The sequence below is a fragment of the Lagenorhynchus albirostris genome, chromosome 13, assembly GCF_949774975.1.
Source record: "Lagenorhynchus albirostris chromosome 13, mLagAlb1.1, whole genome shotgun sequence".
In the NCBI taxonomy this organism is placed as follows: Eukaryota; Metazoa; Chordata; class Mammalia; order Artiodactyla; family Delphinidae; genus Lagenorhynchus; species Lagenorhynchus albirostris.
In genome coordinates, this window is record NC_083107.1 from 9030616 (window position 1) to 9299537 (window position 268922).

At 49.9% G+C, this 268922-nt stretch overlaps 7 protein-coding genes and 1 long non-coding RNA gene across 30 annotated transcripts; 4 read left to right on the top strand and 4 right to left on the bottom strand.

Moving 5' to 3' along the window:
- The first annotated feature begins 784 nt into the window (after window positions 1-784).
- ANKRD23 (ankyrin repeat domain 23) lies at window positions 785-3994 on the top strand. Its single transcript, XM_060170006.1, is given in 7 exon segments — window positions 785-899; window positions 1084-1187; window positions 1389-1444; window positions 2769-2797; window positions 3038-3144; window positions 3430-3457; window positions 3460-3994. Coding segments are annotated over 7 exon segments (567 nt in total). The 3' UTR covers window positions 3588-3994.
- Window positions 3995-7119: 3125 nt separating this feature from the next.
- CNNM3 (cyclin and CBS domain divalent metal cation transport mediator 3) lies at window positions 7120-30725 on the bottom strand. 6 transcript variants are annotated; one of them, XR_009544214.1, is made up of 9 exons: window positions 29360-30725; window positions 15623-15766; window positions 14480-14629; window positions 14014-14183; window positions 13714-13810; window positions 13221-13354; window positions 12729-12867; window positions 9833-9932; window positions 9202-9338 (listed from the first exon to the last, which is right to left on the bottom strand). XR_009544214.1 is itself a non-coding variant. In XM_060169810.1 (8 exons), exons 1-8 carry the CDS (start codon window positions 30702-30704, stop codon window positions 8979-8981), a joined length of 2571 nt encoding a protein of 856 aa, XP_060025793.1. In that variant the 5' UTR covers window positions 30705-30725; the 3' UTR covers window positions 7120-8978. The 6 variants fall into 6 exon arrangements, 4 of the variants coding, with proteins under 4 accessions (XP_060025793.1, XP_060025796.1, XP_060025794.1 ...); XR_009544216.1 differs by having other exon boundaries at window positions 12729-12899; XM_060169810.1 differs by lacking the exon at window positions 9833-9932 and having other exon boundaries at window positions 7120-9338; window positions 12729-12899.
- A 3231-nt stretch (window positions 30726-33956) lies between these two features.
- CNNM4 (cyclin and CBS domain divalent metal cation transport mediator 4) lies at window positions 33957-70675 on the bottom strand. Of its 3 annotated transcripts, none has more exons than XM_060170033.1 (9): window positions 69274-70675; window positions 43937-44080; window positions 43511-43645; window positions 42330-42499; window positions 41971-42067; window positions 40342-40404; window positions 36823-37004; window positions 35593-36508; window positions 33957-34701 (listed from the first exon to the last, which is right to left on the bottom strand). In XM_060170033.1, the coding sequence occupies exons 1-8, from the start codon at window positions 70673-70675 to the stop codon at window positions 36311-36313; spliced, it is 2391 nt and encodes a 796-aa protein (XP_060026016.1). In that variant the 3' UTR covers window positions 33957-34701; window positions 35593-36310. The 3 variants fall into 3 exon arrangements, with proteins under 3 accessions (XP_060026016.1, XP_060026014.1, XP_060026017.1); XM_060170031.1 differs by having other exon boundaries at window positions 33957-34795; XM_060170034.1 differs by lacking the exon at window positions 40342-40404 and having other exon boundaries at window positions 33957-34795.
- Window positions 70676-71080: 405 nt separating this feature from the next.
- Window positions 71081-110744, top strand: LMAN2L (lectin, mannose binding 2 like). 6 transcript variants are annotated; one of them, XM_060170041.1, is made up of 9 exons: window positions 71126-71147; window positions 71445-71531; window positions 90937-91054; window positions 91867-91949; window positions 104021-104053; window positions 105131-105292; window positions 105543-105657; window positions 108823-108942; window positions 109272-110744. In XM_060170041.1, the coding sequence occupies exons 3-9, from the start codon at window positions 91045-91047 to the stop codon at window positions 109412-109414; spliced, it is 666 nt and encodes a 221-aa protein (XP_060026024.1). In that variant the 5' UTR covers window positions 71126-71147; window positions 71445-71531; window positions 90937-91044; the 3' UTR covers window positions 109415-110744. The 6 variants fall into 6 exon arrangements, with proteins under 6 accessions (XP_060026023.1, XP_060026024.1, XP_060026019.1 ...); XM_060170036.1 differs by lacking the exons at window positions 71126-71147; window positions 71445-71531 and adding exons at window positions 86412-86604; window positions 87814-87932; XM_060170038.1 differs by lacking the exons at window positions 71126-71147; window positions 71445-71531 and adding exons at window positions 86412-86536; window positions 87814-87932.
- A 1054-nt stretch (window positions 110745-111798) lies between these two features.
- FER1L5 (fer-1 like family member 5) lies at window positions 111799-160153 on the bottom strand. Its single transcript, XM_060170035.1, has 53 exons — window positions 160069-160153; window positions 157819-157871; window positions 157139-157230; window positions 156352-156460; window positions 155266-155320; window positions 154697-154806; window positions 152619-152747; window positions 151380-151442; window positions 150594-150644; window positions 145691-145721; window positions 144900-145015; window positions 144546-144669; window positions 144069-144121; window positions 142789-142857; window positions 138971-139014; window positions 138795-138877; window positions 138620-138714; window positions 137514-137642; window positions 135649-135826; window positions 130109-130233; window positions 129183-129283; window positions 128284-128461; window positions 128053-128208; window positions 126990-127121; window positions 125667-125830; window positions 125223-125337; window positions 124596-124698; window positions 123873-124051; window positions 123625-123777; window positions 123237-123381; window positions 123033-123110; window positions 121966-122147; window positions 121234-121410; window positions 120822-120911; window positions 119635-119781; window positions 119392-119554; window positions 119211-119236; window positions 118381-118431; window positions 118140-118244; window positions 117704-117823; window positions 117068-117229; window positions 116737-116828; window positions 116162-116332; window positions 115802-115950; window positions 115453-115592; window positions 114203-114291; window positions 113846-113941; window positions 113537-113678; window positions 113212-113311; window positions 112943-113136; window positions 112646-112755; window positions 112209-112356; window positions 111799-112099 (listed from the first exon to the last, which is right to left on the bottom strand). The coding sequence occupies exons 1-53, from the start codon at window positions 160151-160153 to the stop codon at window positions 111965-111967; spliced, it is 6087 nt and encodes a 2028-aa protein (XP_060026018.1). The 3' UTR covers window positions 111799-111964.
- Window positions 160154-166657: 6504 nt separating this feature from the next.
- Window positions 166658-208023, top strand: KANSL3 (KAT8 regulatory NSL complex subunit 3). 9 transcript variants are annotated; one of them, XM_060168810.1, is made up of 23 exons: window positions 166658-166739; window positions 167735-167999; window positions 170987-171157; window positions 181232-181322; window positions 181468-181653; window positions 188211-188342; window positions 188571-188687; window positions 188913-189014; window positions 189108-189179; window positions 190360-190434; window positions 190613-190770; window positions 193064-193127; window positions 193574-193774; window positions 193982-194138; window positions 195590-195667; window positions 197073-197264; window positions 197729-197813; window positions 198109-198239; window positions 199109-199218; window positions 199618-199840; window positions 200187-200320; window positions 205490-205541; window positions 206260-208023. In XM_060168810.1, the coding sequence occupies exons 2-22, from the start codon at window positions 167785-167787 to the stop codon at window positions 205508-205510; spliced, it is 2715 nt and encodes a 904-aa protein (XP_060024793.1). In that variant the 5' UTR covers window positions 166658-166739; window positions 167735-167784; the 3' UTR covers window positions 205511-205541; window positions 206260-208023. The 9 variants fall into 9 exon arrangements, with proteins under 9 accessions (XP_060024793.1, XP_060024792.1, XP_060024794.1 ...); XM_060168809.1 differs by having other exon boundaries at window positions 205490-208023; XM_060168811.1 differs by having other exon boundaries at window positions 197088-197264; window positions 205490-208023.
- Window positions 208024-234933: 26910 nt separating this feature from the next.
- ARID5A (AT-rich interaction domain 5A) lies at window positions 234934-247434 on the bottom strand. Of its 3 annotated transcripts, none has more exons than XM_060169228.1 (7): window positions 247330-247434; window positions 239827-239942; window positions 238266-238386; window positions 237852-237904; window positions 237311-237408; window positions 236889-237048; window positions 234934-236535 (listed from the first exon to the last, which is right to left on the bottom strand). In XM_060169228.1, the coding sequence occupies exons 1-7, from the start codon at window positions 247331-247333 to the stop codon at window positions 235309-235311; spliced, it is 1779 nt and encodes a 592-aa protein (XP_060025211.1). In that variant the 5' UTR covers window positions 247334-247434; the 3' UTR covers window positions 234934-235308. The 3 variants fall into 3 exon arrangements, with proteins under 3 accessions (XP_060025211.1, XP_060025210.1, XP_060025212.1); XM_060169227.1 differs by lacking the exon at window positions 247330-247434 and adding an exon at window positions 243576-244761; XM_060169229.1 differs by lacking the exons at window positions 238266-238386; window positions 247330-247434.
- Window positions 239826-243384, top strand: LOC132531452 (uncharacterized). The gene is made up of 5 exons (XR_009544107.1): window positions 239826-240029; window positions 240205-240428; window positions 240544-240734; window positions 240970-241095; window positions 242532-243384. It is a non-coding gene; the product is annotated as an uncharacterized LOC132531452 (long non-coding RNA).
- Window positions 247435-268922: the final 21488 nt, after the last annotated feature.

A 268922-nucleotide genomic window follows, 5' to 3' on the forward strand; every position in this document is an offset into this window, starting at 1 on the left:
CAGGTCACCCCGGAAGACACAAGTGTGGCTGGGTGCTGGCTGAGCTCAGTTGCGTTGATGGTCTTTGCTGGGGAAATGGTCTGGAGGGTCTGGCTGCCTTGGCTGGGGACAAGGAGGAGGGCGCTCGAGTTCCCTGGGCAGCGAGAGAAGCAGGCACACCAGTGACACTCTGGGACGTCTGTTGTGAGGGATGGGGCATGGAGGGTAGCGAGGCCCAGGGTGTCACTTTGCCCCACAAGCCCCACTGCGGGCCAGGGCCCTGCTGGCCGCAGCCCAGGACAGCCGCTGCTGGGAGGCGGGTTGCAGGGCCCAGGAAGTGTTAGGCTGCCTGAGTTTGCTTTAGAAGGGAATGGAATGTAGTTCTACGTGGCTAGAAGCCCTAGGCTCTGCCATCGTATCATTCCAGCCTTTTCTCTCCCCTCAACGTGCTTATTCCTCAGGGCTCCCTAGCGCTGAATCACGGGGCTGGGGGCCAGGGGAGGAAGAAAAGAATGGACCATTGTTTGGTGGGTTCTGCCCTAAGCACAGCACCGGTAGTCATTTCATTTTTATAGCTCCAAGAGGTAAGTGCTAGTTTTACCCCATTTTATTATGAAGAAACATAGCTTCATGAAGAGCCAAAATTTGAACGTAGGAATTCAGAATTTTATCCGGGAGGCATCTCCTCTGTCCCCCCGGGCTTGGGGTCAGGTGGCAGTGTGGTGTGATCGGGTAGGAATGTAAGAACAACAACCCACGAGGGAGGCCCTGAGCTCACCTGTACACAGCCCAGCAGCATAAATAGATGCGGCGTCAGGCCCAGGCCGCAGGGTTCCTGCTGACAGGACAGAGTGAGCAGCAGTCAGCCCCCGGGCCTCGGGCGCTGCTGCAGGTGGTGAGAGCCAGCGACAAGCACGGGGGTCAGGGAGCCAGCGGGGCTCGCTCTGCCATGGAGCTTTGAGAGGGGTCAGGCCAGCTCTCAGATCCACATCCAGATCGCTAATCTCTGTACGTCAGCTCCTGGCAGGACTCCCCTGTCTAGCACAGTTGTGTTTTCTATAAGGGCTCCTCCTAATTTTTCTGATTTTTTTTCTGTTCCTATAGGTAAGTGGAGAGAGTCGAAAGGAACGAATTGGGACGTGGACACGGAGTGTCTGATCCTGGAGGCCGAGGCCCGGGAGAGGCAGGAACTGGACGAGGAGAGGAGAGTGAGTGGCGGGGGGCAGGGGGCACGGGCAGGTGGAGCAGGGGGGCTGCGAGCCCGGGGCTCAGGGTCTGACAGCCTGGGCGCGGCGCTTCTCCTGCGGCTGGGAAGACGAGGGTTAGAACCACCAAGAGCTGCCCCAGGGTTGCCGTGGCCAGCAGCCAATGGCTGGCGTGGTCCTGTTTCTGCCTGCTTTCTGCCCCAGCATGAAAGATTCAGCAGTCCCAGAGCTAACTTGGAGAGCCTGGCTGACCTGGAAACGTTGGTTCGAAGACAAGAGAGAAAAGCGACTGAAACGCAGAGTCCCCGCCAGGGCACCCGAGCCTGAGGTCAAGGTGAGCGGGAAGGTGGGTGCGTGGGAGTGCCACACCAGGGCTGGAGTGCCTGAGCAGGAGCCCCCCGTCCCTGTGGGAGGCCTGGGGAGGAGTGACACTGCCGCCGCGCAGCTGCACAGCCCGCACCAGGGGGCCCTCCGCCCCTGGCGTTTTCCACAGCTGCTGCCGGAACCAAGTACCCCAAACTGGGGGCTTAAACAACAGCTATTTATGGTCGTTTCAGAGGCTGGAAGTCCAAGATCAAGGAGTCGGCAGGCAGGGTTGATTTCTTCTGAGGCTCTGGGGGCGGATCCGTCCACACCTCTCCCCAGCTTCTGGGGTTGGTGGTGTTCCTTGGCTTGTGGCCTCATCGCCCCGATCTCTGCCTCTGAGCTCACGTGGCCTTCTCCTTGCCTGCGTGCCTGTGTCCAAAGGTCTGTCCCTTCTCAATAAGGACACCACTCGTATTGTACCAGGGCCCACCCTACTCCAGTATGACGGCATCTTAACCGATTACAGCTACAATGACCCCATTTCCAAATAAGGTCATGTACTGAGGTACTGGGGTGAGGACTACAACAATATGAACCTGTGCAGGGGGGGCGGAACACAAGTCAATCCGTAACCCCGCCCCATACCTATTCAGTCAGAATCTTCTGGGGGCAAGTTTTTTGTTGTTGTTGTTTTATAATTAATGTATTTTTGGCTGCGTTAAGTCTTCATTGCCGCGTGCAGGCTTTCTTTAGTTGCGGGGAGCGGGGGCTACTCTTCATTGCCATGCGCGGGCTTCTCATTGCGGTGGCTTCTCTTGTTGCGGAGCACAGGCTCTAGGTGCACAGGCTTCAGTAGTTGTGGCACGTGGGCTCAGTAGTTGTGGCTCGCGGGCTCTAGAGCGCAGGCTCAGTAGTTGTGGCGCACAGGTAGTTGCTCGACGGCATGTGGGATCTTACCGGACCAGGGCTCGAACCCATGTCCCCTGCATTAGCAGGCGGGTTCTTAACCACTGCGCCATCAGGGAGGTCCTGGGGGCAAGTGTTTAAATCTACTGTTTGTATAAGCCAACAGTGCGCTGGTCCTCCGCCAGCTATTTGGAACCACTTGGCTAGACTGGTGAGGCCGTGTCCCAGAGGCCTAGTGTGGGGAGTGAGTGGATCTCGTCCTTGAACTTATCCAGCCGCAGCCCCTGGCCCAGCTGGAGCCCGTGGACCTGGAGGCATTCCTGCAGGCAGCTGCTGAGAACCAGGAGGCCCTGACTGACAAGTACCTGACAGATGGAGGGGACCCCAGTGCCCACGACAAGGTAGCGAGGGTGGGTGCAGGCATGCGGCCTTCAGCGTGGTCCAGTCAGAGCCTAGGAAACTGCAGGGCTTTTCTGTTTTATGGGGCATGGGTCCCATGATGCCTCCTGAGTCTGGAGGGAGAGGCCCTTCACACGATGGGGGAGTAAGCAGCTCTGTTCAGGGCACCAGCTCTGGGAATGGGGTTGCGGGTGGGACCTCCGGGGGTGGCTGCGCTCCCTGCAGCTAACTCCCGTCCGCAGCACGCCAGCTCCACTGCACGGCCTGGCACTGGGTCTGTCCGAAGGGTCACAGCCAGCTCGTGAACAAGCTGCTGGAGGCGGGTGCCACCGTGGACGCTCGGGACTTGGTGAGAACCAGGGAAGGGCCATCCCCACGGCAGACCCCCCGCCTGGCATCTCTGCAGGTCAGGGTTACTTTGGTGCTTTTGTTTTGCAGCCGGACAGGACCCCTGTGTTCTGGGCCTGCCGCGGAGGGCACCTGGACATCCTCAAACAGCTGCTTAACCGGGGTGCCCGGGTCAATGCCCGGGACCAGGGGAGGGCACAGGCTGCAGGGCGGCCCGATGCTCTTCCTGGGGTTGGGACACGGCCTTGCCAGCTTGGAATGACACTGAGCCTCACTGCTCCCTTAGATCTGGGGCACGCCCCTGCACATGGCCGTGCACACCGTGACTGCCTGCAGCACCTCGTCACCTGCGGGGCCTGCGCTGACGCACAGGACAAGGTAGGCGTCTGGTTGTCCCGGGCTGGGGCGGCTCCACCCCTGGGGGCCACGACTAAGGCAGCCTGAGCTCAGCGACAGTAGCTGCTGACCTGACCCACCCTGGGAAGCGAAGGTAGGAGGACGCCGCCCCCACCTCGACAGGAAGGAGACACGGCTCTACACGAGGCAGTGCAGCCCGGCCACTGCAGAGCCCTGAAGGTGCTGCTGCTCTCCGGGGCCGGGCTGGGCGTGAGAATGCGGTGAGTGCAAGCGAGCACGCGGGGCGGGCCGCTCCGGGGAGGAGAGCGGGGACTCACCCGGCATCCTCGTGCCCAGGCTTCAGTGACCCCAGTGTAGCTGGCCCAGGACTGGCAGTCGCGCATCTGGGAAGCACTTCAGGCCCACGTGGTGCACCCCCATACCCGGTGCCGACAACAGCCGATCCTCAGGGCCACTCGCAGCCACCATTCCATCCCGTCATCTCCGCCCCCGTGCCACTCGTGTCTCACCCGCCTGCTCCTCCCTCGGCCACGGTCACGACTCCCCGCTCAGGGCTGATTCCTCGCCTCCAGACAGCCATGTCAGACCAGCCTCCCCAGCTTCCTGTCCCAGGCTGAGCCAGTCCCCACCAGGGCGCGAGCTGGGGGCTGACGCAGAGGACCCGGGGGTGGCAGGCGGGTGCAGGAAACAAAGTGGGTCCAGACGAGGGGCAGTGGAGGAGCGTGGGGGCCCAGGGCAGAGCAGCACGGGAACAGCCTCGAGCTCCCTGGGGCCGGTGCCAGGGCTCCTCGGTGCCCACTGGTCCCCGGTCCAGGAGGTGGCTAGGCTCTGCCCTCCATCAGGGCCCTCCTGCCACCAGGTGGTGACTCGGTGCATGGCCAGCAGCAGATGCCCTTGGGTGCAGGTTTCTCCAGGGGCCTCCGTGCCTGGCCGTCTGGAGGGGGCTGCTGGACGGCTTTGAGCACCCCTGCACAGAAGGCCAGCCCCAGCCTGCTTGCCTCAGAAGCCCCAAGACCGGCGAGCTGGAGCTAATGTTTTAGGGAAACCTTGTGCCCTCTGTCGAAGGCTTCGGACAGGCCTGCCGCTGCCCTCTGGCTGGCCATCTGGTGGCTCCCCTTGTGGGGGACGCGCCTGGGTGCTGGGGATTGCTTGCGGCCCACTCAACTTTCGGCGTGGTGGCCTGTAACCCTGCTCTGCCTCCAGCGCTGACGTCACCCCGGCCCTGGTACTAGAGTGCGTGCTCTCACCTGGCCCCTGCAGCCGCGGCCGTGCTGCTTCACCCCAACCCTCGGAGGCAGGACGTGGAGGGCTCTGAGCTCAGCTGCTCCTTTCCCTCCTCCACCGACTGGGGGTGGCCCGACGCCCCACCTCCACACGCTCCCCTAAAGCTTCCCCCCCCGCCAATGTCCTTTCCCGGTCACACTGCGTCGGTGCAGACCTGTCTGCTGTACTGCTGGCGAGCAGGGTCCTTACACGCCAGAAGGTGCATCTGAGAACAGCTCTGCCCTAAACTGAGAACCACAGGCAGAGGGCTGGGCTCCAGGATGAAGGTCAGCCTCCCTCACATAAGGAACCTGGGTTGATAGCCATTTTGCAGCAGTTATTTCTAGTCTAACTGGTGGCCTTCTCAGGCCAAGGACAAGGCAATTTCTATTCTGTGATTTCTATTCTGTGAAAAAGCCGACAAGAGCTCCCAACAGGGGCCACACGCCCTCCCCTCACATGGGCACCTCCTGCCCTGTCCTGACAGAGCCCCGTGCACCCAGACGCTAGGGCCATGGGAGAAACAGGCGTTCAAGTCCATGGACAGGACACTTCCCATCTAGGAAATGGGGACACTTAAGTGACAGACAAAAATACCTTTTTATACGTATCAGTATTTTTTGTTCATTAAAACTGGTTGATTATCCATCACGGCCTGGTTGTTTTTTCTGGGCTGAGAGGGGCCAGTTCCTCAGAAACTCAAGCCTGATAACCATGCCGGCCTGACAGCAAGACAGGTCCCCAGGGGCAGAGCAGGTAGGCAGGGTGGTCTAGGGCTTCTCAGCCTAGACTGCCTATTAGAATCAAGAGGGAAGATTTTAAAAATCCTGATGTCCAGATGGATTAAATCAGAATCCCTAGGTTTGGACCCGGATATCAGCATTATCATACAGATAACATGCTTGTCTACGTAGGAGATCCCGGCGGCCTAGTAGTTAAGACTCCGCACTTCCACTGCGGGGGGCTGGGGGTGTGCGGGGGTGGAGCACAGGGTTGACCCCTGGTCGGGGAACTAAGATCCCGCATGCCACGCATCGCAGCCAAAAAAAAAACAAACAAAAAAATCCCACCTACAATAAGGGAGTTCCGGCAAGATCTCAGGATACAAGATAAACATACGCAAACCTTTTTTCTACATGCTAACAATGAATCTGAATACTAAAACACACAGTACCATTTGTAATTGCTAAAAAGAAAACCCACTTAGGGGTAAATCTAATAAAACATCTAAGGACCTGTATGCTGAAAACTACAAAACGCTGATGAATGACACCAAAGATTTGAATAAATGGACACGTACACATGGACTGAAAGATGCAGCTGAGTAAAGATGTCAGTTCCACCCAAACTGATACACAGGTTTAACACAGTGCCTACCAAAATCCCAACAAGATTTTTCTTTGTATATGTAGACAAGATTATTCTAAAATTTAAAACTAAAACAACTCTGGAAAAGAACAAAGTGGGAGAGATCAGTCCACTTGATTTCAGGACCTATTAAATTGCTATAATAATCAAGACAGTGTGGTACCAGTGAAGAGACAGACGCATCGGTCAAAGGAACAGAACAGACAACCCAGAAATAGACACAGCAAATATGCCAAAAGATGCAAAAGTTATTCAACGGAGGAAAGATACGCTTTACAACAAATGGTGCTGAAAGAACTGGACGTCTATAGGCAAAAAAAATTTTTTAAAAGAAACGAAATGGATCACGAACTTACATACAAATTAAAACTGTAAAATTTTAGAAAAAAGACAATCTTCACAACCAAGGACTAAAGAATTCTTAGACATGACACCAAAAGCATAGTCCATAAAAGAAAATCAGTAAGTTGTAATTCACCAAAATTTTAAACTTTCGCTCTGCAAAAGAATCCTGTTAAGAGGATGAAAAAATAAGCTACAGATTAGGGAAAAAATGTCTGCAAACCAAAAACCCAATAAAGCCTAGTATTTAGAATATATAAAGAATTCTCAAAACTCAGCAGTAAAAACAACAATCTAATTAGAAAATGGGCAAAAGACATGAACAGACATTTCACAAGGTGAAACAAGCACATGAAAAAATATACATTAGCCACTATGGAAATGCAAATAAAACCCACGATGAGATAGCACTACACACCTACCAGAGTGGCTGAAATAGAAAATAGTGACAATACCAAATCCTGGAGCGGATGTGGAAAAATACTCCCACATTGCTGGTGGGAATGTACGGCTGTACAGGCGCTCTGAAAAAGTCTGGCAGTCTCTTTTAAAACTTAAATATGCAGTAACCGTACGACCTGGCAATTGCACTCCTAGACATTTAGCTAAGAGAAAAGAAAACCAATGTTTACACAAGAACCTGTAATGAATGTTCATAGCAGCTTTATTTGGAATAGCCAAAAACTGGAAACCACCCAGATGTCCTTAGACAGGACAGTGAGTATATGATGGAACACCACACAGCCATCAAAAAGGAATGAGCCATTGACACGTGCAACAGCCTGGAGGAGATTCCAGAACATTATGCTGAGTGAAAAAAGCCAGTCCCAATGGTTACATACTGTAAGACCCCATTTATACAACATTCTTGAAATGACAAAATTATAGAGATGATGGACAGATTAGTGGTTGCCAGGAATTAGGGATAGTGGCCAGAGGGGGTGGGGGGGCTCTAATAAAGGGTCTGTTGGAGGGAGATCCTAGGGAGGAACAGTTCTGTATCTAGATTGCAGTGGTGGTTACACAAATCTACATGTGATAAGATGCTATAGAACTATATGCCCACATTGCACCAGTGTCAGATTCCTGGTCTTGATACTGCATTGTAACTATGTAAGATGTAATCATTGAGGAAAACTGGGTGAAGGGTACGTGGGACCTCTATCTTTGCAACTTCCTATGAATCTGTTAATTATTTCAAAGTAACAAGTTACTTAGGAAAAAAAAAAGCAATAGCTCTAAATGCAACTTGGTGTCCTGGATTGGATCCTGCAACAGAAAAGGGACATGATGGAAAATCTGATAAAAATCCAAGTCTGTAATTTACTTAATAGTTTTGTACCCATGTTAATTTTTTAGTTTCGATAAATGCACCAAGGTTATGTGAGATATTCAGGGAAGCGGGTGTGAAGGGTATATGATCTGTGAACCCAAAATAATTTTAAAGAATAAAATCCTGATGCCTGGACTGGTTAAATCAGAATCCCTGGGGGATGGGCCCCAGGTATCAGTATTTTTAATTTGCCAGGTGATTTCCAATGTGCAGCCAAAGTTAAGAACCACTGTTCTGGAGAGAGAGAATTTTAAAGTATCTACTTCCCACCTGGGTTTGCTCCTGGAGAGAATTCCTTGAGAAAAGTCTCTCAGTGAGCATGCCACTGTTTTTTGGCCTTCATTCCCACTGATCCTGGGTAAGGACCCAAATACCTTTGGGAAAGGTTCCAGAAATCCTGCCCCCTCCCCATCCTTGGTCCCCGTGATGCCCTGGTTTCTGCGCAGCTGAAGCACTGTGGAAGGTGACTTTAGGTGAACCAGAAGGCGAGACAAATACCTTCTCGTTCCCGCTTCTCTAAAACCCCAGAGCTAGAAAAGGAAAATGGCAAAGAGCTTGAAATGTTTCAGAGATCTAAGAAAAACTCCGATGTCATGTTCTTTTTTCCAAAGGACGGAGAGGGTTCTACCTGGTTCACAACCAGCCCTGGCCGCCCTGGCCACCCTCCACGCACCTGACAGCCACACGGCGCCCCCAGGGGGGCCGCGGGCTGCCCTCCCCAGAACCCCACGACAAAGGCTTAGGTGCAGCAGAGCAGTCCCTTCCTCCCACGTGTGACCTCTTCTTAAAACACAGGAAACGACAATACTGTTAGTGGCGACTGAGCCAGGCAGGCTGAGGAGTGGCAGGAGGAAGAGGTTCCTCAGCCCCGCGGGGCCGGCGTGAGAAAGCCACCTGCACAGGAGGGAGCGGGGCTGGTGTGACAGGCTTGCTTCCAGGTTTGGCACATGGGACAGGCTGGGCACGTGCTCTGAAGCATGGCATCGTAAGGGAAGCCTGAAAGGTCACGGTGGCCAAGGCCACGGATGTGGACCCCCAGCCCCCACTGGTGCTGCCAGCAGCAGGAGGCTGGCAGATTAAAAGCAGAGAGAGAACAGGTCACGGCCACAGAGAGGCGGTAACCGTGCACTCACGTGTGGCTTGGCCAGAAGAGGTATAAACACACTGCACTGTCACAGGGAGGCTGCCACAGCGACTGGAGGTGGCACTGTTCCCTTCATTCCGTCCGGAAGCAGGCCTGGAGGGCTGGCCCCGGCGGACCCCCATCTCCTAAAGGGGGGCAGGACCTGCTGAGGCTCCTGGCACCAGCCTCTGGTTCTGAGGGCAGCCAGGACCCGCGTCCACGAGGGCCATCTAAAACGTGGCCTGCAGGGGATGCGGACAGGCTGGCAGGAAGCCGCTCCTTGGCTCGCTCCAGTTCCCCACGTGATTGTCCGTTCCCCAGACCTGGGGCTGCCTGCCAAGCGGTTAAACTCCCGGGTTCCGCCCCGGGCTCTCCTCCGCCGGGAGGCCGGGTCTGCTGTGGCTGGACCCTAGAGGGGAGAGGGAAAATCGGCATCGGAGCCCGAACAGGCAGCGGGTCCCCTGACCCCAGGTGTTCAGTCCTCTTTAGGACGGGAAGGGGCAGGGGGGCGGGGGGCCGAGGAGCCTCAGGCCTCCTCGGGAGACATCGAGGCAGAGCTGGGAGCGTTTAGCTAGGAAAATGCTCAGCCTCGTGAGAGAAAACCACTGCCGGGACGGATGCCATCACTGACAGGCAGGGCTTCTGCCGGTGGGAGGCCGAGGCCATAAGGCCAGGCAGGAGGCGGCTGCCCAGACAACACAGCAGGCGCTGGGAGGGAGCTTTTGTTTCCAAGGCTGAGCAGGCATTTCATGGTCCCTCTGCCCTCCAGAAAAATGAGAAGTAGCAACAAGGGACAGGAAGCAGTGCCCCCCACCTGGGGGGAGAGGTCTGCATGGCCCCCAGCAGCTAACAGGCTGGCAAAGGAAAGCAAAGAGAAGGTAAAGTAAAAGGCAAGACATTTACCTTGCGTGTTGTCTTAAAACAAAAAATGCTCACTAGTCCACAGTCAATTATCAACTGCAGTTTCCAAATGTGCCAAAGAGGGAAAGGCCTACTGGGAAAGCTAGAGAGAGGAGAGGGAAAGGGAGAGGAAGGGGGAGGGGAGGGAGAGAGGGAGGGGAGGGGGAGAGGGAGGGAAGGGAGGGGGAGGGGGAGGGAGAGGGAGGGAGAGAGGGAGGGAGAGAGAGAGAAGACCAGCTATGGAGCTGCTCCGGCAGAACCGCTCCGCTCGGGCAGCTTGGGCAGCACCGCAGAGTCAGGGCCGCGGGGGCGAGAGCGGCCCAGGAGGCCCGGTGTCAAGCTCGGACTCTCCCTGGGAATCCCGCTCTGGGACTGATCGATGTGGAGGGGGTTTTCCGAATGTGAAGCGGCGGACCAGGGCTCCGGAAGGTGTTTCTGTAAAGGGCCAGTCTTCTTAGGCTTTGCAGGCCTCGGGGGCAACGAGGCAACTCCACCTGCAGCCGAGTACAATCCCTCAGCAGGTGGGCACCTCCAGTAAAACGTTCCGAGAACAGGCAGATTTGGCCCTCACGCCATTTGCCGACCCGGCTGAAGACAGCTCAGAATCATCGTGCTTTCCAAGCATTTCAGACACTTCTCTGCTGAGGAAGCTAGAGCCAGTCACCCAGAGGATGGCTCTGACCTGCACCGTTTCAGCAGCGCCCCGGGGACACGTCCAACACGTGTAGCAACACTGAGCTCCCGGGGCAGCGAAGCAACAGGTTAACAGAGATAAAGTGCAAGATCCTGAGGGCCGCCCAGGGCCAATGTCAGGCCGCACACTTGGGGGCAAATCACCAACATCACGACTACAGAACAGGGGCTGCTTGGTAATCCGTTACAAAGAGGAAATGACCCATGAGCCACTAAAAACGATGATCTCAGAGGACTGCCTCACGAGCCACGAAGCCACAAAAGGATTAAAAAACCTCTGGGTGTGATAAAAGATGAAACGAAAGGAAAAACCAGGATTCTTAGACTTAAGTTTGTACCTTACACACAACCTGTGCAGTCAGAGTAGCAGATGGAGGAAACCCAAGCCAAAAGGCTCACACTTTGAAACACAAAAACGTCCTGGCCTTTGAGACCCGGGTCTAACCTGATGGTGCGAACCTCTGTGTGAGGGGTGCCTCACAAAATAAAAGACCGTCACAGCGGGTAAACAGAGGCGCGGGCTCCGCCCTAAGAGGCGAATGAAGGGTCCGTTCATTCCAAAAGGACCGCGACCAGGCCCGGATCCAGGACCCAACTCAACCCCCCAGGGTCCTTCACCAGCACCACAGATGGGGCTCGCAGGAGTGGAGCCACCGACGCAGCTCAGGAAGCACCTTTCCATTATAAAAACACGTTTCCCTTCTCAAACGTGGGTCCGGTAACCGAGGTGCATCGAAGCCAGAGTGCCCGTCTCTCCCGGCCTCCGACTCTTCACCTGTAAAATGGGCGTGACAACTACCACCTCTCAAAACTTCAGGGAAGTTTGTTTAGATGAGTCAGGACGAGGAGAGCCCTTAGCACAGCGCTTGGCATGGGAAGTGTTCAGTTAAGAGCTGGGCGTCCCCACTGCAGGGTAAGGGGGATGGAGCACAGGCAGTCAGGCCCCTGCAGTTCCTTCCACGGCCTCTCCCAAGCCCCGCCAAGCCCCGGAGGACCTCAGACCCCAACCTAGGAGCTCGGTCAGCATAAAAGTACCTTCTTGAATAACAAGGACAAGAAAGTTCCCTGATGTGTTTGACCACTCCCACCCAAAGCCCACCCTTCACAGGCTCCTTTTTTATTTTCCCTCCTTACACTCTAAGGGGGGGGTTTCCCATCCCACTCTGCAAAGTCTGTTTCTTCCTGCTCCCAGTGGAATGCCTGGATGGGACCAAATTCCACAGGAGGTGCTCTTCTGGGTTTTGGGGATGGTGTCCACCAGCCACCTACCTTCAGAGCCAGGCCCACTGGTGACCCAAATCTTCACTTTCTAGGTGACCTAACCCTAACCCCAAATGACCCAATACAGCGCCTTAACGTGACCATACTCCCACTTAGCAACTACGGTTAACCCTTGAACAACTCAGGTTTGAACTGCGTGAGTCCACTTATATGCGGATTACTTTTCAATAGTAAATACTCCGGCACCACACAGGCTGTAGCTGGTTGAATCTGCGGACGTAGAACCACAAACACAGAGGACCGACCACGTTATACACAGATTTTTGACTGCGCAGAGGGTTGGCGCCCCTAACCTGCTGTTGTTCAAGGGTCAACTGTATTCTCTAATTAAATCAACCCACCCTACAGGCCCTGGAGAGAAAATGCTGACTTACGTGCTCCTACTCAGAATGTCAGCTGACCTATAGCTCAGCGGTGACGAGTTATTAAAAACACAAGAAGGGGGCTTCCCTGGTGGCGCAGGGGTTGAGAATCTGCCTGCTAATGCGGGGGACACGGGTTCGAGCCCTGGTCTGGGAGGATCCCACATGCCGCGGAGCAACTGGGCCCGTGAGCCACAACTACTGAGCCTGCGCGTCTGGAGCCTGTGCTCCGCAACAAGAGAGGCCGCGATAGTGAGAGGCCCGCGCACCGCGATGAAGAGTGGCCCCCACTTGCCACAACTAGAGAAAGCCCTCGCACAGAAACGAAGACCCAACACAGCAAAAATAAATAAGTAAATTAATAAACTCCTACCCCCAACATCTTCTTAAAAAAAAAAACACACAAGAAGGGAGAGAGAAAAGAACGGGGAGACAAAAGGGAAAAAGAACAAATGTAGGGCAGGGCGAGGGCAGAGAGAGCAGGTCTGTGTGTGCAGCCAGGGCGGCAAAGGGCACGCTCGCCCTGGGGTCAACGCCGCAGGATGCAGCCGCACGGGGCTCACCTGTGGCTGCGGCTGTCTTGTCACCAAGGAGCCGGGTCTGGCTGCCTGGGACGGCCTGGAGGTCCGCGTTCTCAGGGGACTGCGGCACGGCCTGGGCTCGGGTGGCCAGGAGTGCATTGAGGTACTGCAGCCGCGTGACCTGGGGCACAGGAAGCGTTGCAACTCGTGCAGCTGGACGGAGAAGGGGAGGTGAGGGGCCACACCCCTCCCTCCTGCCCTCAAGCCCCCAAACCAGGGTTGGGGGGTGGGGGGGTGCGGGGCGGAAGCGTTGTTAACATCTCCAAGGAAGCTGGGCGCTTAGGCCCACCAGCAGACAAGAGGGGCCAGGCCATCCACCCTTCACAGCAAGTACAAGGTCTTGCTCTGGGAAGTCTCAGATAGACTCAATCAGAATTTATTCTTAATCCATTCAAATGTGTGACCAGCTGGTCTAGCCCTCGGGGACGCAAAGCTGGTTAAAAGCCAGCACCAGTGAGCAGCCCAGACGGTCACCTTGATGAGCTGCAGGTCAGAGAGGGCCCTCACGGTGTAGTCAGGACAGTATGCAGACAAGCGGGTGCCTTCGGCGGGCTCAGGCAGCGGGTCGTGGCGGATGGACTGGAGCGAGGACACCGGGGACTGGTGAACTATGAGAGGATAGTGGGTGACGGAGCAGGCCAGCCCCACCCAGCCTCTGAGATCCACCCCACAAATCACCCTGGTGAGGGAGTACAGCCAGGGGCTCTGAAAAGGATGGCAAACATGCTCCTCCTGGGAAAAGTTGTGCAGGGGTGGGGAGAGCAACAAAGATGAGCCCCGAAGAAATGCTGCCCCACCCCCATGCAGCCTGCAGACGAGAAGGGCCAGCACGCCCCAAGGCAGACTGCCTTGCAGGAGGCGCGGGATCTGCAGGAAGGACAGGCCGGACGCGGGGCACTGGAGAGCCTCGGCAATGCCCATCCCGCCGCCGACCCCTGCCTCCAGCTCTGGGACGGCTGCAGCTTACCCGAGGACGGCGCCGTCAGGGCGGACACTCCATAGTAGGTGAAGGCCCCATTCTCGAACTTCAAGCCCTCTTTCCCGATCTCCACCTCAACCCTGCCCTGGGAGGTCGGGGAAGAGGGGGAGGAGAGAGGGACAGGGAAAGAAAGAGGTGGACAGGTTATCCTCCCTGCCAGCAAAGAGCACAAGGAGAGAGCACCGACCCCACTTATCCAGGGCGGGTGCATCTGGATCTTCCTTCCTCTTCTCAGACCCTCCCCACTTCCTAAGCAAGCGGCGGGCTCCAGGCCGGGCTCGCAGGTACCTGCAGGATGAGGATGAAATAGTCCACCGGCTGGCTGCGCTGGTACAGGTAGTGGTGGGCGGCCAGGCGGTCGCTCTCGTCAAACCTCACTTCCTGGTTGACGCTGGGATGCTTCAGCAGGTGCAGCAGGACCTTCTCGGAGATTCGCAGCGGGCTGAATACATCCACCTCTGCCCCACAGGGGAAACAGGTGCGGGGACAGTGTCCACCGGGCCCAGCGCAGCCCGTGTACCCGCCCGCCTCCCGCTGCATGCCTCGGCTCCCCCAGCCTCCCACAACACCCACCCGGCCTCGGCTCTCCGCCACCCACAGAGGAGCCGCCTTCAAGTGACCCGAACTAATGACAGGGCGGCAGAGAGAGTCGCCAAAGTTCTCCTGGACACCCTCCTGCTTACTGGGAATGGGGTGGGGGGGTCTCCTGCTCCACTGGCCGGTGAGCAGGGACGAGGCCCACCCTCACCCTCACCTCGGGAAAGGAAGCGCTGGGTGGCCAAGAGCAGCTGAGGCGAGATTTTCACTTTATAGTCATCGTCAGACACCTTGAACAGGGAGAATTCCTCTTTCTGCCTGAGAGGGGCGCTCAGAGACACAGGCTTCTTCTTCACCACGGTGTCTCCTGGGGCGGGGAGAAGAGGGCCTGCTTAGGCTCCAGCAGCCCTCCATCAACATGACTGGACCAAGGGGCACGTTGCCTCTCCCTCCCCCCAAGGCCTCGGGGCTCCTGTGGGGGGACAGCATCAGGGCACTGCTGTCTTGACAGCACCTGGCGGCCACTCCACCCAGGCAGTGATCTGGTGCCTGGTCAGAGGGGTGGCAGCTTGCATTCCAGCGATGTCCCGAGAAGTAGCAGAGAGGCCTGCTCCCTCCTCGGAGCTGGGAGAAGATAATGCCGATACGATGGCAGACAGCTTATGTAAAACAACAGGCCCCTCGCTAGAAAGCACACGTTCGAGGATTACTGGTGCCAAACAGCCGCTAACCTGCAGACCCCGTGCCTACGGCACTCTGAGATGCCAAACCAAAAGGCTGCATTTGGGGGACAGACACGTGGGCAGAGATTCACTTCCAAGCTCACAGGGCGGGCAGCTCAGTGTCCCAGGGGGCCCACGTGAGGCCCGCCGTCAAGCATGGGCTCTGTGTCTGCCCTGCAGACCGCAGCTGCCATCCCAAGAGTCAGGCACTTCTAAAACACAATCACAGGCCCCACGATCATGTATTTGGGGAAGAACCTCTCAGCAGTAAAGAATGGGCTTCTCTGAGAAGACACTTCTATACAACAGAACAAGAGAACGCAAACGGACCAAGGAAGATAAAGACTGGGAAAAAGCCTGTTAAAGGCACAGCTCCGGGCAAGCCCTGGGACTGCAAAGCCACCCATGGGACACACCCCCGTGGCTCTGCGTCCAGGCACACGTGTGAGCCCTCCCTCCTGCAAGGGGCAATCCCGGCCCACGCAGGGGTAAGGAGACGGGGCCTGGGTACATGACGGCTCTGACCCGAGATCCAGCCCCGCTTCTGACAACACGGAGACCTGCCATCCTCTGATCCACACGTCTCTGTAAGCTCGAAAGACCGGCTGAGCCAGAAAAGCGCCAGGGCCGCGACTCACGGTAGTCTTCAGACTCGTCCAGGATCTCGGACTTGATGATCTCCTCGATGACGTCCTCCAGGGTGACCAGGCCCAGCACCTCGTAGAAGGGGTCACCTTCGCCCTCGTTGTTCACCTTCTGCACGATGGCCAGGTGGGACTTCCCTGCGGGGAGGGACACCTGCGTTACAGCTTGCTAGGGGGCCTCCTGTTTTCCTTAGTCCCATGTGACTGGCCCACCACAAGGACAGAGGCTGATGTCTATGTTCCCACAACAGGCCAGGCACCAGGAGAGACTCTTCCTAGGTGCCCGTGAGGAGTAAGTCTTGGACCCCATGTCCACCTGCCCAAGTCCCCCCAGGCAGTCACCCCGGGTCTGTGCGACTCCACGCCGTAAATGTGGTTTAGACAAGGATGCATCCCGACCAGAACAGACACCGTAAACAGCCGCAACCGGACCGTGGACACAGGGCACCGACACCAAAGACGCTGGCTCCCCAGGGACAGTATGAATGCGGAAGCTGAGAGGGGCCACCCCGCCTGAGTCTCCAAAGGGAGCGTTCCCAATTCTGAAGGCTGCCCTGTATTTCCAGAAGCCGAGGTGCATGAAAGTCACCCAGGGGATGAAGATGATGATAATCGGCCAGTTAGAGCCCACACTGTGCGGGAGGAAGAGCAGGAAGCTGCAATTCTTCTCCTTCCTCCTCTGCATCCTCCTCAGGTGAGCTAACTGCTTGTTTTACGAGAAAATGTAAGCTTGAGAAAAGCCCGGCCTCAGAGTGCTGGGGACTGTTAGGGAAACTTCAAGAATATACTCTGTTTCGGGTAAGTGCTTTTTCTCCATAAAGCTTTATGCTTGTCCAAAAGCCACAGAATGTGGGACTTCCCTGGCGGTCCAGTAGTTAAGACTTCGCCTTCCAATGCAGGGGGTGCGGGTTCGATCCCTGGTCGGAGAGCTAAGATCCCGCATGCCTCAGGGCCAGAAAACCAAAACATAAAACATAAGCAATATTGTAACAAATTCAATAAAGACTTTAAAAATGGTTCACGTCAAAAAAACCATTTAAAAAAACAAAAACAAAAAGAAACAGAATGCAAGCCATACAGGTAATTTAAAACTTTTGAGTAGCTACATTATAAAAATTAAAGAGACAGAAATGAAATTAATAGTATTTTATGATCAACTCAATATGATCAAAATATCATTTCAACATGCAGTCAATATAAACATATGAATAGATATTTTTCCTTTTTTGGGTACTAAGTCTTTGATATCTGGTGTGTGTTTGGCCCTCACTGCACATCTCAATTCAGACTGGTTACCGTTCAAGAACTCAGCAGCCACTTGTGGGTAGTGGCTACTGGACTGGACTGTGCAGGTCTAGGATATGGCACTGAGAGCAAACTCATCCCAAGCATGCCCCCACCTAACAGTATTTTTTTTCACTGAAGTATAGCTGATTTACAATATTGTTAGTTCACACTGTGTACAGCAAAGTGTTTCAGTTATATTTTTTCAGATTATTTTCCATTATAGTTATTACAAGATTTTGAATATAGTTCCCTGTGCTATACAGTAAATCCTTGTTGCTTATCTATTTTATGTATAGTAGTTTGTATATGTTAATCCCACACTCCTAATTTAACCCTCCCCCCCTCCTTTGGTAACCATAAGTTTGTTTTCTATGTCTGTTTCTGTTTTGTATAATTTGTATTATTTTTTAGATTCCACATAAAAGTGATATATAATATCTGTCTTTCTGTCTGACTTACTTCATTAAGTATAATATTCTCTAGGTTCATCCATGTTGCTGCAAATGACATCACTTTATTCTTTTTTATGGCTGAGTAGTATTCACTTGCATATATACCACATCTTATTTATCCATTCATCTGTCGATGGACATTTAGGTTGCTGCCCCTTTTTATTACTAGTGAATAAAGCATAGGGTAAAAGCCGGCCTGGACCTGCATGTAAAGGGGTGCTTGCTTCAAGAATCCTTTGGTAAAGCAAAAAGTCAAGCTCACCTCTTCGTGTGAATCCTACTTTACATACCTTGGGTTCAATGACAATGTAGTGATTGGGTTTAGAAGCGCATGCTTTGGAAGCAGCTGGCATGCCTCTGCCTCATTCTTTCAGCATCCGTGCCCCCTGCCCCGCCCCCAGTAATCAGGTATAGGAAGACCTCTGCTCCAAAGGTGGAGGGAATGAAAATGTCAAGAGTCAAGCAAAAGCTATTATTATTAGACCACTAACCAGATGATCAAGAAAGGAAGGAGGTTGTAAAAGGATGAAAAGATCACATTTACTGTAAGTCATCAAACCCAAGATGTCATCAATCATGAGACATCCTGGTTACAGAGATGTTAAAATACAAAAAAAACGTGCAACTGAGAACTGAAGAAATGCAGTACAGGCCTACGTCGTTTCAATGTGCTTCGCACATACTGCTTTTTTTTTTTTTCCAACAAACTGAAGGTGTGTGGCAACCCTTCGTCGAGCAAGTCTATCGGCACCATTTATCAGACAGCATCTGCTCACTCTGTGTGTCACATTTTGGTAATTCTTCCAGATTTTCAAACTCCATTATTATTATAACTGTTATGGCGATCTGTGATGTTACTACTGTAATTGTTTTGGGGGAGCGCCACCAACTGCACCCACATAAGACGGGGAACTTGATAGATACTGTGTGTGTTCTGACTGCTCCACCAACCAGTCATTCCCTGTCTCTCTCCCTCTCCTCTCCTCTCTCCCTGTTCCCTGAGACACAATACTGATATTTAGGCCAATTAATAACCCTACAATAGGCTCTAAGTGTTCAAGTGAAAGGAAGAATCACAGGCCTCTCATTTTAAAACAAAAGCTAGAAATGATTAAGCTTAGCAAGGAAGGCATGTCAAAAGCTGAGACAGGCTGAAAATTAGGCCTCGTGCACCAAACGGCCAAGTCGTGAATGCAAAGGGACAGTTCTGGAAGGAAATTAAAAGAGCTACTCCAGGGCTTCCCTGGTGGCGCAGTGGTTAAGAATCCGCCTGCCAATGCAGCGGACACAGGTTCGAGCCCTGGTCCAGGAAGATCCCACATGCCATGGAGCAACTAAGCCTGTGCGCCACAACTACTGAGCCCACGTGCCACAATTACTGAAGCCCGCACACCTAGAGCCCATGCTCCGCAACAAGAGAAGCCACCGCAATGAGAAGCCTGCGCACCGCAAAGAAGAGTAGCCACCGTTCACCACAACTAGAGAAAGCCCGTGCGCAGCAACAAAGACCCAATGCAGCCAAAAATAAATAATAAATAAATAAATAATTTAAATTTTTTTTTAAATAAATAAGAGCTGCTCCAAAAAATAAAAATATACAAACAAGCAAATAAATGTGCTACTCCAGTGAACATGTGAATGGTAAGAAAGCCAAACAGCCTTCTTGCTGATATGGAGAAAGTCTGAGTGGTCTGGATAGAAGATCAAACCAGCTACAACGTTCCCTTACCCAAAAACCTAACCCAGTGCAAGGCCCCACCTCTCAATTCTATCAAGGCTAAGAGAGGAGAGGGAGCTGCAGATGAAAAGAAGCTACCAGAGATCGGTTCACGAGGTTTAAGGAAAGCCGTCTCCATAACATAAAGGAGTAAGGCGAAGCAGCAAGTGCTTCTGTAGAAGCTGCAGCAAGTTACCCAGAAGCTCTAGCTCAGATCATTAACGAGGGTAGTTACACGACACAACAGATGTTCGACGTGGACAAAACCACCTTATATTAGAAGAAGATGCCATCTAGGACTTTGACAGCCAGAGAGGAAAAGTCAAGGCCTGGTTTTAAAGCTTCAAAGGACACGCTGACCCTCTTGTTATGGGCTAATGCAGTTAGCAGGTGATTTTAAGTTGAAGCCAATGCTCACTTACCATTCCAAAAATCCTAGGGCCGTTGAGAATTACGCTAAATCTACTCTGCCTGTGCTCTATAAACTGAACAATAAAGGATGACAACACATTGGTTTACTGAATATTTTAAGCCCACTGTTGAGAGCCAATGCTCAGAAAAAAGATTCCTTTTCAAGTAGTACTGCTCATCAGCAATGCACCTGGTCACCCAAGAGCTCTGATGGAGCTGTATAAGGAGACTAATGTTATTTTCATGACTGCTAACAAAACATCATACTGCAGCCCATGGATCAAGGAGTAATTTCAACTTTCAAGTCTTATTAAGAACTACATTACATAAGGCTACACCTGCCATAGATAGAGATTCCCCTGCCCTGATGGATGTGGGCAAACTCAATTGAAAACCTTCTGGAAAGGATTCACCATTCTAGATGCCATTAAGAACATTCATGATTTATGAAAAGAGATCAAAATATCAACACTGGGCTTCCCTGGTGGCACAGTGGTTGAGAGTCCGCCTGCCGATGCAGAGGACATGGGTTCGTGCCCCGGTCCGGGAAGATCCCACATGCCGCGGAGCGGCTGGGCCCGTGAGCCATGGCCGCTGAGTCTGCGCGTCCGGAGCCTGTGCTCCGCAACGGGAGAGGTCACAACAGTGAGAGGCCCGCATACCGCAAAAAAAAAAAAAAAAAAAAAAAAAAATATCAACACTGATGGGAGTTTGGAAGAAGTTGATTCCAACCCTCATGGATGACTTTGAGGGGTTTAAGACTTCATGAAGGAAAGTAACTGCAGATGTGGTAGGACGAGCAAGGGAACTAGAATGAGAAGTGGAGCCTGAAGGTGTGACTGAATTGCTGCCATCTCAGGATAAAACTTTAATGGACGAGGAGTTGCTTCTCATGGATGAGCAAAGAAAGTGGTTTCTTGAGATGGGAACTACTCTTGGTAAAGATGTTGCAAAGACCGTTGAAATGGCAACAAAGGATTTAGAACATCATATGAACTTAACTGATAAGGGGTTGTGGGGTTGGCAGGGTTTGACAGGACTGACTCCAATTTTGGAAGAAGTTCTACTGTGGATAAAATGCTATCAAACAGCGCTGGGTGCTTCAGAGACATCGCTGGTGCACGGAAGAGCCAACTGATAGAGCAAGCTTCACTGTCACCTTAAGAAACTGCCACGGCGACCCCAATCAGCAGCCACCACCCTGATGAGCCAGCAACCACCAACATGGAGGCAAGACTCTCCACCATCAAAAAGTTTATAACTCGCTGAAGGCTCAGATGGTGGTTAACATTTTTTAGCCATAAAGGTTTTTTAGTTTGATTTTCTGCGGGACCACGCTGCACAGCATGTGGGATCTTAGTTCCCCAACCAGGGATCAAACCTGCTTGCTTACTTGCTTACTTTCTTATTTATTTATTTATTTTTGCGGTACGCGGGCCTCTCACTGTTGTGGCCTCTCCCGCTGCAGAGCACAGGCTCCCTACGCGCAGGCTCAGCGGCCATGGCTCACGGGCCCAGCCGCTCCGCGGCATGTGGGATCTTCCCGGACCAGGGCACGAACACGTGTCCCCTGCATCGGTAGGCGGACTCTCAACCACTGCGCCACCAGGGAAGCCCTATGATATCTTTTTCTGGTTTTGATATCAGGGTGATGGTGGCTTCGTAGAATGAATTTGGGAGTGTTTCTCCCTCTGCAATTTTTTGGAAGAGTTTGAGAAGGATGGGTGTTAACTCTTCTCTAGATGTTTGATAGAATTCACCTGTGAAGCCATTTGGTCCTGGACTTTTGTTTGCTGTAAGATTTTTAATTACAGTTTCAATTTCATTACTTGTGATTGGTCTGTTTATATATTTTCTAATTCTTCCTGGTTCAGTCTTGGAAAATTGTACCTTTCCAGGAATTTGTCCATTTCTTCGTGGCTGTCCATTTTATTGGCATATAGTTGTTTGTAATAGTCTCTTATAATCCTTTGTATTTCTGCAGTGTTGGTTGTGTGATTTTTCCTTTTTCATTTCTAATTTTATTGATCTGAGTCCTCTCCCTTTTTTTCTTAATGAGTCTGACTAAGGGTATATCAATTTTGTTTATCTTCTCAAAGAACCAGCTTTTAGTTTTATTGATCTTTGCTATTGTTTCCTTCGTTTCTATTTCAGAGGCGGAGTTAGCATCTCCCCACAACTAGGGTGCCTGCCGTCTGCTTGTGGGGGACTCTGACCCCCAAGGAGACGGGAGGAACCCCAGAGTGAACTGGTAGGACACAGCAGGAACAAGGGGGGAGGAGAAGTGGAGGCCAGACAAGATCAGCGCCCCTGAGGCCAGGAGATCAGGAGAGGCAGGTGGGAGGGACTCTCCAGGAAGAGCAGGAGAGCAGTGGAGGGCAATCGCATGGCCCACTTGGGCCGGGGAGCCTGCTGAGCTCCCAAGCTGGTTCTGCCCTCCAAAGCCCCATCCAGGCTGTGAGGGTCCTGGGGGCACAGGAGGGAGAACAGGGAGATCAGGAGAGGCAGGCGGGAGGGGTCCTGCCGGAGGAGCAGGAGAGGAGCGGAGGGCAACGGCCCCGCCCACGCAGGCACAAGGAGCCTGCTAAGCTCCCAGACCAATGCCCCGCCTTCCAAGGCCCCTCCAGGCTGCGTGGGTCCTTGTGGGCATAGGAGGGAGGCCAGGTGGGGATCAGGAGAGGCAGGCAGGAGGGGCCCTCCAGGAGGAGCAGGAGAGGAGAGAAGGGTGTTTTCCCCACCCACCTGAGCCCAGGAAGCCTGCTGGGCTCCCAGGTGAGATCCCCTGCCCTCTGAGACCAGGGGTGTGGGGCCGCCTGGGCTCCTTCTGTTCCTTGAGCCTAAGCCCCACCCCCCACAGCCCCCAGGGCCTTTTCCAGCCCTGTGGGTCCTGAGCATAGGCCCCGCCCACCACCCAAACCTCGCCCTTGCTTAGGCCCCGCCCTCCACAGCCAAGGCCTTCCCCCACCACCTTTTTTTTTTTCTTTTCCCTCCACCTCTTTTTACTATTGTGGTACTGATGTACCTTCCCGTTGTTGACTCATCTATATTTTTATTTCTAACATATCTAACTATGTTATCTGTTAGTTTCCTAGTCTAATTTTATTTTTTACTTTGTTATTGTTTTTTTATTTTTTATTTTTGCCACCACACACTGCTTGCGGGATCTTGATTCGCAAGCCCAGGGTCGGGCGGAAGCTCCGGCGGTGGGAGCTCCGAAGTCCGAACCATCGGACTAACAGAGCATCTCAGACCCCAGGGAATATTCATCAGAGTGAGGTCTCACAGAGTTCAGCACCAAGACCCAGCTCTACCCAACAGCCTACAAACTCCAGTGTTGGAAGCCTCAGGCCAAACCAGTAAAACAGGAACACAATCCCAGTCATTAAAAAAAGAGAGACGGCAAAAAATGTCACAGATGAAGGAGCAAGGGAAAACCTACAAGACCAAATAAATGAAGAGGAAACAGGCAATCTACCTGGAAAAGAATTCAGAGTAACGATAGTAAAGATGATCCAGAATCTCGGAAATAGAATGGAGGCACGGATTGAGAAAATACAAGGAATGTTTTAACAAAGATCTAGAAGAACTAAAGAACAAACAGAGGTGAACAACACAATAACTGAAATGAAAAATACACTATAAGGAATCAATAACAGAATAACGGAGGCAGAAGAATGAATAAGTGAGTAAAGACAGAATGGTGGAAATAAATGCCAAGGAGCAGAATAAAGAATGAAAAGAATTGAAGACAGTCTCAGAGACCTCTGGGACAACACTAAACACACCAACATTCGAATTACAGGGGTCCCAGAAGAAGAAGAGAAAAAGAAAGGGTCTGAGAAAATATTTGAAGAGATTATAGTGGAAAACTTCCCTAACATGGGAAAGGAAATAGTCACCCAAGTCCAGGAAGCACAGAGAGTCCCATACAGAATAAACCCTAGGAAAAACACCCCAAGACACATATTAATCAAGCTAACAAAAATTAAATTCAAAGAGAAAATATTAAAAGCAGCAAGGGAAAAACAAAAAATAACATACAAAGGAGTCCCCATAAGGTTATCAGCTGATTTTTCAGTGGAAACTCTGCAGGCCAGAAGGGAGTGGCAGGATATACTTAAAGTGATGAAAGAGACAAACCTACAACCAAGATTACTCTACCCAGCAAGGATCTCATTCAGATTTGATGGAGAAATCAAAAGCTTTACAGACAAACAAAAGCTAAGAGAATTCAGCACCACCAAAACAGCTTTACAAAAAATGCTAAAGGAACTTCTCTAAGCGGGAAACACAAGAGAAGAAAAAGACCCACAAAAACAGACCCAAAACAATTAAGAAAATGGTAATAGGAACATACATATCGATAATAACCTTGAATGTAAATGGATTAAATGCCCCAAACAAGACAAAGACTGGCTGAATGGATACAAAAACAAGACCCGTATATATGCTGTCTACAAGAGACCCACTTCAGACCTAGGGACACATACAGACTGAAAGTGAAGGGATGGAGAAAGATATTCCATGGAAATGGAAATCATAAGAAAGCTGGAGTAGCAACACTCATGTCAGATAAAATAGACTTTAAAATAAAGACTGTTACAAGAGACAAATAAGGACACTACATAATGATCAATCCAAGAAGAAGATATAACAATTATAAATGTTTTTGCACCCAACATAGGAGCACCTCAATACGTAAGGCAAATGCTAACAACCATGAAAGGAGAAATCGACAGTAACACAATAATAGTAGGGGACTTTAACACCCCACTTACACCAATGGACAGATCGTCCCAACAGAAAATAAATATGGAAACATAAGCTTTAAATGACACAACAGACCAGATAGATCTAATTGACATTTATAGAACATTCCACCGAAAAGTGGCAGAACACACTTTCTTCTCAAGTGCACATGGAACATTCTCCAGGACAGATCACATCTTGGGTCACAAATCAAGCCTTGGAAAATTTAAGAAAACTGAAATCGTATCAAGCATCTTTTCTGACCACAACGCTCTGAGATTGTAAATCAATTACAGGAAAAAAAACTGTAAAAACACAAATACGTGGAGGCTAAACAGTGCGCTACTAAATAACCAAGAGATCACTGAAAAAATCAAAGAAATAAAAAAATACATAGACACAAATGCCAACGAAAGCACGACCACACAAAACCCATGGGACACAGCAAAAGCAGTTCTACGAGGAAAGTTCATAGCAATTCAATCTCACCTCAAGAAACAAGAAAAATCTCAAACAATCTTACCCTACACGTAAAACATAACTTTTATATACACTGAGAAACCAAAACACTTGTATGACTTGCTTTACTGTGGTGGTCTGGAACTGAACCCACAACATCTCCAAGGCATGCCTATACTTAGGGCTTGCTTACTGCATGCCAGCCACCAAATGCTTTATTCATTTATTAACTTACCAAACCCTCTGGCAACTCTATACGGCACATATTATTATTTGCATTTTACAGTTCACAGAGAAAACTGAGGCCAAAAGAGGTTCAGTGACCCTGCCAAGCTGAAACCCAGGCAGCTGGCTCTGAGTCCACTCTCCTAACACCCCCCCACCCCACTCAAGTGACTTTCACTGAGGAGAACAAAAGACTGAATCTTAGGAGCCCCCTCCCCTCTGGGAGATAGGCCATGGTGCCAAGTTCAGGGCCCCACTGAAGAGAAGCCAGCAGCCCTCTTTAGGGGCTCTACCATCCTGGAACAAAAATTAAAGGCGGAAATGCCCACATTAAGTTCCCTCCCCGCCTTCCCAGGAGGAAGGGGCTAGGGGTCCCTGGGGAACTGTCTGCCCATTCCTGCTGAGACAGAGGCACTGAATGAGGAACGTGGCATTTCCAGACGCTTCCCACCCCTTGGTGTTTGGGCTGGAATGGCTCACACCGGCAGGCAGGCAGCACTGCTACGAGGGCCCCAACAGCTCTGCTACGGGATACAAATCCGTTAGGCCACGTCAGGAAGGCTGAGGCTCGACACACAATGTGGGTCAACGGTCTTCTGGGATTTCGGGAGCCAAAGCCCAGGTTCTAGATGGCCATCTGGGAGCAGAGGACCCACTTCAGCCCCCTTCTTCCACAAAGCCAGTCCCTTTGGCAGGTTACCTACAGGAATGACTAATTTCTACCTTGCTTTCAAAACTTCTATAAAATGGGCGCAAGGTTCTCAGTGATGAGATGATTCAATAATGAACAGAAGACAGAAGAGCCCTCGCAAGGTCCCCCAAACAGCGGCCACGGGATCTAACCTTAAGGCAGGATGTCTGAGGGGTCCAGGAGGCAACCAGAAAGGAGTGAGGGGCACACAGAGAACGGGAAGCTGGAGGGATTCAAGCTTCTCATCTGATGGGATAAAACGCCCTGAAGATAGGGGGCCCCCTGGCTGGCTGACTGCAAACACGGACACAGGCCCCCAGACAGGTGCCGTCGGCTCTCCCCGCGAAAGCTCTACAGAGCCGCAGGCCAGGGGGAGATGGCACACCTGCCGACGTCGACCAGGAAGCTCTGAAAAGCTCTAGAGTTCTGATTTTAGTTAGCAGGCTCGAGAACGCTCACAAACGACAGGGGTGCTAGAGGACCCTTCCATAATGCCTATTTTCTAGGACATTCCTAAAAATGCAGTTGGCGATGGAATTCCTCTGCCTTCCCTCTTTAGCGTTTTTTTAAAAAAACTGTCTGAACGTATCCTGTGAGAAAAGTACTATGTGACCATCCCTCACAGATGTCTGAGCAGGTCTGACTCTTCAGAGTTGGGGCAATCCTTTGGCTTCTGAAAGGCAATGAACCACAACTCAGGGTTTAAAGCAGACTCCGAAAAGCGCACCCATCCTAATCCCTCCTTTGGCTGAATGTCCTTGAGGTCACTGGTGGTTGTCACTGGGGGTTGACAAAGAAGGCAGGGGTTAATAGCTTTAAAGAAAATACATGCTACCTACTACACCTCCAAAGTACGCGCTCCCCCTGGCAATGCCTGCACAAAACAATCAGCTGTCACCTCAAGTCTGCACAGTGACTGAGGGGCACCTCACCGGGGAAGGTGCCTCTCCCAGACTATACAGTTCCAAAACTGTGCTCTGAAGGAGAGAAAGAAACAGGGCCCAGAATGGCAGTAACTGCCAAGATGCCAGGGCCTCCAGCGTCGGGAATTCAGAGGGACCACCGTCTCATACACTCGGCAGAGAGACAGGAAGGGGATCGGTTCCTAAAACCGCACGTACCAGGGAGGCTGCGATACGCCCTTTGTTCATGAGCAGAGGAACGATGAAGAGTGTTAGACTAACGAGGACTTTAGTGAGGAAACGTAAAGCGATCTGCCAAAGGACTGCACTGCACGAGAGCAGAGAAAGCCCAGGATATCACAGGAAAGACGTGGCCATCTTGCCCTGAGAATGGCCCTCACTCTCCACAGGAGGCAGGAGGCCAAGGGGACTGAAGAGCCCCCCATTCAACCTCCAGACTGTACCCCTCCCGCACCGCCTTCTAGAAGGAGGCTCTCCAGAGCCGCCCCAAGGCTACCACCCCAGAACAGAAGCAGCGTGCACTGGCCTTCCCTCCCTACCAGCAACTTCCTACCAACACTTCGACCTAAACCCACTCCAGTCCCCCATCTTAAGATCCCCCATCTTAAAACCAAAGAGCAGAAGGCCTCCTGCCCGCCCAGCCTCTCCCAGCCACTGCCCCCTGGCTTACGCTCTGCAGCCATACCTCCCGGAAGGCCTGTCTCCTTGGGCTGTCGTGCTTCAATCCCCAGCACCCCACTCCATGGCCCCATAACTGCTCTGCAAAGGTCAAGGGTATCCTGGTTGCTGGATCCAAAGGACATGACGCCAGCCTCTCTCCTGATCACTCTCCTTCCCTTAGTTTCCAGGGCGTTCCCGGGTCTGGCTCTCCTCTGCAGCCCCTCCTCTCTGCCCTCCACCCCTTCCCTGCTGTGTCCCTCTTTAAGCGCTGCTTCCTAGGACCACTTCAACACAGACGTCCAGATCCTTCCCTCCTGCTTGGGGCTTTCACTTGCATCTCACTGCACATCAACTAATCCTAGGAGCCTGCCTCTCGGGCCACTGCACAGCCACAAATTCCCGTGTCCAGAACAAACTCGTCTGCCTGCCACCCGCCACCGTCCCCAAGCCCTCTCTTCCCTGCGTGTGCTCTGCCTCAGGGAAGGTCAAGGCCACCACCAAGCCAAAATGCACATTCATCCTCAGCTCCTCTTCTTGCCCCCCAGTCCCTGGGCTAACCACAAAATCCTCCTAAGCCCACCTTCAAATGCCCTCTTAGGTTACTCCTCTCCAGGCCCGCTGTGCACCCCTGTTCAGGCTACCACCACCTCTCACTGGACCCCCCAACCACTGGAACCCCCCAACTGTGGTCTCCACACCAGTCAGTGATCTGTGCAAACCACTCAGATGGTGTCACGCTCCGCTCAGTCACCGCCCTGGTGGTCAAGCCCGGCCTCCCCAGGGCCTCAAGCTGGAAGGCGGCAGGGGCAGGATGGTACCCTCCCCTGCTGACTCCAGGGCCTGCACGGCTGGCCACCAGGCCACGAGAATCCCCACTGCCTCAGAGACTACAGTACTACTCGGAGACAGAGTACTTGCTACTGGGGGGTGCTGCCTGGCCCCCGACCCAGGCTCCTCTCCCCAGTGAAGGGCTGCGTGGCTACTCTCTGAAGAAACAGCCAGGAGCTTATCAGAGATTCTCTAGCAAAGCAGCCAGGGCTGCCCATCAAAGTCTCCCACCGAGATCCCCAGATACAGTAATAACAGTTACTGCCTAACTTCAACACCCTTCAGCAGGAGGTGGTGCGCGAGAGCGCCCACTAGTGGCCTCCATACAGCAGTGCTAATGCAGGAGTAACATGGTCACTACTGCAGAGCTTGGCCTCCCTGCCCTGACAGTCAAGGGACTCACAGGGGCCTGGAGACTTCACAGCTGCCAGGAAGATGAGGGGGAGCTGCTCAGTTCTCCGCCGCAATTATTCAGTCTTTAGGGTGAAGCTCATCCAGAGTCCTGAGGTGTCCCCAAGCCCATCCTGCAGTTCAGGTGTGAAAAGCCTGGCTAGTGGCCAAGTGTCCTCTGGGGAGGACACCCATGCCCAACAACGGAGAGGGAGACTGCAGGGGAATCCAAACCTTCACAATGCGAGAGTCTCAGTTTTTACCAGGGTGAAAGGAGAGGGTGAAAATATGGAGTTAAGAGAGAACTTGAGACATTACTCGGGGTTTAAAAAAAAAAAAGTAATGGGAGACTAATTGGTATCCATCAAGTTGCTTCTGGTGAAATTACAGTGGAAGTTTCTTCCACACCTGTAGAAAAACATTTACCAATCATTCCTTTTCCCTTCCTTTTACCAATCAGGAAGGTACCAGCCCATCAGTGACCTTAACAATGATGCCCTAGAAACATCACAGGACCAGATACTTTTATATTATACGTGTGCAGAGAGCAGCGTCCAGGTACCTGAAGACTATACTCTTCTATGTTCTTTCCGTTTCTATCCAAGAGTTTGGACCTGCTACAAAGCCAAAGGCCACAGAAATGACCTGGTAAAGAGCTGGAGAGTTAGAGCCAAGTAGACATACCTCCCCAAACTGGGGGCCTGCCAGGAGAAGGGGACTTTTCTGTCTATAGCACTGTCAGTTTCAGAGCCACAGCCTTTAAATGATATTTCGAAGGGTCATTCGGAGCTGCAAAGCCATCCTCTTCATTAAAAGGGACCTTAGAGGCTTCCCTGCTCTCCACGAGGGTGGGACCCTTCCCCACAAGCTTCCCTAAACCCCCACTCCTTCTGTAGGGCGCTGACATGCGAGTCCCCTCCGCGATTCCCCGGCCGTTACCTCGTTTGAACTCCTCCAGGACGGCGTCCAGCTTGGTGTCGTTGAAGACGAAGTGGAGTGGGTGGCTGTAGAAGCGGGTGATTGTGCTGAGCGGCGTGCAGTCTTCGGGGTCCACGAAAGCCAAGTCCTTGAGGTAGAGCATGTCCACGATGTTAGAACGCTCGTCCTCGTACACGGGGATGCGCGTGTGGCCGCTCTGCATGATGCTGGCCAGGACGCCGAAGTCCAGCACGGTGCTGGCGTCCAGCATGAAGCAGTCCTCGAGGGGCGTGAGCACGTCCTCCACGGTCCGGCAGGGCAGCACGCCCTTGCTGAGATCGCTGTAGGGATCGCTGCCGCCGCGCGCCAGTTCCAGCACGCGCTCGCGCAGCCGCCCTGGCCGCGCCGCCAGCTCCAGCAGCTGGCCCACGGGCAGCGCCACGGGCAAGGTGAGCAGCACTGCCAGGCGGCTGAGGATCAGTGCGCGCGGCGCCAGCGCCAACGTCCAGCGCCCGCTCACGGCAGCCGGCACCACCTCGCCCACCAGGAACACGAGCCCCGCGCTGCCGAGCACTGCAGGCACGGCGCGCTGGCCGGCCGCGCGGTACAGCAGTACCGCCAGCGCCGCCTGCGCCAGGCTGGCCAGCAGCAGCAGCGCGCCCAGGGCGCAGCCGGCCCAGCGCCGCGCGGGCTCCAGGCGCCGCGCCGCCGCACGCTCCGCCTCCGAGCCGCTCTCGCGCAGCACCTGCACCTCGGCTGGCGCCAGCGCCAGCGCGCTCAGCTGCAGGCCCCGCGCCAGCGCCGCCAGCGCCAGCAGCCCCGCCGCCCCCAGGCCCAGAGCCCAGGGCGGCGCCGACTCCTCGGCTGCCCCGCCGCCCGGCTCCACACGCACGGCCAGCAGCGCCGAATGCGGGCGCACGGCCTCGGCGCGCAGGCGCAGCAGCGCGCGCCACTCGCCCGTGGGGGCGGCCACCTCGCCGCTCGGCTCCCCGCGCACCGCCAGCAGCGCCGAGTGCGGGCGCACAGCCTCAGCGCGCAGGCGCAGCAGCGCACGCCACTCGCCCGTGGGGACCGCCGCCTCGTCGGACGCCGCGGCCGGCCCGCCCTCGGGGCAACCCGCCCCCTCAGGGGCCACCCAGGACCAGGAGCTGTTGGCGAAGCCCGAGCCGAAAAGGCGCAGGCGGAAGGTGGCCTCCGGAGCGGCCCGCATCTCCCCTCCGCGCGCCCACCCCGCGCCCGCCGCTCCGTCCTCCTCCAGACAGACACCCAGCACTCGCGGGCCCGACGCCGCCTCCCCAGCGGCGTTGCCCAGGCAGAGCGCGGCGAGCAACCAGCCTAGCCGACCCGCCGCCGCCGCCGCCGCCATCGCCTGCTGCCCCCTCTCGGCCTCCCGCGCAGCCTACCCCTCCGCCTCCCCCGGGCCAATCGTCGCCAGCCCTGGCGCCTCTTCCGCCAATAGGCGGCGGGCGGGGGCGGGCCCCAGGGTCGGACTAGGCTGCGCCGGGGAGTAAACAAGCCGCGGCGCGATCCCGGGGCGGGTCGGGGGCGTGGGGCTCTCGGCCCCGCGGGGCTCGGCCGCGACTCCCGGGTCTGCGGCTGGGGCTGGGGCTGGGGCTGGCTGGCGTCCGGAGGGCGCGGAGCGGCGAACTGGCCCCCCTCCGCGGGCGTCTGGTTCTCACCGGCAGTCGCCGCTCACCGGGAGGCCGGGCCCGTGCTTTAGGGAAGTCCCTGGCTCGGGACTCGGGTCGCAGAGCGGAGCGGCGCTCCTGAAATTGCAGGCAGAGAATTCAGCCAACGGAGATGGGCCGTTTTCTCAGAAAGGGACCCCCTGAACCACTGACCTAAAGGGCGAGGAGGGCTGAAAGAACCGGTAACTGGGCATCGGAAAGCAAGGTTTATTGGAAGTGTTTCTTGATCGCACCCGATTCTGCTATAGGTCTGGGACGTGACACACAGACCCTGTCTTAAAGGAACTTGCATTCCTGCCAGGGAGAACGATGGTGAATACGTACACGCACGAAATCACTACCTCATTGGATCCTCACAGCTACTACATGTTATGAATATATTTTACCGGAGAAAAGTGAAGCACGACTCAGACACGGATGTTGGGTTTCAACGCGACCGGCCTAATATCCTGTTCGCCATCCCAGCCACATTAGGAGATGGCAGCTCTGTCAGGAATTACTGTACAGTATCTGGTCACTCCACTTCTAGCAGATCATCCTTGGGAAAATAATTCCTAAAGACCAACAAGAACTATTCAAGAGAATCCTCCCAAAGACTGTGTGGTCCTTGACAGTGTGGAATGTTCTTCAACCTATTATACGTGAACTTCACCTGGTTGGAAGGAAATAGACAACCTGCTAACACGACTTCTCTATGAGTCCAGATGAAATGGGTTTTTTTGTATTTTCTTTACATTTTTATGTATTTTCAAATCTCCTAACATACATAGACTTTCATAAGGCTGTTCATGTACATGTCATTTAAAATGGTCTTTACAAGGATTCTATAGAAATTCATGTGCTGTGTCATGAAAACACTTTAAACAACAGTTTAGGCACTGTGGCTGCAATTAAGTAAAATACGTTTGTGTGGAAAGTAATGTGCAAGAATGAATAAGCCCGTGGCGAGTGACCGGCAGAAATATATGTGAAAAGTTCCAGAATAAGCCGCCAGCAGAAGCAATAATGACTACTGAGCCTTTCCACTGGGCTGGCATGCCTCTTTTGAAAAAAAATAATGATAGTAGACTCAACCCCTTTGGTTCACACTTCTGTCTCCAAGTCCAGATAAAATGCTGACACTGAGATAGAATGGACAACAGGCTTGAAATGAGTCATGTGCCTGAAAAGTTAACTAGCAAAGGCCAGTTCCAGAGGTAAGATGGGGAGAACACTCGGTATATCTAGACAGAGCTCTGACCTTTGACAAGTTACTTTTCCCCTGGTCTCGAGCTCCCTTGGAAAACAACCTGTAACTTATCTGGGAGGGGGGAAACCTTTGAGTAGAAAAACAGTTGGATCACGCTTGGAAAACACAAATAGTGAGTTAAACTGTGAGACCCAAAGACAAAGGACCCGGTACAGAGCAAACAAAGCTGCTCACAAGTGACTTTCTGTGAACAATAGAGGCCCCAGCACTACTTTGCCAGCCTCTTTCTTCCTTGGCTCTGAGTCAGTCTTTGGCCCATCATCACAGCATCAGTGGAGACACTTGTCACTGGGCATTCAGTTCCCCCACGGGCGATTTTTCCTTTCTGATCATTTGGTTCAAGACATTTCCATGTTTTATCTAGTATTCTTGAGTTTCAAACCCATAACTATTGTGTGTGACCCCTGGCTAATTCCTTCTTCTCTCTCAAGTCTGCAAACGTCACTTCCTCCAGCTGGTTTTCCTCAACCATCTTGACTAGATTGGGTCAAGGTTATGGGAGCATTGTGCTCCCCCCACAATAGCATCCAGTACTCACCTTCTTGTAAGACCCATTCATTCATTCATTCAACAAGTATTTCCTGCATCCAGTGCCTGCAATGTACCAGGTACTGTCCTAGTGCTGGGACTGCAGTGGAAATAAGAAAGACCTTGACCTGCTGGAGGTTAAGTTCTAGTGTGAGGACAACAGAAAATATACAAATCCGTATTTTAATATCTGACAATATGTGCTATGGAGAAAAACATGGCAATACAAGGAGACGGACAGAGGGACTGGGGCCAAGCTCTTTTGGCTGGGGTGATGGGGGAAGGCTTCTTCAAGGAAGTAGCATTTGAACAGAGGCTTAGATGAAGCAAGGGGGTGAGCCCCACCAAGACCTGGGAGGAAGTTCCAGGCGGAGAAGACAGCCTGAGGGGTTGGGGGCACCTGGCATGTAGCAAGGGCTTAAACGTGTGGAACAGATGGATGAATGAAATTTATTGTTGCCCACCTATGCACAAGACTTTGTATTTGTTATTCCTTTTATCTGAAATGTCCTCCTTCCTTTCTGCCTACCCAGTGCCTCCCTTTCTTTAAACATTCCCCACCCCGAGTTGGCCCTGTCAAGCCAGGCTTACGTGAGTCCCTGGCCTGGGTGCACTCGACTGCACACACAGGCCGAGGCACCTGCGGGCAGGAGTCCGCCTGGCTGAAGCCTCGGGAGCGGATACAGTGAGGTCCCTCTCAGGCGGGCTCTCCAGCGGTGAGCGCTCCAACTGTGAAACCACAACCAGCCCCTGAGTATGGACTGAGAGGCACCTGCTGCTGTAAGACCACATGATCATACTTTTGGATCAAGCTCCTTTCTCCTTCAGCCCCCAGGGGAGAGAGGAGGGGCAATCTGCCCATCGCAGCTGCCCCCAAGCCTCTGGTGTCCGTTGTACTGGATCCCTAATGGTGGCAGTTGAGCACACTTGCCCTGCCTGTCTAGCAGCAGCTGGCACTCTCTAGCTCCTGTGACAACAGCCTTGATTGTATATATTTTTGTAAGTTACATTTCTGCTTCCTTTTTACTGCTACACAGTCCCAGAATGCTGGCCCCTTGCCCTGTCATAGGTGAGAGCCAGGCACGGCCACTTCTAGCTCTATGACCGGCACCGAGTATCGACAGGACTCAAACAGGCCAACTGTAAACTCACCAAGATTTATACATATTTCTTTTTTTATTACCAATCAAAAATAAATTCCATATATCGTTTAGCAAATATTATCATTGTTTTGTGACAAAAGACACAAGAGTCATAACAACAAAACTCCCCGAGAGTCAAACTCATAACAATGCCAAAATAAATCACAAAAATATACAAATTAAAATCTTATGCAAAATAAATATGAGTTATTTGCTACGGTGGCTGTAACTCGCCTACCCATCCAGGGGCCGTTTGCGAAGGTCTCCCTTCCACGGGTAGACACGCAGGGCTGGGCCAGGTCAGGGTACTGCTCAGCCCAGGAACGAGAGATTGGAATAGGAGGTGAAAAATTGCACTGGGAGGAGGAAGTCATCGGACCAGTAATATGTGGAAATAATCATGACCCTCTGCACAAAGTGATTATAAATGGGGACAGGAAGAGGAGGGGAGGCGGGACCATCTCTTGAAAGTAACTGTGCGTGCAAAGAGGTAGCCGTGGAAGTGTGTGCACCTGCTCCTTTGGCTTCACACACACTCAGTTCAGGCCGTGAGTCTGCTCCACCTGGCACTCAGGTCCCAGGAATTCAGCTCTGCGAGCCCCTGTGTGGACTCGGAAAGCAAGCTGCTTCTGGAGAAAACTGAGGGGTTTTCAGGCCCCAACGGGGGCCAAAGGTCTGGTGTCTTTTTTCCTTATGGCTTGAGAACCCATGGCTGTCACCACCTTCTCTGCAGACTTGTAGGAATCAATTCTGTGTCTGGAAGAACTTTAAAATGACCAGGGGCCAGTATACTTGGTGCAAGACATTTCCTGGTCCCCAACAGAGCACTTGGGGTAACAGGACTCACAGGCTGAGGAAAGGAGTGAATAAATAACACTCAGGAAGGCCTGTGGAGTCTCCCTCGCCTGATCTTGGGACCCCCCCGCCCCCCCAGCAACTGTTCCACCCAACCAAAGGGTCACCTTGGACCTTGGTCCTACAGCCTCCCCGATGGCGGGAAGCCTGCAGCACAGGGAAAAGGTGCTGGGGCAGGACTGCGCGTGGGGCTGGGGCTCTGAGCGCCCAGGACCACGAGCTTCAGCAAAGGCCAGGACGACATCTCACACTAGGATAACACACACGTGGGGAAGACGGGGCTGCCAGCTGTGTGCCTTTTAGTTAGATCTGTAAGTGCGTGAACAAAGCCAGGTGAACCTCAGCCACAGAGGAAAGGGCATGAAGGACCTGCTTAGGTTGGCTTCCTACAACGTCCTCTTGTCCTCAGTCTCTAAGAGGCACTGGGGTTTTGGATTAGAAACCGGGAGTCCGGAAAGAAGGGCTTGGTGGGTCAGTGACTGAGACCTGACTTTCGCTGTGGGGTGGGAAGGGGGATGGAACGAATTGCTAACGACGTAGATGCCCATGACCAGGTTCCCTCCTGGCCCCGAAAGGAGCATCGCAGACAAGTCCCCTCTAACGCAGTCGCTCCCCCAGCCTGGGGAAAACCTTTGGTGAAAGTGAGGTCAGGGCCTGGGGAGCAGGGGTTAGCAATCTTAAAGGTGTGAGACCCTGCCTAACACTTGAACTCAGCCCCATTACAAGGGGAGAGTTGTCCAGAGGGGCAGATATGAGGGACAGGGCGAGAGTCCTCAGCGGAGCCCAACTCACCAGGAGAGCCCATCAGCAGAGTTCTAGGAGATTCCTGGGTCCAGCGATTACCAGGAGGAGGAGTGCTCCTCTCCGCAGTTGCGAGTGTCACGTCCCTGATCACGGTTCCCAGAATCCCTCGGCCTCGGTGACACCAGGCGAGCCTCAGCGCGTGTCCGGGCAATTGTTCTCAGCACTATTTGGTTCTTTGCTTCCTGGGAAGAACTTTCTTCCCTCCCAAGGGAAAACCTTCCTCCAGCAGGCCCGTGGGATGCCATCTCTGGAGGAGGCGGAGGAGAAGCAGAAAGAGGAGGCTTCCTGAGTCAGGGACATAGCCAAAAAGTCCCGGCTGCGAGCAGATTATGGCTATCGCTTCCCGGGGTGAGAAACCCTACCCCTTTTAAAGTTTTTGTGGAAAAAAAAAAAAATTGTTTTTAAATAAAGTTCCTTAACCCTGTCTTCCCTTCCCCATATGGTATTAAAAAGAGGTGAGATGAGCCTAGTTTAGAAGCGCTCCTGGTCGCCGGCCCATTGCCCCACAGTCCAGGGTGGGCAGCCGCCAGCTCGGAGCTGTTCAGAGGTCCCTGTCGGAGGCCAGATCCCCCTCGGGTCGGGGGCCATCTGGCTGCTCAGTCAGACAGGCTATCTGTACCCCTTCCGGCCTAACAGGCTCCCTGTCTTCGTGTGGGCCCACTGGGGAGGCCCCCGCGGGGCTGGCGGGGGACCCCGGGCCCTCCCGTCAGATGGCGCCCTCGAGGGAGGTTCTGTGCAGCAAGGAGTTGCGCTCGTTCAGGAGAGTCGTGGTCTCGTCCACCAGGGGCAGCTCGGACTTGTCGGTCAAGTTCTCGGTACAGATGGTGCACCCATCCGGGGGGAACTGGGGGCAGTTCTCCATGCGTGAGGCCAGCAGCCCATTCTGGTACTGTTGCCGGGTGATCTGCAGGGGGAAGCGGGACGGCCTGGTTCACCGACAGCAGGGCCGGGGGGGCCAACCCTACAGGAGACCCGGAGAAACGGGCAGCCAGGAGGGAGGCTGCGAGTCCAGGAGAGAGGGCGTGACCCAGGGGGCGGAGCGGAGGGGGGGGTGACCAAAGAGTGAGGAGCTAGAGCAGGAGGGACATGCATCCCGGGCCCTCCGTGCTGGGTGTGGCGGATCAAAGAAAGAAGCTGCCGGTGAGACGCAGAGCGATCCAGACGCCCAGGATGAGGAGGATGGTGCTGCCTGGGAAGAGGGCCATGGGGAGCGCTCACCTTAATGTACTGGAGGTCCATGAGCGCCCGGACGCTGAAGTCGGAGGTGTACTGGCCCAGGATGGAGCTGCCGAACTGGCTGCTGCCTGCCAAGGGGGCCGTGCTCGACGCCGTTTCTGAGCGGTCCGGGTAGCTCAGGGAGGCCGAGCGGCTGAGGGGTGCGGGGTGGGATGGGGAGCGGTCTGTGGAGGGAGAGAGGCTGTCAGGCCGGGGGCCAGCCTGGTGCCCCTCACAGCCTCCCGTCCAACCTTGTCCACGGACACCCGGGCAGTAGTGCCCCCACCGGCAGTGGGAAGTGGCTCTCGGGCACAAACGAACGGAAGCTCTGCCTGCAGAAGGTCTGACCTCATCAATGCCAATGAGCTAGTGTGTTTAGGACTGTGGTGCAGTAAGAATTAAAAGTCTACCCAAACAGATGAACAAAACAGAAAACAAAAACCAGAGACACAGAAAGTTTATGGCTACAAAACCCCTCATTTCCCCAACAGCTGATCAGACAAGGGTGACACAGTGATGACCCCAGCATGGCAGAGGAGCCACTGTCCCTGTCTCGATGACAGCTTCTGTCAAGGGACATAAACTGCATACTTTTTTTTTTTTTTTTTTTGCGGTACGCGGGCCTCTCACTGTTGTGGCCTCTCCCGTTGCGGAGCACAGGCTCCGAACGCGCAGGCCCAACGGCCATGGCTCACGGGCCCAGCCGCTCCGCGGCATGTGGGATCTTCCCAGACTGGGCACGAACCCGTGTCCCCTGCGTCAGCAGGCGGACTCTCAACAACTGCGCCACCAGGGAAGCCCAAACTGCATACTTTTAAATTATATGCAAAGGAAGAACCTACAGTTTGCACTCTCTCCCCACACGTCATACACCCCCCAACATGACACCCTGCTCACATCTCAAAATGCTCGTAAGAGCTCAAAAGTGTGCTCTGCATGTAACCTGTTGTGTGTGGAACAGTCCTGCCCTGTGTCTGCTGAGCCCAGCCAGTCTGGCAGGGGGGTGGGGTGCAGCAGGTTCCTCTCAGAGGAACCTAGAGGCCCCAGAGCTCCAGGCTTCCCACTCTGGGATGTCTGGGGGGCTGGGTCTCAGTCCCCCTCCCATGAGTCAGAGCCTGGGGTAGCGGTGGCAGTGCCTCTTCCCGCCACTAGGGGAAGCACAGGCCTCCATTCGGTCGACTGAAACCAGGCAAGGGGAATGGCTCAACCTCCAACGAGGAAGGAACCAGCTCCTTATTTTGGAAAAGGAAGGGCAAACACATTATTGTACATCATTAGCTCGTATTTTGGGGAACACTCAGAAAACAATGAAATGCACCAAGAAGTTAACTGTGGAGGCGTACTGGCTTGTTTTAAACGAACAGGACGTGGACTAAGCTGATTTGCTTAGTTAACTAGTAAGTTACTAACTACTGAGTTAGCTATTCTAACAAACAGACCAGTGAAAAGAGCAACCATTGAATCTGGGTGGCTGAACCAAGTGCGACTGAATTGAGTAATACTCTACGTTTGAGTTTCATTCATAAAACCAGGAAAATACAGTCTGGATAGTCTATGATTAGGTGGTATACAACCACTAGAGGACCATGTGCATGTATCACTCATTCTAACTTAAGCAACACCTCTGATTAAGTTCTAGCAAAGACCAGAAACACTAGGGATATTGCTTAATATTTGACATTAATTATTTGGATGATAGAATGCTTTTAATTAATGCTTATTAACACTCCAGGAACAGGAACTGAATTTAAACCAACATAAATTAGTCACATGGCCTATTAAAAACAGAGGTCTAGAAATCTAACAAAATATGAAGTGTTTGTTTCTGAATAATGAAATTATGATGCTTCTTAATTTTCTTAAGATTTTTTTCCACCTTCCCAATTTTCTAAATAAGCTGTGTTACTTTTATGATTAAAACAAAACAAAACAAAAAAACAGGGGGGTTGACTTGGTAAGTCCATTTCTGGAAGAATATTCTAAGGACATAATCTTAAATACAGAAGAAGTTTTTCCGTAAAGAGGTTTACATCATGCTGTTATACTTAGAATATAGACCCCCATGAATATGCATAAGGGGGAAAAAAACCAAATGAAGGCACACCTGCTTGGCGAAACTCTGTGTAGCTCTAACTAGAAAGCTTATGGAAAAGTGTCTTGGTTCCCATATTAGGTAAAGACATCAGGATTCAAACCATGTGTGCATCAACTCCCGGCCATCTATGAGACAGAAGCAAGAGCAGAAGAGGAGAGTGAGGCTGAGGGGTTGGCCAGTGAGGGCTGACATGGCCCATTCTGTTCTCATCAGACAGCCCCCTGCTCAAAGACCATTAATTGCTTTGTACTTCCCATCACTGCCAAAAGTTGGCTGTGTTTGAACGGGACAAGTGACTTCTAAATCACCTTTTTACTTTTTTTTTTTTTTAAAGAGGATCAATTTTAAAAAGTGTGTTTTTGTACATTTAAGATGGAAAAAACCCCAGCTGTACAAACATAATAGGGGAAATAGTTGACTGAAGTGATAGGTTTTTAGCACTGCCGGGACCCAGGGACCTTCTCTAAGTTATGCACTGAGACCAGAGCTCAAAGACACTCGTAATGCTCTTCTCCTCCGGGCTCAGCAGCCCAGGCCAGAATCCTGACATCAGGACCTCTGCCGCCGCAGTATACATGGGATAGGAATCCCTCGAACTGAGTGATTCTGGGGCCAACACAGTTCCCACCGACCCTGGGACAAGGCTCGGGAGTGTGACATATCAAAGGCCAGAAACAGCATGTTTCTGTGGCTTTTGGAATTTTCCTAAACACTTTCTGATTGGAATGTCACATTTTGGTTGAAACAGAGAAAAAACAAACAGTAACTGAGCTCTAACTAAACATTTTATATCAATTCTCTCACTGCTGCCAACAACTCTAAGAAGTGGGCACATGTATTGCTCCCATTTCACAGGAGGAAACCAAGACGTAGAAAAGGTAAGTCAGCTCCCGGAATCATTTAGCTGGTGTCTACGGAGACCCCATTCAACCAGGGCAGTATGACTGCGGCCACACTTCTAAGCACCCAGCTGCTGCCTCCCCCTGGCAGGTGGAACCAGCAGCCAAAGAATGAAAACCAAAGCCTGTGAGGAAAGCTGGAAAGTTTTTTAGAGAAAGCTGATGGGGTGACAAGTCATCCTGCTGAGGCCTGTGAGTGGCCCTGAGCAACTGGGCTCACTTGGCCTGGCCGGGAGCCACCCTCCACTCCCAGCCTGTCACCTGCAGGTGTTTGCGTCTCTTCTCAAAGACTGAAGGACCTCTGGGGAAACCCTTCCAGGACCTGGGCAAAGGCACATAGTAATTGGGCCCCAGGCCAAGCACAGCTAGCACTGGTCAGGCTGGCCCACAAGTGTGAACAGGTGGGATGGCACAGGTGCTGGGTGGGGGGCGGAGCCCCCAGTGCCTGCTGGGAGCGGTTAATGCAGCTGCAGTGTGAGGGCTCAGGCGGCAGGTGGCAGTGCAAATTCTCCAGCCATGCCATGTTACCTGAGAGCCGGGAGAGCAGGGAGTTCCGCTTGCCAGGCGGACACCTGACCAGGGTGGAAGGCACTGGAGCAAAAGAGGAAAAGGTCAGTGATGGGTGGGGTGGGCATGGAGCCACAGGAACAGGATGGAGAAGCAGACTTGCTGGGGGCCAGGTTCCCTCGAGCAGAGAGGGGGCACAACAGTAAAGGGGACCCAGCCCTGACGGGGAGGGTGCTCAGAGCTGACCAGAGCCCTGATCAGAGAAGGGCAGAAGCTGGTGGAGTGTGCCCAGAGCCTCCGGAAGTCATCTCCCCTCCCTTCCAGCCACTGCAAGTGGGCACCTGGGGCCTCCACATCAAAAGACAGAGCCCAGGACCCTAACCAGGCTCTGAGGCATGGCTGCAGAGAAAGGGTGCCTGGAGGGACGTCCCGTGACTGTGTGCCCTGCTGCACAAGAGTTCCCCAAGCTGGACCGCAAGAGGTGCTCCCAGGAGGGGCAGAGAAGTCCTCCCCAGGCCTGAGGCACCTGGGCAGGGGCCACCTGCTCCAAAACCCAGCTCTGCAGCCTTGTTTCCCACTCCCGTCCCCCAGGAGCCTGTTCACGCTGGTGGAGGAGCTGAGCTGTGTCAGTATGCACGGGTGCCCAGCTCCCCACATGGGGGTCCTCTTTGTCAAAGGACAGTAACAGGCACAGCATCGAGGCTCCCCAGGAGCTGCAGCGGCCCCCTCACCATGTGCCTGTCCCCGGCACCAAAGCGGACTTTCACTGTCCAGCCCACAGCAACCTGGGGCCGGAGGGGTCACACAACTGGCGAGGAGCTGAGCCGGGCGAGACTTGGGCCTTGTCTGCAGGGCACCCCCTCCAGCAAGGGGAGCCTGAGCCACCCAGGACTGGAGAAGCAGAGGGCACCGGGGTGGCCAGTGGCCCTTCTCGGAGGCTGTCCAGTCCTTTCTTTGCCCCCAGGTCCCTTTATTCCATCAGAACGGCCCCTTAACCGAAAGGCAGTGGCTCAGCCCCCTGAAAAGCCAAAGCCATCTGCAAATGCGCGGCCGAAAAACAGGCCCTGGCCTGGCCTCCAAACACGGGAGCCATGGGCCCCCTTCCCCCACCCTGACTCCCCTGGCCCAGTCTTCCCAAGTGAGGCCCTGCAGCCTCCCTCCACCTGCCTCCCTCTCAATTGGCCTCCCGCCGTCACGGCTAAGGAGGGCCACTGTGGCCCGCTTGCCCAGTCGGCCCACTCTGCTGTCACAGGACCGCCTGCTCGAGGGCCGCTAACGGCCTCCTGCTTCGTATGGCAAGCAAATGCCGTCAAGTTCCTGCGGCTCCCTGACTCATATCCACGCTCTTCCTCGCCTCCTGGTGGGCGGGTCTCACCACCTCAGAACACGCTCTCAGCTCCCTCCGGGCTTTCGTCAGAATCCCCTCATCTCTTCCCTCCACTCTCTGAACCCGGTCCCAAGGGGCGAGTCACTGCTCTTCCAGGCCACTTCCTCGAGGCCCTGGCAGCTCTGGCCCTCGCTGGCCTCCTCTCCCCCGAGCCACCTGGGTTATGACCCTTCTAGGAGGCCCTAGGTTCTGGGGGGACCAGTCCGAGTCTCTCCCCCTCCAGGAGTGCTGGAGGGTGGCCCAGACATAGCCCAGAGACTCACCAGAGGGGGACGAGGACAGGGCCATGGTCCCGTAGTAGGAGAAGGCGCCCGTCTCAAACTTCATGTTCTCCTTCCCGGCCTCCACCTCCACCTTCCCCTGAAAGAACACGGGTCAGGGTTACAAACAGAGTTGAGAAGGAAAAAACACCTGGGAAGAAAAAGCCTGAGGCATGAGGGAGACGCGAGGAGTGAACAGGGCTGTGGGCCCCGTGGAGGAGCTAGTTCCAGAGCCCTGGAGACCCAGGGGCTCAACAGTGGCCTTGCAGGCGGAGGACCGGCAACGGGGAGCAGAGGCTCAAGGGCAGGAAAGCAGGTGAGAGGGCGGCTCGGGCACGGAGGGCAGGGCGGGGCAGGCGCACCTGCAGGACGAGGATAAAGTAGTCGGCCGGCTTGTTGCGGGTGTACAGGTAATGGCGGACGTAGTACTTGTTGTGCTCATCGAACTTGAGCTCCTGAATGACGTCCGGGTACTTGAGCAGCCGCAGCAGGATCTTCTCCGATATCAGAGAGGGGCTGAACTGGGGAACCTCTGGAGGAGGAGAGAGGAGGATTTCACATGAGGCCAGGCTGGGCGGGGCAGTGCCTGGAACACGGTCACTGCTGTGCTGGACGGCTCCTCACTGCCTGGCCCTGCCTCCCCGGAGGGCATGACCTTGGCTCCGGCCTCAGTACATGCAGGTCTGTCACTGGTTGGGCCTGGACAGTGGCTCCTGCACTAATAAAACATGACCTCAGGCAAACTCCTTCACCCGTGCCTCAGTCTCCTCATCTGTAAAATAGGGATTTGAAACTTCATGGGGTCGCTGTTTGGTGAAATGGGATAACAGACGTAGGACACTTAGACACACGCTTGCCACATGCGAAGTGCCTAATAAACGTGCCTATCACGACTGTCGGTATCCGTGTCATCAATAGCCCGGCAGGAAAAGCACAGGAGAGGGAAGGATCACAGCTTTAGCAAGTGAGGGCTGGGAAGGAAGTCAGACTGAGGGGAGAGGACAGAGCAGGCAGGCGTTTTCCTAATCAATCACCCGGGTCTCCAAGGGAGCTTTGAGTCAGGGGTGAGAAGAGAGAAAAGTCATTGACCTAGAAGTCAGGTCCCGAGGGGCCCAGCAGATGCAGGCGGAGGGGAGGCAGAGAGATGAGAAGGGAGCTGGATCCAGACGCTCAGAGAGGATGAGCATGCAGGGCTGTGGGCTGTACCCAGGGGGAGGGGGCATATGGAAGGGCCTCCTTCTCCCTCCTCAACAGGGAGCCCGGTGCCCGCCTCAGGTCCTCCCAGCACAAAACAGCCAAAACAAAGCCGGATGGTTCCTGGAAGTTTGTAGCAGCAGCCCATTAACGGGGAAAACAAACCGCAGGGATCTTCGGTGGGGATGGAAGGAAAACACCTCGCCCCCTTCCAGAGGCAGGCGCATGTGCCCCAGGCCCTTCATCTGCTGTAGCCCTTGTCCCCTGGGGAGGAGTAACCAGAGGCCCAGTACGTCTCCCTCCGGGGCTGTATCCCACCGACACCCGAAGGCCCCCCTCATGCTCTTACCCGTGGACAGGAAGCGATGAGCAGCCAGAAGTAGCTGAGGAGAAATTTTCACCTTGAGTTCATTGTCAGCATCCTTGAAGGCTGAGAAGTCACGCTTGTTCTTCTCAGATACCCGTTTCCGGCTTCGGTTGTCAGCTGCAAGAGAAGGAGTCTGGAACTGAGAACAGCATCCCCCAAGGACCGGGGAACAGACTGGTACCCACCCGCCGACTCCCAGCTCCGCGGGCCCTTCTTCCACCAGAAGCAGAAGCAGCAGTGTCTGCGCTGAGACACAAATGCTGGGAGGAAGAAAGGCGCCTCCTGCGGACGCTCCGAGCAGCCCTGGTTGGCGCCCAGCCTCCCGTCCCCACGGCGGCCTTCCCACCTGGGGACAGCAAGTGCCAGTCTGAGCAGAGCAGAGCAGGGCAGGGTGGGAAGGGGACTCACTGTACATATCAGACTCGTCCAGGATCTCGGACTTGATGATCTCCTCGATGACGTCCTCCAGGGTGACCAGGCCCAGCACCTCGTAGAAGGGGTCACCTTCGCCCTCGTTGTTCACCTTCTGCACGATGGCCAGGTGGGACTTCCCTGCGGGGACAATATAATGAGTCAAACAAGAGCAGAGGGACCAGTCATGAGACTCCTCGACCAAAAGTTAACACATTTGGGGTCATAAGTCACCGGGGTGGGGTCATGAACGGCCTTTTTTCCCTTTTGTGCATTTCCTGAAGCTTCTATTGCAAACAGACATTGCTTTCATGGAGAGGAAAACCAAAAGTATTTTTCAATTTAAAGGCATTTAATTAAGGACCATTTGTTTAAATAGAATGAAAACGGCAAGGCCCTGCCTGGTGCCGCGCACCAGGGGCTCCTGGGACCCCTGGGAAGGGGAGAGACCCACCCTGACAACTCGTGGACAGAGGCAGCATTGGTCAGAGCCCTGCGTGCACCAGCTGGACATGGGGCTCCCCAGGGGGCCCACGCCGCCCCCCATGGGCCTCAAAGGCCACTCACATCCCTTCATCCAGTGCTCCCTGGCAAAACTTCCCTGCGTGTACCCGGGGGCCGTGATCCTGCCCAAGGCAAGGGCTCTCAGTACCCAAAGCCATTAACAAATTAGCCCAGGCTATAATTAGGCCAGGCAGGTACTATAATTAGAGGAGGGCCACCCTTGGAGGCAAGAAAGAAAGTTAGGAGGCAGAGGATGGGGAGGAAGGACCCTCCACAGAAGCTCTGTGGGGCGGCAAGGCTTCCCAGGCCCTCCTTTGGGGTCCCACACTGCTCTCGTGCCCCTCGCCCCAGCGCGTGACAATGACAGGGTGACAGCCAAAAAGGGCCCGGCCCCCACTCTGGGTTGAACGGGACTGTGTGACCCACACACGGGGACACGGGTCTAGAGCAGCCTAAGGGGAGAAGGCCCGGAGAGCTGTGAAGGTCAAGCCAGGTTCCCCTGCATGCCCCAGTCTCAGCCCTGACTCTAGCGCACGGTGCGCAGAGGATGTTCTCCAGGTCTCTAAGGCCTCAGGGAATCCCAGCCCCAGGATGCATCCCCATAACTCCTAGGGGCCTCTGAGGGAGAACAGAGACATGCCAGTTCTCGGGACCAGCATTTTTAAAAATAAAGTGAAAAATCGCAGAGTACACCACATGGGGGGAAGTACTTTTTTTGTTTGTGTGGTTGGGTTTTTTTGTTTGTTTTGTTTTAATTAATTTATTTATTTTTTATTTATTTTGGTTGCATTGGGTCTTTGTTGCTGTGCGTGGGCTTTCTCTAGTTGCGGTGAGCGGGGGCTACTTTTCGTTGCGGTGCGTGGGCTTCTCATTGTGGTGGCTTCTCTTGTGGAGCACGGGCTCTAGGTGCGCGGGCTTCAGTAGTTGTGGCACGCGGGCTCAGTAGGTGTGGCTCGCGGGCTCTAGAGCGCAGGCTCAGTAGTTGTGGCACACGGGCTTAGTTGCTCCGCAGCATGTGGGATCTTCCTGGACAAGGGCTCGAACCCGTGTCCCCTGCATTGGCAGGCGGGTTCTTAACCACTGCGCCACTAGGGAAGCCCTGTGTGGTTGGTTTTTTTGTGTGTGAAACTTTTGCACAAGGTGCCGGTCACTGTGGTATCCTTATTTCCAGTCGTGGTCAAAAACCTTTCAGTGCTTTGCCAGGAAGAACCATGGGCTCGATTAAAACTTTCCAGTGTCTTCAGAGCTGAGCCGGCAAGACCCAGAGCTCGGCCAAGGTCCTCAGCAGGCAGCAGGCAGTCAGGGCCAGAACCCCGGTGTCCGGCCCCCCGGCCTCTTCACCTGTCAGTGCTGCCCATGCAGGAGCGCTCTCTGGAGACAGAAAGGATGCTCTGAGGGGCCTGGGGCAGCCAGTTAAGTTGTGGCATCAGGCGGGAACCAGAATTAGAGCAAGGGAGCTTTTGCTGCTTCCAGACGGCACACCCTAATAAGCTGGGAGCGCCCAGTGCTGGGGAGACACGCAGGCCCCCTGTACAGGCACTCTGGTGGGTGGGCAGGTAAACAGGCACACATTTCAGGAGGCCCAGCTGGCGGCATATCTCAGAATTCAGGGTCCCCAAGCTTGGACTTGGAAATTCCACGGGTCGGAACTTACTCTATGGATGTAATTTTCAAAACGTAGAAAGACAGAATAAGCAAAGGGGTTCATCAGAACATTCTTTTTAACAACCTCAAACCTCGAGAGCAATGGAGCAGCAGTCCTTAACAGGAGCCACTGCTGTTCTGGGGAGAACGCGGCACAGCCGGATGAACCACGTTGTGGAAGGAAGCCCTGGAGAGGCTATAACGGGACAGAGTGCGTGCTGCCATCTGCCTGCGAGGGCTGGTGAGGTGTAAACTACCCTGTTAGTGTCTGGAGGAGATAACCATGGCCACCTTCGGGGATATGTGGAGTTTGAGGGAGGGGCCGTGTTATCCCTTACTTTATACCCTTCTATATCATTCTACTTGCTAGGCATGTTTTACTTCTACAGTTTTTTTTTTTAATTGAGAAAAAATGAAGGGGGAAAAACAACATTAAAGTGAACAAAGGGAAACTGATGAGAGGGGGTGAGCAAGGACCCTCCATGCCTAACCTGCCGCAGACTGAGCCCCGGAGAACAGGGTGGGTGTGGCTCAGTCCGCAGGTCTTTGCTCACAGCCCGGAAGTCAGAGCGCCTGCAGAGAAGACACAGCTCCAGTAATCTGAGAAAACGTCCCCGTCCCCACTGAACCCTCTGATTAACCCACAGACTCAGAACAAGTCCTGACCCACAAAACAGACACGGGTCACACTGGGCCTCACAGGGAAAGGTGGGTGGCTTCTCTGAAGGACCGAAATGCCCCTCCTGTGGATGAAACGAGCAGATTCCTTGAGCCCCTCTCAGCCCCCTCCCTGCTCCTCTCTGGGGCACCTTGGTTTGTGGCATCCACTGGTGGGTGTGGGCGCCCTCTAGTGGCAGCACCTTGCAGACAGGTACCCCGTAGGTAAGGCAACCTGGGGCATGGCCCACGGCCAGCCCTGCTCTGCAAGCTAAGAGCTTGGAACACTGCACTGACTGTGGCTGGCCAGTTGGGTCCCATGCAAAGGTGCTGGGCTGGGGGCCAGTCAGTCATCCTCTGCTGGCCCGGGCACAGGACCCTGGGCCATATCTGCCGCCTTCTAATTTATCTGCCCAGAGGGGCCATTCTTGGGCCGTAGCAGAACCATCTCCCCTCCTGGTCAGATAACCTCTCTTGCCAAGGTCACCAATGACCTCCAACGGTGGCGTCTCAGTCTCAGATGACCTGCCCAGGCCACAGTCTCTGACAAGGGGCCAACTCTCTCCCTCCCCCTGGAAATCCTCCCTTCTCCTTGGCTTCCAGGACACGGCTCTCCTGGTGTTCCTCTGACCTCAGGGCTGCTGCTTCTCCTTGAGAAGAGAGGGTCCCAGGGCTCAGTCCTTGCACCTGGTCCCTTGCCTCTGGACTTTAAATACAAATTATAAGTCAAGGCGTCTCAAATAAGTATGAGCAACCCAGCCCTCTCCTGTGCTCTCTAGACTCACATATCCAGCCAGCTGCTCGCTGACAGCTAGCTCCACGTGGATGTCTAACATCCTGAACTTAAGTCGGCCGAAACCTAGCTCCTGCCCTTCCTCCAGACCGCCCCAATCTCCATCCATCCAGTGGATGAGGCCCTGGGGGAATAAACTTTGCCACCTCTATTTCTTTTCTTCTCTGGCCACGCTGTGCGGCATGCGGAATCTTAGTTCCCCAACCAGGGTTCAAACCCGGGCCCCCTGCAGTGGAAGCGTGGAGTCCTAACCGCTGGACCGCCAGGGAAGTCCCTGATTCCTCTGTTTCTCTACCCTTCTACATCCAACCCACTCAGCGGATCCCATCGGCTCTGCCTGCAACGGACACCCAGAATCCAACCTCCTCTGGGAGCCTCCACTGCTACTGCCGCGTGCTGAGCCACGTGCACCTCCTCTCACCCAGAGGGTGAGACCCCAAGTCTTCATCCTGGACCCGAGTCTACTCTCAACACCACAGCAAGGGGGACCCTCTTACAGGAGAAGTTATAACGTCACCTCATGCTGTGCCCCAAACCCTTCAGTGGCTCCGTCTCACTCCAGGTAGACAGCATACTCCTCGCAGCGGCCTGGGGCCCAAAGCCCTCCTGCTGCCCTGCTCTCTCACAGTTGTGCCGCTCGGCCTCCTGGCTCTTCCTCAAACTCCTAAGGCTGCTCCCTCAGCCTGGCCTGCTCCTCCCCCACACACCTGCCCAACTCAGCCTGCTTCGGGTCTTCCTTCACTGCTCAAACGTCACCTTGGCCTACCCAGAGGGCCTCACTGAGTACTGCAACACTTCCTCCAGCCCCGCAACCCTGGTCTTTAGTTTATCACCTACAATAAACAATAGAGGGCTTCCCTGGTGGTGGAGTGGTTAAGAATCCGCCTGCCAATGCAGGGGACACAGGTTCGAGCCCTGGTCCGGGAAAATCCCACATGCCGCAGAGCAGCTAAGCCCGTGTGCCACAACTACTGAGCCTGCGCTCTAGAGCCCGCGAGCCACAACTATTGAAGCCCACACGCCTAGAGCCTGTGCTCTGCAACAAGAGAAGCCACCGCAATGAGAAGAAGCCCACGCACCGCAATGAAGCGTAGACCCCGCTCACCGCAACTAGAGAAAGCCCGCGCACAGCAACAAAGACCCAACGCAGACAAAAATAAATAAATTAAAAAAAAAATAGAACATGCTTGTTCCTTGTGTTTGTCGTTTTATGGACCATCTTCTCCCACTAGATTAAGAGCTCCATCATATCAGAGGCTGTCGTCTGTGTTCCCAAAACTCAGAACAGCAAGCAGCACACAGTAGGTGTTCAATGAATATTTGTGGAATGGATGACACAGTTCATGTGGATGTGCCTTAGGAAAAGAAACATAACCAATGGGGGAAGGGGGAGAGGGACGGAGACTAGGCAAATAATTATTCTGAATTTTAGTAATCAAGAAGTTTCTGTAGGGACTTCCCTGGTGGCGCAGTGGTTAAAACTCCATGCTCCCTTGGGCTTCCCTGGTGGCGCAGTGGTTGAGAGTCCACCTGCCGATGCAGGGGACACGGGTTCATGCCCCGGTCCGGGAAGATCCCACATGCCGCGGAGCGGCTGGGCCCATGAGCCATGGCCGCTGAGCCTGCACGTCCAAAGACTGTGTTCCGCAATGGGAGAGGCCGCAGCAGTGAGAGGCCCGCGTACTGAAAAAACAAAAAAGAAAACAAAAAAAAACTCCATGCTCCCAATGCAGGGGGCCCAGGTTCGATCCCTGGTCAGGGAACTAGATCCCACATGCATGCCACAACTAAGAGTCTGCATGCCACAACTAAGGAGCCCATGTGCCACAACTAAGGAGCTGGCGAGCTGCAACTAAGACCCGGTGCAACCAAGTAAATAAATAAATATTTAAAAAAAAAGCAACGGGGGGTGATGACTTTAAAAAAAAAGCAGCTTCTGAACAGTAATTCAGAAATTATTATTAACTGATTTACCATTTAGAATAAGAGGATCAACTTAGGACTTACATTTATGATTCTCATTGTATGGAGTTTAAATCTAACATAGAATTTCATTTTAACGAGTTACCTCATTTGATTATTAGTATCCATTCAACTGGATAATTGGATTTTGGGGGGAGAAGTGGGGTGAGAAATGAAACATGAAAATTGACATGATACATCTACTCCAAAAGCTGAGAATCTCACGTTTTCCAAGGCAGTCCTTATTCAAAGAAAAGAAGGCTGAGACAATGTAGCAAAATGATTATATTTGGCTGCCCCATATGAAATTGCTGATATTTCACTATTTTTGACCAAAAAAAAAAGACAATTTCAATTCATATGGTTTAACCTAACAGTATGGGGGTTTCAGTATGGTTTCTTTTTTCTTTTTTATATTTCCCTAAATAGAAATTCTAAAATTTCCATAACAATGGTATAATTAGAAAGAAACACATAAGAAAGAAAGAAACTCTTAAAAATACTCTCACTGCTTTGCTAGGGCTTGGAGCTTCCTCAGCCTTCTAGATTCAAGCACTGCTAGGAAGGGGCAACCTGGCTGTGGGGAAGGGAAGGAGGCACCTTGAAATTGCTGTCCTGAGGTCACCTCTGGGCCACATCTGGCTGCAAGCTTGCCCTCTCCGCCCTTGTCAGCCTTTGTCCAGGTCAGAAAGCTGCACGAGGCCTCTAGAAACCCCCGCGGGATCGGCAGATGCAGACAGCAAGTCTGGGCCTCTTTCACTGCCCTCTCCCACCTGGAAGAGGGGTCAAGCAGAGGGAGGACCTGCCTGAGTCCCTCAACAACCTCTTTACCCTTCCACCAGCCCGTTGGCACTCACTGCCCCCGCGCCGCCCCGCCCCAGTTCTTCCTTTCCCAGCACTTGGGAGGCCGCGGGCTGTGCCGTCGGCTGCCTGGCATCCAGCTCCCCGCGGACCAGGACCAGGATGCAGCTCAGCCTGGCCTGCACCGTGATTCACTTCTCTCCACGAGCCCCCCATCCCTCGCCCGGTGCACAGCAGATGCTCCAAACTCTGCTAGAAACATACAGGGAGGTCTCCAGGGGCCCTGGAAAGTCCAGTCCTCCACTGCCCACAATGCCCATTTTAGCAAACAGCTGTGTCCTCCTCCCCCCTCCCCCCACCCCGTAAAAAACCTTTATAGTCTCTCAAAGATCATAAGAAAAACACATTACTAGGTGCTGGGTTTCAAAGTCCACAAGGGCTCCGAGAGGCCCTACTCGCCAGCTCCAGTTGCCTTTTCTCATGGGGAAGATCCAGGGGCCCCAGATCAGACGTGGGATTACCGCCACCCAAGATGGTGTCCTTGACATCTCTCTCTGGCCTCTCTCTCTGGCCTCCCTCGCTGGCCTCCCGGCAGGTCCCACCTCCTGCCATCCCAGGTTCGAAGACTGGCCCTGAGTTCTCAGGCACCCCCCATGGGGAGAGGAGCTGGCCAGGCAGCCACCTGCCAAGTGCAGACCCATTGCCCAAGACATAGCCTCGGGTGATGGGTCTGCACTTGCAGACAACGGGCACCCTGATTTCCTGGGAATCCCCCTCCTCCGCCGCCCTCCACCGGCCAGGGCAGGATTAGGCTGATGATTAATAGCCTGACCGACCGGCAGCCAGCAGGAAGAGCCTTGGCCCATCCCAGCAAGAAGCCAGGGGCCAGGGTGACAGAGGAACCAGAGGGGTGGAGCACAGCCCTCCCAACTCAGCTCCAAGGGGGTGGGAGAGTTACATGCAAAAAGAATACTGCAGAGCATCCAGGGCAGAGCGGGCCGGCCGGACTGGGGAGGGCCGGGTGGAAGTTGTTTAATCAATAAGCAATTTAAAAGAACAGTGAGAAAATTTTTTTTAATTTTTATAATTAAAAAAAAAAACACTGAGGGGGTCCTTAATTTTAATATAAATTAAAATATAAGACTGTGGTGACTAAAAGAGTGCAGTACTGGAGAGAACAATGACATTTTTCCGTCATGACCTGGCAGTATGCGTCAAGATGTAAAATGTATAAGACCTTGGACTCCGTTTCTTTCACTTCTAGGAAAGACCTTAGCACAAAGGAAGTGCCCAGGCCATGTGCAAGGTGTGCCCAGGAGGGTCCACCCAGTGTGGTTTATGACACAGTACTGCAGCCACTAAAAAGGCTGATATGGATATAGATTTATTTTAAAAGACGGTGGTTCACTGTTTGTGTAAAGCAGAAAGTTATAAAACAGGACAGTAAGAGCAATACTGGTTTCTTTTGCTTTTGCTTGATGCATTTTAAAGTCAACATGTTTTACTTTTTAATTTTTACATTTATAATCAGAAAAGAGAAGAAAGATGTCTCATTTTAAGGGGGAGAAGCAATACAGTTCATTGCTGACTCACTAGAAGAAAATGCAACAAAAACATTTGGGGTGGTAGGATGAGGGTGACTTTGACTTTTATTTCTTAATCATTTTCCACCTTTCTAAAAGTTTCTACAATAAATATATTACTTTTATTTTAATTAAAAATACAAGGTACACTTTTCTGCACCTCACATGTTGCCCTCAGAGAGGTCACCGGAGCGCAGAGCTGCTCCCCACTCCGCGGCCCGAGAGCTCGGATTGTGGGCACCAGTGTGGATGTGGATCTGACCCTCTCCCTTCTGCTGATGAACACATTATTGTTGCCGGGTTTATTTCTACTGCAAACAATGCTGTAAGGATAATCCCTGTATGTCCACCATTTTTGACCGACGTGAGATACATTTATAGTTGTGGAGTCACAGGTCAAAGGGCAAATTTGATAGGAAACTCCCAATTGCCCTCCCCAGTGTGGGTCCCGGTTTACACTCACCCGGGCGGTTCTTGACTCATGCCTCCTTGTCCAGATGAGGCTCAATATACAGCAGGTGCCCGACAGGCAAGCTAGCCAATGAATATCACCAGTGAAAATACCGCATTATAGCGGGTTATGTTTTTGTTTGGTTTTGATAAATTTATTTATTTTTATTTATTTTTGGCTGCATTGGGTCCTCGCTGCTGCACGCCAGCCCTCTCCAGTTGCGGCGAGCGGCGGCCACTCCTCGCTGCGGTGCACAGGCCTCTCATTGCAGTGGCCTCTCCCGTTGTGGAGCACGGGCTCTAGGCGCGTGGGCTCAGTAGTTGTGGCACACGGGTTTAGTTGCTCCGCGGCATGTGGGATCTTCCCGGACCAGGCCTCGAACCCGTGTCCCCTGCGTTGGCAGGTGGATTCTTAACCACTACGCCACCAGGGAAGTCCCAACGGGTTATGTTTTTAAAAGGAAGGAAATGAAAATGTAAGGCAAGACAAAAGGTAAAACAGAGTAAAGCAGAAAAAAAAAGACAGTGATAGGAGGACAGCTGCATGGAAAAGAGAAATGGAAATGGAGACACTGGGGCCCACTTGCCAAAACAGACAGGGGTCTGCAGGTAAAAGGGGTTCTAGAGACTGACCAGGAGATCGACAAGCCGAGCCACCCCAAGCAAGACGACAACGCAGTCACGGCCCGTCCGGGACCTTTCAGAACAGGGTCTCCCAACGGGGTACTCATCCCTTACACGGTTTCTGTTTATTTTTAATCCAAGATAAATAAGCAACTTTAGCTTTTGTTTCTACACAGACTGACCACGGGTGGGCCTGGACCAGGCCTGCAAGCCAGCTGGTCACCAGTCACCGCAGGTGACCACGGGGCTCCGGATGTCCTGCACATACACACTCACTCATACTCCAGCAGACTGGGAGCCAGTGCAGACAGGGGTTTACACACGACGTGGAGTACACGGGACCAAAGCAAAGCTCGCAAAATGGACAGTTGCTTAACAACTGCCTGGGCAAGGAAATCCCAGAATGAAGAGCACAGATGCCAACAAAGGCCAAAGCTGCCCTTCTCACCACCTGCTGCCTCAACCAGCATCGGGGGAAAATCAGTAAGGATGGAGTCAGGGCTAAGTGACTGGCCAAAACGATTCAAAACAAAGAAAACTATGTGAAACACAGACGTCCAGGCACTGTCAGTAACGATGAATCCCAGCAAAAGGGTATTTTGTGCCTTGAGAAAGTATATAAAGTGTGTGCTAGGGATAATAGGAAGTGATAACTATTAGCAAGACATTTTAAAATAATGGTTATTCCATTTTTACTTCTTTAAAATTGTTTTTCTTTGTTTTATAATATATGCATTAGAAAAATAGTACATGTATAAAATTTTTGAATGAATGGAGATACAAACTAAAAAAAATTTTTTTCCTAATAGGGTCCACAATCAAAAAAGTTTAAAGAGCTCTGTTTAGAACAGGCTTGAAAAGGTGGCCACACCTTCGCTGTCCCTTTGCACCATAGACGCTTGGGTGTCCCCCCTCAGGGTCTACTTCCCCCCAGGCACTGAGCAGTCAGGGCAAGCACTTTTGGGGGAGGAGGGCAGGGTGCTGTCCCGCCCTTCCCCTCCCCCCATCAGAGCATCTCCTACGACCAACCCCACTCTTCACAGGAGGAAACCCCAGCTCAGAGAGGTCCTGCCCAGAATAGCACTGTGAGGAGGTGAGCAAGCTGGGATTCAGAAATGGGACTTATCCAAATAGCCTTCTTTTAACCCAAGCGCCCCAGGGGTCAAGCTGTTGACAAATGGATGTGGGGGAACCCTAAGACTGTTCTCTAATTCTCAGGACAGGTCTTCATGGCTTTGATTTTTCAGTTAACTAGTAGTCTCTAATTTTTAACCTTTTATGATGGAAAATAAAAGCCTATACAAAAGGAGAGGAAATAATATCATTACACCCTTCACCTACCTTAAACAATTAACAACTCCTCTGGCCAATCCTGTTTCCTCTTTCAACCCACCAGCTCCACTGGTTTATTATGAAGGAAATCCCAGATTTTATCTGTAAACATCTGTAACTTTTACCCAAGCATTTTGGTGAGTATCTCTAAAAGTTAAGGACCCTTTAAAAAAACAAAACCACAACAGTATCATCACACTCAAACATATAATTCCTTAAGACCATCAACAGTCAGCACTCTAACTTCCCCAATTTTCTTGTAATTTTTTTTTTTACATCTAACTAATTTTTACATGGTTTTTTTTTCTGATTATGGTAACAAAAGTAGAAAGAAGGAAATTAAGATCACTTTTAATCCTACCTTCCAAAGATAAGTACTGGTAACTGCTTGTTTTCTTTGGTCTTTTAAAATTAACATACATAGATAAAATATTATATATTTTCTCCACAAATTGGATCATAATGTAAATAGTTTTGTACTCCGTTTTTTTTTTGTTTTTTTTTTTTTAATGTTGAGCCTTCTTTTAATTTATTTATTTTTATTTTTGGCTGTGTTGGGTCTTCGTCTGTGTGAGGGCTTTCTCTACTTCTGGCAAGCGGGGGTCACTCTTCATCACGGTGCGCGGGCCTCTCACAGTCGTGGCCTCTCGTTGCGGGGCACAGGCTCCAGACGCGCAGGCTCAGTAATTGTGGCTCACGGACCTAGTTGTTCCGCGGCATGTGGGATCTTCCCAGACCAGGGCTCGAACCTGTGTCCCCTGCATTAGCAGGCAGATTCTCAACCACTGTGCCACCAGGGAAGCCCTTGTACTCCGCTTTTTAAATACTTTGCATTTTTTGTATTTGCCCATGTCATAGAAATATTTGTAAAAATTGAATGGCCTGATAATATTTCATTGCACACATGTGTACATAATCTCAAGCCCCATTGGGCTCTTAAACTGTGCCCTTCCCCTTTTTCTGCCAATATGAAAATCCTCGTAATAAATATATTTGGATCTATCTCCATATCCTTAAGATAGATTTCTAGAACAGGAATACCTGGGTCAAAGGAGAGGGTTTTTTGGGGTTTTTTTTAAGTTTCTTAAGTTATCTAAGGAGTGAGCTCAGACCAACTACTGGTGTCTTGGTCCTCAGAGATGTGGAAACCTCTCCTGGAGGACACAGCCAGGGATGGTGCGGAGGGTGGAGAGGAACACAGAGAACTAGAGCTACATTACACAGTGGAAAGAAATAAAGTGCAGAGAAGGCGCTGGCCCGGCTGACATGCCTGTGAGCGGAGGAAGGCACCACCAGCCTCCTTTTGACTTTGGACCCTTCCAGCAAACTGCTTCTCTCTCTTTCCACCCGTCCTCTGGTCTCAGGAGCTCCCCTGGCCTTTCCCCCTGGAATCCCAGCTCCTGGCCATCTGGCCTCCCGCCCCAGCCCCCACCCCTGAGGAGAAGCCCCTTCCTCACCACTCCCCGCAGGACCGCTCACAGACTCAGCACACTTACTGCCTTCAGAGGCATCTGCTCTTTTGGATCTGTTTGTGCAACCAGCTAATAATCTAGGGGCAAATCAACCTAAAAACTGGACCACTGTTAATGAGCCCACATGTTGCATGTTACTCATGAAGATATAATAGGAAATTCTCTTAAATGTTAACATCAAGATAACATTAAGTCTGGGACTAGTTTTCTCCTGAACTAACCTAGTAATCCTATCCCCCGTCACAAAAAAAAAAGGGTTTTTGTTCTGTTTCCATTGGTGAAGCCCAGTTGGTTCCTGGTAATCATACACGTTTCCAAATAATTTGTAAACTATTAAAATCATTCTAGACCTTGATATCAAAATCTGAAGGAGAAAAGAAAAAAAACCCTAAAGAAGGAGAAAAACTGCAGCAACATTGCCGGTGATGTAAGACGCTTATACTGGTTGTCTGAAGGAGAAGCAGGAAACGGGGAGGGAGAGGGTGAGATAATTACTTGCTACGTTCAAATTTGCTCGCCTAAACTGAAATATTAGTTAAAAGAGGGAAAAGGACTCAATTATTAGGCAATTATTTTTCCTGCCACAACAAACAAGCAAACAAAAACCTAACGGGGATACCTTGTAATAATATCTTCCTCAATGTTTTTTTTAATGGCAGAAGAAATACTTATAGGCCTATCTCTCTCATGAACGTAGATGCCAAAATTCTAAACAAAGATATTGGCAAGTCAAATCCAATGACGCGTAAAAAGAATACATCACAGCTAAGTCAGGTTTATTCCAGTTATACAACAAATATTTGAGGGTTAACGTTCAAAAATCAATCAGCATAATTGAGAAAAAAAGGAGATTAATCATTCAATCATCTCAGCAGATATTTAAACAAGAATGCCCACTGTCACCAGGTCAGCATGATCCTATATGTCCTAGGCAGTGAAAAAGGCAAGAACAAGATATAAAATGTATAAAGTTTAGCAGTAAATAAACAAAATTGCCATTATTCATAGGCAACATAATTATATGTGTAAAAAAGCCAAAAGAATCTAAAATAAACTATTTGAATTAAATAGTCAGTTTGGCAAGGTCAATGAATTCAGAGTCACTATACAAAAATTAACTACATTTCTCTATCCTTGTGAATATATCTGGTCTCTGACCCTAGTTCCTGTCACAGAGCTTCCAAAACCCTTGGATTTCCTGAGTGACAGGAGTGTCTTTGTGATGTTAATAAGACGACTCTAGGGAATTCCCTGGCGGTCCAGTGGTTAAGACCCCGGGCCCTCACTGCTGAGGGCCTGGATTCGCTCCCTGGTCGGAGAACTAAGATCCCACAAGTTTCGGGGAGGAGCCAAAAATAATAATAATAATGTTGATGACTCTAGGTGGGACCCTAGAGAGACTGGAGATGGTCACCAGTTAAACTGAAGAGGGCACAAAAGGCCATACCTCCAGGGAAGGCCAATGGCTTAATCAAGCATATGCTAAGGAAGTCCTGATGATAAAAACTCTGGATCCCAGAGCTCAGTGGAGCGTCCAGGTTGGTGAACACACCAATGTACCAGGAGGGTGACACACTCTGGCTCCAGAGGGAGAGGGCATGGAAGCTCCCTGTCCCTCTGACAGACCCCATCCTAGGTACATTCTTTAAAATAAAACTGTAATCGTCAGTGTAGCACTTTCCTGAGTTCTGTGAGCCATTCTAGCGAATTATCAAACCTAAGGGGGAGTCATGAAAACCCCTGAGTGTATAGCCAGTTGGTCAGATGTACACAGGTGGAGGGGACCCCACTTGAGGCTGGCATCTGAGGTGAGAGCCGTCTCTGGAGGACTGAGCCCCTACACCCATGGGGACTGATGCTAATGCCAGGTGGTTGGCACCAGAACTGAACTGCAATACACCCTGGTTGGAACAATCTGTAACAAACAAATGAAAAATAAAACTTTAAAGACACTGCTTAAAATCACCAAATACCTAGCAATAAATCAAGAAAAGAAGTGTAAGATTTCTACACAGAAAATGACTATATTATTGAAAGAAATTAAGAGAGCATGAACTAATGGAGGGGTAACCATGTTTGTAGACTGGAAGATTCATCACTATAAAGATGTCAAGTCTTCAAGTTATCTATAGAGTCAATGCAATTCCATAAAATTCCCAGGCAAAAAAGGTTAAGAATAGTCAAGACAATCTTGAAGAACAAAGAACAAAGTATTGAACATTATCAGGTACCAAAGCTTACTGTAAAAGTACTGCAATTATGTCAATGAGTACTGGAACAAGGAAAAATAAAGAGACTAATGGAAGAGGGTCCAGACCTACAGATATACCATGGTTCAGTGAGGAAAGGACAGTCCTTTCAATGAGTTCTTCTGAAGTAGTTGGACATCCATATGGATTTTTTAAAAAAAGAATCTTGACCTGTAACACATCAAAAACAAAAATAGGGCTTCCCTGGTGGCGCAGTGGTTGAGGGTCCGCCTGCCGATTCAGGGCACACGGGTTCGTGCCCCGGTCCAGGAAGATCCCGCGTGCCGCGAGCGGCTGGGCCCGTGAGCCATGGCCGCCGGGCCTGCGCGTCCGGAGCCTGTGCTCGGCGGCGGGAAGGGCCGCAACAGTGAGAGGCCCGCGTACCGCAAAAAAAAAAATTAATAAATAAAAATAAATTCCGGAAGGATTATAGATCGCTAAGGTAAACAATACAGCTTCCAGAAGATAACACAGGATTCTAGCTTCCTGCCTTTCATATAGGCAAAGAATCTTCAACGGGGAATCAAAAGCACTAACCACCACAATGGATGAGAAGCAGATGAGAACGTGCTCAGCATCATTAGTCACTAGGGAAATCTATATTAAAATCACAATGAGATACTACCACACACCTACCTGATGGGTTAACTAAAATAAAATAAATAAAGAGCCAACAATACCAGAGTTGTGAGCATAGGAGTGGAAACAGACACAAGCACTTTGGAAAACTGTCTCCTCTATGCCTATACGATGCCCTAGCATTTCTACTCCCAGACATATTCCCAGCAGAACTGGCTACATATAGTCACCAGAAGACATGCCAAGAGTGTTCTTAGTGGCATTATTTGTAAGACTCTCAAAGTGGAAACAATCCAAACGTCCACCAACAGTACCATGGTGGTGTGTTTTTATCATGGAATACTATACAGCAACGAAAAGAGAATGAACTACAGCTACAAGCAACATGCATAAAGTTCATAACCTTAATGTTGAGCAGAAGGACCCGGACATAAGAGTATATACTATACGATTCACTTATAAAAGTTCAGAAACAGAAAAAATTGACCCATGATGATTTGGGGGGCAGGGGCAGTAACTGGGAGGGTGTGCAGGGGGCTTCTAGGATATTGATAATGTTCTATTTCTTGAGCTAAGACGTATTTACACAAGGGTGCTCCTTTGTGAAAACTAGCAAGCTGAATACTTACGATTTAAGCACTTTGCTTCAACAGAAACTTTACTTTAAAACAAATCTAGGAGCTTCCCTGCTGGCACAGTGGTTAAGAATCCGCCTGTCAATGCAGTGGACACAGGTTCGAGCCCTGGTCCAGGAAGGTCCCACATGCCGCGGAGCAACTAAGCTCATGTGCCACAACTACTGAGCCTGCGCTCTAGAGCCCGCGAGCCACAACTACTGAGCCCGCGTGCCACAACTACTGAAATCCGTGCACCTAGAGCCCGTGCTCTACAACACGAGAAGCCACCACAATGAGAAGCACGCGCACCGCAACGAAGAGTAGTCCCCGCTCGCCGCAACTAGAGAAAGCCCACACGCAGCAACGATGACCCGATGCAGCCAAAAATAAATAAATAAAATAAATAAATTTAAAAAAATAAAAAATAGAACAAATCTAGGTGGTTGCCGAAAGTGAGAGGTTGGGCAAAACAGGTGAAGGTGGTCAAAAGGTATAAATTTCCAGTTATAAGTCCTTAAAATTGGGGGGGGATGGGGAGGGGAGGGGCGGGGTTTTAAATAAGTCCTGGGGATGTAATGTATAGCATGAGCACTATAGTAAATAGTTAATAAATAATATGTATTGTCTATTTGAAAGTTGCTAAGAGAGTAGACCTTAAAAGTTCTCATCACAAGAAAAAAATTTTTGTAACTATGTGTGGTGATGGATGTTAACTAGACTTATCGCAATGACCACTTCACAACATGCACATACAGCAAATCATTTTGTTTTATACCTGAAACTGATATAATGTAATGTCAATTATATCTCAATTTTTTTAAATGTAGAACTGACAGTAAATTTTCTAGCCTGGGGTTACTGGAATATGCCAATCTTCTGGTCTCTTTCTCAGTACCTACAACCCCCCTGAGAAGTGACACAGAACAGCAGTCAAGGGCTTGGCCCATGGAGGGGAGCAGTCTGGGGTGGCCACTTAGCTGTCATGTGGCTGAGAATGAAAGATTCTCAGCCTCTCTGAGCCTCGGTTCCCTGTCTACAGTGCTTGAATTCAGTATTCAACAAAGGCTAACCAGTCATGAAGGCATTTCTTCCTTCTTTAACGATCCCTGCTCTACCCTCTTCCACAGCTTGGGTCTGGGGCATTTCTGGGGAGACTGGGCCTCTTGGGGAGCCTCAGTCCCTTGGATCCCCCTCTTGTTCCTGTTGCTTTTCTATCACAGCCTCTTGCCTCCCTAACTGGGGCACCAGGGAGGACAGGTGACTGGTGGATCCTGAAATGAAAGAACCCACATAGAGGTGCAGCTGGTAAATGTGGCCACGCTCCTTTCCCAGACATCTCCCCAGAGCAGCGACCCCCAGGCCGTGCTTCTGCAGTGAGACCACAAAGGCGCTGGCCATCAGGACGGCTGCCTGAACTTTTCCCAACGTGTGGGAAACAAATAACTGAATGAGGAGCATCTCCTCAGTTTTAAGTTACTTTTCTGGACTTTTTTTTTCTTAAGCTCTGGCTTCTGTTACCCTTAACATACATGCTAGGGTCCAGATAAGATGCCATCTGAATTAGCGTGCAATTATATAGCAGGCTCTTTTGACCTCAATGTATTCATAATTCCAAGAAAGACACCACGCCCAGGCAGTGGGGCAGCTGCCACCCCAGCCAGTACGTGAGAACCACCGTGGCCCAAGCGGGTGTCAACACCAATGGGGGTAGCTTTGGGATCGTAGTAACAATAATTTTTAAAACAGCTGACATTTATTGCACGACAACATGGTGCCAGGCGCTGAGCTGAGCCCCGTACGTGCCCTACCTCATTCTGTCCTCCCCACAACCTCCGGGTTGGGTGCTGTCATTCATGTGGATGACCAATTCACGAGCCACCAAAGAGCAATTTCTCTGAGCCCAAAAGTCAGTCACTATTTTGAGCCTTTTACAAAATGAACTCCACTGCACAAGCGTGTGCTCCCTTTTTAAACTTACTCTCGAGAAAGTTTGATGAGAGACGGACGTGCATTTAAAGCAGGACTCTAGGTGACTGTGCATATGTGCGCGTGCGCACGCGCGCGCGCGCGTGTGTGTGTGTGTGTGTGAGAGACAGAGAGAGAGAGAGAGAGGAGAGGGAGCGCCTGCCTGGAATGGATAAATCTGTGTGTCTGTCTGCCGGTGGGTGTGGGTAACAGCGTGTAAAAGGATGCCTGAGTGTGTGTGGGATTGAGCCTGCCTGTGTGTGAGTGGGTAGGTGGGTGCGTATGTGTGCATGTATGTGTGTGCGTGTGTGGACGTGGGGGTGTGTGGGTGTGGATGTAGGTGTGGGGTCATGTGTGTGAGTGTGTGGGTGTGGGTGTTTGTGGGTGTCGATATAGGTGTGGGGTCGTGTGTGTGAGTGTGTGGACGTGGGTGTTTGTGGGTGTGGATATAGGTGTGGGGCCGTGTGTGTGCGTGTGTGGACGTGGGTGTGTGTGGGTGTGGATGTAGGTGTGGGGTCATGTGTGTGAGTATGTGGACGTGGGTGTTTGTGGGTGTGGATGTAGGTGTGGGGTCGTGTGTGTGCGTGTGTGCGTGTGGATGTGTGTGGGTGTGGATGTAGGTGTGGGGTCGTGTGTGTGCGCGTGTGTGGATGTGGGTGTTTGTTGGTGTGGATGTAGGTGTGGGAATGAGCCTGCCTGGGGCGGGGCAAGGGGTTGCGGGAGGGAGGCTTCCTTCCAACCAAGGCTCCTGGCTGCCAGCTGGCCAGAGACCAGGCGTTCCAGAGAGCCCGGTGAAACCAGTCTTTCGAGAACCCTGCCCAGGTCATGGTAAATAGGCCCTGCAGCAGGGAAGAGACTCTGGCTATAATGTCTGGGGAATGTTCCAGCAACCCTAGGTTTAACCCCCAACAAAACAGGCTGGCGGCTGCACACCCCAGCCCTCTGGGCTCACCTTGTCAGCCACAGAACGCAGCCCAGCCCTCAGTCTGTGGAAATCCTCCTAGACACTCCCCCTAAGAATCCCAGGGATAAAAAGGGATTTCACTTCTTATCAGAGGAGAAATCTGAAGAACCGATCTAAACTGTGTTCCAAAAAGCAGAGCACAAAATTGTACGTAGACAGTGATTTCAATGTGAAAACACGTAAGGGCAGCTAATGAGAGAGAGCATGGCTGTAAAAATGAAAATGAAAAAAAAAAAAATGAAAATGATTTTGAGCCTGTAGTCTTGTTACAAGATTTTTTAAACTTTAAAAAAAAAAGATTAAATTTCTAAAAAGTTATCAAAGTAAATTAAAATATTAAAAGTGCTTCTTGGGGCTTCCCTGGTGGCGCAGTGGTTGAGAGTCCGCCTGCCGACGCAGGGGACACGGGTTCGTGCCCCGGTCCGGGAAGATCCCACATGCCGCGGAGCGGCTGGGCCCGTGAGCCATGGCCGCTGAGCCTGCGCGTCTGGAGCCTGTGCTCCGCAACGGGAGAGGCCACAACAGTGAGAGGCCCGCGTACCGCAGAAAAAAAAAAAAAAAGTGCTTCTTTCTAAGTCACAGGCTTCTGGATTGTTTGGTTTTGATTTCTGCCTGTTTTCAAAGGTTCTGATGATGATATGTAGGTCTTTTTAATTAACATTAAGGAAAAGAAATTCCCTAATAAATGGAACAGGAATACAGTAAGTAGCCCAGAATCCAGTCTATGAAATGAGCCAGGAGTCCTTTCTGCAGCCACAAAGCCTTTTACAGATGCATGTCCTGGGACGCTCGGGTGTGAGGAGAGGGGTAACCCGAGGTTCAGCACAGGAGAGCACCCTGTCATAGGGCAGCTGTGCCCAATGGCAGATGGAGGGGCTCGGAGAACAAGGGGAGAGGACGGGATCAAACGGCAGCAACAGCACCAGGAAGCTGCTCCCCGTCCTCTTAACTGAGGGCCACCTTGGGCACCTCTAGGAAATTCCATAACCCTCACATCCTCCTGGCAAGTTCTGCTGAGAAGTTCTGCAGGACTCAAAACTCCCTAAGGCCAAAGGAAGGCAGAAAGAGAGAGCCAGCCCTAGGACAGGCAAGGCAAGCTGTCCCTCCCCGCAGGCTGGGCTGAAGGAACCAGGGGGCTCCCCTAAAATCAATCACCAAGTCAGCGACATAAGGGTCCGGTCCGCCCTCCCCCTCTAGGCACACTCCCCTCTTAGAGAGTGTCTGATAAACAGGCTTGCGGCCCCTGCCTTCGAGGAGACAGAATGGCAGGAAAACGTCATGCGAGGCACCACTCCTTTCCCTCAAGGATATCCTAGCTGTTCAGTTACCCGGTTCATCAGCAGGACAGCACTACCTCGGGAGACGGGCACACAGTGGTGGCCCCTCCCAGCCCCTCTGGAAAGAACTGAGAGGCGGTCACATATGCAGAAGCAGTTTCCCCCAAAGTCGGGGCACCAAGGACTGAGAAGCTCATTTCTCACCCTTTGGTCTCGTCCAAGTGCTCCCAGAACAACAGGCACAGACAGGAAAAGTACTGTGTCTATTCCCCCTTGAAGATCCAGCTGAAATGTCAGATTTCTACTGACAAGACAAGCAAGGCTCCGGCTTCCGGAGGGTCCCCTGCCCCTATCCATTTCTCCTGCAGGACACAGGAGAAGTGTGGTTTTGTGTTTCTGTGCACTGTTTTCCATATTAAACATCTGTCCAGTACCACCTGTCCTGACCAGAGAAGTCCAGGAAAACTCTAGAGCTGGTCTTTTGAATTAGAAATACAAGACTTTTGACAAGTAAAGATCTAAGAAGCTCTTATTAGGGCCTGGCCGTAAGGCAGAGCCTTCCAGTACACAAATAATAGCTTTAGGAAGAGATCTGTAAATAGAAGATGAGTGAGGTGCTCTCAGCTCTGGCTCCTCTATGGAAGCTGGCGCACGGGCTGCACACGCACCACACTGAAGAGAAAGTGAGCAGCAGCCTGGCCAGTGTTTTGTCAGTTGCTCCGCTGGCATCTCTGCCCCAACAGGCAGCTCCTGTCACTCGCTCAGATATACTTGCCCCGGGGGAATCTTCTTGAGATCAGATCACCAGCTCAGTTCAAGAGTGTTTCCAGGTGGAGCTGTCCGAGATCAGGTGTAGAGCTGCCTTCGCTCTCCACTCTGGAGGCCGCCCTCTCCCAGAACCTCGTGACCACTGTCCCATCCCACAGCTGGGCTCAGCACTCGCCCTATGCGACCTCCCCAGGAGGCTCCCCAGACCAGGCCTGCATGGCTCTTTCTCATCTCGCCAGAGAGCCGCTTGGGCCAGGCTTCTCCATGCCTCACACGCTCTGCCTGCTCTCAGTTGGCTCCCAAACCTTTCAGCCGGGTCCCCGCCTCACTCCCGAGCCCCACGTGCCACTTCCCCCGCATACCTGCCTGGATGGACTGCACCCTCGTGCTGCTTGGGGTGGTCCAGGGCCAGCAGAACGGGCATCATCGGAGAGCTTGTCAGAAAGGCAGACCCTTGGGCCGCACCCCAAACCCACTGAGTTCTCATCTGCGTTTGAACAGAATATCTAGGCAGTCGGACATTCGTTGAAGCGACAGGTGCTCCGGTGCACACAATGCTGGGCACAGAAGTCTGATAAAGGGTGACACCGTTATTATTTAGCACCACCCCTCCCTCCGCCCTCACCAAACTGGCTCTGCTTCCCTCCTCTGCCCACTCCCGTCAAATGACAACATCATCAACTTGAATCCCAGGCAAAACCCTCAGATGTTCACAACTACTTCCCACCCCGACTAATAATCACTGGGCTCTGTCATTCTGACTGCAGAAGCGTCTGGAGGCCTAGGCCTTCCCGGGTCCCACCGTGCCTACCTGTCTCCCTGGTAGACAGCGGCTGCTGTGAACAGGGCTGTGTTAGTCCTCTGACTCCCAAAAGCTAGCACACCGTCTGACACACAGGCTTCCAAAAGTTAGATGTTTGTTGAACAAATTAAAAGAACAAGCAGGTGGAGGGAAATAAGATACTTAAGGTGCGCCAGACGGGAGGAACCCAAAGCAAATGCAAAAATTATGCAGTGTTCTGTCCAGCCTGTATAAAGTTGTTTCAGGAATAATATTAAGCAGGTGGGGAAAATGTGATGTGACATAGCTGGAAATATGGGAGGAGTTTTCGAGAAATTATTTCTAGCTTTTTCCCTCCAAAATATAACTCACTAACTGTTTATGAGGAGCAGTAATAGGTGCAAGGTTACCCCAGGGGTCAGTGACCAAAGACTAAAGAAGAGCTGAATGCCTGGGACGGGCAGGAATGCCCCGGAGGGAGGGGGAGGGAGGGGCACAGCGGAAGCTGGAGGGTGGGTTTCAATGAGGGGCGGAGCTTCCAAACTCTCAAGTGGAGAGTTCTTTCATTACTGTGCTTCCAGAGTCTGGGGGAGCATCTGTGGTGAAGGAAAAACACAGCAGGGCCAGGAGCAGCCCAGGGAAGCTTCATTTTAAGATTTCGAGCTGTAGCCAAACTCAGCCAAAACCCCCAGTACTGCGAACATTCTAGACGAGGTTTAAGTGGAAGGACCAAGGTTCAAATTGCAGGAGCCTCTCAGTGGCCTCACAGCTCTCACCAATTAGTGGGTCTTACTCCTGAGAGCCTGCAGCACGAGGCATCGTGTCTTGCACATAGCACAGGGTTCAGTAAACAGTGACAGCTGCCTTGAGTTGGAAGGCAGAAGCGGCTGGGAAGCTGTCACCTCGTTGCTTTGGTCCCTAGGCGAAGCTCAGCGCCCCCAGGCCTGCAGTGACTCTCTGAGCCTGTCTCTAAGTGTGTAGGAGCATATTCATGACTCCCACTAATGAGTGAAGCCACGTCAGCTCTTGATGGTCAAAGACCGCTTATTCACTGAGAACCTGAGGCACAGGGAAGGAGAACCAAGACTCCACACTCTGCTTCTCAGTCCCTGACCTGAACCTCTGATACACGTGTCACTGCAGGAGCACCTCCTGGCTTTCTTGGGGCAGCTGGAAATGTCAAGTCCCTGGATAACAGCACAACACACCCATTTTTCTTTAGCCCTTATCAGCTCGTCAAAATTCTAACACTTCTGGAATGCGGATAATTCTCTCTCAAAGCTGACAGGTCATTCTTTCATTCAGTGACTTTTTATTGAGGTCTTACTATGTGCCAAGAACCATGTTACGTGCCAGAGATATATTGGTGAACAGAACTTAGAGCCCTGCCCTTTGGAACTGACATTCTAGTGGGAAGAGACAGACAATAAAAAACAAAGTAAACTGGTAAATTGTACAGTTGTTAGAAAGTAGTATGAGAAAAAGAAAAATGAGCACAGGGTAGGTCTGGGTAGATCAGGAAGGTCAGGGTGGGAAGGGGGTTACAGTTTTAACTAGGGTGACAGGAAGGCCTCACTGAGAAGGTGAAGTTGAAGCAGACCCGAGGGAGAGGAGAGTAAGCCATGCAAAGTCTAGGAAGAACATTCCTGCCTGAGGGAACAGCCAGGGCAAAGGCTCTAGGGTGGGAGTGTCCTCAAGGCCAGCAAGGCTAGCAGGGCTTGCCAGAGACAGCCATTCGCTTGTTGCTCATTCATCGTTTAAGAAACATTTACTGTTAATTTCTTTGCTAGCAACTGAGTGGAGAAAACACTAATAAGGCATGATCCCAACCCTCAGGGAGCTTATAATGCTGGTGGGTAAGGTGGAGATAAAATGACCTGAAAAGAGGATTTTACACCAGCAGCGGAAAGACTCTGGCAGAATTCAGGACCCTCACCTGAAGGTGAGGTGAAGGAGGTGCCAAAGAGTCCCCTGAGGCGCAGAAAAGACCCTCGGCTAGACTAGCAGGCACCCTGGCCCCGATTTTGGTGCTGATGATGCTGCTGGCTGTGTTAACCTGGCTTGGTGGGTTTCCTTAGCTAAAAAAGGAGCCTTCCAAACACCAGATTTGTAAAGAAAATCCTTTACGTTGCAGGTGTACACTACGCGTTTGCCGCGTCCTGGAGGGCCTCAGACTGAAAAGGTAGATGCCAGATGGAAAGATCTGCCAGAGGTCACACTGCAGGGAGCCCAGCATGGCAACGAACAAGGAAGTGATGGTGTAACACCCCGGGTACGTTCACTCGGTGTGACCATCCCTCACACTTGCATCTCCAGGGCCTCACACTGCACAGGGCAGACTGTGCCTGTGTTCCCATGGAATTACCAGCACCCCCTCCAGGCCTCAGTCTCAGGCTGCAAGCCTGTTACGGAGGAGAGTCCAGTGGACTAAAATGTGCATCTGCAGAGCCCCACGCAGCAGTGCTCTGGCCTGAGAGATGCTAGCTCTGCTTCCTCAGCTTCAGGAAGCGGTACCTTATTTTTTTTATTTATTTATTTTTTTGAGTCCAAAGGTGGCCCTGCCGAGACCCAGGAAGCTCCCACCCTGCTGATCAGGGGCTGAGAAGCCTGACCAAGCCAGTCCATACAGGTTGGATCCAGATGTGGGCTGAACGATGCTTGTCGGGCGTGTCACCAGCAACAGTCCCAAAGACCATCGAGGTGGTAAGGAGGAAGCTGCCCTGCTGAGCCCTAACCCGGTTCCCGACCAAGCAACATGGGAGAGGTCCTCTGGGCCTCGAGGCTGCAGGGTGGGGTGGGGCACAAATCCTCAGTGCTCTTCTGTTCAGACCCCGAAGCTCCCCCCAGGCTGTGCCGTCACCACGGGTCCCTCTGCAGCGAGACGGCCTTACTGGGCTGTCTCCCACTCAAGTCCTCCTCAGCTCTGACGCTGAGATTCAGTCTTTCAAACTGAAAAAGGGAAGGTACCTGGCCCTGACCCCGACCCCAGCATCCTTGCCAGGCCAGCTCCTCCCAAACCCACTCCATCACCCACTGATTCAAGCCAGTTCAAGCTCTCCTCCACTCTCGGTTCCAGAAATGACTGAAAAGGGTCTGGGCGCTGGCTCCCAGATAGAAGCTAGAAGCCCTCAGCCAGAGGGAGTTCCACCAATGGGAAACACAGCCAAGTCCCCAGGTTTAGGATAAGGTCCCTCCCCCTCTTCCTCCATTCCTTTATAAAGACCTTCCCTTTCTGCCTTCTCTCTCCCTTTGGCCTAGGAGGGTTTTACTCCATAATTGGTTTGTTTACTGTCACTCTGAAGGCTTTGGGGTGGCAGAGGTAGGAGAAAAGTTTTGTTGCAAGTGAGGAAAGGGGTGTGTGCCCTGAGCTCTGAGGCTGGTGAGTAAACCCTCCGAGTGTCTCTCTAACTACCTGAAAATCGGCCAAGAACCCATGTGAGAAAAAAACACAAGGCAATGCAAGGCCCGCTGAAGATTCCCAGCAGACCACAGGAGGGAAGCTTCTGTTTGGCGCCTGGGAAAGACAGAACAATAACCAAAACTTAATCGGCTTGCTTCTGCTGCATAGTCCAAAGCGTTACTTGGCATTGCTCTGGGCGGGGAGCCAACCAGAGCCCTCCCAATTCAGCTTCTGTGGGCCAGGAGCTCCAGGGACACTGTTCCCCTGCTCCAAAACCTTCCAGAGCTCCAAGCTTCCAGCAGTCTGACTGCCCTGACTTTCAGGCTCTTCCTGAGGCCCCAGATGACTCAGTCTCTCCCCCACTGACCAGTGATCAGCAGAGCCTGTACCCACAGGAACAGGACCACCTGCTGGGCCACAAGCACATCCTTTGCTCCCCAACTCAGCTTCTCTGCTCGAGGGGTTCCCTCTGCCTCAAGTACCAAGTGTCCCCACCTTTCAAGGCTCTCCTCAAATGTTCTCTCCCCTGTGAAGGCTTTCCCAGTTCACCTGCCCCTTCCCCACCCGACCCTTTCCCCACCTGACCCCAGTGAGACGTGCTTGTCCTAATCTCCATGCCCTGGTGTTGGCCTCTTCTGAGGCATTAGCTTCCCTCTGTCTGGCTCCCAGGTGGGTGAGTGTGTCTTGCTCTGCTTTGATTCACCTGAAGCGCAAAGCACGGTTCCTGGCAGACAGCAGATGCTTAAGAACTGTTTCTGCGGCCCTGAGTACCGTTCACCTCAGAGGCACAGGAGGTGCTGAGCAAAGGGACACAGAGTCACGCAAATGGAACGCTAAGATCAGCAGACACAAACCAGGCAAGGATACGCGCGACACCACAAAGAGTGAAGCGGGAGCTGCATCAGGCCTTACCCTTCTTGAACTCCTCCAGCATGGCATCCAGCTTGGTATCATGGAAGACGAAGTGCACTGGGTGGTTGTAGAAGCGGGTGATGGTCTTGAGGGGGGTGCAGTCATCGGGGTCCACGAAGGCCAAGTCTTTGACGTAGAGAATATCTACGATGTTGGATTGCTCGTCTTCATACACGGGGATGCGCGTGTAGCCGCTTTCCATAATCTCCGACATGGTGTTGAAGTCCAGGATGGCATCGTTCCGGATCATGAAGCAGTCCTGCAGCTGGGTCATGATATCCTCCACGGTTTTGGTCCGGAGTTCCAGGGCCCCCTGGATCATGTTCAGCTCCTCTTTCACGAGGTCATTATAGGGTTCCGTCACCTTCAACATCTCCATCAGCTTCTCCCGATTGTAAACGGTGCGGATCTCCTGACCCAGGAAAAAGTCCAGGAGCTTGCTGATGGGGAAACTGAGGGGGAAGGTGAGTAGCATAAAGAATTTGGTGAGAATGATAGTGTTCGCGCCCACAGCCAGCCCATGTCGGGAGCACAGGGCCTGAGGCACAATCTCCCCAAAGATGACAATGCCTATGGTGGAGAAGGCCACGGCCACCAGCCCAGACCCGATGAGGTTATCTACAAGGATGGTGAGGGAGGTGTTGACCAGCACGTTTCCCAGGAGCAGGGAGCAGAGCAAGTAGTTGCCCTTGCGTCGGATGGGCTCGATCTTGCGGGCATAGCGCCTCTCCTTCTGAGTGCCACAGTTCTGCACGATGCTCAGCTCCATGGGGTCCAGGGCCATAAGCCCCAGATTGAGGCCAGAAAATATGCCCGACAGCACTAGCAGCACCAAAATGAGGAGGATGTGCAGCCAGAGGGGCAGGAACCTCCCAGCCTCCTCCACCATGAAGAGCAGCGAGTCCTTGTCCGTCCACTTCTGCCAGGGTCCGTCCACGCCGGCGCGGGTGCACAGCGCATACAGCTTCATGTTCTCGCTCCTCCGGAGGAACTTAGTGAGCACCACCAGCATCCCGGACGTGTCCCCGCGGCTCACGTTGACCAGCTTCTGGACGACCAGGTCCTTGGTGAGCTCGGGGCAGCTGGTGGAGTTGTGGATGGTCTCGGCGTTGTCCACCTCGGTGAAGGAGATCAGGTTGCTGGAGAGGGAGCCCAGCCTCTGGCCGTACAGCCTCAGGTTCACCGTGCTGCCCTCGGACACGAAGATGATGCCATCCGAGTTCATCCCGCACGATTTGTTGCAGCTCGCCAGCCTCATGCCCAGGATCGCGCTCCGCTGGGGGTCGCCCTGGCCGCGGGCCCCCCGCGCCCACAGCAGCACCAGCAGCACCGGCGCCACCAGGAGGAGGCGCCCTCGGGCCGGCCCGCCGCCCGGGCGCCCGCCCCCGCCCACCGGCGCCATGTTGCTCCGGCTCGGCCGCCGCCGCTCCCCGCGCCCCTCCGCGCAGCCCCTCTCACGCCGCCGATCCTGCCGCTCCGCCGCCGCCGAGCCAACTGCCCGGGCCGCCTGCCTGACGTCAGGTCAGCGCCCCGCCCGCCACGCCACGCCACGCCCCTCATTTGCATGGGAGGCCCCCGCCTCCTGGCGCGCGGCTCCAGCGCCCTCCCTTAAGGAGGTCCGGCATTTAAGGTGGGGCGGTGTGGGAGCGCGGGAGCCGCGGGCGAGCGCACGCCCCACCCTTCTCCTCGCACGCCTTTCCGCTCTCTCGGCGGGTCCTTCTCTCCTCCTCCCCGACTTGCTCTCTCGACCACGTAGTTCCTCTTCCGCAGCCCAGACTGGGCTTGGTTGCTGGGCTCTTTTCCCTTCCCCAGAAATCTGCAGCTCGGGGCGGTGGCCCTTCTCTGCAAGAACCTCTCGGAAGCAGCACCGCGTTGTGAGAAAATTGATTTTCTGCTATGAAAAAAGAAAAGGAGAACCTGAGGGCATAGGCCTGAGGGAGGTCTTCAAGTCCACCGGCATTGTTCTGGAACTCCCGGGGGTTTTACCCACCTTGTCCCAAGACCAGAAGTGGGTTCCCCAGGCCCAGGCCCGAGGTCTCCTTTCGGGGGCCAGTGGAGGGAAAATCTGGGGAACTGAAGCTGTAGGATGTACCCGAAGATAGAAGGGCCAGGGTCTGTCGTTTCCATTTAGGACACAAATATTGAGCACCTACTACGGCCATTTGTTCCAGACTCAAACAGTACAGCAGTGAATGAGCCAAAGTTCCTGCCCCCTGGAGTTTGCAGTCTAGGATAGAAAACCGGCAATAAACAAACACGTACGTAATATTTTTTTAATCTTCCCAACAACCCTAAGAGGTAGTATTATTATTTCCATATTACAGATGAAGAAATTGAGTCTAGGCACAAATCAGAGTCCACCCAGACTGTTATCTTCAGAGCAGGCCTGGGTGACTTTGGGTAAGGCAAGTTAGAATGTCTCTCAGCCCCATTTTCTTCATCTGTAAAATGGGGTTAAGAATGGTAACACAGCAGCATCCCACTAAGCTTGTGGGAACAGCTGGCTTAGGCACTGAACAGGACAGAACAACTCTGTGAATGTTCTTTGACTATGCAGCTGTTGTTGTTATTGTCGTTGCTGTTATTATCTGCCCTGCTGGGACCAAACCCCTAACCCCAAATTGTGGTGACTGACCCTGGGGCAGCTGCCTGTGGAAACAAGCTGAGACGCGCAGCATCAGGCCCAGCCCTGAAATGACTGCTTCCTGGGCGGCCCTACCTCGATGTCAGTCGGCAACTATGAATTGAGCACCAAGCACTCAGGGTGTGGGGGGGAAAGACCAACCGCAGCTGCCATCCAGTGAGGGAGAAGGAGACAGACAGACAAACATCCTTATAATTGCAGAGGTGTGCTGACGGGAGGATCGGGTACCAGGTTGACCACTGGGTCTTGGACCAAGTTTTTTCCCAGCCCTGGAGACAGAATCCATTTCACCGTCTCCCTGCAGAAACACTTGTGTTTATTTTTATTACGGTATACTGTTTGCCAATAAAAGCAACAATCAATACCAGCCGGAAGGAGACTAAACAGAGAGGAACAATAATATAGTGTTTTAGGAGGAGGCGTGGTGGCAGAGGCCTGATTCAACTAAGCCCTGTTAGCAGGGGTACAGGATGCTGTGTGCTAGGCCAGCCTGAAGCGACCCCTTGCAGATGCCTCACTTCATATTCCATAGTGAGTGTCCAGCCTGCCAGTTTTCCAGAAAACAGGAGACTCAGATGGGCACTGGCCAACACAGAATAAAAGCAAAGGGCTTCCCTGGTGGCGCAGTGATTAAGAATCTGCCTGCCAATGCAAGGGACACTGGTTCGTGCCCTGGCCCGGGAAGACCCCCACATGCCGTGGAGCAACTAAGCCCGTGCACCACAACTACTGAGCCTGAGCTCTACAGCCCGCAAACCACAACTACTGAGCCCACATGCCACAACTACTGAAGCCTGCGTGCCTGGAGCCTGTGCTCTACAACAAGAGAAGCCACGGCAATGAGAAGCCCATGCACTGCAACGAAGAGTAGCCCCCGCTCACCACAACTAGAGAAAGCCCGCGCACAGCAACGAAGACCCAACACAGCCAAAAAGAAAGAAAGAAAGCAGAAAGCAGAACTTTTGACCAGCTGTTCCCTCCCATGTCCACTGACCAGCATGAGCCACCTACATCACCTTGGAGCAAGCCCAGCTCTCAGGGATGCTTCTGCCCTCATCTCTTTCCAGCCGGCTTTAGGACCAGTGCCCTCCCCTACGGTACTTAGAGAATTTCCCATTCTATTATCGACCCACTGGCTATTTTTATTTTGCCCTTTTCAGACTATCTGTACTAAGAAGCATTCTATGCATGCACTGAGCCCAATGACAGAAGCCAGCAAAGGGAAGGAAAAAATAAATTTTCAAGATACTTGGGTTAAAAATGCCAGCGCTGGTGAGGATTTGGTAGGAAAAATCAGTCTCTGCTAAAGTTCACTTAATTACACCCATCCTGGGCTTCCCTGGTGGTATAGTGGTTAAGAATCCACCTGCCAATGCAGGGGACACAGGTTCGAGCCCTGGTCCGGGAAGATCCCACATGCCGCGGAGCAACTAAGCCTGTGTGCCACAACTACTGAGGCTGCGCTCTAGAGCCCGCGAACTACAACTACTGAGCCCACGTGCCACAACTAGTGAATCCCACGTGCCTAGAGCCCGTGGTCCACAACAAGAGAAGCCACCACAATGAGAAATCTGCTCACTGCAATGAAGAGCAGCCCCTGCTCGCCGCAACTAGAGAAAGCCTGCGCGCAGCAACAAAGACCCAATGCAACCAAAAATTAATTAATTAATTAATTTTAAAAAATTACACCCATCCATGATTATATTCACACCCGTGATTAGGTGAATAGAGCAGATGCAATGAAGTAAAGAAAAGAAATTCCCCTTTCCATGCTACCCAGGCAGAGGTCCATACGGCCTTGTTCTGGGTGCCCATCGTAACTTAAAGGGAAGCTTTCACAATGTCCAGAATGCTTGATGCCCTGCAAATGAAGGAGGAGGCGTCATCTGTTATTAAATAGTTTATACATCTAAGGAAAGAAGGGAGGGAGGGAGGGAGGAGGGGAAAGAAAGAAAAAGAAAGAAAGAATGAAAGGAAGGAAGAAAGAAGAAAGAAAGGGAGAAAGAAAGAAATTCTTCTTTGCCCTCCCAGGGCCTTCAGTCTGCAGGGGAGACAAGACTCCTTGGGTAATAGTTAAATGATACAACCCAGAAAGAGTCAGGGGAGGTATTTGAGATGCAGACTGGAGTCCACGTTCATTCTCTGCCTGGCATTTGTTCCTGGTTAGGGCATTAAACCTTTTCTCATCTGCAGAGTTGAGAAACTTCCCGCAGCGTGGTGGGGACATTGTGGAGATGAAGGTGTATTAATGTGCAAAGCAGGAAGCCTGGACCATGTCTGGCTCCTGTGAACGAGGCTGTAAGAACAGCAGAAAGTGATGTGCATGTGAGAAGCCTCTCTCCTTTAGGGGGCAGACCTGTTCCTCTGCCTGGGGTAGAAGTCTTTACTCACCTGAGTTGCCTCCATTTGAAAGTAAGGAGTTTGGAGAAGGTCCTTCCCCAAGGGGTCCTGATACCTGACCCCCAAGCATCCTAAAGCACTGCATTCACTCCATTGGGCCTGATGGGTTCTTTCCGGGACCTATGGCAGCACGTCTACACTTCCCGTGGTTGAGCCCCCTCCTTTCTGGTCCTGTGTAGGGAGACAGCCTACAAGGTTTATTGCCCTTTCTGTACCTGGCATTGAGCTGACACCGAGTATCCAGTGATGAACAAGATCCTGAATCAGTAACCTGGGATCTCCTTTCCCACTTCCTAGGCTGGGATCCTCCCAGCCTGGATTCTTAGCCCTTTTCAATCTCTGGGTCTCCACAATGGGGAGCTGTGGGCAGAGAAGCTGCCCATCTGCTGGTGGAGCTCAGAGCCTGAGGTGGGCAGAGCCCTTGGGGGATGCCGTGGGCCTGGGCTGTGAGAGCCTGGCTGGCAGCAGTGGGACACCTTTTCACAGTGAGACACGGATCACCCTCAATACCTGCTGTGGTCTGTTTCACCACTGTCTATAAGTCTATAGTAACCCTGAGCATTTGCAGGATACATCCGTGCCATTTAATTGTCTCAGGAGGGGGCTTGCCTGGTAGCGCAGTGGCTAAGAATCCACCTGCCAATGCAGGAGACACGGGTTCGAGCCCTTGTCCGGGAAGACCCCACATACTGTGGAGCAACTAAGACCGTGCGCCACAACTACTGAGCCCACGCGCCTGGAGCCCATGCTCCGCAACAGAAGAAGCCACCGCAATGAAAAGCCCGTGCACTGCAATGAAGAGTAGCCCCCGTCGCCGCAACTAGAGAAAGCCCTCACGCAGTAACAAAGACCCAACGCAGCCAAAAATAAATAAAAATTTCTAAAAAATTTTCTCAGGAGGGAAGGAGCAAGCATGAGGTTAGCTGGATGCTGCCTTTTTTTTTTTTTCCTTTGGCTGCACTGCACGGCACGCAGGATCATCTTAGTTCCCTGAACCGATGCCCCCTGCATTGGACGCGCAGAATCCTAACCACTGGACCACCAGGGAAGTCCCTGGATGCTGCCTTGACTCACATCCCAACGCAGGTCATCCCAGCGCGTGGGGACATGAGGACCCGGTGTGTGAGACAGATACTTCATTGAGCCAGAGAAGGGGATGAAAATATCAGGTCAGTGGATCCAGGCCAATAAAAGGATGTGCCTCTGAGAAGCAGTCAGATGCCAAAGCGGCAAGGGGAAGGAAGCATTTGTATTCACTGGCTAGGCTTCAAGGCTCCCACGGCCATAGGACAGGTTGTTCTCCTTTGGGACAGACTCACGGGAGGCAGGATGCCCCACCATGCGGGTTCAGGCACAGCTTTGGAGGCACGATGGGGGTGGTGGCTTGGCCACAGATTGCCTGTGTGACCTGGGACTCCGGGACATTCTTGAGTGCGGAATGAGAGGATGTCTGGCCCATGGTAAGAGCTCAATACCGTGACAATGATGGGAACGATGCAGCCAGGATTTTTAGAGGACACGCAAATGTCCTTAGCTCTGCTGTGTCTCTCTATCCAACTTCAGCCAGTTTTCTTGTCCTTCCCCTTCCCTTTCCTGCGGAGGAAGAAATCAATAGAGGATGATGGGGAAAACCAGCGTCTGATGGGGAGATCACCGAGGACTGAACAAGACCACGTGTGGCCCCCTTGGGCCTCCGTGCAGAGGGAAGAAAGGAGGCTGGGGTTAGGGGAGGTCGAGCTGGTGGGGGGCAGGGGGGCTGGGGGTTACAGACAAGCTCTCAGGCTGCTGGGAGGGAGAGAAGCCTCTCATTCGGGATCAGAGAGACCTGACACCCTGCGAGCCCAGGCCTAGGGAAGCCCCTGCTGTTCCAGGGCCCCTGTGGGGAGCCCTGGGCAGCACTGGGTGTGAGACGGGCCTGCCGGACCTAGGACTCTGCCCGCTCTCCTTCCCTCCTGCTTCCCTCCCTGTCGGGTGCACTGGAGCACTCTCCGTCCCCAGGACTGGCTACCTCAGCAAGCTTTTCCTTCTGCCTCCCAAAAGGGAAAGACCCTTTTCTATTTTTTAAAATAAATTTATTAATTTACTTATTTATTTGTTTATTTATTTATTTACTTTTGGCTGCATTGGGTCTTCGTTGCTGTACATGGGCTTTCTCTAGTTGTGGCGAGCAGGGGCACTCTTTCTTGCGGTGCGCGGGCTTCTCATTGCGGTGGCTTCTCTTGCTGCAGACATGGACTCTAGGTGCGTGGGTTTCAGTAGTTGTGGCACGCAGGCTCAGTAGGTGTGGCTCACGGGCTCTAGAGCGCAGGCTCAGTAGTTGTGGCGCACGGGCTTTGCTGCTCCACGGCATGTGGGATCTTGCCTGACCAGGGCTCGAACCCATGTCCCCTGCATTGGCAGGCGGATTCTTAAACACTGCGCCACCAGGGAAGTCTGACCCTTTTCTATTTTAACAGATTAACTGCTCATCGCTAGAAAAAAACTAAGAAGAGCAAGCTAACGAACGCTGAGTATTTATAGAGGCTTATGAACCCAAGTTTTCGGAGTCATTGTCCCTAGTTTCTGACCCTTTTTCTTAGTTGGCAGAAATGTCACGGGCTCTGACCCTTACCATCTGGTGAATTGGGGCAAAGTGCTTGGCCTCTTAGGGCCTCGGTTTCTCCATTTTAAAGATGAAGATCAAGAGACCCTTCTCTCTGTATTGAAAGGACCAAATGAGCCCTGGTTTGAAAGCACTGCTCTGTAAACACTGGTTTCTTTCCCTTCCTCCAGGCCAGGACTTTCACATTACTGTACCTTTCATTCATTTATCCATTCGTGTATTTTTATATTTTTGCTGGGCTTATAAAATAGGTGTTATACATGTTCATTGCAATAAATTCAAATAACACAGGGTGTATAAAGTAGAAAATGAAAGCTCCCCTACCCCCATTCCACTTGCCCAGGGGTTGTTTTTCTGGAAAGTATCCAGCCACTGTCTGCCCTCTTCATTTGCTTCTCTTCCCTAATCTGGACTGGAGGCCATTTCCCACCCGGCTGAGAACGCTTCGGGGCAAAAACTGTGTCATAGTCATCTCTGTATCCGGAATACTCAGCATTCCATATGCGTTTGTGGAATGAATTGGATTTCCCTTTAAAAAGAGGGCAGGGGCTTCCCTGGTGGCGCAGTGGTTGAGAGTCCACCTGCCGACGTGTGCCCCGGTCCAGGAAGATCCCACATGCCGTGGAGTGGCTGAGCCCGTGAGCCATGGCCGCTGAGCCTGCGCGTCCAGACCCTGTGCTCCGCAACAGGAGAGGCCACAACAGTGAGAGGCCCGCGTACCGCAAAAAAAAAAAAAAAAAAAAAGGGCAAAAACAATACTATTGGGGACCAGGGATGGGAAATGAGGAGGAAGCATTTAGCCAGTAGCTTTATATATAAAATTGTAACTTTGAAAGCTGTTTCACAAGACAATATTTACCCCTTGATATCATTTCTGCTCTGTTCTATTTCTTAGGAAAAAAAATCTGATCTTGACCCAACTAAATTGATTTCTTGACAGGGTCACAACTTGAAAAATACTGGTCTCATGCGTTGCTCACGGGCATCCACTGGAATACCGTTTGGGGGAAGCCTATGAGGATGGTGGGGGTTAGAATGCTCTCCTTGTAAATGTCCTCCATGCCAACAGTGCGTTCCATAATCCACATGTGGCAATAAATCAGCCCAGGCAGATCAGTGAGCCAAGTTCCTGATTCCCAAACCTTATTGGCTCCTAGCCCGACCGAGGAAGGGAGACCGCCTTACAGATCTTCATTCCCAAGTGCCCAAACAACTGCCAAGTCACCAAATACCTGTAGAGCCTTCAGCAACCAGCTCATCTTGCTAACCTCAGGGCCTTTATCTTTAACCTGAGGGAACTGGATCAGATAATTAGGTTCTATCCTAATTTAAATTCTTTGATCTACGATTCTTCCTGGACAACCAAGGGAGGAAGGTAAAGGCAGATGAGAGGTAGTGGGCATCTGTTGATCTGGTCTGTTCCGCTTCCTTCCCCTCCTTCTGCGAATGGCACCTCCCTTTCCTCTGGGAACCTGTCCCACCTCCATTTTCATGGGTTCTGGTGGGGATGGGCAACTGACCAGGCCTGGACAAAAGTACCCCAGGCCACAGCAATTGACCTAGGGTGGGTAGGACACTAAGAAGGGCCAATCAGGAGCCTGGGTTTTTATATAAGGGGAGGGTCCCTAAATGGAGGTAATAGAAGCCTCAGGCTGTCTGTTACTAGGTCCCCTCCCCCTGCTGAGGGCAGTACTTCTGTTCAGCTTCACCACAGCCTTGAAAAAAGGGATACCATTAGTCATCTCCTTTCACAGATGAGAAAAGGGAGATTTGGAAAGCTGAAGAAACTTGCTCAGGGACTTCCCTGGCAGTCCAGTGGTTAGGACTCCGCACTTCCACTGCAGGGCGCACGGGTTTGAGCCCTGGTCAGGGAACTACGATTCCCGCATGCTGCACAGCACAGCATCCCCTAAAAAATAAAGAAAGAAACCTGCTCAGGATCACACAAAAATGGATTTCGATACTGTTCCAACCTGTCTGGACTCCAAACCTTCGTAGCCCTCCTGCATGTATTACACCCATCTGAGGACTAGGGTTCCAGGAGCAGAACTGTAATCGGTTGACTGAGGAATTTCAATTCAGTGGGGACTTAAGATGACATGGTTTTATTTCTTTTCTAATCAAGGCTTTTAACCAATCTCTGTCAAAATTCCCCCTTCCAGCCCTCCTTGAGGTCTCTGGTGGGTCCACCATCTTTAGTGTGACTTTTAGTATCAGGAACCCAGTCAGGTCCATTAACAACTGACATCTCATTTCTGACTTACGTCACCTGTGCCCCCTCGTTGTCATCCTTCTCCAGGCGCGGGGTCCAGGGTCTGCTCCAAGGACTTGGAGGGGGGAAGGGCCTTGGTCAGCCTTTCACTCCTCCAATCACTGCAGCCCATTTGGGGTGAGTGTGTATGTGTGTATCTGGCGTCAGGTGGAGGGGGTTACTTCATTCTTCCTTTTCGGTGTCAAACTTCTCCAGCATTGGGGCCTGGTGGGGCAAGGGGACAAGGGGAAGGGCAATTTCGCTTTACTTAACCTCCCACAGACTAGACCCCCCCCCCTTTATGGCTGTTGCAGCTTGACTGAGTGCGGCTTGTGTCCAGTTATTGGCTTCTTATAGGGGGAGGTTTAGCTCAGCTTCTGTTGGGACTCCTTGCCCCCAGCTTCTTGCTGTTGGGATAACCTTTGCCTGGCAGACAGCCCCTCTTGAGTCCACCCAATGGATGCTGTAGAGACCACTCCACTGATGACCTCTCTCTCCGCCTCAGGTCTTCAGTTCTGTCCTCCCTTTGCTCTAGGAGTCACAGGGCAGAACAGCAAGTCTGGTGCTTATGGTGGTATAAGATGCCAGTCCCTCTTCTTGCAGGAGCCCCCAAGTTTTCTTAGAGCACCCCCTTCACCTGACTTTGAGAAGTATGTTAGTTACCTATTGCTGCATAACAAATTATCCCCAGAAGTTAGTTGCTTAAAATAGTAAACATTTATTATGTCATAGATTTTTGGGGTCAGGAATTAGGAAGCACTTTATTTTATTTTATTTTTTAAATAAATTATTTATTTTATTTATTTATTTTTGGCTGCGTTGGGTCTTCGTTTCTGCACGCGGGGTTTCTCTAGTTGCAGCAAGCGGGGGCTACTCTTCATTGCGATGGGCTGGCTTCTCATTTCTGTGGCTTCTATTGTTGCGGGGCACAGGCTCTAGGCACGTAGGCTACAGTAGCTGCAGCACGCGGGCTTAGTAGTTGTGGCTCGCAGGCTTGAGAGCACAGGCTCAGTAGTTGTGACGCACAGTCTTAGTTGCTCCGTGGCATGTGGGATCTTCCCAGACCAGGGATCAAACCCATGTCCCCTGCATTGGCAGGCGGATTCTCACCCACTGTGCCACCAGGGAAGCCCCTAGGAAGCAGCTCAGAGTCTCATGAGTTGAAATCAAGACATTAGCTGGGGCCTCAGTCATCCGAAGGCTTGACTGGGGATGGAAGATCCACTTCCAGACTCGCTCATATGGCTGTTGGCAGGAGGCTTCAGTTCTTTTCCATGTGCCCTTGTCCACAGCGCTGCTCACAGCATGGCAGCTGGCTTTCCCCAGAGTAAGTAATTCAAGAGAGAGCAAGACGATGTAGAAACCATGGTGTCTTTTATGATCTAGCCTTAGAAGTGACATACCACCAGTTCTTTCCAATTCTATTGGCTATATGTACCAAAACTGACACACTATCGGAGGGGGTTATCCAAGACATGAATAGCAGGTGTCACGGACTACTGGGGGCCATTTGGAGGCTGGCTGTCACAGGAGGTGAGGGAAAATCCTCTACTGAATACTGATCAACCAACAAACATCCCCCAACGCTGACGCCCAACAGCTTCCCTTAAAAATTGGGAATACGGTCTTACTGGGTTAATGGTTAGGGTTGGAGAGCCTGTTCTCTGCTTAGAAGTTCAATAGACACATAAAGCCATCATCACTAAAATTAAAATATTGATTTCTCCTCCAAAACATATATCTCCCATAACTTCCCTTTTATCAGTATATGGCAATTCCATCTTTCCAGCTGCTGTGGCCAAAACTCCAGAGGCATCCTACTCATCTTTTTCTCTTATGTCTCTGTCTGATCCATCAGCAAATCCTGTTGGCTCTACCTTGAAAATACATCTAGAATCTAGGTACCTCTCCCCACTTCGGCTGCCACCACCCAGACTCCAGGCACCTTCCTTTAGCACCAGTATAGCCTCCTAGCTGGCCTCCTTATTCCTACCCTTTCCCTCCCACATTCTGTTCTCAAGGCAACAGCCAGAGTGATTTTTCTTTTTCTTTTTTTTTTCTGGCCTCACCACATGGCTTGTGGGATCTCCGTTCCCCCGACCAGGGATTGAACCCCTGCCACAGCAGTGAAAGCCTGGAATCCTAACCACTAGGCCACCAGGGAATTCCCCAGAGTGATCTTTTAAAAACATAAATTATAAACCTCTTCTGATCCAAACCTTCCAGAAGCTCAGTTTCTTTTAAAGTAAGAGCTAAACTCCTGACATTGGCCTATACACTAAAGAGTTTTGTCTTAATCCTGTCAGGGAGGAACAAAGATTCTTATTGGGGAAGTGATGTAATGGAAACTAAAATTTGGTCAGTGTGTTGAGGAAATGGGGTGGGAGTGAGTCCAGCAAAGAAGCTGCCATTATAATTCAGATGTGAAGGGACAGGTAGCAATTAATAAAAATTACCTCCCATTTATTCAGTGCTATGTGCCAAACACTGTGCTTTCCACACCTTTCCTCATTTAAATATTTATAGCAATTTTGTGAGGTAGGTGTTATTATTATTCTCCTTTTACAGGTAGAAAAACCAGGTCCCAAAGAGGTTACATAACTTGCCCAGGGTCATACAACTAGGCAAGGTCAACAGAGCCATGTATTGAAACCCAAACCTGTGTACTACCAATGCTTTCCAAGCTGTCATTTTCATTGACAAATGTTGAAACCAAGGGACATCATAAGAGTTTTCATGACAGAAAATAGAAATCTTTATTATAAAACAGCCGTGCATCAGTCTAGTTGTTTAAAGAAATTCCAAGTGGAGTATGATTTAAAGAAATAAAGCCATGTCTTTATAATTGGGCTTCTTACACATTAGTCTTCAGTTTTTGTCCTTTAGTGTGTAGTCTAACCTTGACTTCTTGGCTCTCTCCCAGAGCCAACAACCCTCCATCTGACTTTGGAAATAGCCATCATCAGGCTGGCTTAAGACTCTGGGCCAGGTTAATTTCCGAAGCCACAGGATGGCTTCCCTTGACTCCATGGCATCCACTCATCCTGAAGAGCCTGCCATTCCTGGCACAGATGGGCTCTGAATTCTCTGCACAGAATGAGAATTTCCCTCCTCATCCACCCCCTCCCATGGCTTCTGTCATAGCTGTAGCTCAGCTGTATCCATGCACTTCCCTACACATCCAACTCCTGGAGAGCTCAGGGCTCCTCCATCTGTCATCTACCACAGGAAGAAGGAGAGTGAGGACAATTATACCCAACAAAGACTTTACTTAGCTGTTTGACCTTCAAAGCTATAGCTTGTTGTATTTCTAATTAGAAACCCCGGTGATAAGATTTGCACATTACACACTTCCACTCTGCACCCCAGATCCCTGAACAATATCCTCAAATAAGCCAGTGGTTTCTACTTCATCGATAAACCTACTTCTAACAGAGGCACTTTCTTTCAAAGGGACCAAACCCACTTTCCCAAAACACAGTCCAGAACACAAGTGAGCAAGCCATAGCAAAGCTTTACAAACAATACTAATCTGTACACTTATAGAACTCTTTAGAGTCAGCAAGGTGCATGTGCATCCTTTATCCATTCTTTAGTTTAATGCTGTGAACAGTCAAGTGTGGTAGGTTTCATCACACCGAATTTACAGGTAGAGAATTTGAGGTTCAGAGAGATTATGTAATTTGCCCAAGGTCATACAGTAGAGCTGGGTTTCAAAAGGGCAGATGTTTTCATCCCAACTCAAACATGCCAGAGTTCTCCTCCCCCCACCCCCATTCTGTAACTCTTGGTGCTGCTTATATCCCAACTCTGTGACAAGCAGGCATCTGGATGCCTAGAGGCAGTCCCTAATTCATAAGAGTTCTCCCACTTCATCGAGCCATCAGAGATCTAAGATCTGGTCCTTAGGATATTGGTTTTTATTAATTCACTGATTGATTAACAGATTGGAGAAGGTAAGTCACACTAACTAAGCAAGTAACTAAGTGATAAACCCAAATATGGATTTCTTAACTAATACTGTGGCTTGTTGGGAGGTCAGAATTTGTAAGTTGCCACTGGAAAATAGTTGGCCAATTAGTATTGGAGCTACTGTCCCCTTCTATGCTCCAGGGTCTGCTGGGAGAACTGGAAATGGAGGGGTGTGTGGCCAGGTCAGCTGCAACTTTAGGGCTGAAGATGGGCCCAACCCCAAGGCTCAGCCTGGATCTCTGAGGAGGGAGGAATGGTCTACCTGGTTTGGGGAGGGCTGACGTTGGGCCCTGCTTTGTGTCCTAGGTTCGGATGAGGGTAGATTTAAATGGAATATCAAGGTTTAGAACTGAAGGGTGGTACTAACACAATACTGTAAATCAACTATACTTCAATTAAAAAAAAAAAAAGGGAATTGCAGGGTGGAAGGGAGGGAAAGGACGGGGCCAAGATTCTACCTTGGAACCTCCTTCATGGGGTGGGGAGCATCAGGCTTTAAGGTGCTCCCGTTTGACTTTGAAGACAGGAAAGTAGGAATCAACCAGAACTCTAGAATTCACAGCTCACTTTGCACATGAATGGCCCCCACCTTGGAGCTATGCAGCCCTAGATTGTGATTCCGTGGAGAAAAAGAGGGATATCAGGCAGGTGAAAGGGTGGTCGGTCAAGACCTGACCCAGCTTTCAGAAGGTGCCTCTATGTGTGTGTAGGGCAGTGCCGGAGGGGGGCAGGGCTCCTTTTTCTCTTTCTTCCACCTCCCCTCAACACCTTGACGTGTTGAACTTTATCTGAACCTTGTACTTCTGGAAAGCAGCTACAGTCAAGAAATGCCTCCCCTGCTTTGTGTCCCCCCTCACCCCATTTTGAGTTCTGAAAATAGCCAACTTCAAAGGACTATCCTGTTCTAGAATATTCCAAGATAAGACCCCCTTCCACCCTTCCTCACTGACTCAAATGAGACCCTCTCCAGCCTTCCTCATGATGACTCCCTTGTTTACCTGCCTCTGTAAAACCCCAGTTCCCTCCTTTTCTTTGATGCATTCCTCATTAGTGAGCATTGTCCCTTTTGCAACAGTCTGATTTATTGTCCTGTGCATTTTGTCTTTTACACCCTTCTCTTTTATTCCCTTTTTATTCATTGTAATGAGTTTCATAATGAGACATCTCCTGACATAATCTACCAAAAATCAAGCTCACAGACTGCACAATATGAATGTACTTAATGCCTCTGAACTGTATACTTAAAATGGTAAACTTTATGTTATGTATATTTTACCACAGTAAAAAAATTCCAGCTGATAGAGAAATACAATGAAAATAATTTTATTCAAAACAATGAGAATCCCTACTATGTGCTGGGTGATGGGTTAGGGAGTGGGGAAGTGGGTGGGGCCTGGGATAGGAAATTAGTAAGATCTGCTCCCTGTGGTCCAGGAGCTCTCAGACTTGCTGGGGAAACAAACATATAATCTGCTAATTGAGCACCATAATTCAGAATGACACACATTGTAATAGACATGTGTACAGCCTGATTTGACTCAGGCTGAGCAGGGCCTTGAATGTTACACTAAGGAGTTTGGATTTTATCCTGTGGTAATTGGGAGGCATGCACGGTTTTAAAGCCAAGGTATGACACGGATAGATGTATTCAATTCCTAATGTCTTATCACCAGTCATCTGCTTTGTGTGGAGTGTGTAAAAGATCAATAGCTGTGACAGCTTTAATTTTAAAAAGTCGATCCCCCATAAAACAGGCTCATAGTCATATATCTCCTATTAAATATATTTATGCTCAGGAAAGAAGGATTTAACTTTGGTCAAGTCTATTGGGAAGACAGAGACACAGAGCTGGCAAGTACTGTGTAAGAAATGTGCTTGGGAACACTGAGAGCTCAGAGTGGGGCACTGCCCGCTGGCTGAGGGAGTCAGGGAAGGCCTCCAGGAGAAAGTGGGCTGGGGCAAAGGAGAGGGAACAGGGGAAACTGGAGCATATAGACAAGGAAGGGGGCTGTGGGCCAGATGGCAGATGGCTTTGTGTGCTAGGCTGAGGGGCCTGAATCTCTTCCCCACAGGTGATGGTGAACCATACCGGGCTCTGTTAATAATGATGGCGATGCTGCTGATACTGCAGTGCTTACTACATGGCAGACACTACTCTAAGAAGTAAGAGCTTTACCCGTATGGACTTATTTAACCCTGACACTCAGGAAAGTGCATGGGTAGATGGTTTAGATCACTTGGATGGCCATGTGGATAATGGTGGACAGAACAACAGTTGAGACACTTGCTGTGGTTCAGGGGAAAGACAAAGGGAGGGATGGAAAGGATGTGATGGCTTTGAGAAATAGTTAGGGATAAAACCATCAAGACATGATTATTTACTGTTTCGGTGGTGGAATTGCTGAGAAAGAGAATGGAAGCTGGGATGAATCTCACTTTTTTGGCTTCGGGGCCCGGATGTATTATTGCACCAACAGGTAAAGGATTGATTACTCTGTTCCATTTCTCAGAGGACTCGCTGAAGTCGCCCGGTGCCTCCTACTCCCTCACGAGTAATTTAGAAGTTAGTTTAATTTCCAAACATTTGGAGATTTCTCAGAAATCTTTCTGTTATTGATTTCTAGTCTAATACTGTAATGATAGGAGAACATCCTTTATGTGCTTTCAATTCTTTTAAATTTGTGCAGGTTTGGGTTTTTTTGGTTCAGATTATCTTGGGAAATGTTTCTTTTGCACCCGAAGAAAATGTGTCTTCTGCTGTTGTTGGCTGGAATTTCTATAAATGTCATCAGGTCAAGTTGTTTGATCGTGCTCTTCAAGTCTTTTATAAATTTGATAATTTTCCTGATAATTTTCCAACTGCTGGAGTTGTGAAGTTGTCTATTTCTCCCTTCAGTTCTATAGATCAGTTGATAGATCCGCACGGTCGGGAGGGTACTATGGCAGAGAGGCTAGAACGTTTGCGTGGAACTGGAAGAAACATTTTATCTCTTTAAATTTACTCTAGAATGTATAGACGAAATGGAAATCACTACGTATCCCAGCAGGCCTAGTGGCACTCAGGACAAATGCAAATAAGGGAATCCAGGCATTCGGCTGCGCCCCTTTCCTGAGTTGGCAAGGCAAACTGGTACTCAAGCCAGCCAATCGGTGAAATGCTCACCTGTGGGGGCGGGGACTCGACGAGAGCCAATAGGACGTGAAGAAGGTGGTTCCATGGGCCAATGGCTTGGACGACGGGGCGGGCTTTCGATGAAGGGAAGGCAGTGGGAAAGATGGCGGCGGCCCTGGAACCCTCTGGGTGGTGGCCCCTGTGGCGGCGGCGTTTGTCGGCTCGGGATGGGTCCAGGATGTTGCTCCTTCTTCTTTTGTTGGGGTCTGGGCAGGGGCCACGGCAAGTCAGGGCGGGTCAAACGTTCGAGTACTTGAAACGGGAGCACTCGCTGTCGAAGCCCTACCAGGGTGAGGCGCGGGGGGCGAGGTGGTCGTGCTTGGGGAGAGCTTCCGGACCTGAGCTTGTCCGTAGAGGCGGGGGCGGTGAAGGGCTTCATGGCCCCGAGGATGCTGCCGGCTGTGGGTGGGGGCACCGGGGGCTCTCGTTGTGTTTGGGAGCCACGGGTACGAAGGGCAGGGGCCCGTTTACCCTCACCCCGACCCCGGAGTTAGCCCTGGGAGTTTCCAGCAGGTCGAAGCCGCACTCTCGGATGCCGCTAGCGCCGGGCCTGGAGGAAGGGGAGCTTAGAGTTGAACAGGAGTTATGTGGGAAGGGGAGAGCACTGCGACCGATGGGAGTGATTGAGGACCACTAGCAATGAGCCGGGCTCCGGATGGAGCTGTGGATGTGCTAGAAATAAAGAAGGCGGCAGAGGTAGGGTAGAACTTGGCCGGACTGAGAAGATAAAATTCTGTTGTCAGTTAAGACACGTGTTCTTCTCCAGTCCAGGAGCCCTACTGATGAAAGAGGCTGGTTAGTTTTGCTCTGTTTAGTGTTCGTAGACCGCTAGGCACAGCTTATCAACCAGAAAATTTACACGGTTAGCTACAAAGAAGACCAAATCAGTGTAGATGGCTTAATCAACACAAGTCTGTTCCCCACTGGAAGATATGGGGACAGCAAACAAACAAAAACACAAGTGCAAGAGTGTATACACTGCTGCTAAGGGTGATTATTTACTTAGCAGATGCATCCAGTGCCTTCTCGTTGCTAATACTGTGGGTTATACAGACACAAAGTTCTCACTCTCAAGGGGCTGATAGTCTGAAGTAAGGAGAAAAGTAGCTTCACTCTTGGGTTGTTCAAAGAAAGAATGTGATTAAGCCCCAGAGCCCCAAAGGGTCAAGCTCTTTTGGTATAACTGGGGAAACTTTTTATTTCATGGTGCTAAAATTTACTCACATACAAAATGGGGAAGAATGGATCTGAGCTGTGGCTACTGTGGCATGGATAAAGTGACAGCTCTGATGTGCTCTGGGGTCTTCACCTGAGAAAGTCTTTGTGAAAGGAAACTGTAAAGATGGTAAAGAGTTGAAATGTTATGAGTGACAGAAGGTGGGAGATCGAGTGACATGAAAGGAAAAAACGGTGATGACTCCAGCTTTTGGAGGGTCCATGGTGGCTTTCCAAACGGGTTGGTGTTGAAGAGAATGAACTGATCTACTTCCTCTCCGTAGGTGTAGGCACAAGCAGTTCCTCCCTGTGGAATCTGATGGGCAATGCCATGGTGATGACCCAGTATATCCGCCTTACCCCAGATATGCAAAGTAAACAGGGTGCCCTGTGGAACCGGGTGGTAAGAATCTTTCTCCCTCCTGTGTGGCTGACCCAGAAAGTACTAAAAAGTTCACCAGTGGCATACTGACTTAATTTCACTGTCTATCCCAGTATTCTGTCTTCTGTGGATATCAAGGATTTTCATTTCAGAGATTATCATGACCTTCATAATGAAATCAGATATTTAGGGAGATGCTCTGTTGCCCTAAGTATAGCAGATAATCAATTTTGATTCTATTTTCTGAAAATAGAAAAATAGCAGTCTTTAATTCCTGATTGACCTGAGTGTTATTTTGCAGGTTAACTCATGTTTAATTACTTTGCTTTATGAAATAGAAGACTGCTCTTTTAAATTTATCTCAAGCTTCATCCCAGTAACACCCCCCCCTTGTTATTTCCCTTTGAGTCCAATTTTAAATTTTATTTTCGTGTAAAAGCCACTTTGAGCCCTTGGTCATTTTATTTGTCCTTCTTCTCTGGGCCTTTTCTAGCTACATTGTCTTCCTTGAGGTATGGCGGCGAGAAGTGAATGCAGTACTCCTGGTGTGGCTGCACTGTGATTTTGTACAAGTGTAAGATGATGCTTTCTTTTCGGTTTCCAGGGCTCTTTCTCAATCTTTTATGACCACTTTTAGGAATGACCTTGGCATCCTTTAACACTTTCTCGTGGGTTCGTAGAAGCTAAGAACTTACTTGTACATGGTTTTTATCGTTAGTTGTAGACAAGTGAATCTCAGAAAAGGAAATGATTTATTTCCCCTGTTCATTTTGTGTGGCAGAGAATTCTAAAGGAGCAGTGGGATGAGAAGTTTCTACGTGGAGCTGTTTGCACAAGCTGGCCCCTTATCCCAGATTGCAGTGCTGAACTCAGTCTTGGACAGAATGCAGGGCAGTGTGTTCTGGTAGAAGAGGTGAAGGGCTGGCAGTTGAAAGACTTGGGTTCTCAATCTAGCTGTATCACAGACCCACTGAGCCCTGGCCGGTATTTATCCTCTCTCAGTTTGCAGTTTCTCCAACTGTTAAATGAGCTTCATAATATCTGTTCTACTTGCCCACCAGGATTATTGTGAGAATAAGATAAGGCAATAGACATGAAAAAGCTTTGGAAAGTTAAAATGGTTATAGAAATGTGCTGTTGTTTGTTACACCTCTGTTACAAGGTTCACTGATACAGGTCTGTGGATTATAAATGATTGTGTCCAAGACTTTGCTGCTGTCTTGCTAGCTGTCTCTACGTAACCCTTTTATGTAGCAGTGATTCTAGTGTAGGATCTAGTTATCTTGCTCTTTTTCAGATTCTCTGATACCTGTATTTTTTGTTATTTGACTCTCAGAATGAGCTTTGGCATTGTTTCTGAGTTATTTGAATAGGATGGATTTGTTTGAGCAGTTCTCAAATTTGGCTGTCCATTGGAGTTGGTGGCTGGGTCCCATCCCCAGAGATTCTGAAATAATTGGAATGGGGTGCAGCTTAGACACTGGGATTTTTAAAAGCTCCCTAGGTGAGTCTAATATGCAGCAAAGTTTGAGACCCACTGTTAGATATAGCCCTGAGCAAAACTGCAAAGCATTGCGCTACACAAGGCCAAGGATGAATGGCAGACACCTCTGGGCTCAGTGTGAACTTCTCTGGCCCTGCCCTCTTCCCAGGGGCATCATACCTACCCACTGGCTATGGGGCAGCTTCCTGCCACTGAATTTCACTCTTGCTGTGAAATCTAAATGAAAAAGCAGAAAGATGAGAACCCCGAATGACAACACAGGGATTGGGCTCATCAGAGGAGGGAGAGCTATTGGAGATTTCAGGGTTGTTTGGTGAACTCAGGAGTATCCATACCCCTTTTATTTTTGACTATGTGCTCCTAATACTAACACTTTTGGAAGATTTCCCAGAAATTAAAAATGAAAACTGAAAATAATCTAGCAATATGTTGCTCAAGAGCCAGAACAATCTTTTTTTTTGGCCACGAGGCTTGTGGGATCTTAGTTCCCTGACCAGGGATTGAACCCGGGCCCTCGGCGGCAAAAGTGCAGAGTCCTAACCACTGGACCGCTAGGGAATTCCCCAGAACAATCTGTTTGGAGGGCCTTTGGCTGAACCCCACTGGTCTATCGCTCTTCCTTCCCTTCTTTCTTCACGGTGAACTTTAACCAGGAGCCTCTGTAAATCAAATAACCACTCTGGTTTGAAAGTTGGTTGAAAGTGGTTGAAAGTGTTCAGCTATTTAGAACACTTAACCATCCACTTACCTCCTTCTCCATTTTTCCAAGGTTTTGATACACAATTCAAAAGAAGAAAAACAAGAGTCTGTTTGGTAACCACCTCCTTAAATGTTTTTCCACCAGAGGCTGTCCCTGTGCTGGGGATGGTGGTGTTCTCCTTTGGTGCATTTGTGCTCCTTGGCCCTGGGCCTGAGGTTGGTGGGGGCATAGCTTACCCCTTCTCAAGGGAACTCTGGGGTGCCCCTCAGCTTGGCATAGGGCCAAGTCTAGCCAATTAGAGTTGTTTATAGCATCTGCTAATTATTCCTGGAGACCTTTGCAGAATGACTTAGCTTATCTTTTTCTTTTGTAATGAATGGGGCTTTGACCCTTCTTGAAATCCAAGCTTTTTAGAGTCTTTCTGTCAGAGGGGTGATCTTAAGTTGCAGATGAGTGTTAATTAATCAGCCACCTCTGCTCTGTAGGCTGAGATCCTTTGCTGGGTGGATGTAGGATCACGGTGCTCTAACACAAAGTTCTCTTGTCTTTTCCAACTGTGGAGTGCTATCCTGTTTCTGTTGGGAGATGGTGAAGATAATGGGGAGGTTTATTCACTTTTCATATTAAATATCATATACAGTTGAATGGCTCAATCTGTTTAATTTTACCACACGAACACTTAGCAAGTCTTAGATCTCGGTTTTACCCCTTAGCCTCATGTCACCTGCGTTTGTGTTTTCCGAGTCTGTAGACCGTGGATGGGGGCCTGAGGGCTTCGTGTTTCATGTTCCTCACTCATTCTAGGGTCTTTTTCACTTTAGCCATGTTTCCTGAGAGACTGGGAGTTGCAGGTGCACTTCAAAATCCACGGACAAGGGAAGAAGAACCTGCACGGGGACGGCTTGGCGATCTGGTACACGAAGGATCGGATGCAGCCAGGTACTGGGACCCTGGGTTGCTCTTGTGGGGTGTGTGACAGGCCTGCTTTTTTTGTGTGCCCTCTTTTTGAGAAGGGTGCGTCTCCACAGTGCCAGCGGTTTTCCCTCTCTCTTGATGTCTGTAGATAAAGACTGGCCTGTCTAGTCTCTAGAATGGGGTCTGAGTCCTAAAAGCAGCTGAACTTGACTCATCCCGGGTGATTTCTTGCTAATTGGTAACTTCCACTTTCCCTTTGAAACCTCCCGGCCCGTTGGCCGGAGGAGAGCACTGCCTGTCCCGAACACTGACATTGGGCATGCTGGTTTCTTCTGGGCATGCGTAGTGACCGATCTCAGAACTCCTGAGTCAGGAGAAAGGAGAAGAGTTATCTATTTTTCCTTGTTGTGTGGGAGCCATTGCTCCAAGTTGTGGCAAAACTCAGCCTGATTTGACCTGATCTCTTCTGCAACAAGAAGTGGAAACTTGGGAATTCAGTTCTCTCAGGGGTGTAGTCGTCACCAAGTGTTTGTGAAGCAGAATTCTTTAGGGGCGCCTTAGCAACCAGTTTGGATCAGGGAGCAACTGGGGTGCTAAACAGGGTGGTGCTGGCCTTCTCTCTTTCCCCGCCTTTAATGACAGACAACTGCAGGTGCTTACTGGGTGCTTGTTACAGGCCGTGCCCTTCCCTGGGTGCTTTTACAGCTGTTTCCTCATCTTAAGGAGAGGCTGGGGAGTCTTTTGAATTTCATTTTTTCCTCTATCATAGTGATGTATTATTCCTTTATCAACTCTTGGCTTTATTTCACTGTTCATCATCTGTTCTCTCTCTCTAGGGCCTGTGTTTGGAAACATGGACAAATTTGTGGGGCTGGGAGTATTTGTAGACACGTATCCCAATGAGGAGAAGCAGCAAGAGGTAATGGCAAGTGTCAGAGCTTAGGTCAGCTGCCCTGACGTCACAGCCCTTTGCCTTAGGAATGTTGTTCAAGAGGAAACAGAGGGGAAAGAAAGTGAGGGGTTCGGTTCTATTTTCTTCACCTGCTGAACTTCAAGAGTTAATGTCTCTGTCAGAGTGTTTTCTAGATAGAGCTGTTTATGGTGCACAGTCTTGGGAATGGCTCTCGCGAATGGGGCTTTTTCTTTAGTGTTAACAGTGTGCTCTCTTGTGCACGTTGGGAGCCCCTAGGCTTGAGCATGCGTGGCTGGTTGGTGCGCCTAGGCCAGCACAGAGCGAGCTGAATTTATGTACCCCCACTCCCCTGACGTACTGTATCACTGCTGAGCTCTCTTCTGCAGCTGCTCCCCCTTGCCAGCATCCTCTTCTTCTTCCTCTTCTCAGAGGACTGCACAGCAAGTCTCCTCTCCTCTAGGAAAGGCTGTAGAAAGAAATTGGTGAAATCTCAGCATTTTGTTGAAATCCAGTATCTGGCTGTTGGCAGAAGCTTCTTGTTGTTAGCTGACCCTGAGTGTTCTTAAGTACTGTCTTACACTAGCAACAGGTCTGCGCTCGCTCTCTGCCTAACGGCCCTAAGAGCAAATGGTGGGAAGATGATTAGGACACGTTGTTGCTGGGTATCCTGTTGCTAAATAATATTTAGAAAGGAGGGCAGGATTAGGAATGGAGGCAGAACTTACTGTACTTTTTTCCCCAAAAGTTCCTTATGAAAAATTTCAAACTTATAAAAAAATTGGATGAACAGATCATTGTATATACAACACCCAGATTCAACAGTTTTTCACATTCCCCACAGAGTTCTGCTTAGAGGAAGTGGAAAGTGAGACCTGAGTTAGGAGAGGAACCTTTGTTGTGGGTCAGTTATAGACTTGCTTCTCCACGTTGCTTCTGGGCTCTTCTTCCGTCCATCAGACCTCAAGCACTTTCAAGGTGCCAGGCCCTGGGAATTAGCGAGACCAGCACAGTCCTTGCACTTAGTAGCAGGGGTGCTGATGTAGTAGTGGGGGTGCTCCAAGGGGGGGCTATAGGAAGACCCAGCAGGAGCATCTAACCTGGGGTGGGACGGTGGTGGTGGGGACAGTGGTTGGGAAAGACTTCTTCCAGGAAGTGACATTGACGTTGAAATCTGCAGACTTAGGAACCAGTGCAGAGGGAAAAGCCATGTGTTAAGGTGATAAAGTTAGAGAAGGGAAAGTGGATGTGAGGGGGAAAAGGGGGGTCAGGGAGAGATGAGGGTAGAAAGAAAAACAGGGCCCTCTGTCTCGCCATGTTCCAGGGCCGCCATTCACATTGCATTCTTTGCTGCTAACACTCTTCCCTCTTGAGCAAGTTAACTGGCCCGTGAGATTGAGCAGCGTCTCCTTGGGGAGTTGGTGACTTGGCTGTTTAGACCTGCAGCAGAGCAACCTGAATGTAGGTGACTCGTCCTCACCGTGCACATTGTGGGGCAGGTTCTGAAGGGTGGTGTGTCTGTTGGGAAGTCTGGGTTTCTAAGTATTTAAGGGGGTAAGTGCATTAAAGGATTTTAATGAGGGGAATGTCATGAGAAGGTTTGCAGTCCCGCTGAAGAAATAGTGGTGGTAGTTAGAAATACATCTGAATAAGAGGTGTGGGCTTCAGGGCTTGACTAGAGTTTTTTTGTTGTTTTTTTGTTTTTGTTTTTGTTGTTTTTTTGCGGTACGTGGGCCTCTCACTGCTGTGGCCTCTCCCATTGCGGAGCACAGGCTCCGGACGTGCAGGCTCAGCAGCCATGGCTCACGGGCCCAGCCGCTCCGTGGCACGTGGGATCCTCCCGGACCGGGGCACGAACCCGCGTCCCCTGCATCGGCAGGCGGACTCCCAACCACTGCGCCACCAGGGAAGCCCTTGACTAGAGTTTTAAACGTGGCTCCCTGTTTCTCCCAGAAATAAATCGTTCAAACTCTTTTAGCTTCCATTTCTCCATCAGATAGAAGTAATTCTGGTTGAGAGGGCAGATCTGATGGGCCTTATTTTGTAAGGAGAGTAGATGTTAATCAAAAAAAATTAGTTTCAGATGGTAAAAATCGGGACTTCTTTTCTACCTTACTCCCAGCTGCACTTGGAATTACCTGGAGAGCATTTAAAACGATTGATGTCCAGGCCCGGAGGTCAGAGAGCCTGATGCTGTCCTGATTGCCCAGGTGCAATCTGGGCAACCTTACTTTTTCAAAGATCTCCAGGTGAGAGTCCCATACATAACCAGGTTGAAGAACCCCTGGATCAACGTCAGGTCATTGTTTCCTTATTATTTATTAAACAAATTTATTAAAACTAAATTAAAAAAAACGAATAAAAGCAGTTTCTGTTTTTCAGTGGCTGTTATGTGCCAGGTACTTTGCAGTTATTATTTTGATTCTCATCAAATCTCCTTATAGTCAATATTATTTTTCCCATTTTACCAATGCATAAACAGAAGACTGGAGAAGTGTCTTGTCTAAGGTGACAGCCAGTATAAGGTGGAGCCAGATTTTGAACACTGGTCCACCTGATTCCACAGGCTGCACTTGTAATTATGGTGCTCTGCCACCTCCCATCCGTTTTTTCCTTATGCCAGGATGATTTCCTTGAGAACGGAGATATTCATTCTCAGAGTGATCTCCTCTGCAATTTCAGTTCTCAGAGCTTATGCTCAGTGCAGAGAGTGGGGAAGGTGTACTCCTCTCTACATCCCAGTGACCTGGTACTGTCTTAGAGGGTGAAGTCAAGTGTGTTTTGTTAGCGGCATGGTTTTCTTTGACATCATACTTGAAGGCGCCAGGCATCGTTTTGAATGCTTTTACGTGTCTTACCTATTTATCCTAACAACCCCTTGGGGTAGATACTATTATTATCCCTACATTATGGGTAAGAAGCTGAAGTACAGAAAGGTTAAAAAAAAACTCGTCAGTGACACCCAGGTAGTGGGTTTGACTCCAGAGACTACAATCTCTTTATTTTGCTCTATTATTTTGAGCTCATAAGGAGAGGGTGACAAATATAGTACCTTTTGAAAATTTGGAAACGTCGTGTGTTGAAGATGTGCTGGACGAGGAGGACAAGGAGCAGGCAGGAGGGGCTGTGGAACAATTCAGCAGGTCACTCAAGGCAGTGGCAAAATTGTCTCTCTGGTTTCTTGTTTCCTTGTCACCAGAGTGCCCTTGACATCGTTTCTCAGTTCACTGTCTACCACATTTGTTTATGAGGAAATATTGGGAAAATACTGGCAACATTATTGCATCTGAGAAGGGGGTGAGGGAGTTTAGGATTTAAGTTGTGTTTAGCCTTGGCTCCCTGAAATCTGGACACGTTGTTCAAAATCACATAACCTCAGTTCCCCCATGAGCAATATAAGAATTGTTGTTTAGGTAAGTCAAGAGCTTTAGTATTTGAAGAACAGGGTACCACCTGTGCCACAGTGAGATTGTCAGACCATAAATGGCTGTTAAAATGATAGTTGAAGAAATAGAAAATTTGGATAGATTGAATTGGTAATTAAAAAGTGACTCACAACGAAAAGCTCAGGCCCAGATGGCCTCACTGGTAAATTCTACCAAACATAAGGTAGAATTAATACCAATTCTCAAACCCATATGAAAAGTCAAAGGAGCGGATGCTAACCAATTCATTCTTTGAGGCCAGTATTATCCTGATACCAAAGCCGGATAAAGACATCACAAGAAATGGAAAGTACAGACCAATATCTCTTGTGAGTATAGATGTAAAAGTCATCAACAAAATACTAGTAAACCAAATCTAGCAACATATAAAAAGGGGTATACACCATGTATAAATACACTATATTCTAGGAATTCACAATTGGTTTAATATCTGAGCATTAATATGATAGACCATATTAATAGAATAAAGGACAGAAACCATATAATCATATAGATGTAGAAAAAAGTATTTGACAAAATTAAATACCTTTTTATGATAATAAAAATACTCAACAAATTAGTAATAGAAGGGAGCTTAACCTGATAAAGAGCATTTATGAAAACCCTACGGCTGACATCATACTTAATTGTGAAAGACTGAATCCTTTCCCCCTAAGATCAGGAATAAGGCAAGACTGTCTGCTCTTGCCTCTTCTATTCAACATTGTACTGGAGGTTCTAGTCAGGGCAGCTAGTCCAGATTGTGAAGGAAGAAGTAACGATTTCTCTTTGTAGATGATGTGATCTTATCTATAGAAAATCCTAATGAATTCACAAAAAGCTATTAGAACTAATGAATTCAGCAAGGTTACAGGATATAAGATCAACATACGAAAATCTATTGTGTGTTATATTCTTGCATTGAACAATCAGAAAATGAAAGTAAGAAAACAATTCCATTAACTATCGTCAAAAAAAATAAAGTACTTAGAAATAAATTTAACTGAAAAACTTATACTCTGAAAACTATAAAGTATTATTGAAAGAAACTGAAAAAGAGCTAAGTCAATGGAAAGACATCCCATGTCATGGATTGGAAAATTTTGTATCATTAAGATGGTGATACACTCCCCACATTGATCTGCAGATTTGAGGGAGCCCCTATCTTTCAAATGCCTAGCTGGCTTCTTTGCAGAAATTGACAAGCTGATTCTACAATCAGTATTGAAATTCAAGAGAACCAGAATAGCCTCCTCTTGATTAAAGAGGAGCAAAGTTCGAGGACTCACACTTCCTGTAATTAAAACTTACTATAATAAAGCTACAGTAATAAAGACAGTTTGGTACTGGCATAAGGGTAGACATATAGGTCAATGGAATAGAATTGAAAATCCACACATAAATCCTCACAATTATGAACAAGTGATTTTTGATAAAGGTGCCAAGTCAATTCAATAAGGAAAGAATCATCTCTTCACCAGATGGTGCTGAGACAACTGGATATCCATAGGCAGCATAATGAAGTGTTTCCCTACCTCACACCATACACAAATGTTAACCCAAAGTGGATCAAAAACTAAACGTGAATCACCAAAATTAAAAAGTTTTATACTTTGAAGGACACTATCAAGAAAGTGAAAAGACAACCCATGGAATAGGAGAAAATAAATGTGAATTGTATATCCGATAAGGGACTTGTAACAGTTCCTTATATATTCTAGGTACAACTCAATAATTAAAAAGATGGCCCAAGTGAAAAATGGCCAAAGGATCTGAATAGATACTTCCCAAAGAAGAGATATAAATGGCCAACGAACACATGAAAAGAGGCTCAACGTCATTAGCTATTAGGGGCATACAAATCAAAACCACAGTGTGAAAAAAAAGACCACAATGAGATGCCAACTTTATATCCACTTGTCTGGCTAAAATTAAAAAAACAGATGATAACAAGTTTGGTAAAAATGTGGAGTAATTGGAACCTTCATACACTGCTGGTGGGGGTGGAAAATGGTACAGTTGTTTTGGAAAACTATTCCATAGTTCTTCAAATGGTTAAATGTAGAGTTTATATGATCCAGCAGTTCCACTCCTAGGTATATACACCCAAGAGAAATAAAAACATGTCTACACAAAAAGTTACATGAATGTTCATAGCAGCGTTATTCATAATAGCCAAAAATGGATCCAACTCAAATGTCCATCAGCTGATGAATGGATAAACAAACTATATCTATACAATGGGATATCATTCAACATTAAAAGAAAATGAAGCATTGATACATGCTTCAATGTGGATGACCTTTGGAAAGATGCTAAGCAAAAGAAGCAAGTCACAAAAGACCACATATTGTATAATCCCATATATAAAAAAACGTTCAGAATAGGCAAATCTATAGAGACAAAGTAGATGAGTGGTTGCCAGGTGCCAAAGTAGATGAGTGGTTGCCAGGGTTGGGGGCTGGGGTGGGGAGAGTGCACAGGGTTTCTTTTGGGAGTGATGAAAGTGTTCTACAGTTCATTGCAGTTATCATAATCTTACCTGTGAACATACTAAAACCCATTGAATTACAGATTTTTTCTTTTAATTAATCTATTAATTTATTTATTTTTGGCTGTGTTGGGTCTTCGTTTCTGTGCAAGGGCTTTCTCTAGTTGCAGCAAGCAGGGGCCACTCTTCATCGCGGTGCGCAGGCCTCTCACTATCGCGGCCTCTCATTGCGGAGCACAGGCTCCAGACGCGCAGGCTCAGTAGTTGTGGCTCACGGGCCCAGCTGCTCCGTGGCATGTGGGATCCTCCCAGACCAGGGCTCGAACCTGTGTCCCCTGCATTAGCAGGCAGATTCTCAACCACTGCACCACCAGGGAAGCCCCCGAATTATAGATTTTAAATAGGTGAATTGTGTGGTATGTGAGTTAGATCTTGGCATTGCTAACTTTTTACAGTGTTGATTAAAACACAACCTGATCATCTTTTCTTGGCACCAGGAAGTCATCAGCTCATGGTCATCCATTTCTCAGGAGAACCCAGATGTTGGTGAAAAGTTGCAGAGAACTCAGTAGCAGTCTTGGAGTAGGAATGTCTTCTCTCAGTTGAAATCAGAGTACGGTGGCAAGAGGCCTTCCTGGAATGAGAGCCCAGAAGTGCAGCCCTTTGCAGCCTTGGCCCTCATTCATCCCAGTGAGACCTTCAGACCTCACCCCTGGAGGCAGAAACAGCTGGTTGGAAAGTGGTGCGAGCAGCTCACTGCTCTTCTCGGATCAGGCCAGCTTGGAAGTCTAGTTTGAGGGGCTTCCCGTATTTTTTTAATGTGATGATTGTTTTTCCTCTTTTGAAACTGAAAGAAAATTAACAATAATACGCCGTTCCAATTGAAAAGCACATTCCCTCAAATCTTTATGTTGATGAGGACACTAATCCCTTTTGGTCTCTATTGTTGGTGGACAGAATTTTTACAGTATTAAAGGAACTCCATAACTTCTTAAATTCTCTTGTTATACTACTTGGATGTGACTTAGGGTTGTTTTTTTTCCCTCAGTCCTTGGTGAAGCAGTGTTTTCTAAGAGACACTCCTTTGGAAACTAGGTCCAGCAAGCTCTCAGATGTGATTAGGCAGTGAGGCTGAGCTTCATTGGTGAGAACTAGATTTCAGGGGAAGTAGAAATGTACGGCTTTCTGGTAGATTTGAATACAATAGGATTTTATATACAATGTCAGGAGATTCATGGGTTCCCCACAGTAGAACTATAGACAAGATCTCCTATTCCATAGAGTTAACAAGAAGTATTCACATACTACCGTAATGGTGGTTAGCAGTGAGATTAAGGTGTTGCCTCTTAGGCTGTGTTCTGCATCTTGGCCCTTGTAGTCTGAGTAGGTGGGTTATGAACTTCAGTGTTTGGGGCATACCTGGAGTTTAAGGGTTCCTGATTTTACAGTACTCTATTGAAGTCCCCACATTACTTGGTTTGCGTTTGTTCTAGTTGGGGATCACAACTAAGATAAATGGGATTAAAATCGTTCTGTGAGTTTAAGAGTTCATGATGATTAATGTTCAAGTATGTGAAGCTCTTCCAGGCAGTCAGCTGGCCTGGAGGCTGCACTATTCCGTATCCTCCAGTTGAGGAGCTTTGAGACTTGGAGACAGAGTCACAGCTAGTCTAGTTTAGTAGGAGTTTGGGGGCTTATGGAGCAGGGGCCTTCTCATGCTGCTTAATCTCACTGATGTTACCCATTCTAAGTAGGATGGGTATTGCTCAGTTAGCCAGTCACCTCTATCCAGGTTCCTGCACAGAGGGTTAGTTGGATGAAGAGTACTGTAGGACCAGCGACTTAGAAAGTTTTGAAAGTCTGAAAAGTATCTGTCTGGGAAGTGGCAGTGAGTGTGTTCTTTTGGTGAGCCAAGGGGACGGTCACATGGAGGTGCTGTAGAAGAGGCATTTGTTTTGTTAATTCTTATTTTTATGTAAAAGCTCATTACATAAAAATCAGAAAAGACTAAAAAACAACTATACACACCTTTCTAAAAATGAAAACATTGCATCATATTTAACATACTGTTTTTTTTAAACCTTTTTTTAATTTTGAAATTTTTTAGACATAGAAAAATTGAAAGTGTGGTAAATACTAGACTCAGATTAATCATTAAAATTTTTTAATTTTGATATAATTTCAGCCTTACAGATAACTTACAGTAATGCAGCAAAGAATTCCAGAATGCTCTTCACCCAGATTTCCCAAAATGTTAATGTTTTAGTACATTGGCTTTGTCCTTTTCTTTTACGTGTATATGTGTATGTTTGTCTGTGCCTGTGCTCATGTGTGCGTGTGTGTGTGTGCGTGTGTGTGTCTGACCTCATGCATATGTGTATATTTTTTCTGAACTACTTAAGAGTAAATTGCCTTCATCATGTTTACTTAATCCTAAATTCTTCACTTGTCTTCCCTAAACACAGTGATAAAAATCAGGAACTTAACACTGGTAACGAATTATTATCTAATCTATTGACCTTATTCGATTTCACCAGTTGTCCCCACTGTGTCTTTTATAGCAAAATAAAACCCCAGATCCTGTGTTGCATTCAGTTGTCATATCTCTCCTTTCCTTTAATTTGGAGCCATTTTCCAGTATTTCTTTGTGTTTCAGGGTATATTAGAGACCTAGGTTTTCTGTTTGTTTGTTTGCTGGTTTTGGTTGTATCTAAGTATATACCAACCATTGTTCCATACTGATTGATCTTGAGAGCAGTGTGTCATAGTGATTGAGCCAGGGCTCTGAGGCCAGACTACCTGGTTTCAAACGCTTGTTTCACTACTTAATACCTCCGTTATCTTAAACAAGTTTTCTTAACTGTGAAATGCAGATACCAGTACTACCTCTTAGGGTTGTGAGAATTAAATGAACGCATATGTATACATTACTGAGTACAGTGGCTGGCCCAGAGTAAGCTCTCAAAAAACGCTAGCCATTCGTATTCACACCACTAAGTGACATTCCCAGAGACATTTTACCGACATCTTAGCAGTAGCTGGTGTGGCTCTGTGCTCTCCCTCTCCCCTCCCACCCTCCTTTTTTTCACATCTAGGTTCCAGGGAGCAAACTTGGCCAGCTTCCTCAACTGCACTGGGGTTTAGGTTGGTAAACCTGCTTTAAGAGAATGGCTCCTAGATGCTGGTTCATAGACTCGTATTGGTGGGTTACAGAGTTTCACTGGTTTAAGAATAGGAACAGTGAAATGACTTTTCATAAATGTGAAATGTTTTATTAATTATTTATTATAAAATTATATAGTTCTTTCTTTTTTGGTTTAGAATGTTCTTTTTAAAAATGATGTTTATTACAGATGGTTGTCCTGTCATTCATTATTATATTTTAATATATTTAGTAGGCAAAAAAAAAAAAAAAAGCAAGAAAAGGCATACCTATTAATCCCAAAAACATGTTTAGAGATTTTAGTGGTCCATGGCAGTCAATGGTCTGGGAATTACTGCTCTAAAAGACATATGTTTGGCTTTGTGTTTATATATGAACACCTGTGAACAATATATCTAAAAATTCATTAATTTAGTCATTGGTTGAATGAACATTTATTGACTCCCTTCTGAACACCAGACACTGTACTAAATGCTTTACATATTTCATCTTCGTAATTAACCCTGTGAGCTGTGTATTATTCTCCCTGCTTACAGTGAGGAAATAGAATCTCAGAGAGATTACACAGGTGTGAGTGGTGTAACTGCATTTAGAACCTAGGTCTCCCTGATTACAGAGGGCCGAGTGTGCTCTTTTTTACACCTAGTGGTTCGCAGCCTGTGTGCTTTGCACCTGTGGAATTTTAGCATAGGATCCATACAACCACAAGTTCATGAGTCTCTTTTCAATCAAGTTGTGCTGAAGGTGCAATACCGTGTGGAGCGCCTTGTAATACAAAAAGTTGAAGACATCTCCCCACCTTTCCAACATCAACCATTTGGACAATAGGTAGGAGTTCCTAATTTTTGATGACTCTTAAATTAGGAATGAAACTACCACCTTTGCCGGAGTTAGGGTGATTCTTCTGCCTTTGGTTCTGGCTATATATAGGCTGCTTTCCAAGGAAAGAAAACGAGCTGCTGTGTCAAATGAGTGGGTACCCAAGGAACCCTTCAAGAACTCCTGACTGGGCATAGAAGTTAAGATGGCATTTAAAGACATCGTTAATGTGAGGTGGAAGGTGGAAGGCCGAGTCAGGAGTTGCTGAAGTAGACAGATTCCAGCTCCAAAGCTGTGGGACTCTGTGTAGGGCAGTATTTCTTAACTTTGGCTGCACATCCCAGTCGTCTGTGGTGCCTCTTCAAAAATACATAGCCCCGTGCCCCATTCTAGACCTACTGAGTGAGGCTCTTTGACTGCGGGACCCACGTGTATGTGCAGTTGAAAAGCTCCCCCAGGTCATCCTGAGGCCCAGCTTGCCTCTGGCTGATACTGGCTGATTGGCTGCTTCACCAGCCTTGGTAAGGCCCCCTTAGGTTAAGGATCGCCGTCCTAGGCACACCCTTGAAAGTTACAACTTCAACTTTTTTTTTTTTTTTTTTTTTTTACAACTTCAACTTCTGATCACAGGTGCTGGGGTTGATAAATGAAGCAAGGCTTGGGATCATCAGAGCTCACGAGGGCATTTTCAATCCCTTCTTTCCCTAATTGTTCACTGAAGTTACGGGCTTTCTTGTCAGAAGCCCATCTCTGTAAACTGCTGATAACATACTCATGATTCCCTTGTCCTGAATGATAGTTGTAGAAGAGTAGTTTTCCAGTAGTTTAATCATCCACTGATTCATTTCATACCTTTCTGTAATCCTGTACATATGCCACCAGTGGCACAAGAGAAGAGCCGCTACTCTGAGGCTCACCCCAGACCCTTGCTGTGGCCTGTAAGGGGCTGGTGTGAGCTGGCTCCCTCCTCAGCTCACACCAGCCCCTTCTTCACTAGCTGGGTTGAAGACACCCCTGTCATCTTCTGGTCCTTGAATATGCTAACCTCATGCTTCCTGTGCCCTCAGATTTTTTGGTGGCTTCTCTCTAACTACTTGGGTCTCAGCTCAGATGTCTCCTCAGAGAGATGTTTCCTCATCAGTCTCTATTGTGTTACCTATTTTATTTTCATCATAGCATTTATCAGTCTCAAGTGATTTTATTTACTTACTTATTGTTTGTCCCCTCCACTCTAATGTCAGCTCCATGAGAGCAGATGTCTGCCTATCTTGTTTGCCATTGAGCGCCCAGCATCTGGGACTGTGCCTGGCTCGTAACAGGTGCTCACTAAGGATTAGAGGGCAGGAACGCTTTGGGTTCTACACCTTTGCCCACACTTCCTGTAGGGCAGGGCCGAGCTGAGCTTGTACAGGTATCTGTTACTGCTAGTAGCTTAGAACTGTAGCAGTTTTCTGGAGCAAAGCTAAACATGCTTGAACCTTGTGATTTTTCTAAGTCTGTCCTGCTGCAGCGTTCCCACAGAGCTTTTTCTTGCCCACATGTTGTCGGTTAGAATAACTGTTTGGAAATATATGTCCATAAGGCTCAATTACAGGGTAAATGATCCCTTTGGATTAGAGTTAATTTGATAGCCTCTCAAGTGATGGGATTTTTGTCTTCTGGGAAAGAGCTATATCCTCAGATCCTGGGCAGTAAAGGACATCTTGAATTTGGAAGAATTTAGCCCCATTTATCACTCCTGTCTCTCCCCTTGCTAAAGAAATACTGTAGTCTGGGTACAGACCAACTCATGGCCTGACTTTTGGACTGTCAGAGACATAAGTGAGGCCTGCTTGGAGAGTGTGATGCTGTGTGTTTTATAAAGTTTCGGAGAGTTTCAGAACCCCACGTGGGTTAGAGGGGTCTTCCTAGTGGACCCCTTTGAGAATCTGATGATAGCAGCAGACCCTCTCCTTAGAAAATGTACAAACACCTGTGCATATAGTTTTGCCTGTAGTTTTGAGGGGTATGAAGACTTGCGAAGTGCCTTCCATGGACCCTAAAATTCTGTTTGGGGATTTAGACTGGTTTGCTCATCCACCACAGCTGGGTCATAGCTCTTCCATGGCTGTTTCTTTCTGACTTGGTCTCCTGTCTTCTGTGCCCTCTCTTGTTTTTATAATAACCTGCTGGACCCTCTCAGGCCCAGAAGAGACGATATTCTCCCGGAGTCCAGGTACTCAGTTCTTGACCCACCATGGCCATCCCGTACTCCCTATGTGTCCATCCAACATTTGCTACTGTTTAGAATCCGTGTGGCTGTTGTCTCAGGAGTCACCAGTCTCCGATTTTGACTGCATCTTTACCTTGCATGTGGATTGTTTCGGACAATGAGGGACTCACCAAAGAAGTGGCATGTCTCATGTTTCCTGTCCTTTCATCCCCCTGCCTCTCTGCACTGCCTTAGCACTGGGCTTGTTCTGGAATGGTTAGCTCATTATTTCTAGGGAAGAATTTGCTCCACGAGTCTATTGGAGAGAGAGGACCTCTGAAGTAGGTGGGAAAATGGGTGGCATATGAGGAAACTTTCAGTGGGAGAACCTTGCCCTGAGTATTAGTGGGAGAAGTTATGTGTGGTGAAGCTTAAATGGGCTGGGTGGTCTTTTGACGAAGAATAGTCATCTGTGGCCGGAGAACACCACCTTGCAGCCTGGTTCTGGCACTGCCCTTTCTGAGTCCTGACCCATTTAACATCATATGCTTATAGAATTTTAGAATTTGAAAGGTGCTATCCTGAATGGAAAGATTTCCCTGATTGAACAGGTATTTTCAGAATACCTCTGTGTGCAAAATACTTGCCCTGGGGGGGAAGGGATGGAGCTAAGGTGGACACATGCAGAGAGGCATAATAAATGATTTTTCTCTTCAAGAAGTTTACATGGCCATTACACACACACACACACACACACGAAGAAAAACAACAGTCTTGTGTAGACTATAAGTGCCAAATGGCGATCTTTGGGAGGATTCCAGTCAGACTCCAGAGTGTCAGAGGGGCCATTCCAGATCCACCCCAAATGGGTGCAAGGAGGATTCCTGAAGGCAGGTAGAGAGGTCAGTCACCTCTGGGCCATGTCCCTCGAGTGACCATCTCAGTGTGGATTCTTGGGGGCTGCTAGTGATGCGACAGAGTGGTTGTCTGGTCTGCTGTGAGGACCTCAGCTTTATGTGCAGAATTCCTGATGCTGTTTGCACAGGTGTTCCTAAGAGTACTTCCTCACCATTCTCTGCTTTTCCTTCCCTGCTTTCCCAGCGGGTTTTCCCCTACATCTCAGCCATGGTGAACAATGGCTCCCTCAGCTATGATCACGAGCGGGACGGGCGGCCTACAGAGCTGGGGGGCTGTACGGCCATTGTCCGCAATCTCCATTATGACACCTTCCTTGTGATTCGCTATGTCAAGAGGCATTTGACGGTGAGTCCCTGTTCTGGACCTGTTGGCGATACGGGCTGTCTCGCTCCCACTTCCGTGGCCTGGCCCTGATTTATCACTTTTTTATTTTTATTTTTTGCGGTACGTCGGCCTCTCACTGTTGCGGGCCTAGCCGCTCTGTGGCATGTGGGATCTTCCCGGACCGGGGCACGAACCCGTGTCCCCTGCATTGGCAGGCGGACTCTCAACCACTGCGCCACCAGGGAAGCCCTATCTCTTCTTTTTATTCTAGATAATGATGGACATCGATGGCAAGCATGAGTGGAGGGACTGCATAGAGGTGCCCGGTGTCCGTCTGCCCCGGGGCTACTACTTCGGCACCTCCTCCATCACTGGGGATCTCTCAGGTACTGCCATGTGCGTTCCTTACTTGCCCTAACTGAGGTCACATCTCGATAGGCAGCCTGGGTGAGGCTTCTCAGAGGGGAGAGCCAGCCATGCAGAACTCTGGCAAACAAGTGCCCTGTGAGCGCTTATCTTCCTGCACTCTTGTGTCCAGATCCCTTAAAAGCCCAGGCCGGCGGTTATCTAGCACAGTTGTCTTCGGGAGATGTTTGGTGCTAATGGAAAGCAGTGTTTGCCTCTACATCAAGCCAGCTCTTCCAGCCTGTGTTTTGAGTTCTGTGCTTTCCTATTTCTTGTGCCTCTTTTTATAGCCAGGTTCCTGTCCTTTCACCTAATGTGCTTAGTTCCCTTTCTCTTAACAAAGCTTTTCCTTGACTCTGCCCTCCCTCTTCCGACCCCCAGACTCTCCTTTGTGCTCAGACTTTTGAATGTGTTGTGTGTGCAGATGCTTGCGTTTCTAAGACATCCACCTCTGTAGATTTACCCCCATGGTAAATGCTGCACTCAGGCCTATGTCTCTGCCATGCTATTAGCACAAGTAGTTTTGCAAAAGCTCTTCTGTTTCTTCGCTGTTCTGTGTGCTTGCTGTTGGTCCTCTCTTCAGCTTGTTTGACCAATTGCTCTGAAACCCCTGCCTTCCTTGACTTATGTGGCGTTAGCAGTACCGGGCTTTTCTACTGTTCTCTCTCCTCTGGATTTTCTTCCTACTTGTTTCCGATTAGAAGCTTCTTTTATGTGCTTATTCTCTCCCTTGGCTTTAGCATCAATCATAACGTCTTTTCAGAAGAGGTAAAGAATTAAACTTTTGGTTCTTTTGATATAATGTATTATGAGTGAAGCTAGGATGAAGTAGAACTTTCTTCTGGCAAGAAAGAAAGGCAAATACCCATCTGAAATGGGCAGCATCCACTCAGTTTCAGCCGTTGTTGCCAATAGAAAATGTGGGCTCAATGAGGCCATGTCTTCTAGTTTTTCAAGAGAAGCTGGAAATCTGGATTTTTTTAATGAAATCTGATTTTGTAAATCCTGGCAACTAATTATTTTTAAAAAATCAACCTTATTGAGATATGCTTTCCACATAACAGAAGTATATAGTGTGAAGAGATTTGACAAATATTTACATATTATAACCACCATCCCAGTCAAGATACAGAATGTTTCCATCAGGGAAAAGTTCTCTTATGCCCCTTTGCAGGATTCCTCCCTTATCTTGCGTCCAGGCAACCATTGATCTGCTTCCTGTCACTTATAAGAGATTAATTTTGGCAGCCAGTTCTAAATACTGTGCAGGTAGGCCAGAACTGTGGGACATCTTACCTTGGCACAGGGAAGGGGAGGCACAGGCTGGAGATCTTTGCTATGGAATCTTGTTATATGACTCAAGTTGAAAGAGGTATCCCTGTCCACAAGTTTCCTGTGAGCTTGCAGGCTTCTGGGACCTGCTCAGTTAACCTCCTCTTGTACTTGTCAGTGGGAAGTTGTTCCCAACTGTTGGAAATGGCCAAAGAGTAATTTTTTGTTTATCCTAAGGAGTCCTTTGTTCTAAGTTCTTGGCAATAATGCCTAGGTTAGTACATCCATGTTCTCCACCTGTAGGATACCCCTAAATACAAATTGCGTCTTTCTATTAAGGTCTTTCTTGTTAACATCTTAACTTGTTTTGCTGTGGATTATTGGAAACTGCTGAGAAAGGACACATCACAGCTGTCCCAGCCTTTGATGCCCCTACATTGTGAGGAGCATCACTGTGGTTCTTTATCCTGTGCCATGGTTTAATCTCAGTCCTGGCAGAGAAAACATTTTTTCTAATTGAAGGTAAATCCAGTTTTTTTACCTGGGGGTCTGCTAAAGATTCTGAGAGTCCAAGCAGCTATAAATGCCATCCTAATAATAGAGATGGCAAGAAATCCGGTCTGCAAAAACCAACCTAGTAGCAGTGAGCACCCCTAGCACCCATATTTGTGGTCTCTTAGTACAAATACCAATACTAACGGGAACAGGAGCTTCTTGGGGAAATGGCTAATGCCGGGTCTAAGGTAGGAAATACAGGCTGAAAACTTCCTAGAAAAGCAAGGAAGATACCAAAAACTTCTGGGTTCGTGTAAAAGGACTTGGGAGCCAACTTCAGTAGGCTCCCACTGGATAAACTTGGGTTGGGTTGAGCTTCAGTAAGAGATACAACTTCAGTGTATTGAGACGCGTCAAGTATGTTTGACTGTCTGAATTTATAATGTTACTTTAAAAAAGGAGAGAAAAAATTGAGTCCCTAACTTCTTCATCCTTCTCTGGTAATTAATAGTGAGATTCAGGGTCACAGTTACTGCAAAGAATTAGGCACAGTCCAGAAGGGAAGTGTGTTCCAGGCCAATAGCTGTGCCCTGCTCATGGCCCGTTAAACAGCTGCTGTGAGGCCCTCTCCTGTCTTGCTTGTGTGTGTTGTCCATGTTAAAGGGAAGCTGTGGGGCTACTGTGTCTCCTTTCACTAGAAGGTTTTACGTGTGATTGGGGGTTAGTTCTTGTATCGTCTCTAAATTTTATTTTATTTTTATTTATTTATTTTTATAACATTGACTTTCCTTTTTTTATATATTTTATTTATTTATTTATTTATGGCTGCGTCGGGTCTTAGTTGTGGCTCGCGGGATCTTCATTGCAGCATGCAGGATCTTTCGTTGTGGCACGCGGGCTTCTCTCTCTCTAGTTGTGGAGTGCGGGTTTTCTCTCTAGTTGTGCGCGGGCTCCAGGGCATGTGAGCTCTGCAGTTGTGGCACCGCAGCTCCAGAGCACGTGGGCTCTGTAGTTTGCAGCACGCCGGCTCTCTACTTGAGGTGCCGTGGGCTTAGTTGCCCCGAGGCATGCGGGATTGTAGTTCCCCGACCAGGGATCGAACTCGCGTCCCCTGCATTGGAAGGCGGATTCTTTACCACTGGACCACCAGGGAAGTCCCTCTCTAAATTTTAAAATTATATAGGTAATGCATGCTTGTTGATAAAAACTATAAATGCAGGATAATGTAGAATATTCCCTGTTCTTTGTCCTTATTTTTAGATGAGAAACAAGTTTCAGTTATTTTTTTTCAGGTCACTTTGTTAGCTGTGGATTAGAAGCTTGAACCAAGACATTCTGTTCAGGGTGGCTTGAGTAATCCTTGTTCTCTTTTTCTTTAGACAACCATGATGTCATTTCCCTGAAGTTGTTTGAGCTGACGGTGGAGAGAACCCCAGAAGAGGAGAAGCTGCATCGAGATGTGTTCCTGCCCTCGGTGGACAACATGAAACTGCCCGAGAGTGAGCACGGGGGATCCTGGGGAAAGGCCCCATGGCCAGTGAGGAGGCTGAGGGCTGTGGGGGTCTGGGGTGACATGCAGTACAGCTGGGCGGGGCTGCCTGTTTTCGGGGTTCTTCTCCGAAGCACTTGGAGCACTTGCCCCTGCTTTCTCGCTTGTCTCTGTGTTACAGATGAGCAGACTGTGGGCTGTTAGGTTTTAAATTGCGGCATCCGGAAAGGGAGAGTCTGAGCTCTAGCTCCCAGAAATGGGGACTCGATAGCTTGTTGGTTGGCCCTTCCCACCGGGCGGGCTCCCTCATTCTGACTTGCTTCTCTCTTGCTTTCTTAGTGACAGCCCCGCTGCCGCCCCTGAGTGGCCTGGCCCTCTTTCTCATCGTCTTTTTCTCTTTGGTGTTTTCCGTATTTGCCATTGTCATTGGGCTCATACTCTACAACAAATGGCAGGACCAGAGCCGAAAGCGCTTCTACTGAGCCCTCCTGCGATCACGACCTCTGTGACTGTCACCCAGGAGTATGGGAGGAGCAGGCACTGGCCTGAGCACATAGCCAGGCGGGTCTTCTCTCGTCTCCAGCAGCTGGTCAAGGACTCGGTTCTGTCACTGGAGCTTTGAGTGCAGGGACGCTGCGTTCCCATGGTCACCCATGAGGACGTCTAACTCTGGATCAGGAAGCCCACCCCCCTGGGCAATGCTGCTGTGATGTGCCTTTCCCCGCAGTCCTGCCACTTGGGAGCGAAGAGGGATGGAGAGAACATAGGCTGTCATGATGCCAAAACCACCGGAAAGAGTGTCATAGCCCAGGCTGCCTTGTTGTTGGGCTCAGAGGACCCTCGTACTTCATTCTTAAATCTGCAAAGACTAGAAAACTGATAACTCCTCATACCTTCCAGCCATCTGTCCACTGGTTTTTGCTTTTTGTCTAAGCCTCTCTCCACCTGAGGAGCTTTCCTTGGAAATCTGGATGGAAACTTCTTCCCTGCCTTGCCTTCCTCCCCTCCATTCATTGTCCTCTGCAGATGCAACCTGAGCTGGAAAAGACATCTGGCTGCCTCTCTCTGCCTGGGGCTACACAGCAAACTTGAGTTTCACTGACCCTCATTAGGTGGCCGTAGGGAGGGGGCATTCTGCTGGGGCTCACGGCTCTAGCCTTTGTTCTTGCGGGTGATCTTGGTTCTGTTGGTGTGGTCATGACCCTCCCAATTAGGTCCCTTTAGGCCCTCAGCCAGGTTTGGCTGAAAGCTGGTGTGCAGGTCAAGAGAAGCTTGGGAGACGTCACGGATGCAGTGGGACTAACTGTGAAACTGACTGCTCCACTTTTTGACACCGAAAGCAACACCTGTCACATGATCTGACCACGTGGAGATGTTTCTGGACTCTCTGGAGCCTGCTTAGCTGCATGTCTTGTGTTCATCATAATTTTTGGAAGCCTACTTAGAGTGTTCAAAATGTAAGGAAACTTTGTTCTTATAGCCTGAGCTTGGATACTCCCCAAAGAGGAAACCTGGCTTCTCTTTCTTAATGGATAAGGAATGGTTGTTGTAAATCTGGAAGCAGTAGACCCCCGGCATCTGTGCCTGGAAGAGTTCATTGTCATTTGAGCAGCCGAGCCTGAGTGTCCTCTGTGGGTCAGCCCTGATTCCACTGCCTTACCTGATGAGGGGTCACGTGCTGCTCACCTGTCTGCCCTGTGATTCCATTGCTAACAGGCCGGAGGCTCCCTGGAGGGCTTGGACTCTGAGCTCTCCTAGCTCTGTGCTTCTGTAGCCTGAGGGAAAGTCTTAACATGGCTGATGGAAACCAAACGTGAACTTCTGAGTGGCCTTCCTTTTACGGGTGGGTTTGGCTGAGCCGTAAGCCATCCACGCTTGCCCTGCCTTCTGGGTTGGGAAAGCCCTCTGCTCAGCCCTGAAGGAAAGGAGGGTTACCTTGCCTGGCTGTGGGTTTCTGTTGTCCTCAGCTTTCTTGTATCCTTCCCATAGGCGGTAGTGCCCTCGTGCAGGTGGGATGACAGTGGGACCCTCCTGACCTCCCCCCATGGCAGAGCGGCTCCAGAGTGACAGAGGGTCAGCTGGGGCCCCGGGCTTGGCTTTCGGACCAGGTGGAACTGAGAAAGCAAATGGCTGTTCTGTGTTTTTGAGTTCCGGGGGAGGTTGGCTAGACCCCTGCAGTGGGAGGACACCGGTGGGCTCGTGAGCTGGCCCGGGCAGGGGTGCAGGAGGGGCAGCTCAGCGTGGAGATCGTCACACTTGTGGCTTTTGTGTGATTCTAGCTTATGAGGTCCTTGAGGCTCTGTGAAGAGGGCGGGGAAGACGTGAAATGCAGTCCCCCCACCCGGGCCAGCCTCAGAGCAGTGTGTGGTGCAAGGAAACAATCTGACTAGCGTGGTAGGTTCTGCTCTGGCTCTCCCCTTTTGTTCTAGAAACATGCTTCCCGTCATGAGTGGGGCCGAAGGTCGTTCTGGGCGCTGGAGTCCCAGCTGCGTCCCAGAGGAGGGGGCCACCTGGTCACGTGAGGGGTGAGAGCGGTGGCCTCGGCCGGCTGCTTACCCCGCGTGAGCCACCTTTCCTCACAGGTGCCCTTCCTTGCCTTCTGTTTTCCTGTGACGTCAGGGCCTCTTAGAGTGGAAGAGTCCCTGGAGACTCGAGGAGGTGCGTAAGGGTGACATCATCCCCATCCTTGTGAGTCTTGTCTGAGAGCCTGGCGTTTTCAGCCTTTCATGGTGTTGTGAAACCCCCCCCCAAATTACAGGGTGACTCCATTACAAAAGTTGTTTATTTCAGTGGAAAATTACAACTCTGCCCTTCTTGTTGGAAGTGGTCTGAACAGAATGGTCAGAATATCCCTAGACCCCGGAAACAAGGAACTGGTAGGAAGCCCAAGGGTAGTGCTGTGGATGGGCAGGAGAAAAGCCTGGCAGACACTGCGGGGAATTAGTCTGGTGGGGCTGGAAGTTCTGGGAAAATAGCTCACAGGTGATTTATGTGTCCCTGGAGGAGTTTCAGCTTATGGCCTGTTGTAGATTTCAGGTTCTGATGGGAGTGGTGAGGTTGGAAGAGTTGGCGTTGCTGGTGTTTAGTGAATTGATGATATTGGCGTATATTTGAATGGGAGCGCTCAGCCGAAGTTCAGGCTTGACCCAGCTCATGGCCAAATAGTTCTAGAGAGAATAGATAAGAGTTCGCCTGAAGTAGCAACCTGAGGGCTCTCTCTTGGGTCATCCCGAGAGCAGCTGTGCCTTTTCCCCTGTCTCCAAGGTTGTCACTCACCGGAGCTGAATAGATAAAGTTGAACAGCAGAAGCCCTATAAGCAGGATGATTGAGATGGCTATGATTTTGAAGCGGTAGCGTTTCCAGAAAACATGGATGAACCTTGTAACGGGTGACCGAAACCACATGAGCAAGGTATGGGTGCGTCTGTCCAGGAGCAGAGATGGCAGAGAATGGAGGGCAGAGGGAAACTTCAGGTCAAGCAATCCAGAGCAAAGGTCTTTCATTTTAAAAAAGCAACTTCTGCTTCTGCCCTCCCCCGTCCCCAGCTGTTCTCCCCGATTGAGCCGGAGTGGGGAGGTGGGGGGCGGTAATTATCCCTCTTTACTTGTCAGCCTCCTTCCCTGGTCACCACCCCATACAGACTGCTAGGCCCCGCAGCTCAGCTTTGTGAACGAGGAAGAGGCTTGGTGCCTTTGCCCTGCAGGACCCTTACAGGGGAGGATGGAGTGTAGGGTATTGGTTGGGTTCCGACTGGCCTCTTCCTGCTGCCTTGATTAAGGCTTCCTTCTCTGTCAAAATCTCCAGGGTCATCTTCACTTTACCCTAGAAACACCATGGGTGGTGGGAGCTGAGCTCAGACGGCAGGAGCAAGGATAGTTTTAAAGTCCTCTTCCCAGGGTCCAGAAAGGGAAAGGGATTTAGCTCAGGCCCCCAGGGTCTGTCAGAGCCAAGTTACGCGGCACAGTAGTCAGCCCTGTCCTAGGCAATAGGCACCTTCCCCAGCGCCTACCGACAAGCGCCATTTGCCGCCATCGAGGACCTGGCAAGGCCACCAGCCGCTTACAGTCTTCATCTTAAAGAGGGAGCAGTGCTTGTACTGGAGGAAGTGAGGCCGCTTGGGGTCAGCATCCATCATCCTGATGGAGCATAGCTTGGCGTGCCGGGCCGGGAGGGGCATGTCAGACAAATCCAGCTCCAGGACCCCTGAGCCCAGAGAAATGCCGTCAGCAAAAAGGAGCTCCCTGTCCTGTGGTCGCGGGCCCTGTGCCAGGATCTCACCCAGGAAGTCATCCGCGGAGATGATGTTATTGTCCCAGATCTGGATGATGAGCCGGGCTGGGAACTTCATCACCGTGGGGTCCAGGCTCCATATGTAGTCCTGGAGGATGGCAGGAGAGCGTATTTCCGGCCTGTCTCCTCTGAGAGTTCCTTTGGCCACTTAGCAGCCCATCACCCAGCAGTGATGGACCATTGAGGAGGAGGAGAAAGTGGGCGAGGGGGAGCGGGGAGTGGTTCCACCCAAGGCCACATTCCAAGTGTCTTGGTGCAGCTCGCAGGCTCTGAGGGGAGAGGTAGGAGTGCATCCCGCTCCTGGGCCTGTTACCTTCTGACTCAAGACGCACGCTTGCTCTGCTGCCAGGTAGTCCAAGGTGAAGATGAACCGCCAATTGAAGATGCCCTCCCCCGTCAGGGAGTGGTAGTGGACATCTGTCTTCTGCATGTCCTTCTCCAGCCCGAATAACCACCTGGGGCCAAAGTCCACTCACCTGGGGTTCACTCGGATTGTCCCCACCCCTAGCTGGAACCCTGGGAGGAGGGCTGCCCAGTAGACGCCAGGCACGGGTGGAAATGGAGAGACAGAACTGGGCAAGTCTGAGGGCACTCTTGACGGAGCCCCGCTCCTCTCCCTCACCCTTTGACATAGATGTCGCTCATCCTCTCGGTACTTAAACTGTTTTCCTTCAGGTCCATGTGGGCAGTTTTCCAGATAATGCAGCGCAGCTCATACCTGTAGCCACTGTTCTCTGAGGCTTTGCTGAGGAATAGCTCCCCAGCTGCAACCTCGGTGAGGGAAGAGAGGCCTGGGAGGCTGCCCTCCGTGCCTACCCAAGTCGTGCTGCGTTTGGGGGACCACAGGGAAAGGAGGCTCCCCAGTTTCCCAACAGAGGAAAAGAATCACCGTGACTCAGTGTTGGAGCCCACTGGTGCTCCGCACGCTGGGAAGGCCACACCGAGTGGTACAGTTGCTCGGGAGATGGGTGTCACTCACCTCCTAGGCTTTCTGGGCCCAATGTTGAATGGGGGGCCAGGAGGACCAAGCTTCTTGGGGAAGATGTCCACCCACATTTGCACCTTTCCCTAGAGTGGAGATGAATTCGCTGGCTGGGGTTGGCCAGCCCCCGTTCTCCGCATCCTGGTCTGGGGGGGGCCCTGTCTCAGCTTCTAGGTCTGCTGAGGCTGTGTTTCCAACACCGAGTGGTGGGGTATCGAGGCATCTGGGAGGTGGGATGGACTTCAGACCGGAAGTCAGCACACCGCCCCTCAGCTTCCACTTGTTTCTTTTTTTGGCTGGGAGAATAGTGCAGTAAGGCTGGGAGCATAGGATGGCTACGAGGCTGATGGCTGTGGCGCACGGATGTCAAGTGTAACCGGGGTCTGGAGGGTTGATGCCATTTAACAGGTCCTGCTGGACAGCCTCTCTGGATGGCGCTCCAGAATGGGATTGGGGCTGCAATTATTAGCCACCTTAGTGGCCCTGAGTAAGAGTAAACTAGGTGATCTCCAGGTCATTTTATGTTGTGGAACCACATCCTAAGGATGTCAAGCTATCCACAAAGCACAGGGGTCTAGGAGAGAAGGGTTGAAGCTGGTGAGAAAAGGGGAGACAAAAGAGTTAAGAGGGTAGGACTACCAACAGTGGAAGACAGATTCCTTTAAACCATGTGACCTAGGTTTATTCTTTTGAAATTGGCCCCATTTAATGAGAAAACAGGTTTAATGAGGATGGTTTTAAAAAGTGCTCAGTAGAGAACTTTGTATCTAGAATGTGCTATCAGCTTGAGAGATTTGGAGAATGAGGTGAGCCGTTCTGGTGGCTGGAGGGTAGGGGATAATTAGGGTGCCTGTGGGGATTTTTATTCCTCCTGTTAGGGGTTCCTTGCCGTGGAGAAAACACAGCCTGCACTTAACAGCCAAGCCGGGGCTGTGGCGCCTGCACTCTGACCCCGGGTGCTACCTCCTTAACCCTCCTCGGGGGACTAAGGCAGTGCTGGCACCGGCGGGGAAGGCCCCGAAGCACTTCCACAGCTGACACGGGGCCTCGGTTTCTTGTTGGTGACTTTTCCAGCTCTGAACTTCTCCATTCTAAGAGACACCACTGCGACTTCTTGCTTATTAACATGCACAGAATGTGCTTGTCTTCTTTTCACGTACATCTGTGGGTGCCCGGCCTCTCCTTCCCCTCTTGTCCTGGATGGGTGGGCTTCCCCACCTCCTGATCCAGCCCCTCCAGTCTCATACCTGGTCGATGCCCGGCTGGCTGTCGCTGTACAGCGTGCGGGTCTCCACGTGCTCAGGTACCAGTCCCTGGGTGTGCAGGAGGTACAGCGCAAGGCGTTCTTTCTTAGATCCCAAAAAGCGAGCAGTAGGGGGCTTCAGCTCTAGATTGGAGGGGGATGGAAGGAGGGGATCACGAGGTCATTAGCCTTCCCGTCTCCCACGTAGGCCCCTTCTCCACCCTCAGCCTGGGCAGTGGACTTGGTTATCCGTTACAGGCGAGAAGGGGAGGCGGGCAGCTCCTCCATCCTGTAGCCCCACTTGTCGCAGAGGCCCAGCTCTGTGCTTTCTGGCAGTGTGCTGTGCTTCTCACCAAAGCTTTGCAGTCTGAATTTTTTCCCATTGTAAAACACAGAGTCATCCTCAGGGCTGAACAGAGGCGGAGGCAGTCCTTTCTGCCTGGCATGGTGTTCCAAGAGCAGGCTTGGGGGCATCTGATCCCGCCACCTAAAGGGCCCTGACCTGTGGGGAAAAGGTGGGGAGATCTGAGTCCTGGAGAAGCCTCTGCTTCGAGCTGCAGGCTGACCAGTGCTGGGAGCAGGGGTGCAGACAGGTGCGGGCCCTGGTTCCCCAGCCTGGGATGCAGGCGTCTTTGAGGGGAGCCGTGGGCTTACTCTTCCACCACCACCCCCCCACCCCGTGCTCCCTTGCCCTGGTTCAGGTCCACGCTTACTGGCAGTAGGATTTGGAGAGCCCACAACGAGCTCCAAAGCCAGACAGGAGTCGGTTTTCAAGGTCAATGACTGTGGTTCCAATCTTATCATCGGGTGAAAATAGGTCAAAGTCATACAGCTGGATCTCTAGGTCCTTCTCCAGGGGGATGGTGCAGCTCATTTCAAACATCCTTGGGTGAGGGTGTTGGAGACACAGAGACCGAGGACCATGTTATCTACACAGCTCCCTCTCCAGCATCCCAACCACACGTGCCCGTGCTCTACCCCCTGTTTGGCCCTGGTGAATTTGGAGAGCAGAGCCTGGGATGGCTCTTGTCCGCCAATAGCCATCCCTCAGTCGTGGCTGGGAGTAACTTTGGACAGGCCTGGGGTGTGGGACTCTGAGCTCCCTTCCCAGGCAAAGTGGTTGAGGGGGGAGGGGAGAGCTGGGCTGCCCATCAATGCATCTTCTGTCTGTTGGACACTGTGCTAGGAACGTGGAGGCTAGAAAGGAACGTGAGAGTTCTCTGCCTTCTAGAACTGCTCCCGGCACAGGGAGCGGGGACGTGGGGTCGGGTGCGTTGGGGCATCTCACACGCCAAAGATGGGGTCCAGAGTGTTGGGCTGGTACTTGTCCCGGTTGCCAAGCTTTGTCTTTCCCAGTTTCAGGATCACATAAGGGTCACACTGGGGTTCAGATAGACGTGAGAAAAGGACGGGAAATGCAGAGTCAGCCCAGGTTGGTCAGGGAGGGCGGGAGTGGGGCAGAAAGGAGCCCCTTGTACCAGATGGGGCCTGTGGGAAGTTGGCAGTCTGGGTGTCCGCCTGAGGGAGCTCCGGGATGCTGGGGTGTAGGGTGAGGTGAGAGGGGTGCCCGGGCTGGGGGCTGGGGAAGACGAGCGCTGCGGTTCAGGGCTGCTCGTTACCAGGCCGTTGGTGTCTTGGGGCTGCAGGTTGGCTGCTCGCACCACGTACACCCGCACCAAGCACTGCTGAGGGAAGTCCTCTTTCTTAGGCCAAGGCAGGAACTGGCGAGGGGGCTTGGGGGTGTCTGGATTCTCAGGAAAGGGGTAGACACGGAATTGGCCCTGTGTGTGTGTTGGGGAGGGAAGGTATTGGCCTCTGGCCTGGCTCTGTAGAGCCCTCCAGGAGGTACCCCTGGTCTGTGTTGAGGGTGGCAGGGATGAAACCCGTGAGGACGGGTAGGGACATGTGCCGCAGAGATGCTCTACGGGGACCACGGTGGTGTTTTCCGCTGAAGGGAGGTCTCGTTCCACCCCCACCCATCCCTTGGGGTCCGCACTTGTTTTCGAAGGCTCTAGGGCCTCCGAGAGCAGCACAGGCCCGAGCTGGGACTGAGAAGCCCTCGCCCTTCCTGAGTTGGGGGAGGCCACCCTGAGTCCCTGCAGAGGTCAGTCTCTGCCCCCCACTCCCAAGACTGTCAAGCCCTCCGTGCCCCATCCTCATGCCGAGCGTATAGAACCAGCGCTCCTGTCAGAGTCTTCCCCGGACAGAAGGGGCACGAGGTGACAGGTGCAGCTAGGCAGGGCTGGGACACGCACCTTGAACTCCCCTACCACAGGGCTGTCCAGCTTGGGCCTTTCTTGGTAGAGCCTGAAGGTCTGGCAGAAGTCCTGCAGGCCCTGGAAGGCTGGCACGGCCTCCAGCTCGCAGTCGTATACCTGTGGGAGGGCGTGTGCGACCCGGCTGGCGGGGGGAGCTGGCCAGGGCTTGAGGGGACCATTCCTAGGATCGGGGTTGATGGGCCACCCAGGTCTCGCCCCAGAGCATCTGCCCCGGGGTCAGCAGAGCTGCTGCTGGTGGGCAGCCCTGGTTCCTGAAAGGGTGTGGCCTGTGGCGGCGTGGCCAGGAGTCTTGTGAAAAGGAAGCCACCCCCCGACTTGGTGGTTCCCCAAGGACTCGGGGCTGGGTTTGTTGGCCTCTCCCCGCAGATTTTCTCCATCCTTCATCAGTCTCCCGTCGTAGGGGCCTGCAAACCTTCAGGGTGTGATACTCTTTGTACTTGTACTTTAGGGACAGGGGAGCATCTCCTGTGGCCCAGAACAGCTTGCTCCACCAGTCCACTTCCTGGTCGTGTTCATCCTGGCAGTGAGGAGGAGGGGCATTTTGGCCCTCGGGGAGAAGGCACCGTGGCCTTCCTCTGCCCGGAGTCATGCTGCCCCACCTCCCTGAGCTGCCTGGACTTGTTCCTTATTCCCCGGGGCTGAGCCTACGTCACCTCAGCGTTGCTGGACTTGAACCAGAACTTTTCATAAAGGTAACCTAGGAGCTGAAAAATGATGGCGGTGAGCTAGGCAAGGCCGGGCCGCCCGGTCCGCCCACCGCCTCTGACTTCCGAGCTCAGAAGGGGTTCGAGGCCACGGCTTCCTGCCCTGGCTCCCTTGCCCTTCACAGAGGCTTTTTAATTCAGGGATCCTCAGACATAGGACTGGGGCTGAGAAGGAGGGTCAGGTTAGTTCTCGGTTCTCATTGCCCACAGCTCCACACTTAACTCTGGAAAGGCTCAGAAGTTCAGAGCCTCAGGCCCCACCCCAGGCCTCCTGAAGCTGAGTCTGCTTTTGCTCCAGATGCCAAAGGATTCCTGTGCGTTCGAGGTTGACAGGTGCTGCTCTAGAGCAGCAGTTCTGAACTTTGGAAACACTGGAATCACCTGGGGCGGGGGTGGGGCGTAGGTGGTTTGGGCTTGAATAAAATAATTGCTGCTTCTGGTTCCTACCCCCAGCAACTGGTCAGAAACCATTTTGGGGGGGGGGCGGGCTGTGCAGCACGTGGGGTCTTAGCTCCCCGGCCAGGGATCGAACCCATGCCCCCTGCAGTGGAAGCGCGGAGTCCTAACTACTGGACCGCCAGGGAAGTCCCTCAGGATTTTTAAAACTCTCGGGCATTTCTAATGTGCAGTCCAGGTTGAGATCACTGCTTTCGAGTTCCCGTGAACAAGTAGGCCTCACGCTGGGGGCGCGGATATCGGAACTCTGTTTAATCTGTACCCTCCTCAGACACAAGGGCTGTTTCCTCTAAATGGCATGGGGCCTCCAGCCCTTTACTCACCTCCTGGTACTTCTTCACAGACAGCACTGCGTGGAGAAAGCGCAGTCATGAGTCTCAGGAGAAGGGAGAAGTGGGGGGGGAGGGGAGGGCCACCAACCCAGCAGGACAGCCAGGGCCTTGGCCACTCCCAGTGCCAGCGTGTTGGTGAGGTCTGGGGAGGGGCAAGGAGAAAGGGCCGTACTTGGAGGCCGTGGGGGCATGTAGTCCTGAGCCCACGGGTCACAGAGGTAGGGCTGTAGGGAGTCAACGTTGGCCTGACCCACCACGGTCTCCTGGCCGAAGTCCTGGTTGTCCACCACCTTCAGCACCAGGGGCAGCGCGAAGGCCTCATCCGTAGGCATGTACTGCAGCCCCAGGGAGAGGCCAGGGCGTGAGGCTTCCCACGAGCCGGGGCTGCCCCAGCCCTGGCCCAAGGCCTTCTCACCAGTGTGAGGAAGAGGGTTGACTGGGTGAAGTTGGGATTGGTCTGGAAGTCCCTGATGGGCTCTGTCTGCACGGACTCTTCCCAGCATTCTACCAGGAGCCGGGGTGAACGCACCTGCTTCATGTTCCGAAGGCCCCAGACCAGCATCTGCCAGAACAGAGAGGGAGGGTGGGGGGAGGGGCAGGCGGCCCCTCTGATGGGGTCCTGGCCTGGGAGCAGTGGGGCCCCAGGGGGCCTGCAGGGCCAGGGCACGAGGCTGGGTGAAGGCAGAGTCCGAAGGCCCACCCAGTCCTCCTGTCCTGTGAGGGGTGAGTCCTCCAGGCCTGGACGCTGTCATCGCTCCTCCACAAGGGAGGTGCCCATTAGGTATTGCCCTTCCTCCCCCGCTGCCCATCTGGCCTCTAATCATCTCTCTCAGGGGTTACCTCCCGCTGCCGGCTGCCTCCCAGGCCCGCAGCAGCTGGAGTGCCCCGGGGTTCTTGGGCACCTCGGTGCCGTCCAGCTCGTGGCTGACCTGGATCCCACAGAACTCCATGGCCAGTCAGCGAGCCAGCACCCTGGGGTCTCACTCTCAACGGACAAACACTGGGTACCCCAGGAGCTGTCCACACCCTACTCATTGGGCCGCCTCAGGGCCAGAGTGGAAACCAGCCAGGTGGTCTGATCTTGGCTCCAGTGAGGGGAGGACCTGACCATCTTCCGCTCTTTGCCGCAGGGCGCGTAGGTTCTGACCTGGGCGCCTCCATGCTACTTTCAGAAGAGGTGAGAAACATCCTGGCATTTGGAGTCAGGCAGGGCCGGGCCTAAACCCTGGCGCTGCCACTGAGCCCCTGTGTCACTGTGCGTGGATGTGTTGTCTCTCAGAGCCTGAATTTCCGTCTCTGGAAGGTCGTCCCTACTTTTTGCACAGGGGCCTCATGAGGCTTACATCTGTAGGTAATGGTTGCTAAAGCCCTTTGTCTACGACCCACTGCAGAGGTTTGCATGAAAATACTTTTAAATGTTCTATCAGAACTTCATTTCTCTCCTGTCTCCCTCCATCTCTCACATGGTATCTTCTCGGGGTCCAAGCTTTGGAGCAGGTAGGCAGAAGGCCCAAGAGGGTCAGCAGAGAGCGCACCGTGGTGCTCGGCTGCTCTGGGGGTGGCTTGCGCCCTGCCCACCCGCCCTGCTCCACGTGTCGTCACCTCAATAGCCATTTTCCTTAGCGTGGGCTGGATGCTCTTGGGGAGGATGTAGATCCCACTCTTCCAGGGAACACTTAAGAGTGGCAGCTGCTGTCTGAGGCTCTGAAGGGGTGAGGTTGGAGAGCAGGGAGCCTGAGGCCCTGTTGCGCTGGTCCTACTGTCCCCCGCCCCGCCACACACGCAAGCAGGACCCTAAGAGGCTCAACTGCGGCGGCCCCGGAGCCCTGTGGGCAGAAGCTGGCAGGGGAGTTAGGGAGAGGTTGGGCAGGCCGGCACCTCCCAGCCCAGTGTTCTGGTTCCCAGGCCCCAGGACTTTGCTGAGGGGCTGCGGTTGGGGGCCGCTGGCTGTGGGGACATGTGGCAGGGGAGTGGGGCAGGGTGAGGGCGCTGGGCACCACACTCCCAGCCGGGCCCTCTCTCCCAGCACCTCAGTCTCGAGGATCAGCTCACAGGACGCCAAGATCTCGCCCTCTTCCTCCTCCAACCCTTTTACAAGGGGGTGCCACCTCATGGGGGGCAGGATCCGTTTTCGGACATCCAGCCAGACCACCGGTGACCACATGCTCCATCCCCACAAGCTCTCATTGCCCTGGAGGGAAGGGGAAGTTCACAAAACATGGAGGCCAGGCTGGCGGGGTCTGGCTCCTCCTGGGATTCTGACAACTCTAGGATCAATGCGATGTGCTCTGCGAATCAGGTCCCGCTGGAGCACTTTCCGAATATTCTCCTCTAAAATAAAAGCTCCTGGGTTCCCTGGTGGCGCAGTGGTTGAGAGTCCGCCTGCCGATGCAGGGGACACGGGTTCGTGCCCCGGTCCGGGAAGATCCCACATGCCGTGGAGCGGCTGGGCCCGTGAGCCATGGCCGCTGAGCCTGCGCATCCGGAGCCTGTGCTCCGCAACGGGAGAGGCCACAACGGGAGAGGCCACAACAGTGAGAGGCCCATGTACCGCAAAAAAATCAAATAAAATAAAAGCTCCTCACGGAATTCCCTGGCGGTTCGGTGGTTAGGACTCTGTGCTTCCACTGCAGTGGGCACAGGTTCAATCCCTGGTCTGGGAACTAAGATCCGGCATGCCGCATGGCACGGCCAAAAAAATACATTAAAAACTTCTCAGAGCTCTGCCCAGCCCAGCCCACCTTACCTGGGGGTCCCGCTGCCACAGTTCCAACACCACGAATGGTGGGCTCTCTTTGGTGTCCTGGGGGTTCTCGTACAGGAGGAGGTGCTGGAAGATGAGCGTCTGGGCCCACGTAGGGGCTGCAGAGCTCTTCAGGGTTTGGGTACACTGGCTGTGGTTCAAGAAGACCAACCGAATGAAGGGCGCTGTGGGTGGAAGGAGAGCTGTGCCTTTGAGCTGCCGAGTGAGGCTCTCCCCTCTTCTGGCTGCTGCCGCCACCGGACTGGGTACCCGGGGAGGCTCAGGCCAGACAGCCACAGCCACTCCAGCTCCCCAGAAGGCCACCTGAGAGTAAGCCACAGAGCACATGGGCTTATAGCTAGAGGCCCCTTATACCATCATGGTTGGGGCCTAGCCGTCACAGACGCGGAGGGCCCGGCGGCTCCTCTGGAGGGGTTCTGGGGACCAGGCTACACGTGGCTGCCCTCACAGCATCAGCAAGTGGCCTTGGCATCAAGGAACATCACACGACCCTCTCGACGAGGGTGCTGATGCCCAGTGGACACAGCTCCCAGCAGACATCCACTGCCCCGGCTCAGACCCTTGTCCAACAGTCTGGCTCCCAACAAACAGGGCCACTGCCAGCCCAAGGCAGGAGCACGTGACTCACCTGAAACCTCCCATGGGGCCTCCACACAGGGCTAGAAATTGCCACCCCTCCTCCCCACCCCTCATCTTCTGTCCAGCACAAGGAACAAGTGGTTCCCAAGCATGTCATCCTCTCTCTCGCCTTTGTGTCTCATCCTCCCTCTTCCTTGTCAAGGCCCAGCAAACTCCTCCTTCCTCTTCAAGGCTCAGCTAAGTGGCCTCCAGTGGGATGAAGCCTCCCTGTCTTGATTCCACAGTGTTGGGGACACACCACAAGAGCGGTCCCACCTTGTATTCCTTGTTCTTGTGTCTCTTCCCCAAACCAGGGCCATGAGCTGCTGGGGGCAGGGGTCTGCATGTGTGTCACCCCCTCCTCGCCACATCCTTTATACTGCTGGATGGCCACATGGAGGGGCTGGGGGAGAAGAGGTGCCCACGCCTACCCTGGAATGTCTGGATGTGGTTAGACATCAGGTTCCGGGCCTGGTAGATGTAGCAGAAGAGCTGGTAGTAGTGGGGCTCTGGGTAAGAGAGGAGCTGTGTCCGCCACCCGTCCCCGGGATCCCCACCCCATGCCCCCTGCTCCCTGCCCTCAGGTGCTGGGTGTCTCCGGGGCCACCCAAGCCGACTCTCAATTGAATGCTCACTGTTGAAGATGCAGTAGATGAAGGGCAGGTTGGGTGGCTGGGTGATCTCTGGGGGAGCCCTCCAGGAGCTCCTGATTCTGTCCAGTCTCCGTGTCGACGACACCACGTCCGCTTCCCTCTTAGCTTGCTGTTTCATATCTAGACTCTGTGCCCAGGACAGACTCCCTGAGGCTCATAGGTGCCTTTCCTGCCTCCCCCAGCCCAGGCCCAGGTCACCCTTCTCCCCATCCAAAGCCTGAGGATGTGGTTCCGGGGCCCAGGTCCCCCCACCTGCAGTGGTCAGTGCATCTGGCCACACGGGGCGTCTCCGTCTGCCTGGCGCACCAGGGGGCCCTGGCTCCGGAGGTGGGGTTGCAGGGAAGAGACACCTAGCCCACTGGGGCTTTACCAAGGATCCCTCCAGGAGGAATATGGATGCAATGCCCTTGACCTTGTTGGGGGCCAGCCTGCGGCGCCAGCGGCGGCGGCGGAACTGGCTCTGGGGCTGAGGGTTCAGGTGGAACTTGGAACCGAAGACGCCATACTCCCAGCCTTCCTCGTCCTCAGCCAGGCTGGGGTGGTGCTGCGGGGGGAGCAGAGTCACCCTCTCACCTGGCCAAGGGTGGGTCCCATCCATGGTCCCGCCAGGTCCCTGACCAGGCGGCGCCTCACCAGCTGCAGGAAGGACAGGGTCTCCTGCTCGTGGCTCAGCCTCCCGTGGTCCCGGTAGCGCACGCGCGCCCAGCGCCGGCGGCGGCAGGAGTAGTAGGTCTTCTCCACCGAGTTCCAGACCTGGGGCAGCCCCGAGGGCGGGATGCCCACTCCGTACTCCCAGCCTGAGGGACCAGGATACAGCCCGTGGGTGCCCAGGGGCCCACAGGCTCGGGGGCTCGGACAGGCCTGAGAGATAAGCCCTGGAAGGGCAGGCCGAGGGGGCAGTGCTGTCCCTCACGTCCAGGTCTCTCCGGCCACAAAGGAAGGTGTGGTCACACTGCATCACCCGGTGGCCTGGGCTCAACTGCCCATCTTACAGACAAGGAAGGTGAGGCTCACAGGCGTCCTGGGACCCGCACAAGGTCACACAGCCCGTAAGTAGCAGAGGCTGCATCTTGAGCCCAGGTCTTCCGACTCCCAGCCCACCGCCCCTTCCCTGGAGCCACCTGGGGTGAACCAGGCTCTGGACGCGACCCCAGTTCACGTGCTCGGGAGGCGCTTAGCACCTGCCCTGTCTCAAAGCTGGGGCCCACGTCTGTGGCAAGGGTGGAGGCCCTGCTCTCCGGAGACTGAGGCCCCCCAGGAACGCAGGCCTACCCCACCCGACAGCCTGGCTACTTTCAGTTCCAGGCCCTGCCGCCCTTAGCCGCTGCCCAGAGGACTGACCTTCACTGTCCACCGCGTGGTTCAGCTCCACAGCCCAGTTCTTCTTCACGTGCCAGCCTTGGGGACACTTCACATTCTCCCGGGCCTCCACGGGTTCTCCGTTCTGTGGGTGCACAGAGAGGGTGGGCCAAGGGCCGTGTTGCTCGCCTACTGCAGCCATCGTGGCCTCCAGCCTCCTGGGGCTCCTTAAATTTAAGTTCGTGAAAAATGAAACAAAATTCGGGAATGCCCCTGTGGTCTAGTGGTTAGGGCTCCGCGCTTCCACGGCTGGAGGCCCAGGTTCGATCCCTGGTTGGGGAACTAAGATCCCGCGTGCCGCGCGGTGCAGCCAGAAAAAAAGAAACAAAATTCAAAGTTCAGTTCCTTACTGAACTTTGAATTCTGGGTAAAAGCGCCACCTTCGAAAGGGGGAACGAAAGGTGCCCACTCTGTCGTCCTTCCAGTCCCATTTAGGGCACCTCTCCCCACCACCTTGGGATACAAACCCCATCAGCGCTCACCCAAGGTCACACCAGGGAGCAGGGCTCAGTTGGTGACGCCTGATCCAGTGCTCTTTCCACTCAGACACCCCAGCTTCCAAGGTGCCCCCCTGGTTGAATCGCTGGCCCCCCCGCGCCCCCTGCTCACCACGTCTGTGTTGGGGATGGCGGCAGGCCCCCAGGCCCCCGTGGCGTCTCGGCACTGGTTCTCGTACACCTCCTCCAGCACCTGGCTCTTGTTGATGTCTGTGTCCAGGAGGAGCCTGGGGGCAGTGAGACCCCAAGTTCCCAGCATATCTCCCTGAGCTTACAGGCCCCTGGGGTCCTCCTCTGTTGGCTGAGCACTGCCATACCTGGCAGCCCCACCTGCTCTGGGCAAGGCTGGGCAGCGGGGCCTGGCATGCAAGGTAGGGTGGCGGGCAGGTCCCCCTGTCCTATGCACCCCAGCCCCCGGAACCAGGCTGCAGTGGCTGTGTGCCCGCCTCTCTGGGCTGCTGCCTACTGGCCCTCCTGGGTAAGAAGCGGCGTCAGCTCCACTGCTGCCTGTCCAGGGGCTCACAGGCTCCGGGTCCCACATCCCACCCAGCCTTACCTCCGCTGAGGTTCCACTGTCCATGGCCCCTGCCAGTGCCATCCATGGGGCTCCTTGAAATCTTCCTTGGGGAGGGCCTTGTGCCCCATGACGTCCGAGAAGCTGGGGCAGTGCTGCAGCCACTGCTGTCCCCACTGGTCCTTATACTTGGCCTCGTTCTCGTACTGGGGAGGGGAGTCCATCAGTGCCTGCTGCCACGCCCAGCATGCCCAGCACTGGCCCTAGGCCCCCCACTCTGGGCTGTAAGCACCTCCCAGAAATGTGGTAGTCAGGCAGAGGGCCATGCGGCGCCTGCCCGGGGGCAGGAGCTGCGTTGTCGCTTGTAATGGGACGGCTCCGCCCCGCCGCCAGTCAGCACAGGCAGCTGCCACTCGTCAAGTGCTCACTGTGGCTGGGCCCATGCCAAGGGCGTTACATGAACTAACCCCTTTCAGCCGCACACTCCCATTTCACAGTTGAGGAGACTGAGGCTCAAAGGTCACCGCTACCCCAGGCGGCTCAGCTCTCGAGGAGTGGAGTGGGGTGGATGCCTGTGTTAGAGCCTGGTGGTGCCTGGGATGTGACCTGTCCACCCCGTGTCACTGCCGACCCTGGGGAACCTGGTCCTGCTCCACCACTGCCCTGTCTTTGCTGCCTCTGGACCTTTCTTCCACATTCCCCTTCTGGGCACGCACTCATCCTAAATCCCTCTCTGTCTCAGCACCTCAAGTTCTACAATCTATCCACAACATGCAACTTAGGAACCATGAAAATGTTTTGACAAAGTAAGTTAAAAAGCCCGAAACTCAAAACTTATTTCTCTTCTGTTCTCAGGACCTTCTCCTGAGCCATGTCCTCCCCTCCTCTGATTACAGAGCGGCCTCTGGCCGGCTGCTCACACACCTCCTGGGTTTACGGTTCTAAGGGAACATGCCTCATTTCCGGCCCCTCTGACTGTCCCAGGCCTCCGCCTCCCCGGGACCACCAGGCTGGCCTGCAGGACCCAGCCGGGGTCGGCAGGGGTCCCGGGCTGTCACGCTGATGATGGACGAGACCCCCTGCAAGCAGTCGGAGCCTGGCTCACCTCACACACCCTGAACGAATTGGGAGAAACTCCCCATAAACCTCCGTCTGGGTGAGAGTGACCAGCCCCAGGGGACCATTGAGCTGCGCTCCTGTCACCGCAGCCTACGGCTTGTCAACAGGGGACCTCTTTAGTTTCTGCCACCTCTCTCGAGCCCCTTTCACGGTTCTCAGATTCTGCCAGTGATGTTCATCTCCACCTTCGGAGCTGGGCTGTTGCCGGGTCACCCTCCCGCCGGCCCCACCCGGGGCCCCGCTCACCGTCTCCGCGGACACGACCACTTCGCCCTGGCGGAGCAGCTGCAGGTCCTTGCTGTCGGTCACGTTGCCGAGCCACATGCAGACCCGGAGCTGGGCCGGGAGCGTGTCCTTCTTTCCTTCACCCTCTGGGTACTGAGCCGGAGGTAGGTCAGCAACCACGGGGGTGCAGGCCCCCAGGGGCAGGGGTGCGGGTGAGGGGGGGCACACACACCTGCCCCTTCACCCTGGGCCCTGGGAGCAGGGGCCTCACACTGAGCTGGGTGATGGCCATAACAGAGGCCGGTACGGGTGCCGCTGGGGAACCTGGGAATGCTCCAGGGAGGACTGGTGCTGATGGGGCCATTGACAACGATGCTTGCTATGCGCCAGGCAACGAGCTAAGTGCTCTGATCCTCACACACCACCACAAGGCGGGCATCATTATCGCCAGGCCCATTTCACAGAGGAGCAGGCTGAGGCCAGACACGCTCAGGAGTTGGCTCCGGCTCACACAAGCCAGTGAGTGGTAGAGCCAGGATTCAAGTCTCAGTGATTCTTGCAGGATGAGAAGGACTCAGGTGGGCCCTTCCACCATGGCGGAAAGGGCAGTGGGGAGCCAGGGACGTCTCCGAGACGGAGGCAGTGTCCCCCACCTGCCTCCCAGGGCTGTCTTCAGGGCAGGGGACTTGTGGTCAGTCAGCCTTATTTATGGATTGTGTCTGATATGAGGGGCTGGCAACCAAACCTTATAGGTATTAAATATGTAGCTAGCAGCCAGTCGTGGTCCAGGAGAGACAGGACAGGGACAGGACCAAGTGAAGCATCAGATGATGGAGGGGACAAATTGGAGGAATAGTCATGGGTGGCGTGGACTTGGTGTCGGCCACATGCTGATGGTCCCAGGCCCCCGCCTTCCTCTGGAGAACTGTTTAAACCCCATTTCACCTGGTAAAGGGCCTGACAGAGAGGAAGCGGGCATGCCCTTGGGAGGCTCATGGGGGCTGCCCGGGGTGGGGGGGTTCAGGGCTTCTCCCTTGGGACGTCCTAGGCCCTCTCCTCCCCTGAGGACCCCTGGCCTCCCCACCTGCAGGAAGAGGGTCTGTGTCTTCCCACAGAACCTGCCGGAGTGCCGGGCCCCGGTCGGGGAGAACAGGATGGTGTGGGCGGGCACCTGTGCATAGGCCACTCGCTGCTCCCGGGACATCAGCCAGATCATCACGTCCGGGAGGTTTGTCTGGGGCTGCCGGGCGGGACAGCGTCAGGCCGACGTGGCCGGCTCCACGGCCCGCTCCCGGCCGGAGTGTCCAGCACCCACCTCGGGGAGCACGGCGTTGAGGCGGTACAGCCAGCCCTCCACAGTGGCCACCATGTCCCTGGGCTGGGCTTCCTTGGCCTTCCGGGCCAGCTCCTGCAGAAGGAGGCTGCGGAGCTGCCACCTCTTCTTGTCCAGGTCGGTTGCTTTGGGCTGATCAGTCATGCAGGGCAGTGGGCGCCTGTGGCCAGGACCGGGAGGGTGGGGGCTGAGTCTCTCTCCATGTCCCTTGCTCACCATCCCGCCCGGCCTCAGTGCCCTTCCTAGACCCAAGATCCTGCCCCGCGCCTGCTGGCCTGACCCGGGGAGCCCTGCCCACCCTCCTTAGGAAGCCCACTCACTGCGGTCCTGGCCCCTGGGTCCTCATCCTTCCCCTTCCCATCCTCCCAGCCCCTGCAGTGTGCCAGGCTCGTGCTCAGGACCTCCTCATGGACAGAGGTGTGAGCTGTGAGACAGGGGCCAACCAAACCCGGGCGGGAGTGGGGAGGATCCATGTGGGCTGCCGGGCCAGGAGGAGCCTTACAATGGCTCTTCCAGAACAGGCAGGACCCCAAAGAGGGCCTTGTGGATAGAAGGAGCGGCAGGGGAAAAGGTACGGGCCGGGACTGTGCAGGGCTTGTCTGGACAACGGGGAGGCTGGTTTGGGAGGAGCCCCAGGCATGGGTGTGGGGGGAACAGTGATGGGTGGGGAGGTCAGGGCCATTTTGGGGGTCCCTGAATGGGAGAGAGGCAGCTCTGTGGTTTGGGGAGAGATCTGCGCAGATCTCATATTTCCTGTGGAGGCAGGGGTGCGGAAGGGTGGCGGTGAGGGCTGTTCTGTAGGGTCCTGTCTGCCCCCCAGACCCTGTGTGAGCCTGGTCTGGCTCAGCCCCTGCCCCGGGTGAGGTGCCCACCGCCCCTACTTGCAGTCCTCCATCAGCTCACTCAGCAGTTTCTCCCACTGGGGGAGCAGAGCCGGGTCCCTTGGATTCCTCATAGATTTCAGGGTGTCCAGATTGGCTTTCTGCCCAGCAGGAGAGAAGTGGCAAGTGAGCATGGGGCTCCCTCAGGACAGGCTGCAGGGCTGATTGGCCCAAGATGGTTTCAGCCAGGACTTGGGGATATTTGAGGGGTAACCTGGGGATGTCAGTCCGAAGCTGTCACACGCCCTTGCAAGGCTAGGATTCCCACCCACCCTCCCAATGGGTGGCGGGAAGGAGCCAGGACAGGGTGGGACGGTGAAGAGGTTACAGGGCCCTGACACTGGGCTCCCCTTCTATCGGTGCGAGAAAGTCATATCTGAGGCGGGGGCACCAGGTGGCTCTCCTGCCTAAAACTGCTCTGCGGCTTCCTTCCTTAACAGTCATGAAGACCTTTTGTGATCGGACCCTTCCCAGCTTCCCTGGCCTTATTTCCACCTCACCTCCAGGCCCCCACCACCCCCGAACTTCCTATCACCATGGCTCTGCCTGTCGTTCCCTTCTCTACCCCCAGCAAGACTCTGCTCCAATGTCATCTCCTTTTTGAACACCTCCTCTGACTCTCCTCTCTTCATCTCTCCCACCCCAATCTCTCTGCCCCCATGGTTCTCCTGCATCTCCACCGCAGCCTTACTGCACTGCGTACCGCCTATTTGCATATCCGACTTCCCCGCTGGCGAAGACTGTGTCTACCCATCGTTGTGTCTTCAGTGCCTGTGTCTGGTACGTCTGTCTCAATTGGTGTGGAGTGCATGAGAGAGCTGAGTGACCGGGTTCCTAAGACTGCGATTCATTTTCCCAAGTCTCCCATCAATGACCCGGGTCCTTCCCTGTACCGCCACCCCATCCCCCATCCCCACACCACTCACCAGGCGGTCCCGAGTGAACTGGAGGAGGTTGAGGCAGTTCATGCGGAAGCTGACGTCCTCCCAGTAGGAGGTCACGGCCACGACGGGCTTGGTGTTGTACCAGGGCACATAATGGTAGATGTTCCCTGAGACACAGAGACACGAGCAGGGGGTGGGGGCTGGAGGTCTGAGGGACAGTGTTCCCTCACTGTGTCCCCTCAGAGGACCTTTCTTGGGCTACTTCATTCCTCTAGGATCTGCTAAGCATCCTTACTAGACTCCTCCTACTGGAAGGTGGGCTGCAGGCCAGTCCAGGATGGACGCGCTTTGATGAGCACAGCCGGCTGGCCGGAGCATTCACTGTGCTCGGTGTCACACAGCCTTACGAGTCCCCAGTTTATAGGTGGGAAACCCCAGGCTAGTGATGGGAAGCAGTTTCCCTGTGGTGGCACAACCAGGTGGTATAAAGCAGGCATTCAGTTCCAGAGCCCGTGCCCCTAACTCAGGCAAGATGCCAAGGCCAGGGGCCTGCCCTGAGGTAGGGTCTTCCTTCTGGGTGGTGGGTAGGCACATGAGGAGTGGGTCCTGTGTTCGGGAACCCCAGGGTTTGGTTGGCGTAGGCAGACATCTGACATGAAGGGCCTGCCGTGCAGAGGAGGGGGGTAGAGGAGTAAGCATGGACACAGCCAGTGATGGGCTTGGCAGGCTGGGTCTCCTGGCCATGATCCTTATTGAAAAGAGCGGGGGACTTCCCTGGTGGTGCAGTGGTTAAGAATCCGCTTGCCAATGCAGGGGACATGGGTTCGAGCCCTGGCCCGGGAAGATCCCACATGCCGCGGAGCCCGTGCACCACAACTACTGAGCCTGTGCTCTAGAGCCCGTGCTCCGAAACAAGAGAAGCCACCGCAATGAGAAGCCCGCGCACCTCAACGAAGACCCATCGCAGCCCAAAAATAAAATAATAAATAAATTTATTTAAAAAAAGAAAAGAGGGGGGGAAAGCTAGGAGAAGCATAAAGGAATCTCTTTTTTTTTTTTGGCCGCACTGTGTGGCTTGCAGGATTTTTGTTCCCCGACCAGGGATCGAACCCGGTCCCATGAGAGTGAAAGCGCGGAGTCCTAACCACTGGACCACCAGGGAATTCCCAAGGGATTCTTTTTATGAGATGTATTGCTGGGTTGACATAAAAGCAAGAAATCCACAGAAAACAAAAATAAAGTAAAAGCAGAAAGTCTGTGAGGCAAGCGGAAGCAAAGCGGACTTTTGTCCTCTGAGTTTCTGGCAAATCTTGGAGAACCGGTTCTTTTTGACAACTGCCAGGGCCCAGGAGAGAGAGCCGAACACTGCCCGGGGTGGGCAATCTAACAGGACACCCCATGTGACATGGGTGGAATTGCATCCCCTGTAAAACTATGTTGAAGTCCCAATGCCTGCTACCTTTGCATGTGACCTTATTTGGAAATAGGGTCATTGCAGCTGTAATTAGGTAAAACGAGATCGTACTGGAGTAGGTTGGACCCTTAACCCATAAGGACTGGTGTCCTTATAAGCAGAGGAGAGGGACAGAGAGATGACAGGCCTGTAGAGACAAGAGACAGAGGCAGAACACCGTGTGGAGATGGAGGCAGAGAATGCAGTGAGTGATATATCTACAAGCCAAGGAGCACCGAAGATGGCAGGCAACACGTAGGAGCTGGGAGAGAGGCGTGGAAGAGATTCTTCCCCGGATCCATCAGAAGGAATCAACCCACCAACACCTTGATTTCAGACTTCTAGCCTCCAGAACTGTGAGAGAACTCATTCGTGTTATAAGCCGCCCAATTTGCAGTACATTCTGATGGCAGCCCGAGCAAACTAGTCTGCTATGCAGAGCTGGCACTGCAAACCCTAAACCCTCATTCAGTGAGAAAGAATCCACCACACGGAAGAAGACAGTAAGGAAACTCGCCCATCTCCAGCGTGGCTCCGGGTAGAGGGGCAGGAATTTTCCTGAAAATTTGTAACCACAAGTGGGGCCTCATGCAGGTTGCATTCTTCACTCATGCCACCTGCACGGTCCAGAGAAAACTTGACGCAGTCTCTGGTTGGCAGTGCCCCAGGTAACTAGAGGAGGCAAAGACAAATCCTCACTGGAGCATGAAATTTGGGTCAAGTCCCAAAGGATTCCCACAGATAAAGTTCCAAGAAAACGAGCAGCTAAGAAGCAATATACATACCCTCTACCCCAGCAATTCTGCTCCTACGTATACAACCAACAGAAAGGCATAGAACAGCATTATCAAAAGAAAAACGTTCACAGTAGCACTACTCACAACGGTCCAAAATCTCCTTCAGCAGTAGAAGGCATAAATAAATTACGGTATTTGCACAATGGAATACTATACAGCCATGAGAATAAACGAGCCACAACTACACCCAACAGCATCTACGTTTGTGAATGCATTTCACAAATAAAATGATGAGCAAAAGAAGCCAGGCACAAAACAATACATACTATATGATTTCTTTTATATAAAGTTAAAAACCAGACAAAACCAACTGGCAGTTAGGAGAGGGATAGCAGCCCTTGGCAGAGAGGGGCTGAGGGCTCAAGGGGCCTCTGGGATGTCGGGACTTGGTTTCGAGGTCTGAATGTTATGTGGGTATGTTTGCCTTGCGGTAATTCATTGAGCTGGACGCTTTGGTTTGTGTACTCCTCCATAGATGTGTTATACTTGAATCGAAAGTTTACTCAAGGGCTTCCCTGGTGGCGCAATGGTTGGGAGTCCGCCTGCCGATGCAGGGGACACGGGTTCGTGCCCCGGTCCGGGAAGATCCCACGTGCCGCGGAGCGGCTGGGCCCGTGAGCCATGGCCACTGAGCCTGCGCGTCCGGAGCCTGTGCTCCGCAACGGGAGAGGCCACAGCAGTGAGAGGCCCACGTACCGCAAAAAAAAAAAAAAAAAAAAAAAAGTTTACTCAAGAATTTAAGGAAATAGTGGGAGCAAAAAAGGCAACATACATAAAATACAGTGTGTCAAATGGTGGAAAATACTGTGGAGAAGGATGAAGTGAGGGAGAGGGAGAGGAATCTGCCAGAAGGTTTTAATAGAATGGTTGATTACCTAAGACCTCTCGTGAAAAATCTAGAAGAAATTATGCAGAATGCAGTCCAGAGAGATGAAAAACGTGGAAGAAAGATTTTTTTTAATGGTCCATATTAAATGGGCCAGATTTAATAGCTTGCTTTCTTTCTTTCTTTCCTGCGTTGTGTCTTCGTTGCTGCACACAGGCTTTCTCTAGCTGCGGTGAGCAGGGGCTACTCTTCGTTGTGGTGCGTGGGCTTCTCAGTGTGGTGGCTTCTCTTATTGTGGAGCATGGGCTCTAGGTGCATGGGCTTCAGTAGTTGTGGCACTAGGGCTCAGTAGTTGTGGCGCACGGGCTAAGTTGCTCCGTGGCATGATGGGATCTTCCTGGACCAGGGCTCGAACCTGTGTCTCCTGAGTTAGCAGGCGGATTCTTAACCACTGCGCCACCAGAGAAGTCCCAAAAGATTTTAAAATGTGCAGAACAGCACAAGAAGTTCCACAGAGGATAGAGTGAATTCGAGACAGAGCTAGGAAAGAAAAGGGGAAGAGGTAATCTTCAAAGAGAAAGTATTTTATAATTATCCAGAATCGTTGAAAAGACGCCAGTTTCAGACCCTGGCACTGAGTGAATCACTGGAATGATAAATAAGCAGGGATCCATGACTGGGGCTCTCAGATATGAGCGTGCCGATACGAGACAGCAATTTTCTTCTTCTACTCTTGGAGAGCATACAAAAGCAACAAGGAGAAGGAAAATAACTCCATTTTCAGCAAAACAAGGAGACAGATATAATCTGCAGGCTCAAAATACACATAAGGGCTGCCAAAAGCAACTGTGAGTGCCCTAGGAGCTGCAAGTATTGAAGGGTGGCAGAAGTCACCTGCGGGGAAGGAACAGCAAGACAGGCAGCGAGAGTCACGGCTTGATGGGAGCCGAGTGCAGAAAGTGCCGGCAAAAATCCACCCCCAGAACGAACCCAGGACTTGGACAAGGACATGTGAGCCAGCAAAACTCAGAAAACGAATAGAAAACAACCAAAAACATCACAGGAAGGAAGACCACATGAAAGGAAGCCCAAGGGACATTAGACTCTGCAGACAATCCAGTGAGAGGCACAGAAATAAGAAAAGCGACCAAAATAAGATGGAAATAAAGATCCAAAAAGGATCAGGGAGAAAATGACAGATATAGAAGAAAACCAAGGAGAATTATTAAGGTCATAAATGGAGACCCCAAAGTAGAAAACCTGAACAATGGAACAGAATATTTAAAAATATAATTTAAAAAAACTCACATGGGAAAAGGATAGTCCTTTTTACAAATGGTGCTTGAAAAATTGGATACCCATATGACAATTAATTCAAAATGAATCATAGAGCTAAATGTAAGAATTAAAACTAAAACATTTTAGAAGAAAGAATTGGAGAAAATCTTCATGATCCTGCGTTGGGCAAAGAGTTCTTAGGTATGACACGATAAAAGAAAAAAAAAAAAAATTGAACTTCAGCCAGTTGAAAATGTTTGCACTTCAAAAGACACCATTAAGGGCTTCCCTGGTGGCGCAGTGGTTGAGAGTCCGCCTGCCGATGCAGGGGACACGGGTTCGTGCCCCGGCGTGGGAAGATCCCACATGCCGCGGAGCGTCTGGGCCCGTGAGCCATGGCTGCCGAGCCTGCGCGTCCGGAGCCTGTGCTCCGCCAACGGGAGAGGCCACAACAGTGAGAGGCCCGTGTACCGCAAAAAAAAAAAAAAAAAAACAGGCAGACAAGGGGGATGCATGGAAAGCCCTCCATGGGTGATGAGAGGGTGAAGCTGACAAAGATGAAAGTGAGATAGTGTTCCTCTAGAGCAGTGGTTCTCAAACTTTAGCACGCATGCCAGTCACCTGGAGGGCTTGTTGAAACGCAGATTGCTGTTCTGTTTTCTGCTTCTGTAGGTGTGAGGTGAAGCCAAGAATATGCATTTCTATCAGTTGCCAGGTGACGTTGATGGGGCTGGCCTAGGGACTGCACTTCGAGAAACTTACAGTGCCCCATAGAAGTGTCCAATGAGTATACATTGGATGAAAGGATGGATGGGTGGTTCGTTGGATGACTGGGTTAGTGGATGGTGGTAGTTGAATGGATGAATGTGTGGATAAGTGGATTCAAGGATGGATGGAAAGTGGGCAGATGGTAGCCACATGGCTGGATGGGGGTGGTTCAGAGTAGCAGGAAAGAAGATGAGGTTGGGAAGCTGTGGTGTGGAATGTAGTGTAGAGAAGGACTTGAAGTCAAAACCTAGTTTCAGTTCTTGTCGTGGGTTCACCACCTACTAGCTAGCTGTGCAATGTTGGCAGGTAACTTCACCTCCCTGAAGCTCACTTTCCTCACGTCTAAATGTGGGTTAACAATGCCTATGAATGTACCGTGAGCTAATACCATTAAAAGGGCCAACACGGAGCCCGGCATGCACTGGCTGCTCTCTACTCTTTTGTTGGATCTGACTCTTACCATCATATATCACTTGGCTGTACTGTGTGGTGGAGACGAGAGGCTTGTAACTCAGGTCCGTCTTGTTTCCATAGTGACCAATGCTGACCTCGAATTGTATCGGGTCCTTAAAGTTGGGCATCATGGTACAGGAAAGGAAGATGACACACAGTCCATACTTCTGGCGGTTCTGGTGCTTCTAAAACAATAACCCACCACATCCCCAGTGCGTAAGCCAAGGGATGAACAAGGCTATAGAGACAGGCAGGGAGGCAAGCATGAGGTGCCCAGTTTCTTTCAAAAGCTACCTTTGCTTCTATTCAGGGTGACCTAGACCATCACTGAACCCCTGCCCCCTCTCAAAATCCTGCCTTGACTCCCACTCACCTGGCTGATCAAGGGAAGTTCCTCCCAGGACTTCCGTCACCTGGCCCCCTCCACCCAGCCGGCCCTGGTTCCTCCTCTTCCTGAAATCAGGCAGGAGCGTCTGCTCCCTGGTCAGGCTAGACTCTGAGTTGGGCCACCCCCACCCCTCTCCGTTTTGCCTAAATGCCCCCCATCGGATGAGACCGAGTGTGGGCAGGGGTGCGTGGTGGAGGATGCATACACACACACATCTGCTCTTGGCTTTTGTCAAACCCCGTCCTCCCACCGCGAGTCCGTCTGCTCAGGTCCTCTATCCATCATGTGAACCCCTCTCTCATTTCCACTGTCTACCTCTGCCCTACTTAAGCATTCTCCCAGTCTGCTCACTAGCTCAAGTCTCCCCCTCTTAAAAAATAACCCTCCTTCTCCCGTCTGAGCCACTATCTAGCTGTAACCTGATCTTATCTCCTTCAACTTTGCAGCCAAGTTTCTATGCATTTGCCTCTATGCACCGTCTGTAACTTCTCCCTCCCACCCACGGCAGCCTGGCTTCTCTCCTGACCCAAGGCTACTGGTGTCTTCCTAATAACCAGCGCACGCTTTTGGGTCCTCAGCCCTTCTCTCCTCCACATTCAGATCGCTGCTCGCTCCTTTCTGCACCTCTCCCCTCCGGAGGCTGCCTCAGTTCTCCGCTTTGCAGACTCCCCCTCCGTCTCTCTGCAGAGTCACCCTCCTCCTCCTCCAGTCTCATAGGCTGTGCTTCCTGATGGGCTCCAGCCTCAGCTCCCTTCTCCTTTCACTCCACCTACTCCCCAGGGCAATTCCTCCAGAACCTTGGATAGATCCTTGGATGTGTGTTGATGACACATCTGGCTGTCTAGCAGCCTTGGGGACTGGTCTTCGTGGGTGTCTCACAAGCACACGTCAAAGGTGGGACTCATCATCTCCCCCAGACCTGTTCCTCCTTTGGGGAGCCCATGTTGATATACGCCCCCCACCTTCCCACCTCGCCACCTGAGGCAGAAAATGGGAGTCAGCCTCACTTCTTAGTGTCCTGTCGGTCAGTGGCTCTGATCGTTGTTTCCAGAGGGTCTCTGGCACCTGCTCCCTCCTCTCCAGTTCTCCTCCCCTGTAACTGTGTCCCCATTCCTCCTAAGTGGGTGGCCCAATTTACTCCCTTCCAGTCTATTCCTGACTCTGTTCCTCCTGCCCCTTCCTGCCTCAGTGACCCTCCTTAGCCTTCAGGAAGAAATCCAGGCTCCTTAGAACATCATTTCTCCTTAAATAGGTTACACATCTCTTAAACTGAAGCCTTGTCTTTACTGGGTCCCCTAACCTCCTGGGATTGGCATGGCAGGAAGCCCCCGTAGGGGCTTAGCAAAGACTCAGGTGGATCGACCAAACATCCTCACACATCCAAAAAGCTCATTCCACTGCTGGCCAGGGCCTCTTGCAATGTCAGAAATGGGACCCACAGCAGACCAGGGGCAGGCAGAGGAGCTCCTTCTTCCTGTGGTTACCTCTACGCTGATCACATCTTGGGAGAGATCCTTCATCGTAGCATCTTGATGGGACTTGACGTGGGTGATTAACTCCAGGAAGACTCGACCTCGATAAGCTAAACCATCCTTAACAATGTTGGGAATAGTCTAGTGTGACAGGAAGGAAAACGGCGAGAAAAGGGATGAGAGAAAAAAAAAACAACAACCAGGAAAGTCTCCCCTGAAACCTCTGAAGGAAGGACAGGGTTGTCCTGTAACTTCCTACCTAGGGCTGACCACAGTCCCAGGGAGGAATTCCAGAAACTCCAGTCACGGCCATGCCTGGAAACCTCTGGGCCCTGAGCCATCTTCTACACCCTTAGGTCCACTCTTCGCCTTCATGCAGTTCTACCTGCTGGCCCACCTGAAGGGCCCTGTTCCTGGTAAACCCTTCATGCTTGGAGGGGACCGTGGTACCTATTGAATTATCCCAGCCTGGCCAATCAGGACAGGCCCCGCCTCCTCAGCAACAGTGATTGGTCAAAGGGGAGCACACATGACCTAGGAAGGCCAATTAGAATGCTTCCCTGGCCTTCCCTAGTAGAGGCTTCTATGGTCCTCTTCCCAGCAGGGAGGCAAGGCTGCAGTAGGAATGAATGAGGCCCAGGAAAGAGCAGGAGAGATGAGAGATGGAGTGAGCATGGGAGAGTCTCCTAATGGCATTGAGGTCCTGGTTTCTGCAGCTCTTCCTCACTCAGATTCCTTCCCAGCCCCATTCCCTTCTTTTGCCAATTGGCTTTCTGGCATTTACCACCAGTCTTGAATAACCCAGTGCTTTTCCACATTTACCTGTGCTGTTTCTTTTGTTGCCTATGACGTTCCACCTGCCGAAACTCTTACCTGAGGTCTCATCTCAACGTCCCTTCCTCAGTGACTGCCCAGAGCACTCCATCTGTTCCTTTCTTGGGCCACAGCACATGCCCCGTATTTATATGGCCATTTACGTACAGCCTTCGAGTCCTCTACTGGAGTGTGGTGGACAGAAACCAGGGCCTGGCCCTCCCCAGGCAGTCCCCAGGCCCCGGTGCCTTACACATGGTTGGTTTTACCTCCTCTGTTCCCTAGAGCTGACATGAGAAGCTTACAGCGTCTTCCTCCTTGATCCTGAAAGGGGCCTTTTTACCCCCACGGAGAGTCAGGAAGCTGGGCCCAAAGCAGGGGAGGAAGCCAGAGTACATGCCTGCAAGGGGAGAGGGTGAGAAGGTTCCCCAGGCCCGGGCGGGGGAGAGGTGCAGGAGGCGGGGCCGGGGGCTTGCTTGCCTTCTATTTCTGCTCCAGTGGACGAGATCTGGTTGAGGGACAGGCTGACCGTCCCGATCTCATCATGGCACTTGTTCCCGGGGCTGGAGAGAAACACACCCTGCAGGCTGAGCCCCTGGCCCAGCTCTGATTTCTTCCTCCCTGGCGTGTTTTCCAGTCTCCACCCAGTTGCTCACCAGTCCAAGACTCTGAACTTGATGTAGCTGGAGAGGCAGGGCAGCTGCAAGGGGCAAGCGAGAGGGGCAGTGGGTGCCTGCTCGGATGGCCTGGGCCTTGCTGAAACTGGGAGCAGGTGGAAAGTCCTGAGTCTGGGTCAAGGCCTGGCTCGGTTACCAGTGAGCCCAGTGGGACTGACCATGGGAGCTTATGGACCTTTGGCTGTGGGCCCCCCACTGCATCGGCCCTTTGCAAGGGCCTGGGAAAGGCCTTGGACTGTGTCCCATGATCATTTTGTATTCTTATTCTTAAAATGGCCCCTCATGATATAAGTTCCCTAGCGGACCTGGCTTCCCTGTGGCGCAGTGGTTAAGAATCCGCCTGCCAATGCAGGGGACATGGATTCGAGCCCTGGTCTGGGAAGATCCCATATGACGCAGAGCAACTAAGCCCGCGAGCCACAACTACTGAGCCCGCCTGCCACAACTACTGAAGCCTGTGTGCCTACAGCCGGTGCTCTGCAACAAGGGAAGCCATGAAAATGAGAAGTCCACGCACCTCAATGAAGACCCAACACAGTCAAAAATAAAAACAAATAAATAAATGTACAAAATTTATTTTATAAATTTTATAAACTAAATCGGGTCCTAGTGGTCCAGAGTCCGCCCTACTTTGGGCTGCATGATTGCAGTCCTCACACGGCCCTTCAGTCTGGAGGCGTGTTTACCAAGCCTCATGGGGAGGTTGTAGGCCTCGAATGTCTTCCTCACATTTAGCAGTTAACCTTTATTTATTTATTTTAATTTAATTTAATTTAATTTTTTTTTTGGCCATGCCCTGCAGCTTGTGGGATCTTAGTTCCCCGACCAGGGATTGAACCTGGGCCCTCAGCACTGAGAGGACAGAGTCCTAACCACTGGACCGCCAGGGAATTCCCTAGCACCTAACCTTTAAACAGCGGGACATCTATCTCCTCAGAGAGTAAATCATAATAGCTGGCACTCTGGGGAGGCTTCTGTCGTCCCCAGCATGTCCTGAATGGTCTACGTGGATCCCCTGAGAGACCCACCCCGCCCACAACCCCAGAAGCCAGGAGCTATGATCATTCCCATTTTCAGACAGGAGCACTGTGGCACAGAGAGGCTGAGTTCCTGAAGTTCTCATGTAACATGCGGAGCCCCTACCCACTCTGGCAAGGCCTGACTGTCCCTATTTACCGAGCGGGACTGAGGCCCAGAGAGGGACTTGCTTGAGATCGCACGGTAAGGGGTAGAATCAGGATTGGAACCCAAGCTTCTGAGTCTTGCCTCTGCTCTGCCCTCAGTTATAAAAACAAAAAATCCACGTATAAAACAGAGCTGTTGGGGGTGAGGCCTGAGTGGGCCCCAAATGCTCTCAGCTGGAGCCTCTCCTCTGCTCACAGCAGTTCCTGGGGTGTGGCCTGGGGTCCTCAGTTCTCCACTCCCCTCTCCTTTTCCCCTTGCCATGGAAGCCGAGGGTCGGGGGAGCGGGGAAAGAAAGGGCTTTCCAGCTGAGCATCTGGTTAGTAAGCTACGAGGAGATCACCCAGGTGAAGGAAGGACACTGGAAGTGGAGAGATGGGAGTCGTTGGGCATCCAGGTCTTCCAAAGTACCAAACCCTCCATATCTGAATTTATGGTGGAACCGTCTGTTCACCCACCCTTGGGAAGTCTCCTCCCCTTTCCCAGTTCCTTGTCTTGACTCCCCTCCTGTCCGGGAGCCCTTGAACTGCTAAGTGGCACAGACCATTTTCAGCAGCGCGCCCCCCGCAGCCTGCCTTGCTGGGGCCCTGACCAGCTGTTCTCAGATGCCACTGGCTGTGCAGTCATCCCGCCACTTCCGAGTGAGTTCACATCTGCCTGCTGCACTTCCAGAGGGCTAGTGACAATGAGGCCTGCACCCAGATCGCCCCAGCGCCGGAGACTGTGTCTTCAGGCAATGGGTGACGGTCCAGAGTGTGTTTGGACATCTTCAGACATTGGAAGCTCTCTTTCAAGGATGAAGGGGGGCCTGGCCCCCCTGACTGCACCTCCCCACTGTCTTCTGAGCCTGAAGGAAGCTGAACGTGAGCGAGGACATCCAAGGCCCTGAGCATCCACAGAGAAACTAAGGATTCCAGCCATGAGCTTCATCACAGCTAGAAAAGGTGGGAGGGAGCAAGGGTGGGGGGTGGACTGGGCCCCCTCTAAAATCTCTCCCTACTTTAAGAATCTATAAAGTCACCCAAGAAGGTGGGGATTATGAGGAATGGTTAAAAATGATGACTCATGGGGGCTTCCCTGGTGGCACAGTGGGTCAGAATCCGCCTGCCAATGCAGGGGACGTGGGTTTGATCCCTGGTCCGGGAAGATCCCACATGCCACGGAGCAGCTAAGCCTGTGCGCCATAACTACTGAGCCTGTGCTCTAGAGCCCGTGTGCCACAACCACTGAGCCCACGTGCCACAACTACTGAAGCCCGCGTGCCTAGAGCCCGTGCTCCACAACAAGAGAAGCCACCACAATGAGAAGCCTGCACACCACAATGAAGAGTAGCCTCTGCTCGCCGCAACTAGAGAAAGCCCGTGCGCAGCAACGAAGACCCAACGCAGCCAAAAGTAAATTTAAAAAAAAAAAAAAATGACTCACGAGGAGGCAGAAGATTCTATGAGAAGCAGGGAGGAGGGTCCACAGAAGGGTAGCTAATTTCACGTCACACAAATGTAAGGTAGGTATAAGGAAAGCAAAACACTCCCTGGGTAGCCAGACAGATGCCACACAAAGTTCTGTACACTCTCACTTATGGGAGTGCCCAAGTTCTCTCTCACACTGCATACCCTTATTTTACACACAGCTCTTAGAAGCCTGGCGTGGAGTCAAAAAGCAATCAAGGCTCTCCCAGGGCTTGGAGAAAACTGACATCCACACCGCTGATAGGTGACTGAGAAGGACTGAAAGGCTTTAGAAATCAGACTACAGAACCCCACAGAGAAGAGCATGTTGGGGCCATTTAATGTGGGAACAAACAGCCCCACACTACATGTAGCCAGCATGCAACTGTGTTCCTGTAGTGCCTCTAAGCCATCAATAAAGAGCTATAATTATATTCAGGGCGCATTGCCTAGAAGATAAGAAAATGCATAATACAATTTAGAATGAGTCTTGAAAGTGATTGCTTTTTTTTTTTTATGTAGGTGAAAGGGCACATTTAAGTTCTCTGGAAAGTTCAGTTGTAGGGTCCATTCTTTTTTTTTTGGCGGTACGCGGGCCTCTCACTGTTGTGGCCTCTCCCGTTGTGGAGCACAGGCTCCGGACACACAGGCTCAGTGGCCATGGCTTACGGGCCCAGCCGCTCCGCGGCACGTAGGATCTTCTCGGACCGGGGCACGAACCCGCGTCCCCTGCATCGGCAGGCAGACTCTCAACCACTGCGCCACCAGGGAAGCCGCATTTCTTTTTTTTTTTTAAACCTGGCCTCCTTGATCATTAGCTGAAATCATCTGGGTCATTTATTGGTTTCCCTTTTTTTTTTTTTTTGGCCTCACAGCACTTGGTTGTGGGATCTTAGTTCCCCGACCAGGGATCGAATCCAGGCCCTCAGCAGTGGGAGCGTAGAGTCCTAACCACTGGACTGCCAGGAAATTCCCCCCATTCATTTCAAGTGAGGTTCTCTGTAATATGTCTTGGGCTTCCTCATGCTCCCTATCAGGCAGAGTCCCCGCCCCCTCCCGCCGTGCTTCGTGGCCCCTACCTTCCATCCACACGCCCCCACAAACACCCAAACCCCCTTCTGTTTGTGGTGCAGGAGGAAGAGGGCGGGCGTGACGGCACAGCAATACCTGAATCTGGAAGGTCAGGATCTGGTTCCATATGGGGCTCTCGGTTTGCATCCGCACGTGTGTCTTGAGCTGGGAACATCCCAAAGCAGTGTCAGTGCCAGCCTGTCCCCTCCTCCCTCCACTGGCCTCACCTCCCAGCCCTTCCGGTCCAGCCCACAGGTGAACCTGTCTGCAGCACAGGGCTGGTCATGGGAATCCCTGGTCCAAAGACACTTTGACAACTTCTCATGCGCTACAACTCTGTTCCTTTGAGTAGCTACCTAGATCCAGACTCCTTCATATTTTCCCTTAAATCAGCTTTCAATTAACTTTTAAATAGATACAGGGTTACTAACTTTATTATATCAGTGCAAACACATAGATTTTGTTAGATAAACTCTAAGATCCCAATAAAAAGTCAGCAATAACCATGCTGATGGTATCCCCCTTTCTAAAACATCACTTGACTTCATTTTTAAACCTAGCCTTACTCTAAGCAACCGTGTCAGTGAAACCAAGGGTTAGTTGAACTGCTTAAACTTTTTCATACACTCTAAGAAAAACACAGAAATACTAAAATTTTTGAAAAAATGTGTGCCTCTACCACCCAACAGTATCTCACCTACTTCCAGGGTTCCTAAACCACTCATTGGGAAATAAATACTCAGTGTAGTGGCTTCAAACTATGTCCACACCTCCCTTTGATACTCTCCCCTTCAAAAGGCGGACACTAACCTCCCTCCCCTCACGTATGGGCTGGATTTAATGACTTCTTCTAATAGGTAGAATATGGTGGAAATGATGGTTGATGAATTCTGAAACATATCTAACCCAGCATTCCCCAGATTTGAACATGCGATCTTTTTTTTGCACATAACATCCATCAACACCCTTTGGAAAATGCTACCATATGTTCATAGAGGTTCATGGAATGTCAGCAACTCTCTTGCCCAGAACCTTCAACTTCTAGATGAAGAAACTGAGGTCCAAAGCGGACAGTGACAGTTTCAATGTTGTGCATTTGCGGGCATGTTGTTTCATCCACTTGTCCACTCATCCGTGCATTTGGGTGTTTGGTTTTCGGTGGGCATCTTCTCTATGCAGGGCACTGGACACAGCTCTGGGATACAGGCTGACTAAGCCATGGCCTCCACCTTCACAGAGGCCCGGGTCCAGTGGGATCATATCACCCATAAATGGAAGAACTGGGATACAACACCTGGGGTCCTGGCCACTTTTCCTCCACACCATTTTTTTTTAGGTGCCAATTTCTCTAAGTCTCAGACCATTTTTACACTTACCTTTTCCCCAATTAGTTCCACCTCCAACATAGGACTCACTGAGTGGTGTTTCTCTAAGAGCAAAGAAGTTAAAAGATTTCTGAGATAGCAGCATTTTTTTTTTTTCAGGAGAAGGAAATGGAGAAGTGACAGAACAACTTAAAACCCTCCCCCTAATTTGGTTTGGTGCCGCCTGGGCAGACACCTCCCATTTCCACCCTGTCTCCACGTGCTGTTGTGTGTCTTGGCACACAACAGCAGCGGGGCTGGGGCCTGGCATAGGGAACCTTGAGTCTGCATCTGGGCATCAAAGACAGGGCAGGGGCACATGGCCCATTTTAAAGGGACCTTCATAAAACCATTCTTGGCAGATTTCAGTCTCCCTCTCTCCCCCACCCCAAATCGTGGTGTCAAGACGGAACTGGGGAGCCCCAGGAGAAACCAGAGTGCCACCGGCTAGGGAACCTCAGGGTCAGCCCCTCCCCCGCCCTGACTGACTGAGGTGGAGATCCTCGGCGCAGTAGATGAAGAACTGTAAGTAGGCCACATTGATGGGCACCACCGATGACTTGAAGATCTGAATGTCAGTGTCCTCAGCCCTGTAGGTCAGCTTTTGATCTACCTGGAGAGACCAGAGAGCTAATGGGGTCAGAGTCTTAGGGAGGTCACGGCCAGCAGACTTGGCTTCCCCAACCTTCCGCTTGGTTGGGGTGGGGATGGACAACCCTGAAGGGACACAGTGGACAAACGAAAGCATGTGAAGAGCAGTGGCCTCTTGGGGGGCCCACGGGGGACCCCACGGAAGCAGCCAGGGTAGGAAATGTTCCTGGGGTGTTGGGGGGACAGCCTCACCGGTGCCTGGTCTCCCACACCGAGGGCAGAGATGGTGACTTTCAGGTAGCCCCTCACACCACTGCTGGGTTCATTTGGCTGGCAGAGGCCAAGCCATTTCCTCAGGAGTGTGTGACCTGGAGAGGCAGAGGGCCCATGGGAGACCAGCCTCCAATCTCTATTCTTCTTCCCTGAAACCAGCCTTTGCTTCTGTAGGAGGCGGGTGTGGAAACGTGTCTCATATATTCTGGTTCCCAGCCAGGGGCAGGGGGAAATGGGAGTCACTCCTACCTTTAAGCAAAAGCTGCCCGCTATTGCCTTTAGGAAATAGGGACCCTCCTTTCCCATCCAGGGAACTTATAGTTGTTACTGTCCTGGTCTGAGAGAGGTAAATATTTTCCCCAACCCTAAGTCCCAACCTCAACCTGGTATGTATGTTATGGTCAGGTCTACTCAAAACTCAAACACTGGCCACACATTGTGAATCAACCATACTTCAATTAAAAGAAATTAAATAAACAACAACAGCAACAAAATTCAAACACTGGCATAAAATAGAAATTCAACCCAAGGCTGCGATAAAAAATTAGCATTTGACCCAAAGAGATGCTTTGATTTTTGTAGAGAAAGACGCTATTATAAAACAAGATAAAATACCATGAAGTACAGTAAAATGTTAAGTACAGAAAATAATTCACACCTTCTAATACTCTCCCCCCCATGTGTTGAACATACAGGGATTTTGAGATGATTTCAACACCTGACCTGGTTTTTCTCAGAAGACACACATATTTCCAACAACTGCTACCTACCTGGAGAGTTGTAGATGAACCCAATATCTGTCTGAAAAGACAAGAATAGAGTAAGGATTAGTTAGGGCCTCCAGCCAACCAACTTGATGACAATACGAGTACTTGTTCCACCCTAATTCCTTTAATCTTTACAATGACCTGGAAGTTGGGCCATTATCATAGTGGAGGCCATTATCACCTCCACTCTACAGAGGAGGATACTGAGTTTGAGCCCGAAGTTTTACAACTAGTAAGTGAGGTGACCTGGATTGAAAGGATTCTTGACCCCCACCAGCACTGCTGGCCAACACAGCAGTTATTCTTCCCTACCCCTGGGGGGTGGGGAAAGGTGTCTCCCGTCCTGGGGAAGGGGATGGTCAAGGGAGGACTTGGTAAAGAGACTGTGGGTTTTCCCCTTTCCCCTGGGAGACAGTTTTTGACTCCCTGAGGCCTGAGGGATGCAGTACAGGATTGAAGGTGGTGTGGGGCAAGGTACCGCAGAACATTCAGGCCACCCTTGGAAGGGTCCATAGAGCAAGCCCCAAGTTTTGCATGCAGGACTGCTTTAAAGCTCAGTCAGCCCCTTGGGTTAGGTAGGCAAAGATTTCTTAGATCCAACAACAAAAACACAACCCATAAACGAAATTTTTGATAAATTGGACTTCATCGAAATGTAAAACTTCTGCTCTTTGAAAGACACTGTTAAGAAAATGGAAAGAAGGCTTCCCTGGTGGCACAGTGGTTAAGAATCCTCCTGCCAATGCAGGGGACACGGGTTCGAGCCCTGGTCTGGGAAGATCCCACATGCCGTGGAGCAACTAAGCCTGTGCACCACAAGTACTGAGCCTGCGCTCTAGAGCCCGTGTGCCACAACTACTAAGTCTACGTGCCACAACTACTGAAACCTGTGTGCCTAGAGCCCGTGCTCTGCAACAAGAGAAGCCACCACAATGAGAAGCCCGCACACCACAAAGAAAAGTAGCCCCTGCTCGCCACAAAGCCCACGTGCAGCAACAAAGACCCAACACAGCCAAAAATAAATAAATAAACTTATTTTTTTTTTAAAAAAAAAGAACCCTTAAGAAAGAAAAGAACATGAAAGGAGATGTGATATACTGGGAGAACATTTTTCCAAATCATTTATCTGATAAAGGACTTGTATCCAGAATATATAAGAAAATCTCAAAACTCCATAGTAAGAAAACAAACAACCCAATGAAAACAAGCAAAAGATTTGAACAGACACTTCATCAAAGAAGTTAGATAGCAAATACTTGAAAAGATGCTCAACATCATCAGGGAAGTGTAAATTATAATCACGACAAGATACCACCACACGTACTTAGAAGAGCCAAAATTTAAAAGATGGACAGTATCAAGTTTGCATAAGAATGTGGAGCAACTGGAACTCTAATATGTACTGCTGGTGGGAATATAAAATGGTAGAACCTATCTGGAATTTTTGGGAAAAAACTGCTAGGAATTTTCTTTAAAAGTTAAACACACACCTACCATATGAGGTAGTCATTTCACTTCTAACATATTTAGTCAAGAGACATCAGAGCATAGGTCCATGCTAAGACTTATACATCAGTGTTACAGCAGCTTTGTTTTAATAGCGCCAAGCTGGAAACAATCTAAACGTCCATCAGCAGATGAATGGATCAACAACCTGTGGTATGTCCATAAATGGAATACTATTCAGCAATAAGAAGGAATGAACTATTGATCCATGCAACAACATGGATGAATCTCAAAAGAATTATGCTGATTGAAAGAAGCCAAACAACAATAAAGTACATGCTGTATGATTCCATTTGGATACAATTCTAGAAAATGCAAAGCAATGTGTAGTTACAGAAAGCAGACCAGTGGTTGTCTGGGGATGGGAGCAGGAAGGATTGGGGGAAGAGGGAAGAATTACAAAGAGGCACAAGGAAACTTTGGAGGGTGATAGATATGATCGATATGTTCATTACCTTGATTGTGATCATGGTTTCATGGTTGTATACATATTTTAAAACATGAAATTATACATTTAAAATATGTATAGGGAATTCCCGGGCAGTCCAGTGGTTAGGACTAAGCATTTTCACTGCCTTGGCCCGGGTTCAATCCCTGGTCGGGGGACTAAGATCCTGATTAAATAAAATAGTATAATTCATTGTATGTCAATTGTACCTCAATAAAGCTAGAAGAAAACAAACCAAAATGAAACTCAGTCACCTCTAACGAAGCCATAGATCTAGGCAGTGATCATCAATAGCTCTTAACAACATAAAAAGAGACCAACAGTCATTCTGTGTCTCCTGGTGACATCATCTTGCCAAATAATTGACCCAAGTCTGATCTAGCCTATAGATAGGAAATACCTGGGCAGAGAGACGTGAGAACTGATCCCCTGGAGGTACAACCAGCAAAATCCAGACTGAGGGAAAACTGCAGGACAAACTATCCAGTTGCTTCAACAAATAAATGGCAAGGTAAACTAGGGGGCAGGACCGACTGAATGAAATACACCTAAACGTAACATTTTAACCAACTGCAGTGTGTGCACCTGGTTTGGATCCTGATTTGAACAAACTGTAAATGGAATTCACAAGACAATTAGGGAAATGTGAGCACTGACTAGATATTAGTGCTCTCCAGGAATTATAAAAAGGTGTTTAGATGTAGTCATCGTCTTTGGTTATGCTTAATAAAATCTGTATGTTTTAGAAATAGGTAATGAAATACTTAAAAATAAAATGATGTCTGAGATTTGATTCAAAATCTGTAGGGGGATAAAAAAAGAAAAAAAGATCTGTAGGGGAGAGGGAGGGGGCAGGTGTAGATAAAACATGATGACATGATTGACAACGAATTGGTGAAGGTGAGTGATGGGGATGGGGGAATTCATGATACCATTCTCTCTACTTTTGTGTATGTTTGAAATTTTCCAAAAAAGGAATATATATATTTTTAAAAGCTCAGGTTTTTCCCTGACCTCTAAAACGTATTCAACAGTCGGTCATCGTCTGGAAGTCGCACAGTGGCCTTTGTCAAAATGAATGGATAAAGAAGATGTGGAACATATATACAATGGAATATTACTCAGCCATAAAAAGAAACGAAATTGAGTTATTTGTAGTGAGGTGGATGGACCTAGAGTCTGTCATACAGAGTGAAGTAAGTCAGAAAGAGAAAGACAAATACCGTATGCTAACACATATATATGGAATATAAGAAAAAAAAAAGTCATGAAGAACCTAGGGGTAAGATGGGAATAAAGACACAGACCTACTAGAGAATGGACTTGAGGGTATGGGGAGGGGGAAGGGTAATAAGCTGTGACAAAGTGAGAGAGTGGCGTGGACATATATACACTACCAAATGTAAAATAGATAGCTAGTGGGAAGCAGCCGCATAGCACAGGGAGATCAGCTCGGTGTTTTGTGACCACCTAGAGGGGTGGGATAGGGAGGGTGGGAGGGAGGGAGACGCAAGAGGGAAGAGATATGGGAACATATGTATATGTATAACTGATTCACTCTGTTATAAAGCAGAAACTAACACACCATTGTAAAGCAATTATACTCCAATAAAGATGTTAAAAAAAAAAAAAACACATTTTGACCTCCCGCTACCTAGCCTCTCTAGAATCTCTTAATTTCTAAACCTGTGCTGCTTCCTTGAGGGTTAGGTGGGGGAGGGGCAGGTCATGACCCTTCTTGTGCTTATTACAAGTACTGTAGTGAGAAAGAAACCTTACTTTGATTTGCCCTAAATTTGCCTTTCCCAAGGGCTGGGCCCTTTTCCATGAGTTGCCAGATTTAGCAAATGAAAATACAGATGGCAGCTTAAATTAGAGTTACAGATAAACAATGTGGTGCTTCAAGGACCATGGTGCTTCAAGGACAAAGGACGACCCTGCCTGAAAAAGTTTCAGCGGTACACCCCCCTGCCAGACTCTTAATCACCTTCCCTACCATGTTACGATGGTTACGAAATTCCTGAGCCCACCTGGGCAACGCCCGCCTGGGCGATGGGACCTGTCCCAAATAAGGAAAGGCATCTGCCCTGTCCCGCTCCCATCCTATAGAAGGAAGGTATATGTGCCGCGACCAACTGGTAAAGGAAAATTTCACCTCGGACCATTCCTTTGTTTTCTGGCTATAAAAACTGATCAATAGCACACGTTCGGGCTCGACTCTCCCAGACTACTAGGAAGTTGGCCCTCTGTTCTAGCAGCGACCCTTCCCTCTAATAAATTCTATCTTCTTTACATTCTGCCTTACGTCTGGAAATTCTTTTCCAACCCGCGTTCAGACAACGCCAACTTTTTTAGTATACGTAGGTCCCAAGCAATACTTCATGAGGAGCCATGAAATACTGGGGATATACTTATATTTAAAAGTACCTGTTGTTTAAGATTCAAAATTTCCGGGGCATCCTGTATTTAATCTGGCAACCCTAACTTTTCCTGATCTTCCTGGATTTGGAGAATCTTAGTTTAGCCCTTCATGACCGTGTGAACTTTCCTCACTTCTCAACCTGGGTCTTTCCCAAAGCAAATCTTTTTACTCTTGTCTTCATAGGCAGCAATCTTTCTCTAGGTTTCTGCAGCAATTTGGTCGACCTTTTGAGTCCTCTGCTTCCACAGTGTCATAAGTGTGGGGGGATTCAACGTGGCACCCAGCGCTTTCATAAATGTTACATACTTTAATCCTCACAATGACCCTGTGGGTTGAGTATATTATTATCCCCATTTTACAGATGAGGAAGTAGAGGCTCCGAATAACTTGTCTAAATCACCCAGTTGGTAGGTGGATCCAAATCTGGATCTTGTAGCATCAAAATCCTTTCCCCTAGACTTAGACATAGAGCCCAGGGTGGGTCACTGTAACTGTTTCACCAAACCGCGCCTCCTCCATCCAGTGCTCACTTGGAATCTCCCGATCTCTGCATTGAATCTCATCACTGAGGAATTCATCACCTGCAGGGGAGTTTCCAGAAAGATCTCAGTTATTCACAAGCCCAATTTCCCCCAGCCCCATGGGAGGAATCATAAGGGTACATCTGGATTCTCCAGGATTTACTCAATGCTTCCTAATGGCTGACACTTCCATGTGGTTTTTCTCATTTAATTCGCAGAGGAGCCCTGTGAAGTTCATATATTGCAGCTCCATTTTACAGATGAGGAAATCGATCAGAGAGGACAATTCACTTGCTCTCCACAAAGCAAATTGTTGCACTCAACTTTCTCCCCTGCATGCTGTCCTGGCTATTTCTCAAGAACATGTGAACTTTCAAGGGAGAAGTCTTGCTCCCCTTAGCCCTGTGCTGGGCACATAGGAAGCACTTGATAAATACATGCTCACCATTGTTACCGGGCTCCCTCTGATTGGAGACAGGGATGTCCCGTGTTGAGGGGACATTTGAAGGGTGGCGTGAGAATACTGGCACATGGGAAAGGGCTGCTTCGTTCACCTCGGAGCTGAGCTCAGGGCCTATCAGTTGGCCTTCCATAACATTTGTGGAATGAATGAATGGATGAATGAATGAATGGAGTGTCTGGTTGCCGGGATAAAGAAGGTGGCAGAGGTGCTGCCTTGGGGTCAGAAAGACCATCTGATGTGACTCTAGCTCTACAGGTAAGGATGCGGGGCTGACGCACTTTCCAGAATTGAGGTGGGACAAGAAAGTGGACCCACCCTGTCCAGCACCTCACCTGGATTAAGATGGTGTCGTCGAAGAATTTTGCAGGAGCCTCATAAAAATTCTGAAAGAAGATCTGAAGCAGAGAGAGTCGGGGTGTGTTTAGGAGACATTCCTTCCACCACTTCCCCCAGGGACTCAGCAAGCCTGAAGCCTCAGACTAGCAGGTTTCTGCCCCGCTGTTCACCCATTTCAATGGCTTTCAGCTCACTACCACCTACCGCTCCTCCCACAGAAGCAGAGGCCTGCCAGGTCCCGGAGGGGTTTTCTATCCAGCAAAGGGCAGGATAAGGGATCCCTGGAGGACTTGTCAGAAGCAGACCAAGGCCCAGCTAACTGCCCTGGGATGGAGATTCAAGCCCCGGCTTCCTTCTAGATTGCCCTGGGAATTCCTTGGCGGTCCGGTGGTTAGGAGTCTGCGCTTTCACTGCCGAGGGCCTGGGTTCAATCCCTGGTCAGGGAACTAAGATCCCACAAGCTGAGCAACGCGGCCGAAAAAAAAAGATCGCCCTCTCGGTCCACTGCACCCCACTCCCTGCTGCAGCCAGAACCTCCTCCCCCAGATGCAGACCGGGCCCTGTCACTCTCCTGCTTGAATCCCTCCATGGCTCCCAAGTCCCGTCCATGACGGGGCCCCAGGGCGTTTTGAAGGCTCACCTCCGGCCACTCCCCTCCAACTACACCCGTGTCTACAGTTCTGCCAACCAGCCCTGCCGCTTCTCCTTTCCAGGCCTCTGAGAACACTATTCCTTTTTCCTGAATTATCTTTCCCCATCCTGCCCTTTCGGAGTCCTCTCCAACCCCTGCTGCACCGTGCTTTTATCTTTTCCTTGGTGGTCTAGTCATCAATTAATTCGGCGCATGTTCATGGAGTTCCTACCGTGTCAGACACGATGCTGTGAGGTGGGGCTTCTGCAGTGGCCAGGCTACAGAGGGCCTGCATTTCGCGGCTGCCATCCCTGTGAACCGCAGTCTTGCCCGGTTGTCATCCTTTATGTGTTCACATATGCGGGAGGCCCCCCACAGACCACTGGCTCCCCCCATGCAGGGCTCGGAATTACTCGCTCTCTATTCCCTGTGCCAAGCCCAGTGTTTGGCCCTCCATGCCCAGTAAGAGTTTGTGGAACAAACAACTGAAAGCACCCGTGTCAGGGAGCAAGCTTGCTGGCTGCCGGCAGGAAATGCCCATCCCTTGGCTGGCCCTCCTGGCCCTAGTGCCCCCATTCGGCTCTGAAGGGCACGTGCTGCCCACCTCATTGAAGAAAGGGTTATTTCCCATCTTGATCCGCGTGTGGTGCTGGTAGCCTCCAATGACCACCTTCACCACCGGCTTGATGTCCTTGCCCATGAGCTGCCGGGCTTCAAACACCTTCACTCGGACCTGCAGAGGAGCAAACAGGGGAACTTGACGTTGGGCTCCCCTTCCCCAGTGGGGACTCTTCTCTAGAAGAACAATATGTTCTGATAAGAAACATCTACTGCGGATAGAAAGCGACCCCATGGGCCCTGGGAAGGCCATGGTTCCTTCTCTTTCCTTTTCTGGGAACTGTCACCTCCACTTTGCCCTTTTCATCTTGGGTGTTTCTTGAGTGGTAGGGACTAGTTACAGAATAAAGTCTAACATTTCTCAGTTTGCTGTCTTTTCATGTTTGTCTGCGATCTTTTTAGAGAATCGAACATTTTAAAGTTCTATGCAGTTGAATCTATGATCTGTGATTTGATCTCTGATTTGTGATTTCTTCTTCTGCTGCTTTTATATACTTTCCTGAGACTCAGTAAAGGGACGATGAAGTCTGAGCCTAGAATTAGAAGGTGGGAGGGAGAAGAGCCCGTAAGATCCAAGCTGGCTAAGGCCCCAGGGGAAGGAACTGGAGATGGCGGCGGCTGGCAGGGCACAGTCGTGGGAGCCTGTCGTGACTAGAGGTAGTAACAGCGCGCAGCTCTCCCAGCCCAGCCCGTGGATCCGGCCATTCTCCACGAGGCCTCCTGTGTCTCCATCAAGTCCAGGGGCCCTTCAAGGATTAATACACATGCAGCTACCTGACCATCAGAGACAAGAGTGGTCAAACCATGCAAACAGGCCTCATGTCAGAACTTTACCCTATGCACTAGTACATAGGAAGGGTAGTGATTTGGGCATGCTGACCTTCTATCCTGTGGCCAGCTAGCCTCGTGAAGAGGGACAGGGCCAATGGGGAGAGGGAACGTTCTCCAAAGGAGGCGACAGCACGTGCAAAGGCCTGGTGGCTGGGGAGAAAGTCTTGAGAGCGGGGACTGTAAGTTGTGCAGGATGTTACAGCAGGGCGGGGCGGGGCAGGGGCAGGGGACAGAGTGGCCTGGGGGCCAGGCTTGGGTTATCAAGGGCCTGGGAAGCCATCGTAAGGAGTTTGGGTTATGTCCTGAGAACATTGGGAGTCCTCATTTTTAAGAACATTTTCAGGCACACGCATGGCATGATAAGAAGGACTTTATTTATTTTTTGGCCGCGTCATGCGGGATATTAGTTCACCGACCAGGGATCGAATCCATGCCCCCTGCTTCGGGAGCATGGAGTCTTAACCACTGGACCGCCAGGGAAGTCCCAAGAATGACATCTTGGAAAGACCACTTGGACTGAAAAATGGACAGGAGAGAGCTGGGGGCTGGGAGTTTGGGAGGAGCCTATTCAAGGTGGTCCAGAGAAGGGACGCTGTTGTCTGGGACCAGGGGATGGAAGAGGCAATGGAGAAATGGGTGCGGCCAGGTGATATGAAGAGCTAGGACTTGGCCACTGACTGGATGCGGGGGGTGGGGTGGGGGGAGGAGGGGCAGCCAAGGATGACTCCCAGTCTCCTGAGCACGTGGCTGGCTGGGGAGCAGCTCCAACCATGGCAGAAACGTTAGATTACAGGTTAGAGATCAGAAGTAAGTTGGTAAGCCATGGTATGGGGGTTCCAGAATCCCTGTAGCTTCCCAGGGATCCCCTCGAACTCTCCTCAGCCTCTGCTGTGCAGCTCATTTCTCCTTGCCCAAGGCTAGCCTTGTATTGCCACCTCCTGAAGGGCAGGGTCCAGGCCTCAGCCCTGCCTCCCCAGCATGGCCAGGGCCTGGTGTGCACTGCCCTCAGTGCTTCCTGTCGCCTCCCTGGAGCTGGCTCCAGCCTCAGCCACATGCAGAAGTTTCCCAGAATGGCCCCTGGAGGGGCAGAGGATGTGGTGAAGATCTGAGGACCTGGAGACCCATCTGAAGCCCTGACCTTCCTCCATGACCTTGTGGAGAGGCAGGGATGGCCTGGGAACACAGTGAGGGTGTCGGCCAAATCATGTGGGCTTTCACCCTGGACGGCCTTACCTGGAAGTGCTGAGGCTTTGGGGACAGAGCCTTGTGTACAGCGGAGCTGGGAAACATCCGTTGCTGCCTGGCCACCTCTTGTGCCATTATGGCCAGGTGGTCTTCATCGCCTGGGGAAGCATAGTCCATGGTGGGCTCTCAGAGGCTGGGGCTCAGGAGACTTGGAGGCGTTTCCCCCATTTCCGTGTTCTATCCCCAGTGACCAGCTCCTGACTAAAATCATGGCCAAGAGGCCCTGACAAGGGCACATATCCTCCCCAGACATTCCCATGGTCTCCACCCACCATGGGCAACCCTGGGCCTCACACTCTACATATGGAGGCCCTTGGAAATGGCCATCCTTGCCTCTCTCTGCAGCCCATTGGAGGCTGGGTCTTCTGTCTACAGACGACAAGTGGACACATTGGGAGGACAGGTGACCTCAGGCAGGTGTCCGGAGATCTGGCCTACAGACCCTAACCTGGTCACTATCCTTCTGTAGGGCTCAGTGGTTGAGTCTCCAAGATCCCCAAGAGCCCATCCAGCTATGCTTGGTGAAATGCAGGGCTTAGTCCCATGGAAGTACATACCTATCTTCTCGATATCCTTGGGGGTCATAAGGGCCACCTGTAGGGTGAGAGTGCACTGCAAAGCAAAGGCAGGGGAGCTGTAAGATCCTGCAGTCCTCGGCCAAATCATAGCACTGGAACCTGGTCCAGCCTGGCAGGGGCCACACCCAGTCTTCCCGGGTGGAGTGATGCTGGCCATGGCACAGGACCACACCATGGGGGCCTTTGCGGTCTGGGATGGAGGGAGGTTATAAACTGGAGAGAGCAATGGGTTACCATGGATGGGGTTTGAAGAATACAGGAGGCACACATTAGTGGTGGTGACAGAAGAGGATGCAGCAGGGTGGGGAGGAGAGAGAGGGTTGACTTGAGACCAGTCTAGAACCACTGAGGCTAACCTCCGAGCCCAATGTCTTATGACCTCATGTGGGAACTCCAGCAAACACCTAACTGACCTCCTGCCTGCAAGCACTCTCACTGACCGTCCATCCTCCAGACCATCATCAGAATCGAGCCCTAAACACTCCCTAAGTGCTCTAAACATAAAGCTTTCCCACTCCTCTGTCTGCCTTTGAGTCTCTGTCAAAACCAAGTGATGGTGGCTGACTCCCTTGTTATATAGCAAGCTCTGAATAAATCACTTTTGCTTGTTCTCATCTGGTTGGTCTTCACGTGTTTCCACACATCTTAATCACCTCCCCTGTAAAGCCTTCCATTTCCTCCCAAGTGGAATTGTTCATTCTCTCCTGACCTCAGTGAAATAGCTCACTGACCCCAATATACACGTGCTGGGGCACTTGTCACCGAGAGTGACAACAGATGTGGGTTTCATCCAATTTTGTATCCCAGGCCTTGCACAGTTGCTGACACCAGTGGACAATCAACTGAACACTCAATCTCAATGGGTGGACGAAGGGTGGAGATGTGGGTAGGTGGATGGAGGGCAGCACGGGGAAGTTGGGGAGATGATGGGAAGTGTGATGGGTCCCCTGCAGGGCAGAAAGCGCTCTCTGGGTTGGGGGCACACTGGCACTCTGCTGGAGCGGATAGCTCAGCTTCACCAGCTGCCCCCACTCCTCCACGCACCCTTCCTAGGGCCCGACTCACATCTGTGGGCATCATGGAATGGTTGAGCAGGGTCAGGTCCTTCACGAAAAGGATCTCACTTGGTTTTTTCACCAAGGGCTTGAGCAGTATTGTGGCCAGGCCAATGAACCTGGGGAGACAAAGAGCAGGTGTGAGCTCCTGAGCCAGAGGAAATGGTGTCCTTCTCCGTCCCAGGCATGACTTTATCCCGAGATGTCTTTCCCTCCTCGAAGCTGTGCTGCCCACCGAGGCTTCAGGAAGGATGCTGTTGACTGGGAGCATCTCAACTCTCTGGGAATTGGCTTTGGGGCTTCCTGGACAGTGGGCACCCCAGTTACTGGCTCTGCCCTGCCCAGCCTTTTCCCAGAAGCTCTGCACCCACACGCCTCCGGAATGGGACCTGTGCCAAGTAACAGCTGATTGGACCAGGAAGTGGGCACCTGACCAAAGCTGGGCCAGTCAGATTCTCTGTCCTGGGAATTTTGACCTGGGATGCCATAGCCCCAGTCTCAGTGAGGCACTAGAATGGGGCTGTGATGAGAAGCCAGGGTTGGGCAGAGAGAAAGAGATTTAAGATTCTGTGCCTTCAGAAGAGACAGAACTGTCCCTGGGTCCCCAGTTTCCTAGTTCTAGTTGATCTGTCCATCTATATACCTAGCCTTCATATACACACACCCCACCTTTGTTTTTTTTGCATTAGCTGTCTGGAGTGGATTCTGGTCCTCGCATCTGAGTGAGTTACAGACGCAGCATCTGCCGTAGCTTTAGTCAGAGAATCAGGCTCCTCCTGTCTCTCTCTCAGCCTTACCTTTCCTTCTTTACTGAGCCCATGTCCCGAAGGGTGATTTGCAGGAAAGAGTCCTTTTGCAGGGGGCGGTTCCGGAGGTGCCAGATGAGGGTCTGTGGGAGGCACAAACAGGTCAACATCCTCCCTCTCCCCTCCCTTTTCCATCCTCCTAGGAAATTCGAAAAGATACGGGGAACGGGCTGGCACTGTGTTTCTCTCAAACTGAGGAATATCCCTCAAGTCTAATTTCCTAAGAGGATGGCATTTGCTACCTTCACCAAGGGACCAGGCAACCTACCTGGGCTCCCACAGCTTAACTGTGGGAGTTAAGCAGTATTGTGGGCTTGTTAGTAGCTAAGGGGTTTGGGGACTGGGTGGGGGGACATGGATGGATGGTAGATGAGAGGGGATCCTACACAAGGAGCCCTGTCTCTATTTCAGGTTTCTGGGAACATCAGGACGGCCCGGTTGGACAAGATGGGTCCATCCCCAGAGTGGGTGAGATGGGCCAAGAGCTGCTGTGGCCCCGAGACCTGCACGGCCTTCTCAGCTTAGAGGCTACTTGCAGGGCACGATGTTCCAGCCTTGGGAAAGGCTGATGAGGCTCCCTGTCCCCTCCCTAGACTTCTGGGCACGGTCTGGACCCAGCCTCACTGTGGGGCTTGTCATTGCCTCATCTGGGCTTGCCTGATGTGTTTTACCTCGTTCCATATGGGGTGATTGCCTTCCACCTCATGAGTTGTCCTCTGGACATCTGCAAAGACACCAAGGGGCCGGCATTAGTGGTAGGAAATATTTCAAAGTCTAGGTTCCAGTGAGCAAAGAGGGGTAGGACTTATCTAGATGTAGAAAACATCAAGTCTACATTGGCAGATGTGATACAGCACTGATTCTTTCCTACTCTGGAGATTTCAAATTTTCTCACTTTTTATAAGAGTGACATCACCCCATGTGTCAGATAATGTTATGTGTTCATTTCATTTTCTTCCTGGGTACATAGTTCCCAGCCATCTTGCAGCCGGGTGCGGCCGTGTGACTCATTCTGGCCAACCGAGTGTGGGATCCGTGCTCACCACAGCCTGGACTGGCTCCCAAACTCTCCCATGAGAGTCTCCGTTCTCCTCCCCACTCTCCACATGCGCTCGCGCCACCTGCTGGGTGGTACCTGGTGACTTTGCAGCCACAAGCAAAGAGCAGCTGGTCCCTAAACGACTGTTTGGAGGAGTCATTCAGGATTGTTGCCTGATTTGCACTGTCGATGCAGCCCTTGGTGTGGGCAAGAGGTAAACTTTTGTTGTGTTAAGGCACTGGGATTTAAGGGTTCCGCTGTGACCGAGCAAAGCTAGTGTACCCTAATACATCCCAAAATATCTCTAATGGGTTGACAGCTCTTTATCCACTAAAATATGCCTTCCCCAGAAATATCTTTAACAAAGAACAGTCTATAGCCCTGCAAAGAACCTCTAAATTGCTAAATTTGAGATTCTTCCCAAGGAAAGAATGTGTGTGAGAGAGAAGAGAGAGGAGACAGTCGGGGGTGGGGGGAGAAGCAGGGGACTCTCTGTGCCTGTCCAGTAGTGGGAAAGGGGGACACTGTAGGGGATGGTATATGGGGGAAGCGGGGCTGGAAACGACAGGTGAAAAAGGAATAAAAGATTTCAAACAAACATTCAGTTATAAAAATGTGTAGGAAATCTGGGGGCAAACCCAGGATTCTGGGTTGTAGGCATTTTTTTTTTCTTTTTTTTTTTGCGGTACATGGGCCTCTCACTGCTGTGGCCTCTCCCATTGCAGAGCACAGGCTCTGGACGCGCAGGCTCAGCGGCCATGGCTCACGGGCCTAGCCGCTCCGCGGCACGCGGGATCTTCCCGGACCGGGGCATGAACCTGTGTCCCCTGCATCAGCAGGCGGACTCTCAACCACTGCACCACCAGGGAAGCCCTGTAGGCATCTTTGTAAGAGAGATTTCTAGGAGGAGAAGGACAATGCCTGGGACGTGACAGGGAAGATGGCTCGGAATCAGACTGTTCCCCGGTTCACCATAAAATTAGTTTCAGGGCAAAGACATGCTGAACCTCCACTACACCTCTTTCAACCCGCAAACTGGGGACATAAACCTACATCACCCTGTGCACCTGGAGTCCTGAGTGTTCCATCTCTGAGTGATAGCATACTCAGCAAGCAGGGTTTCACAGGCCAGAAAAAACTTTAAGGAATTTCAGTCTTCGCTCATTTCTTTTGGAAACTACTGTGTCCTATTTTCTCTTGGTCCCAATTTTCTCACTCCCCACACTTCCTGGAAAACCTCATTTGCCTGTGTCCACCCCCTTTCTCTCCTCCAACAGACTGTTCATCTTTCTTTCCCTTTTCCCCTTTTTGTTCCCAGCTCTTTGTTATATAGATACACTTAACCTCTTTCATTTTCTCTCATAAATCCTTTACACCACCCCTCCCACCTTTCTTGGACTTTTTTCCTTATCTATGAAAAATTGAGACAATAAAACTTGCCTCATAGAATTGTTGTGAGGATCAAAAATCATTACGTTTATGATGAAACTTTGTTGATTATAAAAGTAATTCATCCAATTGAGCAGTTATTACTAGAAGTTGTACAAAGACCTGTCTGTATATTATCTTTTCAAATCCTCACAGCCATCCTAGGAAGCAGGTACTTGGGTTTTTTTTAACCTGTTTTTGGCACAGCCCTAGTTCATAGAAGAAACTTGAGAAGTATTCATCTTCTTTTTCTCCAGTAGTCATTCTCCGGAAAAAATGGGAGGCAGAGGAGTCATACTAAGAGAAATAATAGCAACAAGGATGATAAATTTGAAAGAGCCAGACGGTGTCTACCTCACCTTTCTGTGACACAGGGCATTTTTACCTAGTAGGGCACCGATAAATCTAGTTTTTCATTGAACGTATGTTGCCTCTCGGGGCTCCTGGCTCTCACCTCTGAAGTACACGGACACGCAGGGTCTGGGTGGGGGGCTCAGGGGTGGGCTAATCTTGGCCGACCACACGACAAGCCGCAGCATCTCTTCCACCTACTTCCCTCCGTCCTTCTCTGGCAAAGCTTCCTTCTTGGAGCAACTTGGTCCAAAGCTTCTCCCAGGGCTCAGGGGGTAAGGAAGGTCCCGAGTGTGTTGCTTAGCAAGAGAGGTGATGTCACAAAGGTCAGTGGTTCTTGGGTGGTGGTTCTTGGTTCTGGAGAGGAATGAGGAGAATGGAAGGAAGAAGAAATCACAGAGTACGAAGCCAGTGGCTTGAGGCGCCCAGGGCTGTAGAAACAAACCAGTTTGGCTGAACTTCACTGCCTCCTTCCGTTCTCTTTTCTCTCTCGTTCTTACTGTCCTTCTGATTTCAAGATCAGGTAGAAGGATAATATCTGCCCTTTATACAAGCAAGTTATCTGGAGTGAATCATTGCCAAAGTCACACAGTTTAGGTGAGAAAATAGAGAAGGGAGGTGAGTTGAGAAAAGAAATAAGGAAATCAAAGACGATTTCAGTGGTGTTTCAGAAGTCCTTCCTAATGTGGAAGCAAACATTTAGGCCTCCTTTTCTCTAAAGGAAACGTGAGTCTAGACATGAGTCTCTCTTGAACCAACAGAAACTAGCTTTCTCATCAATGAGCTCTTACGCCAGCTGGGTTTGTAAGGTTAAAGAAAAATCTCACTGACATATTATCTTGCTGTGGCATCTTCATTGCCCTCAAGGCCTCTCAGCATGAGGATGGAACGGGGTCATTGCTCTTGTCCCTAAGTTTTTTCTGCTTTAGGGTTGAACATTATATAAATTATACCTTATCCAACAGTTAGCGTGAAAATTAATAGATGTTTTAAAAAAGTATATTCGTTGATGAAACAATTTAGCAGTAAGCTTACTACCCATTCTAAAACACGCATGGGTATGTTTTAGAGCAAAAAAACCCAAAAAAACTGAATGTGTGATCTTGGTGTTAGGACTGCTTTCAGCAGGTTTAAAAAGTACTTCCTGACAGTTTTTCTTGAAATGTAAACACAACACAATGCTTGTTGCTTTGTTAATAATTTTCCAAACTAAGCATGACACAAAAGGCAAACCCAGGAAAAGGAAGAGACAGATAGATTTGACCGCATAAAATTCAAGATTCTTGTACAGAAAAATATACCTTAAAAGGTATATCAGAGCTTCCCTGGTGGCGCAGTGGTTGTGAGTCCGCCTGCCGATGCAGGGGACGCGGGTTCGTGCCCCGGTCCGGGAGGATCCCGCATGCCGCGGAGCGGCAGGGCCCGTGGGCCGTGGCCGCTGAGCCTGCCCGTCCGGAGCCTGTGCTTCGCAATGGGAGAGGCCACGGCAGTGAGAGGCCCGCGTACCACAAAAAAAATAAATAAATAAAGGTATATCAAAGTAGGGAATGTTTGCAACAGCTCTTATAATTCAATAAGAAAAAGATGAATACTCCAAAGGAAAATGGGGCAAAGTATAGATTAGATGACTGTCCAAATGGACCAAAAAAAAAAAAGATGTAAAAAAAATTCAGCCTGCTTAATAATCAAAGAAACACAATGAGAACTTCCCTGGTGGCGCAGTGGTTAAGAATCTGCCTGCCAATGCAGGGGACACGGGATCGAGTACTGGTCCAGGAAGATCCCACATGCTGCGGAGCAAATAAGTCCATGCACCACAACTACTGAGCCTACACTCTAGAGCCCGTGAGCCATATATACTGATGCCTGCGTGCCTAGAGCCCATGCTCCGCAACAAGAGAAGCCACCACAGTGAGAAGCCCATGCACCACAAGAGAGTAGCCCCCGCTCACCACAACTAGAGAAGAGCCCATGCACAGAAACGAAGACCCAATGCAGCCAAAAATAAATAAATAAATTTATGAAAAAAAAAAGAAACGTAATGAGATACTGTTTATCACTTTGCCAAATTGGACTCAGAAGCCCAAAAAACAAAAAAGATGTTAAAAAAAATTCAACCTCCTTAATAAGCAAAGAAATACAACAAGATACCATTTATCACCTCCCAAATTGGCAAAGAATGAAAAAAATGATAAACCTGGTGTGCTGAGGAAGGAAGAGGGGCAGAGAAAAGATACAAACCCATACACAGTGCTGATCAGAGTATAAAGAAAAAAACAGCAGAACGAAGGCTCAGGATAAGTGCCAGGGCAAGAGAGTTAAGTGTGGGGAGAGATGGACCGAAGGCTGCTCTTTTCCTGTCATCCTAATAGTAGTATTAACCTCTAAATAGCATATTTAAATAGCATCCCTTGAATTTTTCACTTTGAGACTCTGTCTATCAAGTCATCTCTTTTATATCATCTCTCACTCCTTTCCCACCTCCTAGCTTCTCTCTCCCAAGCTTCCCCCAACTCATCACTTTTAGATATTATCTACTGCTGTTTATCACACCATGGCAGCTTTCTTACACCTGCCTTTCCTGCATCCTGTTCTCATAATTGTATCTCATTTGGGAGCTAAATCTACATTCAGTATTTTCATTTTTATAATAATGTATGTTTTTTTAACTGCAGATCAAGTAGTACCCTCCAATTCCACATCCTTTCTTTTTTTTTTAATTAATTAATTAATTAATTTTTGGCTGCGTTGGGTCTTCGTTGCTGTGCGCAGGCTTTCTCTAGTTGTGGTGAGCTAGGGCTACTCTTCGTTGCGGTGTGCCGACTTCTCATTGCGGTGGCTTCTCTTGTTGCAGAGCACGGGCTTAGTTGCTCATTGCTTAGTTGTTTCAGTAGTTGTGGCACACGGGCTCAGTAGTTGTGGCTCGTAGGCTCTAGAGTGCAGGCTCTAGTTGTGGCGCACGGGCTTAGTTGCCCTGCGGCATGTGGGATCTTCCTGGACCAGGGCTTGAATCCGTGTCCCCTGCATTGGCAGGTGGGTTCTTAACCACTATGCCACCAGGGAAGTCCTCCTCGTCCTTTCTAATACAACTTTGTGTTTTTCTGTAATTTACAAATTGCTTCGTTTTTTCATTTGCTTGCTTTTCTTAAAAGTCTGACCAAGTCTTTTAATATCCTTCAACAGCCCTATGATCTCCTTTTAATACAGTCTCCCCCAGGTTCAAAGCCATCAGGTATTTTACCAGTTTTTTCATTTTCCCTGAGCCCTGGAGAGATCTCTCCTGGCCTCCTCTCCTCTCTAGTCTACATTGGTTGCTCCCCAGCCCTGTAGCACAGCTATCATCCTGGGGCTTCCCTTCTTCACCACCAGTTTTAGAATTCCCCCGTTTGTCTCCTGTGTTGGACTCTGTTTCCCAGATCCTTTCCTCTTTCTTGAGTTACTCCCTCATCTTAGTGGAACACGATTTTCCATAGCTTTCTGAATTTTTTGAGTGTTTGTAGGTCTGCACATGTCTTTATTCCACCCTTGCACTTGACTGATAGTCTGGCTGGATGTATCAGTCAGGATGGGCTATGTTATGCTGAGGTAACAAACATCTCCAAAAATCTCAGTGTCTTAAAACAATAAAGCATTTTTCTTAATAGCAGCTTTACTAAGATATAATTCACATACCATAAATTCAGTCTTTTAAACAGTACTGTTCAGGTTTTTAGTATATTCACAAGGTTGTGCAACTGTCATCACTATCTAATTCCAGAACATTTCATCACCCTGAAAAGAAACCTCATATTCATTAGCAGTCTCTTCCCATTTCCCCCTTCCCATAGCCCCTGGAAACCATGAATCCACTTTGTCTCTATAGATTTGCTATTCTGACATTTCATATGAATGGAATCATATAATATGTGGCCTTTGTGTCTGGCTTCTTTCACTTAGCATAATGTTTTCAAGGTTCATCCATTTTGTAACATGTATCAGTACAGTTGGCCACCCCGAATCCATGGGTTCCACATCCATGGATTCAACCAACTGCAGATGGAAAATATTAAAAAACAAAAATTCCATAAAGTTCCCAGAAGCAAAACTTGAATTTTCTGTGCATCAGCAACTATTTACATAACATTTACCTTGTATTAGGAATTATAAGTAATCTAGTGATGATTTAAAGTATTTGAGAGGATGTGTGTAGGTTATATGCAAATACTACACTGTTTTATGTAAAGGATTTGAGCATCTGGATTTTGGTATCCAAGGGGGGTCCTGGAACCAATCTGGATACCAGGTGACAACTGTACATCATTCCCTTTTATGAGCTGATAAATCCATTGTGTGGATATACCACAGTTTATTTATCCATTCATCAGTTGATGGACATTTAGGTTGTTAACATTTTTGGGTTATTATGAATAATGCTGCTGTGAACATTTGTGTACTTGTTATGTGTACATATGTTTTCAATTCTCTTGAGTATATATGTAGGAGTGGAATTGCTGGGTCATATGGTAACTCTATGCTTAACATTCTGAGGAGCTGCCAGACTGTTTTCCAAAGAGGTCGCACCATCTTACCATCCAATCAGCGATGTACAAGGGTTTCAATTTCTCCATGTACTTGCCAACACTTTTTATCACATTTTTTGTTGTCACCATTGATTTTTTTAGACATCCTAGCGGGTGTGAAGTGGTAAAGATTTATTTTTCTTCTTGAACCACGTTTCTTGCCTTGGTGTCCCACTGTCAGTCAGTCAACCAACTGATCGGTCATCAATCAGTCAACACAGGATCCATTCCCTATATCCTGGCTATGTTCTCTGAAGGATACAAAGAAGGTTAACATCCCCCACTTTAGGATCTACTCTCTCTTTACAAAACACAGAGGAAAGTTAACTCAAAGCAATCTATGGTCAGTACCAGAATTCTTACTGGGGCATCTGGGGCCTTTTAGGGTCTGAGTTATGTCTGCCTCTCCAACCTCATCTCTCTCCACTTATTGACCACTGCTTCCTAGCTACACTGTTCTTGCCACTTTTTTTTTTTTTAATATTCTAAAGCTGTTTTCTGGCCCAGAGCCTTTGTCTTTGCTGTTCCTTCTCCTGGAGAGCTTCTCACCCAGCATCTACCATGCTACCGTATTCTCTTCCTTTGGTTTCAGCTTTAAGGTCACCTTCCCAGGGACACCCACCCCATCACCCAAGCCAAGGCTGGCTTGCTGTTCTACGTGCTCAGATCACCATCCACTTTTCCTTATTGCAGTAGGCAAGGCTGGCTTGCTGTTCTACGTGCTCAGATCACCATCCACTTTTCCTTATTGCAGTAGGCATGGTGGGGAGTGGAGCTGTGAGGAGGTTCTGAAGCCAGGCTGCCTGGTTCCAGTTCTGCCTTTGATACTTACTAGCTGTGTAACCTTAGGCAAAATACTTGACTTCTATGGATATGACTATAATAGAACCTAGCATATAAAGTCACTGAGAGGATTAAATGAAGTAGGTTATTTATGTTACTTAGAACTTGATTGGCATTCTCTAAATACCAGCCCTTACTATCACAATTATAAATTAAACAGTTTTTTTTTAATTGAAGTATAGTTGATTTACAATGCTGTGTTTGTTTCTGGTGTACAGCAAAGTGATTCAGTTATACACACACACACACACACACACACACACGTATATATGTTCTTTTTCATATTCTTTTCCATTATAGTTTATTTAAAGATATTGAGTACAGTTCCCTGTGCTATACAGTAGGACCTTACCGTTTACTTTTTTTTTTGCGGTACGCAGGCCTCTCACTTTTGTGGTCTCTCCCGTTGCGGAGCACAGGCTCCGGACGCACAGGCTCAGCTGCCATGGCTCACGGGCTTAGCCGCTCTGCGGCATGTGGGATCTTCCCGGACCGGGGCACGAACCCGTGTCCCCTGCATCGTCAGGCGGATTCTAAACCACTGCGCCACCAGGGAAGCCCCTGTTTACCTATTTTATATATAGTCGTTTGTATCTGCTAATCCCAAACTCCTAATTTATCCCCCTCCCCGCTTTCCCCTTTGGTAACCATGAGTTTTCTACGTCTGTTTGTTTCTTTAAAATTTATTTATTTATTTATGGCTGTGTGGGGTCTTCGTTTCTGTGCGAGGGCTTTCTCTAGTTGCAGCGAGCGGGGGCCACTCTTCATCGCGGTGCGCGGGCCTCTCACTGTCGCGGCCTCTCTTGTTGCGGAGCACAGGCTCAGTAGTTGTGGCGCACGGGCTTTGTTACTCCGCGGCATGTGGGATCTTCCCAGACCAGGGCTTGAACCCGTGTCCCCTGCATTGGCAGGCGGATTCTCAACCACTGCGCCACCAGGGAAGCCCCCGTAAATCTGTTTCTTAAACAGTTATTTACATAGATTTGAAAAGAAGGCAACTATACTCCAATAAAAATTAATTAAAGAAAAGAAGTATGCCAGCCACCTGGCAAAGCAACAATGCGGGGAAGCGAGAACAGGGGCTGCAGGAGCCAGCCTCCTCCCTCGCCCTAGTTTTCCCTGCTGAAGATGCAAGAGGCCCGAACTCCGGACTCTGCGCTGTCTTGCCTGCGAGACCCGCTCGCGTTCTGGGCTCTTCTCTTCCCCCGCAGCTATGTCCGTTCCGGGTTTTGCGGCTCACCGCCCCTCCCTTCCCAGGCTTTAATCCACTTCCGCGTTTTGTTCGGTGCCCGGGGCGCCGGGGCTTGGAGGCGGTAATGCGCAAGCGCACAGGAATCCGGCCAGGGCTGAGCGCGCGGCCGGAAGGTTGCGGGTGAGGGAAGGGTCGGCCCCGGCGGGGGTGGCGGGCCCGGGGTGGGGTCGAGGCCCGGGTCGGTGTGGGCGGGGGTCTCGGTGAGGACCTCCGGGCTCCCAGGGCGCGCGGGGACCGGGCGGCCTGGGTCGGACGGCCGTGTGGGGCCGGGGGCGGGCTCGGGCCGCCGTGACGCGGGCGCTGCGCGGGGCCGGGGTGGGCGGGAGGCGGCTCCTCCTCGTCGTGAACTCTCGGTGACCTTGGCTAAGTCACTCCATCCCCCTGAACCGGCGCCTCCGTCTGTAACGTGCGAATCACAAGCCCTGGCTACCAGCTGGGGCGATTTTGAGGCTCGGTGGCTGGACCCCCGAAGGGTACCTGGAGCGGAGGGCGGTTCCCCAGGGACCACCCCGGCCTCGGTGAGGGAGAGGGGTCTTCCTCGCATAGCATTGTTACAGATTTTGGGGAGGAGCTCTCACCTGTATATTTTTAAAACTCCAGAACATTATGAAGTCGTTGCAAAACTTTTGTTTAACACAAACGAGACGTCAAGGGCTTCCGTGAGGCCCACGTTAAGCAGCTGTTCCTGGGATGCTCACGCTACTGCTGGAGACGGCTCTGGGAAGCTTTCGAGAATGGTGTGCAGCCGTAGAGACCCTTAGCTTCAGAATTATTAGTATTTGTAATTCCTCGTGTTTGCCAAAACCCGTCCCGCCCACGTAGGAAATTAGGGCGCTGGACAAGCAAGTTTAGTATCTGCCTTGGTGAACATTGGAGTCCCTCGGCTTTGCAGTGGACCAAATTGTAGAGACTGAGGATGGAGGTGGTGCTATAGCCTTTTTTGGTGGTGGAGTGGGATCTCAGGAACCCTCCCTACGTGGGTAAGGGTCTGTAGTGTGATGGATACTCAGTGACGAATGCTAGAAGGTCACAAAAGTAAGAAGCCTGTTAGATGTTCTAGGTTGGAAGAAATTCTGAGCATTTGAATTGACTTAAACTGGAACTTTTCACTGCAGGTGACTAGCATGCAGGTACCCGTTCTCTGACTTGCTGCCCCTCTTCTGACATGGCCCACCGCGGTGGGGAGAGGGACTTCCAGACGTCAGCGCGGCGCATGGGCACCTCGCTGCTCTTCCAGCTTTCGGTGCATGAGCGGGAGCTGGACCTGGTGTTTCTGGATCATAGCTATGCCAAGCCGTGGAGTGCCCACCCAGATGCCAGTAGTGCCCGCCCCACCCGCATGCTCTTTGTTACGCCCCGGAGGCAGCACGAAAGTACCATGTGAGTTTGGGCTTCTCTCCTAAGGGTGGCCATTGCCCTAACTGGGCAGTGATCAGATTTGGAGATTAGAGCGGATTTTACTGTGGGAGATGGTAAAGGGGGGGTGGGGCTTGGATGTTTAATTCAGGCATCACTGTTAAACATCATGAGGTTATCAGGCCTATATGTGGACACCTACATCAAGACATCTAATGAGTTAGGAAAGCAAGATGTTCAAAGGAAAGCAAACAACTTAGATAACAGGACTTGTCTGGGAAGAGGAATTGAAGAGGATTGTTTCAACTGTGAAGAAAAAGACTGAAGAGTTGACTTTTAAACATTGCCACCTAGGATTAGACTCATTCCTTTAGTCCAGTGATCTGGCTCCAACACTGGCAGCAATAACCTTTTTATGGTAATTCGATTTGCTTTTCCTGGCTTCACCTGGAAAGTTGAGGAGCATATGCCCCAGGACCTTGCTTTCTGTCTTAGCTTGTTACAGAACTGTCACCATGGGTTGATCTTAACCCTTCCTAGGTCTGGTTACATATTCAGCCCGCCTACATTATAGGGTAAGGACTTTTTAATAAATTTACCATGTAATATGTGATAGAATTACATTTGGCCTAAATAAACTCATTTAGCAGTTCTTTTGACCTTTAAGGTGTTCTGATTACTGGTGTTTCAAGATTTGTTGATATATTCTATTTTGATGCTTAAATCATGCCCTTAATAATTTTATAAACTTTTATTGGGAAGAGGTTTTTTTGTTTGTTTGTTTTAATCTGACCTGATGTTTAATCTTTCCCCTGGCACAGGTTTTAGGTTTGTTGGAGAATAGAGATCTCGTGTTTTGCTTTTTTAGATCCCCCAGTGAGCCTTAATGAGCTAGAAGTACCATGATGTGTGTGTTCAACACGTGTAGAATAGTGGTTTTTATTTCTTTTCCCAGTGAGGGCAGCATTTTGTTGGCCTGCTTTGAATGTACAGGGCATGGGGTCTGTGACTTTAGGGAATAATCCAGCATAATCCTGATGCTTCTGGCCTAGGGCATAACTGAAGAGCTCTTTTAAATAGAATTTGAGGTCTTTCTCTTAGTTATGTAATAGCTTCTTGATATTGAGACTCCTGTGTTCATATCTCATGATATTTTCTTAAAGTGAGATTTTGTGGATTTGGTCATTTCAGTACTCAGAAAATTATGTCCTTTTATAGACTGACTCCACATATTGGCCCTGAAAGTGGGAGTTTGGCATGTTTTAGGAACTCTTTTCAGGCCATTGGGTCCAGAATGTGGTTGCAATGGGGGTATAAGTGGGAGCTAAGGGAGAAGTTGGCAGAGGCTACCTCATGTAGGAATTTGATTCTAAGAGTTGGTAAGAAGTCATTGAAGGATTTTAAGCTAGAGATTGGATTTTTATTTGAAAAGATCACTCTGAATTTTTGTTGAATAGATTATAGTGCAGGAGTGGAGTAGATAAGACCTGCTAGAAGACCATTGCAGTGGTTGGGGCCAGAGATCATGAGCCTGATGGAGCAGGAATAGTAACAGGTGGAGAAAAACGGTTGGCCTTGAGGTGTATTTTGTAGATCCATCCAACATGCCCTGCTGTAGTGAATTGGAAGGAGTAGCCAGGGTTAAGGGGAAAGGCAACATTCGGATGACTCTTAGATTTCTGGCTTGAGCAGCTGGGTGGTGCCATGAGTCGGGGAAGGCTTGGGGAAGATGTGGTTGGAATGGTGAAATCAGGAGTTCTATTTTAGGAAGACAAGTCTAAGTATCTTGTCCAATGTCTGGTCCACAGAAGATAATCAGCTATTTCACCCACCACCAAATCTAGCTGCACATTATTTCACTTCATTTCATAATGGTGTAATTATTCCAGCCATTGGGAATGGATACAATAACATCCTTGAGGTCAAAAAGTTAAAGTGATGTTCGGTAGATAGCCAGTGGGCCAGTTTGATTGACATCGGATTTTGGGTGACAAAGTTGGTGCAGTGAAGGACCCTCATGGCACTAGGATTTCTTTAACATTTTAAAATATGAAAGATCCTTCAGGTATCCACTTACGTTTGTTTCTGTTGTAGGCTCCTTACAGAGTGAGTAAGCTAAGGCGTCTGCATTCCAGGTGATCTGTCTTAGACAATCATAGGCTTTTATAGCATATCATTAACTACCAGTTGACTTGCTAAGGAAAGGGCAAGTTTGTATGAATTTATTTAAAACTCTAGACCAACACCGCCCGACAGAACTCTGTAGTGATAGAAATGTTCTATATCTGTTCTGTCCAACATGGTAGCCTTAGGCAGATATGTCTGTTGAGCACTTGAAATGTGGCTTGTGTGACTGAGGAACTGAATTTTTAATTCTGTTTATTTATTTATTTATTTATGCCACGCTGCACAGCTTCAGGATCTTAGTTCCCCAACCAGAAAATGAACCCAGGACCTCAGCAGTGAAAGTGCAGAGTCCTAACCACTGGACCACCAGGGAATTCCCTCTAATTTTTATTAATTTAAATAGTTCCACGTGGCTTATACCTACTGTATTGGAAAGCACGTTTAGGCAATCAACTATATGCTTAGAGAATATATTTGTCCTTTTAAAAAAAATAGCTCTTTGTCATTTTTGCATAGGTTCATTTTAAAACAACTTTGTGTTCCCCCAGCACATACCAGCATGTCAGAGGGCAGAGATCTAGACAAGTGTGGGAAAGATGACTTTGGATCATAATTTTCTTGTGGATATAATATGCTTATGCATACTTTAAAGCTGATTAGGGACTTACCTGGCGGTCCAGTTGTTAAGACTCCCCGCTTCCAATGCAGGAGGCGCGGGTTCGATCCCTGATCGGGGAACTAAGATGCCGCACGGCGCAGCCAAAACAAATAAATAAATAAAAGCTGATTATATTAAAGAGACATTTTTGGCAACCAGATGATCGTTAAATACCTGTGTTGTGTGAAGTACGTGTGGCTGGTCCTATTTCCTCACTTCTTTACAGCGAGTCAGATGTCCCAATAGATGTGGAGACAGTCACGTCAACCCCTGTGCCACTTTATGACAATCAGAAGGCACGCAGCGTGATGAATGAGTGTGAACGGCATGTCATCTTCGCCAGGACCGACGCAGATGCACCTCCCCCTCCAGAGGACTGGGAGGAGCACGTCAACAGGTAGGCTGCTTCTGAGAAGACCGGGCACTCCAGGGTTAGTAGTCACCGCACTGTAAATGTGTATCATTTTCACTGAAACACATTTATTAGGAGCTTATTTCATCTGTAGCCACATGAGTCAGAATGTTCTCCTGTCTCTGCATGACAACTCTCAGCTCACTGTGCGGTGAGCTTCTTGGGAGGAGAGCTTGTGTCTCAGCCATCTTTCCATCCCTGACACCTAGGACATTGCCTGGCACATAGTAGGCATATAGTAAATGTTGATTGAACAAATAAATGAGTTAAATTTGATAGGTGTGACTTGCTGTCTAGCATATATAGTACATGTTACATTATGTACTAACATACGTGTACGTCTGAGTTACCCAGACTGCTAGAAAAAGAAACCCTGTTAAATAAATGTCCATTTGTATGACACTGTATTTACATTGTCTGTAATTAGGGTAGTGAAAACGTTCTGGAGTCGTACGAAAAGCTAACAGATGTTTGATTTGAGTGGCTTTTAAAAATAGATTTGTAGGGCTTCCCTGGTGGCGCAGTGGTTGAGAGTCTGCCTGCCGATGCAGGGGACACAGGTTCATGCCCCGGTCCGGGAAGATCCCACATGCCGCAGAGCGGCTGGGCCCATGAGCCATGGCCGCTGAGCCTGCACGCCCAGAGCCTGTGCTCCGCAACGGTAATGGCCACGACAGTGAGAGGCCCGCGTACCACAAAAAAAAAAAAAAAATAGATTTGTAGTCTGTGGTTTTGGGGGAACACTTCACCCCACTTTGATGAGTTTGCTGCCTAGTTTTTTCTCTTACAGCCTACTCGCCGTGGGGACCCAGCACTCCTCTTTAGGTCATTTGTTGTTCATTTGGCAGATATTTATTTATCTTTTATTTATTACATAAAACTTTATGAAGATAAAATTTACGTACCATACAATTCACCTATTTAATGTGTACAATCAGTGGTTTTTAGTATATTCATCCCCACAGTCAATTTGATGAACATTTTCCTTAACCCCAAAAGAAACTCCATACCCATTAGCAGTCACTTCCCATTTCCTCCCAACTCCTCCAGCGCCTAGCAACCACCAGTCTACTTTCTGTCTCTCTAAATTTGCCTTTTGCAAACATTTTATATAGATGGAATCATACAGAACGTGGTCTTTTGTGACTGGATTCTTTCACTTAGCATAATGTTTTCAAGATTCATCCATGTTGATGCATGTGTCAATATTTCATTCCCTTTTAATGCTGAATGATATTCTATGGTATGAATGTACCACATTTTGTTTATCCATTCATCTGTTGATGGATATTTGGGTTGCTAACACTTTTTGGCTATTACGAATAATGTCACTTTGAATGTTCATATACTTGTTTTTTAAAAAATAAATGTATTTTTAAAAATTTATTTATTTTTGTCTGCGTTGGGTCTTCGTTGCTGCTGCGGGCTTTCTCTAGTTGTGATGAGCGGGGGCTACTCTTCGTTGCGCTGTGTGGGCTTCTCATTGTGCTGGCTTCTCTTGTTGTGGAGCACGGGCTCTAGGCAAAGGGGCTTCAGTAGTCTTGGCATGCGGGCTCAGTAGTTGTGGCTCGAGGGCTCTAGAGCTCAGGCTCAGTAGTCGTGGCGCATGGGCTTAGTTGCTCTGCAGCATGTGGGATCTTCCTGGACCAGGGCTCGAACCCGTGTCCCCTGCATTGACAGATGGATTCTTAACCACTGGCCCACCAGGGAAGTCCCCATATACTTGTTTTTGTGTGGACATACGTTTTCATTTCTCTTGCATATATACCTAGGAGTGGAATTACTGGATCATATGATTACTCTGTCTAACTTGTGAGGAATTTTCAGATTGTTCTCCAAAAGGGCTACATCATTTTACATTCCCACCAGCGGTGTATGAGAGTTCCAGTTTCTCCACATCTTTGGCAACACTTGTTTTTAATCTGTCTTTTTCTTATTATGACTGTTCTAGTGGGTATGAAGTGACATCTCATTGTGGTTTTAATTTGCATTTCCCTCATGGCTCTCTCTATATGTATTTACCTACTAAGGGAGTGTTAAGATCTTTATATCAGGGGTTGGTAAGTGGTAAACTTGCCATAATGTTGGAGAGCTCTTACTTTATAATAATGGAAGAAAAAGAAGTAATTTGATAGGAGGAAGGGTAGGAAAGTTTGAGGCTAATTGGCATGGTTTATGAGTTTGGCTGGAAGCAGGGAATGAGACTGAGCTGGTGTGCTTATGTGATCAGGATAGTAGCTGTTGAAGGAGGAGCAGTTCTGCACCTTGGCTGAAGAGCTTTTGCAGAAGTTGTTCGGGGTCTTGAATTGGAATTAACGTTGTGCCCTAAGAAGGGGAAATGCTCTCTAGAGCTTCAGATAAAGAGGAAAACTGCTGTGAATGAAGATCAGCTACTAGAGTATTACCGGAGTCAGTGAATTCAGGAAAGTAGTTTATCACCATTGTTACAGTTAATAATACTAAAAATACTGACAATGGTAGTAACAAAAAAGAACTACCGTTTGTTGAGTGCTTTCTAGGTGCCAGGCATTGTGCCAAGCGCTTCATATGCATTCTCTCTTTTAAATCTCACAACTCTCCTAGGCATATCCCTTCTTCATCTCTGTTTTACAAATGAAGAAACCGAGCTCAGGGAGTTGAAGAAACCTTAGGAAGTAGTGGAGCAAGGATTTGTTTAAAGCGAGCAGTCTGACTCTGGAGCCCAGTGTTCTCAACTACTATACCTTCTCTTTAAGGGTAGTAAAAAGAGAGACCAGTTAGTTATGGCTGAACAAGGTGGCCTCACACTTATGTGTCCTTTATGGTGTTGGTTGCCTTGTCCTCAGTTTGCAGTTTCAGAAACTGCATGGGAGAATTGCATGAATTTTTCAATCAGTTCGCCCATGGTCATGATCAGAAGGTTTTGGGGGACTCTTCATGTTTACCAAAGTCATCAGAGACTTAATAATACATATGAATACCAGTTTCTTAATTTATAAGGAGAGATACAACTGCAAGGCAGATGAGACACTGGGGTGGCCTGGCCCAGAGCATTGATTCTCAGTAGGAGAATCTGGGAAGCTATTCTGTTCGCGCAGTGGATGGCGAGTGGACAGTCTGCACAGGAGGTGCCCTCCTTCAACAAGGTAGCTGGATGCACCCATCTTTCCTCGAAGCAAGATGGGCCCACAGAGTTAGGCCAGGGCACACCTCCACCTGCCCAGTCCTGCAGAGAAACACTGACAGATTCTAATCTTTGGCTTGTCTTTCTCCATGTGGACCTCCATCCCTGTGTTATGACATTGCCACAGATTGATATGATTAATTAGCGCTCAGTTTATCTCAGATTATTTGTCTTTTAGTGTCTGATGAGATTTTGGAGGCGTCCTTCTCCCATTAGCAACAGGCTTACAAACCATCTCTTCAGGTAGGTTACTTTTGCACACAGTTAATTTCATTATTTGATGGTACTTACTGACTTCAATTTCAGAGGTCACCACTTTATGACCTTGTCCCCAAGTTCTGGATCTGTAGCCTGTTTGGAGGTTGCAGTTAGTTCTCTCTGCTTGATTGTAATCATCTTGTTGCCATTCTTTCCCTTGATTTGATTGTTAAATTGCTGCTTCTTTTCTTCCTGTATAAAATCATGTAAAATTACAGTTTCCCACATCAAGAACTCATGGACTATATAGGACAGCTCCCTAGAAATCTGTTTTTCCTCAGAGAGATTACTGACCTCTCTTATCAGTGGATTCAGAAACTTAATTTTCTTTTTTAGTGCCCTATTTCACCCTCTTGAATTATTTTAGTAGCAACTGCCTTCAGATAACTTTCTATGTTTAGAAAATGAAGCCCCCCCCGCCCAGCCCGAACTGACTCTGAGTTTCTCTAGTAATGCCTGATATTTCATGAAATAGTTTAATATCCGTCTCTTCTTGATTTAATTGTCTAGATCAGGGGTTGGCAAACTATGGCCTATGCGCCAAATCCGGCCCATTGCTTATTTTTGTATGGCCCATGAGCTAAGAATGGTTTTTACATTTTTAAGTGGTTGAAAAAAATTTTTAAAAAGACACAAGAAATTCAAATTTCAGTGTCCATAAATACAGTTTTATTGGAACACAGTCATGCCCACTCATTTAGGTATTGTCTGTAGCTGCTTTTGCACTACAGCTGCGGAGTTGCATAGCTGTGATGGAAACCATATGGCACACAAACTCTAAAATATTTACTATCCAGTCCGTTATAGAAGAAGTTTGCCGACCTCTGGTCTAGATTGCGTTCTTGTGTCTGCATGCCAAAATCGTGTGACCTGGAGAACCTTTGAAAATGTTATACATTTGCTGGTGTAGTAATGTTTCCCCAAAAAGTTGGACCAGCTTTTTCCCCCAGATGTTTGTCAAATGCCAAGTTTAATTAGATGAACAGCTTTTCAAAGACATTTAACAAAATACTGCTGACATATGATACTTTGGGGCATTGCTCTCAAATGGATTTTAGGACGTTGTCAACATTTCAGTAAAATAATCTAGTGTCCTAAAGCAGGTTGTCTTATCTTAGAAATCAGAACTTCTGAATTCAATTGAAAAAAATTCTTCTTTTCTAAATTTGCTCTAATTATGTCTCTCAATATTGTATGTATCTATGTGTTAATCTCAGATGGATGTTTGAAATTTTGAGTTCAAGATCTTTGAGTTGTTTATTTTCCCTCCCTCTCCCTTCCTCTCTCCCTGCCTCTCTCTGTCCCTGTCATTCCTCTCTTCCTTTCTCCTGGTGTTTAAGCAAAGAATTTTATAATCTGAAAAAGTAAGTGTGACCTTTTTCTTCTCTCTGATGTTCTTTCTCTCTCTCTGCTTGCCTTCTGGTTTAAAAAAAAAATCCTTTAGACATTTTAATATTGAATTAGTATCAGAGAAAGAATTACCTTTGAAAATATCAGGTTCTGGGACTGATGTGACTTTTTGGCTGCTTTGGATAAGAGGAGCCAGAAGTCAGAGTGTCATTTGGGTTCAGTGGGAGCGTGGAGAACATTAGTGTCTGATCTCATCTAAGCAATGGAGAGAAGGCATTTTTGCACTCATGAAAATTGAATAGGTTTAGGTGGGGGGAGCGTGTTGACTCACCACAGTTCCCATCAGCTATTTGACTGTTTAGACTTGTATTTAAAATTCTGTCTCCTGTTTTTAAATTTTTCCTTAATTATATCTTTTGCATGCTCTTAATCTTGGGTTAGATCATTTTTTTCTGCCCACTTAATTTTCCAGCCTCCCACGAAACTGGCAAAATATAGATAACATGTTTCAGTTCTTGGAATCACTTTGTTATATATCCAGCAACAATCCTAAGAACTTTTTCTGGGGATTTTAGATTCTCAACATTGTGGTTTTTCAATTTAATTTCAGCTGACATTGGTGTATGGTAGTAATTTCTAAATAGCTTGTAGTCCCCCTCCCATTTTGTTCACATCATTTTCCTTGCTCTTGTCATTTCGGGTTTCAGGATAAATACAGAGTAAGAAAAACAAATAGAGAAAACATCCTGTTGTATAATAAAGAACAGGATAATTTTGGAAACACTGTCGGTACCTCAGAAATAAAAATTATACCTCATTCTCTGTCCTTGGGATTAAGGTTTGCAACGTGATCAATGGGCTTTGAGAAAGGTCAAGAGATTGTTGAACATGAAGAAATTGTATTCATTGTTTAACCTGTTTGATTATCACTGAGCATTGCTGCTGGGGGTAAGGCTGCAGTATAATACTGCTTTCAAGATGTCACAGGTTCTTTATACATATTATTTTCACAGAACTGAAATTCAAAAATTTTAACACATCTTTCATTTCCACTTCAAGAGATTTATCCTTCAGAGATACTTGCACAACCATGTAAAGATATGGATAGAATAGATGTGTGTTTGAGTGTATTGGGGAGAGGAGGGATGGTCACTGTGACTGTTTATAATAGCAATAAAAGGGACACAACCTAAATGCCAACCAGTAGGGTAGAGCCAGCCATTAAAAGCAAAGAAGTTTATTAAAATGGAAATATCCATGTATCTCCAGAGAGCTTTTTTTTTTTTTTTTTTTACGGTACACGGGCCTCTCACTGTTGTGGCCTCTCCCGTTGCAGAGCACAGGCTCTGGACGCACAGGCTCAGCGGCCATGGCTCACGGGCCCAGCCGCTGTGCGGCATGTGGGATCTTCCTGGACCGGGGCACGAACCCGTGTCCCCTGCATCGGCAGGTGGACTCTGAACCACTGCGCCACCAGGGAAACCCCAGAGAGCTTTTTATAACCACTTGTGGACATCCTCTGTCTCCTCCCACCACCACCAAATCCCCAAGCCCATCCAAGAATCACTATACATATGAGACATGCTACTCATGTTAGTGTGTCGTACATTTAAATAATGTGAAGGAAAATGAGATGATGAACCAGTGGGCTGGAAGGTGCTGGTTCCCACAAACCTTCCTGGTCCCAAAGTATCCTGAGTCCCTACTTGGAGTAAAAGCTTCTACTCCCCTACCTCCCAAATCCAGAATCTCTCTGAATATCAAGGCACAACAAAAACTGACCAGATCCTAATGAAGTAGCAGAAATTAAGCCAAGAGAGCTATGGGAAAATAAGAAAAAGGACGATTCCAGGAAACCTAAGACTGCTTCTCGTATGCCACAAGGGGTTATAAAAGGATGAGAGGCTTTGGAGGTTAGGGCGGATTGAGCTTTGGCAACAAAGCTACTACAGGTAGAGGGTACCCCTGAAGAATTCTGTGATCCTGGACTTCAGCTTGCTCCCATCAGTAGTCATAGCTAACTGAGCTTTTTACTGTTAGAAGGAACCGTGAAGATCATCTAGTCCATCTCTTTTACAGTCAAGGAGACTGAGGGCACACAGCCAGCTCCTGGCTCATAGCTAGTGTTCTCGTGGACTGTATAACTGTGGTAAGTTGTCAAACTGGAGATGTGGTAGGTGGAGATTTTATTTTACAGAAGGAAAGGATAGTGGGATAACTGTGCAGTGTGCATAACAAAGGGTAATTTGCCTTCCACCTGCATGTTTACTGGGCCATGTTGTTAGAGAGATGACCTGTAGAAAAGAGGGTGTCTGGTTGGTGGGTTATGATGGGAAAGGTGCTAGTCTGTTATAAAGTAAGAGAAATGGAGATTGCTGAAGTTGTTTAAGCAACTTCCTTGCGGTTCAGGCACCCTGTATAGTGAAGGGCTCAATTTACAGTTGCCCACTTGGTGTATCCGTGTTCCTCTGCTGCTCAGGACCCAGGCGCTTCTGTGGTAGGGAGTGAGAGGGTTTGAATTTGTGCTCCACTATTTACAGGATTTAGAACGTAGTATGCACACAATTCATCTGTTTCTCTATTCAGCAGATGTTCAAGTCCCTACTCTGTGTCAGACACTGCTTTATGTGCTGGGGATGTAGCACTTAAAATGGACAACAATCTCGGCCATCTTGGCCTTTACATTCTAGCAGAGGAAGACAAACCAAGCAAATAAATAAATAAAATGGATACAATGTGAGGTGGTGGTATGGCTGGATAGGGATAAGGAATCCCAGGGTGGGAGTGAGGTGTCGGCAGTTTTAAGTACAGGTGAGTCAGGGAAAGCCTCAGTAGGTGACATTTGAACGAGGACCTGGAGATTGGAGAGGGAGCCATTGTTTCAGGTAAGGGGAATGGATGGTTAGGGCCCAGTCTGTGCTGTGAGAGCATGCAGGATGTGCATGGGGGAAATAAAGGGAGGGGGCAATGTGGGGAAGCACAGTAAGCTGGGGACAGTCATGGAGGATGAGGTTGGAGAGGCGGGGGGGTCCAGACAGCCCATTGCAAGGACTTGGGCTTTCAGCTGATTGAAATGGGGCCATTGAAGGGTTTGAGCTGAGTGACATGATCTGATTTAGGTTTTTGATTGATTTTTTTCCAAAATTGGTTTTCCAAAAGGTGGTACTAATTTATATTTCCATCAGCAAAGTTTCCAGGGATCTATTTTCTTACACCCGCACAACAGTGTACTACTGAACTTCTTATAACTACATTTTTTAAAAAATTAATTTATTTTATTTTTGGCTGCATTGGGTCTTCGCTGCTACACGTGGGCTTTCTCTAGTTGTGGCGAGCGGGGACTACTCTTCGTTGCGGTGCCTGGGCTTCTCATTGTGGTGGCTTTTCTTTGTTGCGGAGCACGGGCTCTAGGTGCACGGGCTTCAGTAGTTGTGGTGCACGGGCCTAGTTGCTCCGCGGCATATGGGATCTTCCCGGACCAGGGCTCGAACCCCTGTCCCCTGCATTGGCAGGCGGATTCTTAACCACTGCACCACCAGGGAAGTCCCTACATTTACTTATTAATATTTATTTATTTATTTATTTGGCATCAGGTCTTAGCTGCAGCACCAGGTTCTTCGTTGTGGTGTGTGGACTTCTCTCTAGTTGTGGCACACAGGCTCTAGAGCGTGTGGGCTCAGTAGTTGCAGCGTGCGGGTTCTGTAGTTGGTGGCGCGCAGGCTCTAGAGCACAGGCTTAGCTGCCCCATGGCATGTGGGATCTTATTTCCCCAACCAGGGATCGAACCCACATCCCCTGCATTGGAAGGCAGATTCTTAACCACTGGACCACCAGGGAAGGCCCAAGGGGGTTGACTGCCTTTTCATGAACTGCCTTTTCATGTTCTTTGCCCATTGTTTTTGTTTTGAGTGTTTTGTCTTTTTCTTAATAGTTTTCTAGAGGCTTTTTCTATTTTAATGAAACAGTAGTTATTGTTTCATTGTGTTTTGACTTCATTTATGATACTTAATTTTTTCCTTTACAGAAATTTGAAATTTTTATGTAGTTACATTTATCTTTCTTCTTTTTATGGCTTCTAGGTTTTAGGTCATACATAGAAAGTTTTACTCATTCTAAGATATAGATTAGATAGGTAGTTAGATTTTTTTAATTACTGTTTTTTCCTAGTACTTTGGTCATTTTATTTTTATTTAACTTTTTATTCCACTTGCAATTTACTTTGGTGTAAAGAGTGATGTGTAGGAATCCAGATTTTCTTTTTCCAGGTGGCTGGTAGTTGTCACAGCCCTGTTTGCTTTTTCCCTGCTGATTTGGAGCGCTACCTTGATCTCGTTCCAGGTTCTCCTTTGGGTCTGGCATCCACCTAAAATTGTTTAAAGGAGATTTAAGCACCAGTTTATTTTTATGGCAGGGAGAGTTGGTAAACAATTGGGTATCTTCTGTTACCTTTCTCTTAGTATCTTTAGGAAGATTACTGGCCAGAGTTGGAGTATCAGAGTAATTAAGATTGCCAGGAGTGGGGTGGAGGGGGGCTTTAGTCAGCTCCACACTGCTGTGCTGCGTGTCATTAGGTGGGGACAGGAGCAGTAGGACAGGTTTCTAACTGCAGGGAGTTTACAGCTGAGCTGGAGGAGGAACCATAAAGCCTTCCATAAGCAAGGTAAAAGTGTGTCTTCCAGGGTCATACGCAGGGATGATACAGAGTTAACTTATATGGAACAGACCATTCAAAAGTAAATTTGTTAATTGTGTGATATACAGGGAAAAAAATGGAAAAGGGAGACAGGTTAGTGAGGGGTGGATTCTTAAGGAGTGGGAGAAGAGCCGCTTCGTTTGTTACATTTTCGTTCCTAAAGCTGATTAAATAGGCCTCTTACCTTAGTCTGAGGTTTTAGTACATCAGAATGCTTTCTCATCCTGTCTGCCTTTTTGTGTGAAATATTAAACTTGTGAAATTCAAATATGTCTGTGCAATGGTGCCATGCTTCTGTTTACTGATGGATTATATTAGCCACTAGGTAATTAATTACATTTGCTCGCACCAAAAAGACTCTGTGACTGGTTTTGACTTGTAGTGTGTATGTTAATACAAGTATATGTTGAGGTGGTTCATCGGCAGCATTGGTACCAGAATCTGGGTGTTGTGCTTTAGCTTCGTTCTAAGCTACTTTGAGTTGTACTGTTTCACAGTGGGAACAAAAAACATGACATAATCTTCTTTGTACAGTATACGTGCATGGCGAGCATCCCCAGGGTTTGACTTTAATTCCTCAGAGTTTCTCTTATAGGACTGGCTGGACAATGGCCCAGAACAAGCTATTCAACAAGATCCTCAAAGCCCTGCAGTCTGATCGGCTTGCCCGCTTGGCCAACGAAGGGGTAAGACTCTAGAAGCCTGCCCACCGTGGGCTCCCCATAGTTCGGGCCTCACGGGCTAGCTGACCTCACCCCGCTCCCCCCACCCCCACCTCACGTTGCTAACGAGGTGGCCCTCATACTTTGTCCCCCCACTTACACCTCTCAGGCTTGTAACGAGCCAGTGCTGCGCCGTGTTGCCGTGGACAAGTGTGCGAGGAGAGTGCGGCAAGCTCTGGCGAGTGTGAGCTGGGACACCAAGCTGGTCCAGTGGCTGCACACCACCCTGGTGGAGACCTTGAGTCTGCCCATGCTGGCCGCCTACCTGGATGCTTTGCAGACACTGAAAGGGAAGGTGAGGCCGTGATTGCCGTCTGCCCTGTCCTGGGGTAGCCAGCCTCCGCTGTGGGTTCAGGAAGTGGGGTTGGGCGAGGTCATTGCCTGGTCAGCCTGGAGGGCATGACTGAAGCTAACAGGTTTGTTATCAAAAATAAGAGACATGGTATCATTTCGTGTTTTCACCAGGCGTGAATGTCTCTAGCCCTCCTGAAAACCAGAGAACATGTTTAGCCTCTGCAGCCCTGCAGCTTGTGGTCTGAGGTGAGGTGAGAAAGGAGAAGATGAGGAGTTTACCAGGGAGGGGTGTTGAGGTGGGGGCAGGAAGCAGACCCATGGTGCTGAGAGTGTGGGGGTGCGCGTGGGGAGGTGTTCCGGAGCAGGAAGCGCCGTGATGTGATGCCTCGGTCTCTCCTCATCATGATGAGCCTTCGGTAGCAACACTTGCACTTCAATCACTCTTTATAAAGCGTATCGTTAACTTTCCCTGCTTTCTTACTTAGACGGTATTGCACAAAGTTACACTGTTTTTCTTCATGATTGCACTTTATTTTGGTTGCAGTTACTGCACTGGGCTGTGTTCGGTGTGATTGGAGTACAGGTTCTGGGGGCAGACTGCCTGGCTGATCTCATCTTGATTACTAATTAGCTGTGTAGTCTTGGATTAGTGTCTCAATTTCCTCATCTCTAAAAAAATGGCTGATACTAATACCTATCTAGGATTTTTGTGAAAATTCATTAATCGAGATAGAATGCTTGCCACAAAGTTTGGCACATAGGAAACCCACAGTAACTGTTAATGATTTATAAGTGCTACCATCATTTTTAGTGTTTTGCTCCAATACAGAATGGCCTCAGGCAACTTGGATTACTTCAGTTCTTCACCTTTTTTTTTTAAGTGGTTTTCTTCTCCTTTGCAGGAAGCTGGCCTGCTTTGTTGCTATAATTTACCTGGCCAACAGCTTTCCCCAGCCATATTCCCCCAATTTCCAGACTTATTGTTTCCTGCCTGTTTGTTACTTGAAGGTTGCCGAGTTTGTTTGTAAGCAAAAGAAGACTGGCTTAGTGTGGAAATAAAACAAAACTCAGGACCAGATGCGTTAATGAAATGCATGGTAGGAAATTTGACATTAATTTATACATTCAACTATTTTGTGCCTATAATGTGCCAGGCGCTGGGATGAGCAAGACAGAAATGCTGTCTACTCTGATGGAGCTTATTTTCTAGTGGAGAAAGAGACAAAAGAAAAGATAGTCCCAGAATTCCCCCTGTGCTGCCCCTCTGCAGTGGAGACCCTGGCCCAGGAGGTGAATAGGGGGCAGGCATGGGCACAGGGTGGGTGTGGAGCCACGACAGGCCCCTGGCCGAGAACAGTGGCTTGTGAGTATTTCAGGCATTTTAAATGTTCTCCACAGCATTCTACCTATGGGAAGAGTACGGCATTGGTGAATATCCCCTAAGGGATGAGTATTAGGAGTGCCCAGAGCCCACTTCTCTGCCTTACATTGCATGGCCAATATGCCTTGGAGGTCATTTCCCTCGTAAAGAAGTTTGCCCTGCTCCCGCACTGAAGTCACTGTCTGGATGTTCGCATGTGAATGAAGTGGTGTTCAGGTTTATTGAACATGATGGACCACTGGCGGGACTCCACAGGTGTGCACAGTGCATGCTGCCCAGCCCTGCTTCTAGGTCATGGTGTAGGTTAGCTGGAATGGCAGAGGACACACAGTCAGCAGGGTCCCAGACTGTGAGCCGCGGTCCGCTTGAGGCTCTGCTCTCAGTGGTTCGTCTCCCTTCAGGCTCTTATGTTCCCACGACTCTCAGATTCACAGCAAATACTTAGGTTGTTTCCCACAACTTCTAATGTTCCTGCTGGATGAAAATGCAGGTGGATGGGATCGTGCTCTTGGCCCAGCTACTTTCACCACCAGACCTATTGTAAGGGGAGCAGAGAAGGTATAGACCCTAGCCTCTTCATTGTCTGCTGAGAGAGATGCAGTGCTGGAGAGACCAGGGATGCTTGGTCTGCCTGGCTCCAAGCAGAGAAGTTGGTTATTGATTAATTATTTCTAAGTATTCTTATTTACAGAAAGTGAGTTTCAAGGCTTTGTCATTTGAGAGGTGTACTCTTATTACTGCCAGATAAAAGCTTTTAAAGTCTAATTCAGTCAGATCCTCTACCTCAAGGTGTTGAGTGGCTCACAGTGACAAAGTAAGTTACAAGAAATGGCCAGTTTAGGGTGAAGATCCTTTGCAGTTGGGCCCTAGCCTTTGTTACTAGCCTTATGTCCTCGTCCTCCTACTTCCTTGCCCAAATTCTCGACTTCAGGCTATCTGTGCCCAGAATAAGCCCTGTTCTTTCTTGCTTATATCTGGTGTCTCTGATTAGAAGGCTTTCCCCCGTCTTCTGTTAGAATTCTTCAGAGTGCATCTCACTTCACATGCTGCATCTTCAGATGAAAATTGCCTGCTTGCTTCCCTCTTCTCTGTTAGATGGTTTGAATCATAGTGTGAGGCTCATTTTTCTTTATGGCACTTATCAGCCCCTCCTCTTTTGTTGTTTGTGTGCTTGTCTTCATTAACCCTTGTAGATTAAATTCCTTCGCAGTAAGCACTAGGCTGGTGTCTTGTAACAGCAGTGTTGGGTTGCGTAAACATTTGTTTCCTGAATTAAACTGAGAAAGTCGCATGGTTATATTCCCCTCATTTCTTTTGTTTTATAAAATTTATTTATTTATTTATTTTTGGCTGCACTGGGTCTTCATTGCTGCGCGCAGGCTTTCTCTAGTTGCAGCGAGCAGGAGCTACTCTTCGTTGCGGTGCGCGGGCTTCTCATTGCGGTGGCTTCTCTTGTTGTGGAGCACGGGCTCTAGGCGTGTAGGCTTCAGTAGTTGTGGTGCACGGGCCTAGTTGCTCCGCGGTATATGGGATCTTCCCGGATCAGGGCTCGATCCCGAGTCCCCTGCATTGGCAGGCGGATGCTTAAGCACTGCGCCACCAGGGAAGTCCCTCCCCTCATTTCTTGTACAGAAACCTTTTTAGTCTTGCTCTTTCAAAATTAGGATCACTGTCCTTGCTTATCATTGCCTGGAACAGCTTATCTTCTTGTCCTATCTTTGCATTTTTTATTTTAATTGAGGTATAATTGACATATAGCATTATATTAGTTTCAAGTATACAGTATAATGACTTGATATTTGTATGTATTGCTAGATGATCACCACAATAAGTCTAGTTAACATATGTCACCACACATAGTTACAAACATTTTTTTTTTCTTATGATGAGAATTTTTAAGATCTACTCTCTTAGCAACTTTCAAATCTGGAATACAGTGTTATTAACTGTAGTCACCATGCTGTACGTTACATTCCATGGCTTAATTTATTTTGTACTTTTTGATCCCTTTTACCCATTTCACTATCCTCCACCCCCTCCCTCTGGCAACCACCAGTCTGTTCTTTGTATCTACGAGTTTGGTTTTTTGTTTTGTTTTTCTTTAGATTCCACATACAAGTGAGATCATACGGTATTTATGTTTCCCTGTCTGACTTAACTTCACTTAGCACAGTGCCCTCAGGGTCCATCCATGTTTTCGCAAGTGGCAAGATTTCCTTCTTTTTTATGGCTGAATAATATTCGTGTGTGTGTGTGTGTGTGTGTGTGTGTGTAGAAAACGTGGCATATATACATACGCCACATTTTCTTTATCCATCATCCATCAGTGGACACTTAGGTTGTTTCCATATCTTGCCTATTGTACTTAATGCTGCAGTGAACATGGGGGTGTATATATCTTTTTGAGTTATTGTTGTTTTCTTCAGATAAATACACGGAAGTGGAATTGCTGGATCATATGATAGTTCTGTTTTTAATTTTTTGAGGAACATCCTTACTGATTTTTGTAGTAGCTGCACCAATTTACATTCTCACCAATGTGCACAGGGGTTCCCTTTTCTCCACATCCTTGCCAAAATTTGTTAATGCTTGTCTTTTTGATAATAGCCATTCTAACAGGTGTGAGATGATATCTCATTTTGATTTTGATTTGTATTTCCCTTATGATTAATAATGTTGAGCATCTTTTCGTGTACCTGTTGGTCATCTGTATATCTTCTTTGGAAAAATGTCTATTCAGATCTGCCCATTTTTTAACCAGATTGTTTATTTTGTTGATGTTGAGTTGCATGAGTTCTTCATATGTTTTGAATATTAACCCCTTATCAGCTACATGATTTGCAAATATTTTCTCCCATTCAGTAGGTTGCTTTTTCATTTTGTTGATGTTTTCCTTTGCTATGCAGAAGCTTTTTAGTTTGTAGTCCCACTTGTTTATTTTTGCTTTTGCTGCCTTTACTTTTGGTGTCAGATCCAAAAAAATCATTGCCAAGACTAATGTCAAAGAGCTTACTGCCTATGTTTTCTTCTAGGAGTTTTATGGTTTCAGATCTTCATTCAAGTCTTTAATCCTTTCTGAGTTAATTTTTGTGTAGGATGTAATACAGTGGTCCAGTTTCATTCTTTTGCATGTAGCTGTTCAGTTTTCCCAACACCATTTATTGAAGAGACTGTCCTTTCCCCACTGTAAGTTCTTGGCTCCTTTGTTGTAAATTAATTGACCATATATGCATGTGCTTATTTCTAGGCTCTCTCATCTGTTCCATTCATCTGTGATTCTGTTTTTATGCCAATGCCATGCTGTTTTGATTACTACAACTTTGTAAAATAGTTTGAAATCAAGAAGCATGATGCCTCCAGCCTTGTTCTTTGTTCTCAAGATTGCTTTGGCTATTCAGGGTCTTTTGTGGTTCCATACAAATTTTAGGATTGTTTGTTCTATTTCTGTGAAAAATGCCACTGGAATTTTGATAGGGATTGCATTGAATTTGTACAGTAGATTGCTTTGGGTGGTATGGACATTTTAACAATATTACTTTTTCCAGTCTGTGAGCACAGAATATCTTTCCATTTATTTGTGTCTTAGTTTCTTTCATTAATGTCTTATAGATTTCAGTGTACAGGTCTTTCACCTCCTTGGTTAAATTTAATCCTAGGTATTTTATTCTTTTTGATGCTGTTGTAAACGAGAAAGTTTTCTTAATTTCTCTATTAGTGTATAGAAATGCAGCAGATTTTTGTATATTGATTTTGTATCCTGCAACTTCACTGAATTCGTTTATTCTAATGGTTGTTTTTGGTGGAGTCTAGGGTTTGCTCTATATAATATGATGTCATCTACAAATAGTGACAGTTTTACTTCTTTCTAAATCTAACGGAAAGGATGCCTTTCCTTTCTTTTTCTTGCCTAATCGTTCTAGCTTGGACTTCCAATACTGTGCTGAATAAAAGTGGTGTGAGTGGGCATCCTTGTCTTGTTCCTGATCTTAGAGGAAAAGCTTTCAGGTTTTCACTGTTGAGTACGATGTTAGCTATGGACTGAACTTTTACAGCCTGCATCACTGTAGTAGTTTTTATTCTCCAGTTTCTCAAAAAGTTTATTTTTCTGAAAACTACCTCTAGCAGTTAAAAATGTTTCCTTTCCCCTAGGTCATTTTGACCTCTTGTGGGTAGTATGGGATTCACACAGATAATTCTTCTCAGTGTAAGCATCAGCATGTCTGAAACCTATATTTACACATCTGTGAGGTCACATTTTTGGTAAATCATAATGGTGTAATGTGGAACCACTGATACGTAGGGCCAACTGTAAAGTTATACACAGCTTTTCGACTGAATGGGGGGTTGGCATCCAACCCCGTGTTGTTCAAGGGTCAGCTGTATACACAGTATAGTAGGATATATTATTTGGGGCACAATAACATATTTTTTTAACACACCACAGTTTGAAGGCAGTATTCTAGAAGTAAGTGCAGAGTTTTGTTTTTAATTTATAAAATCAACTGGTGTTCACTGAGGAAATTCAGAAAACACAGATGTCTGAAAAGGAAAAAAATTCATAACTCCATAAAGTTCATTATTAACCTTTTGGCATATTTTCTTGTAGTATTTTTTCTGAGTAGAGATAATTTTTATATATTCTGTTTTACCTTTAACGTTTTAGCAAATTATTTCCCTATGTTATTACAAATTGTTTTAAATATTTAAAATTAATCCATGATATCTAATTATGTAGATAATTTGCTTAACTACTTCCTTGTATATGCCTTTATGTTGTGTCCACTTTTTGACTATTATTGAGAGTGAATTTGTCTTTTGCTTACCCCCCCAGCCCCCGTGTGTGTGTGTGTATGTGTGTGTGTGTGTGTGTGTGTGTGTGTGTGTGTGTGTGTGTGTATTTCTGATACAGGTTGTTAAGAAAGAGATAAGAATAAGTTTAAGTCTCTTGGTGCGTGTCACCAGATTGGTTTCCAGAGGACTGTATCCACTTATCTTTAATGTGATGGGAGGCATATTTTTCAGCCATGCACTGATTTGTACTTTCTCTCGTGAGGAAAGTTTGAGAGGTGTAGTTGAAATCTCCTCGGCTCATAGTGGGGCTGTGTCCTCCCACCTGATCCTGGTGGTGGGGTCTCCTACTTCATGCTGGAAGCGTCTTTCCTCTCCCTTGCTTCTAGATCCCTACCTTGATTGACCGGATGCTCGTGTCGTCCAACACGAAGACCGGGGCTGCTGGAGCTGAGGCCTTGTCCCTCCTACTGAAGAGGCCCTGGGACCCCGCTGTGGGAGTGCTCTCTCATAACAAACCAGTAAGTTGGACTTAACTGTGGCCCATGAAATTGTTTTTAGAATCCAGTCTTAGAACTTTGGCAAGAGGATAATGGCTTGTTTAACTGCTTTCATTAATAACTGGCTGGGTGTAGTGCTTAACGTAGTTTCCTGAGGAAATTAGCATTGGTTGGGATAAGAAAGGTATTGGGGTTCCATGGAGGAGCACCTCTCACTCACTGGCTCTCTGGTGGGGTCTTTCTCCTTAGAGCAAACTCCCCGGCTCTCCTCTCATTCTCATTGCCTCCTCTGGGCCCTCCAGCTCCGTGTTCCCCACCTCGCGCCGCCACCGCTTCTGGCAGTCTCAGCTGTCCTGCTTAGGCAAGGTACGTACTGGGCAGGAGGAACTCCTCCTGGGGAGGATCGAGCAGACAGAAAGGAAGAGGGGCTCAAAATGGGTCAACTTAAACGTGGAGCGTCCCCCAAGTCTCTTTTTGTCTAGAATGCCAATGGTGCTTATCCGAGGTTGAAGGGATTTAGGTAGGTTAAGCAGACTTGAGAGGAGATTTGAAACTTAGCTCTGCTCTCATGGCTGCTACTCTTTCCTTTAGGTCATCCCTGTTGCCACGCATCTGCTGAACAATGGTAGTGGAGTAGGAGTTCTGCAGTGTCTGGAGCACATGATTGGGGCAGTGCGAAGCAAAGTGCTAGAGGTGAGAACGTCCCTATTTCAGTTCACTGTGGCACACCCAACATTCTGCACCAATCTGTGGCCTCCAGTCTTACTGTCTTCTTTTCCCACAAAGATTCACAGCCATTTCCCGCACAAACCCATTATCTTGATTGGCTGGAATACAGGAGCCTTGGTGGCCTGTCACGTAAGTAATCCCCATCTTATTTGGAGGTTGTCCTGAGATAGACTGCTGCTGCTTCTTCTGCTGCTGCGCAGCGCGATGATAGTGACTGTTGAGCGCTTTGCAGTGTTCCAGAGCACTGTGCTAGATGCTTTGCCTACAAACCTTACTTTTTAACTTTATTGTGAAAAAAGCAGAAGTTCAAAGGGAGGATACACTAGTATAATAAACCCCTTGGGCCCCTCACCCAGCTTTGCCAGTGATCAGCTCATGGCCAAGCTTTTTTCATCTTACCTCTGCCTACTTTCAGTCTCCTCCAATTATTTTGAAGAAAATCTCAAATATCATATCACTGTGTTTATATATATATATATTTCAGCATGTATCGCTGAAAAATTTTTTTTCTTTCTCCCCCTAGACATAAGTACCATTCTCCCACCTAAACAAAACAAAACAATAATTGTGGCCAGCAAAAATTTTAATAGCTCTGTAATTTGATGTTGTGTTCCTGTTCTTTCCCTTTCCAAGTCATCAGAGAACCTTTTCTTATTTAACATACACTTGCATGTATATTAGTTTGTATAAGTGCCTCCGACCTGTCCAAAGCCCCAATTCTCAAGTGGATCAAGTAAGCAAAGTCTGTGCTGCTTCATGTAGTGTAGGTGACATCTAGGGGCGTGAGAGGAAGAAGGCTATCTCCCGGTACTCCCTGGTCCCAAGGATGGCAGTACCCTGTCAGCGACTGCTCTAAGAAATTTGGGGTGTCTGGGAGCTATCAAGTTCAAAAGGGAGAGATTTTCTTCACTTAAGGGAAAAGAGCAACATTTATGTTCTCCTGATTGCATTTGTTATTAGTGGAGGGAAAAGGGAGGATTCTAGCCTCGCAAATTGCCAGGATGCAAGTATTAAACTTCCCATCCTATGGTTCAGCCCTCTTCTGGGGTCCGCCGAGGGCCCCAATTCTCTAGGTGGTGGCTTCTGGTAGAACAGCACATCTTGTGTTCTTTGCTCTTACTGCTGCAACTATGGCTGGTGCACCTAGGGATTATGTCCTAACCTAGTTATGTACACCTAGGGGTTATGTCATGACAGTGGGGGAGGAGGTGGGACTGGCTGGTGGGTCTGGACCACCCCAGGATTCTGGGTAGGATGTAGCTGCAGTGAAGTCATTTGACCTTGAGACAAACCGTGCCATTATTTCCAGGTGTCGGTGATGGAATACGTCACTGCAGTTGTCTGCCTTGGGTTTCCTCTGCTTACCGTGGATGGCCCCAGAGGGGTAAGCGCAGGGTGTGGCTGATTTCTAGGTCACTGGCAGGTGAGCGTACGGGAGTGCATGCCTCGCCCAAGCTGCTCTTCAGTGACTGCAGTTGCCCAGCTGACTCTCTTGAGCATACTTGCCAGGGCAGTACTCAGTGAATATGCACTGGCTGACTGTAAACCTGGATCTGTTTTAGGATGTGGATGATCCCCTCTTGGATATGAAGACTCCAGTCCTCTTTGTCATTGGTCAGAATTCCCTGCAGTGTCACCCTGAAGCCATGGAAGACTTCCGGGAGAAGATTCGGGCTGAGAACAGCTTGGTGGTGGTTGGGGGAGCTGATGATAATCTCAGGTGGGTAGGTTCCCCCAGAGCTGCAAGAGTGCCATGTTGGAGAGATGCTTATCAGGCGGTGATGTAATTATAGCTAACCTGGTTCAGTGAAAAGAGGGCATTAAAAAACTTTAAAAAATTTTTTAAACTAATTCAGATTTCTAAAAAGTTGCAAAATTAGTACCAAGAAATTCCCTGTACTGTTCACCCAGATTTCCCAAATGTTAACATCTTATATAACCAAAGTGTAATTATCGAAGTCAGGAAATTAACATGGATATGATACTGTTATCTAATCTACAGGCTCACATTTCATCAGTTATCTCACTAACGTTCTTTTCTGGTCCAGGCTCAAATCCAGATCACACATTGCTGTTGGTTGCCTGTCTCCTCAGTCTCCTTTCATTTGGTACTCTTCCTTAGTCTGTCTTTGTCTTTCATGACCTCGACACTTTTGAAGACTTCTGTTTTGTAGACGGTCCCTCAATTTAGGTTTTTGACATTATCTTATGATTAGGTTGAGGGCGCACATTTTTGGCAGGAATGCTATGGAGCTGATGTGCCCTCAGTGCACCCCTCAGGGGCTACATGGTGTTGATGTGTCTTATTACTGGTGATGTTAACTTTGATCAAGGAAGCATCTGCCAGGTTTCTCTATTGTAAAGTTCCTATTTTTCTCTTTGTAGTTAGCAGTCATCTTGTGGGGAGAAAATACTTTTAAGATGTTGTAATTATCGTCTTGGCCATTGTGCTTTCACTTGGGTAGGCATTTCTTCTATAAACAGCCAAAGTTTGGAGAGGATTTTAAATTTATTTATTTTTTAATTTATTTTATTTTTGTCTGCGTTGGGTCTTTGTTGCTGCACGCGGGTTTTCTCTAGTTGTGGTGAGCAGGGGCTACTCTTCGTTGAGGTGCGCGGGCTTCTCATTCTGGTGGCTTCTCTTGTTGCAGAGCACGGGCTCTAGGCACGCGGGCTCAGTAGATTCCGCAGCATGTGAAATCTTCCCGGACCAGGGCTCAAACCCATGTCCCCTGCATTGGCAGGTGGATTCTTAACCACTGTGCCACCAGGGAAGCCCTGGAGAGGATTTCAGGAGGGCATCTTTAGTCATTGAGATGGCCATTCTTCTCTTACAAGGCTGGTTGCCTGTAGGGCCTTTAGTTATGTTTTTATGAAATGTACTGAAAAAGAGGTTGTATCCTTTACTGGTCTCCTTTTTTATATGCTCAGTCTTAGATATTAACTTCATTTGTGTGCTTTAACTGGAGAGCTTAAAGCGAGTACCTATTCCCACCTCTCTTGTCAGTTTCTTACCCAGAGATGCTTTGGCGAAGTCCTCCTGGCCTTTGTCATTTGACAGCTTCTTGTGGACCTAGAATCTAACCCTTTGATCCTCAAGGCAATGTTTGCTTGTAAATACATTATCTTTCTTGCTAATTCAGACATTCTTATCTATAGGAGAATAGACTGTGTGTTGAGTCGTGGTGAGGGAGCGGGAGAAATGGAAATAACCCTTAGTGAGAGTTAGTTGTGAGGCTGCTTATGAGACATATTTGCATGGTGCCAAGAGCATTGGACTGAGAACTGGGAGACCTCAATTTAGTCTTGGCTCCCTTGCTAAGAAGCTTGGGTAAAATACTTAACTTCTGGGACTCTGTCCTCATCCATAAAATGAGCATTGTTACACGAGGTCAGAGACCTACAACCAATAAATCGGGGTCTCAGAATTTGGAGGCTCAGAATGTAGTTCTTCATCCTGTCACTTGGTGCCTTGTTTCTCTCTCTGCTGAGACCACCAGTCAGAAGCCAGGGTGTTTAAGGCTGGCTTTCAAAGAGGAGAATGCAGCAGCTGTGGTCAGTTTCTGTCATCCCTTTAGAACTAACCTGTGGCCACCTTGCCTTCCCTCCTGCTAATTTCATTTCAATAGCACCCAGTAATCTTTTCAATAGCACCCAGTAATCTCAGGGTTTGGGTCTGTGTTGGGGTGCCTCGAGATGAGGTCTTAGCAATCAGATAGAGTATACCTGTGAAGCCATAGGTATAGGACTTCTGAAGTATACCATCCTGGGTACTTTCCATGTACTCTTTGTTTCTTTACAAATGTTGTTTTGTGTCATCCCCGTTAACTCCATGAGTGAGGTGTTATGGTTCCCCATTTTGCAGATGTGGAAACTGAGGTTCAGAGAGGCTGCAGACCTGCCTGAGGGCTAACATAGTCTTCCTTCATGGGTCTAGAGAATAACCAACACAGAAGAGAAATGGTGCTGTGGAATGTTTGGAAAGTAAACATTTCCTCTTTTTTGTCTCTTAGAATAAGCAAAGCAAAGAAGAAATCGGAAGGGTTGACTCAGAGCATGGTGGACAGATGTATTCAGGTACACAGTAGCTTCATGTGGTTTTCTCAGCTAGGCTTGCCTTTCTGTAACCTTTTAGGCTCGGTCTTGTTGGCAGCAGCCTGTTGACTAAGGAGGATGGGTATCCACTATGGCCTCTGTTGGGCCTAAATCATCAGCAAAGGAAAGGGGGAAAGAGAGAGGGGGAAAGGAGAGTAATGATCTAAGACACGAGCAAGCATTAGGGGAGGAAGGGTTCATTGGGGGAGTGGTGAATCATGACCACCCCGGAGCACTGCCTCACGGGTGCAGGGCGCAGGCTTCTGCTGGTCCTTGGCTGCGGCTGGGGTTTGAGCCAGGCTTTGTGTGGTAGGAGGGACCGGCACGCTGACATCGAAGCTGAGGTGAATCGATTTTAGTCGGGCCTGTCGGGGTGGTTCCCGTTCTCCAGACAAGGACTCAGAGGCCTCGGCCCCTCTTTACACTAGGATGAGATTGTGGACTTCCTGACTGGAGTGCTCACTCGCGCGGAGGGGCACGTGGGCTCTGAGCCTCGGGATCAAGATGCTGAGAAGAAGAAGAAGCCCCGGGACGTGGCCCGCAGAGACCTGGCCTTTGAGGTCTCTGAGCGGGGCAGTCGACCTGCGTCACCAGCTGCCAAGCTACCTGCCTCACCCTCAGGCTCGGAGGTAATGCGGAAAGGGAGGGAGTGCTTTTGCTGGGAAATGGGGACTGAAGAGTTGGTTCCTTCGCTGCCTGGGGATGCCTGTTGGCCTTGGTGGGCCTGTGAGTTCCTACGAGGGGAATTCCTGACCAGGGAATTCCAGGGGGACTTGACGATTGACAGTCAATCTGGATGACATTGGCTTGGACCTTGTCCTTCTTAATCTACTCAGGATCTCTCCAGTGTGTCCAGTAGCCCCACCTCCAGTCCCAAGACCAAGGTGACCACAGTGGCCTCTGCCCAGAAGTCCAGTCAGATCGGAAGCACTCAGCTGCTGAAGAGACACGTGCAGCGGACAGAGGCTGTGCTGACCCACAAACAGGCTCAAGGTATAGCTGCCTGGCCCGGTGGCCTCTCTTGGGTTCTGTCTTCTGCAGTTGACGCCATGTGGCAGTTGGAAAGTATTGGCATCTGCGGCTTTTTCCCGACATTTCTGTCCAGGCAAAATTAGGTTGAAATAAATACTAAGGGCTGTTTTCAAGGGTAAAATATCACAAAAGGTGACATTAGTGTGACTGTATAGCTCCACTAGTTACAGCTTCGGCTTGGTGTTAGGCTTTATGAGCTGACTACACGTATATCGGCCTCAAATTGTTTACCAACTCCGGGCCCTGCCCAGCCTCTCCTGCAGTCAGGGAGCTCTTCGGGTCCCGCAGACAAGGGGATTGGCCGTGCTCATCAGATTCTAGGGCAACTGCACTGGTGTCGTGCCCGCCCTTTGTTTTGCCCTTGAAGAGTTAAGATTCCCACACTGGGACTTCCAGTGAAGTTTTTCAGGAGTCTCTGCAGATAGGTTTTCGATTAGTCTGGGAAACATTTGTTTGGTTGAAATTAGAGTTTGGAGAACAGTCAGCACAATGTAAGAAGCTGTGGAAAAGGCGTGTTCAGTGGGTGGGGAGGGGAGCAGCAGTGGCTCTACCCCTGGCCCACTTTGATCCAGTTGGGCAGCCCTGAGGCGAGGTCTCTTGGGCATTGGTGTTTGGTGATGTATCCAGGAGCGTGTATCATCTGAGGGTCTCAGGTGCCTGGGCAGAGGCAGCAGCCAGAGCTGGCTGTCAAGTAGAGAGACGTGCAGGAGACAGGAGGCTCCTCTGCTCTCTTCCCCTGTGTTTCTTTTAGTGGAGCCAAAGGATCAGGACTTAGACCCAGGCCTCTTACGAGGTTGCCCGTATAGTGGTGCTAACAGGGAGCAGAAGTGTGAGTGGGTCGGTGAAGACGAAAAGGAGGCCAGGCCCCTAGGGTCCACGCATGACCTGCATCCTCTTCAGTGGTGGCCAGAGCCAGGTTCCAAGTGGGCGTTGTCTTCTTGGGCTTTTGATGAAGAGAGAGCCAGCAGTTTGCCAATAATTAGTGGAGACTGTAAGGTTTTCTGGAAGGCTGACTGGTGCACCAGGTTCGAAATGGGACCCAGAGCATCACAGAGGAGAGCCGCAGCACAGCAGCCTGGTTTCGGCAGAGCTCGTAGGTGGGGCAGTGAGAACAGCTCGTGGTCATGGGCCCTCACTGCGTGCCTCGCCCTCTTCTTGGCACTTGGCTTGCTGTTGCTCGTGGAATGTGGGCAGTGGCCCCATGAGGCAGGTGCGTTTATTACCTTCCGTTTATGGATGATTCCATGGTGCTGCTAAATGGCAGAGTCAGGTTTCAAACCCTTGGCGGTAATTCCAGAAAAAGCCCCTGTTGGCCATTTTCCAGAACATTTTCATACCTTTTTCTTACTCCTTCTCTTTTTCTCCTTTCTCTGGCTGGCTGTGATTCTGTAATTCTTTCTGATTCATTCCAGCGCAGTTTGCTGCTTTTCTGACACAAAACATGCTGGTGAGGAAAGCTCTTCCTCCCGGCGCCTCCTCCTGTCTCTTTGGTGAGTATTGCTCTTTCCTCACCTTTTCACTCTCTGCTCTCTGCCTCTCTCCGCTTCTCCCTCTTATTTCTTTCCCATCCCTGCCTCTCATTTGTCTCTGTTTGTCTCTGCATTTTTCTATCTTCTGGTTTTTTTTCTTTGCTGATCCTTTTGCTTATTACTCCATAGTCTTTGCTTTTTCCCCGTTCTTTCTGTTTACCTCTCTCGGTGTTTTTCTCCTTTTATCTCTTATTGTGGCTCTTGGCTCTGCTTCTCCTGTGTGTGCCTATAGGCCAGTGCCTGTGAGCCTGAATTTCCCTGTGTTTTTCTCCCTGCCTCTGGTTTCCTGCTTCCATCCTGGCCTCTGCAAGCACTTATCAAGCATAAACCTGTAACTCCTTTCCCTTTTTCCCTCCTTCTTATTCTGATTTTAGTCGATGCAGTCCTTCCTTTCAGCTGGTTGTGGCCTGACTGTGGTCTGGAGTAGCTCCCTGTGGCCCCATGGCAGCCCCCCCGCCTCCCATTTCTCGTGTGACTCCTGCCTTTCCGCCCCTGATTGCCTGCGCTAAGAAGAAGGACCGGGGCGGGCTTCTAGGTTTAAAGAGGAGGGGATCCATGAGGAAACCCGAAGGATAACTTAAGAGTCTAGGAGGCTTGGCCATGTGCAGGATGAGTCTGTTTGATGCAGTGGAGGGGGAAGCCCATGTGTGAACAGGTGGCCTTTCTCTGTACTAGTACAAATGACCTGGGGACTAGCTTGTGACATGGGCCACTGTTGCCCTATTACCTCTGGGCAGGACCTGTAAAGTTGTCTCGGCTGAGATAACCTGCCTAGGAGTTACTGAAAGCCAGCCTTAAGTCCTGGTGATGATCCTTCCCATTGTCCCCATTTGGCAAGCAAACCCTCAACCTTGGGCTCTGAGGGCAGGGTGGGACTCAGCTTTGAGGATATCTCCCGTGTAGGGAGGACTGGATAGCCTGCTCCTCTATTGCTTCTCCAGAAACTGTGTGCTGCCCTCCAGCTGTGTGATGTGGGGAGGGCGTGAGAATTGCCACATTCTTTGAGTCTGGGAAGCCCTGCTGAGGTCCACTGTGGTGAGTCCTCTGTTGTTTGATTGGCCTTTGCCAGGCAGGGTCAGGATGTCTTCTCCTTTCTTTTTATTTCCACCAACTCAGAGTCCCTTCCTTCCAACTCCAGGGCAGGGTAAGGGAAGGGGATGGAGCCATCTTCTGAGAGGGCCAAGGTGGAGTTGCACCGTAGGTGGGCCCGAGTGAGGCAGGACTGAAGCATTGGCATTCTCCTTGCACGTGTTGGGATGGTTCTTCCTGGTGTTCCCACATAGCCATGCCAGTGCTGGTACTGGCTGTCAGTATCCGTTGGGCTTTCTTGGATTGTGGAGAACTTCACCGCAGCTCCATTTCTTAGTTCCTGTTTCATCAGAACAAACGGAGGAAGCCGAGAAAGAGGATCTCAGGGTCCAGCTGAAGCGGCACCATCCCTCCAGTCCTCTTCCTGGCAGTAAGACCTCCAAGCGACCGAAGATCAAGGTGTCCCTTATCTCCCAAGGGGACACAGCTGGAGGGCCTTGTACTCCTTCCCAAGGAGGAGCTCCAGAAGGTGAGTTTCTCCTGGCCTCTTTAAATAAACACTGACAGAACTGTCCCAGGCACACAGTATTGCCCTCTTGGTGGCTACTTGCTGGGCGGCTCAGCCTCGCCTTCAGCACAACAGGCGCCCGGAGAAGACAGCAGAGGTTGCACGTGGGGGGAAAGAGGGCAGCAACCTCATCTGAACTAGGGTCAGGGAGGCCGAGCGAGGATCCGAGGAAGCTGTGGGGTCATTCAAAGCATCATACATTTTGTTCTTCTTTGGTTTCAATTAAAGATAATAAAATATTCCAGAAGGTTTAGAAAGTAGAAGGAAAAAATAATCCCAACTCTTCCTATTCTAATGTAGTTATCCTTCATTTTTCATCTTCCAGTCTTTTCCATAATATCTTGGATTTAGCCTGGCCTCTGGAACCCTGAAAGGTCAGGACCAAACAGGACTGACCAGTGGCCTTGGGGTTTTCTGTTTTGCAGCCGCAGGAGGGAAGCCCATCACCATGACACTAGGGCAAGCTTCCACAGGGGCCAAGGAGCTCACAGGACTTCTCACCACAACCAAGTGAGTCTGTCTCCCGGCCTGTCTGTTCCCTTCTTTCTCTTCACCTTTTCGCTGGTCCACTGAGTGCTTACTTAAAATTTACAAAAGAGTTCTGTAGCTCTTGCTTCAAGGCCTGAAGTCTCTCCTTGAGGCCTGACTTTTTTAGAAAGACTAGAGGCTGGATCCAGAAAGTGGGATGAAGAAACCGAAGTTCTAGCCTTGTGTCCATTGCTGAAAGCCTTGCTGGGCCCCATTCTGGACCTTCCCTGTGTTGGCAGGGACCTTTAGATAATGGAGCTCTTACTTTTGTCTCCAGGTCAAGTGCTGCTGAAGGGGGAGTCTCAGCCAGCCCAGCGTCCTCAGTGGTCTCTAGCAGCACTGCTCCCAGTGCCTTGCACACACTCCAGAGCCGCCTGGTGGCCACCTCTCCTGGCAGCTCCCTCCCAGGTATCTGGTAGCTCAATGTTCCCTGCCTCCCAGCGAAGTCTGTTTGGGCTGCTGCTGGAGGGTGGTCCTGGGAAAGCCTTGTGGAGCTAGATCTGGAGGAGGATGCTCTGGGTCTCAGGCTTGTTGTAGAGGCTTGGCATGGAGCTGGCATTAACTTTGAGGTAGGGGAGTTTGGGGCCTTAATATCTGCAGCGAGTAAATGTCCCAATCTGCAGGTAATGCCTCCTGTACTACAAGGAGAAATAGCTGGTGGGAGATGTATGTACTGGTTTCATTTTGGTGTTTTTAAACACATCTGGTTGAATAAAACTGGAAATTTAGCAAAATGAGACATTTTTCTGCCTATGCTTGTCTCCTCACTTTCTCTGCCCTCACCCTATACTGAAAGGCTAGTTGCCTGAGCCCAGCAGGGCCAAGGCACTGCAGATGCCCTGATCCTTCAAGAGGACCTTCCTCTTTGCTTTGAGGCCACTGGACTGTGTGTAAAGTGAAGTGTAAGTCAGGTGTTCGGGATTCTTTGGGCTTAAAAAGTCCTTCCTCTTCCCTGGGAAGGTGGGATAGATTTCTGAAAAGTGGGATTCATGTTCTCCTTGGTTTTCCTAAAACTGTCCAAAATTTAGCACAGGTGGTTTGGAGCAGGTTGGGGTGTGCAGAATGAATCCAAGGCAGTGTGTCAGGAACGGTACCTTTCCTCACGTGGACATCCAGCTTGCGTGTTTGGGGAGCCCTTCTGGCATCTTTCTGAGAGCACTGGGAATGTCCGAGGGAAAGAGCGTTGGTGTTTTAGTTGATTATTGAGGGTGGACAGGCACAGGTGCTTGTGGAAAAGTGACTGAGCCTGTGCTGATGTCTGCTGTATCCTCTCCTAGGGGCCGCATCAGCCAGCAGCCTCCTCCAAGGCCTCAGCTTCAGCTTGCAGGATATCAGCAGCAAGACCTCTGGCCTCCCAGCAAACCCCTCTCCCGGGCCAGCCCCACAGGTGCACATCTGCCTTCCACTGGGCTGGGCAGGCGTGGGAGGAGGCCTCCTCAGCTTAGTTGGTTTTGGCAGGGACGCTGGGTCAAGGACAAATAGCCTTCTGGCTTCACGGCTGGGAACTACCAAAGGTTAAGGCTCCACCACTTACTAAGTGACCTTGGGCCAGTTTCTTGATCTCTGTATCTTTGTTTTCTTGTTTGTAAAATGAGGGTAATGATAGTACCTCCCACACAGAGCTGTTTTGAGGATTAAAGAAGGTGATATATGGAAAATACCTGTCAGAGTACCTTGCATGTGGTAGGCACTGAATACATGGTAGCCATTAACAGTATGTGCCCTCCACACCCGACCGTTGCTGTCGGCAACAGCTTCTGATCACCTGGGCTTGTGTGTCCCACAGGCCACCAGTGTGAAGTTGCCCACCCCCATGCAGAGCCTGGGTGCCATCACCACGGGCACCAGCACCATTGTCCGTACCATTCCTGTGGCCACCACTCTCTCCTCCTTGGGTGCCACTCCTGGTGGGAAGCCCACAGCCATCCACCAGCTGCTGACCAATGGGGGCCTCGCCAAGTTGGCAAGCAGCCTCCCTGGCCTGGCTCAGATCTCTAACCAAGCTTCAGGTGAGTCTCTCATGAGAACCGTGGGGACTCCCAGATAAGGGATCTTCCCCCAAGACCTTGCTATCTCTCATGGTCAAGGTATGATGTTGAACCCAACCCCACAGGGTCCTGGCCTTGACCCTCAGGGATTCAGCTGTGTGGGTCCATCCCCCAGAGAGGTTGAGAGAACACAGGCTGTTCCTGTTGCCTTTCAGACTGACTGATAGGGCATAGATGACCCAGCTGGGGAGGAGGAAGCCGAGGCGGGAGGCTGATGGGGGTATGTTACATGGGGAGGAAACTCCAGGAAAGGGAAGTGGAGGCTGTGACAAAAAAGCCTACTCCTCTCTCTGTCTCTCTCTCTCAGGCTTGAAGGTCCCCACCACCATCACTCTGACACTACGTGGCCAGCCCAGCCGAATCACCACACTGAGCCCCATGGGCTCAGGAGCAGCCCAATCAGAAGAGCCCACCTCCCAGGCGCTACCCTCCAGCTCACAGGTGAGTCTGCCTGGGAAGACCGAGGACACAGCCTCCAATATTGGGAAGCGTGGGGCCGGCTGGCCAATTGGAGGAGCTGGACTTGTAGGCAGACCAGATGCACATCCACATTCAGAGTTTATAGCTTCCTTGTTGTTGGGTTGTTTTTTGTTTTTTGTTGTTTTTTTTGCGGTGCTCGGGCCTCTCACTGTTGTGGCCTCTCCCGTTGCGGAGCACAGGCTCCGGATGCGCAGGCTCAGCGGCCATGGCTCACGGGGCCCAGCCGCTCCGCGGCATGTGGGATCTTCCCATACACGGGTACGAACCCGTGTCCCCTGCATCGGCAAGCGGACTCTCAACCACTGCGCCACCAGGGAAGCCCTGTTTTTGTTTTTTAATTGAAGTATAGTTGATTTACAATGTTGTGTTAGTTTCAGGTGTACAGCACAGTTATTCAGTTACATATATTCTTTTTCGGATTCTTTTGCTTCATAGGTTGTTATAAAATATTGTGTGTAGTTCCTTGTGCTATACAGTAGGTCCTTGTTGGTTGCAGTTTATAGCTTTGTGACTGAGCAAGTCATGGACCTCTGTGAGTCTCCTTTTCTGTAACGCTCCCTGGATTCTTGTGAGGATTAAATATGTAAATATGTTCAGTGCCTATTTAATGTTTCTGTTTTCTTCCCCTCTCTATCGTTTTCTCCTCTCATTCTTGGTTTCATCATTCAGAGTTTGGGTAGAGGCTAATTGGCTGATACTCCTTCTTTGATCAACAACTTTCCAGCATTGTGCCATTCCAGGTCTTTGCATTCATTGCTGTCTTTTCAGGGCACAGTTAGGTTTTTAGAGCTCTTACCCAGGAAGTAAGTCACCATCGATTTCTCTTAGCTGATGTAATTTCCATTATGACCTTTTCAAGTAAACTGTTTCTAATCTTAAATGGTGATCTGAGAGCCATCCAAAGATCAGAGGTTAAAGAAAAAAATAGTTCGAGTCCAGTAGTGCACGTCCTTTCCTTCAGTGTCCACTTTTCAGCTGAGGCCTCCTGCACGGGGCCCAGTGCTGTGCAGGCTGCCCTGACTGAGGGCCTGGCTCTGTCCCCTCACTCCCACCACACCAGCCCTGCCCGGGAGCTGGGCACCTGTCCCTTCCCAACTGTTTCAGGAGCTCTTCTGCCTCCTCCTGTGTAGGGGAAGATACTGCACAGAGGTTGTTCCCTGGCAATCATGGGGATCATAGCTACCCTTCCCTGCCTTTGTGTAGAGAGGCGGAGTTGTTTTTATTTACTTTATCCCCTATTTTTTAAATTACAAAAGCAATCACTTATTTTAAATAACGCAAACATTACAGAAATAATATAACTTAGAAAATGAAAATTTCCCATGATGCCACTCCCAGAGGTGACATGCCCTTGTTGGGAGCTTGATGTGCATTCTTCTAGATTCTTCTTTCTGTACAAAGTACTTTATTTTATTTTTTTTGACAAAAATTGGATCACAGAGTATGGCTGTTTGGTAACTAGCCTTTTTTTACAAAACATGTTGTGACATGTTTCCCTGTTCATTACATAGAGACCTATCTATTGCTTGTCAGTAGCTGCCTAGTATTTCACTGGGTGGATGTACAAAAACGTATTTCATCAGCTCCCGTTAGAGGGTTGGGTTATATTTTCGTTTTTGATATTGTGAATAATGGTACAGTGAATACCCTTGTTCATGATTTTTGTGTACCTCTGGGAGATTTCTACAGGTTAGAGACCAGAAAGTGGGTCTGTGCATCTAACATCTGGCTAGCTGCTGACTAATTGCCCTTCAAAAGGTTTGCTCATTTGTAATTCAAGCCACAGTGATGAGAGTATCTGTTTTCCTATGCCTTTGTCAGTTGTGGAAGTCAGTATTTTTAATTTTATTAATTTGATAGGTGAAAAATGAAATTGTTTTAACGTGTATTTTCTTGATTACTTATGAGGTTGTGTGTCTTCTTTTATGAATTGCTTGACATATCCTGTATCTACTTAATTAATAGCAGTTTTATATATGCAGGTGTTAATCCTTTATTTATTATACAAATTGCATATATTTTATTCCAGTTAATTGCTTATATTTTTTTTCCTCTCTGTTGAAGTATTAAGTGCTTGTCTTTTAAGTTTTGTTTCTAGATCTTTTATCAAACAGGCATTAAAAATTTTTATGTAGTAAAATCTTCAAATTCTTCCCTTATGGCTCCAAAGTTTTGGGTCTTAAGAAAGCTCTTCCCATTGCAAGAATATAATCTTACTGTGTTTTTTAAAATTTTTATTTTTAAAACTGGTAAAATTTACTTACATACAATTTACCATTTTACCCTTTTTTAGGCTTACGGTTCAGTGGCATTAAATGTATTCACATTGTTGTGCAACCATCACCACCATGCACCTCCAGAACTTTCCCATCATCCCATACTGAGACTCTGTTTTTATGTTTTCTTATATTGCTTTTGTTCATCTGCTTACCTTTAGTTGTTCAGTCCACCTTGAATTTATTTTTTTATGCTAAGTGAGGTAAGGATCTAACTTTATTGATGAGCCCATTCATCCTTCCTCTATTCATTTGAAATCAGCTGCTCTCACATTCTAGATTACTGTACACACAGGGCCTGTTCTGTACCCTTGACCTGTCTGTTTCTACACAAGCTTATTATTGTTTGATAATGCAGGTTATCAAGTTAAGGAAGTATATCAATTATGTTTCTAGTTTACTAAGATAATCTTTATTCTCTTCCTTTCTCTTGATAATGGGTTTTAAAGTTTGTTCATTGCCCTTTTGGAATCAAATGAGCTGAATGAGTATAAACATTTCCTTTTAATCAGTTAAAATGATGAATTACTTTCAAAGATTTCCTAATATCGAACTGTCTAAATTCCAGATTCAGTACTTGTTCAGTATGTCCTATTCTGTTTGTTTTGCACATACCTAAATTTATTGTGCATGTATAGGAAAGAAAACCCCATCAAAGGAGAACAAAACAAAAAAAGAAAGAAGCTAAGTGCTTCAGAGGAAAAAGCATGTCTGGTCTTCATTTGCTTTTATTTTACTTAGGATTTTGACCTCTATGTTTATTAGTAAGATTAGCCTATAGTCCTCTTCCTCTCCACCCTTGCTTTTTTGTGTGTATCCTTTCCTTGTCCAGTTGTAGAAAAGAGATAATTCTATCCTTATAGAATGAGATGGGAAATATTTTTTTTTTCATATTCCAAAACATTTATATAGCACAGAAATTAACAGTTTCTTGATGGTTTGACGGAAATGACGTATAAAGCCATTTGGGCCTCTTTTCAGGCAGTCTTATCCTTTGCTGGTGCCACATTTGAGGCACAGCTAGAACACAGATCCCCATCATGGGTTTCTTCCTCCTCTCTTAGGTGGACCTCTTCAGCTTGCTCTGGCCCGGAGGAGCTAGTTAGAGTTGAGAAGAGTAGAGGTCATTGAGAATCCTTTTCTATGGCTTAAATTGAAGTACGGAATAAAGATCAAAATCTGACTTCTACCTGATGGTATTAACTTGAGAGCTCAGTTTTTATCTCAGTAAAATGGGTGTATAAAATTAGTAGGAGGGTTCTAGTGGTGATAATTTTCTTTTAGACAAAGGAGGTGTTACTAGATTAAGACTTGCTGACTCAAAAGCGTCTAACAGTTACCTCAGTGTTCAGACTGCCAGACAGTGTGATATCAGGGAAAGCACAGGCCCTCTGTCTTCAGCTAGCTGTGTGATCCTGGGCAAATCACCTGACTTCTCTGGGCATTTTCTCATCTAGTCTAATGAGGAGGTTGGCATAAGTCAGTGATTGATGTGGTGGTGAGATAGTAGGGGCTGTCTCAGAATGTCCTCAGGTGCTGAGAATATGCATTTTTAAAGGTTGAGAAACAAACCACCCATTTTTGATGTTTATAAGACACCTGGAAATTTGAACACTGACTGGATAATTGTTGATATTAAGGAATTGTTAACCTTTTTAATGTGTGATAATGGTTGTAAGTTTGAAAAATAACCTTTTTTTAATTTTGGGGTTATATACTGTAATATTTATGGAGAAAATGAATTTAAAATGAAAAAAGGTTGTAAACACTGGCTAGACTTCTCTAAGGTCTTTGCAAGCACTTAATTATGTGTTTTGTATTCTGGCGGTGATGAATATTTACCGTGTGTTTCCTTTATGGAACTGGACCATTATGAACACCCTACAGCTGAGAAGCTGCAGGAGGAAGGGGAGAGACAGAGACTGTGTTGTGCCCTGCAGCGGGGTCCTGGGAATGGAATCCTTGACTGTGATCACAAGGTTTTTCTCCTCTCTGGCCAGGCTGGCAGGCAGCCAGCCTCTAGCTGCTCCTGCAGCAGCCCCGGGCGAGCGGGCTCACTCTGGAGACCTCCTGGTCAGGATGGAGTGCTCATCTGTGCACAGCCCACCTTTGGGCAGGGTGAGCAGATGGGAGGCGGATCCTTTGCAGTTTTGATTGTCAAACCCTTCTTCATTCCTCCTCTCCTGTGTCTTCCATCTCCCCCCCTTTATTGTATCCTCAGAGACCTCTTAGGAGTTTTCCAAAGGTGAAATCTAGAGAGGTGGGGAAAACCTTTGTGAAGAAAGGCCAACTCTCTCTACCTTGCTTCCTTCTTCCTAAGCTGCGGGGCTCAACAATTCATGGCATCTTCCACAGCACTTAAAAAATGGACAAGACCTGAAACAATGATATTGTCAGTACAGTCATGGAAAACTTTGCTTCAGCTCTATCACCCTTAATGATTCACCTATTTCCTTTTTCCTGCATTCTTTTCTTGTTCTTATACGTAATAATAAGAGCTAATGTTTGTGGTTGAACACAGACTGTAGGTGCTTTATGCAGTTTGTCTCATTTAATCTCACAACAACCCTGGGGAGGAGGTGCTGTCTTCTTTGTCTCACAGAGGGGGGAAAGGAGGCTCAGAGAATGTAAGTCACTTGCCCTAAAAAGTAGTAGAGGTGGGTCTCTACCTCCAGAGTCCATGTTCTATTCATCACTTGGCTGCTATAACACATATCCTTGTGCATCCAGCTTCTTCCCTGTTGAGCATCACTTCTTCGGAATAAATTTTCAGGAGTGGGATATTGGGTCAGAGGGTCTGTATGTGTTAACCTGGCAAACTTTTGACCCTTGTTCCCTACCTCTCCTGCCACAGCGCCTGCCTCCAGCGCCCTGAAGATGCCATGCGATATGTCCTCCTTTACCAGGTTGGTGACGGCTGCTGCACGGTGAGGCCTGGCACATGTGCTGTCCTGCTGAGCTGTACACTTGTCTGAAGACCTCTTTAAGACAGTCATTTTTGCCTCTCTGCCAACTGTCTTCAGGGCTGGGCCTCTGGGTCTTACGTAACCATTAGACAAGGTGATATGGCGCCAGCAGGGGGGGCCTTGTCCTTTAGCATCTGCAGGTCTGGTTCCCAGAATCTCCAGGTCCTCAGCAGATCTGGCCGTGTATGGATTGGAGGCACTTCTTCCCCAGCATTAGCTGTAACTTGACCCAAGTAGCAGTGTGGGACTGCTCACTGCATTTTAATAAAGGAGCTCCCCTTCGAAGTCTGTACTGCCCCGTGCCAAGTTGGGAGGAGACGTCCGTGTGGTCTGGGACTGAGAGCCCTGTGCTGAGGACCGGGATCATCCTGGCCCACTGGCCAGTGGTTCAGTGCCAGAAGGGCTTGTTTTGCACATCACTGTTGCCTTCACCAAGCAGCCATGGGAGAGTGCTCCCCGTGCAGCTCCCTCCTTACGAGCCACACTGGATACTGAGTACCTGCTGAGACCTGGGAACTCTTCATTTCAAACCCACGATAGGGCACAGAGAACTGGGCTGTCATCTTTCAGTCCCTTTGGTCACCTGTAGATGTTGGGACCAGCAGTCGCCAGGAGGTGAAAGCTGGCTTCTTTCTTTTTTCCATCATGCTTTGGGCAGTTCTTGTATCCAGAAAGCCTGCAGGTCCAGAAAGGCTGAAGAAGAGGAAGGGAACAGCAGATGAAGTGGCTTGAAGGACACGTCAGTGGTGAAAACGATTTGGGCTTGAGGCTTAGCATCTGGTACCTAAGGAGCCGTTGATTCAACTGGAGATGAGAAGAATTTGCCAAGCCAGAGGAGAGAAACTTCAGCCCCTGAAATTTCTGTCTCCAGTGCTTGGAAGTGGAACAGGGATAACTGCTAAGTTAACGTCTTGGCCGTCCCATGAAGCTCAGGCATCAGGATGATGAAGGCCATGCTTCAGTGTTTCTGTTTCAGCTCTGTGCAACTTTTTGTCTTCTTGCTTAGAAGTGGGAAAATTATTGGTATTGACTCTGCTGTGCAGGGCTCTTGGTACCAGCCTGAGCCCTGGAGGTGGAGGTCCCTGGAGAAGTGATCACTGAAGATGGAGCTCTGAGCCCCTCCTTACCTCCTCACAATACTTGTGTGCAAAAAGTATTTTAGATTTGGCTGACAACCTATCCTCCAGAGCAGGCTCCTTTCCCTTCCATACTCTAGAATGTTTCCAGCCAAGGCGATGAATAAGGCAACCCAGATATAACTCTTCAGTATCTGTACTGAAGGCAGGGAGGGCCCACAGCGTGCCGTGGCTGGACTTGTGGTCCAGGGTCCTGACCCGTATAGTGCATCCGTCGTATATCCAAACCAGGCCACCTGCATTCAATCCAAGAGCCTCACCTCCAGTATGAGTGGCAGCCAGGAGGGAGTACACAGTGTGCAGGAGTCTCAGACAAGGCCATTTGGGGTGGTACAGGCAGGGCCAGGGGAGTGTGTATGATAGGAGTGGAGTGGGCAGATTATACACCATACGCTTCCTCCCCGACCTCCTGCAGAGCTGGGCTTAGCAGTGATTCACACAGAATTAGGCTGCGTCCCTGTACTAGCTGGCAGGTAGCTGCTTTCTGAAATTCAGGAGGCGTTTAGTAAGTTGGAGGAAGATACGAAATCTGAAAGAGACATCCAGTGTCAGGGGTTTAATAACTTTACAGGTAGGATAGTAACACACCAATAGGAATTGAGGACGGTGAAACTGAGACTATGTGAAGTTTTAGGAATCATTCATGACAGAGGTTCCTGAACAACCCATTCATGACTTAAGAGTGCAGTCTAGACAGCACTGGAGGGGCTGCTCCTGAAAGATGCTGGCCCTGTGTGTGCTGGGGCCAAAGGAGAAACTAACGCATCGTCCTGCATTTGCGTAAATCCTAGTGTGCTTCCCATGGATGATTTCCTGAGGCTTGTGTGTACACCTTAAAGAATGCCAAAAGGAGAAGGGAAGTTGTAAGAACATTGATTCTTCTGCACCCTGGAGGGACAGGCTAAAGGAGGAAGTGGTTGAAGTCTATACAGCCATGTTCCCCAATTCCATACTTCTCCAGCCCTTGAAGTGTAAAAGGAAGCTTTCCTCTGCCTATCATGTAGCAAACCTGGAGTCCATAACCTCGGAAGGTGATAACTACTGGCCGAAAGTGTAGAAGGATCAAGAGGGCTTTAGTTGATTTCTCGGATGACAGATACATGTTGATGCTCTATGGAAGATGTCCTTGTTTTGAGAAGAGGTCACTGATGGAGGAAGACCTGTCTGTCCTTGGCTCTACCACTAGAACAGTCTTGGGCTGGATGGGTTATAGAGCTGAGCTGCTGTGACGGTTCTGTTCTTCCATTAGCCAAAACAATTAAAAATAAAAACAAATTTGGATTGCTTCAATGTGTTTTTAGTTGACTTCTTCTGTTTATTCTGGTAACCACTCAATCGAGTGGCACAGAAAATAAAAGTTAAGATATTGTGGTAATTCCAGTGATCATCTTACTGTTGCCTGGAGCCATGAAGTGGGTACTGTAATTCCCTTTAAGGTAATTCACTTGTAAGGTGAGGAAACTGAGGCACAGAGAAGCCACACAGCAGGAAGTGGCAGAAGCAGGACTGGACCCAGGCAACCTGATACCAGTGTCTGTTTGTCTACTGTGCACTGTGCTGGGGTTCTGAGATGGGAGACCAGAAGTGGAGATGAGCACAGGAGGTGAGGAGATGGTGGCTTGGCCTTCATGTGACCCCTTTCAGTTCACCTCCCACCAAGCCTAGAGTGATTATTGCTGCCCTGGTGGGCTCTTGGCTATGCCTGAGTCAGTAGGTGGGGTCCCTCTTGAGAGATTGAAATCCCTATACCTCTACGTCCTCCAATAAATAAATGACTTAGAGATGAATGAATGAACGAATTCCAACCTCCACATTATTTGTAAACTTGTATCCAGGAGGACCTTCCTTCTTATCCTTAAATTCCAGGTCTCTACATTAAGCATTGGAACCCTCTATGGGTGGAAACTGTAGTTCTGATATACTGGTTGGAGAGTCTGGTATGCATGAGCTCTTCTTGTTTCCATCCTTAATAGAGACCTGATCTTTCCCTCACTTTCAACTCTGGTCTCACTGACCTGGGTGGGTCAGATGAAGTGAGAGATGAGGATCAGATTGTTTCAATGATAGCTGTCTTAAACTTCAGCAGTATAGGGACAGGGCCATAGCAAATTACAATGCAGAAGAAATGTTGTTACCTTTTTAATCTTCCCTTTCTACAGTATATGTTTTAGTCAGGGTTGATGGTGGCAAGAAGCAGAAACTATTCACCACCCATATTAGTTCTAAAAGGGAATATTCTCTCAATTGACATTTTCTCAGACAGGCAGCCTGACAGTTTCTGCTTCTTGCCGCATGACGTCAACTGACGTGGAATGGCCAGGGACCAGTTTTGATCCTGTTATCACAGGATTTTTTTCATCCCTTTGCGTTTCTGTCTTTCAATTCAAATTCTGAACACAGTGAACCTGATTGGCTCAGTCCCACTTACAGGTTGGTACTTCTTATCCTCTCTTACCCCAGTCTAATAATAACATCCAGAGGATGAAGTCATATGGTCCGTGTTATTGCCTTTCTAAGGGAGAAGGGATTTAAAACAAACAGACTTGGGCTATTTAGATGTGTGTGTGTGTGTGTGTGTGTGTGTGTGTGTGTGTGTGTGTGTGTGTGTGTGTGTGTGTGTGTGTGTGTGTGTGTGTGTGTGTGTGTGTGTGTGTGTGTTTAACTTACAGTGATAGCATAGGGAGGTCCCATGTTCACTTCATCCAGTTTCCCCCAGTACTTAAAGCTCACATAAGTATAGTACAATATCAAAACCAAAAATTAACATCGGTACAGTATGTGTGTCTAGTTCTATGTGGTTTTTTTTTTTTTTGTGGTACGCGGGCCTCTCACTGTTGTGGCTTCTCCCGTTGCGGAGCACAGGCTCCGGATGCACAGGCTTAGTGGCCATGGCTCATGGGCCCAGCCGCTCAGCGGCATGTGGGATCTTCCCGGACCGGGGCACAAACCCGTGTCCCCTGCATTGGCAGGTGGACTCTCAACCACTGTGCCACCAGGGAAGCCCTCTATGTCATTTTATCCCAGTAACCATAATCAAGATATAGAACAAATTCCGTCCCCACGAAGATATCCCCCTTGCTACTCCTTTATAGTCATATCCATCCCCTTCCCCTCACCGTTCCTAACCTGTAGCAACCACTAATCTCTCATCTCACAGAATTGTATAAATAGAATCCTGCAGTACGTTACCTTTTGAGATTGGGTTTTTTCTACTCAGCATAATTCCCTTGGTGTCCATCCAAGATGGTGTGTGTTTCAGTAGTTCATTTCTTTTTACTGCTGAATATGAATGTTCCATGGAATGTATGTACCATAGTTTCTGTAACCATTCACCTGTTGAGGGGCATCTTGATTGTTTCCAATTTGGGCTTATTGCAAATGAAGCTGCTATGAGCGTTTATAAGCAGGTTTTCGTATGAACATAAGTTTTCATTTCTCTAGAATAAATGCCCAGGAGTGGGGTTACTGGGTCATGTAGTAAGTTTTTATTTTTTAAAGAAACCATCAAACTGTTTTCCTAAGTAGTTGTACCATTTTATATTCCCACCAGTAATGTAGGAGAGATCCAGTTTCCAGCATTTGACACTATCTCTGTTTTTTTGTTTTAGCCATTCTCATAGGTGTGTTGTGATACCTTATTACGGTCTTTAAAAATTTGTTGAGGTTTGTAATACGGTCCATGATCTGGTGCTCTATCTTGGTATATTTTCTGTAGGTGCTTGAAAAGGTATTATGTTGGGTGGTTTTTTATAAATGTTGATAAAATTCTGTCAGTTGATGGTTTTATTGAGTTCTTACACTCTTGCTGATTTTCTGTCAAGTTGTTCTATTGGTTGTTGAGAGAGTGGTGAAATTTCCAACTATAATTGTGGAATTGTCTGTGTCCTTTTCCAGTTTTTGCTTCATGTATTTTGCAGTTCTGTTATCTGGTGCATGCCATTTAGGTTTCTTCTTGGTGGATTGACCCTTTTATCATTATGTAATGTCTCTCTGTACCTGGTAATTTTTTTTGCCCTGAAATTTATCTCACATTCACATGTCACATCTGATGTCAATCTCTTGTTTTTTAATTGGTGTTTTTTTAAGACTTTTTACTTAATGTAATTGTAGATATGTTAGGACTTAAGTCAGCCATTTTTTTTTTTTTTTTTTTTTTTTTTTTTGCAGTACGCGGGCCTCTCACTGTTGTGGCCTCTCCTGTTGCGGAGCACAGGCTCCGGACGCGCAGGCTCAGCGGCCATGGCTCACGGGCCCAGCCGCTCCGCGGCATGTGGGATCTTCCCGGACCGGGGCACGAACCCGTGTCCCCTGCATCGGCAGGCGGACTCTCAACCACTGCGCCACCAGGGAAGCCCAAGTCAGCCATTTTTAGTTTTTATTTTCATTTGTTCTGTTTTTTGTTTTTGTGTTTCTTTTTCCTGCCTTCAGATGATTTACTTGAACTTTTTTTTTTAGAATATTGTTTTGATTTATCTGTAATATTTTTGAATGTATCTCCTTGACTGAATAGCTTTTTCAGTGGTTTCTCTAAATGTTGCATTACATATACACATAAGTTACTGCAATCTACTTGTATCCACATTTTACGAGTTTGAGTGTAGAAGCCTATCCTCCCTTTTTGTCCCTTTACCTTCTCCCACTTCTAATACAATTGTATATATGTTGAGAACCATGTTAGACAATGTTCTAGAGTTTTGCTTCAAACATAATTTGCAAAACTCAAAAGAAGGAAAATCTGTTGTATTTACATATTTTTATTCTTTCCATTTCTCTTTCTTCCTTCCTGATGTTCTAAGACTCCTAATTTTACCATTTCCTTTCTGTTTAGAGAACTTCCTTTAGCTGTCCTTTTCAAGAAGTTCAGCTGGCAACAAAAGTTTTTAATTTTCCTTCATCTGGCCATGTCTTATTAGTGAAGGATATTTTCTCTGCATATAAAATTCTGAGTTGGCCATTCTTGTCTTTCAGCCCTTCAGAAATATTAAGCCACTTCCTTGCTTTCTGATGAGAAATCTGCTATCATTCAAATTGTCTTTTCACCTTATAGGTAAGGTGTTGTTTCCCTCTTTCTGCTTTCTGTATTTTTTTTTCTTTAATTCTCAGACTTGACTATGATGTGTCTTGGCATGAATTCCTTTGGGCTTATCTTGTTAGGGTTCAGTCAGCTTCTTGAATCTGTAGGCTTATGCCTTTTTGCCAAATTTGGAGAATTTTTAGCCATTATTTTTCAACCCCACCCTCTTTTTCCACTTCTCTAGACGCCGGTGACATGAATGTTAGATCTTTAATATTCCCACGGGGCCATGAGACGCTTCCATTTTTGCCCCCACTCTATCTTCCCTCTCTTCAGATTGTGTAATTTCTACTGTCTGTCTTTAAGTTCACTAATTCTTTCCCCTGTCCCCTCTATTCTGCTATTGAGCCCATCAAGTTTTTCACTTAGGTGATTATATTTTTCAGTTCTAAAATTTCTATTTTATTCTTTATATCTTCTATTTCTTTGCTAAGAATTTTTTTTCATTTGTCTCAGGTGTGTTTGCAATTGCTCGCTGAAGCATTTTTATGATCACTGCTTTAAAATTCTTGTTAGACAATTCTAACATCTATGGCATCGCAATGCTTACCATGTGTTCATTGTCTTTTCTCATTTAAGCTGAGATTTTGCTTGTTCTTGGTATGTTTGTTATGTGATTTTTATTGAAATCTGATGTCTTGTGTATTATCTGTGAAGCTCTAGATCTTTTAAATCATCTGTTTTAGCAGGCCTTGTTTGAGACTGCTCTGGTAGGATAAAGAGGGAGCTGCTTTGATACTGCTAGGTGAGATGGAAGTCTCGAATCCCCACTGAGCTTTCATTGACACTGGGGTTGGGGTGGGAGGCGAGCTTCCCTTTACTGCTGTGTGGAGGTGAGAATTTCAGCTCCCCACTTAGCCTCTGCTGATGCTAATCCATCTGGGGAGGGGGTACCTTGTTACTCTTCCTCACATGGCCTCGGTTTACACCTGCAGGGGTTATATGTCATTACTCCTGGGCAGTGGCGAATGTTCTGACTCTCCAGTAGGCCTTTGCTGATGCCACTCCAGTTGGAAAGGGAGTGTGACTTGTTACCTCGAGGTGGGGTGCTTGTCCAGCCCAACCATATAATCTCGCATAACACAGTAGGGATAGAGGTTGGAGGCCTCATCCCATTCATTGGAACAAAAGTTTTGGTTCCCCACTTGGCCTTCTTTGACACCAACCCCTAAATATCTAGACAGTTGAAGAGACAATCACCTTATAAAAAGGCAGCATGCTGGACAACATATGCCTTCTGAAGAAGATTATTGGAAGAGATGGATGAAGAAGTTAATATATGATGAATATATGTAGAGCTAATGTTAGAAATTATCCAGATGGAACAATAAGAAAACATAAAAAAAGAACCAGATAGAAATATTAGTTATGGGAAATATAATATATAGAATTTGGAAAAAATAAATAAAATTAGAACAATATAATAATGGAATAAAAAGTAGGAGAAATATGGCTAAAAAATGTATTAATGGCTTGGAAGGCTACAACTAGGAACATTTCCAGGAAGCATTAAGTAAATATAGAGAGTAGAAGTAGAAATAGTACAACACAAGAGTCTTGGAGAGAAAAATGAAAATAAAACTAAGGAAATAATTTTTTAAAGAATGGAGAATTTTCAGGAAGGAAATAATTTTTAAAAGAATGGAGAATTGTCAGGAATTAAGAGAAAATAGGCCTCAGTTTGAAAGGGTTCACATGGAGTCCCAAAAGGAGCAATAAGGAAAACGCACATCTATATATATAGTCAAAGACAGAAAATCTTAAAAGGCTTCCATGGAGAAAATGCAGATCCACCACAAGATTTGAACCAAAATCAGACTGCTGTGACACATCTCAACATGACTCTTGGATTCGAGTCACTCATTAATGCTTTTTATGCATTCAAGGAAAAGAGCATAGAATTTTAATGTAAGGACATGATAAAAATGTTCTCAGGCATACAAGGCTGCAAAAGTACGCCACATAAAGACTCACATTGAAAGAAATGTTTAAAAGTACTCAGAAACAGAGATATCAAGATGGTGGAGTAGGAAGACACAAAGCTCACCTCCCCCCATGAACACATAAAAAATACATCTACACATGGAGCAATTCTCACTGAGAACAAACTGGAGACTGGCAGAAAAACTCACGCAACTAACACTGCAAGAAAGATCCACATGGAGTTGGGTAGGAAGGAAAGAGAAGCAGTTGGATTGGAACCTGTACTGCTGGGAGGGGACACAGAAGAGGAGGAGGATTACATGGGCTTAAGAGATCCTCCCTGGGGAGTGTGCGGTTCAGACTACACATTAGGTGCCCCTGGGGTCCAACACTGGGAGGACAAGTCCCCTTAGCTGGTTTGAAAGCCAGTGGAACTGACAGCAAGGCTGTAAGAAACCAAGACTGCACTCGTGAAGAGTGTGCACATGCTTGCTTACTCCCAAAACAAGGTGGAGGAAGCAGATTGAAACTGCCTGGGGCTCTGGCTGGTTTCCTGCAACTGCCCAAGCACATGCCCCAGTCTGAGCTGAGTGCCCATTACAGCCCTGCTTACTCTGCAGTACAGCTTTCTACTAGGGTGAAAGCTGCCAGGGGTGAGGACATTATGCAGCTGTGGGGGATAGAATTGGCTCAGACCTAACATGGCATCTGAACAAGGCAGTGGCAGCCATTACTGGTGCTTGCAGAGGCAGCAGATCAAGAGTAGTCCAGAACTCTGACTGCTAGGACGACCCCAGCCTATGGCCTGACCCCTCCCAAGGTCCTGCTCCAGCCCCTCTCGCTCCAGCATTGCTTCTCTCAGGGGTAGAGGTGCCAATGCCTGGGTGAGGGAGAGGACACACTTAGAGGGAACAGAGCCAGCTTGGACCTGACCTTCAGGGCTTCTGCTTTAGCAACTTGGGACCTGCCCCCACCAGTAGGGTGATGTTGGCCCCTGAACAGAGGAGAAGCCCTGGCTCAGACTTGGCTCTGGCTCTAGCGCCTTCATCTCCAGCCCCACCTCTTACCAAGGTGATTGCTGCCAACACACCCTGAGGGAAGATGTGACTTCTGCTCACGTCGGATCCAGCTCTCCCGCCAAAGCAACTGGGCACATGCAAACTGTATAGGGACACACCCACATAAGGACACCCTTTCAAGACTGTGATAGGTAACTGTCTTACCTAATTTCATAGAGACAGAGAAAGTTAAGCAAAGTGAGAAGACAGGAATTTCGTTTCAAATGAAAAAAGAAGAAAAAAAAAACAACCAAAGAACAACTAATGAAACAATCTACCAGATAAGAGTTCAAAGCATTAGTAATAAGAACGCTAACTGAATTAGAGGAAAGAATAGATGAGCGCAGTGAAAATTTTAACAAGGAATGAGAAAATTTAAAAAAGAACCAGTCAGCACTGAATAATACAATAACAAATGAAAAACGCACTAGAAGGAATGAACATCAGACTACGTGATGCAGAATGCCTAAATGATCTGGAAGATAGAATAATGGAAATCACCCAATCAGAAGAGCAAAAAGAAAAAGCAATTTTTTTTAATGGCACTTTAAAAAAAATATTTATTTAGTTGGTTGCACCGGGTCTTAGTTGCAGCTCGCCAGCTCCTTAGTTGCAACTCACAGGCTCCTTAGTTGCAGCAGGTGGGCTCCTTAGTTGTGGCTTGCAGCCTCCTTGGTTGTGGCTTGCAGGCTCCTTAGTTGCAGCACATGGGTTCCTTAGTTGTGGCATGCAAATTCTTAGTTGCGGCATGCATGTGGGATCTAGTTCCCTGACCAGAAATCTAACCCAGGCCCCCTGCCTTGTGAGTGCGGAGTGTTATCCACTGCGCCACCAGGGAAGTCCCAAGAAAAAAAATTTTTAATGAGAACAGTTTAAGGAATCTCTGGGACAATATTAAGGGTACCGACATTCGCATTATAGGTATCCCAGAAGGAGAAGAGAGACAAAGGGGTCAAAAATGTATTTGACGAAATTATGACTGAAAACTTCCTGAACTTAAAGAAGGAAACAGATGTCCAGATACAGGAAGCACAGAGGGTCCCAAACAAAATGAACCCAAACAGACCCATACCAAGACATATCATAATTAAAATGGCAAAAGTGAAAGAATTCTAAAAGCAGCAAGGGAAAAAGAGTCATAAACAAGGGAACCTCCAGAAGACTATCAACTGATCTTTTTGAAACTTCAGGTAAAAAGGGAGTGGCATGATATATTTAAAGCACTGAAAGGGAAAAACCTAATCGTAGGATATTCTGCCCAGCAAGATTAGCATTTAGAATTGAAGGAAAGATTAAAAACAAGCAAAAACAAAAAGCTTCTCAGACAAGCAAAAGCAAAGAGTTCATCAATACTAAACCAACCCTAAAAGAAATGTTAAAGGGTCTTTTCTATGTGTAAAAGAAAAGGCTACAAGAAGAAGTTATCTATCAGAAAGGAGAAATCCCACTAATAAACGCAAATATATAGTAAAGGCTGTGAATCAACCACTTAAATAAGCTACTATGAAGACTAAGAAGTAAAAGTAACTATAACTACAGTAACCAATTAAGGAATAGACATGAAGATGTAAAATATAGCACCAAAAACACAAGACGTGTGAGGAAAACACAAAATGTAGATCTTCTAGCAAGTATTTGAACTTTAACTACCAGTTTCAAACAAGTAGGTATAGGTCAACATGTATGAACCTCATGGTAATCACAAATCAAAAACCTACGATAGATTCTCAAAAACTAGAGAGAAAGGAGCACAAGCATACCACTAAAGAAAATCATCAAATCACAGGGGAAGAAAATAAAGAAGAAAAAGAACAGAAGAACTACAAAAACAACCAGAAAACAACAAAATGGCAGTAAGTTCATACCTATCAATAATCACTTAAAGTGTCAGTGGACCAAATGCTCCAATCAAAAGGTGTAGGGTGGATGATTGGAATAAGAAAAAAAAAAAGCCATCTATGTGCTGCTTACAGGAGACTCACTTCAGAGCTGAAGACAGAGACTGAAAATGAGGGGGATGGCAAAATATATTTCATGCAAATGGAAACAACAAGAAAGCTAGGGTAGCAATACTGAGATAAGACAAAGTAGACTTTTTTAAAAGTTTATAGCAAAAGACAAAGAAGAACATTATATAATGATAGAAGGATCAATACAAGAAGAGGATATAACGCTCATTAAAACATATGCACCTGATGACACAAACAGATGGAGAGATATACTATGTTCTTAGATTGGGAGAATCAATATGGTGAAAATGACTATACTACCCAAAGCAATCTACAGATTCAATGCACTCCCTATCAAATTACCAGGGGCATTTTTCACAGAATTAGAACAAAAATTTTTACAATTTGTGTGGAAACACAAAAGACCCCGAATAGCCAAAGCAAACTTGAGAAAGAAAAATGGAGCTGGAGGAATCAGGCTCTCTGACTTCAGACTATACTACAAAGCTACAGTAATCAAGACAGTATGGTACTGGCACAAAAACAGAAATAGAGATCAGTGGAACAGGATAGAAAGCCCAGAGATAAATCCACACACCTATGGTCACCTAATCTATGACAAAGGCAAGAATATACAATGGAGAAAAGACAGCCTCTTCAATAAGTGGTGCTGGGAAAACTGGACAGCTACATGTAAAAGAATGAAATTAGAACACTCCCTAACACCATACACAAAAATAAAAATGAATTAAAGACCTAAATGTAAGGCTGGACACTATAAAACTCTTAGAGGAAAACCTGGGTAGAACACTATCTGACATAAATTGCAGCAAGATCTGTTTTTTTTTTCTTGCGGTACGCGGGCCTCTCACTGTTGTGGCCTCTCCCGTTGCGGAGTACAGGCTCCGGACGCGCAGGCTCAGCGGCCATGGCTTATGGGCCCAGCCTCTCCGCGGTATGTGGGATCTTCCCGGACCGGGGTACGAACCCGTGTCCCCCCGCATCGGCAGGCGGACTCTCAACCACTGTGCCACCAGGGAAGCCCGCAAGATCTTTTTTGACCCACCTCCTAGAGTAATGAAAATAAAAATAAACAGATGGGACCTAATGAAACTTAAAAGCTTTTGCACAGCAGAGGAAACCATAAACAAGACGAAAAGACAACCCTCAGAATGGGAGACAATATTTGCAAATGAAGCAACTGACAAGAGATTGATTTCCAGAATATACAAACAGCTCAATGCAGCTCAATATCAGAAAAACAAACAACCCAATCAAAAAATGGGTGGAACGGTTTGCAAGGCAGAAATAGAGACACAGATGTAGAGAACAAACATATGGACACCATGGGGGGAAAGTGGCAGGGGTGGTGGTGGTGGGATGAACTGGGAGATTGGGATTGACATGTATACACTAATATGTATAAAACAGATAACTAATAAGAAAAAAATGCAAGTAAAAAGTTTTGCTAAGAATAAGTCCAATGAGAATGAATAGTCCACAGTCTTTTTAATTTAAATTGCATCTAAATATTTAACATGGTTGGAAAAACTACTTTTCTAAATTCTTTTGTGACTTTTAATAAAAGTTTCCCTTAACTGACGTCCACCCTAAAAAAAAAAAAAAATGGGTGGAATATCTAAATTTGTCTTTAGATCATTGTCTAAAGACATTTCTCCAAAGAAGACATACAGATGGCCAACAAATGAAAAGATGCTCAACATCACTAATTATTAGAGAAATACAAATCAAAACTACAATGTGGTATCACGTCACACCAGTCAGAATGGCCATCATCAGAAAATCTACAAACAATAAATGCTGGAGAGGGTGTGGAGAAAAGGGAACACTCTTGCACTGCTGGCGGTAATGTGAATTGGTACAGCCACTATGGAGAGCAGTATGGAGGTTCCTTAAAACACTAAAAATAGAACTACCATACGACCCAGCAATCCCACTCCTGGGCATATACCTGGAGAAAAGCATAATTCCAAAAAATATATGCACCCCATGTTCATTGCAGCACTAACAATAGCCAGGGCGTGGAAGCAACCTAAATGTCCATCAACAGAGGAATGGATAAAGAAGATGTGGTACACATATACAATGGAATATTACTCAGCCATAAAAAGGAACGAAATGGTGCCATTTGCAGAGATGTGGATGGACCTAGAGACTGTCATACAGAGTGAAGCAAGTCAGAAAGAGAAAAACAAATACTGTATAATATTGTTTACATATGGAATCTAGAAAACCAGTGAGTCAATGAAATCAAAGAGGAAATCAGACAGTACCTCAAGACAAATGAAAATAAAAACACAGCTTTCCAGGGCTTCCCTGGTGGAGCAGTGGTTAAGAATCCAACTGCCAATGTAAGGGACACAGGTTTGAGCCCTGGTCCAGGAAGATCCCGCAGAGCAACTATGCCTGTGTGCCACAACTACTGAGCCTGCCTGCCACAACTGCTGAAGCCTGCGCACCTAGAGCCCATGCTCTGCAACAAGAGAAGCCACCACAATGAGAAACCCATGCACCGCAATGAAGAGTAGCCCCCTCTCGCCACAACTAACGAAAGCCCGTGCGCAGCAACAAAGACCCAACACAGCCAAAAATAAATTTAAAAATAAATTAAAAATTTAAAAAACAAAAAACTCCACAACTTTCCAAAATCTATGGGACACAGCAAAAGCAGTTCAAAGAGGGAAGTTTATAGCAATACAGGCTTACCCAAGAAACAAATATCTCAAATAACCTAACCTACCATCTAGAGGAATTAGAAGAGGAACAAAGCCCAAAGTCAGCAGAAGGAAGGAAATAATAAAGATCAGAGAGGAAATAAGTAAGATAGAAACAAACAATAGAAAAGATGAATGAAACCAAGAGCTGGTTTTTTGAAAAGTAAACCAAAATTTATAAGCCTTTAGCCAGGCTCATCAAGTACAAAAGAAAGAGGATTCACATAAGATAAGAAGTGAAAGAGAAGTTATAGAGATACAAAAAATCATAATACTACAAACAGTTACATGCCAACAAATTGGACAACCTAGAAGAAATAGATAAATTTCTACAAACATAAATCTTCCAAGATTGAATCAGAAAGAAATAGACAAACTGAACAGACTGATCACTAATAGTGAAATTGAATTTGTAATTAAAAAAAAAAAATCCAAGCAAATGAAAGTCCGAGAATGGATAGCTTCACAGGGGAATTCTACCAAACATATAAAGAAGAGCGAATACCTATCCTTCTCAAACTATACCAAAAAATTGAAGAGGAGGGGACACTCCCAAATTCATTCTATGAGGCCACAATTATCCTGATACCAAAACCAGACAAGGACAGTGCCCCAGAGAAAAAAGAACTACAGGCCAATATCTTTGATGAATATAATTCTGAGATGCAAAAATCCTCAACAAAATATTAGCAAATTGAATTCAACAATGTATAAAAAGAAACAAACACTATGGTCAAGTGGGATTTATTCCATGGATGCAAGGATGGTTCATTATTCACATTATCAATCAGTGTGATACACCACATCAACAAAGGAAGGATATCGCATGGTCATCTCAATAGATGCAAAAGAAGCACTTGACAAAATTCAATATCCATTCATGATAAAAACTCTCATCAGGGTTGATATAGAGGGAACATATCTCAACATAATAAAGGTAGTTTATGACAGACCCACAAGTAACATCATACTTAATGGTTAATAGCTGAAAGCTTTCCTCTAAAATCAGATATAAAGCAAGAGATAAAAGGAGATGTAAAGCACGCTGAAGCACATGTCCTGTTCTGGGAAGATGTTAAGATGACGATGAGGGTATATGAATATAAGAATGGATATTAAGGCAATTAACCACCCTAAGAACAAAAATAGTATGTAATCTTTTTAAACCAATAAACGAAAACTTGCTAGGGAGTTCGCTGGCGGTCTGGTGGTTAGGATTTGGCACTTTCACTGCTGTGGCCCAGGTTCAATCCCTGGTTGGGGAACTGAGATCCCGCAAGCCGCACGGCACAACCAACAAGAAAAAAAATTTTTTTTGGCTAAATCTATTGGAAAGTAAGAAAGAAAAAAAAAAGAGAGAGAGAAATACCCTAAGCAGAAAATACAAAATAAGTCCTATTACAGTAATTATAGTAAATACAAATGAATTAAATTTACCAATTAGAGTCCAAGGTAACTCGCATCTGATAGGGGCTGTTTTGTCTCAGTCTTTGTGATCCAGAACCCTGAGCCCCAAGAACCATGGGGGCAAAATGTCAGATAAATAACAGCTGGTAGGGTCCTTGGAGATGATATGCCTTGTCATGTTTTCCACACACCTGGCTCACAATTATTTTGGGATTTAAAATATGACCAAATCCCACTCTCATAGCTTCTGATTCAGATCTGGGGTTGTGCCATAGAATTTGCATTTTATTTTATTATTATTTTTTAGTAATTTTCATTTATTTATTTTATTTGGCTGCATCAGGTCTTAGTTGCAGCATGCAGGATCTTCGTTGCAGCATCTGGGATCTTTCGTTGTGGTGTGTGGGCCCTTCGTTGTGGCATGCAGGCTTCTCTAGTTGTGGCACGCAGGCTCCAGAGCACGCGGGCTCAGTAGTTGTGGCGCGGGAGCTTAGTTGCCCCACAGCATGTGGGATCTTAGTTCCCTGACCAGGGATTGAACCCGCGTCCCCTGCATTGGAAGGCAGATTCTTAACCACTGGACCACCAGGGAAATCCCAAATTTTCATTTTAATAAGTGCCTTAGGTGAGCTTTGGGGATCTCTGGCATCTGGTACCCTCCCTCAATTTCCAGAGGAGGGATCTGAGTCTTGGAGAGAGGAAGAGAATTTTCCAGGGCCACACAGCTCATGGTGGAGGGCTGGGAAAGACCAAAATGTCTTCAAAAAGGGCCCATTCTGTTCCACTGACCCTGGCCTAACAGCAGGTGGCAGAGCTGGTTCTGAGCAGTACTTGCTACTGCTTCTCTAGACTGTGGCCTCATTCTGGGAGTGCTTGTTGTCTCATGGGCTGGGAAGCTGGATACCAGGGGGCAGACACAAAAGTCTTCTACCTCCTATGGAGCCCACTCTAGACACAGGAAGCCCTAAAACAATTTTCTGGTACAAGAGTGTCTCTGACATGCAGCGATTCCACAAGGCACTTTCTAAAATGTAAACTTTTAATTTAAATACAATGTACATGCAGAATAGTGCACAAGTAGAAAGTGTACAGTAATGATGAATTTTCCCAACACATGAACACTACCACACTGTCCCCCTCCTACTCCAGAGTAATTTCTTTCATGACTTCCACCACTTATACATTGGTTTTGCCTGTTTTTAAACTTTATAATGATGGAATCATGTACCTTTTTGTGTGTCTGGCTTTTTTCAACATTATGTGAGGTTCATCCATGTTGCATATATCAATAGATAATTCTTAATGTTGTATAGTATTTCATTGTATGAATATACCACCATATGATAGTTCCTAGTTTGGGATTATTATAAATAATGCAACTATGTTCATTCCTTTTGATGAATACATGTACTCATTTCTTTTGGTGGAATGGAATTGCTGGGTCATAGGGTATACTTATGTCCAGCCTTAGAAGGTACCACAAAACCAATTTTTGAAGAGATTGTAGCACACAGCACTTTTTAAAGGAAAATTTTCGATGGCAAGGACTCTGTCTCCATGAGGATAAGAACTGGGCTGGAATTCGTCCTCTCTCTGAGGAGGAAGCTACTGTGCAAGCCATCAGCAGGCAGTAGGACAGGTTCTTTTCCTGTTTAGGTTGCAAGAACTGCATATGTGCTTGAGTGAATCAGCACAACTTTCTTTCAAATCTTATGCCACTCTGAATGATCAGATGTGTCTTCTTTCAAAGAGTTTATTAATAGAGTTTATCAGTTAACACCTTTGCAAGAAGAGATGGCATACTCAAAGAGCACATCAGAATTAATGAAGAGACCATTTAGTCAGGGTAAGAGAAAAAACAAGGAATGGTGAAGCACCCAGGGACTCACCAGTGGAAAACTGTTACCACCCATTGACCCAAAGGAGCACTGTTACTGTAGCCCCGTAGAAGGGCCACCTGACTTTGACTGGAAGAGGAATACAAGAGGTAGTGAGGTAGGTGTGTTACTGAGTCCAAGCTCTACTGCTTGTCACACAACAGGCCAATAAATCGAGAGATGAGGTGTTGGGACAAGGAATAGTGACTTTATTTGGAAAGCCAGCAGACCAAGAAGGTGGCAGACTGGTGTCCCAAAGAATCATCTTAACCGAGTTAGAAGTCAAGTTTCTTTTTTTTTTTTAAATCAGATTGAGTATTTATTTATTTATGGCTGCGTTGGGTCTTCGTTGTTGTGGGCGGGCTTTCTCTAGTTTCAGAGAGCGGGGGCTACTCTTCGTTGTGGTGCACAGGCTTCTCATTGCAGTGACTTCTCGTTGCGGAGCATGGGCTCTAGGTGCACAGGCTTCAGTAGTTGTGGCTCGCAGGCTCTAGAGCGCAGGCTCAGTAGTTGTGGTTCACAGGCTTAGTTGGTCCACGGCATGTGGGATCTTCCCAGACCAGGGCTCGAACCTGTGTCCCCTGCATTGGCAGGTGAATTCTTAACCACTGTGCCCCCAGGGAAGTCCCTCAAGCTTCTTTTATGCTAAGTGGGGAACAGGTGTGGCTGGTTGTTGCCCTGGGAGTGTTGTGATAATCCTTTGTTCTTACAGCTGTCCACCTAAGTCTGGTCACAATGTTCCTGTAAACCTCCAATAAGACAAATGTTATTCTCTATTCTGCAACTTTTTATCTCTATATGAATGAAAAGTGTCATACCTTTAAAGGTCAAGCCTGGGAGACAGCCTTGAGAAAGGGGTATGATGTATATTTCAGGCTTTAGGCAACAGTCTTTTATTATTTGAGACAAAGATGTAGAGCCAGCATGACTAGTACAGGCAACAGAGCACAAAGGTTAGAGCTAAAGGAATAGATCCAATGTGGAGTCAGGTCTGTTCTCTGTTACAGGTGGGTATTAGGAACAAATACTCCAGTCTCCTCTCCTGCCTCTCATCTCCTGCTGGTGCTTCCCATGGGCTAAACCCAGGTGGAAGCTAGAAGGCAAAGCAGAAGTCCATATAGGTCAGCATCCTAGAATAGTGTTCTAGGACACAAAGCAGGGCAGAGAGGGAGAAGGATGAATCTGGAGGGGCGAACAGAATAAACAACACTATATATATATATTTTAAAGGATCCCCAGGGGGGTCCCCTTCTTTTCTTTAATAAATTTATTTATTTAATTTATTTATTTTTGTCTGTGTTGAGTCTTCGTTTGCTGCATGCAGGCTTTCTGTAGTTGCAGCAAGTGAGGGCTACTCTTAGTTGCGGTGTGCAGGCTTCGTATTGCGGTGGCTTCTCTTGTTGCGGAGCACGGGCTCTAGGCACGCGGGCTTCAGTAGCTGCAGCACACGGGCTCAGTAGTTGCGGCGTGTGGGCCCTAGAGTGCACAGGCTTAAGTAGTTGTGGTGCATGGGCTCAGTAGTTATGGCGCACACGCTTAGTTGCTCCGCAGCATGTGGGATCTTCCCAGATCAGGAATCGAACCCATGTCCCCTGCACTGGCAGGTGGATTTTTAATCACTGCACCACTAGGGAAGTCCCTTCCTGTTTAAGGCTGAATAATATCTCATTGTATGTATATACCACATTTTGCTTATCCACTCATCAGTTAAGGGACACCTGGGTTGCTTCCACATTTTTAGCTGTTTAATAATGCTTCTGTGAACAAGGGTATACAAATATTTCTTCAAGACCCTGCTTTCAATTCTTTTGGGTATATACTCAAAAGTGGAATTGTTGAATCATATGGTATTTCTATTTTTAAATTTTTGAAGAACCACCATATTGTTTTCCCCAGTGGCTATGCCATTTTACACTCCCACAAGCAGTGCATAAGCTTTCCAATTTCTCCACATCCTCTCTAACCAACACTTGCTGTTTTCTGGGGTCTTTTTGCTTTTTAATAGTAGCCATCCTAATGGGTGTAAGCTGGTATTTCATTGTAATTTTGCTTTGCATTTCCCTAATGATAGTTGAGCATCCTATCCTGTGCTTATTGTCCATTTATGTATTTTATTTGGAGAAATTTCTGTTCAAGTTCTTTGCCTATTTTTGTATTTTTTTTTTCTGTTGAGTTTTGGAAGTTGTCTGTATATTCTGGATATTAATCCCTTATCAGATGCATGATTTGCAAATATTTTCTCCCATTCTGTGGGTTGCCTTTTTACTCTGTGGTTAATGTCTTTTGATGCAAAATTTTTAGTTTTTTTAATTTTCATGAAGTCCAATTTACTTATGCCTTTGGTATAATAACCAAGAAATCATTGCTGAATCCAGTGTTGTGGAGCTTTTGTCCTGTGTTTTCTCTAAGAGTTTTATTGTTTTAGTTCTTACATTTAGCTGTTGATCCATTTTGAATTTAACTTTTCTATATGGTGTTAGGTAAGGTCTAACTTCTTTTATGTGTGGATATTCAGTTTTCCCAGCACACTTTGTTGAAAAGACTATCTTTTCCCTATTGAATAGTCTTGGCACCTTTGTCAAAAATCATTTGACCATATATGTGAGGGTTTACATCTGGGCTGTTTATTATATTCCATAGGTCTCTATGTCTGCCTTTATGCCAGTTGATTGTTGTAGCTTTGTAGTAAGTTTTGACATGAGGACTGTGAGCCCTCCAGTTTTGTTCTTTTTCAAGATTGTTTTGGCTATTGGGGGTCCCTTGAGATTCCATGTGAATTTTAGGATGTGTTTTACTATTTCTGCAAAAATCATCATTGGGATTTTGATAAAGATTGCACTGAATCTGTAGATTGCTTTGGGTAATATTGACATTTTAACAATACGTCTTCCAATCCCTGAACATGGGATGTGTTTCCATTTACTTAGGTCTTCTTTAATTTCTTTCAGCAGTGTTCTGTTATTTTCATTGTGTAAGTCTTCACCTCCTTGTGTTTTGAAAAAGTGGTAAGGATTGGCATTAGTTCTCCTTGAAATGTTTGGTAGAATTCACCAGTGAAGCCATCATGTTTTCGATTTTTCTTTGTTGGGAGATTTTTGTTTACTGATTCAATCTCCATACTAGCTATAGATCTATTCAGATTTTCTATTTCTTGGTGATTTAGTCTTGGTGTTGGTTTTGTGTTTCTAGGTATTTCCCCATTTCATCCAGATTATCTAATATTTCGGTGTGAAGTTGTTTATAACACTCTTATAAGTCTTTTTATTTCTGTAATGCCCCCACTTTCATTTCTGATTTTTAGTAATTTGAGTCTTCTCTCTTTTTTCTTGGTCCATCTAGCTAGAGATTTGTCATTTTTTTAATCTTTTTGAAGAACCACCTTCTGGTTTTATTGATTTTCTTTTGTTTTTCTATTCTCTGTTTTGTGTATCTCTGCTCTAATCTTTATCATTTCCTTCTGCTAACTTTGGGTTTAGTTCTTCTTTTTCTAGTTCCTTAAGTTGTTGATTTAAGATCTTGCGGGGGGTTTTGTTTTTTGTGTGTGGGGAGGTTAAATTGAAGTATAGTTGATTTACAGTATTGTGTTAGTTCAGGTGTACAGCAAAGTGATTCATTTATATATTTTTTTCAGATTATTTTCCATTATAGGTATTATGAAATATTGAATATAGTCCCCTGTGCTGTACAATAAATCCTTTTTGCTTATCTATTTTATATATAGTAGTGTGTGTCTGTTAATCCCATGCTCCTAATTAAGATTTTGTCTTTTTTAATGCATTTATAACTATAGATTTCCCTCTTAGCACTGCCTTTGCTGTGTCCCATAGATTTTGTTATATCATGTTTTCATTTTCTTGGGGTTTTTTTCAAAGTTTTATTTTTCCTTTTTTATTGAGATATAATTGACATATAACATTGTATTAGTTCTAGGTGTACAACATAATGATTTGATATATGTATATATCATGAAATGATTACCATGATATTTATAGTATCCATCACCACACACAGTTACAAATTTTTTTTCCTTGTGATGAGAACTTTTAAGATTTACTCTCTTAGTAATTTCCAAATGTACAATACAGTATTGTTAAGTATAGTCACCATGCTGTAAATTATATCCCCAGGATATAATTATAACTGGAAGACTGAAAATTGTACCTTTTGACCAACTTCACCCATTTTGCCCACCCCCTATCTCTCACCTCTGGCAACCACTGATCTGTTCTCTGTGTCTTTGTTTGGGGTTTTTTTAGATTCCACATATAAATGAGATCATATGGTATTTGTCTTTCTCTGTTTGATTTACTTCACTTAGCAAAATGCCTTCAGGGTCCATTCATGTCACAAAGGGCAGGGTTTCGTTCTTTTTTATGGCTGAATAATATTCCACTGTGTATATACACCACATTTGCTTTATCGTCATTTGTCACTGTACACTTAGGTTGTTTCCATGTCTTAGCTATTGCAAATAGTGCTGCAATGAATGGGGGGGGTACATATATCTAGATAGTGATTTTGTTTCCTTTGGATAAACACCCAGGAGTGTAATTGCTGGATCATTGGGTAGTTTTGTTTTGTTTTGTTTTGTTTTGGTGTGTTATATGGCTTGCAGGATCTTAGTGCCCCCTGCAGGGGAAGTGCGGAGTCCTAACCACTGGACCACCAGGGAATTCCTGTGGTAGTTTTGTTTTTAAGTGTTTCCATTTTCATTCATCTCTAAGTATTTTCTAGTTTTCCTTGTGATTTCTTTTTTCGTCCATTGTTATTTAAAAGCATATTATTTAATTTCTACCATTTATGAATTTTCCAGTTTTAATTTTGTTATTGATTTCTAACTTCATCCCATTGTGGTAAGAGAAGATACTTTTAATGATATCTATCTTTTGCTATCTATTGAGACTTACTTTATGGCCTAACATATGGTCTATCTTAGAAAATGTCCCATGTGCACTTGAGAAAAATGTGTATGCTGTTGTTGTTGGGTGAAGTGTTCTATATATGTCTGTTAGATCTAGTTGGTTTATTGTGTTAAGTCCTCTGTTTCCTTACTTTTGTCCAATTGTTCTATTATTGTGAGTGGGGTATTAAAGTCTCTATTACTATAGAAATATTTGTCCCTTCAATTCTGTCAGTTTTTGCTGCCTTTTTTTTTTTTTTTTTTTTTTTCCTGATGAAGCCTCTCTTCCTGGCTTGAAGATGGCTGTCTTCTTGCTGCATCTTCACATGGTCTTTCCTCTGTTCAGAGAGAGAGAGGGAGGGAGAGATCTGGTGTCTCTTCTTCTTCTAAAGACACCAGTCATATTGAATTAGAGCCCCATCCTCATGACCTCACTTAGCTTTAATTACCTCCTTAAAGGCCCTATCTCCAAATGTAGTCACATTGGGGGTTAAGGCTTTAATATTTGAATGGGGAGTGGGGGACACAATTCAGTCCATAACAGATCTCAAGGGCCAGATCTGGGTCATGGCTCCCACCTGCCAGGAGACTGGAGAAGTGGGGAACAGAATTGTTATGATTGGCTTACATCGCATGCACAGATCTGACTTGTGCTTTCCAAGGCCTGGTTCTACTCTAGTCCTTCACGTTTATGAGCCACCATCTCCTTTCCATCCTTTTCTTAAATTACCCAGCTGATTCCTATTGCTTATCTTCAAGGAATACTACTAAATACTTATTTAAAAAATAGTAATGACATGTGATATATATATATATATATTTCCATTTTGCTACATCGGCAGCTGGGAGCAGCACCTGCCACATGGATGGGGTTGAGTAGCAACTTCAAGAAGCAGTTATGGCTTGTGTCTGTCTTTGTTGTGTCTCCCTTCTGTTCTTCCTGAAAGTTTAATAAAATCTTGTTTCTCTCCCTGCCTAGTTTCAACTGTGTGTGTGTGTGTGTGTGTGTGTGTGTGTGTGTGTGTGTGTGTGTGTGTGTGTGTGTGTGTGTGTGTGTGTGTGTGTGTGTGTGTGTGTGTGTGTGTGTGTGTGTGTTTAAGGGGGAAGAGGATGGGGCTTGGCCCGTATTTCTGAAGCAGTAGTCAAGAGTTGGTTCTATCCTTTCTCCAAAGCCAGGTGGGGAGTTGGCCGAGGTCACTCCTCTCTAGGGCCACCAGCATTCTGGGCTGATGGGGTGAGGAACAGTTCTCCAGAAATAACCTGGGGATGGCTCCTGCGCACGTAAGAGCCCTCTGGGAACCACTCAGAGGCGGCTGGGGAAAAGGGTCCTGATGTCGACTACTAGGCATAAGTACCATAATAATTATTTGGGTGGGCCTAGGACACCTGTCCTATGGAGGGAGGTAGGATTGGGGATTGGTGGTGAATGGGAAACACTGACTGCCCTCAGGGAGCCTACAGTCTGGGAGGAAGGTACAGACTTGTAATAGGTCCTGCACAGCAGGATGGGAGAAGCACCGGGTGCCATGAAGGCACATGGGATGGGTACCTGGGCCAGTAAGTCTTCCTCAGAAGGCTTCTGAGCGAGGCTGGAAGGAACAGTGGGATCCGTGAAGGGAATGTTTTTCAGGTCAACGTTTTCTGTGCTTCCAGATCCGAGGGAGGGCCAGGCATGCAGGGGAGCTGAGGTGGTGCCTCAGGGCTCAGCCCAGACAGAGGTTGCCTTGGGGGTGGGGATGCCATGGGGGTAGGGAGTCAGGAGACTGGGAGGAAGCAGGGCCAGTAAAGAGCCTTCCCACTAAGACATCTGGGGTGTAACTTGAGAGCAGTGGAGTGCATGGGCCAGGTTTATGCAGGGCGGTGAGCTGATCAAAGTTGGAATGATTCTTTTAATTTATCATCTCCTGACTTCCCCAGTACCCAAGGCCATCTCAAATGCACCGCAGTTACTCCACAAGGGACGCTAGAATTGTTCCACTCTACTCTTGGAGTTGACCCTAGATAATCTCTCTCCACACAGCCCACGTGGAAAGACTTTTTTTTTTTTTTTTTGCACGGTTGGGGCCAGCCTACCTGGATCTCTCCCAAGAAGCTGCCTCCCTGATTACTACCCAGGCATTCAACTCAGTAGCTCATGGGCAGGTGATGTCCAACCCAAGCTTCTAGGATTTGGCTCCCCAGCCCAAACACTGCTCCTCCACAACCATTGCTTATGTGGGAGGGAAACCAGACAGCTCTGCACAGGACCTGCGGCTGAGACGTGGCCGTGAGGTCAGGGACCTAAGTTTAAGTTAGACAGCCCATCATCAGGTGGTCACCAGCTAGTCATCATGCATAATATGGCAACTCTGTGGCAGGTGAGCATCCTCTCTCTCCTGGGCCCTTGGCAGACATCACTAATCGATTATATCACTTTCACACTGAGTCAGCCCAGAGCTGCAGACAAACCACCATCAATCAGAGCTGGTACCTGGGATGAAGCAGGTTTGCCATTCTTGTCCCAGACCAGACAGGATCCAAAGGTCAGGGTGACTCTGAGTCAGAAGCCAGGCTGGAGAGCAGCGGTCCGTACACCAGGAATTTCAAAGGCCCTGAGGTAAGGAGCTGAGCAGGGGGTGGTCAGGCTGGCCAAGCAGAAGTGCTGGGAAGGAGTTGATGATTCACATTCATCCATAACTTTAGTTTACAAAGCACTTTCACTAAATGCCCATGACTCCTGAGGTAGAAATGACTTACTTCCGTATTACAGGTGAGGAAATGGAGGCCCAGTGAACCCTATTCGTCTGGTGTCACCAGCATGGCAGCTACGGTTTTGGTCTACCTGGCAGACACACTTCCTGTGAGGTAACACAGGTAAGCACAGGACCTGAGATCAGACTCTCTCCTGAAAAATCTGTCCTTACCCTGAGACCGCCGGGGGAGAAGGCAGCAGAGCTGAGCCAGATGGCAGTGGTGTGCTGGGAAATGCTGGAGCGCCGGCTTGTGGGGGATGCGAATCATCTCACTTTGGCCTAGTTCAGGCTACCAGCGTGATGTTGTTGAATGCAGGGCTGGGAAGAGAGGCTGTTGGATGGACACCCCAGTGGACAGAACCTCCCAGTGGGAGCCAGCTCAGGGCAGTGCCCGGAGAGGGGCTCAGGGTCGGTGCCTGCACAGCCTGGTTGTCCGCTCTCCCTGCAGTCCTGTGAGCCGCGCAAGCTCTTTCTTGCCGGGGTGGGAGCTCATTCCTGTTGTTTGCAAGTAAGGGGCCTGAGCATCCTTCCTGAACCGTGGGGGAGTGGGTCTCAGGGCTGGGGATCTGCCTTCCACCTCCTTGATCTTTCCTCCCCACCCCCTGCTCCCTCAAGGGAGGGGTGACCAGGCCAGGAAGGTGGTAGGAATGCCGAACATCAAGCCAAGAACCCGACAGTCAGGATCGTTGGTCGGTCGTGGAAGGGGTGGAGGTGGGGAGGCAGCCCCTCCCCGCCTGGAAGCCCCTTCCTGCTCTCCCTCCAGCGGCCCCTTCCCTCCTGGGCAGCCTCACAAACACAGCTGGGCAGTGGCTCCACTTGGCATGGCCCAGAGTGGGGCAAAGGCTTTTGATACCTGAGGAGCCGGGCAGGGGGGTACCTGTGCCCTTGTCCCATCCACCCATCACCGCCTGCCCCTGCAGCCTGGAAACCAGGGGACACTGCACAGGTGACTCTGCAGTGACCCAATTCTGCCCTGCCCTCCTGTCTGGAAGCCCTGTTAAGTTTTCCAGCAGGACATTCTTGGAGTTACTTGCTCCGGAAGCAGACCTGGCTGATCTTACGACAACAGAGCGAAAGCCGCCGCCTAGCGTCTGAGCGGCTGCAGGGCTCCAGCTTGAATGTGGAAACGCCCGTTGTCCTCGGGAGACCAGGTGGCCAACCCAGGCTGGGTCCCTCGGGCTTGGCGACAAGCAGGGCTGTAGTGGATGGGCAGGTATACCCTGACCAAAGGACAGCAGACACCACTGAGCTTCAGGCAGTGATCTCCATGTGTCTGGAAATTCTGATTTTTAAAGAGAAGCCCAATACCCCAATTTTTATGTGAAATCTCTTGATTTTTAAATGCTGGCAACTAGTTACAAAAACATTTTTTAAAATTACATGGGTTCAACTAAACACATCTTCAGGCCACCATCTGCAGCCTCTGGTCTTGAACGTAAATGGAAATCTCTCACTTCCCAGCCAGCCCTTCTAGTACCTCCCTCCCACTGCCAGCCCATGGCTGTGCCCACCCTGAGCCCGCTCCCCTGCAGCCCCTCCTACGCTACCCTACCCACAGTGACCTGAGCCACCCCCTGCTTCCAGACCCCCTGGCTCCCTGCTTTGAAGGTCACACCAGAATAGGACACCCCCCGCCCCGTGTCCTTGCTGCAGTCACCCACAGACCCTTGTGTCCTCCCCAGTCCTTGCAGACAGCAGTCCTCGCCCCAAACCGCTGATGTCCTACTTGCGCTGATTTTTTGTTTTAATTTTTAAATTTTTTAAAATTTTTTCTTTTTTGGCGGCGAGGCATGCGGGATCTTAGTTCCGCGCCCCCTGCAGTGAAAGCTGGTTTCAAGGCTCCCACATCTCAACTTCTCTGGTCCCGACCTCCTCTCCTCCAGTGATTTCTCTCCCACTCTCACACCACTCAGTCCCACGAACTCACCCAATAACCAAAGTGATTTCAGCCGCCCCCTTATGTTCCCAGCTCACCTCCTCTGGTGGCCATGGCCCTCTGAGCCCACAGGGACCCGTGTCCTGGGTCCCCCACTCCCTGCCGTCCTCACCTCCCCTGCCACTGCTCCCCGGGCTCACACTGCTCCAGCCTCCGTAGCCTTCCAGATCCTCAGACACGTGCCTGCTCCTGCCCTGGGGGCCTTGATTCTCCCTGTCCCTGCTGTTCTGCCCCCAGAAGCTCCCAGAAGCCTCTGTCTCCTCCTCCAGCCATTGCTCAGATGCCACCTTCTACCTCTCTGGCTATTGTGTTTAAAACGCCACACCCTGGAAATGGGCAGTGGTGATGGTCGCCCACCATTGTGAATGTACTCAGTGCCGCTGAATTGTACTTAAAAATTGTACTTAAAAATGGTTAAAATGGTAAAGGTTATGCCAAGTTACGTTTGCCATAACAAAACTGCACAGTCCACTCCCAGCCCTATTTTTCTCCCCAACGCTTCTCCTGACACTCTGTATTTTATTCATTTTTTAATTGACTGCCTCCCCCATAGAGCGTCAGCTCCACGAGGGCAGAAACTTGAAGGTTCTGTCCACTGGGGTGTCCATCCAACACCTAAAACAGCACCTGGCACCCACTGGAAATAGACCGTGTTTGTCAAACGGCCTCTACTTAGACTGTCCCTGGGAAAAGGGCTGGGACTGTGGGGACATCCCTTTCAGAGTCGCCTCCGCTCACCACCGCCGACAGCTCAAACACCACAGATGGTTTGGAAGGAGTCCTAAAAAGACCCTGAAACATGGTTTATGCCTCAAAGGCAGGTGCTGGCCTATGGGTCCCCAGGGCAGAGTCAGGGACTGTTGGGACAGGGCAGGTGACACAAAGGAAAGAGTATAAAAACCACGATGACCTGGGATGCACCTGTTCGCCTAGGGCGGCAGTGCCAGGAAGCATGTACAGGGTGCACTTCCAGCGAGCCAGGCACTCCACGCAGCCCAGCCTGGCACCTGAGGCTGCGGGGCCTCTCGGAGCTGCTGCTTCATTTGTAAATAGGGATGGTACCATCCCCGGGAATTGAGAGTGAGGAAAATCATGGAGAGCTAGCACGCCGGAGCTGCAGGGCACAGGGCACAGAGGTTTTCCAGGAAGCACGTCCACTTTCAGCCCTGGTGTGGTGTTTGCTGATGCCCAAGCAGAGCCACAGCGTCCCCCACCCCCACCCCCACCCCCGCCCGGGGACCAGCTCAGCGTGAGGATACTCACATGGAAAGGAGTATTTCCCAGAGCAGCCTCCAGAGGGCGCCACCATCACGGCTCTGCGCCACCCGAGCTCAAGTTTTGCTGCCAGGCCACCAGCCCACCTCTGTGCCAGGGTGAGGCCGCTGTGGCTCTGCAGATGAAGGGGACCCCAGCAACCCTGCCCCGTATCAGGCAGGGCCCCCACACAGCAGATGCCCCTACCCAGGGGGTCTGTAGCCCAGCACCCAGGGCACGTGCAGGGAGGGTGGCCAGAGAATTCGGTCCTCTTCCTGTTCCTCGTCAACCACGGAGACTCCAGAGGCTCAGAGGGATGGGAGCACGTGGGTGCTGCGGGAGCCGGGAACTCGGGCTACTTGGGCTGGCGCCTGGCTTCTCCCCAGAGGAGGAAGGGAATCCAGACATGTCCCTGCAGAGCCTGAGTGTTCACAACAGCGGTGACCACCTGCCAGATACCCCATCGCCAGCTGATAGATCTGATGCCATAAGTCAGGACCCTGAGGCCAATAGTGGCACTGCCCTTCCAGGAACCTGTATGAAGTTCAGCAGGCAGCTGTGCCCGGCTCCCAGGAACAGGCAGCCTGAGGAAGGGAGGGAAGCAGTGCCTCTGACAGGGGCACCCCTCCCACTGAGACAGGTGGGGGCACACTGCTCCCCAGGCAGAGCCTGAAGGAAGGAGGGCGTTAGGCTGCACGGTTTGAGCCCCTGGAGCAACCACATCTGAAATATGGCAGATGCCCCAGGCCAAGATTGTAACCCCTTTACCCCTCTCTTTCCCTCCAGGTGCCCCCAGTAGGAACCTCCTGTGCCCCACACCCTTGTGTCGCAGGCAGCTGGGGGTGAAGCAGGGGGCTCACCAGGAAGATTCAGCAGCAGCCTGGCAAGTCTGCATCCACCACCAGGGCGGACCAGCGCTTCCTGCTCACACCCTCAGCCCCCAGGGGTGCTGCAGGGCGCCCTGTGGCTTAGCTCAGAGCATTGGAGTCACGCCTGAGTGCACAGCTCTGCTCCCCCACTTACCTGCTGGGGAACCTGGGCAAGTCCCCAGCCCTCTCTGCGCCTCAGGCCCCCATCTGTACCATGAGGTAGGCAAAAGGCAGCTGTCCTGGGGCGCAACTAGCCAAGCGGATTGAAGGCACAGGACGAAGGGCACAGCCTGCTGAGGTATGTGCGGGAGGCTGGGTTTGGCTCTGGGTCCACCCTTCACTGGGGTGATGGCAACCCAGGCCCGAGCAGGTGCTGGGCAGGTCCCTCTCCCTGGCTCCCCTGTGTCAGCCTGTGGGAGGCACCACCCGCAAGGATGCCCCCACCTTGCCCTTGCAAAAGTCCACGCCACACACCTCAGGGCTGCGTGGATTCACAGGTGTTTTATTGGCTTTTCCGTAGGCAGCCCGGATGCCTCACGCTAACCAGCCCCTCGACCCCTCACCCCACTCCTGGCCTCTGTTCTGGGGCCCCAGCTGGGAGCTGTCAGCCTTAACGTCTTCTCCCAAGGCCTTGCAACCACTGGGTCCCCAGCCCCTGGGCTCGGGCTGCCTCCTCAAGAGATAAACCCACTTTTCTCACTGCCTCTCTTTGGGCCAGGCTCCCAAGCCGAGGGCGCATCCCTGCGTCAGGCACGGCCGAGTTCTCCCGAGGAGTGGGCTCCACCCCAGAGCCCTTTGGCGGTGCCTACCCATCCCAGGCTGAGTCAGACCCTGTGCACAGTGTTGTGGGCTCAGTCCTACAGCTTGGTGTTGAGGTGGAAGAAGTGGGGCACTGCATAGGTTGTGGCAGGTGGCACGTGCCACGCAGACGAGGCTGGGCAAAGTCTGTGACGCAGGGCACTGTCGAAGGATGCGGGGGGGAAGTGCATCAGGCCAGCGGCCATGGGTGAGGGTGCTGCAGTGGCCAGGAGGTGGGCTGGGAAGGCCGGGATGACCAGGGGGCTGAAGGGGAGTGTGGCCTGGCCCTTTAAGGGGTCCAGGGTGCCGGCGAAGTTCAGCGGGCAGCGCAGCATGGTGCCCCTGCAGGCCTCTGGGAGGGTGGGCCCCAGGGCCGGGCCCAGCAGGCAGGAGACGGCCAAGTCGGGCCCCACAGACTTGGTCCCACACTCCTTGGCATCCACCTCCTTAAGAAAGGGAGACACTGCCCGCAGTTTTTTGCCGCCATGGACCAAGCCCTCTTCCTCCAGGCTGCGCTTGTTGCCCAGGCCTGGGCTGCTTGGGAAGGTGGTCAGGGGCACGGGGCTCTCGGCAGGGACCTTGGCCATGGGGGACACCCAGCAGGCTTTGGGTTTGGGGTAGAGGCCACCCCTTCTGGAGCCGCCCTTGTGGAATGCAGAGGGGTGGTCGGCATCCCCACCCCACACCCGCTGGGGCTCTTTGGCTGGCAGCCCCTCTTCTTTGCCAGGAGGCCCCAATAACACCCCATCTTTAAGACTGGGGAAGAAGTCCCGAGGGTGCTGGCTGACAGGCTTCAGCACCTCGGTGGGGTAGGCGTGGAAGCAGCCAGTGAAGATGGGGGCCGACGGGTGAGGGCCCACCTGAGCCTCCTCCTTGAGGCTGCCACCAGGGCCCTGTGTTCCCTCCGGAGGCGTCAGCCGGTGCCTGGAGTTCTCAGCCTGCCCTCCGGGGCTCCGGGGATTCTCCAGGGGCCGAATAGCTGGGGGTGCCTGGGGCTCCCCACCTGCCCCGTGGCGACAGCCCTCCTCCTGGCACTGCAAGGCCTCCGCCTTGCTCACCTGGGCCAGAAGCTTCTTTTTGGCCAGTGGTGACATGATACCATGTGTCCCTTTGCAGTAGAAGCTGGACAGAAGCCGCCTGTAGGCCTCAGGGCAGCCGTTGGCACCCACGAAGGGCAGAGAGGGCCCAGGGGCTGGGCCTCGCTGTTCCATGCCGTCCCTGGAGGGCTCCTGGCTAGGGAGCCTTGCCAGGTCAGGCGCATCTGTTTTGGTCTTTCCTGGCATCATCTGGAAAGAGAGAAAAGGCCAGGCCTCAGGGCTGGGTGTGAGCCATGCACCCTGACCTGGGCACTTGGTGACAGCAAGGTCCCAAGGGGGCACCCAGGAGCCTCTGCTAGCCCTTCCAGCACCTTTGTGCAAAATTTTCAAAAGGTGTCCCATCCTCTGAATAGACACAGCCTGGGGTCAGGACACAGGGACTGGTGAACGGGGTACAGACTGGAGTTCAGACCCTACCCACGCACCCACCAGTGCTGCCCTCAGAGGAAGTTCTGGGTGTCCTAGGCAGGGAGCCCTGCGGCCAAGGTGAGGACAGGTACGGGGCGCTGTGAGGGGCAGGGCACGAGGCGGCCAGAGCTCACCTGGTCCACCCGCTTCTCCTCCTTGGCTTTCTTTGGCCTCTCAGTGGCCCCGTCATCCCCCCGATGCTCCTTGGCCATCTTGTACTGCTTCCTGGGCTTGGAGGGGGGCAGGGGCTTGTCATCCTCTCCCTTCAGGTGCCGCACGTATGGGAGGACCAACCTGAGGAGGAACCGGGCACGCTGACCAGGAGGCCAGGCTGGCAGCAGGCTCCCACCGCTCCAGGCCTACCCGGCCTCCTCCAGCCCCGGACCGCGAACACCCCTGCCCGGCAAGCACACAGACAACCCACGGGGGCCCGCGCTCTCCCTCATCTCGTCCAGGAGGCCTGCAGGCCTGCAGTCTGCCCTCCCCGCTCAGGGCCCTGCTGGTCCAACCCTGGGGGTGAAGGCCCAGGTCCTGTGAGCCGCGGGCCTGGCCGTACCTCTCGTAGTGGCGGCGTGTGCACGTGGCCGCGCTGGTGCTGCCCGGGCTGCCCCCCAGCTCGTCATACACATTCTTCCAGAGGCGGCGGCCAGTCACCTGCAAGGATGCCACGTGAAGGCATGGCCGGCGGGCACCCCCTGGCCACGGGGTCCTCACAGCTTGGGGTCCCCACTTGGATGCAGTTTTGCAGCTGCTTCTCCAGCAGTGGGGCGGCGAGGTTGGAGGGGGCTCCCCTGGCTGCCAGCCAGGTCTCCCGCCCAGGGGCCGCCCGAGTGCTGGCCCAAGCAGCTTTCCAAGCACGAGGACAGAACAGATGGGAAAGAGAGGAAATCTTGCTTTGAGCAGCAAAGTAGCAGCGGGCAAGGCGGGTCCCTCCTTTTCCCCGTAGCACACAGGGGAACTGGGGAAGGGCAGGGTTTGGGACGCTGCCTCGTCCTCCTGTCTAGTGGTAAGGGCAGCTCTGTTGGGCTCACTCTCTTCCCCCAGCTTGACGTGCCAGGAGATGCAGCAGGGTGAGGCCTCAGAGGTGCTGTCCTTACCAGCTCATAGGCCCCCAGCTTCTCCACGGCCTTGTAGATCTTCCACAGGTTAACTGGAGAAAAGAGAGGGCAGGGCCACTCTCAGTCTTGGCAGGAGGAAGGGGTAGCCAGCAGCCTGTCCCCCTGGCCCTGTCAGGCAGGCACAGAACCAGCACGTACCCAGACAGGGCCACTGGGATGGCTAGGCAGGCCACGCCCCGTGCACTGGGGGCCCAGTGGCCTGTGAGGGTGGAAATCCAGCCCCACCCACTGCCAGCCCTGTGCCTGGAGGGGGGCGGCACCCTTTCCGTGTGCAACCCCCGTGGGCTGGCGGCGTCCAGGGTTACCCAGAACGGAGGTGCTCCCCGATGCCCTGCCTGGGTGGGGGTCCCCTGCCGGGCGCCCCCCCTCCCTGCCTGCACCCCAGGGACGCACTCTGCTTGAAGCCGAGATGGGGCACCCTCTGGATGGGCGTGTGTCGCTCCTTCATGAACTTGTAGAGGCTGACCAGGAAGGCCTGCTCCTCCTCCCGCTCCCCGCCTGCCTCGGGGGAGTCCTGGGGAAAAAACATGAGGCAGCAGCATGAGCCCTCAGTTGCTGGGAGGCTGGGGACGGGCGGAACCTCAGGCTGCTGGGGAGGAAAGAGATGCGTGGCCCCCAGGCTCCCACAGGAGGGAGCAGACCCCCAGACCCAGCTCTGGGCTGCATTGCTTGTTCCTGGGGTCAAAAAGGCACAGGTGTCAGCTATTAGTGCCCAGAACCCCAGGTCAGGGTCCACAGAGGCCCTGGGAGCAGCCCTGCACTTTCTCCAAGTTTCTGACCACTTCTTCCACTTGTCACATCTGCATCTCAGCTCCTCTACCACACTGTGAGTTCCTGGCGGTAGGCGCAGTGTCCCCAGGGCTCCCAGCAGCCTCCGTGGTCCAGGTTGAAGGAACAAAAGTGTCTGGTGCTCTCTAGCTCTGTGGCGCCGCGCCGCCAGGCCTGACTCTGTGACCCGCCCGTCCACGTGCTTAACTCAGGGAGGGGAGACCCTGTCCTGGGCTCCAACTGGCACTTCTGTCAGATGCACAGGTCTTTTGGTTTCTGCTCTCAGGGGGAATTTCTGCCGATGCTGTTCACGTGGCTGGTAGCTCAGGGCAGGGGGCTACTGTTAGGCTGGGGCTGAGGTCCTGGCAGGGCAGGCCCCAAACACGAGAAGGACGAAAAACACCAGGGCCGAGAACCGTGCAGAGAGCCACGTGCTCCAAAAATACTCTATTCAAGTACCATGTCCCTGATTTTGACTAATCAAAGACCTCTGGTAATAAGCAAGCCACCTCATATGTTAATGCACGGAATTGGCACACACTGGAGCCCAAGGCAGCTGTTCTCTGGAGCCTCGGAATGAAGGCGCTCTGACCACAGCTTCAAATGAATGTGCTCTTCTATTCCTCTTCTCTGAACTCCAGGCAATCTGTTAAAACCTGTTCCCACTTGCAGCTACTCTTCTACACGAATCAGGATTTCTACTCCAGCCTGTGCCACCAAAGCAAATGGCTGAAAAGCACGACGCTGAGGAGTTGAGGCTGCCCACTCTGACCTCGCTGGTCAACACAGCTGCGCTGATCTCACGAGGTGACTCTAAGGTCCATGTTATCGATGTGGATGGACGGAAGGATGTAAATGTAGTTTCACATCGTAGAATAGTGCTTTTGTCTGTTTCATATGTCAGGGTTCCAGGTAATCCTCATTTGATAAAAGGGTTCTGCCACAGAAACCAAGCCTGAAACCCTAGCCAGGGGTGACGGGTGAGCCTTCCTGTCTGCCCCGCTCCCAGCGCCCAGTGCAGGGCCCAGGACAGCGGGGCTGGGCCCCTTTCCAGGCTCTCTGCAGGATGGGGGGTAGGGAACACATCTCCAGGGAGTCTCCATGTTCACCTGGGAGGCTACACATAGGTGGGGCGGGGGTGAGGGAGGGGCAGGGAAGAGGGCCCCAGGGGGGTCGTCCAACTCACCTCCAGCTGGACGGGGCTCTGGCTCCTGTTCTGCTCAGCGTCAGGTTGAGGAGACACAGGTGGGTCTAGGGGGTCACCATCCTCTGACTGTTTCCTTTTGCCTTTGACAGGAGGTGCTGGAAGGAGAGGAAGAGGGAGAGAAGGGGGGAGGAGGGAGAGAACGTGAGATGCTGGCAGGGAGGAGCGGGCGGCAGGAGGGCCAGGTGGGGGTGAGTCCTCGCCGCCGTCCTCTGCTGCGTGTCCTCTGCACGCGGTCCCGGCTGCTGCAGGCAGCCCTCTAAACACACACAGGGCTCCCCCGACTCTGCCCTCCTCCCCTCTCAGCCCCACCAGGCCCCGCCCACACCACACCTGACACTTTTCCTTCCTCCATTCCAGCCCTCTGCCCACAACTTCGAAGGAAACCCTAAATCACCTTGGGGTCAAGTGACAGGAGACCGGCACTGGGGCCGTGGTGCTCGGGGAAATCATGTCTCCAAAACCTGCCCCACATTCAGGCAGAAAGTTTGGGAAAGCTGCAGAGGCTTCCATGATTGTGGACCCCCAAAGCACCACGGGGGGCTGCTTGGACCATAAACCCTCCAGAAATAATCAAGAAGAGGGTAAGTTCCTATTTGTGAAGCACCCAGCCTTTGCCTGAGGCACCAGCAGAGTCCTCACTGCCCCTAATTAGGCCACACGCTCCCCTCACCTGCACGGTTCCTGGTGACCCTTCAGGTCTCACCTGACAAGTCGCTTCCTCGGGGTGGCCCTTCCCAGCCCCCAGCCAAGCACAGCACTTCTCTCTAGTCATCCTCTAGCCATCCTCACACCATCCAGATGGGCCATCCAGACTGAGATGCCCACGGCTTGTCTGGCCTCCTGAGAGCTTCGTAAGGCCGCCCAGCAACCCACAAAGTAGGTGGCAGGTAAGCGAGAATGAGTGTCTCACAACAACCTGACAGAGGGGAGGGAGGAGCCAGGGGCTTGGTTTTACTAAGGGCGTCCTGAGAGCTGATGGCTGCAAAGACACAGCACCCCTGCCGCTGCCAAAGCACAGCCACTGCGAGCTGCTCTGGCTGGCAGCAGGTGTGAGACCAGGAGCCCATGTCCTCTGACCTTTTCTTTTTTTCTTTCCTTTCTCCTTTTGGTTAATCCTTAAAGAACTGTCCTGGTTCGCTCCAACTCAAGAAATCCTTACTGCTGGGAACGTGCAAGAGTCCCCCTCCAACCCAGACAGAGAAAGAATCTCCTTAAGAACAAGAAACCTGCGCCAGAGTGACCCACAAGGTCAGCAGTACCCAGAAGCACGAGCTGCAGAACCTCCGGCCGCTGAACAGTGTCCCCTTGGGTAGCTGTTCACAAGGGCGCTGTGCAGGGTCTTGGCTCTGTGTCCCTGGCCCTTTCATGTATGTTCTCTCATTGAGTCCCAGAGGAATCCCATTTTAAGGGAGGCTGGGGGGACTGAAGCCAGAGAGGTTAAGTTGCTTGCCGCCCTGAGGGACCAGATTCAAGACAAGGTCTGTCTGACCACCAGTCCAGGGGCCTGGCCTCGCCACCACTGCGGCTGCTGTATCACCAACACCGCAAAGCCTTGGTGGAGAGTCCAAATAAACCGGGAAGAGAAACCCAGCCTAACACTTGTCAAGCATGAGTTGGGCCTGGGCCGTCCTTGCAGGCTGGCTCCTGACCACTGGAGACACGGTCAATCTCCAGAAATAAGTGGGTGCTAATGACTGCCCCCCAAAAGACTGATGCCTTTCCAACCAGGTCCTTGGGCGAATCTGTGCCTCAGTCTCCCCTTCTGTGAAATGGGGAGAGAAGGACGCTGGAGTCCTTTGCTAACTAGCCATGAATCCCAAAGCCTTCTAGGTCATGGGCATGCCTGCATCCTCCTGTTTTTCTCCTTTCCCTTCCTGCCTTCTCTGCTCTGCTTTCACATCCTCTCTCCCTTCTTGCCTGAAACAAAAATGCTCAGCTCCGAAGGAGTCTCTCCATCGTGTTCCTGTGATGGGGCTTCTCACTGAAGCCCTCTCGCAAATTTGCTACAAGTCAGTCACTGTCCTCGGGCCTCAGAGAAATAAGGTGGGGGGACCAGGGCCCACTGGAATCACGCAGGGAGCATTTAACAGACATGATGCCTGTCTCCCACCCCACCCCCGCCTAAGTTTGATTTAAGGTCCTGCAAGGGGCATCAGAGTTTAAAGCTCCCCAGGGGAGCTGAGAGGGCAGACAGGTTGAGAGCCACCAGGCCAGAGTGGCCCTAGTCCCTCCTGCTCAGTTCCAGAGTTGGTGAGCTCTGCCTGGGCCATTCTCTCCTGGGAAAATCTCCTGGAGTCAGGCACTTGGGTTACCTGGAAAGGAGGTCACCAATCTGAGCTGTTTAACTCCAGACGGGAAAGGGATTATAGCTTCCCTAGAGCCACAAAGGGAAACACTCTATCTCTGTGTGCGGCTGAGTCCCAGAGTGCAGCCAGCCTCCGTTCTCTCGCACCCAGGACTGGTGTTGTGCTCACTCATCCTGGCAGGGCCTTCTAGGCCCACACCCTTGCAGCCCCGATGAGGGAGGGCGGGGAGAAGTCTTTGCCCTCCTTCCCCAGCCTGTCCTGTCCCTGGCTGTCCTATCCTTCTCTTCCCCAATCATTGGTAGATCAGGGTTCCGGGTAAATCTTCATTTGGAAAAAGAGTTCTGCTACAAGAAATAAGTTTGAAACCCCCTGCTGTAGGTGCTGGGTGAGTCCTCCTGCCTCCCAGAAACCCAGCTGCCGCTGAGTGACCGCTGCTGCCATGAGCCACTGAGTTCCTGTCTTGCCCCGAGCTTATGGGTGTATAGATCCCCTCTGAGCACAAAGCCTCAGATGCCCTGTTGTAATGGAGGTGGATTCAGTTACAAAAAGAAAACCTCTGCTCTCCAAAGGCATGCCCTTCAGACATCGCCTTTTCCATCCAGGAAGCAATAATGACAATGATGGTTATTATTTATCTGTTTACTTTAATCTATCTGGAATCTGTAAGGTATGAGGGGCTTCCCTGGTGGCACAGTGGTTAAGAATCTGCCTGCCAATGCAGGGGACAAGGGTTCGAGCCCTGGTCCGGGAAGATCCCACATGCCGCAGAGCAACTAAGCCCGTGAGCCACGACTACTGAGCCCTAGTGCCACAACTACTGAAGCCCGCGCGCCTAGAGTCTGTGCTCAACAAGAGAAGCCACCGCCATGAGAAGCCCACGCACCGCAACGAAGAGGAGCCCCCATTCGCTGCAACTAGAGAAAACCCGCGTGCAGAAATGAAGACCCAACACAGCCAAAAATAAATAAATTTATAAGGTACGAGATAGGGGTTTAATCATACTTCCCCATGGGTGGGTGGTTCCAGTATTGACTGAGTGATCTCCTCCCCCAATAATCTGAAATGCTACTTTTCCCACAATCTGCAGGCTTGTAAGGAACACTTTGGGGGCTGGTTTTGGACTTTCTCTTCTGCTTGATTCACTGTGGAATGCTGGACCCATGCACAGTTTTAATTTCTGTAGCCTTGTAACACAACGTGCTATTCAGAGCATAAGTCCCCCATCATTACTCCTCTTAGAAAATTCCTTCTGAAGTTTAGGATAATTCTGTCTCATAGAAAGGAAAGAAGAAAAAAAGGAAGGGAGGGAGGGAGGAAGCGGCGGGGGGGGGGGGGGGAGGAAGAAAAGAAAAGAAGAAAAACCACTGAGGTTTTGATTGAATTGCATTTACATTTAGAAATTACTTTGAAAGATAATAACACCTTTCTGATAGTGCATCTTCCTCTGCAGGACCACGTGTCTTCGTAGATTCAGGTCTCCCTCTGCAGTGCTCAGAGGTTCCTGCTCACAGGCCCTGTGCATCCCTGTTGAGCTTATTTCCCGAGTTTTGTGCAGCTAGGCAATAGTGTGAGAAGAACCCTGACAATGACAGCAGGACTAAGCTCACAGCCCGCTGCCATTTCCTCATCTCTGGGGCCCTTGTGACCCAGCCCCTCACTGGCAGCGAGGGGGCGTGGCAGGTGCTGGGCAGTGGGATGGCTCAGGCCCCTCCTGTGTTAGGAATCTGTCTCTGTTCAGCTCCATGGCTCTGTGAAAGTCAAGCTTAACCCTAGATCCTAATACCACAGCAGTGAAGAGGTTAATTTCAGTCGCTGGCTGCAAAAGTGGAGATTCCCAAAGTGAAGCCCACCTGTTCTCAGGCCCCTCTCTCCCTCTCTTTCCACACTATGTACTCCACCAACTGAAATCAGTCTCTGCTAGGCCCTGGAGTAGGCACTTCCATACATTAGCTCACTGCATCTTCCCAGCACCCAGTGGGTATTATTTCCCCCCCTTTAACGATACAACACCTGAGGCTCTGAGAGGGTCAATAACTTGCCTGAAGTCACACAGCTGTCTAGTGGCAAAGCAGGGATTTGGAACCAGTGCAGTCTGCCTGTCCCAAGACACTGAACCCTGAGATCTAAAGTTTTTTAATGGGAGCAGGGAGACCCCAAGTTCCTTCTCTGTGCTCAGAGGGTGCCCATTTGCCCACCCTCCCTGGGGGATCTGCAGTCTCCCACCACAGCATTCCTGTTAGTCTGCTGCCCTGCCAGATGAACTGAAAGCAGATGAGAGTGGGGCAGGAGGAGGGATGGGGAGGGGGCTCTGACTCCACACAGGTGCTTCTGTACCTTAGTTTACCTGTCTATAAGGTGGGTGTGTTAGACCCCCCATGGGTCCAACGTTCTAAGCAGAACAAAGCAAGAAACGAGGCTCCCCCTACCAACCACAGTTGACTGTGTGCACATGTGTGCGCGCATCCCTCAGTGAGATCTGAGGTCTGCCTGTCCTGCTCACTCCCGGGTGTGTCTCAGCGCCTGGAGTCCTGCCCAGCAGAGAGCAGGTGCTCCAAAAACACAAGCCCCACTGAGCCTTACCGGTGCAGTATGAGCTACCTGACCTCAGATAGTGTTGATGCTGAGAGCCACCCGGCTGTGACTAGTTCAAGGCCTGCCTCTCTCTCTCTTTCTCTCTCTCTCTCCTCCCCCCGCCCCCTCCCCCGCCTCATTCACCCTTGGTGTGATGGAAAGGAAGCGACACTTCCTTTCATGAAAAGTCACCCACTGGGAGCACCGTGTCAATTACCACAATAATGGTAACAGCAGCCTCAATAACAACCAGCAGACGCGGCCACACCTCCTTGCCTAAGGCCGTTGGCTTAAGTTTCTCTTAGCTGGAGCTGGAGCTGAAACAAAGACAGCTTTTGAAACGGCCAGTCCACTCTGTGGCCCAGGAGCCGGCTGCCTGGCAGTCTCCGTGTGGAGCTCGCTCCAGCGTGGTTTGGGGAAGGGGGACCTGCCAAGGGCTGTGCTCCAGCCAGCGCTAAGGACAGACGGACAACCGGGACATGGAAACCCAGAGGGCACAGGGTGCAGCTCCCGACCCAGCCCTGCCTCTGGGTGTCAGCTGGGGGAAGAGGGGAGTCAGGGTCTAGGAACATCTGGGGCCAAGATGACAGCCTTGAGTGTAGAAAAGTGGGGGCATGGGGGCACCAGATACGACACTGCCAACTCCCAAGCCCTGCTGGAATTCGGCCGCCCTTTAGCCGGCTCTGGGATATCCTAAAAGACCCTGTTCCAGGATGGGGCTGAATCCCCACTGACCCTCCCCTCCAAGTCTGGGTGATATTTGACAGTAACAGTAACGGCTCCATCTATGGACCGTTTCCTGTGTCCTCACGGACTACATTTCCTGCACCTACTCCACCTATGGGGGAACCAGGCTTGGCAGCGGCTTGTCCAAAACACTGGCCAACAGTAGAGGCACAGCCAGGACGGAGCTCTGTCAGCTGCCTGATCTCTGCCTGGGGCACTCGTTTGCCTCTCAGCTTTTCCGCTCCGCTCCTAGAGCACCCCACACCCTCCGCCAAGGATGGCTCTCCAAGTCGGTACCACAAGGTCCCAGAGGGAGGGTGGGCCATCCCAGGCCAGTTTCCAGAACCATTGCGAAGGGAGAGGGGGCGGGGTCTTAAGAGGCCTGATTCGTCCTCTCTGCCAGACCAGGGCTGGTCTGTAAAACTCAGTTTCCCAGACTCTTAACTCATACAAGAAGGGGCTGATACCCTGAGGTCTTTTCTACCTCTGCCGTTCCAAGTTCGAGGGCCCAGACGGGTCCCCGGGGCTTGTACGGACTCTGGAACTCCACTCCCGTGGCCCAACCCACTAGCTGCCATCTCCCATCCCTCCTCTGCCCTAACACGGCCTGTGGGCGCAGAGACCCCAAGCCCCCAACCCTGGTGCTCAGGAGGGGACAAGAAGCACCTGTTCTCCTCGGCCCCGCGGACCCCTCCTCGATAGCTGACGACCCCGCAAACAAAGGGACCCGGGGTCTGGCCAGCGAAGTGCCGCCGTACCCGCACCCTGAGCCTTCGGGGGTCCGGCAGCCGGCGACCCCCACCCCTATCCCAGCGTCCGCGGGACTGGAGGACGAGAGCCCGGCCTGGCCGCGCCCCCTGAACACCCTGCGCAGGGACCGAGACGAGGCAGCCGTGTCGTGGTCCCAGGCTCGGACTGTGCGCGAAGCCAAACTTCTCGCACGCTCGCAGCCCGCGCACCGCCACTCCTCTTCTCCCCCCGCACCCCACCGCCCCCATCACTCCCGGGGCCGCCATCCCGTCCCTCCTGGAGACCCGAGGAGAAAAAAAAGAGACAAGAGAAAGATGCGCCGAGCAAAAAGGAAAGCTACTTCTTCCCTGTCGTGGGGAGCGTGGGGGTGTGTGTGTAGAGGAGGGTGGACAGGAGACAAGAGAAGAGACCAGAGAAGAAAAGAAAAAAGAGAAGGGAAAAGAAAAAGAGAAAGGGTAGGGGGCGAGGAGCCGGTAACCGCCGAAGGATCAGCACGCCCCTCGGCTGAAAGAGGAACAGTTGATTCTTCAAAATGCATTGAGCAAGTTCTTCAAAGCCCGCGCAGAGTCACTTTCAGGAAACGGCGGCCGCAGTGGAAAACGTCCCGCGCGCCCAGCGGACCCCGGTGCCCCTTTCTCGGCGGCGCCGGAGGGTTCTGAGAACCACCGGGATGTGACGTCGAGAGGGGGTGGGGGGCCGGGGGGGCTGCAGGCAGAGAACTGCGGACAGCTGTCACAACAAATTAGCTGAGACCAGCTCGAGATTGAAAACCACAGCAGGAAGTGGGATGACAGAACCGTACAGAACTTGGTAAATTTCAGTCAAAAGACGACAAGAGTTTCGAGATAAACGCCCGGGAAGCCCCTGGCCGCCAAAACTTTTTGTCTTTCTTTTTTTTCGAAGAGCGCGCGCCGACACCGGGCCTCACCCTCCCGCTCGGGGCGGGGGGAGCGGGCGCCCCGGTCCAGGCTAGGTCCCCACGTCCTCGCCCTCGAGTCCACCCCCGGCCCCGCTAGCCCCCCAAAGGCAGCACCGACGGCTACGAGCGCCGGGGGAGACCTGGCGCCGCAACTTCGCCCTCCCACGGGGCCGCCAGCCCCATCCCGGGCCGGACCACAGAGCCGCTTACCCATGGCCCGGCGAGGTCCAGCGGCTCCAGCCCGAGATGCTCCGCACGACCCTATCTCTCGACCCCGCGCTCTCCGCGCTACTGACCCGCCGAGCAGCTTGCCAGCCGCCTACCCGCGGCCCCGCCTCGCCCCGCCCGCCTCCGCTCCGCTCTGGGCTCCGGTTGGCGGGTCCGATTCTTCCGCGAGGGGCAGGGACCGCCCCCTGAGGCAGGGGAACTCTGGGAGTTGTAGTGTGCTCTTCCCCTCCCCAGTCTCCGAGACCGCGGAACTAGGCTGCTCACCTGGAGAGACTGAGGCAGGACACCCAGGAGTCACTGCTGCCTTGTGCCTCCGGAGGCAAAACTCGAGCCTTGGAAAAATCCTCCTTGCTCCTCAGCAGGGAACTGGGGGTCTGCGTGGGGTGAGCAAAGCCCTTCTGACTTTGACTTGAACTCGGTGTAAGGCATTGTCCATCTCCCTCCCAGCCCAGCATATAAGTAGTGATGGTTGGTGTTAGCTAAACAAGGACCCCGCCCAAAGTAGCAAGTCTTTGGCCAAAGCTCTGTGGGGTCCCAGAAATGCCTGGGACAGGAAACCTGATATATGTGGACGGCCAGTGTCCACATATATCTCAACGACAGAGAGGACAGCTACAAAGTGAGCAGTCGAAAGAGGGGGCATGACCCCCGCTTGGAGGGGTGAGGCTTTGGGTGGAGTGGGGGCCCGAGGAGATGCTGAGCCAGCTGCAGCAGGACTTCTGCTGGAGGGAGAAGTAACTCAGCCATACTGACATCACAGAAGAGGAAACCGAGGCTTGGGTTTGAGAGCTCAAGGTCTGGAAGCATCACTCACAATAAGCCAAAAGGTGGAAGCAACCCAGAGTCCACTGATGGATAAATGGGTGAACTGCGGTTTGTACATACAATGGAATATCACTCAACCTGAAAAAGGAAGGAAATTCTGACATGTGCTACAACATGAATGAACCTTAAATAGACCACACACAAATGATAAATACTGTATGATTCCACTTATAGTACTTAGAGTCAAATTCATGGAGCCAAATAGTAGAATGGTGGTTGCCAGGGGCTGGGGTGCAGGAGTTAGCGCTTAATATGTACAGAGTTTCAGTTTTGCAAGATGAAAAAGTTTGGGAGATGGATGTTGGTGATGGTTGCACAACAATATGAATGTACTTAATGTCCCTGAACTGTACACTTAAAAATGGTTAAAATGGTAAATTTTTTGTGATATATATTTTACCTCAATTTGAAGAAAGAGCCTAAGCTCTCAGCATGTGGCTAGCTAGGACTTAAACCCTGTTCCTAATACAAGAGTAGGCAGCCACAATTTTGTTGATTAGTTTTAATACAAACAGCTCTATGCATTTCCTAATTTTATAGGATAAAACTGAGGCTCTCGGGAATTCCCTGGCGGTCCGGTGGTTAGGACTCCACGCTTCCAATGCAGGGGGCATGAGTTCCATCCCTGGTCGGGGAACGAAGATCCCACAAGTCTTGCGGCCAAAAAACAAACAAAAAACAGAAAAACTGAGGCTCTGGAGGATTAATCAGCTCAAGTAAATCAGCTGGTAAGTGGTGGAGCCTGAGCTAAATACAGGCATCAGAGCTCCAGTACAGGCCCCTTCAACCGTTTCCCTCAGCATCTCTTGGCAGTGCTGTTAACTGAATCAGGGACCATGGCCTGAGGAGGAGAAAGCGTAAGGGGGAAGATTTGAGTGCTGGTGAGGACATGGTGGGTCAGCAAGATGTCCAGTGGTAGCTGGCACTGAGGCCTGGAATCCAGGAGCAAGGCGCAGATTGGAAATACAGATGGTTAAGGAGCCCTTGTACCCAGGCACCCACCAACCAGGTTTGCATCAATTACTGCCCAGCCATCACCCTAAACAAATGGACCAGGGTTGTAGGTTGGTGACCCTGAAACCCTGTCCCTTACCCTTTGGCTCTGAGATGAAAGAACTCTCCAGGCTCAGCCCAGAGTGGACAACACTGTGGGCTCCCTTGTCTACCCCATAATGGGTTGGTTTGTAAAAGCCAGTGCTTGTAGATTAGGTAACAGACACATCATCAACAATAGTAACTGCCTAGAACAGTTGTTATAATGGTGATTATAATAGTGCACCCCACTTCCCAGTTTACAAGCTCTCTCCAGGAGAGCTGAGGCCGTGGTGGTAGATGCTGTGTGGAATGCCATCAGGTAGCTTTGTCCATTCTTTTTTTTGGGGGGGGGGCGTGCTGCACAGCTCGCGGGACCTTAATTCCCCATCCAGGGATCGAACTTGTGCCCTTGGCAGTGAAAGCTCGGAGTCCCAACCACTGGACCACCAGGGAATTCTCTTGTCCATTCTATAAGGATTGTTTGCCCAAGGTTCAGGATGGAGACCAGGACGCTGCCCTCACCATCCCAATCTAGGCCAACCCCACCCTCCCAGATTGGATAGACTCACTGCCTGATAAAGCAGCAGCTCATCCCACACGGGATAGAGTTATTCTGCCATCCAGGCAGCCCAGCACACTCTTACAGGCAGTAGCTGCTGTGCAAAGCCTCAGCAAGTCCACACCTGCCTGTGCCAACCTGGGAACAATATGATCTAAATTTAATTGCCACCTGCGGCAGCTGTTTGCAATAGAAAGTAATTTACAACAGCCAATAAATCTTGCAGAGGAATGACATCTCCATTTGCTTCCCCAAAAGCATAAATACATCCATTGCTCAAGCCACTATCTCACGCATCTCCACCTCGAGCCCACAGACACCCTCCTCCTGCATCTCCCAACCATCAGCTCCCAGCCCACGATGGGCTGAGAGAAGTAGCCTAGGCCCCCAATGTCTTGGTGTCTATGTCTCAAATAAATTATTTAAAAAAGCACCACTAATGAATGCATTCCTCCCATAAAGACATTACAAATAATAAGTTGGTCCTCTCTGACACCACTCCAAACTCAGTTCCCTCCCTGACCCAGAGATAAGGACTCTATTATCAGATTGGGTAAAAGCTTCCAGAACTTTCCCTATGTATTTTCATAAATACATGGTGTAGAAAAATATGTAACTTTGCTTTATGGGTGTTTTTCTTAAAAGTGGTACAATGCTAATTGTTCCATTCTGCAACTTGCTTTTTTGCCCAACAATGCATCTTGGAGATCCCTCTTGGTCAGAAGACCGATCTGTTTCTCCTGGCTGTTAGGCTGCGGGACTTGGTATGCATCTACCGCGGTCTTTATTTAAATCCCCTCTTTGTGTGCTTGGTCTTTTTGCAATTACGGGAATCCTCTGAGGACATTCTGGACCCCCTTAGAACATTTACAAGGCTCCAGAGCTCACAAAGTAGTCCAGGAGATTGAGCAAAAGCTGCTTTCTCCTACCTCCTGCCTCCAAATCCCAGAACCCCTTGCTGGCGCAGTTCTAAGAAGAAAACCTGGTCCTGGGGGGTGGTCCTCATCCCAGAGCTCTCAGAGCTGGAGGGACCATTCAAGATCGTTCCACCTGGCCTCTTTTTGGAGAGGAGGCCAGCAGGCCCAGAGATGTTAAGCGAGTTGTCCAAGGTCACACAGCAAGTCCGTGTTGTTGCTTCTGGGACCCACAAACCCATCCAGCACACTCAGGAAATAACACACAGCCAGGTTTCTGCTCTGTGAAGCTCCGTTCCCAGGCTCGGCAGTTGCAAAAGGCCCCCAGGGCTTTGTTTTCAAAGGAGAAATGAAGCGGGAAGTATTTTTAACCGCCGGCCCCGCCTGGCTCCTGCCTCGCTCCCTCGTGCTCGCTGTCCAGGAAAGGCCGGCTTCATAGTGGCATTCGCAACTCATGGAAAACAACAAACGCCCGAAATAGACGATACCCAAGCTCAGGAATGGAAAAAATTGGCTCATGGCTTCAAATGCCTCTTTTAGAAAAAGCCGAGAATAGCTTTCGGCCTTTGGGGAACTGCCGGGGGTGAGGGAGTGGGGAGGTGGCGCTGGGAGGGGGATCTGAGAGCTTTGGCCACTTTGCCCCCCGGGGGCACGTGACCACTAGCTTCCCCAGCTTTGTCCACTCTGGGAGCACATCCGCACCTGGCTGCTGCCCCTTCCCCCCAAACCCCCTCCCCACCCAGCCCTGCCCTCCAGCCCAATCTGGAACAACATCCTTTGTTGGGCTGGGCCTGGGTCCCAGCTGGGTAGAAACCCGAGATTCTTATGCTTCTAGAGCCTGAAGGGTGAAAGTCGAATTCCCATGTGTATTGGGGGGAGGGGGAGAAGGGGGGGTGACAAGGAGAGAAAATGTGGGTTTTCATCTCCACTCAGACAGCCCAGCTGCTGTGTGACCTTCTGCAAGTCACTTGACCTCTCAGAGCCTCTGGTTCCTCATCAGCAAAGCAGAGGTAACGCTTTTTTTTTTTTTTTTTTTATTGGCAGCGCGTCAGGTTATGTGGGATCTTAGTTACTGGACCGGGGATTGAACCTGCGCCCCTAACCACTGGACCACCAGGGAAAGTCCCGGTAATTCTTCATTTATTCATTTATCTGACATTTGTGGCGCTATGTGCCAGCACTGGGCTAGGGTTAGGCACTGGGGACATAGCCACGACCAGAACAACGCTCCGATCTTGTGGAGCAAAAGCTATAGCTCTTGCCAACCTCACAGGTGCCAAGGATCAGCCATTCCTTCTTCAAACAGTTCCTGAGCCACGGCCTGGTGCTGGGAGGGATGACGGTACCTTTGACCAGTGCCTATCAGACACTGCACCAAGCATCTTACACGGATTATTTCATTTAGTGTCACCCCAGCCCTATGAAGTGGGCACTATATCTATGCCCATATTACAGTTGAGGACACCGAGCAGAGAGTAAGCGTTGGATGAGATCGTAGACTCATCTGCGCAGAGTAAGGAGTAAGGAAAGGCCAGCTGTAGACCAGCTCCCTCTTAAGCCTTGGAGACCTGGGTATCCAAAGCCTGGTTCTTTGTGACACAAAATAGTAAGTCTAGACTGGAGGTCAGTACAAATGCACTGGATAAGGTTGTTTTTTTGTTTTTTAAAAAAAACGTGGGGTCCGTATAGAGCTTTTACTTACAATAAGATCTCCGCTAACCTTTCATCCCTGTCGTATGACTGTCTCCCATGTGACAGATAAGTAAACCGAGGCATGAAGCGCTTAAGTAACTTGCCCAAAGACGGCACAACCGGGGTTCCTGCTACAGGGTTTCTTACCACCCGCAGGTTTCCAGGACTACGAGGCGGGGGCGGAGGCGGGGGCGGGGGGAGGGGCCCGCGCCCGGGCCGGAGAGAACTACGTCTCCCAGGATGCCGTGCGAGGGGAGTGTAGGGGCGGGGCCGTGCGAGCACAAGGCTGTCATTTCTTGGTATTAAAAAAAAAAAGTAGCAAAAGAAAAGAAAGAATCAAAGCCTCAAGCGTCACGTCTAGGAATAGCCTCGAAGCCAGGCCAAGTCATTATAGACGATGAGTAATCCGGTTAAGTCATTTCTCTAAACACCATTGCTTGTAAGAGAATTAAAATATCAGCTTACATCAGAGGGGGAGAGGCAGACTCCAGGGGCCCCGGGCGGGAGCGCAGCCAGGAGGGGGCGCGGCTGGCGCGCCTCCGCCGCTCGGCCCTGCCCGGGGCGGAGGCTGGACGCCAGCGCCTTGACAGCTGGGCCCTGGGCTCGGCCTGGCAGCTAGCTAGGGGGTGGCGGGGGAGCGGCACGCTAGGCCTCACTTTACCTCATTGTTAAGGGCTTCGAGGAAGGTTTGGGGCTGCCTCCTCTCAGGAGAATCTGTGCCCTCGTGGGGGCGGTCCTGCGAGGTGAATGAGGGCCAGGGGCCTAGGCCAGACGGGGCTAGGGTTCCCTTGTCTTCAGCGTCCCCCCTTTCTCCCGGATTCCAGAGTTCATATCTCGATAGCTGCAGGGGCAAAGGGCTGGCGACACTTGGAGGGGGTGAACCGAACCTCACAGAGGTGCCAATTTTGCCCTAGGCTGCAGGTGTCATCAAGGTTTTTGGCATCCCGAGGTCAGGATTGTGATGAATTTGGGTAGGGCGAGCTGATCAAGAAGCTGCCTCTGCAGTCCAGCGGTTAAGACTTTGTGCTTCCACTGCAGGGGGGCATGGGTTCCATCCCTGGTCAGGGAACTAAGATCCTGCATGCCACAGCTAAAGATCCCGCATGCCGCAACTAAAACCCGGTGCAGCCAAATAAATAAATAAATATTTAAAATAAAAAAAAAAGACTCCACTCTTCCACTGCAGGGGGCGCAAGTTCCATCCCTGGTCGGGGAACTAAAATCCAGTATGCTGCTGCAGTGTGGCCAAAAAAAAAAAAAGCTGCCTCTAGAGCTTGCCCCCTAAGCCCCGCTCCAGGGCCAACAACATGAACTGGGGCCTAGCCATGAGCCAGACACAGGTATCATCTCCCCCTCGGCGACCCTAACCTGGACCCTTGGCAGATAAGGCTACTGGGCCTCAGAGTCTTCCCACTGGCTTCTCACACCAGTCCCCAAAGCAGTAGAGAGTAACTCAAGCTTACAGCTGAACGCTTGAGGCAGGCCAGACCCAGCTTTAAGCTCCTTACACACGTTCACTCTTGCAACGAATTGCGCAGTTTGTTTTTTGTTTTGTTTTGTTTTGTTGCGGTACGCGGGCCTCTCACTGCTGTGGCCTCTCCCGTTGCAGAGCACAGGTTCCGGACGCGCAGGCTCAGCGGCCATGGCTCACGGGCCCAGCCGCTCCGCGGCATGTGGGATCTTCCCGGACCGGGGCACGAACCCGTGTCCCCTGCATCGGCAGGCGGACTCTCAACCACTGTGCCACCAGGGAAGCCCAATTGGGCACTTTTGATATTCCCTTTTCACCGAAGGACAGAGGGAGGCATGGAGAGGTTCACGACTTCCCAGGAGGCTGCACTCCCGCTCAGCCAGTCCACTGGAACAGGAGCCTCCGAGGCTCTGGGGTCAAGCTGACTGCTCCCCAATCCTGGTGCCCTCACTTTCAGGTGACCTTGGATGAGTGACTCATCATCTCTTGTCCTCAATTTTCCCACATGTAAAATGGGTTTAGCAATACCTACCTTGCAAGATTACTGTGAGGGTTAGAAATAACAGCCTTCAACAAACACCTTCTGTTGTGTCGGTGGTGTTATGTGAAAATAGCCTCCGACCAAGCAGATTCTACATATTTCTGAGCCTGTGGAAGAAAGAAGTAAATACTTAAGTCCCGCCCCCCCAAACCCAACGATCTCTTAGCACAGCAGGCATCTTCCCTACACCAGGGGACTGAGCCCTGGTCACACTGCTGGCTCCCCTGCACAGCGCTGCCCTGTGTGCACCCCAAGCCCTGGCCTTAGTGACCTGGGCTGGGCCCTGAGACTCCCCATCTGATTAGGTTTTCTATGTTTGCAGGTAGCAGCTTCAAGGTCCTGAAGTCCCCAGTTGGGGTCTTAGGGTTTGGCCAGGATGCCAGAGTGCTGGAAGAAATTGTGCTCAAGGTAAATGACTTCTCTCCAACCTGAGTGGGCCCCATTAACCCCTTCAGTGTTGGAAGCCTAGGCTTGGGTTGGGGGGGCATTGCTGCTCTAATTCCTGCTCCCCAAACAAACTCATGGGACTTTGCTGATATCACAGTGAAAGCTTCTAGACTTCCCTGATGGCGCAGTGGTTAAGATCTGCCTGCCAATGCAGGGGGCATGGGTTTGATCCCTGGTCCGGGATGATTCCACATGCTGTGGAGCAACTAAGCCCGTGCGGCACAACTACTGAGCCTGCGCTCCACAGCCCACGTGCCACAACTACTGAAGCCCGTGCGCCTAGAGCCCATGCGCTGCAACAAGACAAACCACCGCAATGAGAAGCCCACACACTGCAACGAAGTCCCAACGTAGCCAAAAAAAAGCTTCTAGGCTTGGGGTTGTCTGGGGAACGTTGGCTCTAAGAATTCAAGATCGCTTAGAAATTTCATGCTCTCCCTGCCCCTCTCCCCACACCCAATCCCCTACCCGAAGGTCAGGCCTCTGCTTTCATCTTCTCGGTGATGAAACTGCCACGGGGTGAGGAGCGTGGGGTACTGCCGTCCCTTCCTGACATCCCACAATGTTTGTTGGCAGGGAGAACCCAAGGGGAACTCAGGTCTAAATGATCCTGTCTATAGCCCAGGCCCTCCTTCCTTCCCACTCTGCCAACCAAGCGCTCCAATTCTCCCCACACCTAGTGTACATCCTTTCTGCTCTTGCATACCCAGGAGCACGTGTTCAAACCCATGTACACCTGTGTATCTGACGTGCATCCTGCATATCGAGGAGCCTGTAGCTCACACACAGACGCACACATACACATATACACACTCACCTGTAACTCATCGGAGAGCCCACAGCCCCTGAGGCTTCCTTTTCCACATCTGGGGCACCACCTTGGCCTACCTTGGGAATGCTGAAAGGGATCAGATGGTTGTCCAGCCCCCCCGCCTCTCCTCAGCTGCCCACCTGTGCCTCGGCGTCTCCAGCATGGGGCTGGCCTGTGAGAGTTTCCTCTGTGGCAACTGCCTTCTCTCCCTGCCTTGGCCTCAGCAGGCTCTACCAGGCCACATCTGAAGGGAGAGGGCTGCATGTAGGTGGTTTCCCTGGGCGTCGACCTGGGGTAAGGACAGCCTCTGGGCATGGTGGTAGCTTGGCGTCCACCCCTCCCTGCCAGATCTGACAATACGGTCACACTGGGAGGACTGTCCTCCTCACGTCCCAAGCTCTGTTCCCGACATCAAGTGTTTGCACGCGCTGTTCCCTCTGCCCAAGTGCCCTTCGCTGGCTTGGGAGTTCCCACCTTATCCACCTAGAGAACGAACCTCTGCTCATCCTTCAAGTCTCCCTCCAAAGCACACATCCACACCCCCTCTGTGTCCCAGCGCTTCCAGCATACACCTCTGCTTGACATTTGCCACAGTGAGGCTCCCGTGGCCTGTCCCATGCCATTATGTGACTGGCCAGCATCTACTGAGCGCCTATCCCCAGTGAGGAGTGGTCCTTCCTATCAGCCAGCGCCATGCTGTTGGCAGGGCCACAGCCCCAGGCCTCTGCTCTTCCGGAGAGGAGACCCACGTTTGGGGATGGAAGGGACTTGTCTGAGCTCCCGCAGTAGGTTCAGGAGATCCTAAAGCCGGTGGATAAAGGAATGGGAAGGAAGAGGAGGAAGTGAGAGGACACAGAGGGCGGGCACGTAGTAGGTGCTCAGTGGAGGTCCATAGAAGCAGGATGAGGACACGCAGGAGAAGAAGGGAAGAGGAAGGGGCAGGATATCCATTCCCACCTCCTCGCACTGGCTTCCTCGCATCACCATGTACCATCCAGCCCTTCCCCAGGGCAGCACTTCCTAATTTTCAAGGGCAGGATAGTCTGTGATACTTTGGCCTTGAGGCAGCACATGTTCCCGTCTTTCTGGAGCCCCCGGGCCGGGTAGCTCTACAGGTCTGGTGGTCATGCCATCCCTCCGACCCCAGGCTGGCAGCTGGGATCAGAGCCCCTACACTGGGTATCCCCGCTGCTGCTGGACCCTCAGTGGGGCGGCGAGTAGGATCTGGGGCCTTGGACTCCACTCTGGGCAGCTCCTGCTCAATCCTCTAGGGGACTCAGAGCCTCCCAGACCCTGACTCACAGAAATCTGCAAGAGGGAGGTTCCAGACACCCACTAGCCGCACTCTGGTGAGTGAGGCCTCCTCGTGGCTGAGAGGAATCTGACTCCTCCGTGGAGTGGGGAAAGTGATGGCCATTCTCCATACGAAGACTGAGCGCCCGAAATCCGTTAAGTTCTTCATGCTCAGTTTTCTCATCTATAAAATGGGCATGGCATAATAAAAGCCCGCACACCTGCTAGTGCAGTTAGGTGCACTGGATGAATTATTTCTTATAAAGAGCTTAGAACTGTGCCTGGTGGGAGGAAGATCTCCATAAATATTAGCTCTTATCCACAGCCTGGGACAAAGCAGAAGGCATGGGGTGAGCCAGGGCTGGGGGAGGGGCACAGGAAACCTGGGATCCAGGTCCCACTCCAAGGTAGCAGACAGGGCGTTCCTCCCCCACCTACCCCAGCTTCCCTCCTTCTGTTTCTATGTGTCAGTGTGTCATATTTTGTTGGCTTGGGGCTTTTTTTTTTTTTTTTAAATAAACAAGGGCTGCCTGAAACCCCTACTATTCTGGTTAAGTTTTGAAACAGCTCAGAAATCCCCTCCTCCCCTTGTGAGTCAGAGGCAGGAGCGTGAAGCAGAACTCCTAGTGGGCTGCTGTGCTAGAAACTGCAGAATAACAGCTGGGCAGCCCTGTGACCCCAGCATCTGAAATGGGGGCTCAGAAATGTTAGGGTGCGCTGGTGAGGCACGGAGGCCTGAGAGCTAAACCCTAAAAGGATCACGATGCCCACCCGCCCGCGGAATTCGGAATAAAAACAACTCCGAATGGTTCAGTTAGTGTAAGGAAGTCCCACAAGACTGGCTTTTCCCGGAACGGTGATTTCGATGCTCGCTTGGAAATATCGAATTCTTTCCAAGCATTTTTCTTTTTCTATTTTGGTGCCTTAAGCACGTGCTTTGGGGAAGTGACGGGCAGCTTTCTCTTTCCAACCAGGCCCGCGCGCGGGTCCTCACCGACGCGGGAGAGCTGCCTTGCCTGCTCCGGGAAGCGAGCGCCCCCGCCGCGCCCGCCTTCGGCGCCGCTCCACCCGGGCGCGGGGACTGCGGGGTCCGCGGGGGGCGCTGCCCCGGGGAGCCGAGCCGGGGTTCCGGGGCCGGGAACGCTGCCCGAGCGGACCCGCGGCGCGGCCCGGCCACCCTCCCCCTGGCGCATTGAGCCAGGGGAGACGGGCGGGGGTTCCAGAAAGCGCTTTCTTTGCTCAGCCGGATCTGAGTCAAAAGGGGGAGCTGGTTCAAACCGAAAGAGTAATTCGGCTAGCCAAGGCCGCCAGTATTTCTCTGGGGTCCCAATGTTTGCCAGGCAGGGAGCTGCAGAGCCGGAGCATCGCTGGCCCCTCGGGCTTCGCTGAAAGCCCCGGGCCCCCAAGTAGTTCCTCTTTTCCCCAGAAAAGGGACCATGGGGGCTAAAGGCAGAAAGGGCGGACTGAGGGGAGGTTGCTTCCTCCAGCCCCACAGGCTCTGCCGGGTCCCCAGGACCCTCCCCGACCCTCCTTGAGGCCCAGATGATTGGGGCTCTCTGTCAGAGTTGAGTGAGGCCTCCCTCTCCTGCCCCAGTAGGCCCTTCTCAGGTCGTTCAAGAAGTCCCTCATGCCTCTGTGCATCTGCACCCTATGTTCCTTCTACTTTTCCCTCTCCACCGGCTCGCAAATCCTTGCACACCCTCCTGGGGGCAGAGATGTGAAGCTTTACAGAAAAATTTCTGGGAGTCTCATATTGACCCTCCTGGGACCTCTATCTCCTCTTAGAACACGCCTGGCTTCGCATCGTAGAGACCTGCTTGAAACCAACTTGAAAAGAACCCCTGAACTAGGTTCAAAATCCCCGACACTGGCCCCCTCCCCTCGATTTCACTGCCAGGCCCCTTAGCTCAGCAGGGCTTGTCCTCTGGCCAGCATCCTAGTGGACACAGTGAGGCCCAAATTAACAAGGTTTTTTGAACTGACATTAACAGTGAGAGAAGCGTTGATCTATACGTAGTAGCTAATCATTATTTTTTCAGGCTGGACTTCCAGTGGGGAGTGGGTTGGGGGGCCCCACTGGATTCTGACCCTTCCAACTCAGCTTCCTCAGCCTTTGCAGTCACAGAAACTCTCTGGCTCAGGGACCCTGTTGGACCCAAGTTCGTTCTGACCTCAGGACAGGTGTGGAAAGGAGATGCTGCTGGTTCATCTTCCTGGGCCACCCAGAACACCTGGCCTGGCCTCTGCTGTGCTGCTGCCTCAGCCCAGCTCGCCGACTCAGCACAAAATTCGCCCTGTAAGCAGGACCGTCATGAGCTCCCACGCAGGGCCAGCTGGCCTTCTGAGGAAGAGCCCTGTAGACAGCAAGATGCCTGTGGCATAGAGGGCCTGGCTGGTGCACACAACACCCAAGGACAAGCACAGAACATGTCCAAGGTCAGGGTCATGCAGGGTCAGCTGAGCATGTGAGGAGGACACAGGCTTCCCCCTCCAGCACCCAACACACACAGGCTCATGGGCAGGGCTGGCAGGGCGGGGTCAGCATGGCCACTGACCCATCAGAACACCTGGCATTAACCTGGCATTACCTCCCTGTGGTTGCTGTGTTGTGGGAAAGTCTGGGGTTCCCGCAGCTCCCCTTTAGAACATCGTGCTCTGGCCAGCGGTGGAGACGCACACATGCACAAATCCGCACGTCCAGCATGCTCCCGCATCAACTGTCGGACCCACCTCTGTGCCTGGGAGCATCTTTCCTCTGTGTTTAGCGGTCACTGTTTCAGATTAATTCTAACCCCATGAAAAGGAAGTGGAGATCAGGGGTGACCGAGAATACCAGGCTGTCTGCCAGCTGCAGGGCCGGAGCTGCCCCCCGTCCAGGAAGCCTTGTGGAGGGAGGAGAGAAGAGACCTCAGGGATCACTTCCTGTGAATGCTCCCACTTCCAAGAGCCCTCTGGACAGGGGAGTCTCCCAAAGGACGGGGTTCTGGGGTCATCATATAACTCCCTGAGATTTCTCTTTTGTTTGGGGAGGGGCTGGCCGATTAGGTGCATGTGGAAGACTCAGGCAAATAAGGCCCAGAGAAATTTTATCTCAAGACTCCAACAGTTTTTGTTTTGTTTTGTTTTTAATGTAATTGTCAACATGAAAAAAAAAAAACCAAAAGCGGGGGCCGGGGTGGGGAAGTACTGTATAAAATTCTAGACCTTGGACTTCTCTTAAAATCAGATCCACCTCACCAGCCACAGTGCCCTGATGGGGCCTGAGTAGCAGCTGCCCCTCCGCCGTCGGGTGGACGCTCTGTGTTTCCCTCAAGCCCCTGGATGGCCCCCCGACTCTGAGGCCATTTGTCACCGGGCTTTGTCAGTTTTGTTATCCCCAGGAGAGATTTGAGTGTGGCCAACCCCTGGACAAGGCCTCCGTTTTACAGAAGACTTGTCTGGTTTTTGTTTTTAATCAGTGCTTTAGAGCAGGGGAATGACTGTTAATCCAGAGGGGCGAAGAGAGCCCTGGCTGCCAAGAAAAAGCTGGGAGCATCTCCATTTTAAGGGGCCGAGTGAAAACTTGGAGTTACGATGCGGGGAACAGAGGTGCTTCTGCCTTCTTCTGGTACACTCTGGGAAGCCTCTCTGGCCTTGTTCCATTTTTATAGGGTTTTCTATTTTTAAGAGGTTGTGCAAAAACAAAAAACAAACAAAAATGAAGAATATGTGACTGAGATCTAAAGCCCCGAGTATTCACTATCTGGCCCTTTTCATAAAAAGTTTGCTGACTCATGATTTTATACATGGGAAAACTAAGCTCCAGAAAGGCCACACAGCAGATTGGTGGCTGAGCTCTGCCTGTATCCACCAGTCTCCTGCTTTTCCTTCAGCCTTGCAGTGAGCACAGGTAGGTGGCCCATCACCCCCGGGTCAGCCACCTGTGAGAGCAAGGGGTTGGAGGGGGGACCCAGATAGATGCTGTGCCCCTGATGGTGGCCCGTGCTTCCTATCCTTTCCCTGACAGTTGCTTTGAATGAGGTATGTTTTGTTACCTTTTGCCTGGGGCTCTCCAAGCACACGGCTGAATTCAGAGAATATAGTTGGCTTGTTTCTGTACATTTTCCCCCCCCTGTGGTCTGGCCTATTCATCAAGAACTCTGTGAATCAGACAATTCAAGTGCGTGCAGACACACACAGTCGTGTGTGTGGGGGAAATGACTTTTCTGGGTAACTGAGGGTTAACTGGAAACCTGTGTTCTTATGCCTTGTTGAAATTTTTTCTACAAATGATGAGCATTTCCCCAACTGAGTATTTTGAAAAGTTCCACCACTTTCTAAATATGTGACCTTGGTCAAGTTACCTAACCTCAGTAACCTCAGTTTCCTTATCTGTAAAATGCACCCAGTGCTGCCTCTCTAGGCTGTGAAAGGCACTAGAAAGATGAGCACGTGCTCGAGCGATGGAGCCGCCCTCACTGTTGTTATCGTTCTCAGTGAGTCAAAGGAGCGGCTGGTCGCCTGAGGCTCTTTGCCCGCATTTAGGATTATGGTTTGGAATCCATTGTGCATTCTGTACACGCTGATGTGGCGATTGACCAGAACTGGCATCCATCTGCCGTTTCTGTCCCAACTAAGTCCTCCCAAGGAGATGGGTTTCTTACGATTTGCCGCTTTCTCATAAAAGCCAGTGCGGTCAGGGCTGCCTGCAACGAACCAAGGACTCCCGGTCTGCTGGGAGCCTGAATGCTGTCTTTATCTGGGAAAGGGTCCACAGATAGAGTGCAGGGCTGGGGCTCAGCCTTCCCGTCATGCCATCGCACCCCCATCCTTTCCCATCCTCCCTGCACGCGACCCAGGACCCACCCCCTTGCTGAGGGCCCGCTGGGAAAGAGACAGGGAATGGGGGGCCTTGGCTGACCACTGAGAAGGAAGGAAGCTCTGGGGTGAAGGTCCCGGGAGGGCTGTGGGTTCCCAGCAAGTGTAGGGGGTGCTGGGGGTGTTTGGGGAGGTCCAGGTCTCCGTCTTGGCTGGGTGACTTCTGGGAAGCTTTTTCCGACTGGCCGTCAGATTGAGGAGTTAAGGGGGCTTCCCTGAGGTGGGGAGCCTACAGGAGCCCGAGCTCCGTAGCATTGCTCTTGCCATCTGTGGATGGGAAGGAGGCAGCCATAGACAGGGAGGGTGGCCACCAGGCACCCCACCCTGCCGGGCCGGAGGCTGCTGGTGCCGCGAGTAGGAGGCACAGTGCCCACCTTTGATGAAAAGAATGAGCTCCGAGTCAGAGCAGCTGCCAGCCCTGCCCCTCACCGCGTGGCCTTGGGCACGCCACTCCGCCTCTGGGCCTCACTCTCCTCATCTGTAAAATAGGAACACTTACTTCTTGGTGTTGACGTGAAGACAGTGAGATTGATGTGTGAGAAGTCAGCCTCATGGGGTCTCTAGGCTGACAGCCCTCTTCTCAGGGCTGGGCAGAGCTGCATCCGGCCCTGGGGCGGGCAGGGTCTTCCAGACCCAGGGCGGGACACCGTAGGCTTTGGTTTCCGGGCTGGGAACAAAGGCTTTCTCTAATCCTCGTCTGTGTTCAGTCCCTCCAGGGTCCCCGTCCAGCTCAGTCTGTCCCAGTCTCTCCACTTCTCGCTCCACACAGCCCACCCGATGGCGATGTAGATGTCAGCTTCTGTTTACCCTATAGTGTGCTCACCAGCAGAAGTTTAGTTTCCACCTGTCACCATACAGTTGACCCCTTTACCCATTTCACCTGCCCCTGGCTTCCCCCGCCCCACTTCCCCTCTGGTAAACACTAGTCTGTTCTATGTATCTACATGTTTGTTTTGGTTTGGTTTGGTTTGTTCATTTAATTTGTTTTTGTTTGTTTTTAGATTCCACATAGGATTGAAATCATACAGTATTTGTCTTTCTTTATCTGACTTATTTCACTTAGCATAAGATCCTCGAGGTCATCCGTGTGTCGCAAATGGCAAGATTGCATCTTTTTTATGGCTGAGTAATATTCCATTGCATACATAAACCACATCTTTATTCATCCATTGTTGGGCACTTAGGTTGTTTCCATATCTTGGCTATTGTAATTAATGCCGCAGTGAACATGGGGGTCATACATCTTTTGGAATTAGTGTTTTTGTTTTCTCTGGATAAAAACACAGAAGAGGAAGAGCTGGAGTGTATGGTAGCCCTATTCTTAATTTTTTGAGGAACCTCCATATTGTTTTCTATAGTGGCTGCACCAATTTACGTTCCCACCAACAGTGCAGGAGGGTTCCCTTTTCTCCTATGTGGATTGACTTTTATTGATCCTGCCTAGGACTCAGTGTGCCTCTTCAATCTGAAGATTCATGCCTTTTTTTCCATTCTAGAAAATTTTCATCCATTTTTGCTTTGAATATTGCAAATATTATTCCTGTCCCATTCATTCTGATTTTTTCTTCTGCAACTTCTATTTGTTGTATATTGAACCATATCATTTTATCATCTATGTCTCAACCTTTCTTTCAAACGTTCTAGTCCTTTGCCAGAGTGTTGCATTCTGATTAATTTTCTCAGGTTTGCCTTCCAGTCAATTTGACTATGTCTAATCTGCCGGCTTGCCTGTCCAATCTGTTTACAAATTCAGTGTCTATGTCTTTCATTTCCTTGCTTCCTTTTCAAATCTGTTTCCTCCTTTTCAAATCTTTTTCATAGTATCCTGCTCTTTCACTGTCATTTTTATTCCTCCCTTCACATGTTTAACTTTTAACATACCGATTTGATCTCTTTCAGCTTGTCCTGTTACCCCAAGTTCTCAGAGATGATGTTCCTATTTGCTGTACTGCTGACTCTCTTTCACGGTAGATAGTTTCTTTGTGTGATTTAATTGGTGTTTGTGAGCTCCTCTTCAGTGAGATTGTTTTGCTCTGTGGGAGTCCTGTGTGTCCTGGGCTGTGACAATGGCCTCAGAGGTCTGTTTTGTATTTTTTCATGCCAACCGCTCCAAGGGCTCATCAGGGGAGTATTTTTGTGTAAATTTTTCAGCTTGGGAATGCTTCGCCCCGTGGAGAGTGTAAGTTTGGATGCCACCTCCATGCATAGTTTGGGTTTTCAGCTCTGATCTTTCCCAGGAATCTTTTCTCCCGCCCAGAGCCATAAGGCAAAACCAGATTTACTGTCCATTGCCTAGGTTGTTGAGTAGATTCTTTCCTGATAGGCAGCCTTTCCAGGGTTCTAGCTTATATAGCGGTCTCAGTTCCTTTTCTTCTTCGTCGTCTTTTTAAAAATTTATTTATTTAGCTGCATTGGGTCTATGTTGCTGGGCGCGGCTTTCTCTAGTTGCGGTGAGCAGGGGCTACTCTTCATTGCGGTGCGCAGGCTTCTCATTGCAGTGGCCTCTCTTGTTGCAGAGCATGGGCTCTAGGCACACAGGCTTCAGTAGTTGTGGCACGCAGGCTCCGTAGTTGTGGCGCACGGGCTTAGTTGCTCAATGGCATGTGGGATCTTCCTGGACCAGGGCTCGAATCTGTGTCCCCTGAATGGGCAGGTAGATTCTTAACCGCTGAGCCACCAGGGAAGTCCCATAGTTCCTTTTCTTCTTAAGGCCATACCTCTTGACCCTGTGTGGCCAGGGTCAAAGCTCAATTCTGACACCCAGTCTTCTCTGTACACTCAATACCGGGTTGTCTCCCCACTCTTTTTACAAATACTCCTGTGGTTCGAACGTCTATTCTGAATTTCTCAGTGTTATTTCTGTCCATGGTGTTGCCAGAACCTGAAAGCAGTGGTCTTGGTGTTTGGCGGAGCACCTGGGGGGGTGGTTTGGGGGCCTGAAAAACTGGTCCTGGGGAGAGTATCGGTTCAGAGGGAGAGCTGAACATCTCTGCGTGAGAAATAAACAGAGACGGCAGGGTGAGGAGAGGGGAAGAATAAAGGGCCTGGGGTTAGGGACGTCCCTGGCGGTCCAGTGGTTAGGGCTCCGTGCTTCCACTGCAGGGGGCATGGGTTCGATCTCTGGTCGGGGAGCTAAGATCCCTCAGGCTGCCAGGTGTGGGAGTGGGCGGAAAGGCCTGGTGTACGAAGGGAGTTCGAGGCTTGTACAGTAGGAACAGTGAGACACCCCAGGGGCAGAAACAGGACCGTGAAAATACTGTTTGATTGGGCTTTGATTTAACTTTGTTCTCTGTGCCAAGCAGCACTGTAAATCCCCACTCCCCCATCACGTACCCGGTGACTGCTACCTTCAAGTCGCTCACAAATGCCTGGGTCAGTGGTACCTGAGTAAAATCAAAGAAAAAGAGCCTATCTGGGGTGTGCTGGGCTACAGGGAAGAAAACCTCCACAGGGAAGGAGACAGGAGAGGAGGATTCGGCAGAAGGAGGCAATGGGCAAGAACTGGGGGGAGGGGGAGGGTACTTTGTTAACCTCTCCCTGGGGTCCCTGGAGTCTTTGAGGGGAGGCACTGGGTTCCTCTCTGGACCTAAAGAGAGGGCTCAGGAGTTTTACCTCTGCTCTGAGTAGCACAGCCCACTGGGTGAGGCCTGGGGGAGCTCACAGATGGGCCCCACAAACACAGGCTCCATCCGCAGAGGCAACACCTTGCTTATCCAGAAGCCTAAGGTTTAGCCATCTCATCTCTCCGGAACACACCTGAGAACAAGGAAATGTGGTTAAAAATATACATGGTGCCAAGAACATGTACTGAGCTTTTTTTTTTTTTTAATATTTCACTTGATAGTAGAATTTATTGTACACATTTCTACTTTTGACAGCATCATTCTTTTGGTTTTTTTTTTTTTTTTTCCTTTTGGCCACACCGTGCAGCATGCAGGATCTTAGTTCCCTGACCAGGGATGGAACCCGGGCCCCCTGCAGTGGAAGCGCAGAGTCCTAACCATTGGACCACCAGGGAAGTCCCTCCCTGTACTGAACTTCGGCACATTTTTCAAACGCCTTTGGGACATTTACTCAGGTGACTAGCTATCTTTATTTTAGAATTATTAAAGGGGTGGAGAACTTTGGAATCAGTTCCGGTGTAACCTCTACTAGCTACTCAAGCTTGAGCCTCAGTTTCCCCATCTGAAACGCACCCAGGTCACACGGCCAGTGGTGGCAGAGACCCAGCTCTGTGATGGCACTAAGCTATCCTGTGTACTTAGCACAGGACCCTGGGAAGGTCTGCTGACTGTCCCACCGAAGGACTCATTGAGTTAACGAAGTTCCTGGTAAGGCCGCACACACAAGGGATGCGCGTCCTCTCACAGATGGAGAGAATGAAGTGCAGGGTGATGCCCGGAGCACTTGTCTGCAGTTGTTACCAAAAAGCCCCCCACCCCGCCCTCAAAATCAACCCTCAGGATGAGCTAGACCCACAAGACAGAATTCGAGGACCTGTCTTCCTTCCCTCGTGCATGTTTTCACACATAATGGGAAGCTGAGAGAGGCGGCAGAAGTCAATGGGTGCACAGCCCAGCGAGGGCAGAGACACCCTGCTGTTAACCCCTTCATACCCGGGGAGGGGGGAATGGGTCAGTTCTTATCCTGCGTCTGAAAGCTCAAGGGGAGGGTGGAGAGGCCCCTAGGGAGGTAGAATAGGCCGGAGACCACTCTGGTGCCAGACCTCTGGGGTCCCATCTCTGCACCCTTGCTCGCAGGTGTTCCATGCTCAAAGCTCTCTCTTCCCTTCACCCCTCCCCCTAGCTGCCACCCCCTTTTCCCTGCACCCTGTGATTGCTCCCCCCCTCCAATATCCATTCTCTCCTTCTCTCCTAGGATAATGGCTGGCTCCCATTCCTAGATGGGCACAGAACTTTCCAGAATAAAGGCTATATTCCTAGTCCCTGTAGCTGGATGTGGCCAGTGGGAGGTGAGCTGAAGTAAGAGGGGTTGTGTGAACCTTCCTGGCTGTGCCCTACCTGGGCCCCTTCCTCCTGCTGCTGGCCCATGGCTATGGGGCAAGCACTCTGGGCCACGTGGAGAGAGCAGGACCCCAGGGAGGATAAGCAAAAGTTGGAAGTGGCCTGGCCGGTATGATGACTTCATAGAGCGGAGTCCCCACCCTCCAGACTTGGACTTGGAAGGAAATGAACCTCAGTTTTGAGCAATTTTGAGCCTCTGTCACGGGCAGCTGCCCTCACAGCCTATCAGATACAGGTACACATACGAACCCATGTCTCCAGCAGCTGCCCCTGGCTTCTGCCTCCACCCTTCCTCTCCAACCACTCACCTCCTTCCCGACAAACCCATGGCCTCTTCCCAGCTGCCATCCTGCCGGACACCTGGGGTGAGCTTGGCAGCCTCCTGCTCCTTCCCCTCGCCCATCCTTAGCTTCGGGATGTCACGCTCCTTGTACCTCCCGTGTCTCTGACGTCCCTCTCTGTGTCCTTTGAGGGCCTTTATTCCTGTGCTTGTCCCTGACATGTTAGTTTCTCCAAAGTTCTGTCTGAGATCATTTTGGGGTTAAGGGCTAGGTTGGTCTTCTAAATGGAAGGGGGGATTTCTGGGCTGAGCGGTGGGGTCCTGTCCACTCAGACTCCAAGCTGGGCCTTTTTTCCTGGCTGGACGTTGCCCATGCTGTACGCTGGGCTCGTGCAAACGTATGTGGGCCACTGCTCTGCTCATGATGGCTGGCTGGACTTTCTCCCTCTGCGCCAGCAATTGTTATGTTTTTTTTATTTTCCAAAATGGGGCTGGGTCTCCTTAGAGTCATGTCTGTGGGGCGCGCGGCTGGCCCTCACCCTCCTGCTCGGCTGTGTCCTGGCACATACATATCTCCCTTCCCGATCCACCAGCCTGGGCTGCTGGGGCTCCTGCCTGGGAGGTTTGGCCGAGCCAGGGGCTGCTGGGTCAGAGGTCCTCAGGGCCCTGGAGATGCACAGTGCTGGTGACTCACTCCCCAGCGAGCTCACATGGGGCTCTGGGTACCCTGCCCCGCAGCAGGAAGACCGTAGGGCACTCGCAAGGCCCCAGGAAAGGCACTGATGTCCCCTTCAGTAAGAGGAGGCCCTTACTGCTCCTTTAATGGTAAGAGCTGATATCTACTGACAGTTCCTGTGCCTGTGCTAAGTACTCACACTTCAGTCCTCCTATCAGCCCCAAGGTAGGCACAGGGAGAAGGAAAACAGGAAACCAAAAGGGGAGAGGGCATGCCTCTCCCCTCCCCCTTTCCCTCATCTCTGAGCTGCCACACTGGCCTCGCAGCGGTGCCTCCTCTCCCCCGTCCCCACGCCGGCTCCCCTCTCCGGCGGGCTTCACACTCACAGGGTGGAGGGTGCTCTAGTGCCGGCACGGCAGGAGCCAGGGGGCCCAGGGCAGTGGAAGCTGTAGCAAATTCAGGGCCCAGGAAGATCTGCACGGAGCAGAAGTGTGTGGACGTAAGAGCACAGACCTAACTCGGGGCTGGCTACTTTGTGGGCACACCCTAGCCTCCCTCTCTGACCTCTGGACCTCTGGGTCGGGTCCAGCTATTGACCAAGAGGATTTGATTGACCCCCGGAAGTGCTAGGGGGCTCACTGGCAGGAAGCGAGTGGGCAGAGAGAGCCACTGCGGGGGGACACACTTGGGAGCCACTGCGGTCCCAACCATTTCCTTCCAGGGCATTAGATCCACGGTCAGTTCCATTTCTCTCCACCAGGTGGCAGTGCTAGCCAAGCCCTCTAGCTTCCAGAGGTTTTTCCAAGGGAGTGTGGATGCAGGACCATTCATCAGCTCACTCAAAATCAGAGTCAGGTATTCACCCAGGAGTGGAATTGCTGGGTTGTTAGGTAAGTTGATGGACAATTTTTAAAGAAACTGCAACACTGCACTGTTTGGCACTGACAAATCCTTGCTGACTGCCTCCTGTGCACACGGCCCTGATTGTTCTAGGGGCTGGTCTCCAGGCCTGGCAGCCCCCTGCCGTCCGAAATTTCGGCTTGATGGAGAACAGTTGAGCACAGGCAAGGGGCCTCAGGAGACACCAGGGGCTGGGCTGCCTAGCGGGGTCCCAGGTTGGTCTGGATTCCCACTGGCTTCCCACTTCCGC

Bases quoted from the DNA above. Each gene is read 5' to 3' on its own strand.
- FER1L5 (XM_060170035.1), bottom strand. From the start codon at position 160,153: ATGCTGCGGCTTGTCGTGTGGTCGGCCAAGATTAGCCCACCCCTGAGC. The intron at 130,234-135,648 runs GTAAGAGTCAGA...TCTGTGTCTCAG, and splicing joins CAGCCAAGTGATATATGATG to GGAACATCTACCATTATGTG. The intron at 122,148-123,032 runs GTAGGCGTGGGC...TTCCACCCACAG, and splicing joins CCACATCCAGACATTCCAGG to CGCCCTTCATTCGGTTGGTC.
- KANSL3 (XM_060168809.1), top strand. From the start codon at position 167,785: ATGGCCCACCGCGGTGGGGAGAGGGACTTCCAGACGTCAGCGCGGCGC. The intron at 190,435-190,612 runs GTAAGCGCAGGG...GATCTGTTTTAG, and splicing joins CCGTGGATGGCCCCAGAGGG to GATGTGGATGATCCCCTCTT. The intron at 199,219-199,617 runs GTGCACATCTGC...TGTGTCCCACAG, and splicing joins CTCCCGGGCCAGCCCCACAG to GCCACCAGTGTGAAGTTGCC.
- CNNM4 (XM_060170033.1), bottom strand. From the start codon at position 70,675: ATGGCGCCGGTGGGCGGGGGCGGGCGCCCGGGCGGCGGGCCGGCCCGA. The intron at 43,646-43,936 runs GTGAGTCCCCTT...CTTCTCTTGCAG, and splicing joins GGACGAGTCTGATATGTACA to CTGACAACCGAAGCCGGAAA. The intron at 40,405-41,970 runs GTGAGTCTCTGG...CTTTTGCTCCAG, and splicing joins CCTGTCCTCGTCCCCCTCTG to TGCCTTCCACCCTGGTCAGG.
- CNNM3 (XM_060169810.1), bottom strand. From the start codon at position 30,704: ATGGCGGCGGCGGCGGCGGCGGGTCGGCTAGGCTGGTTGCTCGCCGCG. The intron at 13,811-14,013 runs GTACCTGCGAGC...CCGACCTCCCAG, and splicing joins ATTTCATCCTCATCCTGCAG to GGCAGGGTTGAGGTGGAGAT. The intron at 9,339-12,728 runs GTGAGCCCCGTG...TCTCCCCTCTAG, and splicing joins CAAGACAGCCGCAGCCACAG to GGTCCAGCCACAGCAGACCC.
- LMAN2L (XM_060170036.1), top strand. From the start codon at position 86,418: ATGGCGGCGGCCCTGGAACCCTCTGGGTGGTGGCCCCTGTGGCGGCGG. The intron at 86,605-87,813 runs GTGAGGCGCGGG...TCCTCTCCGTAG, and splicing joins GCTGTCGAAGCCCTACCAGG to GTGTAGGCACAAGCAGTTCC. The intron at 91,950-104,020 runs GTAATGGCAAGT...GGACCCTCTCAG, and splicing joins ATGAGGAGAAGCAGCAAGAG to GCCCAGAAGAGACGATATTC.
- ARID5A (XM_060169227.1), bottom strand. From the start codon at position 243,675: ATGCACAGGGCCTGTGAGCAGGAACCTCTGAGCACTGCAGAGGGAGAC. The intron at 237,905-238,265 runs GTGCGTCCCTGG...TCTTTTCTCCAG, and splicing joins CCATCTCGGCTTCAAGCAGA to TTAACCTGTGGAAGATCTAC. The intron at 237,049-237,310 runs GTACGGCCAGGC...GTTCCTCCTCAG, and splicing joins ACACGCCGCCACTACGAGAG to GTTGGTCCTCCCATACGTGC.